The sequence below is a fragment of the Tursiops truncatus genome, chromosome 7 (genome assembly GCF_011762595.2).
Source record: "Tursiops truncatus isolate mTurTru1 chromosome 7, mTurTru1.mat.Y, whole genome shotgun sequence".
NCBI lineage: Eukaryota > Metazoa > Chordata > Mammalia > Artiodactyla > Delphinidae > Tursiops > Tursiops truncatus.
The window spans coordinates 35,737,707-36,026,064 of record NC_047040.1 but is presented as its reverse complement, the minus strand read 5'-3'; the positions used below and the strand labels follow the sequence as shown (position 1 = coordinate 36,026,064).

At 39.8% G+C, this 288,358-nt stretch overlaps 1 protein-coding gene and 1 long non-coding RNA gene across 4 annotated transcripts; one reads left to right on the top strand and one right to left on the bottom strand.

Annotated features, from left to right (window-relative positions):
- Positions 1–67,633: 67,633 nt before the first annotated feature.
- On the bottom strand, positions 67,634–263,901 carry SATB2 (SATB homeobox 2). 3 transcript variants are annotated; one of them, XM_033859920.2, is made up of 12 exons: positions 262,854–263,901; positions 260,686–260,764; positions 256,095–256,322; positions 234,216–234,392; positions 185,113–185,239; positions 183,871–183,994; positions 170,034–170,136; positions 148,327–148,799; positions 126,800–127,012; positions 122,453–122,608; positions 105,492–105,689; positions 67,634–70,789 (listed from the first exon to the last, which is right to left on the bottom strand). In XM_033859920.2, the coding sequence occupies exons 3-12, from the start codon at positions 256,261–256,263 to the stop codon at positions 70,328–70,330; spliced, it is 2,202 nt and encodes a 733-aa protein (XP_033715811.1). In that variant the 5' UTR covers positions 256,264–256,322; positions 260,686–260,764; positions 262,854–263,901; the 3' UTR covers positions 67,634–70,327. The 3 variants fall into 3 exon arrangements, with proteins under 3 accessions (XP_033715811.1, XP_073663536.1, XP_019794762.1); XM_073807435.1 differs by lacking the exons at positions 260,686–260,764; positions 262,854–263,901 and adding exons at positions 256,485–256,670; positions 257,554–258,938; XM_019939203.3 differs by lacking the exons at positions 260,686–260,764; positions 262,854–263,901 and adding an exon at positions 257,554–258,938.
- LOC141279154 (uncharacterized) lies at positions 258,097–261,662 on the top strand. Its single transcript, XR_012333021.1, has 2 exons — positions 258,097–258,231; positions 260,704–261,662. It is a non-coding gene; the product is annotated as an uncharacterized lncRNA (long non-coding RNA).
- Positions 263,902–288,358: the final 24,457 nt, after the last annotated feature.

Sequence of the window (288,358 nt, the reverse complement as noted above, 5' to 3'; positions counted from 1 at the left end):
GGTGGACTTTGAGAGCAAGATTTATGATTTTTCCCCCTTTTCCTCTTTTAGTGATTGTGTATGTGTATGCTTCTGTGTGAGATTTTGTCTGTATATCTTTGCTTCCACCATTTGTCCTACAGTTCTATCCTTCCTTTTTTGTTGTTGTTGTTGTGTTTTTAAACTTTTTTCTTAATAATTATTTTTTGTTTTAATAATCTTATTTTATTTTACTTTATCTTCTTTCTTTCTTTTTTCTTCCTTCCCTCCTTCCTTCCTTTCTCGCTCCCTCACTCCTTTCTTTCTTTCTTTCTACTACTATTAATTCTTTCTTTCTACTTTTTCTGCCTTTTATTCTGAGCCGTGTGGATGAAAGGCTCTTAGTGCTGCAGTTAGGAGTCAGTGCTATGCCTCTGAGGTGGGACAGCCAATGTCAGAACACTGGTCCACAAGAGACCTCTCAGCTCCACATAATATCAAATGGTGAAAATCTCCCAGAGATCTCCATCTCAACACCAGCACCCAGCTTCACTCAACGACCAGCAAGCTACAGTGCTGGACATCCTATACCAAACAACTAGCAAGATAGGAGCACAACCCCACCCATTAACAGAGAGGTTGCCAAAAATCATAATAAGGCCACAGACACCCCAAAACACACCACCAGACGTAGACCTGCCCACCAGAAAGACAAGATCCAGCCTCATCCACCAGAACACAGGCACTAGTCCCCTCCACCAGGAAGCATACACAAACCACTGAACCAACCTTAGCCACTTGGGACAGACACCAAAAACAACGGGAAGTACGAACCTGCAGCCTGTAAAAAGGAGACCCCAAACACAGTAAGATAAGCATATGAGAAGACAGAAAAACACACAGCAGATGAAGCAGCAAGATAAGAACCCACCAGACCTAACAAATGAAGAGGAAATAGGCAGTCTACCTGAAAAAGAATTCAGAATAATGATAGTAAATATGATCCAAAATCTTGGAAATAGAATGGACAAAATGCAAGAAACATTTAACAAGGACCTAGAAGAACTAAAGATGAAGAAATCAATGATGAACAACAAAATAAATGAAATTAAAAATACTCTAGAAGGGATCAATAGCAGAATAACTGAGGCAGAAGAATGGATAAGTGACCTGGAAGATAAAATAGTGGAAATAACTACTGCAGAGCAGAATAAAGAAAAAAGAATGAAAAGAACTGAAGACAGTCTCAGAGACAACTGGGACAACATTAAATGCACTAACATTCGAATTATAGGGGTCTCAGAAGAAGAAGAGAAAAAGAAAGGGACTGAGAAAATATTTGAAGAGATTATACTTGAAAACTTCCCTAATATGGGAAAGGAAATAGTAAACCCAGTCCAGGAAACACAGAGAGTCCCATAGAGGATAAATCCAAGGAGAAATATGCCAAGACACATATTAATCAAACTATCAAAAATTAAATACAAAGAAAACATATTAAAAGCAGCAAGGGAAAAACAACAAATAACATACAAGGGAATCCCCATAAGGTTAACAGCTGACCTTTCAGCAGAAACTGCAAGCCAGACGGGACTGGCAGGACACACTTAAGTGATAAAGGAGTAAAACCTGCAACCATTATTACTCTACCCAGCAAAGACCTCATTCAGATTTGATGGAGAAATTAAACCTTTACAGACAAGCAAAAGCTGAGAGAGTTCAGCACCACCAAACCAGCTTTACAACAACTGATAAGGGAACTTCTCTAGGCAAGAAACACAAGAGAAGGAAAAGATCTACAACAGCGAACCCAAAACAACTAAGAAAATGGTAATAGGAACATACATATCAATAATTACCTTAAATGTAAATGGACTAAATGCTCCTACCAAAAGACACAGATTGGCTGAATGGATACAAAAACAAGACCTATATATTTGCTGGCTACAAGAAAGCCACTTCAGACCTAGAGACACATACAGACCGAAAGTAAGGGGATGGAAAAAGATATTTCATGCAAATGGAAACCAAAAGAAAGCTGGAATAACAATTCTCATCTCAGACAAAATTGACTTTAAAATAAAGACTATAAGAAGACACAAAGAAAGACACCACATAATGATCAAGGGATCGACCCAAGAAGAAGATATAACAATTGTAAATATTTATGCACCCAACACAGGAGCACCTCAATACATAAGGTAATTGCTAACACCCATAAAAGGGGAAATCGACAGTAACACATTCATAGTAGGGGACTTTAACACCCCACTTTCACCAATGGACAGATCATCCAAAATGAAAATAAATAAGGAAACACAAGCTTTAAAGGATACATTAAACAAGATCGACTTAATTGATATTTAGAGGACATTCCATCCAAAAACAACAGAATACACATTTTTCTCAAGTGCTCATGGAACATTCTCCAGGACAGATCATATCTTGGGTCACAAATCAAGCCTTCGTAAATTTAAGAAAATTGAAATCCTATCAAGTATCTTTTCCAACCACAATGCTATGAGACTACATATCAATTACAGGAAAAGATCTGTAAAAAATACAAACACATGGAGGCTAAATAATACAGTACTTAATAACCAAGTGATCACTGAAGAAATCAAAGAGGAAATCAAAAAATACCTAGAAATAAATGACAATGGAGACACAACAACCCAAAACCTATGGGATGCAGCAAAAGCAGTTCTAAGAGGGAAGTTTATAGCAATACAGTCCTACCTTGAGAAACAGGAAATGTCTAGAATAAACAACCTAACCTTGCACCTAAAGAAATTAGAGAAAGAAGAACTAAAAAACCCCAAAGTTAGCAGAAGGAAATAAATCATAAAGATCAGATCAGAAATAAAGGAAAAAGAAATGAAGGAAACGATAGCAAAGATCAGTAAAAGTAAAAGGTGCTTCTTTGAGAAGATAAACAAAATTGATAAACCATTAGCCAGACTCATCAAGAAAAAAAGGGAGAAGACTCAAATCAATAGAATTAGAAATGAAAAAGGAGAAGTAACAACTGACACTTCAGAAATACAAAAGATCATGAGAGATTAATACAAGCAACGATATGCCAATAAAATGGACAATCTGGAAGAAATGGACAAATTCTTAGAAATGCACAACCCACCAAGAGTGAATCAGGAAGAAATAGAAAATATGAACAGATCAATCACAAGCACTGAAATTGAAACTGTGATTAAAAATATTTCAATAAACAAAAGCCCAGGACAGAAGGCTTCACAGGCAAATTCTATCAAACATTTAGAGAAGAGCTAACACCTATCCTTCTCAAACTCTTCCAATATATAGCAGAGGGAGGAACACTCCCAAACTCATTCTACAAGGCCACCATCACCTTGATACCAAAACCAGACAAGGATGTCACAAAGAAAGAAAACTACAGGCCAATATCACTGATGAACATAGATGCAAAAATCCTCAACAAAATACTAGCAAACAGAATCCAACAGCACATTAAAAGCATCATACACCATGATCAAGTGGGGTTTATTCCAGTAATGCAAGGATTCTTCAATATATGCAAAACAATGTGATAAACTGTATTAACAAATTGAAGGATAAAAACCATACGATCATCTCAATAGATGCAGAGAAAGCATTGGACAAAATTCAATACCCATTTATGATTTAAAAAAAACCCTGCAGAAAGTAGGCATAGATGGAACTTTCCTCAACATAATAAAGGCCATATATGACAAACCCACAGCCAACATCGTCCTCAATGGTGAAAAACTGAAAGCATTTCCACTAAGATCAGGAACAAGACAAGGTTGCCCACTCTCACCACTCTTATTCAACATTGTTTTGGAAGTTTTAGCCACCGCAATTAGAGAAGAAAAGGAAATAAAAGGAATCCAAATTGGAAAAGAAGAAGTAAAACTGTCACTGTTTGAAGATGACATGATACTATACATAGAGAATTCTAAAGATGCTACCAGAAAACTACTAGATCTAATCAATGAATTTGGTAAAGTAGCAGGATACAAAATTAATGAACAGAAATCTCTGGCATTCCTATACACAAATGATGAAAAATCTGAAAGTGAAATCAAGAAAACATTCTCATTTACCACTGCAACAAAAAGAATAAAATATCTATGAATAAACCTACCTATGGAGACAAAAGACCTGTATGCAGAAAATTATAAGACACTGGTGAAAGAAATTAAAGATGATATAAATATATGGAGAGATATACCATGTTCTTGGATCGGAAGAATCAACATTGTGAAAATGACTCTACTACCCAAAGCAATCTACAGATTCAATGCAATCCCTATCAAACTACCACTGGCATTTTTCACAGAACTAGAACAAAAAATTTCACAATTTGTATGGAACCACAAAAGACCCCGAATAGCCAAAGCAATCTTGAGAATGAAAAACGGAGCTGGAAGAATCGGGCTCCCTGACTTCAGACTATACTACAAAGCTATAGTAATCAAGACAGTATGGTACTGGAACAAAAACAGAAATATAGATCAATGGAACAGGATAGAAAGCCCAGAGATAAGCCCACGCACATATGGTCACCTTATCTTTGATAAAGGAGGCAGGAATATACAGTGGAAAAGCACAGCCTCTTCAATAAGTGGTGCTGGGAAAACTGGACTGCTACATGTAAAAGTATGAGATTAGATCACTCCCTAACACCATACACAAAATAAGCTCAAAATGTCTTAAAGACCTAAATGTAAGGCCAGACACTATCAAGCTCTTAGAGGAAAACATAGGCAGAACACTCTATGACATAAATCACAGCAAGATCCTTTTTGACCCACTTCCTAGAGAAATGGAAATAAAAAAAAAATAAACAAATGGAAACTAATGAAACTTCAAAGCTTTTGCACAGCTAAGGAAACCATAAACAAGACCAAAAGGCAACCCTCAGAATAGGAGAAAATATTTGCAAATGAAGCAACTGACAAAGAATTAATCTCCAAAATTTACAAGCAGCTCATGCAGCTCAATATCAAAAAAACAAACAACCCAATCCAAAGATGGGCAGAAGACGTAAATAGACATTTCTCCAAAGAAGATATACAGACTGCCAACAAACACATGAAAGAATGCTCAACTTCACTAATCATTAGAGAAATGCAAATCAAAACTACAATGAGATATCATCTCACACCAGTCAGAATGGCCATCATCAAAAAATCTAGAAACAATAAATGCTGGAGAGGGTGTGGAGGAAAGGGAACCCTCTTGCACTGTTAGTGAGAATGTAAATTGATACAGCCACTGTGGAGAACAGTATGGAGTTTCCTTAAAAAACTACAAATAGAACTACCATATGATCCAGCAATCCCACTACTGGGCATATACCCTGAGAAAAACAAAATTCAAAAAGAGTCATGTACCAAAATATTCATTGCAGCTCTACTTACAATAGCCCAGAGATGGAAACAACCTAAGTGTCCATCATCAGATGAATGGATAAAGAAGATGTAGCACATATATACAATGGAATATTACTCAGCCATAAAGAGAAACTAAACTGAGCTATTTGTAATGAGGTGGATAGACCTAGAGTCTTTCATACAGAGTGAGGTAAGTCAGAAAGAGAAAGACAAATACCATATGCTAACACATATATATGGAATTTAAGAAAAAAAATGTCATGAAGAACCTAGGAGTAAGACAGGAATAAAGACACAGACCTACTAGAGAATGGACTTGAGGATATGGGGAGGGGGAAGGGCAAGCTGTGACAAAGCGAGAGAGAGGCATGGACATATATACACTACCAAACGTAAGGTAGATTGCTAGTGGGAAGCATCCGCATAGCACAGGGAGATCAGCTCGGTGCTTTGTGACCGCCTGGAGGGGTGGGATAGGGAGGGTGGGAGGGAGGGAGACGCAAGAGGGACGAGATATGGGAACATATGTATATGTATAGCTGATTCACTTTGTTATAAAGCAGAAACTGACACACCATTGGAAAACAATTATACTCCAATATAGATGTAAAAAAAATAAATAAAATAACTGATTGAACAGAATAGAAGAATGCATAAATGAATCTGAAGACAAAATAAGGCACAGAGAGAAAAACAAATTAGGAAAAAATTGAATATTGAACTCTCATTCATTGCTGGTGAGAATGCAAAATGGTACAGTTACTTTGGAATACAGTTTGGCAATTACTTACAAAACTAAATGTACTCTTGCAATATAATTCAGCAGTTGTGCTCCTTAGTATTTAAAGACCTGAAAACGTATGTCTACACAAAAATGTGCACACAGATGTTTAAGCAGCGTTAATTATAACAGCCAAAACTTAGAGGCAACCAAGATGTCCTTCAGTAACTGAATGCATAAATAAACTGTGATATATCCAGACAATTGAATATTTTTGAAGAAACACACACACACACACACACAAAGGGCTATCATATCATGAAAAGACACAAAGGAATCTTAAATGCATATTGCTAAATAAAAGAAGCCAGTCTGAAATGGCTATATACTGTATGAGTCCACCTATATGACATTTTGGAAAAGATAAAACTGTAGAGATAGTAAAAGATCATGGTTGCCAGGGAATGGAGAGGAAGGAGAGATGAATATGCAGAACACAGAGGATGTTTAGGGCAGTGAAAATACTGTGTCTGTTTTCATAATGATGGACACATGTCATAACTTGTCCAAGTCATAGAATGTATGGATTTTGTGTGAATATAATCTGTCAATGGAGGTCCATCAATTTAAATAACTGTACCACTTTGATAGGGGATGTTGATAATGGGGAAGTCTGTGCATCTGTGGGGGCAGGAGTTATTTGGAAAACCTCTGTACCTTCCCTCAATTTTGCTATGAATCTTAAACTACTCTAAAAGTCTTAATTCTTTTATTTATTTATTTATTTTCCGTACGCGGGTCTCTCACTGTCGTGGCCTCTCCCGTTGCGGAGCATAGGCTCCGGACGCGCAGGCTCAGTGGCCATGGCTCACGGGCCCAGCCGCTCCACGGCATGTGGGATCTTCCCGGACCGGGGCATGAACCCGTGTCCCTTGCATCAGCAGGCGGACTCTCAACCACTGCGCCACCAGGGAAACCCATAAAAGTCTTAATTCTTTAAAAAAATCTATAAAAGTTTTTATAGAAATTGACAAGCTGATTTTTAAAATTTATATGCAAATGACTAGAATAGTCAAAATAGCCTTGAAAAAGTAGAATAAAGTTGGAGGACTTATACTTAATTTAAAGCTACAATATCAAATAAGTATGGTGTTGAGATAAGAATCCATAATGAAACATACTTAAGGGACAAATATGTAAGAATACATAATGGAACAGAATACAAAGTCCAGAAATAGGCTCACCCTTATGTTATAAATTTGTTTTTACAAATGTATCAAAACAACACACTGGGCAAACACAGGAAAGTCTTCTCTACAAATGGTGCTGAAACAACTGGATATCTGATGGAAAAAAAAATTGAACCTTGATTCCTACCTCAAACTATACATACAAATTAATTTGAGATAAATCATTGACCCAACATGAAAGATAAAACTGTAACACTTCTGAAAGGAAATTGTAATATATCTTCACAAATTTTGGTAGACATAAATTTTTACACAAGACTCAGAAACAATAAACCATAAAATTAAAAAACTGATAAATTAGACATCATCAGAACTCAAACTTGTTCACCAAGAAAACACTACTAGTAATATGAAGAGGCCACCCACAGACTGGGTAAAAGCATTCACAATATATATATCTGTAAAGGATCATATCCAGAATATTTAAAGAACTTCTATACCTCAATGATAAAATGGACAACCAAATAAAGAGTAGGAAAAAGACACTTTATGTAAAAAATATTAAAATGACCAATGTGCATCAAAAGTGCTCAAAATATTCACTCAGGAAAACGCAAATTAAAACTATAATAAGATGTTACCACCCACATGCTAAAATGGCTAAAAGTAAAAAAGAGTTCATCTACCAAGTGTTGGTGATGTTGTGGAACACCCGATACTCTCACATGTTGCAGGTGAGTATGAAATGATACAGCCACTTTGCAAAACTCTTTACTAGTTACTTGTAAAGTTAAACATGTACAACCGTATGACCCAGCAATATCACTTCTAGGTATTTACCCGAAAGAAATGAAAACTTATTTCTACAAAAGATTGTAGAAGAATGTTCACAGCAACTTTATTTACAATAGCCCCAAACTAGAAACAACCCAAATGTCCATCAGCAAGTGAATGGTTAAACAAATTGATATACTCATGCAATGGAAAATTACCTGGCAAAAAAAAGAAACAAGTCACTAGTACATGCAATGCAGATGAATCTCAAAATCATGTTGAAAGAAAAAAGTCAAACACAAAGCATAATTCCATTTATCTAAAGTTTGAGAAGAGGTAAAACTAAAATCTGGTGATAGAATTCAGAATAATGTTTGTATGGGTTGGTTGGAAAGGAGGATGGAGAGTGATGGGAAAAGTCATGAGGGAACTTACTGGGGTGATGGAAAAGTTCTAAATCATAATAGGTTGGTTGCTTTATGGGTATGCATTTCTCAAACACTTTAAACTCTATAATTAGTATCTGTACATTTTATTGTACATAAGTTGTACCTCACAGAAATAATAAAAACCTAACATCTCTTTAAGTGACTACAAACTGGATCGTTCTAGCCATGTTTACAATAAGATCTGGTAACTATGGCTAAATCTATCAAATTTACCAAAAATATCTAAAATTTACTGAACTTATACAGGGCTTTCCCAACAGTTTCAACAGAGAAAATTAATAGATGATAGAATATAGACTGCAACCAAATACAAGCAGCAAAACTCAAAAACAAGATCATCATGAGAAAGTACCTCCAAGAAATAACTTCAGTAGAACTAAATATACTCAGGATAAAAAGAAAAGACTGAGACAATGATATCAATTAAACAATGGCATTTCTAATCAGCCTATCAATTCTGTTATCATTTTTTATAATATCTCATGCTTTCTGTATTAATACTGTAAGAATTAAAACAAAATGATATAACTAGATGATTTAAATTTCTAAAAGAGCAGTTTACTGATGAACTCTAGATGATTTGGCCAAGAGATCACTCTGCCTGTAGTTATATCTGGCCAATCCAAAGAACCAATTACACTGCATATTCTTTTTTATTAATTTTTGAATTTTATTTTATTTATTTTTTTATACAGCAGGTTCTTATTAGTCATCAATTTTATACACATCAGTGTATACATGTCAATCCCAATCACCCAATTCATCACACACCACCCCCACCCCCCACTGCTTTCCCCCCTTGGTGTCCATACGTTTGTTCTCTACATCTGTGTCTCAATTTCTGCCCTGCAAACCGGTTCATCTGTACCCTTTTTCTAGGTTCCACATATATGCGTTAATATACGATATTTGGTTTTCTCTTTCTGACTTACTTCGCTCTGTATGACAGTCTCTAGATCCATCCACGTCTCAACAAATGACCCAATTTCGTTCCTTTTTATGGCTGAGTAATATTCCATTGTATATATGTATCACATCTTTATCCATTCATCTGTCAATTGGCATTTAGGTTGCTTCCATTATCTGACATTTGTAAATAGTGCTGCAATGAACATTGGGGTGCATGTGTCTTTTTGAATTGTGGTTTTCTCTGGGTATATTCCCAGTAGTGGGATTGCTGGATCATATGGTAGTTCTATGTTTAGTTTTTTAAGGAACCTCCATACTGTTCTCCATAGTGGCTGTATCAGTTTACATTCCCACCAACAGTGCAAGAGGGTTCCCTTTTCTCCACACCCTCTGCAGCATTTGTTGTTTGTAGATTTTCTGATGAAGCCCATTCTTACTGGTGTGAGGTGATACCTCATTGTAGTTTTGATTTGCATTTCTCGAATAATTCGTGATGTTGAGCAGCTTTTCACCTGCTACTTGGCCATCTGTATGTCTTCTTTGGATAAATGTCTATTTAGGTCTTCTGCCCATTTTTGGATTGGGTTGTTTGTTTTTTTTATATTGAGCTGCATGAGCTGTTTATATATTTTGGAGATTAATCCTTTGTCTGTTGATTCATTTGCAAATATTTTCTCCCATTCTGAGGGTTGCCTTTTTGTCTTGTTTATGGTTTCCTTTGCTGTGCAAAAGCTTTTAAGTTTCATTAGGTCTCATTTGTTTATTTTTGTTTTTATTACCATTACTCTAGGAGGTGGATCAAAAAAGATCTTGCTGTGATTTATGTCAAAGAGAGTTCTTCCTATGTTTTCCTCTAAGAGTTTTGAAGTGTCCGGTCTTACATTTACGTCTCAAATCCATTTTGAGTTTATTTTTGTGTATGGTGTTAGGGAGTGTTCTAATTTCATTCTTTTACATGTAGCTGTCCAGTTGTCCCAGAACTACTTGTTCAAGAGACTGTCTTTTCTCCATTGTTTATCCTTGCCTCCTTGGTCACAGATTAGTTGACCATAGGTGTGTGGGTTTACCTCTGGGCTTTCTATCTTGTTCCATTGATCTATGTTTCTATTTTTGTGTCAGTACCATATTTTCTTGATGACTGTAGCTTTGTAGTATAGTCTGAAGTCAGGGAGTCTGATTCCTCCAGCTACGTTTTCTTCCTTCAAGACTGCTTTGGCTATTCGGGGTCTGTTGTGTCTCCATACAAATTTTAAGATATGTTGTTCTAGTTCCATAAAAAATGCCATTGGTAATTTGATAGGGATTGCACTGAATCTGCAGATTGCTTTGGGTAGTATAGTGATTTTAACAATATTGATTCTATCAATCCAAGAACATGGTATATCTCTCCATCTGTTGGTATCATCTTTAATTTTTTTCATCAGTGTCTTATAGTTTTCTGCATACAAGTCTTTTGTCTCCCTAGGAAGGTTTATTTCTAGGTATTTTATTCTTTTTGTTGCAATGGTAAATGGGGGTGTTTCCTTAATTTCTCTTTCAGCTCTTTCATCATTAGTGTATAGGAATACAAGAGATTTCTGTGCATTAATTTTGCATCTTGCAACTTTACCAAATTCATTGATTAGCTCTAGTAGTTTTCTGGTGGCATCTTTAGGATTCTTTACATATAGTATCATGTCATTTGCAAACAGTGACAGTTTTACTTCTTCTTTTCCAAGTTGTATTCCTTTTATTTCTTTTTCTTCTCTGATTGCTATGGCTAGGACTTCCAAACGATGTTGAATAATAGTGGTGAAGTGGACATCCTTGTCTTGTTCCTGATCTTAGAGGAAACAGTTTCAGCTTTTCACCATTGGGAATGATGTTTGCTGTGGGTTTGTCGTATATGGCCTTTATTATGTTGAAGTATGTTCCCTCTATGCCCAACTTTTTGGAGAGTTTTTATCATAAATAGGTGTTGAATTTTGTCAAAAGCTTTTTCTGCATCTATTGAAATGATCATATGGTTTTTATTCTTCAATTTTTTAATATGGAGTATCACATTGATTTTCGTATATTGAAGAATCTTTGCATCCCTGGGATAAATCCCACTTGATCATGGTGTATGATCCTTTTAATGTATCATTGGATTCTGTTTGATAGTATTTTGTTGAGGATTTTTGCATCTATATTCATCAGTGATATTGGCCTGTAATTTTCTTTTTTGTAGTATCTTTGTCTGGTTTTGGTATCAGGGTGATGGTGGCGACATAGAATGAGTTTGGGAGTGTTCTTTCCTCTGCAATTTTTTGGAGGAGTTTGAGAAGGATGGGTGTTAGCTCTTCTCTAAATGTTTGATAGAATTCACCAGTGAAGCCATCTGGTCCTGGACTTTTGCTTGATGGAAGGCTTTTAATCACAGTTTCAATTTCATTACTTGTGATTGGTCAGTTCATATTTTCTATTTCTTCCTGGTTCAGTCTTGGAAGGTTATACCTTTCTAAGAATTTGTCCATTTCTTCCAGGTTGTCCATTTTATTGGCATAGAGTTGCTTGTAGTAGTCTCTTAGGATCCCTTGTATTTCTGCGGTGTCTATTGTAACTTCTCCTTTTTCATTTCTAATTCTATTGATTTGAGTCCTCTCCCTGTTTTTCGTGATGAGTCTGGCTAGTGGTTTATCAATTTTGCTTATCTTCTCAAAGAACCAGCTTTTACTTTTATTGATCTTTGCTATTGTTTTCTTTGTTTCTATTTCATTTATTTCTGCTCTGAACGTTATGATTTCTTTCCTTCTTCTAACTTTGGGTTTTGTTTGTTCTTTTTTAGTTCCTTTAGGCGTAAGGTTAGATTGTTTATTTGAGATTTTTCTTCTTTCTTGAGGTAGGCTTTTATAGCTGTAAACTTCCCTCTTAGAACTGCTTTTGCTGCATCCCATAGGTTTAGGATGACCGTGTTTTCACTCTCATTTGTCTCTAGGTATTTTTTGATTTCCTCTTTGATTTCTTCAGTGATCTCAGGTTATTTAGTAACGTTATGTTTAGCCTCCATGTGTTTGTGTTTTTTACGTTTCTTCCCCTGTAATTCATTTTTTTGTTTGTTTTTTTTCTTTGCAGTACACGGACCTCTCACTGTTGTGGCCTCTCCCATTGCAGAGCACAGGCTCTGGACGTGCAGGCTCAGCAGCCATGGCTCACAGGCCTAGCCACCCCGCGGCATGTGGGATCTTCCCAGACCGGGGCACGAACCCGTGTCCCCTGCATCGGCAGGCAGACTCCCAACAACTGTGCCACAAGGGAAGCCTTGTAATTTATTTTTAATCTCATAGCATTGTGGTCAGAAGAGATGCTTGGTATGCTTTCAATTTTCTTAAATTTACTGAGGCTTGATTTGTGACCAAAGATGTGATCTATCCTGGAGAATATTCCATGTGCACTTGAGAAGAAAGTGTAATCTGCTGTTTTAGGGTGGCATGTCCTATAAATATCAATTAAATCTATGTGGTCTACTGTGTCATTTAAAGCTTGTGTTTCCTTATTAATTATCTGTTTGGATGATCTGTCCATTGGTGTAAGTGAGGTGTTAAAGTCCCCCACTATTATGGTGTTACTGTCAATTTCCTCTTTTAGAGCTGTTAGCAGTTTCCTTATGTATTGGGGTGCTCCTATGTTGGGTGCATATATATTTATAATTGTTATATCTTCTTCTTGGATTGATCCCTTGATCATTATGTAGTGTCCTTTCTTGTCTCCTGTAAATTTTTTTTTTTTTTTTTTTTTTTTTGTACTCAGGCCTCTCACTGTTGTGGCCTCTCCCATTGCAGAGCACAGGCTCCAAACGTGCAGGCTCAGCGACCATGGCTCACGGGGCTAGCCGCTCTGCGGCATGTGGGATATTCCCAGACCAGGGCATGAACCCATGTCCCCTGCATCTGCAGGTGGACTCTCAACCACTGCACCACAAGGGAAGCCCTGTAACATTCTTTTTTTAAAGTCTATTTTATCTGATATGAGTATTGATACTCCAGCTTTCTTTTGATTTCCATTTGCATGGAACATCTTTTTCCATCCCCTCACTTTCAGTCTGTATGTGTCCATAGGTCTGAAGTGGGTCTTTTGTAGACAGCATATATATGGGTCTTGTTTTTGTATCCATTCAAGCCATGCTGTGTCTTTTGGTTGGAGCATTTAATCTATTCATGTTTAAGGTAATTGTCGATATATATATTCCTATGATCATTTTCTTAATTGTTTTCCATTTGTTTTTGTAGGTCCTTTTCTTCTCTTGTGTTTCCCACTTACAGAAGTTCCTTTATCAGTTGTTGTAGAGCTGGTTTGGTGGTGATGAATTCTCTTAGCTTTTGCTTGTGTGTAAAGCTTTTGATTTCTCCATAGAATCTGAATGAGATCCTTGCCAGGTAGAGTAATCTTGGCTGTAGGTTCTTCCCTTTCATCACTTTAAGTATATCATGCCACTCCCTTCTGGCTTGTAGAGTTTCCGCTGAGAAATCAGGTGTTAACCTTATGGGAGTTAGCTTGTATGTTATTTGTCATTTTTCCCTTGCTGCTTTCAATAATTTTTCTTTGGCTTTAGTTTTTGCCAATTTGATTACTATGTATCTCGATGTGTTTCTCCTTGGGTTTATTCTGTCTGGGACTCTCTGCACTTCCTGGACTTGGGTGGCTATTTCCTTTCCCATGTTAGGGAAATTTTCGACTCTAATCTCTGCAAGTATTTTCTCTAGTCCTTTCTCTCTCTCTTCTTCTTCTTCTGGGACCCGTATAATACGAATGTTGTTGCATTTAATGTTGTCTCAGAGGTCTTTTAGGCTGTCTTCATTTCTTTTCATTCTTTTTTTCTTTATTCTGTTCTGCAGCAGTGAATTCCACCATTCTGTCTTTCAGGTCACTTATCCGTTCTTCTGCCTAAGTTATTCTGCTATTGATTCTTTCTGGTGTAGTTTCCATTTCAGTTATTGTATTGTTCATCTCTGTTTGTTCTTTCATTCTTCTAGGTCTTTGTTAAACATTTCTTGCATCTTCTCGATCTTTGCCTCCATTCTTTTTCTGAGGTACTGGATCATCTTCACTATCATTATTCTGAATTCTTTTTCTGGAAGTTTGCCTATCTCCATTTCATTTAGTTGTTTTTCTGGGGTTTTATCTTGTTCCTTCATCTGGTACATAGCCCTCTGCCTTTTCATCTTGTCTATCTTTCTGTGAATGTCGTTTTTGTTCCACAGGCCATGGGATTGTAGTTGTTCTTGCTTCTGTTGTCTGCCCTCTGGGGGATGAGGCTATTTAAGAGACTTATGCAAATTTCCTGATGGGAGGGATGGGTGGTGGGTAGAGATGGCTGTTGCTCTGGTGGGCAGAGCTCAGTAAAACTTTAGTCTGCTTGACTGTTGATGGGTAGGCCTGGGTTCCCTCCCTGTTGGTTGTTTGGCTTGAGGCAACCCAACACTGGAGCCTTCCTGGGCTCTTTGGTGGGGCTAATAGTGGACTCTGGGAGGGCTCATGCCAAGGATTACTTCCCAGAACTTCTACTGCCAGTGTCCTTGTCCCCATGGTGAGCCACAGCCACCCCCTGCCTCTGCAGGAGACCCTCCAACACTAGCAGGTAGGTCTGGTCCAATCTCCCCTGGGGTCACTGCTCCTTCCCCTGGGTCCCACTGCACACACTACTTTGTGTGTGCCCTCCAAGAGTGGAGTCTCTGTTTGTCCCTGTCCTGTTGAAGTCCTGCAGTCAAATCCCAGTAGGCTTCAAAGTCTTATTCTCTAGGAATTCCTCCTCCCGTTGCCAGACCCCCGGTTGGGAAGCCTGACATGGGGCTCAGAACCTTCACTCCAGTGGGTGGACTTCTGTGGTATAAGTGTTCTCCAGTCTTTGAGTCACCCACCCAGAGTTATGGGATTAGATTTTGATGTGATTGCACCCCTCCTACCATCTCATTGTGGCTTCTCCTTTGTCTTTGGATGTGGGGTATATTTTTTGGTGATTTCCAGTGTCTTCCTGTCAATGACTGTCCAGCAGCTACTTGTGATTCTAGTGTTCTCACAAGAGGGAGTGAGAGCACGTCCTTCTACTCCGCCATCTTGGTTCAGGCCCTTCTGACCTACACCATATATTCTTGCGTTTGCATAAAGCTGGGTTTATTTGCAACTCTCCTCCCCTCCTTCTGGGAGATAAAGGCCAGGAAATGAAAGGTTATTTTCTGCTTGGAAGATCTTGTAAGAAGAACTTGATAGTTTCACACAGAGGTGCTCCATTCATAATCACAACACTTAGCAGTGAACTGGCTGTTCAGAGCTGCTTTAAATTCAAATGGGAAGACTAACAAACATCTCCAAAATATTCCTAACCCCAAATCTCTTTTAAAAATCAATTGTTTTCAAAACCCCTCTTTATGTTTCTATAGCAAACAGCTGCACAAATAAACAAAGTAAAATATCATGCTATGTAGATGCTCTGGGTAGAGCCTGAAGGAAGCTACAAAACTGAAGAATTCTTTCACAGTTTCTAACACATAATGTAGGACAAGAGGAGATTATACCGTGCGTTGTATCACATGGTCTCCTAGCTGCACGAATCATTAGAATTTGACCGATTTCAAGGTCTTCCAGATCTTGTGATACAGGCATTCTACCATATTACACAAACTATCCTTGTAGTATACATATTTTACACCATGTCCTCTTTGACAACTGATGTAAGGTATACCATAATAAATTGGAGGAATTTAATTGCCATTGAACATAACTGATACACAATTTCCTAATAAACTCAAATGAAGAGATAATTTCTTGATATATTCTTTCTTTTTAAATCAGCAGTAAGAGAAGTATATTCCTAATATATTGTAAATGGGGCATGTTATTACAGCTGAATTATTATGAAAGGCTTCTTTTCATGTACTCCTACTGGCTTGAAACAGCAAGGAATCTGTGGCTCACTAATAAACGCATGGTAATCACATGTTTTCTTATTTTCTAGATGACTTCATGGATTATTTAATTTTAAATGTCCTCTACACTTAAAGGTGATTAAAAGCCAAATACTGCAACAACCATGGAACAATGCATTCTATGGTTAATGTGCTGTGGTTATTTATAGTGGGATGTTTTGAAATATCTGAGAAATCTAGAAAACAGGAAACCTTATTGAAACTACAACTTCTTTAGTCTTGAAATAATCAAACCATAAAACCCAGTGTTATTTGAGGTAGGACTCATAGGCTTAAATTCCCTTTCCCATCTCTAGTCATATAAGGCCTACTTTTCTTTCTCTTGTTGCTACTTTTAATTTTTCATCTCCTACTTATTTTCTTTGGATTTTTAATTCATTTTTTTCTTCTTTTACATGCCTGCCAGAGAATTCTTAAGTATTACCTTCTCCCTTGTGACTACATCTCAGCTAGGGAAGATAGTGAATTCCAAATATTTTGATGCTCTGCATCTTGAACCATTAATTAATTATTTGATTCAGCCTCTGTGGCAAAATCCCACCATGACCCAGCACTCACGTAAAATGTAACTATTATCAAGTAAATAAATGACCTCAGTAATTTTACACAACGGGCTGTCTAGAAGGTCCAAAGCTCTAGCTGCTTGTAGAAGGTCATCTTCTCCTCATGTCTTCACATGGTCTTCCCTCTGCGCATCTTTAAGACAGGTTACATGTGTGATTCAATTGTGCATTCCCCATATATTTAACATGGTGCCTAGTGGACAGTTGTAGCAAACAAATTCATGTTAAATAAAATAGATTTACATTTGTCCTGTTTGCTTTTATTATCACAAACTAGTGAAGCCTACTAATTATTTTATATTCCTCTTTAAACTGTTCTTTTAATAAAAAATCTTCAATTTGACCACATTATAATTAGTAGTTTGACCTCCTTCTTTTATATCCTATATTGACAAATTAGTATCCATATCTTGCAAAATCTGACAATATTTTTAAAACCTTTTCTCCTTTCTTTGTATACAAGTCAGATCTTTGGGTTTTTTGTTTTCTGTTTCTGCAGTACGCTGGCCTCTCACTGTTGTGGCCTCTCCCGTTGCAGAGCACAGGCTCCGGATGCGCAGGCTCAGCGGCCATGGCTCAAGGGCCCAGCCACTCCGCGGCATGTGGGATCTTCCCGGACCAGGGCACGAACCCGTGTCCCCTGCATTGGCAGGCGGACTCTCAACAACTGTGCCATCAGGAAAGCCCCTTTGGGGGTTTTTAATTGGTGCTTTTCTGTTGTTTTGATTTAATGGCGACTCTTGTTTTAATTTTCACCATATATGTGTATCTGAATATATATTTATGTATATACATGTATATTTGAAGATCAGAAGCATATGTAAATCCTTCTTTTCAGCATATATTGTAAATATTTGGCAGACAATATTCCAATCAAAATTCTTACATGAATTCAATAGCCATTGACCATTATAAATCCAGGAAAATCATATTGTTATGTGGCAGGTTGTTAGAAAAAACCTAAGAGAGCTTTAACTAAGGGGCCAGGGACATTACTATGCATTTGTCTATTTAACCTTGATTCAAGCAATAAGAACATTGTGAGCATTTCTATGGAAGCTCAACCACCCAACATAAAGCCTAGTAAGATAATAATAAAAATCCTCATCCACCTCTACAAGCCTCTTAACACCTGCCACCCAGCGAACATTCTTGTAGAACCCAACTCCCAACTCCCTCCTCACATGCTTATTGTTACTTGTGACAAGGTCCATGAACCATTCTAAAGATACTGTCCACCCTTTAATATCGTGCACTGCCCTAAATTATGCACAGCTGAGCCATCAGCAGCTAAGGAAAAGTTTCACAGAAGAGCTATTCATGATATAGCCCAAGATGCAACACGAAGACCAAAGGGCATATAAAGAATGAAGACTCAAAGAACAGAAAGTTGGAGCGAGACAGAGAGGCTCTTAAGAGAAAAGGAAACTTTGAGACGGCACTTATACATGGGATTGAGACAAGTGACCCCGTTTTATCTACACAGAACATGGATTCCTTTCCTGTTTGTATTCACTCAGATGCAGGTGAAGTGTATGTAGTTCATATTTTACCACATCTAGTCTGTTTCTATATTGAATTCCATGTATTTCTGAGGGATACAAAGTAGTTTAATGATAATAGTACTTGAATTACACTCTTCCTTCAAAAAACGTATATGCCAAGACAAAAACCGAATGTAAGTCAAACACAGCCCTAAATTTTTATGACTTGACATGCAGCCCACAGAACAAATAACTAACAATTCCAGTGACAATAATAGGAATCCCTTTAATTTTTATCACATTATACAATTTAAAAAGCACTTTTACTAGAAGGTGAGTTTCATTTAAGCAATAATATTTAAAGCAGTTTCATAAAATTGTATAATGATTACCTCTATTGATAAAAAGACATTTATTGTAAAACAGAACAGGGAAAAATGTAAATAAGATAATGAAAAGCACTTTAATACCCCCTGCCCCCCCCCCCCACACACACACAAACTGACAATAGAATGTTGATAAATTTCTTTTCAGGTGTATCTTTTTTTTCCCCTTTTATTTTATCTATTTATTTATTTATTTTAACATCTTTATTGGAGTATAATTGCTTTACAATGGTGTGTTATTTTCTGCTGTACAACAAAGTGAATAACCTATACCGATATATATATCCCCATATCACCTCCCTCTTGTGTCTCCCTCCCACCCTCCCTATCCCACCTCTCTAGGTGGACACAAAGCACCGAGCTGATCTCCCTGTGCTATGCGGCTACTTCCCACTAGCTGTCTATTTCACATTTAGTAGTATATATATGTCCATGCCACTCTCTCACTTCATCCAAGCTTACCCTCCTGCATTGCCATATCCTCAAGTCCATTCACTACATCTGCATCTTTATTCCTGTCCTGCCCCTAGGTTCTTCAGAACTTTTTTTTTCTAGATTCCATATATATGTGTTAGCATACAGTATTTGTTTTTCCCTTTCTAATTTACTTCACTCTCTATGACAGTCTCTAGGTCTATCCACCTCACTACAAATAACTCAATTTTATTTCTTTTTATGGCTGAGTACTATTCCATGGTAAATATGTGCCATATCTTCTTTATTCATTCATCTGTCGATGGACACTTAGGTTGCTTCCATGTCCTGGCTATTGTAAATAGTGCTGCAATGAACATTGTGGTACATGACTCTTTATCAAAAATAAGGTGACCATAAGTGCATGGGCTTATCTCTGGGCTTTCTATCCTGTTCCCTTGATCTATATGTCTGCTTTTGTGCCAGTACCATACTGGCTTGATTACTGTAGCTTTGTAGTATAGTCTGAAGTCAGGGAGCCAGATTCCTCCAGTTCTGTTTTTCTTTCTCAAGATTACTTTGGCTATTCGGGGTCTTCTGTGTTTCCATACAAATTCTGAAAATTTTGTTCTAGTTCTGTGAAAAATGCCATTGGTAGTTTGATAGGGATTGCATTGAATCTGTAGATTGCTTTGGGTAGAATAGTCCTTTCCACAATTTTGATTCTTCCAATGCAAGAACATGGTATACCTCTCCATATGTTTGTAACATCCTTAATTTCTTTCATCAGTGTCTTATAGTTTTCTGCATGCAAGTCTTTTGTCTCCTTAGGTAGGTTTATTCCTAGGTATTTTATTCTTTTTGTTTCAGTGGTAAATGGAAGTGTTCCCTTAATTTCTATTTCAATTTTTCATCATTAGTGTATAGGAATGCAAGAGATTTCTGTGTATTAATTTTGTATCCTGCTACTTTACCAAATTCATTAATTACCTCTAGTAGTTTTCTGGTAGCATCTTTAGGATTCTCTATGTATTGTATCATGTCATCTGTAAACAGTGACAGTTTTAGTTCTTCTTTCCAATTTGGATTCCGTTTATTTCTTTTTCTTCTCCAACTGCCATGGCCAAAATTTCCAAAACTATGTTGAATAGTAGTGGTGAGAGTGGGCAACCTTGTCTTGCTCCTGATCTTAGTGGAAATGGTTTCAGTTTCTCCCCATTGAGAAAGATGTTGCCTGTGGATTTGTCATATGTGGCCTTTATTATGTTAAGGTAAGTTCCCTCTATGCCTACTTTCTAGAGGGTTTTTATCATAAATAGGTGTTGAATTTTCTCAAAAGCTTTTTCTGCATCTATTAAGATGATCATATGGTTTTTATCCTTCACTTTGCTAATATGATTTATCACATTGATTGATTTGCATATATTGAAGAATCCTTGAATTCCTGGGATAAAACCCACTTGATCATGGTGTATAGTCCTTTTCATGTGCTGTGGAATTCTGTTTGCTGTTATTTTGTTGAGTATTTTTGCATGTATGTTCATCAGTGATTTTGGCCTGTAGTTTCCTTTTTGTGTGACATCTTTGTCTGGTTTTGGTATCAGGGTGAAGGCAGCCTTATAGAATGAGTTTGGGAGTGTTTCTCTCTCTGCTATATTTTGGAAGACTTTGAGAAGGATAGGTGTTAGCTCTTTGCTAAATGTTTGATAGAATTCACCTGTGAAGCCATCTGGTCCTGGGCTTTTGTTTGTTGGAAGATTTTTAATCCCAGTTTCAATTTCAGTGCTTGTGATTGGTCTGTTTATATTTTCTATTTCTTCGTGGTTCAGTCTCAGTAGGTTGTCTTCTCTAAGAATTTGTCCATTTCTCCCAGGTTGTCCATTTTATTGGCATAGAGTTACTTGTAGTAATCTGTCATGATCCTTTGTATTTCTGCAGTGTCAGTTGTTACTTCTCCTTTTTCATTTCTAATTCTATTGATTTGAGTCTTCTCCCTTTTTTTCTTGATACGTCTGGCTTCTGGTTTATCAATTTTGTTTATCTTCTCAAAGAACCAGCTTTTAGTTTTATTGATCTTTGCTATCATTTCCTTCATTTCTTTTTCATTTATTTCTGCTCTGATCTTTATGATTTCTTTCCTTCTGCTAACTATGGGGTTTTTTTTGTTCTTCTTTCTCTAATTGCTTTAGGTGTAAGGTTAGGTTTTCAATTTCAGATGGTTGTTTCTTGAGGTAGGATTGTATTGCTATAAAGTTCCCTCTTAGAACTGCTTTTGCTGCATCCCATAGGTTTTGGGTCATTGTGTTTTCATTCTCATTTGCTTCTAGGTATTTTTTGATTTCCTCTGATTTCTTCAGTGATCTCTTGGTTATTAAGTAGCATATTGTTTAGCTTCAATGTGTTTGTATTTATTCTCAGATTTTTTGCTGTAATTGATATCTAGTCTCACAGTGTGGTGGTCGGAAAAGATACTTGACATGATTCCAATTTTCTTAAATTTACCAAGCCTTGATTTGTGACCCAAGATATGATCTATCCTGGAGAATGTTCCATGAGCACTTGAGAAGAAAATGTATTCTGTTGTTTTTGGATGGAATGTCCTATAAATATCAATTAAGTCCATCTTGTTTAACGTGTCATTTAAAGCTTGTGTTTCCTTATTTATTTTCATTTTGGGTGATCTGTCCGTTGGTGAAAGTAGGGTGTTAAACGTCCCTACAATTATTGTGTTACTGTTGATTTCCCCTTTTATGGCTGTTAGCCTTTGTCCTATGAGGTGCTCCTATGTTGGGTGCATAAATATTTACAGTTGTTACATCTTCTTCTTGGATTGATCCCTTGATCATTATGTAGTGTCCTTCTTTGTCTCTTGTAATAGTCTTTATTTTAAAGTCTATTTTGTCTGATATGAGAATTGTTAATCCAGCTTTCTTTCGCTTTCCATGTGCATGTAATATTTTTTTCCATCCCTCACTGTCAGTCTATATGTGTCCCTAGGTCTGAAGTTGGTCCCTTGTAGACAGCATATATATGAGTCTTGTTTTTGTATCCATTCAGCCAGTCTATGCCTTTTTGTTGGAGCATTCTGCCCATTTACATTTAAGGTAGTTATTGATATGTATGTTTCTATTACATTTTTCTTAATTGTTTTTGGTTTGTTATTGTAGGTCTTTTCCTTCTCCTGTGTTTCCTGCCTAGAGAAGTTCCTTTAGCATTTGTTGTAAAGCTGGTTTTGTGGTGCTGAATTCTCTTAGCTTTTGCTTGTCTGTAAAGGTTTTCATTTCTCCATCGAATCTGAATGAGACCCTTGCTGGCTAGAGTAAACTTTGTTGTAGATTTTTCCCTTTCATCACTTTAAATATGTCCTGCCACTCCCTTCTGGCTTGCAGAGTTTCTGCTGAAAGATCAGCTGTTAACCTTATGGGGATTCCCTTGTATGTTATTTTTTGCTTTTCCCTTGCTGCTTTTAATATTTTTTCTTTGTATTCAATTTTTGATAGCAGATTAATATTGCCTTGGTGTGTTTCTCCTTGGATTTATCCTGTATGGGACTCTCTGCAGTCCCTGGACTTGATTGACTTTTTTTTTCCCATGTTAGGGAAGTTTTCAACTATAATCTCTTCAAATACTTTCTCAGTCCCTTTCTTTTTCTCTTCTTCTTCTGGGACACCTATAATTCAAATGTTGGTGTGTTTAATGTTGTCCCAGAAGTCTCTGAGACTGTCCTCAATTCTCTTCAGTCTTTTTTCTTTATTCTGCTCTGCAGTAGTTATTTCCACTATTTTATCTTCCAGGTACTTATCAATTCTTCTGCCTCAGTTATTCTGCTCTTGATTCCTTCTAGAGAATTTTTAATTTCATTTACTGTGTTGTTCATCATTGTGTGTTTGCTCTTTATTTCTTCTATGTCCTTGTTAAATATTTATTTTCTCCATTTTATTTCCATGATTTTGGGTCAGTTTACTATCATTACTCTGCATTATTTTTCAGGTAGACTACCTATTTCTTCTTCATTTATTAGGTCTGGTGGGTTTTTACCTTGCTCCTTCATCTGCTGTGTGTTTTTCTGTCTTCTCATTTTGCTTAACTTACTGTCTTTGGGGTCTCCTTTTCACAGGCTGTACGTTCGTAGTTCCCATCGTTTTTGGTGTCTGCCCCCAGTGAGTAATGTTGGTTCAGTGCATTGTGCAGGCTTCCTGGTGGAGGGGACTAGTGCCTGTGTTCTGGTGGATGAGGCTGGATCTTGTCTTTCTGGTGGTCAGGATCACGTCCTGGGGTGTGTTTTTGGGTGTCTGTGATCTTATTTTGGTTTTCGGCAGCGACTCTGCTAATGGGTGGGGTTGTGTTCCTGTCTTGCTGGTTTTTTGGCATGGGGTGTCCAGCACTGGAGCTTGCTGGTCACTGAGTGGAGGTGGGTCTTAGCATTGAGATGGAGATCTCTGGGAGAGCTTTTGCTGTTTGATATTACATGGGGCTGGGAGTTCTCTTTTGGACCAATGTCCTGAACTCAGCTCTCCCACTTCAGAGGCTCATGCCTGACACCCAACCAGAGTACCAAGATGCTGTCAGCCACTCGTCAGACATCTCAACAACCACAAAGGGAGCAAACAAGCATTTTTTTGTTTTTGTTTTTGTTTTGCAGTACGTGGGCCTCTCACTGTTGCAGCTTCTCCCGTTGCAGATCACAGACTCCGGATGCGCAGGCTCAGCGGCCATTGCTCACAGGCCCAGCTGCTCCTCGGCATGTGGGATCTTCCCGGACCGGGGCACGAACCCTTGTCTCCTGCATCGGCAGGTGGACTCTCAACCACTGCGCCACCAGGGAAGTCCCCAAGCAAGCATTTTAATAGCATTTTGAAAGTGCAGGAGTCAGTTGTATCTTATATAATAAATATTTAATTTAAAATATATATATTATAAAATAAAACTTACAATATATACCTTGATTACTTAATAATCCATCAAACTGAGCATTTAGACTGTTTCTAATTATTTGTTATTTAAACAATACTGTGATAAACATATACTACATATATAACTATACCTATTTCTGATTATTTCTTTAGTAATAATTTCTAGAAGTGGAAATGGTGAACGTAAAGGTATGAATATGTTTAAGTCTCTCCCCACATATTGCTGAAATACTTGCCTAGAAATAATAGTACCAATGTATGCTTTCATCAATAGGCTATGAGACTATTCAACCTAATAGCTTCCTGAACCTTATCAGTTTTTAAAATTTCTGCCAAAACAAACAGCCAGAAAAAAAAAAGGCCACAGAAAACCACAACCTATCTGTTAAAAGTTTTACAGATGTAAAAATTAAATTATATTTATAATTAATTTATGATGAGATTTTTGATTTGTTTTGTCTCTTTTGTCTGTGTGCCCCTGTAGATTATCAGTTTTATGAGGGCAAGTCTCCATGCTTGTTTGAGCCTAGCACAGGGCCTGGTATATAATTTGTGGTCAAAATTTTTATTGGGTGCATAAATTATTATTTCTTTATTTACATCCACTTTTGTATATCAGCATTTTTGCTTGACTTGAAATGACAAAGTTTCTCTCTTTGACCAGACCCTAGTCAGGCTCCCCTGAGCCCTCTTCCTGACTAGGCCTCAACCTTGAGAACTGACAGACTCTCAACACAAATTATTTCATCCATCCCCCTCTCCTAACGTTAAATGACTTAAACACTAAAATAGTTTCTAACAGTTCAAGGCTACACCCCTAGAATGATCCCAACCCCCTTAAAGTACCTGCCTGAGAAAGCTCAAAGCTGCCAGTATGATTTACTGTTTTTTCTAGCCAATGCCTGATAGTAGGCCACTCACCAGTTTTTCTTAGAACATTTACTAAAAAGGGGCTTACCATTGTTACTACTTCCTCTATCCCTTGGAGATGTATACATTTCTCCTATAACTTCAGGAGTGTCTTTCTCAAGGACCTGAAAGCCATTCCTTTAAAATGTAATCTTCAGGAAGGATAGAGCCTGTGTATCTCAGCCTCTGTGGGAGGATAGAATCCTATCTTCAACAATTGTCAGCTAACACACAGCTGGCCCAATTAGCATCTACACTGACCAACCCTTTGTAATTTTTCACTTCCTCTACCCTGCAGAGCTCCCACTCAGGCCCCTCCCTACTCCCTCATTCTCTCTTTAAAACAGTCACCTCTGTACAAACTGAGTTCAGCTCACTCTGGACCCTCTTCCCTATTGCCATAGTATGTTACTGATTAAAATCTGTTCTTACCATTTTAACTAGTGTCTAGCTTCACTTATCTTTGACAGAAGCTTATCCTCGTCTTCTCTACCATTTTAGCTAATATTAGTGAACCAAATATTCTAACAAAATTAGTTGTAACGTGCTTCCGCAGGGAGTTTTATGACAATGGTATCAATCAACTGGCATTTTGTGTGGTTTGATACTTTTTTGCTTACATCCCACCAGAAATATTGGGCTTATATATGGTTATAATTTGAATAACATTAGACAACTATTTCCAAGCATAAAATCCCATAGGCCATTAAAAGCTACAGAATCTTTTAGCATGTGCCTAAAACTTTACTATCAGTCTCTTGGTTTGTGCCAAAAAGTACATTATCTACTCCAATTGAAAAAGTACCAAATCTCATGACCACCTTTTTAAAGGTTTTCCATATTTTAACCCTTCATTGTTTTCTGCATCTGCCTCTGTATTTTAGCAGTTCACGAGTAAAGAGTAATAATGGGTACCATCAGTGGGTGCTGACAGTATCAGGCTCTGTTCATGACACTCCATGGGCTTCCCCTCAAAACCTACCAACAACACAATAAGATCGATATTCTTAAAGATGAGGAAACTGAGATTCAAAGAGGTTCAACAAATTGCCAAAGATCACAGAGCCTGTACATAATGGAGCCATGATTTGAATCATAGACTGTTTGACTTCAAAGTCTGTGTTCTTTCTATTACACTTTACAACCTAAGCATATATAGTCATACACTGATGTGGGGCTTCTTCATATTTCTCATTTTTAATAACTAACACGTAGTCAAAACAAAAGTGAATGTGAGGGAAAATTATACTCAGAATAAATTTTATAATTATAAAGAAAGGAAAAAGAAAATGAAGAAAACAGGCTGTGGCAAAGCAAACACCAAAGCAATCAAGAGGCTTCTGAAAGTCTACTTTTCTTCAAAGGAACTATATTCATTTCTCTGAAAACTGTAGCTTTGGAATTGAAGGTGGCATACTGTGGGGAGACCAAGGAAATTAAACTTTTTTAATCTTATTGATTCCTATTTCTTTCATTCCATCTGTTTCCTTGGCATGGTGAAGGGGGTGACGATCAACGCAGAGTAAGTTGGCTCTGTCAGTCAGAAGATAGGAACTGACAAACCAGACACAGGCTTGGGAAGGCCTTCCATGAGGGAAAGAATCTGTGCCAGATGACAGGACTCACGGAGAGTCTGACAAAATGTTGCAGACAATCAGGAAGTGTCTGATCCAGATTTCTTAGATAATAAGCAGGCTCTTTTCCGTGTGCATGCGCATAGATTTGAATATTTCTGGTCAAGTGCCTCATTTTTGCATAGAACAGGAAGTACATCACAGTGAAAAATAAAAAGAAAGGAGGCAAGAAGGAGGGTCAAACATAAAGGAAAAGCAAACAACTAAGTTAGTAGTACAGAAACCCTAAGAATTTTGAGTCCATAGAGTATAATATAATGATGTGAGGAGGAAGATGCTTCAGAAGTTAATATTTCTAATATCATTCTTAGAGTACAAATACACTGGAATTTTAGGATTTTCTATAGGTTAGAACCTTCTTTAAAATTGTACAGCATTCAGTTGTTCTACCGTAAAGAGCCTATTCTGCAATTTCTATGAGGTTGTCTCCAACATAAACTCTCAAATAGCCATAAAAAATGATAATTTTTTCACATGAAAGAATCTGAAGCAGATTACTAGACAGTCTTGTGATTAAATTCTATTAGGAGATATAAATTCTATATGTCCTTATTAAGAGCTTTGTGCAGAAGGGGTTTCTACTTTGGCAGAGAAAAGACTAAAATGGAAAAGCAGTTCATCAAAGTAAGCTCATTTTGTTGGGAGCCAAGAGACCCATATATGGCAAGGCTGGAAAAGGAACCAATTTTACCATCTCGTTGCTCTCCCCATCCCAGCCCCCACCACCATTAAGCTACTCTCATTCAGCAAAAGGCAAAAAGTTCTCCCTTTGCCTGCTTTCTCTTGGGTTTGAAGGTGCTCAACAAAACAGACGAGAAATGCCAAAAAATTGTAATCCTCTGAAAACACGAGATTGATTTAGAAAATCCACACGTGAAAAATTTGATTGTAAAACCCTCTTAATTCAACCCTTGTAATTCAACGTTTATGGGTGTCTCAGCATGTATCCTTATTTGGAGATAGGGTTTTTATAGAGGTAATCAAGTTAAAATGAGGTCCTTAGGGTGGGTCCTAATCCAATATGACTGGTGTCCTTATAAAAAGGGGAAATTTGGACAGAAAGAGGTATCGTATAGAGAGATGCCATATGAAGAGACAGAATGAGGTTACGTATCAGCCAAGGAGAGAGGCTTGAAAGAGCTCTTTCCCTCACAGCCCTAAAAGAATCAACACTGCCAGCACCTCGACTTCAGATTTCTAAACTTCAGAGCCATGAGACAACAAATTTCTATTGTTTAAGCCACACAGCTGTGGTACTTTGTTATGGCAGCCCTAACAAATTAATATAGATTTTGGTATTGGGAAGTGGAGTGCTGCTGTAACAAATACCTTGACATGTGGAAGTGCTTTGGAATAGGGTATGCATGGAAGCAGAAAGAGTTCTGAGGTACATGATAGAAAAAGCCTAAAATGCCTTGAATAGAATGTTGCTAGAAATGTGAAAGTTAAAAGTGCTTTTGGTGAAGTCTCAGGCGGAAATGAGGAACACGTTATTGGAAACTGGAGACAAGATGGTCCTTGTTATAAAGCGGTAGAAGACTTGGCTGAATTGTATTCTGTGCAATGGAAAGTAGAACTTATAGCCAATGAACTTGAATATTTAGTTGAAGAGATTGCTAAGCAAAGTGCTGAAGGTCCACCCTGATTTCTCCTTGCTGCTTAAAGTAAAATGCAAGAGGAGAGAGATAAGTTGAAGAGGCAGAAGGAACCCCAACTTTTAGATTTGGAAAATACTCGGCCTATCCATGTCGTGAAAAAATGGAAGCACACTCTGGAGAGAGCTCCAAGGGTGTGGCTGGACAACCATTTGCTAAAGAGATTAGGCACGTGACTTGCGGATTCCAGGCAACCATCTCAGCAGAAACACTGCCAATCTGGACTGAAGGGGTCAGAGCCAGGACAAAATGAAGGAAGGCTATCAGACTTCCGGGATTCTACAGGCAGGAAATGAGCTTATACAACTATTTGGCTGCAAACATGTGATAGTGTTCGAGAAAAAGGATGACCTCGAATGTTGTTCAGAGGCTAGTGGTCCTGGTCCTGTTGATTCTTTCACTCTTCACAATCATTACTGTGGCAAATGTACATTTTTCTATTTTTAGTACTAAAAACCCTTCTTAACTAGTTTTATGACAGTGTACTAAGAACTTTATGTGATTTTTGCTTTATAATACTTACAAAAGTGCAATGAGATGGCGTGCTATTTATATTCATCTTACAGGTCAGGAAATTAAGGCTCAGAGAGGTACCAAATGACTATAGTTGCCCAAGTTCACATAGTGATGAAGTGTCAAAGCATGGACTGGAACCAGATTTCCTGAGCCCTAAACCACAGTCTTCACTGACACACTCCCTCCTTTAAAACATCTCTCATTTTTGTCTCTTCCTTTCCATTCCCACTGTTACCAACCTAAGTTTCCTAATCCCTCACCCTTTTATTACTGCAAAAATCTTGCATTTCTCCCCAACTCCTGTCTCTCCTTTCAACCTGTAATTTTCATCTCATCTTAAAAAAAAAAGTCTAAAAGTCACTCAGCTCAAAAACTTTGTGACTTCTCATTGCCTGTAGGATAAAGACAAAATATCATAAAATGGCATTTCACAATATCTTTACTCATCATGCCACCTGTTAAAACCTTGCCCATCCTACATGGCCCATCTCTTTGTGAAAACCTGTCTGTTAAACTTTGATCTGAGCGTTTCACTTAAAAAAATGTTCTCCCTGGCTTCCCTGGTGGCACAGTGGTTGAGAGTCCGCCTGCCGATGCAGGGGACACGGGTTCGTGCCCCAGTCTGGGAAGATCCCATATGCCGCGGAGCGACTAGGCCCATGAGCCATGGCCGCTGAGCCTGTGCGTCTGGAGCCTGTGCTCCGCAATGGGAGAGGCCACAACAGGGAGAGGCCCGTACCGCAAACAAAACAAAACAAAACAAACAAACAAAACTGTTCTCCTCCTTAAAATTCTATCTGTGATATTCATCTAAACTGATCCCAGGATTGGTATGTCAGCTACTGAGATTGAAATCATCATCTTGCCTCAAAACCATCTCTCCCAGAGTTCTCCATCCACCTGCCAACCCCTCACCATTCACTTAAAATCGTGATGTTGCCTTTGACTCCCTTTCCTTTTCACATTATCTGCTGCTAAATCTTATTGTTCGTTCTGCCGCTGAAAGTCTCTCAATCTATCCCTTCCTCTCTATTGTCACTATTTCGGTTCTCATTTTCTCATTCATGCACCTTGGACTTGAGAACTATCACTAGATTAAGTTTCCAACCTCAAACGAGCAAAGATGGACAGGACAGAGGTGCCAGAGGAGGGAAGATTAGGACAGTCTACATGGAAAGACCTAGCCCTGTTTCTTTTCTAATCCTACTCGTCTCAAAGTGGAATATTCACCTGTCTTACCTTCTCACTAGAATGTACACAGCCATAAAGGACTAAGGTTTGCTTATCTTGATACATCTAACCAATTACCTTACACGAAGTAGATACTCCATACATATTTACCAAAGCGAGTGACATTCCCAATGGCCTTCCTTATTTTTGCGCTATTAAGCATTGAGGTGAGCTGTCCACAAGGTTTTGCATGGAAAAGCTTCTCATGGAAAATCTTAGCCTCTTTGTTATAGACGAATCATCAGTTAAAAGGCACAAAGTGACGCAGTCTGAACCTAGAATATATCCTGGGGCCCAGACCAAAGAAAGAGACAAATTTAAAGTTGTACAAACCAACAGTGGGAGGACCGTCTATACTTAGTGACGAGTCTGTCAGAGTGAAAAACCTCAAGTGGGTTGTAAATATAGGGTTGATTCTTGGGAGATTTTTCTTCTATTTGCTGATTCAGCTCCTACAATCAAGAGATTTTGTTGTTGTTCAATTTTACTTAAGGCAGACTAAATCAACTGATTTTATGTTTATTCCTGATTTTTGTTTTTCTTACCTTGGCTAAACTCTGTGTTTTACAAGTCCCTTTCAGTTTCAGTGATCAGAAATATACTTTTACCCTTTTTATTTTTTTTGAGACATTTACTTCTTTGCTTATGTCTTCTATGGAAAGCCAACTAATTTGTTACAAAATGTGATTTTTTTTCATTTGTAGGAATCCATAGAACCCTTGACATCTAACGTTCTGGTTGATGATAATTGATGGATTTTCTGCCTAATTTTCATTAGGGCCCATTGTAGTTTCATGTCTGCACAACTTGTGGGTGGAGATGGCTCACTTGTTGGTACAAAATGGTTGTTTAATATTTTGTATTCCCAAATATACTCGTGTAACTCCTTGCATGACTCTCATTCGCTAGAAATAGAAGATAGTATTGAAGGCATATCTTTCAAGGGACTGCTCATTTCAGGAAATCTAGGCAACCCAGTGTTTACTTACGTATGATGACTTAAATGGGAAAATTAGCAAAACAACAATGATTAAAGTTTCCCAAGCATTGGTTGGGCAGAGGTTTTAAAAGGCTTTTCTCCTAGAGCTACATGATATGGTCATTAGGCATTTAGGGGAAAACTAGAAGATTAGACAAAGCAGACCAGCACTCCTCCATCAGCCCCCCTACTTCTCACCAAAGTTCTAGGCCAAAAAAGAAAGGAAGAGACCTTTTGGGCCCACCGTGTACTAATTTCCAGCAACCTATGTTCTTCTTGAACAATTGCCGACTTCCTCACCTTTCACGCATCTCTCCAAACAGTGACCTTCCAAAAGTAAGGCTCTGGTTTTTGACAATTCATCCCCATTGCAGGCACTCACATATGTGCACACATTCACACACACACATACACACACACACACACAGAGTTTTTCTTTCATATTTGGATTTGCAGAAGGGTCAGAGGGAAAAGGGAGGAAAGACTTAAAAAAAAAAAAGAAAAAGAAAACCTCCAGTAAGTTTGATCTAAACAAAATGGTTATTCAAATGGGTCCCCTACTAATTTCACAAAGATGCGTGATAATATCCAACATATGGCTTTAACTACGTTTTTTAATATTAGAAATTGAATGCACATTTTAAGACACAAGTTTTTCTGATAAGCTGTTGATAATACAGGAGAACTATTTTCCATTTGTTTCTAATTATCTTAAAGACAGCCTGGGGATCATTTACCCATGGTTTAAGAGCACTCAGATAAGTCCACAGATGCGACAGGCGGGCATGTGTGTCAGCTACTGCAGTGGGGCTACGTGAGGGTAGCCCAGCCAAGACTATCCTCTTATGTCTGAAACCACTAGATACGGTTCCTAAGGTCAACCAGTGCTGAAAAATAAAAGCCTTCCTTTGTCAACATTCTTAGGGTGTGGGCTCTGGAGCCAGACTGCCTGGCTCCACCGTTTCACTAGCTGGGTGACGTTGGGCAAGTTAGTTATCCTCTCCTTTCCTCAATTTCCTCATCTGAAAAATGGGAATGTATGTTGTCATATGGCCATCATGGAGATGAAAACACTCAGAATTGTGCCCAAACCTTCGAAAGTGCTTTCTAATCGATCTGGCCCTAGCTTAGCTCTCTGCTTCCTCTCTCTCTACGTCCTCACCCCCAAATCTTCTCCCTGAATCTTACCAGAAAGATTTCTCCCAAGTCTTCCAAAATGAGTTCCCTTACCTCTCTGGGAACATTTTCTCCTCTTCTGGCTAACTCATGCACTCCCTCCAGTCTGAGTTCCGTAGTCATCACCTATGTGAGCTCCCTGGGTTGCCTATTATAGTGTATAACACACCATTTTAATACTTATGAACTACTCCCACTAGACTCTAACCTCTGAAGTAAGGATTGAATCTGTCTTGGTCATTGTTGCAACCCCACCTTGTAAAAAAGTACTTTGCAGTGGACTTAACTGTTTATTTTTCTTTGCAAAGCAGAAAAAAAATCTTCCTCCTTCAATGTACCCATCTAAAATAGATAATAATGCAGAGGAGGTAGGGGAGAATTATGTGCTTACTAGAGAGCATTTTTAAATTTTAATCCATCTTGAGATTTGATGAGCCCTTTCAATCTGAAAATTCAAGTGTTCCTGCAGCTCAGGGATTTATTCATACACATACACACATGCATGGTACCGCACATGCATACATACCATTATTGCTTCATTTCTATTTCTTCCTTTTTCTCCTTCAGTAACTGTTATAAGTTGTTTATTAGATCTCCTGGATTTGTCTTCCTTGTCTCTTATGCTATCTTTTCACTCCTGATTTTCATTTCTTTGCTATGTGTTTAAAAGCGTCCCTCTATTTGAAGTTACAGATCACTAATTTTGTTTTTAGTGGTGTGAATTCTCTTTATCCCTTCCACTAAGGAATTGTTCATTTGAAAATTATGGTTTTACTGTTCTCATCATTTCCTAAAGTACTGCTAAAGCATTCTCAATTTTTTTTTAATAATTTTTTTATTTTTGGCTGCATTGGGTCTTTGTTGCTGCGCAGTCTTTCTCTAGTTGTGGTGAGCGGGGGCTACTCTTCATTGTGGTGCACAGGCTTCTCATTGCAGTGGCATCTCTTGTTGCGGAGCACGGGCTCCAGGCGTACGGGCTTTAGTAGTTGTGGCTCACGGGCTTTGTTGCTCTGCAGCATGTGGGATCTTCCTGGGCCAGGGCTTGAACCCGTGTCCCCTGCGTTGGCAGGTGGAGTCTTAACCACTGCACCACCAGGGAAGCTCCCTCAATTCTTTTGTTTGTTTTTCTTTCTTTGTTTTGTTTTTCAAGTTCTCTTCCTCTTCTTTCTTTAACTCTTCCTCTATACATGGCAACTGCATCCTCTTCAAGTAACTGAGCTCCCCTTGCTTGCTCCTGTCAGCTCATGTCATGAAGCGGGTCTGTGAGTACCATGCAGCTCAAGCATCTGTAGTCTAGGGCAGTGCTGTCTGGCTGGCTGTGAGGGAGAAGGTGGAAGTTTCTTCCCTCAGAGACTGGTCATGAAGGGCCAGCAGCCAGCTAGGGCCTCTGCACCGAGAGCGCAGGCCTTGTCCAGCAGCTGCAGGATCTGCTCTCTCCTCCCCAGGCTCCAACAGCAAGGCTTCCCCTGACCACACACGCACGCACACACAGCAGTGGTACTGGAAACATCGGTGCTCTGCACCTGCAACCCCTTGCCCCTCAGGTCCTGACCTTCTTAAGGATCCCAGATCTGGGGAGATTTTCTTTCAACCCAAGTATATCCTGCAGGGTTCCCAGAGGTAGATGGCAGTCATGGGCATGTTTCAGGGCTACCATTTCCCATTTTTTGTTTTAAAATTATCTGAGGGGATGAGGGTAGGAGAGGACTTTGACAAAGTCTTTTATATTAAAGAAAAAATTTTACACTCAAAAAAGTTGACATGCTCAAAGTTAAAACAACCAGTTAGCAGCAATTTCCAATTTTTAAGAGAAAACTACAAAATTAAAACTTCTCTGAAGTTTAGTAAGATATCCTGTAAGACACCCAAGTTCATATGGGAAAAATTAGCCTCAAAGCTTGATGTACTCTTTGAAATATAGCATGGCTGCCCTGAAACACTGAAGAGAATGGCAGCATGGTGATTAAGAACATAAACTCAGGGCTCATCACTTATCCTCATTGCCTCAGTTTCATCATCTGTAAGAGGGAGTTAATAATAGTAATTGCCTCATATAGTCATGTGAAGTCAATATTTGAAAAGTGCTTAAAATAGTACTGGCATATAATAAATGCTATAAAAGTGTTTGCTAAATAAAGTAACATAAAATATAATAAGTCCAAGATTAGTATTTAAACCTGTGAACATTATAGAAAATGTTTGATACCTGGGACATCATTAAATTTTTTTTAACTTTTAAAAATATCTTTGCCACCAAAATGGGTTCACCATTGCCTATTCAAAAATGATTCTCTGATAGATGCTACCAGGACTATAGCACAGACAGTCCTGGAACGCCAAGAGTATCCAGTGAGAGGAAAGAAGAGGAGATTTTTATTTCACAATGTTTCCTCAAGGCATATGTTTTTATGTAGCCCATTTTCAACCTTGTGGCAGAATACCAGTAACTATTGCTTAGATAATATTGGAAATGGCCTTAAGTTTCACATGTTTTAGAGATCTGTGTGCTCTGGAGACACAGCAGAGGTGCATCTCCCAGGACGCCCATTTGGAAGCACCCCTACACATTCATACAGTTGCTCCATTAGATCCTAACAGACGTGTACACACAAATGAACCACCTCCCTGTACTGTTCCTACCTCTCCAGCCACAAAGATGAGAGGAAAATAACAGTATCTGAACAGAAGTGCCAAACGTCCCAGTGATAAATCATTGTCTAATACTAAAGAATAAAAGCTAACATTCTTTGAGGCATCTTTTTAAAAAATATTTATTTATTTGGCTGCATCAGGTCTTAGTTGTGGCATGTGGGATCTCTCCTTGTGGTGTGCAGGTTTCTCTTTAGTTGTGTCACGCGGGCCCTAGAGCACGCAGGCTCAGTAGCTGTGGCGCGTGGGCTTAGTTGCCCCACGGCATGTGGGATCCTAGTTCCTCCACCAGGGATCGAGCCCGTGTCCCCTGCCCTGGAAGGTGGATTCTTAACCACTGGACCAGCAGGGAAGTCCACTGTCTAATAATAAAAAATAAAAGCTAACATTTATTGAGGCATCTTGATAAGCATGTTACATGCATTATTTCATTAGATTTTCTAATAAGTAGTGTTTAATATTTTACTTTGCTGATTACCGCTTAGCTGTTTATGGCCTCTCAGGGTAGGAGAGGAAGGGCCTTTCCTAAAGGCCAGGAAACAAAATAAGTCCATTTAATTGAGTCTTCATAATTTTGATGAGCTGTATGACAAGGTTTGGGATAAAAATGTGGTTTTGATCCGTGCAGAGGAGGGATGTTAAGTGGCTCAGCATAAATGATCGACTATGAACCACTGAACAAGCTTCCATCAGCTGTATAATTCACACAAAACATTCAACCTGATCCAGACAACCAGGGACAACGTGGGATCTATCCTACCTCATCCAGAGTGCAAGCGCTGACTCATTACATTCATTGTCAGCCTTCTACGTTACTTAATGTCATATTGAATCCAGTTCAAAGATAATCTTTTGGTAATATTTTAAGAGCAGCCGAGGCTCAGACATTCGAGAGAAAACAAATGTATGTGACGCGCAGAGCCAGGGAGGAGGGCGAGTCAACCGCAAATTTGAATTTTCAAATCTACACCATTGCCCAGGTCTTGACCCTAACCTTCTGTCTCCCACCGGCAAAGAGAAACAAAGTGTTCTGCCTCCCATAACATGAGAAGCCACTCTTCGGTGTGAAAGCCCACATCAATTTTGCAGAGGTTTTTCTGCCACTCTCATAGTCCAGGTAGGCAGTTGTCACGAAGAATTAGAGCTGAAAGAGGCTGACAGCATAACTGCGGGCGAGCTCGGGGCTCAGCCTGGTCCAGCACCTGCTGCCTGCTCAGGCAGGAGTGGCCTCTGTCAAGACACTGCCTGGGAAGAGACTCAGGAATCACTTTGTATCAGTGCCCTTCATTGACAGCACACTGGAGGGCAGCCTGTCTAGCAAAAGCAGGACAGAAACCTTTGCCAGCCACCTGCCTGCCCCCATATGGTGGCCATTTAAAAACCCGTCACTTTTATAAAGAAGCTCTTGAATTATTCGTTCATCAGGTACAGTTTTGACTGGCCCAACTGCCTCACTGTATGACCACTTAATTCTGTGACTTGAAGAACTTTGTTCTCATGGGTGTTACTAAGGAAGAGATTGTTTAAATACACCTGGGTGAGCAAGTCTATTCTGCATTCCTGGCTCCCTGTGCTTCGAGAAGGGCATTCCTGGGGAGCGAGTGCACTTTCACACCCGTGGATTCTGCAGACAGCCCAGGAGCCGCCCTCATTGCTCATGCAGGGAGGGTCTGAGCAGTCATACAATGTGGTACCTGGTTTCCTCTCTCTCCAGGATCCAGAGGCAGACAATTAACAGGAGAGGAGATGGGGGGAGTCTATTCAGAAACCATAACAACAAAAAAAAGGAAGTTACCTGAGTGTTCATTCTATAGATCAACAGATTTCAGAAAATTTAACAATGGAAATACACTATAAAGGCGCCCAGAAATCTGTTGGTACTTGCATGCATGTCAAAATTCTACCAATAATTTTTTCTTTTAAATTACATTCATGAGATAATGTAAGTATATGGCAATGTTTCAATGGACATGCTAAAGTTTTCTTCCTTATTTATTTCTATGTTTTCTGAGTATCACCCTTCACTATCATGTAAACTCCATGAGATTAGGGGGCCTTTGTGTCTTATACACCACTAGGACTCCAGGGCCTAAACAGCACTTGACACATAGGAGATGCTCAATAAATATTTAGTGGAAAATTGGGCAAATAAATGCAAAAAGAATGAATGAATGAATGACATTTGGAGAAAGCACCAGATGTCTTATGACACAGCTTCTCAACTTTTGCAGGGGTTGTGATAGAAGAGATTGAGTGAAGTTGAGTGATGAGAGTAATTAAGATTTTTTAATTTTTTAATTAGTCTTGATACATTTTGTTTGAAGATTTTAATATATATATATATTTTTTTTGTGGTACACGGGCCTCTCACTGTTGTGGCCTCTCCCGTTGCGGAGCACAGGCTCCGGACATGCAGGCTCAACGGCCATGGCTCACGGGCCCAGCCGCTCCGCGGCATGTGGGATCTTCCCAGACCGGGGCACGAACCCGCGTCCCCTGCATCGGCAGGCGGACTCTCAACAACTGCGCCACCAGGGAAACCCTGAAGATTTAAATTTTTAAAAAATGCAATAATAAAAATGAATGAACTAGGCACCTGAAGGTTAGATGAAATTCTCTGCTGTTTGAACATGAGGTTCATTATACATGCCCTACCCCAAAAAAAGAGTGGTTTAAAGAAGGCACGTAGGTGAGAATTTACATCCTTTCTTCTAAAACCAGCTGCTAATCACCAGGTTCTTTTTCCTCACTCACTTTCTGCCAATCTCATCATCTACTCCTCTTTCTTCAACAGACACCTGTGCTCAGAGGCTATCCACTCTGGGCCTCTCTTGTGAGACTGGGCTCTTCTATCTGACTGCTTCTTAGACCTCTAGCTCCACCTGGGGGTCCCACAGACCCTCAAATGCAACAGTCCCAGACTGAGCTCCTGGCCACCCATCCACACAAGCTTTTTCTCCCGTCTTCCATCCCAGTGAACAAGGCACCAACATCCGCCAATCCAGAAATCTGGAGATATCCAGCATCCCTTTCAGACTTCCTCCCACACCACATCCAATCAGTCACCAAGCCCAATGAATTCTAATTCCTTAACCTCTCTCTTCCATCCTCTTCTCTCCTTTACTATAACCACTTACTTAGTTCAGTCTTTCATTATCTTCACTGGGATTATTGCAACAATCTCTCACTGGTTTCCCTGCCTCCAGTTTTGCCTGAGTGATCTTTATAAAATGAAAATGTGCATGTTACCTCACCTCTCCACACAGCTTGACTTAAAACCTCCCCACTGTCTCATGAGATACGATTTGAGCTTTCATGATCTAGACACCGTCCTACCTTCTCAACAAGACTCTTCCTTTGCTTCCTCTCCTTCAACCATTTGAGCTACACAGAGCTTCTCAGTGGGTAAAATCGTTTCAGACACAAGGCCTTGGGGCTCACTGATGCATCTCGCCATAATCCAACATGCCACTTCTGCCCCCAGCGCCAAAGGAGTTAGGCCTTGAAAAGGGAAGGTGGCACTCAAGAACTAAATCATCTCCTCCTCCAAAGTGTTGGAATGGGAGAGGTACTAAAAGAGAGAAACTTGTCTAATACTGGGACTGCTTACTAAGAAATCCCACCTGGTACACTAACTCACTGAAGGTCTGAGTTATTCTAAAATTTTGCTGTGAGAAAGTATCGGTCAGACCCACATGATTTCTTGCTTGGACCAGCGAAATGCCTTCTTGTACCGTCTTGCCTTCAGCCCTTCTCCTAATCCATTCTCCATACTGCTGTCAACATCTTTCCAAACCTCAAATAGATTCACATCACACCCCTACTTAAAGTCTTTAGTAGCTCCCAATCTTCTACCTGGTTCCTGAGAATGTCTTCCACATATCCTCCAAGTGTAATGCGTGGCACACTCCACAACTTCCTGTTGGATATAAGTGTATTAGTAAATTGCAGATTCGTCCAACTACATGTTTAATGTTTACGTGAGAATAGACAGGTTTAAAAAACAACAACAGTAAACATCAGCCTGGGACTTCCCTGGTGGCGCAGTGGTTAAGAATCCACCTGCCAATGCAGGGGACACGGGTTCAAGCCCTGGTCCGGGAAGATCCCACAGGCTGTGGAGCAACTAAGCCTGTGCACCACAACTACTGAGCCTACGCTCTAGAGTGCACAAGCCACAACTACTGAAGCTCACGCACCTAGAGCCCATGATCCGCAACAAGAGAAGCCACCGCAGTGAGCAGCCAGCGCACCACAATGAAGAGTAGCCCCTGCTCGCCGGAACTAGAGAAAGCCTGCGCACAGCAACGAAGACCCAGCGCAGCCAAAAATAAAATAAATAAAATAAATACATTAAAAAAAACCAGTCTGTCAGAGGCCACCACTCTTGTGACAGGAATTTGGGGCCTGTGGTTCAGGTTGCAAGCCTTGCCTCTTTGCCTCTCCCAAATTTAAGCAGCAGGAAGTGGCTGGAAAACTACTGGCTTTGGACGGCACGGGCCATGGTTCAAATCCTGGCCCCACCTATGTATGATCATGTACAAATGCCTTACTCTGTGAGCCTTGGTTCCTTACCTATAGGTAGAGATAATAATTCCTATATCATAGTAATTGTGAGGATAAGTGGTAGGTATGCCTTTTTCAGAAGAGACGTAACTCATCTTCTCTTAGTAATACAATATGCCTACCCATGCTATTGATAATTACTTACCTCAAATTTAAAAGGAATTATAAAAACTATTGTTAAAATGAAACAAATAAGCAACAAAAATGTTTAGCCCACAGCTGGAGGGAAGTTTTGGAGTCTCTGTAGGATAAGCTGGTTTTTTATTTGTTTGAGTTTCCTTCTCTTGCACAGATGCTGGGATGTGAGAGACTGGCTGAAATGGATGCTGTCAGGAGATCATGTGACAAAAGGAGTGGACTCTAAGGGAAGGAAACCCTGCTTTTAATTCTTTTAAATCCTTAAGGTCAGCTTCAAATAGGGAGTTGGGATAACCTAACCAAATTGGCAGTGACTAGGAAGTGACCCAAGCCAGGTAGCAAATTACTAGCTAATAGAACAAAGTCACCTTTATCGCGACCCCCAGCTGAGTTCCAGGTTTGTCTGCCTGCCACTGACACACGCACGGTGGAGAGTGTGTCCTCAGAGAGACCACCTCCCACAGAGGCCGGTTCCAGTTTAAAGTCTGGATGGAAGGTATTTAGATAAACTAACAATTGCACAGGGATGTGGGTTGCTCTGGAGAAGTCAAGACTGTGTTTAAATGTCTGAAATTACTGGTGTCGCTAATAATTGTAACCTCTGCTTCAATAAAACACAAAAATAATGTTACTGAAACATTTCCAATCACGTGGTATTATTTTTGGTCTAAAACAGATGCAGCCCTCAGTACTTAAAAGGAGGGTGTGTGGTGGCTTTACCTCTGCTTGAAGGGAAACAAAACTCCTGGAACTTTGGCCAAGGCCCTAAATCTGAGAAACATCTATTAGAACAGTGGCAGGTTAGCAGCATGACGATGGTACCCTTCCCAGCACAACAGGTAAGGACCGTACTGGGAGACCCACTTAAGGTGCTGGATGGAATATAAGCCAGTAGCTCGAAGGGAAATCAGCTACCATTTTTGAACATTTAATAATTGTCAGGCTGGGCATTAATATAGATGATCTCATTCAATCATCACAGCAATCTCATTTTACAGATGAGGACATGGAATTCCAGAAAGGTTAAATAATGGACTCAAAGACACCCACCTATTAAGTGTAGAATTGGAATTTGAACCCAGGGCTGTCTATTCATAAGACCCAAGACTTTGCATTCTATCATATAGCCTACTTAGGGAATTATAAAGAGCTAACTGCAAACAAAGGGGTACACAGGGTCAAACTGTCAGGCTTCAGATATCTGCTCCATCATTTGCTATTCATGACCAAGAAGGAGAAGGCATTTAATCTTATTTTCTCAGAAGAAAATGGGAGCAAATGCTAGTACCTACCTAGCAGTGCTGTTAGGCAAATGAAAGAGGGCATACTATACAAGGCTCAGGGCTATGCCTTTATCCTTGTACCCAGTCCAGACACTCAGACGTCAAGCCATCAGGCAAGCAAACTGTCTTCTCTATTCAGCCCAGCCTGTCAGGCAGGACTTCTGGATTAGCCCAGACACCACTTTCCCGAGCCTAACAGAGGACCCAACCCTCCACTAAATACCCTGCAGATGCTTCATCCTCCCCAGGGTAATAAAGTCACCTCCCACATTTTACACTGAGTTGTCCACCTAAGCATGCCCTGAAGAACGCTCCTCAGATGCTGCAAACTCTTAGCCCAGTCATAGTAACTCACATTTCTTTAGTATTTCACGTCACGCTGGAGTACACCCATAAATATTTGCTGGGCACATGTGGAAAACATTAGTTATTATGTGGATTCAGGCACAAGGTAGTTAGTATCCAAATCAGATTGATGCTTTATCTAACCACCATTAAAGCAAAGCCTGAATGCAACATTTTCTGACTGCAGACAAGACTTAATATAAAAAACCAACCACCCCAACTGGAAAGAACTAAAGTCTTTAGGTAGGGTAGTGCTTTCTCCTTTGCCAAAAATAAATGTACACTAGTGTTATAGAAGTTAATATCTTGCATGGGATATATTACACAAAGATAAGGTACACAGCAATTGTATGGAATCATGAAAAATTAGGCAGTGAGGTAAAAGAAATTCTTCTTTTTTTCAATTTAATCATTAACAGTTCTCCAGGAAACAAACAACTGAGACTATTGTCTTATTTTCAAAGGTTGCCCAGGGGTGAGCAAAAAAGCTAATGTTATTAGATACAATATATAATCCAAGGACGGTCATACAATCATTGCATGCATATGTGCCTGACCATAAAAATACCTCAAGGACTAGGAAGTTTCAAAGTAAATGTAAACATAGGATACAGGAGGATATTTTCACACAGTGCTTAAACATGTATATGTTTCAATAAAATGCACAAATAGTGTATTCATTTCTTAAATACAGCCAACTGGCCAATGTTCAATGCATGTCAGGTGTCAGGAGGGCAGAAACTGACTTCCTTTTCAATGCTGTGTTTGGATTCTTAAAACAAGAAGTAGAGAAACTTTGGAAACAATACATCATACAAAGTAATCGAGTAAAGCAGCACAAGGGGGGAAAATCAGAATAAGTAAACAAGAATTTAAAAAGATCTCTCCGTGTTTATTCTCAAAGTTACACAGTCAATAACGCTATGAGTTAAATATTTTTCACTGCTAAATGTTATTAAATTTCATTAAATTTAACAACTATCAGTATGGGGCTTTGTAATATAAGGAGACCCCCTAGTATAGTGCCTGGCTTATATATGAACCTGTGATTATTGTTAACTATTATTCTCTTTTCCTGAAATTGATCTTAATAATGGAATATGTCACAGATTTTCCTGGTCTGAATGTTTCTTCGCTGGAAAGCAAATATTAAAGGAAGATAGTTGCCACCTTGGGATAAATCTTTGAAAAAGAGATTCAAGTCATGTTAAGTCATGAAGACACACTTGACTCGTGCTCAGAGACCTTAGCTATTTTTATTTGTTGAGGCTCCCAATGAAAGAGAAATGCCACAAGAAGATTACAAAACTTACAGTGAATTCTAAATGTTTACCCTTTGCAAATTTACATTTTTAACACAAAAAAATACAATGGAGTGTATTCACAACATAATGACAAGATTTACTTTTAAGAAATTGAAAATGTAAGGCCCTGTAGTTGGAGACATTTAAATTTGTCTGATGTCTTCTGTCCTCCCTCAACTGCCATAACTATATGTAGAGCCTCAGAGATCCACCCAGTCTAAGTATGAGGATTCCTGGTGTTATGGGGTAAACTATGTCCCATAACATTTAAAAATCATTTTTAAAAAGATATGTTGAGGACCTACCCCTCAATACCTCAGAACGTGAACTTATTTAGAAATAGGATCTTTACAGAAGTAAGCAGGTTAAAATGAAGTCTAATTTGTGGACCCTAATCCATTATGACTGGTGTCCTTATAACTGGGGGAAATTTGGACATATAGACACACACAGAGGGAAGACTATGAAAAGACACAGGGAGAACATTAATGTGAAGACAGAGGATTGGATGACGCATCTACTAGTCAAGGAACACCAAAGATCGCTGGCAAACCACCAGAAGCTAGGAAGAGGCAAGGGAGGCTTCCCTATCAGTTTCAGAGGGAGTATGGCCCTGCTGACCCCTTGGTTTCAGAGTTCTGTTGTCTTAAGCCACTCAGTTTGTGATATTTGTTAGGTAGCTCTTAAAAACTAATACAACTTGGAATGGGAGGTGTTCCTGGAAGCTGTCGTGGCCTCTTGCCCCAGCTTCGTTACTGACCTCAGGGCCCCTCCCCTTAGACCTGTGAGCTAGCATGTAAGAATTCCAGCCAATAGCCAACCCGACTTCAGCAACTAGACTGGAATTTGTCTGCAGTGTTATCATGGTTTCTTTAGATGTGCTATGCACATGAGGAGAAATAGACATCTCATGAAAATATTTTTATATATTACAAAATAACTTTCCAAAAGGAAAGCAAGGAAAGGGGGCAACAATCTCCTATTACATGTTCATTTTAGTTGCATTAGTAATTAGCTATTACAGAGTTATCAGAGATCACTTAGGTAGGTCTTTGATCTTTCTGTGATGGTAAAACTTAACATAATTTTCTAAGCTGATGGTAGTTCTTGGTTTAAAAAAAAATGACAAAACGGTGAGTGTGGTCAAATACAAAGACACACGTCCACATCACAACCTATGTCAAATTACTATGCCAAGCTGCTTGGAGTATATTTTAGTATATGTTCAGCTCAGTTTTCTTCTTTTTGAGTAATTTTTACATTTCCTTTTCCCTAAACCTCCTCTGCTCCGGAAAGAGTCCCTGGATCTAATAATAATAATGATTATGATTGTAACAACAACGATAAGAGCTAACATATACCATATGCCACCCACCGTACCAAAACTTTTATGTGCTTTATTTCATTTAAGCCTCACATTGGTCTGTTGAAGTCGGTACTATTCTTTTTGGAGATGAATAGACAAAATCAGAAGATATAAGTCAGTTGCTCAAGATAAGACGTTGAGTAAGAGGAACAGAGCTTGCGCCCTGGTTTGTAGAATCCAAAGCCCCATATTCTTCAACACTGCCCAATTCCCCCTCTGCTAGATGTTTCCACCTCTTGTGTAATAGGGGATAAGCCTAAATGCTGTGACAAAGATGCTTGGATACTTTCTGATTAGATTGGCAGCTCTCATTCTCAACCAGGCAGACTTGAGCTCTGTGGCGTGACTGGTCAGCACACACATGTATAAATACTGACAAAACTCCTGATTGTCATTTGGTGGTGTTTATACTCTCTCCATTGATTTGAAGTACTTCATTTTTAAACTCTTAGCGAGCCAGTCAGAGGTTATTTTCAACATCACTTGATAATTTATACTTAAAAGCACCCAGAGAGTTGATTTTGACTTCAGGTCAACTATAGTTATTAGTCAAACTACCCTTCTCTTTATGATAAAGGGCGCAAAAAGAAACTTACAACAAATGCACAGTTGCACAACAAATATCTTACAGTTCCAGGTCTCTGGTGATTCAATACATCAGGTCAAATCTGGGTCTATTTAACTCTGTCACACAGAAATTCTACATCTATTGGCAGTACAACTTGATGAAAGATTATTTAAATAGGAACAAATAATCCAACAAAACAACAGGAACATCTGGCATTGGTTGAGTGTCTACTTAATCAACGTGCCAGACCCAATACTGAGCACTCTTATGTCCAAAACTATCATAAGTTCCTCATTTAACAGATGAAGAAACTGATGTTCAGGTGATGTCAGAACTTGCTGGTGGCCTCACAGCCAGTAAAAGGAAGCACTAGGATTCCAACAGAAAACAGTCTAAGTCTTAACAATTTCACTGCCCTAACTCTCTAGGTACATTATCAGGGTGTTGACCTGGAAGACAGATAAGAAGGTAGACAGTGACTTGGGCAGAGTCTGGAGTCCTGCCTCTGACTCCATTTATATCACTTTTGCTATCTGGAGACACTTTTTTTTCTGGAGACAAAATGAAGGGTTACCATCGGTTATGACTATTCTGATTAAATAATCCTGCCTCTGGAGAATCTGTGAGTTTTAAATCCAGATTATCCAAAAAGATCAGGAAATCACTTCTCATTCATCGTCTGCTCTAAGCATAAAATAGAAATTCACTGAGGGAGCCCGTGGTACTCATCTCTTAGATGGGGTATCAGAAGTAATGCTTTGATGAGTCAAAAACACACTTACTCCAAAGTGGTCCTTGGTGTTATAACCACGTAATGAGTGCTCATATTATTTTGTGGACGCCACTGAGCTCAAAGTCAGGCTCAGTTATTCTTCTATCAGCTGTTGCCCTGAAAAAGGCCCCAAGTATCTCTTTACCCAGTTTACCAATTGGGGATATGGTGAAAACCATATCTGCATGTCAGGAATATCAAGTACTACACAATTTGATACACTAATGCTACCAGCATTTCAGTTTCCTTTTATTAGCATTAATAAGAACATGCTCTGGACTTCCCTGGTGGCACAGTGGTTAAGAATCCGCCTGCCAATGCAGGGGACACGGGTTCAATTCCTGGTCCGGAAGATCCCACATGCTGCGGAGCAACGAAGCCCGTGCACCACAACTACTGAGCCTGCGCTCTAGAGCCCGCGAGCCACAACTACTGAGCCCACGTGCCACAACTACTGAAGCCCGCACGCCTAGAGCCTCTGCTCCGCAACAAGAGAAGGCACCGCAATGAGAAGCCCGCGCACCACAACAAAAATTAGCCCCCGCTCGCTGCAACTAGAGAAAGCCCGCGCACAGCAACGAAGACCTAGCGCAGCCAAAAATAAATAAAAATTTTTTTAAAAAATAATAAATAAATAAATAATATGCCCCCCCATAGTCTACCACCAAATACTAGGAAAGTTATATTTATGCAAATTCTGTCACTTACTTCCATGAATACCTCAATTAGAAAATCTCAGGAATAGTTGTTTTTTTTTTTTTTCCTGGATCTTCACCCTCAACTTGTCAGCAGCAGGCCCAGGGCCACCCATTAGCAACGTACTACTCCTCCCCCGTTCCCCACTCCACCTTGTCCACCTGGTAAAAATTTGTACCTGCAGTGGATAAAAGATACGTTCAAACACTGTCATTCTTGGCTTGCTAAATAATACTATCGGCCTAAATTTTAATTCGTCTTCACAGCCTCCTAATTTCTTCCATTTAGTCTGACTGACATACATTCTTACTGAGAAGAAAAACCAATTGGCTCACTTTCGGCTCAACATTTATTAAGTACATTAAAATTTGTTTCTTTTTCCTCGATAGTATCAAATCTCTCTTGAGCCTTCTTTTACTTTTTTTTTTTTTCCTCTCTCTCAGAGGGGAAAGTAAGAAAAGCTAGATCAATTACATTCTTTCGCTCGTCCTTCTCTGACACAGAACAATTATTTTGGTATTGGCAAATAGCTGCCTAGCACAAGGCTTATTAACCAGTTACTTAGAGCACCAGCTCTCAGACTTGGCTGCCCATCGGCATCATTTGGAGAGCTTTAAAAATGCTAATGCCCAGATCCCATCCTCAGAAATCCTGATATAATTCATCTGGAGTGTGGCCTGAACACTGGGAATTTTTAAAGCTCCCTATGGGGTTCTAAATGCAGTCAAGTTTGAAAGCTACTGATTTAGAGCTTAAAGACTAGTTTGAGTAGATTTAGCAAGTCAGGGGGAGAAAATTATAATAATAGGGATAAAGATATCTTGATTTCTCTTTGGTAAAGCAGCCTTACGACTGGCAATTCCTGATATACTCCAGTACATACTGGTACAAAGTTCTAGGGTTTGACTACCTCTACAATTTCCCTGGGAGCCTCCTTTCTTATGGAGTTTACTCCTTAGTTTTCTTTGATTTTTATTTACAGGGGAGGTATTTTTAAGACGGTATTGAAATCAGTTATGATCTTTCTTTTGCAATGTCTCAATTTTTAATAAAGAGGGTCAACTTTCAGGCAAAATTGAAACAAACAAACCCTTCTGTTTGAAGTTGCTTAGTCAAAATTCTAAATACCAATCCCAGCAAAGAAAACATGATAACCTGAGGGAGTGGAGATCACTTCTCCGTGAGTAGTGACTACGTTGCTGAGTGTCAAAATGAAAAGCCAAGAAAACACCAAGTGAAGAAAGAATCCTGGTAACACTCACATCAGTGTGGCTGAAAAGGCAGTGTGGTCCTGAATATCTGGCCTTAATTTGGAATTTCCTTGTTTTGGTGAATTTAAATCCTTCGCCTAATGTCATGCAGTTATTTTTGTATGGTTTATTTTCTTTTCCTTTTTTTGTCATTTAATATTCAAAACGATGTGAAATGTACATTCTTCATCACATGGAGAATGAATTCAGCAACAACTCAAGCACGTAATTCTTCTCTGCATGGAAGATGCTGGACATCTGCTCACCCCAGATCTACAGAACAATGTGGTACATTTACAGAGTAACTGAGGGAGGAACTCTCCTGTGAGGCTCTCTCACATACACTTCAGGAGAGATGCAAAAATACAAGCTTTATGAGAGGCAAGGAACCTAGAAATACCATCATTAAGAAAAGAAAATCCGTTTTATTATTTGCCTGCCTGTCCCCTTGAGAATGAAGGTTCTGTGAGACCAGTACAGCCTGTTCAAGCTGTATCCCTGAGCCTAAATAATGCCTGGCATAGAGTAGATACTCAATAAATACATGTTAAATGAATGAAAGATTCCTCCTTCAAATACCAAGTCATGAAGATGAAGAAAAGTACAATGTATTTCCTTAGTCTCAATGCAAAGAAATGGGATTAAACTGAGTGTTTTTCTCCTAAACTCCATAGACAAGTTTTCGCGCCTGGAAGGGGACACCTTCTATCCTAACACCTTCTGCAGGCATCCTCTGCAGCCCGAGCAAGCTCAGCCACTCCAGGTGACATGCAGGAAGGGTCTCCTGGAGCAGACAGGCATCTACATGGAGCTCCATCTTGTTCCTCATGCCGTCAAGCCAAGCTTGGTTCTATGCCTGCCTGATTCTTGACTCCCCATCAGTAGCCCAGGACAGTCGTTCAAGTCTTAGTGCATATCAGGATCACATGGAGCGCTTGTTAAAATAGCTTCTGGGACCCCACATTCACGTCACAACAGAATATACCTGTTTAATAAAAGAGCTTCTGCTTAGGGCTTAAAGAAACTGAGTTTCTTTAGCTGAGCACTTAGATTAGGAAAACTGGCTCCTAGTTTTGAGCTTCTGCTCCTGAGTTCTTCTCTGGATTACCTACTTCCATGGTAATTGCTTGAGTGGCTTTATCAAGCTACTTAATTTCTCTGTGTCCTGAGCCTCAGATTTCTCATCTATGAAATGGACACATTTCTTGAAAAAATAATAATACTTTTTTCAAGCAGTTTTATATTTACAGAAAAATTGAGCAGATATGTTCCTATATAGTGTCTCTCCATACAGTTTCCCCACACTTTGCATTAGGGTGGTACATTTGTTAAAATTAAGGAATAAATATTGATACATTATTAGGAACTAAAGTTCATAGTTTACATTAAGGTTCACTCTTTGCATTGTACACTTTTGTGGGGTTTGACAAATGTCTAATGTCCTAACCCACCATTACAGTGTCATACAGAATGATGACACATTTTTAGTTTTACTGTGCTAAAAATGTTCACCTATTCCTTCTTCCTACCTTCCTTCTTTTGAACCCTTGGCAACCACTGACCTTTTCGCTATCTTCATAGTTTTGTCTTTTGCGAATGTCATATAGTTGGAACCTTACAGGAGCTAGCCCATTAAAGCTGATTTCTTTCACTTAGCAGTATGCATTTAGATTTCCTACATGTCTTTTCATGATTTGTGCTCATTTCTCTATCACTGAATAAGATTTCGTTGTATGGATGTACCAGTTTGTTTATCCATTCACCTACTATTAGAGGACATTTGGTTGCTTCCAAGTTTGGGCAATTATGTATAAAGCTGGTATAAACTCTTTTGTGCAGGTTTTTGTGTGGACATGTTTTCAGCTCAATTGGGTAAATACCCAGGATTAGGCATACGGTAAGATTATGTTTACCTTTATGAGAAGTTGTCAAACTCTCTTCCAAAGTTGTTGTACCGTTTTGTAGTTCCATCAGCAATGAATGAGAACTCTTGTTGCTACACACCCTTGCCAACATTTGGTCAGTGTTCTGAATTTTTACTATTCTAATATGTGTGTAGTGGTATCTTATTGTTGTATTAATTAACATTTCCCTAATGACATATGATATGAAGCATATCTTCCGTGCTTGTCATCTGTATATCTTCCTTGATGAGATGTTTGTTCAACCCTTTTGCCTATTTTCTATTTGGGTTGTTTGTTTTCCTATTATTGACCCTTAAGAAATTTTTATATTTTGGATACAAGTCTTTATCAATATTTGTTCAGCAAATATCTTCCCCCAGCCTGTGGTTTGTCTTTTCATTCTCTTAATAGTGTCTTTCACAGAGCAGGAGCTTTTCACTTTAATAAAGTTCAACTTAGCAATTTTTCTTTCATGGATCATGATTTGGGTGTTGTATCTAAAAACTGATCACCAAACCCAAAGTCCCCTAGATTTTCTCCTATGTCATCTTCTGGAAGTTTTGTAGTTTTATGTTTATATTTAGGTTTATCATCTGTTTTGAGTTAAGTTTTGTGAAAGGTGTAAGGTCTGTGTCTCAGGTTTTTTTTTTTTTTTTTTTTTTTTTCACAAGGATGTCCAGTTTGTTGAAAACACTGTCCTTTCTCCATCAACTTGACTCTGCTCCTTTGTCAAAGATCAGTTGACTGTATTTGTGTGAATCTATTTCTGGGATCTGTATTCTGTTCCATTGATCTATTCATCTATTCTTTCATGACTATCACACTGTCTTAATTACTGTAGGTTTATAGTAAATCTTGAATTCAAGTAGTGTCAGTCCTCCAACTTTGTTCTCCTCCTTCGATGTTGTGTTGGCTATTCTGGGTCTTTTGTCTTTCCTTATAAACGTTAGAATCAGTTTGTCAATATCTACAAAATAACTTTCTAGAATTTTGACTGGGATTGTGTTGAATCTATAGATCAATTTAGGAAGAACTGACGTCTTGACAATATTGAATCTTCCTAGCCATGAACATGGAATATCTTTCCATTTTTTGAGATCTTTTGTCTTTTTAAAAACACTTTATGTACAGCAAAGGAAACCATAAATGAGATGAAAAGACAACCCTCAGAATGGGAGAAAATATTTGCAAATGAAACAACAGACAAAGGATTAATCTCCAAAATATACAAACAGCTCATGGATCTCAATATCAAAAAAACAAACAACCCAATTAAAAAATGGGAAGAAGACCTAAATAGACACTTCACCAAAGAAGACATACAGATGGCCAAGAAGCACATGAAAAGATGCTCAACGTCACTAATTATTAGAGAAATGCAAATCAAAACTACAATGAGGTTATCACCTCACACTGGTCAGAATGGCCATCATCAAAACATCTACAAACAATAAATGCTGGAGAGGGTGTGGAGAAAAGGGAACCCTCTTGCACTGTTGGTGGGAATGTAAATTGATACAGCCACTGTGGAGAACAGTATGGAGGTTCCTTAAAAAGCTAAAAATAGAACTACCATTTGACGCAGCAATCCCAGTACTGGGCATATATCCAGAGAAAACCATAATTCAAAAAGAGACATGCACCCCAATGTTCACTGTAGCACTATTTACAATAGCCAGGACATGGAAGCAATTTAAATGTCCATCGACGGATGAATGGATAAAGAAGATGTGGCACATATATACAATGGAATATTACTCAGCCATAAAAAGAAACGAAATTGAGTTATTTGTAGTGAGGTGGATGGACCTAGAGTCTGTCATACAGAGTGAAGTAAGTTAGAAAAAGGAAAATAAATACTGTATGCTAATGCATATATATGGAATCTAAAAAAATGGTACTGATGAATCTAGTAGTAGGGCAGGAATAAAGATGCAGACATAGAGAATGGACTTGTGGACACAGCAGGGAGGGGAAGCTGGGACGAAGTGAGAGTAGCATTGACATATATACACTACCAAATGTAAACTAGCTAGTGGGAAGCAGCCACATAGCACAGGGAGATCAGCTCGGTGCTTTGTGACCACCTAGAGGGGTGGGATAGGGAGGGTGGGAGGGAGGCTCAAGAGGGAAGGGATATGGGGATATATGTATACATACAGCTGATTCACTTTGTTGTACAATAGAAACTAACAACATTGTAAAGCAATTATATTCCAATAAATATGTAAAAAAGAAAAAACTTTAGGCATGACTGACATCCAGAAAACTGTACATATTTAACGTGTACAACTTGGTGAGTTTAGAGATACATCCGTGAAACCAAGTATACACCCATGAAGCTGTCGTCACAATCGATGCCAAAAATCTAACCACCTTCAAAAGTGTTCTCCCTCTAATTATTTGTAATAAGAACACTTAACATGGGCTTCCCTGGTGGCGCAGTGGTTGAGAGTCCGCCTGCCGATGCAGGGGACATGGGTTCGTGCCCCGGTCCGGGAAGATCCCACATGCCGCGGAGCGGCTGGGCCCGTGAGCCATGGCCGCTGAGCCTGCGCGTCCGGAGCCTGTGCTCCGCAACGGGAGAGGCCACAACAGTGAGAGGCCCGTGTACCACAAAAAAAAAAAAAAAAAAAAAAAAAAAAAAAAGAACACTTAACATAAGATCAACCCTCTTAGCATATGTTATATATACAATACAGTACTGTTAACTATAGGCACTATGCTGTACTGTAGGTGACCAGGACTTTTTCATCTTGTATAATTGAAATTTTGTACCCTTTGGCTAATACCTCCTTGTTCCCCTCCCCCCCACCCCTGGCAACAACCATTCCACTCTCTGCTTATATGCATTTAACTACTTTTGAGTCATCATATAAATTTTTATAGCATTTGTCCTTCTATGTCTGGTTTATTTCACTTAGTATAAGGTCCTCCAGTCATTCGTGTTGCTGCAATGGCAGGATTTCCTTCAATTTTAAGGCTCACTAATACTCTATTGTATGTATATACCATATTCTTTATCCATTCATTCATTTATGGACATTTAGGTTGTTTCCATGTCTTGGTAACTAAATAATGCTGCAATGAACATAGAAGTACAGATCTCTTTGAGAATTATTTCAATTCTTTCATATATATATTCCCAGAAGCGGGAGTGCCAGATCTTACGGTAGTTCTATTTTTTAAGAAAACTTCATACTGTTCTCCATAGTGGCTGCACCAATTTACTTTCCCACCAACAGTGTACATGGACTCCCTTTTCTCCACATCCTTGCTAATATCCGTTATCTTTATTTTTTATAATAGCCATCCCAACAAGTGTGATGTGATATCTCATTGTGGTTTTAATTTGCATTTCCCTGATGATCAGTAATGTCAGGACCATTTTTTTCCCCTGTTGGCCATGTATGTCATCCTTGGAGGAATGTCTATTTAATTCCTTTGCCCATTTTTAAAAAAATATTTATTTATTTGGCTGCGCTGGTCTTAGTTGCCACGTGTGGGATATTTTTAGTTGAGTCATGCAGGATCCAGTTCCCTGATCAAGGATTGAACCCGGGCCCCCTACATTGGCAGCACAGAGTCTTAACCACTGGACCACCGGGGAAGTCCCTCCTTTGCCCATTTTAAAAACTGAGTTATTTGTCTTTTTGCTATTGAATAGGAGTTTTATATTTTTTGAATATTAACCCTTTATCAGGTATGATTTACAAAAATTTCCTCCCATCCTGTAGGTTGCCTTTTCATTTTGTTGATATGTTCCCTTGCTGTGCAAATGCTGTTTAGTTTGATGTTATCCCACTTGTACATTTTTTGCTTTTGCTGCCTGTGCTTTTGGTGCCATACCCAAGAAATCATTGCCAAGGCCAATGTCGAGAAGTTTTCCTATTTTTCTTCTAGGAGTTTTATGGTTTCAGGTTTTATGTTTAAGTCTTTAATCCATTTTAAGTTGATTTTGTGTACAGTGTAAGAAAAGGGTCCTGATTTTGTGTACAGTGTAAGAAAAGGGTCCAATTTCTTTCTTTTGCTTGTAGATATTCTTTCCCAATACTACTTACTGAAGAGACTATCTTTTCCCCATTGTGTACTGTTGGCAGCCTTGTTGAAAATCGATCACTTTCAGAAGTACTTTACATATATTAATTAATTCTCACAACAATGCTATAACGTAGGCAAAATTATTATTCCCATTTTATACTGGTGGAAACTGAGGTGCATAGAGCTTTTAAACTTCATTGAGGACTCAAACCTGCATAGACTGGCATAATCAACGTCCCCACCCAATCCAGCCCCACCTTCACCAGACCCTGCTTTTTTCTGACCTCTTATCCCAGGGGCTGGACTCGGGCCTCTGTACCCATCTCACGGCTGAAGTCCTGCTACTGCAGCCAGATATCCTTGACTCTGTGCAGCTGGATGGCTTTGGAGCCGCTCGATTATTTTAATTCACTAGACTTTCTAGAACTGCCTGCCAGGTACATCTGTCCCCTAGTCTGTCTCACACCCCTGACTGATGCTTTAGAGTTCCCATCCTGACCTCACTCAAGTTACAGACAGAAAATTTGAAGAAAAACATTTAAAAGATGAGTTGTGAACTAACAACAACAAAAATGTTTGTTTGTGGATTAACAACAACACACACTCACTTAACAAAGTCTGTGAATGGGTCTGAGATCCTGTCCTAACAAGGGGGATGATCAGAGATTTGAATACACTGTTCAATCAGTTTCCTGGGGCCAGCAATGATAAAATGTGAATAAAAACAAACAAGGCAATTAATTTGACATAGCGTTAAATTAAGGGTCTCGGTGTTCCTGGCTAGTTAAAGCCGGATCTCCTTTCCACAGTGAAAGGGAAGACACTCTTGTCCCAGGAGAGGCCCCAGGTGAGGGTGAGAAACAAGTCCTCCCCCAAGACCAGCTGCTCAGGCCCACAGACCTAGTGGCTTCAGCCATTTTCTTGATTCTCTCCTAGTGGATGGTACATGATTTCTGAGAATTATTCTTCCATGGGAACTACAGGGAGTGAATGGTGTCAAGGGACTCGGTGGTCACTCCAAACCTTCCTTGTCACCTCTCTGGTGCGTGCTGTCTTTAGGAAGAGCCCTGGAAAAACCGCACCCGCCCCCAAAACAAGAAAACCAAAAAAACCTTGACTTCCCAATTAGTACCTCACCCATTGATCTAAACAGCCCTCTATAAGGGATCAATTTACATCAGGAGATCCGTAGAATACTGATTGCTATTGCTACCATTGCTATTCATTAGAATTCACTAACAGCTAAAATCAATTTCCCATTCTGTGCATTTTACTGCCCTGAAATCAACTATTCAGCCTAGGTTTTTTAACAAGTTTGGTTCAATTTAATACCTACTATCCCACTTTTCCACTAAAAAAAAAAGGATCAGTGTCTAACCAATGGTGTACTGGTAAGTGTTTAACAAGCACCTCTCCCAAAAAAAGAGAGGGTGCTGATTTGTAGCATTTGCCAATTCATAGGCTACAAATACTGCCACCACAGCCAGTTTTGAACTACCAACACGACATCACCAAGCGTTGAGCTGGGAAGAGATTCAGAGTAGCACATCATTCTACAGAGTTTCCATCATATACAGGTGCAAATAACCTCAAGAGCACGAACGATAGCAACTGGTTGGAAAATAACTATGTTGTGATAAGTTTTGAGTATTTATAATCTTCACTTTAATATAATTCATTTATTCTAAGTTTATATCATTTAATTTTTAAGAATTAGCTCACAACATTCCCAAATCTGTAACGATCACCAAGCCGGTTTGAGGGCACTCCAGCACGCTCTGGAAAGGCAGCATGGTGGAGGAATGGAGCAATCATTGCAGTAAGAAAACGGGCCCTGGATTTTGGTTTAGAGACTGTAGACAACCTGCTGAACTCTTCTGGCTTTAGTGGTCAGAGCAGGTGATCTCTTAAGACACATCCTACTCACGTTGTAGGGCTCTGATGTATTGTTATTTCCGTTGCCACCTCAAAGAACTCTATTCTGTTGCCCTTTGCATTTGACACTCAGATTCCTTTCTACCCAAACACAAGTGAAATAAATGAATAATTTTTCAATAGTTAACATTTGAGCATATACCACATGCCAGGGATATATTAATTTATTAAATTCCCACATGCCAGGAATATGTTAACTTATTAAATTCCCATCACCTCAATGAGACTGATACTGTAACTATAACCATTTCAAAGATGGGTAAAATGAATGCACTGAGCGGTTAAATAAGTTACTGAAGGTCTCATACCTGGCCTCCTTGCATTTAATCATTCCACTCTAAATAAGTGAACCATAGCATTTCTATTATGGAGGGGATTGAGGACTCTTTGGAATTATGATTTTTAAAGGAAAACCTGATAAAACGAGAAGCGTGTCTCTGGAAGCAAACATGCGAAAGGAATGTCCTATTTTTCCAGGGTAAATTTTTTTTCAGGGTAAATTCCTTTTAATAGGGCTTAAATTTTGAAAAGTTTATTACCATGACGCATGGCCCCTTCCTTTTTTAATCTAATATCTATAATAGTTCCTGACAAAGGAAACAGTTCTTCATTAATTTTTAAAAATATTCCCTTACTATACAATGAGAAAGATAGCAGCATTCAGTAACATAAACTTCCATAAGCAAATTAGATATTCCCTCACCCCTCCCAATAAAATCTTATAAGAAACCACCAATTACTATGAGAATTATCTTCATTTTAACCATCTGGTTCTTCTGAATAGAGAGAGTGTGTGCACATGAGCCTGAGATCAAGATAGAGGACTGTTATCTTGATATATTGCAACACGTGAAAATAATTGCTTTTAGTGTGGTTAATACTCATATCACACACAATACAACTTTAGGGCAAAATTCTTGTCTGTGTTCCATATAAATAATTTGACTCCCACATTCAACAAAGTTGACTAGACATTCTAAGACTGACTTAATTTTGCATAAAATTTCCCTAACTAACTCAGCGATGAAAACTCATACACAAGAAGAATAGTAGCCCTTTTCCAAAATGTTCATGAACATGTGATCTGAGTTTTAAAGAAAGATAGTGTGTACTCAGTGTGCTGGTTATTCTCTATTCGGCTGTCAAATCCACCCCACACCCTCCATTCTCCGCTCTGTGTCCCGGAGGCTGATCTCTGTTGCCTCACCACCCAGGACCATTTGCCCTCTGGATTCAGGTTGTTCTGGAAATGGAAGGAACTGACAGGAGATTGGAACGTGGAGAGAAGCGATGGTTTATGCCCTTACCTTGCTGTGGCTCTGAAGGACTTCAATATTCTGAGACCAGAGATCCTGTCATGCAGCCCCTCTTACCTTTCCACATCCTGCCTCCTTCAGACCGACTTGCGGTAACAGCTTCCGCGGTTGCTACTCCCAGGGTTGCCCAACATCCCTTCCTGGTTCCTTTAACAATAGCCACACCTTTATAGACGGGCCCTTCATTTAACCTCATTTTGGTTAAATACTTTGCATCTGCTATCTGTTCCCTGCACAGGCATTCATAGAAACACAACACTTCAAAGAAATTAAATATGGATATCAAAGATGTTTTAAATGACGGGGTTATTTGTTCTATATGATAACTTGTCATATCTATCTATCTATCATCTATCTATCTATCACCTGTCTACATATCTACTCCCTTAATATTCCTTTAAACAGAGAGTAAGTCCTGAATTATTTGATTCAGGTAAAACTGACTTAAAGCAACTTTTCAGGAGACACACCTGTTTGCATAAATTGAGGGATCCTGGAAATTGTAGTTTGATGAGGAAGAACTGTTTAAAGATGCACCTTGGTCTCCAGCCATGGTTTTAGCTACTAAACAGTGAAAGCCGACAGAGCCCAGAAGAAAATAAGTCCCATTCTATTTCAAGTTGTAGGGCTTTGATTTCAGTTTCTTTTTTTTTTAATCACCTCAAAGAACTTGACTTTGCTGCCTTTTACACTTTATAGCTATGGATTCCTTTCTAGTCAAACACAAACAAATGAATCAATAATAATTTTCAATAACAATAATAATAGCTAACATTTATTGAGCCAAATGATGCATGGGGCGTATGTATATTAAAAATTGTCTTGTTTATCTGAAATTCAAATTAACTAGGTGCCCTGCTTCTTTAAATTTGGAGGCTTTGTTTTGCTTTGTTTTTGCTCAGTCTGGCAACTCTACACATGTGTGAGGGGCTATTAGTCAACAAAGATGTAGAACGTTTCCATCATTGCAGAAAATTCTATTGGAGAGCTTTGTTCTAGATTGTTATGAGCTCAGTTTACATTACGTGTTTATTAGTAATAAAAACCAACAGTAATGCTACTCATCACACTCTTGCTGTCTAAAGGGCAACACACGTGGATGAAAACAGGCATTGGTGTAGTTGATAGTCTGAGCGATTACATTTATTTTATTTGTTTTTAAGGGGAAATAGAGACGGAGCTTCCTGACACCAGCTTTCAAGTTAACATTTTAGGGAGCTGGATAGTCATTTTTCCCAACAACATACCTTTTGAGATGGTCTTCCTTTCAATATCACACAAGGCATTCTTTTAAAAAAAACTGTTATTGCAAAATGCAATCTCCATAGAGAAATGTTTAATACATATTTGTATTAATATTAAGTCAACATTCTTTTGACATGTGTGTTAGAAGCTGGTTACTTTCAAGGGATCATTTTGATTTCTTCTCTTATAATTTTCTGAATTTAGCCAGAAATATTTTTTTATGTTGTACACTCCTCTTCAGTCAGCACCTGGTAAATCTGTAGTTATAATCCTCAATAAATTACTTAGAAAATAAAGGAATAGATTGTATTAAAGGAAGGTATTAAGAAAATCGACCTCTGTTTCTCTAATAAAAGTGGGAGAGAGGATCCTTACAGCCCAATCAATGCCATTAATTGGTTATTGGAGCAAACGAATGATTCTCTTTACCTGTTCTCCTCTAGGTTTAAGAGGAACTGATCTGGTCAATTAACCTTTGGCATCATGGATTCGAAGCAATTTGGAAGAAGGCTATTTTTCGTTTCTCTGGGCTATCCTTTTGTCTCATGCACTTTAAGAGAAAACCAAGACATTCCAACAAATCCAGAAGGAAAAAATCCTGATTCCCCTGATGCTTGAGAAGTGAGAATCACAAGCAGGCCGCGGGCCTTTATTTCTGGAGGGAGACAGCTGGAGCTCTCTCTCTGAGGGGCTAAGAGCATCTTGCTCTTTATTCGGCTTCTCTGATCAGGCCTTGCGTTGGGCATCAGTTTACCCACTGGTAAATGGAGTTGAATAATATATACTTACCACTCCATAGTAAATGCATATTGAAGATCTTTGGCTAAAGAGGGCTATGAATATGCAAAAGCACTATGAATACAAATCAAGAATTCATGACTTAGTAAAAGCTCAATATGTTGATAAATCTTGAATTTTTGCAAATGCTGAGATGTTTCGCTTTTATTCAGAATATATAATAGTCAGGGATTGAGGTTTAGCCAGAGAGGTTTTATGCAAAGGACACATATGTAACTACATACAGTAAGAAGCTGTACATCTGGCATATGTTGCGGGAAACTGGAGGCACCAATCAGTCAAAAGTTCTGACTAACAATTTTTCACTGCTTTTGGTAGCTCTCTTGTTTCTTGTCTTGGCCTGTCTACTAAAGCCTAGATGGGAAAAAAGAAAAAAAGAAAAAAAAAAAAAAGAAGGTTGGCGATCTCACTCAGTCAAAGCTCTGTCGTTTGTCCAAAGGCCACTGAAGCAGAGATGTGGCTCCGCCCCACAGAGTGCAAAGCCCAAGACAGCCTAGGAGAGCTTCCCTGTTCACAGATCATGAGATCTTCACGTGAGGCATTCTGACCTCGGAGGAGCAAATGCTGGAATGCGCTACATATCCGCAAATGGATTGTGCACGAGTCCAGGCAGAGGCACTCCTGGCCCGTTCTGTGCCTTGGTGTTAATTAGAGAGAAGGGCCCCTTTCTCTGGTCAGAAGCACACCCCACACCAGAGCACAGGATTTGGTGAGCCTCCACTTGACCCTTTTCCTGCACACCTGTGCTGTGAAGAACGGCACATTCATATGAGGTGGCCCCGAGTATGAACTTGGGGGAGCTCTCTGGTTTCTTTAGAAGAATGGATTTGCCTGTATGAAGAAATTTTGTTAGGTTAAATTTTTAATGACTTGCTACTAAAACCCCTGTACTCTCCGAACTCAGCTTTCTGGGTAATTCGAGGTGTCACCTCCTTCCCATTTAGAAGTCAGGGTAATTCAGCAGCTAATGAGTACACATTCGAGTTAACACTGAGCTTCCTAGTGGCTAGGGCAAAACAAGGCAACTCAAGAAGTTCAGTTGTTCTCATTAACAGAAAAAGTAAAGAGCATATCCGTTCTACTGGAGAGACAAAGATCTTTTTTACTTTCAACTGGAAAAGAAATTTCTCACGTGGAATTTCACGTGGGAGCCACTGAGAGACATTACAGGCAAGAGTGGCATCAAAAATGTAACAGCAAGTGCAATAGCAAGGTCCGTATAAGTGGTTTCTTGTAACAAACCTTGATACCAGCAAAGCACAGCTGAGTCAATTCTGAGAAGGCTGAGCTCATTTTGGCTTCACTGTGGATCTCTTGGTGCCTGATTCAATCAAAAGATAAGAGTTTCTGGGGAAGTACACATCCAGCCTAATACTCAGAACAGTGGTTCTCAAATGTCCATCTGCAGTTAACTTCTGGGTGGTGACAAAGTTTTCACTGCTCCCCAGAAAAAGGAGAAAAAGAAGAGCAAGACAAACATTTCATTGCAAATTGGCTAACTTCCCTCACTTGTTTAGGACCTACTTCATTGTAAGAGTATGTGTCCCAAATTTGGGAGTGATTAAAGGTCCTTTCTCTGATGTAATGATGGTAGAGCAGACGGTAGTTTTATCAATTTTATTGTTCGTTGAATGTCTTTATTTGCCAATATGAATTTGACAAAACTATTGGCCACCACGTCTGAGGGGGTGGCTATTACTGCTCCCTAAAATCCCAGTGTTTGGCAGTGATAACCATGGACTATCTTCCCAACACAGGATTTCCCAAAATAGCAAATATTTGAGAGCCATACTTGCTGACAAGGGGCTGGGCATAAGCGCATCTTCCTACGCTGATGCTGGAGATTGCAAAGTGTCCCCACTATTCCCAGGGCTGGGCCTCCTCACGGCCACCAGACCTGGGCCTCAAGAAGAAAGCAATGTTGGACACGTGCAAACATCTTGACACACAATTTGTTGAAACCCCATTGTTCCACAATTTTTTTTTTTCCCCACACCTTGTGGCTTGTGGGACCTTAGTTCCCTGACCGGGGATTGAACCCGGACCCGGCAGTGAAAGCACCAAGTCCTAACCACTGGACCGCCAGGGAATTCCCTCCATGATTTGAGCCTGGAGGCTTTCAAAGCTGTGTCATCTGTGACCTGTCTTTGATATAGAAAAAATTCTCCTATGTTTTGACCATCCTTCTGCTATTAAGCACCCCAACCTGATGCTTGCCCACCGTGGAATTAGTTATAAAACACGTTCCCAGATAATCTAATGAGTTGGCCTGTCATCAGGAAATATTTAGCAGATTGAATTGAATACAGAAGAAAGAAGAAGGATGATTCGTGGAGATAATTTTACCTTTGACCAAGTGCACACCGAGTCACACTTACAGGAGTGAGATAGCAGGACTGAGTATGGTGTGAGGCCACTCCTAGTTTCTGCTAATAGAGCAGTCATCAGTACCTTGGATGACACTAACCTTCCCATCCACAGTGGATCTAAGTTGTTCCATCTTGGGCTTTAGTATTTTGGGGTTTACATGTTACCTACCCACTGAAATATTTTTCTTGAAGACAAACACCATGACTTCTACAAACATTCCCACATTTAAAAAAAACTGAACACTGTGTACCAGGCTCCATCCTTGGTAATGGCGATACAAAGAGGTTAAGGGAAAACATTCATTCATAGGCAGGCACTGTGCTTTCAAAGCTTTAACCATGCTTCTCAAACACAAAAACACTGCAAGGTAGCTATTATTTTCCTCTTTTAACAGATGTGGAAATTGAGATCCAGGTTAAACAGTAGCCCAAAGTCACAAAGAGCTAAGAGGCGGAGTAGTCAGGATTCATACCAGATCTTTCTGATTTCAGACCAAGCACCATGTTGTCTGAATAAGACACAGTATCTTTCCTCCAAGAGCTCACAGTCTAGGAATCTCATTGCTGTTGGCATTTGGCATGCTTTGGGTCCTGAGTACCTCTGACTATTTCTCCTATGTTTAGAGAATTTCCCACCTATGAATCTGTATTTCCCCAAGACGGAGGACAGAAATTCACTTTCCCAACCTTCCTTTCATATGACTTACACTATTTCATTCATTCGCATCTGCATGAGACATTAACTTGGAAGGGAGTGGAATGAAGAAAAATGTGCCACGTGGATTCCATTCTGTAAAGGGCAGTAGCAGAGCCCCTTCCTTCAGAGGCAGCAAGGGTAGAGGTTCTACAGGTGGCATCCATGCCCCGGATCAGGGGGCCAGGTTCTGATGCCTGCACCTCATAGGACGGCAGTGTAGTCTCCACTGGAGTAGTCTTAGACCTTGACCATCACCTCTGAACTTGATTTTCTGACCCTCCCAGAAATTCTCTGAGCGCTCTCATGTCTTTTAGTAAATTCCTTTTTCTGCTTAACTAGCTAGAGTTAGTTCTGTTGTTGTCAACTAAAGATCCTAACTTTGTTTCTCCCACAGTGATTTCAATCCAATAGACATTTCATAAATTTGGCTTGTTGGTCGATGAATAAGAAAATGATTGAATCGAATAAATTAATAGAAAATAAGCTCTCAAGGTCCTTTGCCATCCTGATCACCCTGTGTCTTCTGAATATACCTCAATGTACTGATACATTTCCAAAATGTCATCAGAATTGGAAATAATGCCGTAATGTGGCCTGATAGGTTTGAAGAGGATTAGGGTGATCACTCCCCTGACCTAAGCGGTGTATCTCTATTCATGCAGTCTGAATGACATAAGCTCTCTTTGTGGCTACATCACATGGTTAATAAAAGAAACCTAAGAACTTAAAGGATTTAGTGGTCATAAATCCAATGTGAGTTCAAATATGTGAGGCGGTTACTGGAAGAGCCCGGGGGTCTTAGACGGCATCCGTAAGAGTTCAGGGACAGCAGAGCTGACCCAAGGTGGGCTGGGCTGAGTTCCAAAGTCATAAGCTCCTAGTTCTGGAGCGACAAAGACTGCCTGGCCTCCAGCCAAAGACGCCTCCAACCTGAAAAGGGATTTCTGCTTTGAATAGAGGATGCGCTAGACAACAGAATCCGTGGTTCAGTGATTCTATCTTCCAAGACAGCATAGAATCACAGGCCATAAATTATCCAAATGTGGGCTTGCAAATGTCAGTCTTGGAAGTTCCTGAGGTCTCAGGTACCTTGGTTATGCACTAAAGAAATATTCAGATGAAGTTCATCTCTAGAAAGTAATTTAAATCCTTAATCCAGGCTGAAGTTGGGAAAATTGAAAAATCCAACTAGGTGAAAACTGTTATGAAATGTAGTCCACTTAAATACTGATTGGTTTAAAAAAAAAACACGCTTTGTGCCCTCCTGGTGTTTTCACTGGGGTTAAGGAACTGACAAGTAGACAAAAACATGAAAAATAAGTAAATTATACATTATGTTAGAAGCTATGAAAAAAAATAAGGTAGGGTAGGATAAAAGGGATCCAGAAGGTGGGCGTGGGGTCTGTTGCAATTTTTTTAAAAAATAAATTTATTTATTTATTTGTTTATTTTTTGCTGCGTTGGGTCTTTGTTGCTGCGTGAGGGCTTTCTCTAGTTGTGGCGAGTGGGAGCTGCTCTTCGTTGCGGTGCGCGGGCTTCCCATTGTTGTGGCTTCTCTTGTTGCAGAGCACGGGGGCTCTAGGTGCGTGGGCTTCAGTAGTTGTGGCACGTGGGCTCAGTAGTTGTGGCTCACGGGCTCTAGAGCGCAGGCTCAGGAGTTGTGGCGCACAGGCTTAGTTGCTCCGCGGCATGTGGGATCATCCCGGACCAGGGCTCGAACCCGTGTCTCCTGCATTGGCAGGCGGATTCTCAACCACTGCGCCCCCAGGGAAGCTCTGTTGCAATTTTAAATAAGGTGGTCAGAGTAGTTGTCATTGAGGAGGTGACGTCTGAGCAGACTAAGGAGGACTGAGGCGTGAGCGTGCAGCTGTCCGGGGGAAAAGCTCTCCTGGCAGAGTGAAGAGGGAGAAGAGTAAAGGCTCTAAGGCCAGAGTGAGCCCTTTATTCCAGGGACAGCCAGGAGGCCGATGTGGCTGGAGCCCAGGAAGCGGGAGGAAAGCGGAAGGGAAGGAGGTTAGAGAGGGTCAGATCAGGTGAGAGAGCATGGTGCCTCTGACCGAGCTGGGAGCGGTATTGAAGGTGAGAGACTGTCAGACCGTGAATGTGTTTTGAAGGTAGAGCCAAAAGAACTTTGCTGACAGAAAAATAATAAAGGATAAAGCCAAGGTTTTAGGTCCAAGCAACTGGAAGTTTGGAGTTGCCATCAGCTGGGTGGACCACATTTGGGGAGGAAGATAAGGTCACCTGGGGACATGTTCAGTGGAAGTGTGAGCAGGCAGTACAACTGGACAGTTTGGAGACCCGGAAAAGGTCTAGGCTGCAGGTAGAAAGTGGAGGTCGTCGGCACACGGGGACACTTAGCGTCCCGACAGCGGATGAGGAAGGAGTGTGGATCTGGGAAGAGGAGGCTCAAAGAAGGCACCCGCAGCACCTGAGCATTCATGGAGGGAAAAGAAGGAATCCGCAAAACACAGCAGAAACGAGCAGGAGCGAAGCAGGAGGAAAACAAGAGAGTGGGTGCCATTCGTGTTGAAACATCTAATTTTGAAGACTTCGGAAGGCTACTAAACTGTCTCTTTCATTTTCTTACTCATTTGGAAAGAAAACCATATTATAGCTCTTGACAGGAAGAAGGAAAGAGGAAGAGAGGGAGGGAACGAAAAGAGATTGTAATAAGAGACAGTGGAAGAAAGAGAGGGACAAAAGCGGGATGTAAACGGCGCACACAGTAGCCCTTCAGGCACAAATGCTTTCAATAGTGTGAAACAACTTCTAAAAACATTAGACTTAATCCTACTCTAAAAGTCATCTGAAGTATTTTAAGTCATTTATAGCATCTTCCTATATCCTGCTTCTCTTTCTCTCTTGGAAGGAAGAAAGAAAGGAAGGATTTGTTCTAAATGCTTCCACCTAGTTATTTTCTTTAATCATAACAACAGTTCTGAGATCGATGAATCATCAGCCCCATTTTATGGATGAAGAAACTGAGGATCTGAAAAACAGCAAGCTGCAAAGCTGGTAAGAAATAGAACCTCGGATAGCTCACTGCCTTCTCACAATCAACTTGAGAGTAAATCTAGAAAGAATTTTCTCCTTACCTTTTCCTTAAGGTGGGCAAGGGTTCCTAGGACTGCACAGTCCAAAGTTGTTACAGAGACTACCAGGACTCCCTTAGTCTGTGCTGTTTTGCGTTAAAACGGGATTATGGCTGTTAATGGATAGTGAATAAATTATAGTTCTCTCTTTAATTAATCATTGCTCTGCACTATTCATTACAGTGCTAATGGAACAGTTTTGTAATTATTTCTCCATATGTGAAGGTAACGCTTTAAATCTCTTAAAATGTCTCCTAAGAAGCTACTTCTAGATTTTTTCTGGGACAGTTTTACAAGCAGAGCATGGTGTTTTTTAAAATAGGTTTTTCCTTTAGAACAAAACTCCATCAGAAATGTCATACTCAGACAAGATGATGAAAAAGTGTGTGAAGAGAAGTCAAAAGGTCATTTCATACAAAACATGTTGGCCAATAAATTGATGTTCAGTTCCTACAGCCTTTCTAGGACACACTAGGACATAAAGAGAGGTGGTGTGATACTGGGGGTGGAGATGTAAGCTTGGGAGACATGCAGGCTTGGTTTTAGGTCCTAGCTCTACCGTCTCCCTGAAATATTGTGCTGGCAGAGTTCTAAATCACCTGGCCCTCGCTGCACTTTTCATTCTTCATTTCTGTCTCCAACTCAATGTGCCAGTCCCAGACATGCTCATCCAGAGGAAACACTGTCACACCTATTTCCCCAGGGCTCATGTCACCTCCACCAGCCCACTCTCGTTCTCTGCATGGATGAATGCAAAGAAAAACTTCACACTTTCCCACTGAGCAAATACAGCAACCACAATATGCCACAAGAACTGGGACAGTCCTGTCAATGTGGAATACTCTGAATGTTATGTGAGCACAGGAGGATTTGTAACCACATTGGCAGGGCAGATCAGAAAGGCTTCCTGGAAGAAGTGGTGCTTGGACTGATTCTTAAAGTTAGCAAGGAAAAGAACTCAGGGTGGGAAGGAGGAAGAGGTACAAGGTACCAGAAGTAGCAGCAGGATAAATGTGCCTGTTCGCTATCTTCTTCTTATCTACTATTATCTTCAACATCCTTCTGGATACCTTCTCTGGCAGAGGCTGTGAGTTGCCTACCAAATATCCACTCTACCCTTCTCTCTGGAATTAATGGAACAGCTAGAAACATTTACCAGTCTCCCTTGCATTTAGGTGGGGGACTTGAAGAAGTCCCATAAAAGAAAGGGAGTATGCCATTCTTTACTCCTTCTTCCACCCTGGTGTCTGAAAGGTGGATGTGAGGCGAGGCTCTAGCAATCATCCTGGACTAAGAGGAAGATGGAACACAGGAACATAGGGAGAAATGGAGCTGGGAGCTGGAAGGAGTTTGAGTACCTGACAACTTCGTGAAGCCAGAATACCTCAGCAATTTCTTTTATGTAAGAAATAGGTAAACCCTTCTCTTATGATTACTTTGTATTTTTTAAAATTACATGCAGCCAATCCTAAGTAACGCACCTTTCAAGACCATTCTAGCTCACAAATAATGATAATTTCTTTCTCTACCTTATAGCACATATTTGTATCACTCACTAAACAAATAAACATCTGTCTGGAGACAACCGTTGAATGATAATATCACTTTTCCTGGATTTATATCATACATTTCCAATAAGATATAAGCTCCTTGAGGGGAGAGCGTTAAATCATAGTTTTCCTTGTCACCTCAGCTCTTAGCAAATTATCTGGTATAGAGTACATGTTTAAATAAGTGTTTACTGTCTAATTATGCCATGATTGCTCTTTAGAAAAAATGTGGGGACTTTTAAATCTTTGTTTAAAACTTTGCAGAAAGCGAAATAACAGAGTAAAGGAAAGTACCTCTTCTAAGGAAAAAAAAAAAAAAAGAAAGAAAAGACAAAAACTCAACCCGTAAAGTGATGGCTCTGAGATGACATGACTTAACATATAGTCAAGAAGTCTCTGACTTTGTTTTCTTGGAAATAAAAGTTGTTAGCACAGAGACCACCTTCTAGGCCAAAGCCAATCCATCCATGGGCAGAGCCACCCGGTTTTGAGTTTGTCACCTCCAGTGAATTATGACACCCCCCCCCCCAAGAACACAACCTCAGGCAGGTGGAAAGCATTTGTGTTAAAAGGCAGACTATCTCACACATGCTTTACTTCTATGTCTTTATCCCAAATGCAGAATTCATGTGAATTTGCATAAGCAACTTGTTCCACCCTCTACTGAATCTCTAATTTTTCTTTAAAAACCTTTAGCACCGTGCTGTGGGGCTGTCCGCCTTTCTGCAAACACCCAGTTTTCACAAACTGTCCTTAAAACTTATCTACACAGTCCACGGGCTGTCAACTATCATGCGAAAAAAGGCAAGTGAAACTGGGGAAGAAAGGAAAGAAAAATTACATCTGTATGCCAACCAAATGAAAAAAAAAAGGAAAAAGAAAAAAAAAAAACCCGGGAAAAACAATTTACCATATCAAAAGAAAAAGAAAACACTTTTTAATTGACGTTCTCTTTGTCAGTTCTGAAGCTAAGCACTTGCTCCTTCCTTATTAACTTTAGTCTTTAGAGCAATTTTTTCCGTTGTGAGCACTTTCTAAAAAATCATTTTCACACATTTCTCAGATCCATCAATCCTTCCGGCATTCCTCTATGCTCGCATTATGGCAGCCGGCTCTAAATATAAAAGACTTTTATTATGTCCATTAACCATGGACATATGTGCTCCAAAAGTTTCCTGACACGCAGTCATTTGTGGGTTTTTAATTATAAACAGAAAATATTCACTAGAAAAATAAAGAAGCAAGCCCATCAATATATCTTCATAAATTGAGTTTTGTTTGTATACAACGAAACATCTGGGCAAATGACTCCCCCAGTTGCCAGTTCCAGGATGTGAGCATGCACACGTTTATAAACACACAGAGGTGCACATACATTCACATGTGCAATTAAATTCTTGCATTGGACAGGACTCAAACATCTGTAATTGCAGGTACAAGCTGTCTTGTAAATAAAGGAATGGATTTTCCTTACACTCACCAGGTCTCATTCCACACAAAAACCAAGTAGGAAAGAGGGCAATGCCCAGTAAAATACTTGACAAAGTCGTATTTTTTGAATGCATTTTATTTTAACAACCAAAAAATTCTAACAGCCTAACAATGCACATAAGTTAAAAATTAATTATCACTTAGTGATAACAAAGATAGTTGATTTACATGGAAAAAAGAACATTTACAATATGTTAATCCTTATTCACATTGTTGATATCGCAATAAAACACAATTTGTTTTTTCATTTCACAAAAAAAAAAAAAAAGGCGGGAAATTGTGCTTTGTCAAGAGGCACTACAAGAGAAAGTTTCTTCTTCCAAATAGATATTATATGACAGATATTGAATAAATAGACATATATGCATTGTAATTCGCAAAGATCTGGCAAGACCACAGGCTAAAATGCCCACAGATTCACTTAGAACCACTGCAAACTTGGCAGTGAAATTAAAAAATAAAAGGCAAGACTTAGCATTGAAAAATACCTAATAAATTTTTGGTTGAAGTGTAAAAGATACCAAATGCGGATGCCATCGATAGATGAACCACCTTGTAAGAGCTTGGCAAAATCAGTTTCCATTACGTGTACAGAGTGACCTTCAGCAACAGTGTAAGAAGACAATTTGGAAAAGAGTAACTCGGATATTATGAAGCAGCAACCACGGACTTTCTGATTAAAGCTGCAGCACTACAGAAATAGGAAGGATGGGCCCGGGGCTTGACTGCAAACAACCATCCTTTTGCAAAGGTATATGACGCTCATGTCAAGATAACTTTTTAAACATCATTATTTGAAAAAGTACAGGAAAATGTCCCTTTAAAAACTCCAGAGGTTACTGAGCAGCTAGAATTAGCTTGTATTGCAACATGTCTTCTCCCTGTATATTGTTAGGTTCTGAGTTAATATCTACACATAGAGGTTTGTTTTTTTTTTTTTAACTCCGACCTTTTATACCTTTCAAATATATAAATAGTATTAACAGTTATATTACAATGTTTGTGTAGTAAACAGAAAATAACTTTCAAAGTGATATTGCATGAGGTCTTTGAAAAGGCTGCATGAGAGCACAACTCTAAAAAAAATCCAACCGTGTGGGACTGTTTGACGGCCACCTTGAAGCATGAGATTAGTTTCACTTGGCCAGTCCTGAAGGTGAGGTCTCCTCTTGCAATGACTAGAAGTAGAAGTGGGAAGTAATGGTTTCTGATGGGAAGCTAGAGGCGGGGGAGGACTATAGTAGATTGCAGCTTTAATGCTCATTCCACTAAATAGCCAGTCGGCATTAGTTCTGCTTTATGTAAGGTAACTGCTATGTAGGTAACTGGGAAAATGTTTCCATTTATGAGGAGTAGGTGATTCCACTGAAATTGCTTTGCTTACTCTATTGCCTGGAGCTGCACAATGATTCAAAAACAGGTTCTTGCTAGGGCTGCCCCCATAGTAGGGAAGGGATGAGGTGCGTGAGAGCAAGGACTAAAAACGTCTGGTTAGGTGCATGGAATACGTACAAAGAGGAAGCCCAAAGTGAAACAGAAATGAGAAACGTCTTTCGGGAGATGAAGGCATGGAGATTTATTTGAGAGGGAGCCCCTTTAACTGGGCAGCAACTTCTTTTCTAACTTAATATTACACTGAACTATTTTCTATTTTAAAAAAAAAGAAAAAGAAAACAGCAACAATAAACAAGTTTTAAATGAGCAGGCTTACTAATTTTAAGATCTGAAGCCACAAGCAGGTAAATAAATTTCACAATAAAATGTGGCTCATACTGTGAATTCCATTTGTCTGACATCAGTATGTCATTTTATCGAGACTGCACTAATGGACAAGTTTTCTCTGTACTGAATTTCAGCTTTACTCATTTGGAAGTCCACAGAAACGCATCTGTTCACTACAGTAACGACAAGTTGAATAACGGAATGCGAGTCATTTTAAGTGTGCATTGTGTCTTTAAGATTAATTTGACTGGTATCATTTTAAGGTGCCCTGATTTTTTTTTCACTTTACTTTCTTCTTCTTTCTTTCTTCCTTTCTTTTTTTTTTTTTTTGGCAGTGTTGATTTGTTTTGTTAAATACATACCTCAAAAATTACCCATCAAGCTGCCAGATAGGAAGCCATAGAATTAAAAAAAAAAAAAAATCAGGGACAAACACAGAAAATAAATAGGAATTCAAAAATAGTCACCCCACCCTGAGAGCAGGCCGCAGTTTATCAAAAAGCCAAAGCGACTCACTGTGAAGTGGTTTTTTTAATACATAAACAAGTCTCTTCTTTAAGAACTCATTTCACAGTCTATTCTTTCGGATTGTAAAGTTCTCTGTCCCATGCAATTTAATATATATATGTAAATATATAGATATATACATATACATATACACACACACTTGTAGCTTCCTTCATTTATTTCATAGGTCTTTTCATCCTGGAACTTGCCTGGTGTCTCTTCCATAAGTGCAAGGATAATGAAGGCAGAGTCTCCTGTGATTATAATGACTACGATCCAGTCCATTGTAAAGCGTAACACTTTAGTGTCTTTGCCAAGGCAATGTCTGATTCAGAAATACTGAACTTATTCAGTCTACAGGTGTATCCTGTGCAACAGAGAAATGTCAAAAAAAGGTAAGGAAAACAAAACAGACCAAAAAAAAGACAAAAATAAAATAAAGCAACAACAAAAAAAGTTTTTAAAGAAACTAAAACAGAAAATCCTTGGACCGATGTATTGCTTTGCCTGGTGGCAGTTCACATTATCTCTGGTCAATTTCAGCAGGCACCGCCTTGCTTTTCTCCGCACTCTCCTCCTCCGCCTCCACTTTGTACATCTCCTCCGAGCCTTCCTCGCTGTCATTCTCCTCCGACTCCGTCAGCAGCTCCTCGTCCTTATACTCGGCCACGTCCACCACCGAGCCCAGGTGTTCCTTGAGTTTCCCATGATGCTTCACGTGGTACCGCTGGTTCTGGAAGAACTTGATGATGGTGTGTTTGGGGAGATCCAGCTGAGCAGAAAGAGTGTGGATGGCTTCCTGGTCAGGGTACAGGCCCACGTCATGGATGAAGCTCTGGAGGATGCCTAGGGCTTCCAAAGAGATCTTTGTGCGAGACCGAGGCTTTTTGGTGCAACTGTCTTCAGTTGGAGGAGGCGGGGGAGGTGCTTCTTCTCTGGGAGGGGAGCTCTCCTTGGCTGGCTGAGACTGCTGTCTGTGCAGGACCTGAAAATTAAAATTTAAACAAAATTAACATGTGATTCACAATCTCACCTTTCAAAAGCCATCAGCCCAGTGAAATAGGTGTTGTCTAGCTAGCACTGTAGTGATGCTGTAGTCATGGTAAGTTCAGGTCTTCTGAAAACTTAAAAGAATTTCTGGAGATTCAGAATCTCCTCTACAAAGCAAGAGGTTAATAATAGTAATGTTTCCATTCTGAGGCACAAAGAAGTTAAGTCATTTGTTGCCAAAGGTCATTCGAATTCAAAGGATCTGGCTCCAGGGCCTTGCTGTTAACTAGCGTGGTGTGCTACCTCTCTGAAGCCCAGTGACAAAGAAACCGGACCCAGACGAAAAGTGCAGGCTCTACAAATGAGATCACATGGGCTCACGTCCAGACTCTTCCCCTTAGCTGGGTGTCCTTGTGCAAGACACTAAACATCTTAAAGCCTCAATTTCATCATCTATGAAAGAAGGTAAGACACTGACTTCCTAGGGATGTCGGAAGGATTAAATGACATAATGCATGTAAAGAACAGTGCTTGCCTTAAACCAGAGGTTGACAAACTTTTTCAGCAAAGGGCCAAATAGGAAATATTTTAGCCTTAGCAGGGCCATACCGTCTCTGTTGTGATGCCTCATCTCTATAGTGTGAGCATAAACAAATGAGCATGGCTATGTTCCAATAAACTTTATTTATAAAAACAGGTAGCAGGGACTTCCCTGGTGGTCCAGTGGTAAAGAATCTGCCTTCCAATGCAGGGGACTCGGGTTCAATCCCTGGTCTGGGAACTAAGATCCCACATGCTGCAAGGCAACTAAGCCCAAGTGCCACAACTAGCGAGAGAAAAATCCACACGCCACAACTAGAGAGAAGCCCATGCGCCGCAATGAAAGATCCTGCGTGCCACAACTAAGACCCAATGTGCCAAATAAATAAATTAATTAATTTTAAAAAAACAAAACAGGTGGCAGACTGGATTTGGTCCATGGGCCAGAGTTTGTTCACCTCTGGCTTAGGGCAAACATCCTATAAATGATAGTCATTATTATATCAGCCTCATAATTACTCTTAGAGTATAACAGTGGAATAAGTATTTGAGTCAGAAAATCAATTCTCCATAAAATTAAGAACAACTTTTGTTTATTTTCTTTTAGCCCTGATCTTAATCCTTAAACAAGAATGTTTTTTAAAAATATAAAAACTTCCAAATTAATTAAAAGACATAATTTTTTATTAAATTATGCCCTTTAAATGACTCGATTACACTCATATAAATGGACCTCCTCAGTATTACTGATGTCAAGGAGACAGCAGTGAGTGGTGGCTTGAAGCAAGATTTTGGTTCCCTGCCCAGGAATTGAACCTGGGTAGCCTGGGTGAAAACCAGGAATCCCAGCCACCAGTCCAGCAGAGGCTAGAGAACAAACTATTCATCCTTTGTTCTGCAATCCACTTCCTTTTTTTTTTTGTTATCCTTCATGTCAAGGTTTTCTAGTTGTAATTAATTTAAATTTCTCTTTCATTTCTACCTATTCCCCACTCATTAGAAAACAAAACAAAACCGAAACAAAAACCTCTAGTATTTAAATACTAGATCCAAGTTGGAGCCACTCCTGCCTGGGATGCCACATCAGCAGATTGAACTTTCATGTTGCTATAAATGCTCTGCTTGACCAGAAACACAGTATCCTGTCAGCAAATCCCCAAATGCAACGCCAGCTCTGGGCTCCATACTCACTTCTTCGCTCTCTGATCTTTCTAAATAAGGTCAGATATGCAACCCCAGACAATCATGCCCTGTTTTCTGTGTCGCCACTTCTAATGCTCTATAAAACTGGCCCAAAATCCCTCTGGAAGAGTGTTCCCCTGCTTGTGAGGAACTGTACCCCCTACAACCCATGGATTGTTCCCCTTGAATAAAGGACATCACACTGATTACTACATTGGTTTAGTTTTGTCATTTGACACTAGTTAGGCAAGCTTATTCTTGATCCTCATAACTGCTTCTTCAGCGTCATCTCTGCATGGAAAAGTTTCCCATTTTAATATTTATGAACTTTTTCAATCTGACTAAAGAAAGAGAAAGCAATACAGAGGAGATTGTCCAAACAACTCGCCCCTGTCCCCCTCAGAGGCCTATGTGAGAAGGACTTCCTGGAGAGGGCGCATGGGACCCTGAAGAGGAACTCAGCTGCTGCTCACACCTTGCAACATCAGCGGCAGTGCTAAAACAGCGAAAGGCTACCCGGAAGGTTCCCATTAGAAAGTATTATGTCAACTCCAAAGGCAAAGACCGAATTTCCTCCACTCAGATCAGTGTCTAACATCCTGGAAGTTCCCAAGACCTTTAAGAATAGTGAGTTCACTTTTTTAAAAAAACACATGTTTCTCTTATACCATTCTCTCCTATTTTAGGTGGTGTTTTCCATGTTAGAGTAACAAATTAAACATTTTCCAAAGTTCAGGGGGAACTCAGTCCAGTCAATGAAGAAGAAAACGTGTCTAGTTACACGAGAGAAACATTGGTACCACCACTACCAGCACCACCACACACTACCCAGATGACAAATTTTTTTTAAACTACAAAACATCAACATCAAAGCAAGCATTTAAGAAAACAATCTCTGCCATTTATCCTAGTCTCAGAGACTACCTGATGAAAAACTAATTTCTTACCGATGTGAAAATGTCAGTCTTTTCTGTAGAATTTAATAGATATTAGGGCAGATGACATTGTTACTTAGGTAACAGAAGAGGATTAAACTTTTAAAATAATAATTCATAACAAGTAACAATCAAAATAACAATAAAAGGATAATCAAATGCAAATAAGAATACCCATTATAATAAGCTGATGGCTGGTGGCAGAAAGAAATCTAAAACAGAAGACCATAAACAGTGGCACTGAAGGTCCATATAGTGTCGACCAATTAAAATGAATGTTCTTGACATTTCTTTACCCCTTTCAACTAAGAGTAAACGCATGTGGTCTGCTGTGGTAAGCAGGCATCAGCAAAAAAGTGAGAGCTCCATTACTTCAACATCCTAATTATAGCTGGCAGGGAGAGGAGATCTGCATGGTGGACCCACACTGCTCATGGCAGCTTTGATGGCAGGAAGGTATTTGCTCTGAGGTTGTAAGATTGTAATCTGGGCAGCTTGAGCACTGTAATACATGAACCTCTACATCAACAGCTGAAGATTATTTTGGGGGGGGTCAGTAAGAAGGAGAGAGACTGAAATTACATAGGAATATGTACCCACACAACATGTATACGCAAGCACAAGGACCCCCTTTTAGAGCAATTGCGATAATTGGAAAACAAAAGAGAATTAAAATGCCCCATTTTTAAAATTATGCTTGCCTTCTGTAGTAAAAGTCAGCATAACGGTTCCACTTAATTAAATAATTAGATTGGTTCTTTAGGGGTTTTCCATTGTTCATTGGTTAGATTTAAAGAGATTTTCCAAAACTATACTTTGAAGTTACTATAATCTTTCTGCACGATAGGGTTCGTTCTTCTCCTGAGGTCCCACCAATTGGCCTATTTCACCCCCCTTTTAACTTTGAACCTAGCACTAGTAACACACAGATACAGAGAAGCCACACATGAAATGGAGAAACAATAATCAGAGTAGCCACCACTTACTGAGCGCTTACTCTGTGCCAGACAGTTTTAAGAACTTTACATCGATTAACTCATTTAGTCCTCACAGTTCCTTGTGAAGGTGCTACTTGGATCCAGAACAACCTAGAAACATGGAGCATCTCAGGAACACCCTCAAAATTGGAAATTTTAAACACAGAGCGCTGTCAGTCTAAGATAGTAGGTTTCCACAGAACAATGACAATGTGGCTGCCATCAGAGGAGAGGAAGATGTTTCTCAGAGAGCTAGCAGCAATGGAAATGATCTACAAAGTGAGATATCCTGTGTCAGGTCAGATGATGCTCTATATTGGGAGCCATGACAATATTTGCATGAAGAAGGTTAAATAATATTTCTGGTATCTTCAAGCAGATAGGAAGGAGTGCAATATTCATAACATCTGAGGTGAAAAGAGTCCCCAAGTTACTCTGTCCCAACTATCTTCATTCCCCTGAAATGTTCTGATTACTCCAGGCAGAGAGTTATTTATTGTCTTCTATAATTTTTAGCAAAAAGAACTGCCTACAGGGCTTCCCTGGTGGTGCAGTGATTGAGAGTCCGCCTGCCGATGCAGGGGACACGGGTTCGTGCCCCGGTCCGGGAAGATCCCACATGCCGCGGAACGGCTGGGCCCGTGAGCCATGGCCGCTGAGCCTGCGCGTCCAGAGCCTGCGCTCCGCAATGGGAGGAGCCGCAACAGTGAGAGGCCTGCGTACCGCAAAAAAAAAAAAAAAAAAGAACTGCATACATTTCCTCACTAGCCACCTGCAGTAGCTTATTATTATGACAATCAGGAAATTCTTCTTACTGTCGTGTAGTGCTTCTTCCAGTGGTGTGAATACTCTGAACAAAAACAGAGCAGAGCCTACTGCTTACGATGTGGTATTCCCCAGGTGGGGAAATCAGTCCAAATGCTCTCCCCAAACCCTCCATCTAAACAGCGGGATCAAGTCACCTTTTCTGCACTTTCCCACATCTTGACTAACTAATGCCAACTCTTTTAGTCTAGTCTTCATAGGACAGGTTTCTGAACACCCACTTAAGTGAATTTTAGTTTTTCTGTCTGAACTTCTCAGAGATGTTTGAAACTCGTTGTTTGTTAACTAGAATGACTCAAGTTTGGTCCCTGTCCCCAGCCAGTACCCTGAGTAACTCTGGCCTGAGATCATGTCATTGATTCCCGCTGGATGGACTACACGCCATCCTGTTCCTCAGCTCATCTGACAGTTCACGCATACATTTCTGGCTGATTGACTCTTTGAAACCACAAAATTTACAATTACTGCAACCAAGACAGAGGATGCCCTGTCATCTGAACAGAGATAGGCTCTTTCCTAACAAGATCTTCCCAAGCCCAGATTATTGTTTTCTGGTATTTTTTTAAAAAAAGGTAAGTATAATGGAGCAGCTACCCAGATATTTATGTAAATCTGCCCAAGTCTGCACACTTTCCAGACTCATCCTTTTTCCCCTTTTTCAAAAGGGGCCTAGCAGTTGACCTTTCTATTCCTAAAGTCTCTCATCTCTCTTCACATGACTTTCCCAAATAACAGAATATATCATTCTGTAAAGATAGCTATCCATCCCTTTCCTCTTGACCTTTGCAAACTGAAGCCTGACAATTCATCCTATCTCATTTTGGTTTGGATTTTTCTCCATCACAACTGAACTTAAATTAATCTGGTCGGCAATTCATTTCTGATATTGATAATTTCTACAAAGAGAGTTTTAAAAGGTTTATTTAAAAGCCTCTTTCTTTTTTTGTAGCTTCTATTGTTAGTTTCTTAGGGTTCGCAGCAGTGAAATATCAAGGTGGCTTCAATAATAATGATAATACTATTAATATTAATAATAGGTGCTGGCATTCATGTAAAGTTTATTATGAGCCTAACACTGGCCTAACTGCTAAAAATATATTTTCTTTTCACAGTAATACTGGAGTAAGCATTTTTACTCCATTTATGATGAGAAAATTGTGGTTCAGAGAGTATAGGTAATTTGTGTAAGGCCTCATAGCTTCTAATTAGCAGGATTGGATATCTAAAACATATCTGATTTTAAATCCCGTGCCCTTAAACATTATGTTCTCCTGTCTTCTGTGCACAAGATCACATAAGAAAATTGAACAGAGGCTCTAGAGTAGAGGAGACAGACCATAAATAAGATATCAGGTAGTAATAAATACTATAAGCAAAAATAGAGCCAAGCATAAGGAGGAGAACTGGGGGCAGAGGAAGTTATTTTAGATTCGGTGGTTCAAGGAAGGCTCCCTAAGGAGGTAGGAGTTGAGCAGAGGCCTGAAGGAAGTGAGGACCAAACCATGAAAAAGAGCAAAGCAGACCAAGGGAAACAGCAAGTGAAAAGGCAGGGAGGCAGGAGTACACTTGGTATATTTGAAGAACTGCAAGGAAGGCAGCATGTTAGAGCCGTGCCACCCAGTACAACAGATACTAGCCACATACGGCTACTGACATCTAAATTCATTAAAACTAAAAAAAAGAAAAAGCTGAGTTCCCTCAGTCACACGAGCCACATTTCCAGTGCTAGATAACCACCCTGTGCAATACCATACTAGACAGCACAGATACAGCACATTGCCACCAGCACTGCCATCACAGGAATAGCTCGGACAGCCCTCCGCTAGAGAGAAATGACAACTGAGGGGCTGCCAGGGGCGGAGCCAGAGCAGCAGGGCCTTGGCATTCTACTGTCAGTAAGGTCTACCCTTACTGTGACCTGCAGTCATGTCCTCTGATCTAGCCCCAAACACAGTAGGACTTGAAACAACCACTAACACTAGAGAGAAGAGAAATATTCATGTATCCACACACTAAGTAAGAAATACTCAGCTCATAATATCAATATATTACTGGACTTTCAACATAGTATCACAAATAGCAACACTATCATAAAAACAACCAGAAGGATGCATCGGCACTTCTATCCTCAAGAGAACGGGGACTTCCCCGGTGGCTCAGTGGTTAAGAATCCGCCTGCCAATGCAGGGGACATAGGTTCAAGCCCTGGTCCGGGAAGATCCCACATGCCACGGAGCAACTAAGCCCGTGCACCACAACTATTGAGCCTGCGCTCTAGAGCCGGTGAGCCACAACTACTGAGCCCGCGTGCCACAACTACTGAAGCCCTCTTGCCTAGAACCCGTGCCCCGCAACAAGAGAAGCCACCGCAATGAGAAGCCCACGCACTGCAACGAAGAGTAGCTCCCATTCGCCACAAGTAGAGAAAGCCTGCTCGCAGCAACAAAGACCCGGTGTAGCCAAAATAAATAAATAACTTGGGAAAAAAAAGAGAGAATGGTAAACTTACATTTAACTGATGGCTGCCTTCTTCATCAGAAGTGCTTATCATGTCTAAAAGAAATTATGTTTAAAACCATCGACCTCGGGTTGAGTAAAAAAAAAAATTCCATTTATCAAATATTTATGGAAAGTCTATAGTAACTGGACCTATTAATTTACAAAGCTTTCTAGTAAGGAGTCCTGTCTCCAACAGTTGGGTGTTGATGAACAAGTTATGGGTAAGACATAATCAAATAGAAACTTAAAAGTTTAATAAGTCTTGCCTTCCTATTTATTCACTAAAATCTCATCAGGCTGAAATATGACATACATGTGTATAAATGAACATGGAGATGGCGATGAAGAAAGAAAGGTTGTAAATATATTCAAAAGAGATATCAACTTCTAAATAAAACCCAACACCTTCTTGCCCAGTGACAAAACACAATCGTAATAAGGATATATGTTGTTTTTCTGCCTTTGAAACTGAAAAGTTTAAAAACACAAGGACAAAACGGTACTGTGACAAAAGCTGACTAAGAAAGATAAAGCAGCTCTTCTTAAACCACTCAGTGTTCAAATACATTTTGAAGGCCTCAATGAAAACCAGCTGGAAGCCATGTGTAAAAAATAATGGCTTTTGCCTGCAGGGAAGGAAGTGAGATCCTAAATGATTAAGTTTAGGAAAGTATATAATTCACTGTATCATTATGGGGTGAACTGGATTACTTATAATATGCCGAGACTTTGTGGTCTTTTTTATATAGAGAAAATGAGAAATTATTAAGGAGGTGACTGTATAGGGTGGCTGATCCAGTGCGGTAATAGGTAATAGGTTAAAATTGGCTCCCAGGTGGCCACATCCCCCTCTCTCCGACAAGCCTCACCCACAGGAGTGAGCCTCACCAGAGCTTCAGGTCCTACGTGGTGATGTGCATCAACAGGAGATGACTTCTAACTGCATTTGAGTTAATATCAGAATTATTTTTACTTGTTTAGTTTTACCTCATCTAAAATAACAGAATGTAATATAGTTGACCCGAAGAAGGAAAGCATTCTTCCACTAAAAATCCTGAGAAAATATATTTACCAGGCAATGAGAACAATTGGTTAGCACAACTGGAAAGCCCTCATGCATAACTCAATTAGAATTTGTTAAATGAATAAGTGCTGCTATTTTTAAAATATACTATATGTAAAATACCATATAACTGAGATATTTGTCTTAAGTTTCAGCAACCTAGCTCTACCCCCTAGTTTTCCCTTTTTTTCAAAATCAGCACTTAAGACTGTTAATTTTAGCTCAAAACCTCAGTGGGGAGAATTTAGCATTAGTAATTAATAATTAATAGAACTATTATACATCTATCTCATTATTGGACTATAAGCTACATATTGGCACACATAAGTGCTCAGTACATCTTTGTTCTGCTGCACTGGATTAATTCCATATTCTCTCTTTCTTTAATTGCAGACCAGTTACTATTTTTGTTCTGTACAACGTATTGTTTTTTCTTTCTATTATTCGTTTGTAGCAAAACTATGTTTTAAAAGTAAAGAAACTGTCACTCATTATAGGAACTTACATCTAGCAGGTATCTGAGAGCAAATATATATATATGTATATATATTTTTTAACCATTTTTTTTTGTGTTAAAAACAATTCCAGGGCATCACATAATCCTTAAGATTGCTTTTACATAAACCTTGTTAGCAGGAGTTGTGAGGTCACAAAGTTCTCGTTTTGAATCCAATCTTTATCCCCCAAAGCACATATGCTTACTAGCCTTGCAGCTGTGAGCAAGTTTCTTTCTCAGAGCCACAGCGTTTGTTAATCTGTAAAATCTTCCTTGTAGTTTTATGAGGATTAAGTGAGATAATGCATGCTAAGTACTTAGCAGAGTTCTTGTCATAAGTAAGGTTTCCGGAAGTAGTTTCTGTCATTAAAAAATGAGAGGACGTTTTAAGAATCAGCAGTATAATGCCTCACGTAGTTTTCTGTAACTACACTTGTTATGAAAATTAGCAACAAATTCAGAGATCTGTGTGTCTTTTCACTCCAAAAATCTACAGATCTACAAAGGAGAAAGTCCACCAATAAGCTGTCCTATTTCTTTCATTCACATACTGCACACATCTTAGTTCTTCCACATGGCACCAGCACGTGGAAGTTGCCGCTAAAGCATCTGTCACATGGAATTACACCTCATAATCATAATGCCTTTCAGGGTGACACCTTCTATATGCACAACCTGGGATCCTCTTAAGAAGACCTCCTTTATCGGTTCTAGAAATGTGATCCACGGTCCCCTGGGGGAATCCCGATATCCCCACAGAGAGGTCCATGAATCAAAACTATTTTCATAGCAAAACTGAGACATTAGTTGCCTCTTTGATGGTGCTAAAACTTGTACTGATGGTACAAAAGCAATGGTGGGGAAACTGCTGGCCTGTTAGCATAAGTCAAGTCAGTGGCACCAAACTTCACCAGTAGTTGTGTTCTTCACTGCCACATACACACAGTAAACATGCAACTTTCATTTAAGAATATCCTGATGAAGCAGTAATGTGGTATTAATTATGTTAAATCTCAACTCTTGAGTATACTTCATTTTAATAGTCTGTGTGAGGAACTGGGAAATACACATCATGCACTTCTGTGCTTCTCATGAGAAAGAGCATTTGTGAGATGGTAGGAGCTGACAGCTGAACTAGCACCTTTGTCTTGGAATAAATATCATTTTTACTTGAAGGAACCAACAGGCAAACTATGATTATTCAGACTTGGGTATGTGGCAGATATTTTCTTAAAAATAAAGTAAACCTATCAATTAAAAAAAAAAAAAAACCAAAAACCTGGTAGTATTTGTTGCCAATGATTAAATTTTACCTTTCAAGCAAAAATCAGAATTTTGGAAAACTTGTAGCTTCCCTAAAAGCTTAGCAGTTCCCTAATACGTAAAGACTTCCCTGATGATACTGGCGGTGATTTAAGAAATTTTAAAAAATATGTCATACAATGAAATGTGTCAACATTTAGAAGATCTGAATAACTCCATATATCAATATTTTCTAAATGAGCACTGCATGATACTATAAAATTATGAATAGGTAAAAGATCCATTCAAAGTGCAAGGCAGACCAATGAATTATAATGTGAAAAAGTATGAAAGTTCACTGATAGGATTTTAGATTCTACTCTGCAGCCAACCTTTAAGAAACTACCACTTGTAGAGTTTTGTATAGAAGAAGAATGATCATAATTTCCTGGGAAGGCTATTAAAATATCCCTTCCTTTTCTAATTGCATGTCTGTGTGACGGTTGATTTTCTTCATTTACTTCAACCAAAACTACACTTTGTATCAGAATGAATGAGAAGCAATTATGAGAATCCAGTTGTCTTCCATTAAGTCAGACATTAAAAGTATTTGCAAATATATATGTAAAACAATGGGACTCTACTTATTTTTTTTTTGTTTTGGAGATAGTTATCTTCATAAAATATATCATTTACATGTAAATATTATTTATAATTATTTTCAGACAAACATTTAAAAGATTTCTCAGAACTAATTTCTAATATGGTAAATATTGATAGATATGCACATTTTTGGAGTCCTTAATAGTAAGAGTGAAAGGGGACCCTGACACCAAAAAGTTTGAAAACTCTGTACCACATGAATCACTTTGAATATATAGCCTTGTCTTTCCCCTAATGAAAACCAAGCACTTTACTATAAAATACAAAATGGACCTTACAGTTAATAACATCCTTACTTGATCTCAGTCACCTAGGAAAGTCTGAAAGAATGAGTGTAGGAGAAAGTACACATGCATTACGATTTGCCTCTTGACTTTATCTCTGAGACATTTTCACAGGCAAAACATATCAGCCTAGGTACACAACTCAGCACTATTTCTAACTTCAAATGATGTTACTTGAGTTGGCTCTTATGGTTCTAATTTCACATCCTAACGTTATAAGACTTATTAAAAACCGTGGTTTAGTTTTGTTGCTTTTTTTTGGATTATACAGTATCCTAAGGTCAAAACTCAGGAAATCTGTTATTAAAAAAAAAAAAGTATCCATGAAGTGATGACAAATTGTGGACTACAGGTGTTAGATTACATTTTGACTCCAGGCAGGTTTAATATAAGTTGGTCTCCTTTTACAATTGCTCTTAGCACATACAGCTATGGGAAGGGGGTTGGGGGTTGGGGGTCGAGGGAGAGAATAAGAACCAAAAAAAAAAAAAAAAAAAAGAGTAGAGTTCAATAAAAGAAGACCATGCCGAGAGAAATCAATACAAACAAGCAAAACGGTAGGAAGTCTAACATGGAAATATGTGTTCAATTTCATCCAGCCTTAGTCTGAGTTTCCTCTAATATTGTAACCAAGATGGTATTGGAACATCGTGTATGTTTTTAATGCAGTTTAATAATTGTTTCTCAAAATAAACACTTTGGCCAAAGATAAAAGCATAAAAACACTGTGACACAATAATCTGTTAAAATAAACTTGGGGGTTTAGAGGAAGCTTCTTAAAACAGCCTTTGGCTTATATCATTTCCTCTTTGGTAACAAATTGAGAACAACTATACCAACGACTTCGATATGGCTTGGGTTAAAAAATGTGTCATAGTCATCAATCTGACTTTGGGGAGTGGCCAGAATCTGTAAACCCTGAAGAGGTAGCTAGCTGGGTGAGCTGCTTTTCCAATATAAGGAGATGAGCTGATAGCAAATTAAGCAGGGTCAAGATGAGTAGCCATATTTCAATCAAATAGACTCCATGACACATAAAAAACAATTCTCTCTCCTATTAGAATGTAAGAGAGATAAAACATAGACATATATTGAACCTAATGGCAATTATAACTTTCCCTTCATCAGCGTCATAGGATATATAGGTTTATTTGCCCATTTAGGACCTAACGTGACCAAAATCATTCCACAAACATAACAGAATTCATGGGAGAATTCAGGAAGAGCAGACTCTTCAGGAAAGTCCAGGCCACAACCATGTGTCCTTCTTCCTGGGAGAAACCATCTCCCAGCCCACCTACCCCAATCCCATTTGCCTGACACCCATGAGCATCCATTTCCTCCTGTTTCCATACACCTCCACCACCTTTCACAATGTCGTCCCAAAACACAAAACTTTGCCTCAAAATGAATAGAGAAGGCCTATCTTTTGAAGATCAGATTCAAGGTACAGATAATATTAAAGTGTCTTTAAAGACCTTATATTTGAGTTAAAATGAGTAAAGAGTAACATGACCAGAGCTGACAGTTACCTCTGGGATTCAGATTTCTAAATGACTGCATGACTTGTTTCATTGGTATAGTTGAGAAAAGAGTGGCTTTTGCACCAGCATGGATGAAAGAAGAGCTCCTACATCAAGTTAAAGTTAAGTTAAAGATAATGAAGAGTGTAAAACGTTAGGATGATATACGTACCTGGAATTCATAATGGTATTAAAAGAACCAACGTGGAAATTCATGACACTTCATCAATGGCAAAAGGGCAAGAGAGAAAGATGTGCAAAGGTTCAGGATAAGAATGATCCATTAGAATTCTTAAACAGTTAATCTAGTTGGCTAAATAATTCTCAAGTGAAGTAAAAATGTAAACCAAATGAAAACAACTTCATCAAATGCCAGTGATACATGCATGACCCAGTAAGCTCTGAAATTTGACTTTTTAAAACAGATTCAAGGTAAGCTTAAAAGAATAGAATACATTATTGAGCTTTGCTTTATTGTACTTCTCAGATATTGCGTTTTTTACAGATTGAATGTTTGTGGCAACCCCACATTGTCAGATGATGGGTAGCATTTTTTTAGCAGTAAAGTATTTTTAAATTAAGGTATATACATTGTTTTTTTTCTTTTTAAGACAAAATGCTCCCACACAACTAATAGACTACAGTATAGTGTAAACATCATTTTCATATACACTGGCTTGCTTTATTGTGATATTCGCTTTATTGTGGTGGTCTGAAACTGAACTGGCAATATCTCTGAGTTATGCTTGTACAGAAACTGCTTCAGATAAATAAATTGCATCCAACAAGTTTAACTAGAGCAGAGTTTCAATTCCTTTTAAGTGAAAACATGTTAAGTTAAAGGAGGTAGAGAATATATATATTCTACAAGAACAGACATCATGTAGGCAGCCAAGAACTGCATCAACGAAGACTTAAAATAATGATTCCTGAGGTAAAGCACTAGAGTCAAAATTCAAACCACTTAGAAATCTCTTACTATTTAGAAATCCAATGACAAAAATAACTTGAAAACACCTATTTGGTAAAGAATGACTTAGAAACAAAGATGATATGGGGGAAAGAATGTGTACACTTTAAGTCATAGGATCTCAATAAATTATATAAGCTTCATTGAACTAAAACATCATTCTTCCTGATTTACATACAGATTATATGATGTGAGTTGGGGGTTGTATGTTAAATTTAATCATTCAAATCCTATAATTAGTATGTATTCCAAGTGGTTCGCCATCCTTTGGCCTTCTTGTTTCTTAAAAACAATAACAAACTAATCTCACAATGGCGATAGGTCCTGTTGTATTTATTCTTCGGATGAGAAAATGCATACACAAAATTGAACTCTGATCCACAAATCACAAACCCCTGAGTCTAACATATAACAAACATGCCCTTACTGCTGTTTAGGTGGAAAATTGGGAAAAATACAAAAATTATTCTGTTTAAAAGTTTTGAACAAAAATTCATTTTAGTGTGAATAAACATCTTCCAATTAAAATATAAAAATAACACTAAAAATGACAGAGGAAACTATTCAATGTTTCAAGTGTATGGTTAAAAGTGAAGACAAACAAGTTAAGAAAAATTATAATACATTATGGAGAAGTTCCTCTCCCAAATGTTAATTTTGAGTGGGTAATAAAGGAATTTTTACTTTTTCTATCTTTGGATACCATTTAAAAATATATATATACCCAATTTTGTCAAAATTTGCCAGAACAAAAAAGAGAGATTTTGCCTGACACAACTCAGCCAAGACTCAGTATAAGATGAAAAATCCCCATAATTGTAATGGCACTAGTGACACTGCAGTTATGTTGCGTTCCAGCTTCTTAAAGAAGAGTGTTTAAATTATTTAAGGAGAAAGGGTGTTTGGATTAGATTTTTTACCAGGGGGGTGGGGGGAAGAAAGAAGGTAATCCATGTGTTTGAGGTCTCACATGGGGCTGTTTAGAATCCCTTGATAGGCCACATTTTCTGTATAATTTTTACAGTTGGGGCACTCAGAAGTCAGAACAATCTGACAGTTATGGTTAGTGAAAATATTAGATGTTCGCCAACAAAATACTACCTCAGCATATTTTTTGCTTTCTGGATGTAACCACTTAATAACAGGACTTGAGAAAACTGCACTGTGTGAATCAAACACATAAAAGTACAAATATTCCTTTTATAGAAAGCAAATCTTAAGCAGTGCATTATAATCAACCACTCTGGTAAAAGATAAAGTATCTAGAAATACCACACCACGGACATATTACGGTTTATTATTCCCTAACGTCCAAACTGGGTAAACAAAGTCAAATGATCAAGGAAGGGTTTTCCCCTCAGACTGTGAGGTAAGGGCCACTGATCTCTAGGAAGTGTCAACAGAGATTCCTTGTGACTTAGCAGTGAAAAGGTGTCAAATGAGAGCTTATCAAACATACCCTTTAGTTTTCAATTTCATTTAATTTCATCAGAGACTGGCTTCCTTGGTTTTCTTTTCTTTCAAGGAAAAAAGAATATGGAAAAATTAAATCATGTGAGGTGAAACTTCCGAAAGGTTAATTCTAGAGTATTCTTTTAAATTTGAAACCACGTTTAATTCATTACGAGGATACTGGTTTTACATTGTCCACATCGATCATCTTACTAATCAGGTATGGAGAAACTTTTGCTTCTAAACTTTGTGGTAAATACACCAGGTGCGAGAGGAAAAGCAGACAGGGCCAGGCACTCTTACTCAGACCGTGGTTTACTCAGGAAAATAAGTCTTTTGCTCCCAGGGTACCAAGGATGGTCACTGGGAAGAGAAATCCCAGTTCCTAATTCCCCGGGGCAAAGTAACTGGATTGGCAATTCCTCTTCCCACAAGAAAGATTCTAGTCTCCAAGCTGCCGATGAACCATTATATTCCCATAAGGCCGGTCATGCAGCATCCTTATCTACTCAGATTCACCAAGCAAGTCCAATTTTGTCTCTGTGCCACGTTGCCTTGGCTTTTCTAAGCATATTTGCTTATCCTGTGTAGGTCGTCCTCAGAAACTAGAACTGTCAAGTCATTACACTTCCAAATGTGAATCTGCTTAGGGGTGGATTTAATTTAATAGCTGAAAACTCAGTACAAAACAAACACACTTACAACTGACATTATCAGGGAATTAATCATTACTGCTCTCGACTGGTGTTCCAAGACCCCACATTGCCCCAGCTAGGATCTGAGAGTTCTCGCTGACTCCTTCCCCCTCCTCTGAGCCTCCACATCTAGCCAATCCCACGTGCTGCTGGTTAATTTTCCCCTTTCCATTCTTCTCTCACTGCTGTTATTTAGACTTTAAAATCTCTTGCCTGAATTAGTAACCATTACTTCGCAAAAGGCCTCCCGGCCACAGCCAACACAGCATCTTGCGAAAGGCCTTCAGTGGTCTCAGGATGGGTCAAGGCCTCTCGCACATCCAAGAAAGCTCCATGACCTGAGTGCAGCAGGTGACCCTGCTCCGTCCTTGCTCCTGAACCCTGCCTTTCAGGCTGTGCTCCAATGGTTCTAAAAGCTATAGTTCCCACCCTCGTGCTGTTTTGCCCCTCTAATCTCAGTGCCTTTGCCTCCTCTGTCCCCTCTACCTGGAAAGCTCCTCCAGTGAGGAATTCTGTAAGGAACCCTAGCATCACTATTTCCTAGAAGCCTTCTGGGTCCTCCGGCCCACTCGGTTTTGGGCATATGTGCCCATCTTTTGTGCTTTTCTTTCTCTGTACTTACTTACATGCTGTACTACAGTCATCTGTCCACACACCTGTCTCTCCACGAATCTGTGAGCTCCTTAGGGATAGATTCTGTGTTACATTCTCCTCCACACACTCAGCACTTAGCACAGGGTCAGGCACTGTGTTTTGAGAGAATAGTGGAAACTTAAAATTTATCCTAAAACTTCCAGAATACTTCTGTATTGGTAATAGCCATATTATATAGACCAAAAGTCTTCTTAAAAATTAGAAAACGTCTAATAGCTGTAAGGGAGGAAAAAGTGGCCAGTTCACACCGACACTCATTTAAAAATACACTTAGTACTGAAAAGGGCTAAATCACACTAGTTCGTAATGACTTACTAGACTCACAGACACACACACTTGGCACAAGCCACCAGTACCATACAGCGGCTCAAGCAGTTCTTTAATTCTGCCCCTGTCCCCCCCCCCCACCGCCCCAATTATCTGCCTGAAAATTACTGACATTCAGAGACATGCGTTCTGGGTGTCACTGTTGTCAGGGATAAAAACTGACATATTCATCAGCTTGCTTCACTCTCCCCCTCCCCAATCTCAAGAAATATTTCTACTATCAAGAGAATTCAAAAGGTCTCCAGCAGACAGTTTCTATGACAAAAAAAAAAAAAAAAGCTGCTGGAGGCAAAACAACAAGTAACAATGAGAGAAAATTATAAAAACTAGACGTATTTGCTTAAAAATGGATCACAGGTAGCACAATAAAGCCTGAGACAGTAATGGCCCTCAATGGAATGAAATGCGAAGGAACGCTGCCTATCTACATAATGCTATGGAAAGCACTGTAGGTCTTTTCCAAAACAAATATTAAATGCCTATCCTTAGAGGAGAAACAGTGACGTTAACTCGCGTGGGAAGAACCAAAAAGAAAGGAAAGTAACAAAATTATTTTCAAAGTATGTATTTCTGCCGCCACTTTGAGTCAACCACTGTGGTTCCAACACCACACAGTCCAAAGCGAGTAAGGCCAATGGTTTAAAGTTAGGGCCAGAAATGGCCTTTGCTGCTTCCTGGCCACCTTTGTAGTTTATTTAGATTTTATTAAAATTTGTTTTTAGAAACATTCAACTAAAACTAAATAAACCATGGGGGAAAAAATCCATGAAGAAAGAATCTAGAAACTAAATATAAGCCATCTCATTTATACTTACAGAGACCAGAAAAGCATTTTGGCATTAAAGAACATTTTTGTTTTCAGGTGCAGTGCCTTTAAGGGATTATATAATTACCCTTATTGAGAGCATACTTTTTAGCTTTGTCAGATTCTCCGTTGGAATTATAATTCCAGACTGAGCAAAGAATTCTATCAAAACTCTATTATCGGGCTTCCCTGGTGGCGCAGTGGTTGAGAGTCCGCCTGCCGATGCGGGGGACACGGGTTCGTGCCCCGGTCCGGGAAGATCCCACGTGCCGCTGAGCGGCTGGGCCTGTGAGCCACGGCCGCCGAGCCTGCGCGTCCGGAGCCTGTGCTCCGCAACGGGTGAGGCCACAGCAGTGAGAGGCCCGCGTACCGCAGAAAAAGAAAAAAAAAAAAAAACTCTATTATCATATTAAAACACTTGATCATGTGTTCCCTCAAGATTCCCAACTTTCTATTTCTGAGAAGAGAACAGATTTAATGAGATATTTTCAAAGTAGAACTGGTAAAGGGAATATTTGTGAAAAGCACTGCCAAAAAGACAATTCATGTGGTAGACACAGAAAAGGCAAATTTTACCACATATACTGGAGCAATGGATATTAAATAATCATCTCTGAATAAACTCTACAAATAAATACAGTCCTTTTGGTCTAAACTGAAGACAGCATTGCCTAAAGGAAATCTCTAAGGTCAACCAGCAATTAACTGAAAGGTTTTGATTGAATGCTATTGACTGCTTTCATATCAGACAGCTTCCTGGTTATTACACTTCATGGGCTAAGTAGGTGCCAAGACGTTAAACTGTCAATAATCTATTAATACTGGACTGTTCAGCTCACTCTCCCTGAATCTGCAGGAAAAGGCATTCAGGCCAAGACCTGCTGAGAACTAATGCAAATTCGCCAACTCTGATATGGAAATCGGATCTTTATTACCTCCCAGCTTAAGTGCCTAGGAGTGTTGACACAGTATAAGAAGACTATGCAGATAATAAATGCTTATTCAGATGAGTTAAACTAATTTTTTTTTTAAGAAATTGCTGAAGGGATGAGCATGTCCTGAAATCTGACTTTCTTCCTAAGTCATACTTAACAGTTTCTAAACTGTATGTAATAAACATTTTCAGAGAGAAATGAGAAGTTATTTAAAGTGAGCCTCACAGGTCCCTGCCACTCAGCATCTGGAAAGCAGTTATACACATTGTGGGGTTGGGGGAGAACTTTTAATGAATTTAATAGAGAAAAGCACTTTAATTAAATGCTGTCAAAGTGGATTGTATTAATGACTATACACAGAGGAATTTAAAGCAGCTAAGTTTATTTAGCAAATAGAAACTGGGCTTTCGAAGCCTGCAAGTATTTATGTTTCTGCAGTTGCAGTACATCTAGAAGACGATGATGGTGCCAAATGAAACCATTGAGTTATTAGATATGATTTTATTTATTGGGTATTATTAAAGTTTCAAAGGCCTCAGGGGAATTAATTTCATTTTCAAAATGAAATACCACATCTGATCAGAAAGGGTTAAGAAAGTGAATATTGTCCCCCAGTTTTTTCTGGGCCCTGGAATTTTGAAGCAGGTAAGTGGCTAATGGGGACAGCCTTCTTCAGGTTCACCTGGTCGGAATTCACATCATCTCATGGTAGTGCAAAGTCAATGACACTATTTCTTCTATGACTTCTTCTTCTGTTGTTTTTTTCCCCCAGTGATTGGTCACTAAACACAATTCATTCTGTTTCACATAGCAATAAGCTGAAAAATGACCAAAACTCCTAAAAATCTCCATGAAAATTCGGTTGCCATAACTTTTTAAATGAAAAACACGAGTAACACAAACTTCTACAAAGGAAAAGGTATCGAATGTTTGACTTAGGACAAATAGGGGAAAAAGGGTCTTCCTCAGTATCTTCTACTCAGAGGTTGACCGCAGAACAAACCTATTATTAATGATAATATTTTAAAAATAAACAAAGAAAATATGAGCCTTAATGCATGAAAGCTGTAAAAGATTGAAAAGCTGGTCTGGCTAGAAAATACTACGTGTGTGTCAAAATGATTTTCTCTACCGTTTGTAAAAATGTAATTATCCATGATATGCTATTATCCATGATAGGCTACAAGGGTGAAGGATTTCAAGTAAATCCACTGGAAGCTAAGGATTCGCCTTTGGTCTTCAGCCCCTGACACCACCATGTCTGTGAGATCACAAACTTCTGCCATGATTTACCACATCCTTTTTGCAGTTATATATACTCTTTCAGTCTGTCTTTAGGTTTTAATTCAAAACATGAGGAAGGGGGAGGAGGGAAACGTGAGGATTGGAGCAAAAAAACAAAACACAAAATCCAGCACCTATTTCCTTTCAAGAACAGAGTAATGATCACAAATGGAGAGTTTCAACTTTCTAAATAAATAACCTAATTTTTAATCCTTCCCCTCCCCCCATCCAAGCTATTTATTAATATCATATGTTTGATCTGTGTCTTTGTAGTTCTGGAACTTATAAGCAACTCTGCTTTCCCCATCTGTGCCAAGATGTTTCAGACTAGTCTTTGAAATGCTGCAAATGCAGATGAATGTGACATAAAATAGGAACTGATTACATACACGTTCTATACGTGAGTAATGGTGACACAGAACACAGAGGACATTACATGTTCATAGAGTGCACTGGACAACTGTGCTTCACATATGCAAACATGAAGAGATCATCAAAGTACAGCATGCCATCTCTAGCAATATCTATTCTAGGAGCTCAAAATAAATTGGTTGATTTCTTGCAAATAAAGTGACAAGAAAACTTCTCCTCTGGTACCTCAGTAGTTCTAAAATGAAGATATATCAAAGACTCATCAACTGATAGAACATACTGATGCATTTGATCCAGATTATGTTTTACAAGCAAAAGAATCCGTCAATTTGCTTCTCTCCTTTCATTACTAAGGAAATGACTGTATTAACTTACTACACACAGTTTGACTATTTTAGCTTTATCTCTTTGGGAGGCTTTCATTTCACATGAAGCACAAACTCAAATAAGGATTTCTCTCAAACGTATACTCCTAAATTATACCTACATGGAAATATTTGACATGTGTCAACCACAATTCCCTTTCTGCTCTTCTAGTACCACAGTTTTGAGTACACTGTTGACACGAATTGTCAAAAAACTGAAATGAGAAAAACTATATTTAAGAAACCATTTGCATGTATACATTGCACTTAAACAGTATATGCTCACTTTGGCACATTCTGTTCATTTAGATCATAATAGAAATAAAAAGACCTTTCCATATCCACATATGTTTAAGCATTCACATCATAGATTTTAGCTCCCTAAGTTTAGAGTACTTTGAAAAAATAATCGACTCCTCATTTTGAAGTGCACTGTCAGGGTTCACTTTATCATATCTAACAAAGTAACTCTGTTAAAATAACTGCCCCTGTGTTCTACCCAAATCTGTTGGGTGTTTGGCACTAGGGAATCCCAACGTAATGGACTCGTTACGTTACATGGCTCTGATTCTGCAAAATGAATCTAACCAGGTACTTCAGTTAGCCTTGTATACCACACACAGAAAGAAATGCAAAGACAAATGCCATGAACATGGAGCAATAAATGTAAACTAAAGGAGAGCATGAAGAGGAAAGAGTAGAAACGACGGTTGTTTAAATATATAACTATTTCTGATACCTGAGTGATCAAGTTAGCTGTAATACCAATCAGCCATTCAGCTATGGAAACACCTAAACCTTTCTTTCATAAAGTGGCTTTTGGCATGTCTCACTTATGAAAAATAAATACATGGATATCCACAGAGCTTTTTAAAAAAAAAAGCTAATTGGAGTCTATTCAGTGCTGTGCTGGTAAATGTTTAACAACAGACTCTCTACAGAAAAAAAGCTCCAATTGAATCATTTGCCAGTTCTTACAGTGTGAATAATTCAACCACGGCCAGTTCCATTCTACTAATGGTGTAAAAACCAGCTTCCAAAATTCCTGAAAACTTAACCATCAGTTCCTGCTAACTGGTGTAAGCTTACTCCAGCACACCCTGATCTGCTACCGAAAGTGATACCCGTCCCTCCTGTGCTTTCCAGACTTGGTCACTGGAATTCCTTCACCTGGCCCAACTTGCTTGTCATTTTCCCAGCCCCAAAGGGATTAGGATGAACTTGATGTGATATACAATTCCCTAAAAGATTCCATATCAAAAGGTGAAGGGCTATATGATTTGCAGCGAATTAGATCTAGAAACAACTTGTGAAGAAATTGAACTTGTGACCTCGGAACTGTCAAATCTATCTAGTTTGCTTGATCTCCCATTTCTAGGGTTAAACCGAGTAATAATAAAATAAATGAATTTCAGGACTTTGGCAGTTTTCCTTTAATTGAAAGTATGCTTGTCTATCATTACAAGGGGAAGTTCTAGACTTCAACTTAATAAAAATCAGCAGTAGTTTTCAGCTACATTAGATTTCCACACTAAACAGAAACAGCTGAAAAGCCACAGTAGGTAGGTTTGGCTACGATAGTTTAAAACTCAGTGGCTGGCTTTCTCTTGTAATTGTCGTAACTATCAATCATAAGAAAATCAACTGGATCTCTCTGAGCCCCTATAAGGTGTTCATAATTTGTTATGTTGATGCTAATTTGTTTTTCCAAAATGCATTTAAACCTCCCAGGGGCCATGTGTTTTTGTGTTATTTTTTGTTTTTTACATTTGCATGAAAATACTCAAATGGGGATCAGAAATAGATGAACCAACTCACAGAATGAGTGTTTCAGATAGGAATAGTCTCTGAGATCACCTAATCCAGGTTATAACTGTTTACAAAACAGTAAAAGGAAATTCTAAGGGACAAAACCCCTTGTCCAAGGTCACAACCCTGTGACTGGAGTCAATGTCACTTACAGGCCCTTTTCTTTACCTTATCATCTTTTTTCCCGTTTGGTCAAAGGTTCATTGGAAATAGAAAGTAGTTTCTTTCTTTACAAGATGCTCTAGTTCCTGAAACACTGAATAGAAAGGCTTAGGGGTTAATGAACATATACAGAAAAATTTTTTGTATTTAAGAACTTTTCAACTACACTCAGATTTAAGCAAATACCAGTCATCTACTTTATATGTGCTTTTAAAAATCATAATCAGAAGGTGCTGACTTCAAAAGAAGCATTTATGTTTGTTTCTACCATTATGTGAGCAAGGCATCATGATTTTTCAAAATTAAAATCAAATGGTTATACTTATCATCAGGTTCTTAACCCTGTGTCGTTCAATCATGGAGTACATGACACATTTGTCATGAACTACACTTTAAATAATTCATTACCATCAATAGTAAAATTTGCAAATGTTTTACTTTTTTACCTTTGTTTTGTTTTTGGTAAATTAGAACTGATTTCTATTCTTCTACAATGACACTATTCATACATACTTCCTCTTCTGTTTACTTGCTTATCTAGGAGGGAAAGAGGTAGAATTCCAGGTCGTGATGCCAGGAATTGAAGTAACACGAAAACCACCCATTATTATTTTCAGTATGTGGGACCCATTAAAGACTGTCTTAAGATCTTAGCAAATTCTGTATCTCTGCTCAGCCTACGAATACATAGCCTGTTCTGCAAAAGTCTGTATTCATTTCCCTGGTAGCCTCCAAGCGACTCAAGACCAGAGAAAATTTCATTCTCCTTAAGTCTGTCAGAGCCTGTACAGAGCTGCTGATAGTAAATGCTTATTTAATACTGGACCAAAGAGACTAAAACATCATTACCGCATCTTCACAACTTTGTGGATTCTAATGTGTTACAGAAGTGATTAACATAGTTTTACAAAGAACTGCATATGTAGATTAGTGACCCAAGTAGCATTTTTAAAGACAGTTTTGATGAAAAACAGATGGATAATAAGCATGTCTACTCCACCCCTAATTTCACCCCGACCACACAGACAGACACTTCTTATTTTGTCCTGGTCATGTTCTCTCTCTTCACTCAGGATGATTTCTCCAAGTGGCAACCTTATTATTTGGCACTGGGGTATGGGCTAATTCACTGTTTTGAACCAACCACCTGGCTCATTGGTGTTGATAAAGCTGGGGCCTTTGGAGGGTCAGGTGTGTGAACTAGTCCCTCTTAATAATGAGCTCGTTGTGGCAGAAAATGTGTTGTTCAAGGACTATGGGAGCTGCTTCTCACTACCTCCTTAAAATTTCTACTGGAATGCTTCTCATTCATAGTTAATTGTTGATATGAAAGGTATTCGTTGTCTTTGCAGAAGCAACAGAAATGTACATCTGCAGAGAAGGGCTTCTCCACATGGATGAAGTTCTTTGGACTCTAGAGAATAGACTCAGAAGATCTGTTAGCTTTGGTATCTTCAAACATTTTTTTTAAGGTAATGTCATCTCTGAGAGGCTCTATGTGTTTTAAAGATATTACCCAGTACATTCGGGAAACAGCTGGAAAAACTGAGGCACAGAGATGGCACCCAAGATCGGGATCGGAGAAAGGAATACAATCTATGGATTCCACTAAATCGTAGTCCGAATTCTAGGTTAAGGCAAGGCAGCCAGAGGGAAAATGAAGTCTGTTTAAAAATGCAATCTACGTGAGTAAAGGGGAGAGCTGCTCAATAGATGTGTGAAATGTGAAACTCTGTTTCATGTACTGTTATATACGTGGTGCCTAGAACGCCACCTGGCACACTGAAGGAACCCAACCAATATTTGCTGAACCAATGAATAAAAATGGCAACCTCTCAATTGTGTCTGCAGCTTGGGTCTGAAAACAGTTTTATCAGTCAATTTTAATCAGCCTTGCCAAAAGCCAGACTTTGCTAGATATCTATAAAAGTATAAAGGAGGTATTTTCCTTCTCACAGATGAAATGTGGCAAGGCCCTTCATGAGAACAATGACACATCAATGTCCACAAGTGCCTTAAGTTTATTGTTGGTTTTTTTTGTGGGTGGAGAAGGCAGGATGCATGTGAACGCACTGACTTGGTCTCTTTTGCCTCTCTTTCTCAATTTGCTCCACATTGCTCGCATTGAATCAGTTTGCCCCATCACAAAATTTACTAGTCATTGCCCTAAGCTCTCTCAGCTTAAAAAAAAAAGTGTTTCAGACGTTTCAGATTATGGAAAGAAAGGAGAGTGAAAGGAAGGAAGGAAGTAGGGAGGGAGGGAGAAAATAGCTACACTGAGTTGGCCAACAGAACAATAGCAAGAACATTCTCTAACTATTCCATAGCAATATATATTTTTCAAAAGACAACTAAGCTTTATGTTCAAAAGTATTATGTTTAGTCTCATTTTCTATCAGAACATCAAGAAAAGGCCAAGGTGCTAAAGGTTTTATAATATTCTTACTTTAATTTTACCAGAAGGAAAAGAATATGACAATATATATGAGGAGTACCTTGCTGTCCCAAAACCTTTAAAAACAGACATAAATAAATGTAATTTATATTAGTGATCTTAGTGGTTTCTGAGCACTGAGCAGTGCAGAAACTCGTATCAGTGAGGAGTATTTGTCCTGATGTAAGTGACACAGCTAATCCTGCTTCTTCCCTTCACCTATAGAGTGGCATTGGGCAAAGTGCCTTCTACTCAGTTTTAGGATCTGAGAAACAAGGAGTATATCAGTAACCCACAGCATGAGCTGAAGGGATTGCGCTGCCTCTCAAAAATGCAATTAGACTATTACTTAAAGAACACAGCAATTATGGAAGAGCAAGCTACTCAGGAAACCAAGGTTCTCTATGCTGCCACAGGACAGGAAAAGACTGGGAGAAGTGGAACCCAGCTGCTTGACATTTCACTTCCAACCAATAGCTAACCCTGGATGTTTAATTTGGAAGGTGGTGTGTTGTGAAGATTTAGTCACTAATAGGGCAAGCTCTGCTTGGCAAAAACACTGGAACAACCCCATGAAGAATGAGAAATAGAAAGCTAACTCCAATTACTAAAATGATAAGCCTGGTAAAACGTTGAACCTGCTTTAAAACAGTAAATAGGCAGAGCCAGAACAGAGTATGATAAAATTTTAAGTTTAATTCCTATCAGGATCTATAGCACAGTGCCTGAAAGCATGGATGTACATGATAAATGTTAGAAAAACTGCAATGAAATATAAAGGCATAATACTTTGGATACACACAAACTTAAAATCACTCTTAGGCATTAGTTCCTTACTGCTTACATGTCCAGAGCACTTTACATTTAAAAAGTCATATAAATCTCCCTTGATACGAGAATTTTTTTTTTTTTGCGCTACGTGGGCCTCTCACTGTTGTGGCCTCTCCCATTGCGGAGCACAGGCTCCGGACGCGCAGGCTCAGTGGACATGGCTCACGGGCCCAGCCGCTCCGCGGCATGTGGGATCTTCCCGGACCGGGGCACGAACCCGTGTCCCCTGCATCGGCAGGCGGACTCTCAACCACTGTGCCACCAGGGAAGCCCCATGAGAATTTTATATTAGACTTGTTAATCATACCTGCTACCATCTATCCTGACAAATGCAGGGCTCCTAAAGGGCCTTAACTTCCCAGCACAAGGACATGGCATTCACAGGTTACCTGTAGGTGGTCTGCAGCCAGCTAGCTTTCCATTTCCCATGCTCCTTGAGGTCATTCTAACCTTGTGCCCAACAAAGCCCTTTCTCTAAAATGCAGTGACTTCCAAATTAAGCATCACATTACTGGTTGGAAATTAAGTGTCAAGAAAGTTTGCCTTCATGGGGAATAAGGTGGACCAGCCAATTTCTCTCTTATAAGTATTTAAAGTAATAAATAAGAGCGGGTAACAGAAGCTGGATTTCATAAAGGCATACAAAAAAGTCATGAGGTACAGCAGAGGTCGTGGGCAGGTCAAGGTTTTGAGAAGGTAGAATTATAATTCAGAGAAACTATGCATAGTAAGCAGAAGTCATATGGTAGACAACTATAGAGTAAATGGTAAATCAGATGAGAGCAGAAAGAAAAAGACTGATAGCAGGAAGAAGCTGATATGGGGAGGGGGTATGTTATATCCAGGATTGCAAAGGAGGGGGTGAATCCACGAACTCCAGCTGCTGAATTACAAGTCCCAGGTTCAGAGAATTCACATATTCACAGCCCTACACCTGGATTTTCATGAAGTTCTTTCATCCTCAATTTCTTTGAATATGTCTCCAATAATTAAGCTGGAATTTCTATGTCTTGCAAAAGAAAAAAAAATTACTTTAAGAAACTTTAAATTTAAAAAGTAGACAAGCAACTTGCTTAAATCTGTAGAGAAAACAAAGCCATAGCTAATGTCCAATCTATCAGCTAGCAACTCTAAGGAGGTTATTCAACTTTTTCACATCACCACCAAGAGAAACCTGTTCACTACACTTTGGAAGAAGCTGAACCCAAGATAGAAATGTCCATGTTCTAGAATAAAAAGAGTTAGTTGTAAATAACCTCCAAATCTTTCTATATTCCTGGTGACAAATTTAAAAGTTTGGATGTGCTGAAAGGCTAACTGGTCACAAAGAAATGAGGAACGCTCTCCAAGTTGAATAAATGCATGAAGGATAGCATAACATTAATAAGAAAAAGGCTAGCGTGGCTCCTGACTGATGGTCAGGGACTCCCAAAGTTTTCCCGACTGAGGACCTACGTATACCCAACTGCTATAATACTTCATCTAAAATGGCAGGTGTCTATCTGCACATTTCCTCACAACTAGGGTAGAGTTTCAAACCTCTAGAGCCACATTCAGATAGCAGGCTTTGAATAGGAGCTTGGAATGAATCCAAAATGGGAGAATTTCTAGTAACCTGGTTAAAGAATTTGCAAACATCCTTAATTGATTAATTAATTAGCTTATTTATATTCTTAGACACTGTCCTTTTGAAAGCAAATTCACAAATCAAAATATACCTACAGCTGAAGCAGAAAGCCATGATCAAATTCTCAGGGCTTAATCATAGATTTCAAATACCCTTAAACACTAGCAATGAGAGTCACATTCCAAAGCTACCTCAAAAATGCCGAAAAAGCTGAAGAGAAAGTGAAAATTTCAGTCACATCAGTTCTTTGACATCACACCAATGAGCTACAGGTTTCACAGCACTGAATATCCTGTAAAAAAGAAGCTAACAAAACTAGATCTCTTCAGTAGAATGATTAAAAATTAAATGATGTACGTAAACAGCTTTGCCTAATACCAGACAGCTATAACAGCAAGTATTCAGGGAAGGCTGGCTGCTGCATGTTTAGCCGTTCTTTCTAGCACAGAGAAAAAAGTCAGACGCTGAATGTAGACTAATGTGGATTTAAGGTCCCACTTTGAGCAGGTTACTAAACTTCTCTAAGCTTCAGTTTCTCACATGTGCAAGTAGATGCTGCCCCCCACAACCTTGGTGGGGTTTCTACACGGGTTTCTCAGCCCCAGCACTATTGACACTGTGGAACAGATAAGTCTTTGGTGGGGAGGCTGTCATGTGCATTATGGGACATTTGACAGCATCCCTGGCCTCCACCCAGTAGATATCAGTAGAATCCCCAAGTTATAGTAATCAAAAATGTCTCCAGACACTGCCAAATAGCCCATGGGGGCAAAGTCACCGCTGGTTGAGAACCACGGGTTGACATCAGCACAGGGATTCGGTAGCTTAGAAAATGCTGAGAATACCCTGAGTGGGTGGCAATGCAGACAAGCTGAAGTATAAAGCTGGTGTCAGCTGTCACACACCAGGTCTCTCACATTCTTCCTCAGTGTACGGCATGGAATTTTAAAACAAGTACTTGTCAGGAAACCACACAGCAGCAAGCTCAGAATTCCTGGACTTACAAAATAACCCATGGAAACACTGTGGTGGAAATATAATAAAGCAATAAAGCACAAACTGCACAGACAGGAACAGTTTGGCAAATGCTTCCCAATCAACCCCACTCAGTGACCTAGTCATAGCATGAGCGATGTCTTTTCTTCTCTACTGCACTGAGAGTGAAATCAGAGGAAAGACTGAATGCCAAAAACGCCTGTGTTTTCATTCAGCTGGCGATCCTGGCTTCAGGCAAGGCTCTTCATCTCTGCTCCAGTTTTTCCAATTGTAAAATGGAGTTGGTAATAATGAATACCCTGACTTAACTAGTTTTTGATTCTAAGTTTGAGGCCCCTCACGATAGGGCCTCAGGTCATAATAACCACTAGGGGTAAAATCACTACAACCACAAGAAATCATTTTGTCTCCGACCGTTTGAGGTAAACAATGGAATGTATTTCACCTTTTTCGTGGAATGTTTTAGTTTGTCATACCATTTCATCTCACCTATGTTGGTCTTCTTTGCGCTATCCATACATGAACCAGAAATATTACGTATATTAGCATTTTGCAACATTTATTTTTCATTATTATTCCCCAAAGGAGCCTTTGTAGGCATTTTTTCCTAATCATTTTCCCTGCATCATGAAATTTTAATACCAGATATACAGAATATCTCTTTATGTACTATGTCCCTTTGGAGGGCAATAAACAACTGTAAACAAGATTTTTATGCCCCCAAGAATCAATGTTTACTCCCTGGGGCAATACTGCCCCCACTGAGGGTCCATAGTGTAGGTGAATCTAGTTTGCAAGGTGTGTTCAGAGCCTGGAAAATCATGTTTTAGACAGTAGGAACTTAAATGGGGGTTCAAAAGAGACTTAGAATATCAGAAAGAAAACTGGAGAAACGGGATAATTCCATATGACATCAAACCTGGAGAGAACTGAATTCCCAAGGAAAAAACATCTCATTCCTCCAGGACCCCCAAGTCCCTAGGGCCGACTATACCCCTTAGCGGACCCAAGCCCAACTATAACCTAGCTTCATCCCTGAAGGGAAATTCCATCAAATATGCATTTCAAGGATTGTTAGGTGTTAAAATTATAAAAATAAATGACACACAATGGTTACCATGGAAGAAATCAGAAGCACACGGCAAAGGTGTGTGTGGCTTTAGTGTGGCAGCTTCGGATGTAGGACTCGTGGGGCAAGCTGGTCTCAATGGGACAGAGTGACGGGACAGGAGCAGCCTAAGTGAACAAAGTGGATGGGACATATGTGCATGGAAATAGCATGTGGGCAGTGGGGATCCTGCAGCAGGATGGCAAGGATGTGTCCTGAATAGAGTATGTCAGCTCCAGCCATGTGGCCCAGTGGGTCAGATCTTCTGAATTTCTGGATTGCTATGTGAAATCCAGATTTTAAATGAAATATCCTAATTTCTAAACGTGGGCTTGAATTTTTCAAACCTTTCATGGGCTTAAAAAAAAAAGAAACACATCTGCATGCAATATAAGACTACCAATTAGTAAACTATTTGCAAACAAAGGGCAAGAAAATTTTCCTTCCTTCTGTGAGGAAAGAGGCTCTGACTCTTAACGGACTTCTCAACATCACAGAAAGCACTGAATGGGGAGGGGGTGATTCCAAGCTCTTTCTTTTATCCAGTACATCTGTGGATCTCTAATTTAACAGACTATATCTGGTGAGTAATTATGCACAAAGGTCACCATTTCATATCTTTATAATTAAAAAAAAATTGGGAAATAGTGTACCCTAACTGCTTAAAGAAACTTAAATGGCACCTTTCCGTGACAAGTGGAGTGGACTTCTGTGTGTATTTTAATATGCTGCATCATCAGAGCCTCTTAATAATCACTGATTTCACCCATATTTAACAATTTAAAAACCAAAGGAGACAAAAGACCTGTATGCAGAAAACTATAAGACACTGATGAAAGAAATTAAAGATGATACAAACAGATGGAGGGATATACCATGTTTTTGGATTGGAAGAATCAACATTATGAAAATGACTATACTACCCAAAGCAATCTACAGATTCAATTCAATCCCTATCAAACTACCAATGACATTTTTCACAGAACTAGAACAAAAAATTTCACAATTTGTATGGAAACACAAAAGCTCCAAATAGCCAAAGTAATCTTGAGAAAGAAAAATAGATCTGGAGGAATCAGGCTCCCTGACTTCAGACTATACTACAAAGCTACAGTAATCAAGACAGTATGGTACTGGCACAAAAACAGAAATATAGATCAATGGAACAGGACAGAAAGCCCAGAGATAAACCCATGCACCTATGGCCACCTTATTTTTGATAAAGGAGGCAAGAATATACAATGGAGAAAAGACAGCCTCTTCAATAAGTGGTGCTGGGAAAACTGGACAGCTACATGTAAAAGAATGAAATTGTGTATGGTGTTAGAACACTCTCTAACACCATACACAAAAATAAACTCAAAATGGATTAAGGACCTAAATGTAAGGCCAGACACCATCAAACTCTTAGAGGAAAACATAGGCAGAACACCCTACGACATAAATCACAGCAAGATCCTTTTTGACCCACTTCCTAGAGAAATGGAAATAAAAACAAAAATAAACAAACGGGACCTAATGAAACTTCAAAGCTTTTGCACAGCAAAGGAAACCATAAACAAGACGAAAAGACAACCCTCAGAAGGGGAGAAAATATTTGCAAATGAAGCAACTAACAAAGGATTAATCTCCAAAATATACACGCAGCTCATGCAGTTCAATATCAGAAAAACAAACAACCCAATCCAAAAATGGGCAGAAGACCTAAATAGACATTTCTCCAAAGAAGATATACAAATTGCCAATAAACACATGAAAGGATGCTCAACATCACTAATCATTAGAGAAGTGCAAATCAAAACTACAATGAGGTATCATCTTACACCGGTCAGAATGGCCATCATTGAAAAATCTACAAACAATAAATACTGGAGAGGGTGTGGAGAAAAGGGAACCCTCTTGCACTGTTGGTGGGAATGTAAATTGATACAGCCACTATGGAGAACATACGGAGGTTCCTTAAAAAACTAAAAATAGAACTACCATACGACCCAGCCATCCCACTACTGGGCATATACCCTGAGAAAACCATAATTCAAAAAGAGTCATGTGCCACAATGTTCATTGCAGCTCTATTTACAATAGCCAGGACATGGAAGCAACCTAAGTGTCCATCGACAGTTGAATGGGTAAAGAAGATGTGGCACATATATACAATGGAATATTACTCAGCCATAAAAAGAAACGAAATTGAGTTATTTATAGTGAGGTGGATGGACCTAGAGTCTGTCATACAGAGTGAAGTCAGAAAAAGAAAAATAAATACTGTATGCTAACACATGTATATGGAACCTAAAAAAGAAAAAGAAAAAAAATGGTTCTGAAAAACCTAGGGGCTGGACAGGAATAAAGACTCAGATGTAGAGAATGGACTTGAAGACACAGGGAGGGGGAAGGGTAAGCTGGGATGAAGTGAGAGAGTGGCATGGACATATATACACTACCAAATGTAAGGTAGATACCTAGTGGGAAGCAGCCACATAGCACAGGGAGACTAGCTCAGTGCTTTGGGACCACCTAGAGGGGTGGGATAGGGAAGGTGGGAGGAAGGGAGACACAAGAGAGAGGAGATATGGGCATATATGTACATGTATAGCTGATTCAGTTTGTTATAAAACAGAAACTAACACACTGTTGTAAAGCAATTATACTCCAATAAAGAGGTTAAAAATTTTAAAATGGTGTGTTTTCTGCCTAATTAGACAAAATGTAACGTCACCAAACTAGTACTACCAACATATGAATTTTTAAATTCCTAAAACATGTAAGCAATTATATCTTCCTAAAATTTTAATTGATACAAAGGCACAAGTGAATCCCAACCCTGAGTCCAACAGCTTAACTTCTGGACAATTACAGACATTTTTAAGTAGTCTGGGACCTTTTTGAATACAGTCCTTCCCAAATCACAGAGGCTGTGCTAACTCTATTCTCCAGTCTCAAGAGTTTTGCTGGTTAGTTCAAGTTCTCTTCATTTTTCATATCACGGAAGAGAAATACAGCATTCAAAGCAGTGTCATCTGGACAGGCATGACGTAAAAAAAAAAATAAGTGATGTATTGGAGACTTTCACAGTTGTTCTGGGATCAAGGTCAATGGCTAAGACAAAGTCAGTGTAGAGAAAATTACCTTATTTGTAAACTCTTTAGCTAAGAGCTGAGTGATAGGAATAATCTTTTATAAAATAAGTGAATTCTCTTAGTGATATCAGAAGTTAATGTTAATAGCCACAGACTGCTTAAAACTGAAAAGGAAAATTACAGACTGACTCTTAGCCATTATTGTCAGCACACTTTAGTTCTGACACACTAACATAAAAGGTAATAAAACTCATAAATCAATTGGCTGCCTGCTTCTAAGATTTACTTTACTTAGAATGGTCAGTTAAAAGACAAAATACGATGTTGAATGTCATTTTAGCTACCTAAACACAGGGACCTCACAGAGATGAGAATTTCTGGACAAAGAATGGAGACAGGAATATACAAGAGCCATCATCCAAATGAAGGGAGGTCCTCATTTTAATGGAAAACAAGTATTAGTATCCTTATCTCAAACTTCTCTAAATTTTCAACTTTGTCATCATCCTATGATAAAAAAGAAATGCAACTAATGTCTACAATAAATCAATTTTTTTCACTCCTGTTCTGTTTCTATCTTGCTTGGATTGACTAAGATGGACCCTGAATGAAAAGTCCACACAAAGTCAGTAGTTTCCTGAAGCTAGTCATTGGCCCTGTGTTGGTTCAACACAGATGTTTGGATCAATTCACATCAAAATGAGAAAAACAAGGGTGATGGTGAGTTTTTCATATGACTGAATTTATACATTTGTAAGATCTTTTGCCTAAGGCTATCCTTTTCATTAATTTGTTTGTTATTTTATTGTATGAAATATATGAATAACAAACGTGAATGCCCATTGAATTTTTTTTACTTAGACAATTTTACTAATTTTTATTTGTAAATATATTTTATAACAACTAATTTTAATGGTCTTTCTAATTCAGCCAAAATAATATTTTTAAAGTACATTCCATTTCAGTATTTGCTCTTACTTCCACCACCTTGAATTTTTTGAATAAATTTATTTTCTAAAATAAAAGGTTGGTGAACCTACAATGTGCCCCTGTTTAATTTTAATTTCTACTAAAACTCAAAATCTAAAAACCACCACTCCATGTGACTCAGCACATTGGTCTAATTATCTATAAGGAGGTGCCCTGGTGTTTGGATGAGGCCCCAGCTAGGAAAGGACAAGAGAGGGAAGGCTGGTCCTGAAGGGTAAGACTTGGGACTCATCTCCGGGGAATGAGTCACCCAAGCACTAATCCAGAGCCTGGATAGCGGGCTCTCCCACTTATTAACCAAGTACCCCTTTTTACCTCCCCTCTGAGTTCACTGTGGATATTATAAGAGGCTCCTGTATGTGTATAGCTCTATGAACTCATGAGTCTAACGATCTGGGCGATTCACTCCATGACTTTGGAAAGTGACCAATGAGAGCATGAGAGCACTGACTGAGATGTCAATATTTGGATGAAAAGTGATATAATGGCCCCACTGGCTTCTGGCTTCTCCCCAGGGGATGTGAGGGTGGAGTAAGGGGAAAGGTGACAGGAAATCTCAGGCAGAGCATTTCACTGTGTCCTTTACCGTCTCTCCTATGCTCTCTGATCAAGACCCCATGCCCCACACTTCTTTCATCCTCATCTTCCATTCTTCACACACATGTGCACACGTGCATGCACTCCTGCCTCAATGGCCCTCTTCTTGCTACACACAAGGAGATTCCGACAGGCCTTAGAGGATCCTCTTTGGTGGCAGTTGGAATTGGTGGTATTGGACAGGAGGATAAGTCTCACAGTCTGACAAAACAATTTGTGGCACAACTCAAAGAGGTGTAACTGTAGAAACCCTCATTAATATTTCTTCCCGAAAGTAATGACTTTAGACTACAGCAAGCGTCGGTAGTTAAGATCAATGACTCTCAGAAATAAATATTATTTCTCTCAGTGAGAGCAAAAATCTAAGCAAACAAAACATGCAACCCAAATGAAGGTAGATTTCTAAAAGACAGGAAACCAAACACAGCAGGAACTCAGCTAAAAAATACTAAGGTCTGTCACAATTTCTCTCAAAGGTTCAACTGAGTTCAGTGGTATTCCCTAGCTCATGCGGAAATTTCTTTTCCTCAGCCTAATGAAATATTCCTTGAGGAATTTTGGATCAATTCATTGGCTACTTCAGAGTTTTTTCTTTAGAAAATGAACTGATGGAAACAATGAACTATGGCTTCCAATTGGGAGATTTAATTCTCCATGAGTTCTCTGGCTTCACAATCCCACAAGTAAAATGCTCTCAGGAAAGCAGCTGCCTTTGGATTAGACTTCTCAGTCATTTGTGTGTGTGTGTGTGTGTGTGTGTGTGTGAGAGAGAGAGAGAGAGAGAGAGAGAGAGAGAGGTGTGCACATGCACACACACACACACACTGTGCCCACTGTGAAAACAGGGCCCTCTGTTTTTGGGGACATGGCATGAGACACCTTCCGAGGGGAGGTGATGTGGTGTGCCCCTATGATCCTTCACAGCTACTGGCACCAACAGCTTTGCTCTGGTTTGTGGGAGAAGGGGACGCCCACCTGCACTGGCTCAGGGGGAAGCTGGACCACGTGCTGCATGCGCTCGCTGTGATGGTGCCTTGATTCCTCTTCATAAATCACATCCCTCTCGTGTTGGGGAAGGTTCAGGAAGCGACGGATGGTACAGAGGTTCTCCCAGAGGGTGCGGTTTTCTGGGCTGGGGTTCTCCTTCCAGCGGAGCAGTTCACACAGCCAGCCCTAGAAACAGAGAAGGTCACTTGAATTAACCTGAAGAGTGCAGAGCAGCAGAGGCGGGTTTGAGTGCAGTCAAGTACCATACCGGTTTATCATATTTTTACATCAAACTTGTTCCCACCAAACTGGGAAAATAGTGATACAGCCTGACAACTCTGAAAACCAACCAATGACCACGCATATAGTTACACCAATACCTGAGAATCTTTGGTCTTTATTAATTATCTTATCACCCTTCCTATTGAATATATTCTCAATTAATTTACAGTTCCTTTGAAAAAGATACTCAAGGAAGACTGTAGCTATCCAATTCTCAGCAAGAGTAATTCATGTTCGTCAGCAACAATTTTTAAAAATTACCCAATTGGATAGTACTCCATTCCAAGAAAAAAGTGAAGATGAACAAACATGTATTGCAAAATGGCAAATTCTAAAGAAGAAAAAATACCTAAGTATAAATAGGGAGGAAATGGCCTCACAATTATCAATAACTCCTCCATAACAACCTTAGCTAGAATGAAAAACTGTACTCCTGCTCAATCTCTGAATGCCATGGGCTCCAGGCCCTTTTAACCATCACCTTCCTGCCTCAGCCACACCTGCAGGAAGGTAGGCAGTCGGACGGGTCACACCTGCAAATGTCTGCCTCCCAACTCTGGCATCCGGATGTTCTCTTGCAACTGCACAAGAAAGAAAATGTAATGCAAATAATGATGGATTATATGAAAATAATACAGAGGATGCTGTCAACATCGCTCACTGACTCATGTCAAAATATTTTACGCAGTAGCTTTCTAACCCATCATTTCCAAGCTACGTTGCTAATTTTAAAAACAAGAACTGTCCCACATCACGCCTCCTGCAAGAGTAAGAATTTTTCTAAAAAGGTGCATACGTAAACACAAACGACTTTGTAAAAAATCAATCCCGAACCTCAACAAATTCTATATCATAACTTGTAAGCCAATGAAAGTTCCTGACACGTATTATAAAAACCCCTTATAATATCATAAGCTGTTGTTTGTCTAACTCTCCACTGTGTCTTCTGCCTTTACCCAAAAAAAGGCAAGATTTGATTATCTCCGCTGCATCAGCCAAGACAGCAACACCAGCTGTTCTCATTGTGCAGCCTCTTCCTCGCGGCCTCCATGTTAATAACCTGATCATTCCATTTTCTCCTTCAACTGCCGGCTGCAGCACCGCAAAGAGACAAAAACCCAGGCCCATCTGCAGCAGCTGTAGGCACTGAACTGTGAAGCCACTGGGGATTTATAAACTAATCTGTAACACAACACTGCCTTGTTTTTACAAGTGAGAGGCCACATTTGTGCAGACCTGATCTTTTCTTGCAATAAACTGGGAGCTGGGGAGAGTTAGAGGGTTAGGAAGAATGAAAACAAGATATCTAATCATTTGCTTGGAAATGTTTTCCCAAGTATTTTCATAGATTTCTTTTTTTCCAACTCAACTGAGAGACAGGTAATGGTTGATTTTCAAGGTGCAACATATATGAAAATTGAAGACGATTCAATTTTTATCCCTATCAGGAAATAAATTATATTTTAAAAAATCTCCTAGTCCCAAAGTGTTTCCTCAAGGGTTTCTTTGTACAAAGCAAAGAATTCTTGAAATGGAAAACAAACCATCTGTGGAAAAAGTAAGCTCCATTCCTCTGTCTTTTCACAGATCTGAATAAGTCTCCAACTGAACTCTTTCAAATGTTTCCAACAGGTATGTTTAACATCTCCCAGGGGAGGCTACAGCATGGAGACCAATTGTTTAACAGAAAATAAAAACAAAAACCTGCATCTGTTAAAAGATGAAGTTCTGAGATACCCAGACCTTAAGGAGGACAGCACCTGCTGTTCCGCATGAGGAGTGAATTGCATTGTGGGAAGCCACAGCTTGAAATGAGACAGGTGACAGCTGAGTGGTATCTCCACTTATGATACTCGGAATGTCTCGCACAACATTCATTGCTGCATTTGATTTATATGCGCTGTTATAATCTGCACTCATTACAACCACTTAGAACAAACTACAGACCTCGTTATGGACTGTGTGCTGTCTGCCATCAGTCTTTAAGAAGTGTAGTGCTCAATTTGCCCACTGACATGCAAGGTCCTGACCTTGAAGCTATTAGGGAGCGGATTAGACACAAGTGTGATCATGTGTGCAGACATAAGCAAACCAAATTAATTTCTGGCACAGGGAGGTAGGCGACAAGACCCTGTTCTTAGGGCACCAGAGAACTTCCTCAAATCCCTGATGGAGCTGAGCTAATAGCATGTTTAAGGGAACCCAGTTTTGAAGACGAAGCACATTCATGGTATTTAGAGGGTTATTAATCTAGTTTCCCCACAAAGTGTTTGCTTGGCTGATCAGATTAAGGGATGGAGCCTTCAACAGCGCACCCTCACCACAGCAGGCCCCAAGAAATCTGTGATACTTCACAGCCTTGGACATATTGCACCATGTGTACCCAGCTGCTTCAATAATTAGCTTATGAATGTATCAGCTGGTTCTGTGATTTTTATAAATAATAACTAACCTACGGAGCAGAAACATTGTCAAGAGCCTTACGGTGGCACAAAACCGCAAGGTGCTCCTAAGTCTAACTTGCTCTTCTACTAAATGCCGATATTCCCTGCTGGTGGAGCTCCTCTGATGCCGTCTATAAATATTTATTCTGCATCGGAAATGGCAGTGTATTTTTGTCAGTTTTCTTCATGGCAGCCATGATTCGCTTTCCCCTCACTCTGACTCACTTGCTCACTCCACGGATCTGTACGCTTATCTCCCGGAAATCTATTCTTCCACCTCACTTCCCATCTCACCCTCCATCTTTTTATTCACATGATCCTTCCACCGGCCCACTTGGGATGCTTATCTCTGTTTTCTCAATAGTGTCTCTTATTAGCTTGTTTGGTGGCTTAATGAATGTGCCAGAAAGTGCCACGCTATTGCCTGAACACACACATATGTAACCGAGTCAACCCATCACAGAAGAGATAAAGAGTCCCCACACTGGGATTTTTTTCATTTATATAATTTTTGCATGCCATCCAAGAAAGTTTTGCAGTATCAGGCAAAAAAAAAAAAAAAGTGTAAATGTCAAATAAAACAGTGACAGATGACAGTATTCTCTATTGAATAGCACTGTTTCTGTCATGCATGTTCAATGGGAACTCATGAATTATTAATAAACAAATCTCCTTTTTCTGTTAAAATCTCAAGTAGGTTTTTTGTTGTTGCTCCCTATGTGTTATGTGGAGCATTCCAGGAGAATTATTTTCATTTCGGAGATGCTGACACAGAAGTTCATCTGATTCCAGCCTTGGCCAGCCTTGTAAGCGGGCACCAGGAGCTGTGGTGTATATACCTAGCTGTGATTTCTCTTTCAGTCTGGTTGTAAGCTTTGACCAAAGGTTGGCTGAATATTCAGAGTCAGTTTCACATTTTTAGTATGGGAAAACTGAGGCTAAGTAAGTTACATGTGCCAGAGCACAGCTAAGAAGCACGGAATATTCAATTTGGAGACCAAACTGCTAAGTTCCTGCTCTGACATTAAATTATTGGGTGACCTTTGGAGAAGTGGTTACCCTCTTGGATCTTCTGGAAGCTTAACTATAAAAGAAGGGGTTTACAAAAGATGATCTCTAAGTTCCCTTCCAGGTCCACATTCCATGATCTATTACCTTGTTATCTGTCAGAAACAACAGATAATGATTAGCCATCAGGGTCAAAGTACAAAGAATAAAACCACCTTGGTCAAGTGATCAAGGTCAACATCACCAGTGATGACATATTCACAACCATGAACTCTGTGATATGATTCACTGCAAAGGACACAACACAGTATCTGAGGTCTTGCCCAAAATGCATAACCTCAGTCCAATCATGGAAAACCCTAACTGAGAGATTTTCAACAAAATAACCAATCAAGTACTCTTTAAAAGTGGCAAGATCATTTAAAAAAAAAAAAAAAAGGAAAGACTGAAGAATGGTCACAGACTGCAGAAAACTAAGGATAAATAACTAAACACAATATGGTTCCTGACTGAGATCCTGGCACAAAAAATGGACATTAGTGTTAATACTATTAATATTTAGTATAATGTTAATTAAAAATATTAGTGAAATTAGAATAAAGTTTTCAGTTCAGTTAATGTATTAAAACAATGCTAACTTCCTGGTTTTGAGCATTGCCCTATGGTGATGTAGCTGTTACAGCAGGGAAGCTAGGTGAGAAATATATGGAAACTGTACTATTTTCCAAAATCTGTGAGTCTAAAATGTGTTCAAAATAAAAAGTTAAAAAAAATACAGAGACTACCTGGAACTTACATAGGAAAATGTACCTGGAACCTAAGTATAATAATGCTAAGGAATTTATGATTAAAACACCTTTACCTTCAAAATCTGAACCCAGAGAAAGAACGTAAATTCAAAGGCTACATCCCTGTGATCAATGGATAAAGCGTTCCCAGCATTCAGGGCATAAGCAAATAATACCTATTAACATCTCATTTTAGTCATCTCATCAGTCTCTTAAACAAATATATTTCCCTCAGTAGAAAAAACAACTCTGACCACCTCTGCCCAACTATGCAGGTGAGGTGACACTCACACCAGTCAAGATATATTTTGTTTACAATCCACATGTTCCCACAAAGTTGTACATCAATCTAAATTTACAAAGCAAATAATGTTGTAAATGTATTAGGAATCCTTACTACTTGAAGAAAGGTATCATTATTTCTTTTTGAAAGATGAATAATAACCCCATAGTTTACCTTTTAGTAAACTGATAGTTTTATTGAGGATTTACTTAAATGAGACACCTCTAGTTCACAATTCAAGAGCATTAGAAGAGGCAACAATAAGAACCACAATTTGCTCCTGTTTTTCCTTCATGGTCTCATCTCCCCTCAATTTCCCCATGGACCTTGTCCTCCGGCCACTGTGAATTACTCGCAGTCCCTGAATAGGCTTGGTATATTCCCATCTTCATGCTTTTGCTTATGTTACTCCCTTTCCTGGAAAATCTCACTCAACCCTCTACCCCCGCTACGAGAAGTTGTACTTCAAGGTTCAGCTGACATGGTCTCACCTGATCTCTTGTAAGAATTGCTTACTCACCCCTGCATAATTTGAAAGCATGTTGCTTATACCTTTTCACAATTTGATGATTATTTTGTTACTGCTGGGCATGACTGCACCCCTATCAGAACAGTCAGCTTCTTAATGGGGGTGGAGGGAAATTGTTTCTTACCCACGTTAGCATTTTCAGACCAGGGTATAGTTTCTTGCACATAATAGACGTTCAATAAATGCTCAATAGATTGAATTGAAATTATTAGAGTGCATAGAAATTAGCCCAGACGAATGTTTCATGGCCTCAAATTAAAAGAGTTAGTGTTGGGGGAGAGCACTAGTTTTCAAAAGCAACCCTGTCAACATTCTGAGGGCTCTTTTTCCCCCATCTCTAATGCAAGAATAAGATAAAGAAAAGAGGGTGATCCAATTTACCACGGTATATAAATGCAAACAGTGACAGAGGTCTCTCAGAACATTAGTTTATAAGCTTGTACTGATCACCCATCTACTGTGGGCCATGCTTTTTACTTAAAAGGTTAGCTGAGATCACCAAAGGGTAATTAGGTAATTCTGACCATGAAGTTCAGGGAATATGTGATCACAGAGAACAGGACTCATAAGGTGGGCCTTGAAAGATAAAGATGAATTTCACCAGGTGGGGAGAGGAAGCGATTGCAATCACATTCCAAGCAGAGATAACATTATCAGCAAATGCAGGGGCTTATAAAATTATCACATTCAAGGAATCAGAAACAACTTTGTGTGGCTAAAGCACAGTCTAGAAATGGAGGTGGGGGTCAGGTCATAAAGAATACCATGCAAAGAAATTTCATGTTAGTCCTAGGGGCCATGGGAGTCATTGAAGGCTTTTAAACTGACATGACAAAGAATTCTTTTCTTTCTTCTTTCCTTTCCCTTCCTACTTTCCTTCCTTCCTTCTTTTTTAACAAGAAGTTCTTGGAGAAGGGACTATGATAAAGTCAAGAACACCACTTACCCTAGCCTAGATATCTTTTTTTTTATAGTGAAATCATGTTGTTGGGTATCAATGAAGGCCCACAGCGGCCTGCTAGTGGTAAATTACATACTTGGTAAGCTTCATCTTCCAGAAGTTTTCATTCTTAAAAAAATGACATATTCATAAGTACCAAACTATATCAATCATTTAAAAAACTCTATTCTCATCATTTTAACCATTTTCGTGTATGTGTGTGTGCATGTGTATGCTGCTGTTGTTCAAATGAGAATTTGTAAAGCTCTCTCACATTGAAAATGAATGAGGAAGGACAATATCTACTACACTTATAAAAATATTGAAAGGTTTAAAAACTCAAGTGGATAATAAATGAGTGACATATTCTCCAAACTACATACCAAATGCTGAGACTATTCAAATGAACAAGGAGGTCTTTCAGAAAACAATAATACAGCCCAGGGTATGAATTTGGAGTCCATCAGATGTGGGTTTGAATCCTAGCTCCAAGCCTTAGGTTTAAGTGATGGGGGAGGGGAAGGAGATGGAAAGAGTGGGGTTCCTGTCCGTGGTACTGAAATTTCATTGTGTACTAAGTTGCTTGTTTTCCTACCCCAGGACACAGGTAATAACTCCAACATGTCCCTGTTCCCATATTTTTTCCTTTAAAAACAAAATTAAGTTCTGTGTTAGTGACAAATTTCCTAGTTGTTATAATATTTCAAAACGAATACAAACCAGGACTTGCTAAGAAACAAATGCAAGTTCACAGTCTGCTCTGATCTCCAAAAAGAGATGTAGTAAATACGTTTGTTCCTGTTAAGTAAGGTTGTACTGGCCTTGAAGGGAAGGCCTTGTCACAGTCGTTACTGTGCCCCCTGATGTACCTATCACAGAGCTGATGAGTGAACTCAATCTACAAATAGTAAGAATCCTCTTCCCCCTTTGCCCATCTAGGAACCCCAATGAATAAGCCGGCAAATGAACAGTTCTTCAGGAGAATGACACAAGGCTTCTTGCAACAGAAAGTAAAAGGCCATTTACTCACCCACATCTTCAATACAGAAAATGTCAGCATATGTAACCAAAAGGGAATGTTTTCTGAGCAACTCAAAAGAAAATTCATATTATTAACTACAGGCAGTTCACTTTCTAAACGGAAGCACATAAAGTCCCCAAACAAACTTTGGTAACTGTGAAAGAGTTTCTCTTCAGCTGGTTGAGACTCTTCTGAAGTGTGAAATGAGCCAGATAATATTCAGCTCTTGTTTCTTAGTCACCGAATTCTCCTTTCATGAATCCAATAAGTGTCTATTAAAATAAATAAACCCCCTAATGATTCAAGATAACCTAATCAAGAAAACTGAAATGGATAAAAGGCTAAACTGCAAGGGAGACTTGTCAAGGGCTTCAATGAATCCCTGACAAGGAGGTCATCTAAACCTGAAAAAAGATTTGTGCTGAGCATTTGGTTACAGTTCAAGGTTAGTTATTTTATACCTTGAATGTAATAAGTAAAAATGATCTGCTTCTCTTTTTATTTCTCAAAATTGTACACTAAGTTCTAAACTGTATTTTCATGGGGACTAATTTTCAGCTGTCTCTGGGCATGTGTCTCACATTTCTATGGATGTGTTTGCAAAGAGTGAATCTGTAATTGAGAGTAATGAAAATTTTATTTCTGAACAACTCCTTAACCTCTGTTATAAAGGGCCCAAGTCAAGAGGGGATTTCATAAAATCTTGTTGCCTTCCTTACCGTAGAAATACGGGATATACATAGCTATAGAACAGGACAGAGATTTAGTATGACTTTATATAAGTATGTACACACATACATATACACATAGATGGGAACATGTACCTGAAAAAAAAATCCTTATCTGTCAAAAAGAATGAATCTGGAGTCTTCTCCACTTAAATACTAGAAAGATATTAACAGCAAAATGTACTAGACTAAAATATCAAGGAGAAAACAACCAACACATTTCTAGTCCCTGACTTCAGGTCCAAATTCTAGCATACCTATGATACAAAACTACATATTATGAGGGCTTCCCTGGTGGCGCAGTGGTTAGGAGTCTCCCTGCCGATGCAGGGGACACGGGTTCGTGCCCCGGTCTGGGAAGATCCCACATGCCGCAGAGCAGCTGGGCCCATGAGCCACGGCCAATGAGCCTGCACGTCCGGAGGCTGTGCTCTGCAACGGGAGAGGCCACAACAGTGAGAGGCCCGCGTACTGCAAAAAAAAAAAAAAAAAAAAAAAAAAAAAAAACCTACATATTATGCACACTGCCTCAAAAACTCATAAGTGCAGGGGGGAAAGAAAGCAGACACAGCAGAAAACCAGGCATAAGACTTGTTTGAAAGATCAGGGCTGGGACTAGAGTGAGGCAAGCAAGCGACTAATGTGCAAAATTTAAGGAACGTGACTCTGAAAGTGTGAGCCTCCTTGAATTTTGCACCCGAGACCTAGCAAGCCTACATGCCTAATCCTAGTCTTGGCCCTGTGAAAGCAAGATGATCTTTTTTTTTTTTTTTTTTTTCCCGGTATGCGGGCCTCTCACTGTTGTGGCCTCTCCCGTTGCAGAGCACAGGCTCCGGACGCACAGGCTCAGTGGCCATGGCTCACGGGCCCAGCCGCTCCGCGGCATGTGGGATCTTCCCAGACCAGGGCACGAACCCGTGTCCCCTGCATCAGCAGGCGGACTCTCAACCACTGCGCCACCAGGGAAGCCCAAGATGATCTTTTTTTGTTTTGGCTGCATTGGGTCTTTGTTGCTGCACGCGGGCTTTCTCTAGTTGCAGCGAACCGGGGCTACTCTTGGTTGCGGTGCGCAGGCTTCTCATTGCAGTGGCTTCTCTTGTTGCGGGGCACGGGCCCTAGGCACGCAGGCTTCAGTAGTTTCAGCACACAGGCTCAGTAGTTGTGGCTCATGGGCTCTAGAGCACAAGCCCAGTAGTTGTGGCACACGGGCTTATTTGCTCTGCGGCATGTGGGATCTTCCGGGACCGGGATCAAACCCGCATCCCCTGAATTGGCAGGCAGATTCTTAACCACTGCGCCACCAGGGAAGTCCCAAGCAAGATGATTAAACGGTCTCTACAGCAAAACAGGAGGAACCACTCACAGGCACCAACATTCTCCAACTGTAAGAACCATGGTTTAACTCAATGTCATCTTTGAAAGAGGGCTGGAGAGTTCAGAAAGATGGCTTTTAATATGTCAACCTGATTTGCTTCAAAGTCAAATGCAAGTTCCTAAAGGTGCCATGTCATGAACAGGCAAAATAATGCAACTCAAGGGTTTCTGCAGTACACAAAAATGTGCTTAAAACCAGTACAGAAACTTTAGCAATGGATAAAGGTATATGACATTTTATGAGCTGCATACAAACTGTAATTAACCTTCATTGATATCTAATTATGGGTTCCCATAAAGGCTAGTTTTAGGGCATGAAACATTAACATAATTAATTGCAGGAGTGGTAAAAAGAACCCAATTCCTCATTATAAGACTGATGTAAAAACTGAGATCTTGCAGGAATTTCTGCTGATCACTTCTCAAAAGAATCTAATCCTTTGAATTATGCTGAGGGATAAAGGAAGAAAGTGAAGGGTTCAACTTGACGCTTGGGCATCACTGTGTTGACTGCCCACTTAGTTTGGCATTTAGGAATATTGAGAAGCCTAATTTCTTCACTACTTGGTATAACAGTTTTTTAAAAATGGTAACTGTAGGGTTTCCCTGGTGGCGTAGTGGTTGAGAGTCCACCTGCCGATGCAGGGGACATGGGTTCGTGCCCTGGTCCAGGAAGATCCCACATGCCGCGGAGCGGCTAGGCCTGTGAGCCACGGCTGCTGAGCCTGCGCGTCCGGAGCCTGTGCTCCGCGACGGGAGAGGCCACAACAGTGAGAGGCCCGGGTACCACAAAAAAAAAAAAAAAAAAGATAAGTGTAGTGTAAATATATTAATTTTTTTTCATTTGAATTTGGTGGACAGACCTGACATTGTAGTATACATGCCCCAGTTGACAAGAGTAGAAACTGCTTTTTGATAGGTTGTCAAAATGTGTTCCAAAGAAACCTGCCCAGCAGCAGGGGGCAGCTACTCAGTCAAGGCCACATGCCTCATTTTAGTCTGCCTTACACACTGAAGACAAGACGACAAAAGCAAAAGCATTGCGAGCGAGACTTAGACCACCAGCTCATCACCAACGGGCATCATACGGCCAGTTTTTCCTGTCACTTTTTATACCAGAGATTGGGGTAATCAAACATTTACTTCCAATAGTCCGAGTAATCCCAGCCCCAATAAAGCCATCTCCATAAAGAGAGCTTAATAAATAAGGTAACTGTCAAACCATATTTTGTGCAAAGTGGCAAAACCGATCCTTGGGCAATAGTTTCTAAAGGCTAAGAAACAAAATAATGAAACAAGATATTTTATAATTCATAAATTTACTCTCCCACATGAAAAGTTGACCTTAAGAAAATTATAGTTTTAACTTGTCTTATTACAGTGTGATCCCAACTAGGATATAAACACACATGTGCAAACCCACACTTACACATTAGAAGACTCTAAGAGGTTAATGGCAACTATCTCTGGATGGGGGAATTATGGGTGATTCATGTTTTTGCCTTTACGCTTTTCTTCATTTTCTACATTTTTAAAAATGAAGCTGGGGCATGCAGGTGACAGTTCAGGGGTGCGCGGTCTCTTCCTGTCACCTGCCGCCCCACAAATGGCAGGTGGCACTCAGCGTGATGGGCCTCTGCAGCGCTTGCATGGGCCCACAGGCCCCAGAGGGGAGGTGGGCCCCGGGAGGAGCGCAGTAGGGTGGTGTGCGGCTCCATCCCCAGATGCCGCTGCACGTGCAGGGGAGCCAGACCAGACCACTAGCTCGGGACCTGCCTGCGGGAGCCCTAGCTTCACTTTCAGGGGCCCAACTCATGGGAGAAGGAGAGGCGGGAGGTTCCAGTTGTTCAGGGTTTTGTTTTGTTTCGTTTTTGTTTATTGTAAATGTTTTATATTTGCCAAAACTGTAGTCAGCTGAGTCATTTAAAATGTCTTAGGTGAGGGTATAGGGGCTGGGACCCTTGGGCATTGCTGGCAAGGAGGTCAATTGGAATGTAAACACCATCATTTTTAATATGGAAGGATTGGAAACAATTTACATATCCATCAAAGGAAGAGAGTCAAATAAATCATGGTGCATCCATTCCATTGAATACTATACAGCAGCTTAAAAGAAGAAGGGGCTCTGTGTGCTGATGTGGCAAGATCTTTGAGATTTATAAGAAAAAAATCAAGCAGAATCACATGTAAAGTATGCTAGTCATTTGTGCATAGGGACAAAAAAAGTATATACATTTGTGTTTCCAAAGATAGAGGAGAAATGTTAGCAGTGGCTGCCTCTAAGGATGGCTAAGGGGGTGAGGGCTGGAGGAAAACTATTCACTGTATACGCTTCTGTTTCTTTTTGAAGCTTGTACAATGAACATATGCTACCTATTCAAAATAAATAACATTAAAGAAGAAAAGAAATGCCTTTGAGAATTAAAAATAAAAAATACAAAATAAAACGAGGATGTTTTACTTAAGTAATCATAAAATAGAAGCTATTTCTTTAAAAAGGAAATATGTACAACTAACTTGTGCTTGGGATATTTTTAAGAAGAGACACAAAAGCAAAGATTAATATAGTAACCCATGATTGAATGAAAAAAATATGTTAGCACATATACTGAATGTGATATAAACTCCAATAGCAAAGAGCGATAAAAGGAAGGAAAGAAACCAAATAATATACCAATTATTTTTCTTTATGTACAGCTGTCTGTCTTTATTTTTGCTTATAAAAGGATCTGCCATGAAGACCTGTATATATTTTTTTCTAGTTTATTTATTTAACATCTTCACTGGAGTGTCATTGCTTTACAATGGTGTGTTAGTTTCTGCTTTATAACAAAATGAATCAGCTATACACATACATATATCCCCAAATCTCCTCCCTCTTGCGTCTCCCTCCCACCCTCCCTATCCCACCCCTCTAGGTGGTCACAAAGCACCGAGCTGATCTCCCTGTGCTATGCGGCTGCTTCCCACTAGCTATCTATTTTACATTTGGTAGTGTATATATGTCCATGCCACTCTCTCACTTCATCCCAGCTTCCCCTTCCCGCTCCCCATGTCCTGAAGTCCATTCTCTATGTCTGAAAGACCTGTATATTTTAAATCATTTAGCCTGTTAAGCAAAGTAGATCATCTGTAAGGAGATATTTTACAATAAAGAAGAATGTCCATAAAATCTGAGTTTGTAATCTACATCTAAAGCTTAAGAAACCTTCTACTTAGGATTATAACTTGTTAAGTCAGTAGGTGAGAACACAGAATTTTTTTTTTTTTTTTTTTTTTGGTGAGACAGTGATAAGGAATAAAGGCCAGTCAGTACACAAAATCTATTTAATCCTAACGTACATGAAGCCTAGAACACATTGAAATCCAGTCACCATGAAGAACACAGCTTCTATGGAGGAAATGATTTCAGAATTGTATACTGAAGGCCAGAAACTCCTTCTGCCCAGATGCAGTGGGATCACAGTTGTGCCTCCCTCCCTCTTCTGTAGTAGGAGTGAGGACCCCCCCTCCCCATTCCTGGTCCCAGTGGTAGCTCCTGCAACCTGTGGGCCTGGGAAGGTGTGCGTGGCAGGGAGCAGAATTGGAGGATTTGCAGGGGTCTTTAAATCTTGGTGGAGATGAGGGCATCTCCAATGTCATCTCATCAGAGACCCCTTTGGGTCCATTTATTCCCAGATCACTCCCTTTCTTCTATCCCAGAAGACTCTGGGGTTGGCCCTTTCATTACCACCAACTGAGCTTTACACCAGGTTGTCTATTTCTCCTTTTTGCAATGTCTCAGATTCTCTCTACCTTCCTAATATAGAAAGCAAGACTCCACACCCGCCAAAAAAAAAAAAAAAAAAAGGAAGAAAGAAAAGAAAAAAGAAAGCAAACCCAGTGCCCTTCTAACATTTTTGTTCGTTTTATTTATTTTTTTAATGGGGGCAGGGTAGAATAGGGATTAAAATAAGCCCCTTCCCATTCCTCTACCTACTCTGTTTTCACCCAAACCTAGTAGGAAAAGACAGTCATATATGTAGAGTTGGGTCTTTGGGTATACAAATAACAAAGGAAGTTTCACTCTCTTTCCAAAAGAAAACCAGCCTCTGGGTGATCCTCAGCATTCCATGAGCTGAATACTGTGAACTATATAAAAAAGAGAAGAGGGCAGGAGAGAAACCGTGAATTAATGTCTGGGGAAGGGGGGCAACTGATGGCCGGCCCTGGAGGGCTGCAGTGAGGGTGCCCACGGTCACTGTGTTTGCTCCCTACTGGATTTCCACTGCCCAGATCACATTTGATAAGCTGCAGTTGGGGAGGAAAGGGGAAAGTAACCCTACAGAATTTGAGTAAGAGGGACAGGGAGATGACAAGAAGCTATCAAGGGACAAGGAGTCCCCACAGCCACTTCAATTGCATGCTGGGGCACTCATTCCCTGGAGGCCCTTTGTATGTAAGGGCCATACTGAAGGTGTGTAGAAAATGCCATATGCCTTTGCACCATGGCTCCTACTGAGGACTCCCACTCCTAGTTCACAGAGATCAGCCATGGACCAGAGTACATCCTATCCCATGAAGACCAATAATCTGAACATTCTGCAGAAAGAAAAGGAAAACAGTCTTCAGAACACACACACACACACACACCCCACCTAAAATTGATCCTAAATTGAAAATGAAGCAAAAGTGAAAGGTGAAACGTGCATAAGCATACTTTTCCCTCTTATTTTTACCCCTGCTTTCCGTTTTTGACTTCTCTCCCATGAAGAAAGGGGCAAGGGTCAGATAGGAGGCACTCAGTGGAATCAGATGATGGACTGGCCTGGCCATGACGAAGGAGCTGAAGCCCAATTAAAGGAACAGGTGGTCTACGACCCTACAAATGCGCCCTGATGTAACCCACCCACTAAGAAAACACACACTTTCCAGTAATACTATTTTCCCCAACAGGACCACAGGCAAAACTGCAAACGTTTGTCCCTCTTTCAGTTCCTTTTCTGAACCCCTCCTCCAACTGTGCCTGTTCCCTAAACACTTACAGCCCTCAAGGACCATCTTGGCCCACCACCCTTAATCTCTAAAAATGTCCTCCCTTTTTCCTACTCTTCATTCAAAGCGTGCCTAACACACAAGGCAGTGTTAGGTATTATTCTTAATATGGTGACAGTAATTCACACCATGCAGTGAATGAGATTTTATGAGGGTTTCCTTTCTATTTTAAAAGACATTTAAAATGGAAGGGGAGGGGTTACTATATATGTTTGAACTGGGCCTCCCAGGCTCCAAACCCACTACAGTTCACAAGAGTTCCTGTTAAAGGTTCTCCTAATTTCACCTCCAAGAGAATGGAGCGCCCTTACTCTTCGTCTGCCTTCTCAGCCACTCCATACACACACACACACACACACACACACACACACACACACACACATCTTATGGATACACACCAAATACATGTGCAAAGTACCACATCAATTGATTTCACTAAGTATGCTTTTTATCAAGCAAATGCTGGTAGTGCTTACAAAGTAGAGTGAATAACTTATGTTAAATTGCCTTTGAAACTGTCAGTTAAGTTCATTTTGCTTGGCAATGCCATTTTTAAAAAACTTAATGCCTGATTTGCAAATCTAGTCAGCTACTTACAAATAAAGTTCCCTATTCATAAATGAGAATGAAATCATTGTCCCAAAGGAAAAAAGAAAAACAAAGCATCTTATCCCCATTTAGGCTCAATCTCATCCTTTAGCATATTAATTCCTAGTACTATGTTTTCCACCAGATTCGGCAAAAACAGGGCTACTGAGTTCTTCAGGAGGCAACAAAAATTTGGAGAGCTAAGTTTGTCCAACTGGCAAGCACACTTTTCAATCAGCCACCTGAATTACTTGGGGAGGCCGGAGGCATCACTACTTCCAGAAGCAATAGTGCCAAGTCAACAGGAAGATTACAAGCATTCTGAGTCAAGTTCTCAGACTGTGGCCTTCAGATTTTCTTGAAAGCTGCTTATAAAAGGAGGACTGAGTGAAGCTTTGATATTTATGTCAAGTCACAACTAAGGGGCAGGTTTGCAGAATCAATTGTGTAGCTTTATACTTACTGCACATTTACCACATATGTCCTTTATTACACAGTGGAAAACCATTAAATGCACAGTAGTTTTGCCAAGTGGCATTATGCATTTAACAGCTTTATTCGTTTAACAGCTCCAACTCTCATTATATTTTGCCATGTGGTACACGGGATTTTATGCATTTAACAGTTTAAGAAAGCTCTATGGTATTTTCTTTTCATGTATTTCATACTATGGTTGGACATTATATCTTAGCAAACTGTATTTCAATGACTTCATTGTGAGAGAAAGAATAATCTGGAAAGATTACTACATCGAAATTGAAATGGGAAACCAATATTTCAATCCTCTTCGAAATTGCTGGATATTCTACTGCTCTCCCTTCATTAACATCTGAAAAATAACTTAAGTCAGGTTACTGCAAAACCACAGGAAAAAAAGGCTATTCCCAAAACCATATAATTAGTATAAATATAGCATCTGACTATCATTTTAAAAACTTAATTTTCATTAAAAACCACCTTGCTTAATACAATATTCAGTAACTTCCTTCCTTTATAGCACACAACAGAAGATTTGTTAGGGAGATGGTGGACCATTTTACCATTCACATATGTAGGGACGAAAACATTTGTCATGCAAGGCCACAGAGGAAATCAAGCTCAGAATCAAAGGACTCTCAAAATTAAGCTTTAACTAACTTTTGTTTCCTCTATCCTGCATTTGGGTAATTGTTCAACCCAGGGATAAATAAGTAGGCGCCTCAACCTAACCCATTCTAGGATAGGGCGGTAGTTGTCCCTTTAAATGAATTGAAACAGAGTAGATCCCATCAACTGTTTCTGCTTTCAGAAATAAAAAACCTAAGCATCTGTCTACCCTTTTCCCTGGAGCATTCCATTCCCCACAATCCCAGCACTCTGAAAAATTGTACTGGATAAGCGTCTATGTTTTTCTGTTAAAGATTTTAGCACTCACTCTGCACTCCCCGATGTGTGTTTTCTCCTGGAAAAACAACTGTATTCTATACAGAAAAGAAACACCTGACATTGCAAAGTGTCTCTGGGGCTGAGGAAAAGCGGTTATTATAACAAAGTCATCCATTTCCCTGGTGGGAATAAGAGAGGTGATGAGACCTGGCTAAAACTTGGTCTCAGGAAGATGCTGTTGTGAACACACTAAGTTTTGCTCAAATACCAGAAAGAAAGAAAGAAAGAAAGGATGCATAGCAATATTCAGAATTAGGAGGGAAATCATTCAAGGCTGATTCCTTTTGGAAAAGCGATTCTTTAAAAGAAAAAAAAACTGGGTTTTGACTTAGTCTCTATTTTGAACCCTGAGGAACAAAAACAAACCACAGAGCAAAATGCAGAACACGACAGGTTCTCTAGGGATTATTATTATTGTTGTTATTATTATTATAGGAACAGATGTATTTTTATTGGTGGGAGGAGGAGAACAGCCCTCACTTTTGCTCTTTTAAAAACCACTCACCTGACTTTTATTTGCAGCCACTTTGGCAAACAGGGCTTGAGACACCTTGGCCCTTTTCATCTCCTGTTGGATCTCGTCATAAATGGCAGCTGTGATGTTGACGTTGGCGCCGTCCACCTTAATGGGGAGGTCTGTTGTCGGTGTCGAGGTTTTGGCCTACCAAGAGACCATGAAAATAATAATTTAAAAAGTGCTGCATTCAGCCCAGCCATCTGTGCAGAAATTATCAAAGGATTTCAGTCAGCTGATGCCAAACTGCATTAGCTACAGAGGGACACTTCCTGTCCATTATTCTAATCAGGTTAATTGTGATTGGAAATAATTGCAGTGCATTCCTATAGGACATGCAGAGTCCTGTCAACCTTGTTCTTTCCCTCACAGTAGCTGAGACAGTTCACAGGTACGATGGCTACTCTGGGCACCAAACTCAAGAGATCAGCTTCCTGCAACACAAGCATGCAGAACACACACACAGTTACCTTTTTCTTTCTGAAAATAGTACACCTTGGAGGAAGAGCCAATTCTTCCAGAAAAAATGAGTAAATGGGTAGAGGTCTCTAAATAATAAATTATTACTCAATTTAATGCACTCCCCTGAGTCTCTCTCATTCTTTATTAAAGCTTTACGTATGTCATTCGAGTATGTATGGCTTCCCACCATTATCATCATTATGCTACCCAGACAGTCACCTAATTTCACCTAGGAAATCAGTGGAAATGAAACAAAATTTCATTTCATAAAACGAGGCTTCAGAATGCCTCTGAAGTGTCATCTTCATTTTCTTAAACTCATATTGTGGTTTTATGTAGTCTGCCGTGCTCGTTTTAATTGAATGATTTCCCATCCGTTTCAGAGACAAATGAAGGACAATATAGAAGGTGTCTGTACTTCTTGGGGTTAGGATAACCCTAAAACGCTTGAATCTACTTGATCCAAAAGACTGCAGAGCATTTGCTCTGGTGTTCTCAGAACCCAGGGCAACAGGACAAAGGGAAAAGTCTGCCCCAACCGTTGCATTCCTGAGCATGGCCAGCTGATTTGGTCTAAAGTGGATTGTTTTCTCTTTTCATCCCCACCCGCCCTAGAATCCTAAACCACTATGTTCCCTTTGTGGATGTCCTGAGCTGTTGTTCCCCTGCTGGATTGACAGTATGCAGGTTTGGAGAAAGACATGGCATGCAGGGTGGACACCATGGGGTCATTCTCAACAGTGTCTTGAAGCCGGAGTTATGTCCTAAGTTTCCAGGAAGGCTCTGATTCCTAAGAGCGCTCAGTGACCTTTGCCATTCTCCTTTGAATTCCCTGTCTCATACTATTTTCTAATTACTGCAAAGTAATAATAAGAATAATTGATGTAGTACTTTTTAGGTGCCAGGCACTCCAAAAAGTGCTTTTTGGTTGTTGTTATCACATCTTATTCTTTTAAGAACACAGTGAGTTAGACATTATTATTTTCACTTTACAGATGAAGATAACTGAAAATAAAAGAGGATACTTCACTTGCTGGCAGCAAGTGAAACAGCAGCAAGTGAAATAACCATGATCTGAACTCAAGTCTCTCAGGCTCCACAGCACAGGCTCAGCACAGGCTCAGGAATCACTGTGCTACTCTGCCTCCAAAACCTCCAATTCGTACTAGTGCTGTTTTTACATGTTTCTTCTTGCCCTCAAGTTTGAGCTATTCCCTCAATAGTCCAATCCTCTCTCATCTTTTTCAAGAAAACTCCCTTTTCTTCTTAAAACTTCTAATTAACGTTCAGTGCTTTTCCTGTTAAGTGCATATTTTAGCATACCATTTCTGCCTTTCTCAAGGCAGGTTTCTTATTAGACTCACTGACTAATCTCACCTGACTGGTCAAATCTTCTCTAGAACACTGAGGGCTAAAGTCAAAGCACTGAAATAGATGGTTAGGGGCCCAGCCTTGGAATCAGAATAACCAGAGTTCAAATTCTAGCTCTATCACTCAGCCGTGTGACCTTACACAAGGTATTTAACCCATCTAAACCTCAGTTTCCTCATCTAAAATGTAAACCTCATGTAAAATGAGAACAACGGTGCAAAATGGTGAGGATCCGATTCATGCAAAATGTTTGCAATATCTGATACAATAAGTGCTCAATAAATGATTATTCTTATACTTGTACTGTTGTTTTGTTATTTTTAAGTACATTGAGGAATACTGGCCAATTGAAGGTTATGAGAAGAGGCTCTTGAGGTTGAATTTGAAACTTGCAAAGTCTTCAATTTGTTTTAAACTGATAACAAAGTACTGATGGGATCTGGAAACTAATCTCCATGGACCTATGCAAGGTTGTGTGTGTGTGTGCCCGGCATTGCTGGTTCCAACTCAAAGGCTGAATCAGTGGGTACCCCTCTGACATTTATTTGCACAATGAAAGACTTACAGTACTATGGATCTTTGCTACTGAGATAGTTCTGTAAAGAATTTTGGATAAGTAGGTAATCATGAAATATTTTAAAAGTCTTCAGTAACTTTCTCAATGTTTAACCAACAGAAAAAGAAGAATGTTCCAGACAATGTAAAAATGTCAGTGCCATGACTGTATTCTCAAAACTATTTCGAGAGAAACATTTTACATTTATTTTCAGAAATCTCAAAACTGTGAAATTAAACGTTCAATTTTCCTGGTATACTTGTCCCTAAAGGGCACTTTGATCTAGGAATTTTCTAGACAGGATTTTTTGCTGTTTAAAAAAGCTAAGTCAGGGTCCTGAGTCAGGGTCCTGACCTTAACTGTGTGGTGTTGTAAGTTGGTCTGGCTCTGAAAGCTACCAGGTCTTTGAAAAGATGCCTAAGATATAATCTTGTTGGAAAAATATTACGAAGGAGTGGAAAACAAAACACACAGACCTGTGTGATTTTCTAACAAGGAGGAGTGATTTTCTGAGAAAACTTGCCCAATTAAATGGCCATGAAGCATGGCTGGATTCTCCTGTAATGATTCAATGGGCTTCAAAAGTGGCAAAAATGTTGGTGAATTTAATAGAAGTAAATATTAGTGCAAATTAACAACTTGTCCAACTCAATAGCTCAACATGTATGCCCCAAAATTTTTAAAAAATAAAAATAAAGATAAAAAAGCTTGGTTACAGTGGTCCAAAGTAAGCAATCAAGAGACTTATTTTTGGTTTAACAGTAACTAAAATTCATAATTCACTAAACACTAAAGTCTAAGTATCACAGTTTGGCAGTGCATGATAGAAAATTATCTTCAGTTAAAAAATCTATTGCAGAGTGCAAAATATAAAAAGAGTTAAGATGTGTGAAAAAATGGATATACTTGAAAAAGCTCAAATATTTCTATTAGAAGATTCTGCTTAATCAGTTCCTTAGAACTTAACAGAAAACAAACTCCTAAACCCAAAACTATAGTATCTAAGCAAAAAAAAAAAACCCTTTATTTTCAAAGTACCCATTTTTCTGATTTGTACAAATGTGTACCTGTTAAATATTTTTTTGAAAACTATCACTCAAGAAGGAACCTGCAACCATGCTAGCAACAGTAAATGGGGTGGCTTTACCATAAATCCGTTGATTAGTAAAAGTTGAGGGGAAGTAGGGAGTAGGTTAAAAATAAGTGGGCTCAGATCTGAATTGGAAATGACGCTTGGCTGACTTGAGACCTTGACCCTTCAGTTAAAATCTTTAAATCACACATTACTAGACGTATGCATCTGCAGGAGGACCTGAGAACAGAATGCTTTTAAAGTACGAAGAAAGGAGGGATGGAAAGCTGAGTCAGGGTCCTGTGGACATCACTGTAGGAAGGAAAATAATTAAGGCCTACATTTCCACTACCATTTTCTAAGGGATCACTGAATGAGCTCCCAGTCATTCGGATCTAGCCGCTGCATTGGCATGCTTCCATCACACACAGGTTCCTCCCTGACTTTGTCTCTTTCAGATTGCATCAAGCAGAACTTGGACTACGCTAGCTGTCCCCTGCCCCCATCCAAATAAATACACAATTGAAGGAAAAGCAATGCTTCGCAAACTCAGCTTCAATACAAATTCGCTAGCCCCTTCTTTGATAACCAAACAGCTGTATGTAGACCATCTAGTGCTTACCCTTCCACCCACTGCTGCCCTCCTGCCACATGTGGAAGAATGGGACTTTCTTAAAGGGACAGAAATGGCATGGATGATATAGAAAAAGATAACCACTAGCATATGGTCAGAGGTTCATATCTTCTGACCCACATGTTCAGTGGATTAAAAAGTCTTGGAATTATGTCTCTTAGTTTTTGAGGGAAAACACAGTAGCAGTGAAGGCAAGATATCTCCAAGGCTAAGAGTGAAAAGTCAGTGGAGCGAATATCTCACCTGAGGGGTTCGGGAGGAGCTGGGACTGCTGGAGGCCGATGAGACCATGCTCACATTGGGGTTCATGCTCCGCTCTCTCTCATCCTGGTATATGCGGTCCCGCTCCACTTCCGGCAGATTGAGGAAATTCTGCATAGCCCTCAGGTTTACTAAAAGAGACTGAGATGCTGTCCGAGGGTCTTCTTCCTTACGCAGAATCTCAGACAACAGTCCCTGATTAAATGGAAAAAAAAAGTAGGCCAAGTTATATCTGCAGGTATGCATGTGTGGGTTCCATATTGCGCCCCTCTTCCCCTTTATCTGTTTGGTGTAACCAGCTGGCTGTGATGTCAAGAACCTCAGTCTAATTCCAGCGGGTTCTCCAGCAGGAAGATTTGGTGGGAACGTGCTTGCTCTCTGGGGGCTGTGCCTTATTTTGGAACATTCTATTCTGACACTTTATCATCACTGTAATAATCATCAGTGTACAGAGATGCCAGCTAGCAAGGTAGGCGCTCAGAAGAATTGTGAAACTGCAATTACCACCAGGTGCCTCCTACAAGTATTTCAGGAACTGTTAGAACTCTCTCTGCTTGAAACTGGGAACACTTGGCAGTCCTGCTCAGCTTTACAAATCTGCCAAGTTTGGTAAATTTAGTTCCGACATTTAAACAGCATGGGAGATTTACATCGACTTAAAAAAAAAAGTTTGGCTGAATTTCTGTGTGACCGGACACTGTTTTCAATATAGATGTTTCTTATGGCAAGAAAAAAAAAAAAAGACACAAAGCAAATGGCTATAACTTGGCCTCTATTAACTTCCCAATCCACACACATAATAGGTTTCCTTGCATATGTCCCAGAGGGCACCCAAACCTTTTTATGAGACGCCCTCATGGGGACGCTCCAAGCCCACCATTAAAGCAACGGAAGTAGAGTCACATCCGGTAACTGGGCACAGCGCACCTCAGAGAATGCCATGATAGGCTCAGATACTTTCTGACTGTGTGACCCATCCAAATAGAATGATTTACATTAAAAAACTGGTGTTTTCATGTGCTGCTCTGCTGACAGAGAATTCACAAAGAAAAGAAAAATGTTGACAAGTCTAAAGAAAAGTAGTACAGACGCAAAAAAAAAGGCTAGAGACCTGAGTTAGAACACGGCAGTACTTGGGGCAGAAGCAGATCCATTTCCATTCTGCGCACTTGTTGGATTATCACACAGAGGCATCACTTTACATTCCCAGCTAACATCCCTTCTCAGGGCAGTATGAGATCAGGGCCTAGGATTATCTCCCAGAAAAAGCTAAGATGTTAACCTCTGTATCTTACAACAGATGGGGATAACCCCAAATCGTAAAAGTAGATGCCACAGGCATTTCCACTTAGGGGATATTAATGCAAAGAAACACTATCAGATTTGTAATAGATGGCTAAATAGGCCGTCTTTGGCCAACAGGCCAATAGGCATTGGAGACCAAAGAAATATACCATCTCTAGTTGGCCAAAAATCCTCAGGGTAAGGTAGGCGGTTTTAAAAAATAATGCATTATAATATAGTGAAGCAAATGTCACTTACAGGAATGTGTATCACACTGTTATCAGCTTCCGGGAGTAATCACCACTCAAAACATCATGTAAGACCATTTTACTATAAGGAACCTACAAGAGGCATGCCATCTGATACCTCTTGCCCGTTTGGATGTCATTACTTTGATTAGAGAAGTCTTTCCAAATGAGACTATAATATGCCATACAGTGAAGCTAGAAAAAAATGTTAACAAGTGTGTGTCTGTGTGCGTGAGTGCCCAAGGAAAGGTCAAGGTAGGGCATGTATATAAAACTACCCTACTGCTGAAATGATTCTAAGAAAATCTTGATTTCTTGTCATGCTTTCAGAAAGAAGCAACTAGTGAGACACTTGTCTTCCAGAAAATGTTATACAATCTAAGTATTAATTTTCTTTCTGAAATTAAAAGTCAGCTCTGCCTTAAGTTATCCTACTTTCCACTTAGACTAAGCAACCTGAAATATTAATAACAAATTTGTTTCTAAGACAAAATTCTCCAAATTAATGTGTGCAGAAGCAAGAGGGATGTGAATTTAAAATCAATACCAATTTCCTATATATACGATGGAATACTACACAGCCATAAAAAAGAATGAAATAATGCCATTTGCAGCAACATGGATAGACCGAGAGATTGTCATACTAAGTGAAGTAAGTCTGACAGAGAAAGACAAATACCATATGATATCACTTATATGTAGAATCTAAAATATGATACAAATGAACTTATTCACAAAACAGAAACAGACTCACAGACATAGAAAACAAACTTACGGTTATCAAAGGGGAAAGGGCAGGGGAGGAAGTTTGGGGTTAGCAGATACAAACTACTATATATAAAACAGATAAACAACAAGGTCCTACTGTGCAGCACAGGGAACTATATTCAATAGCTTGTAATAAACCATAATGGAAAAGAATATGAAAAAGAATATATATATATATATATATATATATATATATATATATATCTCTGAATCATTTTGCTGTATACCAGAAACTAACATGACATTGTAAATCAACTATACTTCAATAAAATTTAAAAATTAAAATTAAATAAAAAATTAAAGCATAAAAGACGATCAATACCAATTTCCATTACTAATAAGATACTAAGATTGATATTTTCTGAGCTTTCTTTAACAATGAACTTTGCACATGAAGGACAAGTTGGTACCCACTCTCCTTCTCTCTGTCTTTTTCTCTCTCTCATAAGTAACTTTAGCATTTTACTAAATGTCAGACTACCAAATTTGGAAAAGTTTTAGGATCTACATGGATATATTCTTTATGCTGGTTATATGATTATACTTAAGATCTCTCAAAGGCAAAGTCTGTAAACTCTTTCTTCCGTGAAATTATTTACACAAATTGTGGAGGACACTATGGCAAAAATCTTCCATACAAAATACTGAAAAAACAAAAAATACTGTTCTAATGGACAAACTTCAAAATTGTAAGTCTGTTTATTCCTAATCAATAGAAAACAAAATCACTCCTAAGGATAGAGTTCTTTTATTTATTTTTTGTTCAGCTTGGTTTACCTTTTTTTCCCACATTGAAATTGTGGAGTTCCTTCCCCTGCATTTTTTACATGTTGGACAACCTTACAGGGAAATGAATCCATCTCTAAGAAAAATCAAGACAAAGCATCCTTGTAAATGACTGCTCATCAGCATCACTTCTGAAGTGAATGAGACACAATATTTGTATTTTAAGGGGTTGGTGGACTATACTGTTGCCTCTGTTTTATTCGCCTAATTGAAGATAAAGTCTCAAACCAACAAGGTGGCCACTGCTGCCCTGGAGAATGAGAACACTGTTCTAAAGTATTTACTTAAAGTCTCATCTGTGTAACCCTGGTCCCAAAGCAGATTCTTTTTACCTCAGACATTTTCAATAACAAGTGGCTAACTGGTGGGCACAAGAAGAGTTTTAGTTGTTTTGTTGAGCCTTCTTCATTTTGGTTATGTGCTTTTAACGACTTAAGCAGGGATTTTTAAAAACATAGTCAAAATTCTGTGGGCACATAAATGTAAAGCACATTTTATTTAGTTAGTTTAAAATCATCATAGGGGAAACAGATCGGAAGAAAATGTACGGCATAACTTAAGTATACCACAAATCACCCCATCTAATTACCAAGATAAGTAAATGTTTATCATATTGAAACTGTCTTGAATAGAACATAAATTAATAATTTATCTTGCATAAATATTTCTAAAGCCCTTGCTACTATGTTGTCTGGCATTTAATTATCAACCAGCCAGGCAGGAGGTGTCACTTGGACATTCCCATTATGCAGCCTGAGATATAGAGAACCTGGCATGGCACCCGGGCACTGAAAAAAAGATGTACTTTTATGAAGAGAAAGGTCATGAATATTGAGAATGTGAAATTTGAGGGAAATTAATAAATTAACCAGGATATCGCTTATTAAAATTTCATATCAGTAATCTTATTAAAACACATTGCAAGTATTCAGTAAAGTGGTCATTAAGTGTTTTCCTCATCATAGGCAACAGAGCCTTCTCAAGGGAGAGATTATAAACAATTCTCTCCATGGTGTTAGCTGAGGTTGTGTAAGACCAGGAAACATGTTGACTGAAAAGGAGTAGAACAAACCTCTGCGCAGGGTAGAAAGGCACCTTCTACCAGAGCTCTTGGGTTACAGGTCACTGAAAAAAGAAGGGAGTTGGGCAAAAAGAGCCTCAAACTGGCCTTCTCCCTCGTCTTTTAATGGAGGATTTTGTAAGCTCCATATTATTTCCAGCACCAGCAAAGAATACATGAGGTTGGCAGAAAACTTCAATAAAAGCAAAATAATTCAAAGCACAAAACAAGAGATAATATAATGCCATCTAGCTTCATTGCTAATACAGGCTCTCTCTACAGACAAAACAAAGAACTGGGGCTGGGAATTCCCTGGTGGTCCAGGGGCAAGGACTTGACTCTTTCACTGCTGAGGGTGCAGGTTCAAGCCCTGATGGGGGAACTAAGATCCCACAAGCCACGTGATGTGGCAAAAAAAAGAAGAAGTAGGGCTAATTTTTTAAATAAAAAATTGCTATGCTTATTATTACTAGTATTTTAATAATATTTGTGACGTCTTAAATGACCTTAGAGTTTCTGAATCTGCAATTTCTGTTGAAGAGCTTTCTTATTTGAAGAGCTTTTCTTTTTATTATGATTTTCATATTCCTTCAACAATTTATATAGTTTGCTCCAAATCGTTAGTGTGCAAAATACATGCTGATACTCAGAAATATTTGGGAAACATTACCATGACTGGCTCTATAAAATTTACTTCCAAGTTTCTGTACTAGCCCTTGAGGCTTCATCCGGGACGGGTGAGAAACTGCCTTTGATGGGCCCTTAAATCCTCTTAAATCCTTTAAGAGAACAAGAAGAGAACCCAAGCCTGGGCCAGGTTTTAGGAATCTGAGCCTGAGCCCATCAGACCTCCCAGGTCACTCCAGGAGAGGTCACTGAAGATCATTACTGACTAGATTTTAACAGATATCTCTTCTTCATACTTCCTAGACATTTGTAATTCTCTACGATTAGGTTATATCTCCCATTGATTATCCAGAGAACCCCCAAATTCAATATGCCTATTGCCAAAAAATGACAGATCAGTCTAGTAATTCACTCCCTGTTTACAACTTGGTTCAAAGCTCATAAAAGAATGGAAAGATTAATAAGACATAGATTCTGCTGCCAAGGAGTTTACTATACAATGGTTTACAGAAGCACAATGTGAAAGATAAGTGTCATAAATTTCAGACAGAACTAGTACCATCTCAGTTCAAAAGAGGGTGAAAGTGTTGCCATCGCAAGACTCAGGGAAAACGTTTTGCAAGAGGTGGTATTTAACTTGGCGGGGATTCAAAATGTACATTATGCATAGACATAGAGATGGTGATGAGACCAGGCAAAGGGAGAGGGCAAATGAGGGATTGCATAGTATTAGAACACTTGAAGAAAAAGAAAGAGCATGACTAATCCAGAATACCAAGAGAAGTTTCTGTTTCCTTAAAAGCTTAAAAAAAAAAAAAAAAGTGCAAAAACTGATAAAGTGGTAGAAGACTTTTTGAAGTGAAAATAATATAGTCCACATTAATATAATTCAGAACTACTGGAGTATACACAAACTAACCAGCAAACACTACCCCCAAAATGAAGTGATATTAATCTGTTCAGCCTTTTTGTCACCTGCAACAAATTAGGCTTTCAATATGCAAAACATCTTCCTTCCAGGAAAACAAATGATCATGATTCCATTTAATTGTAATTTAATGAGGCATAATTTACTTTTTAAAGTGATATACACCAGGTGTGTATTGAAAAAACTGGCCCAGCCAAACCCCAGTGCTATGCTTTGGAAAAAGCTTCAAACTAGCCGGAGACTATTTTCATTTCTGTAAATTATATTTCTGTTCACATATTTATTCTAACATAAACTTTTGAAGTTAACCTCCGAAATACTCATATATCATATAACATACATAGCATATCATAGTTTGAAAGTGTTAGGTTACAACCCAAACAAAGATAGATATTAGAATGTCATATAAATCCCAAAGAAAGCTTATATGTACTACTGATTGCAATGCCAAAGGGAAAAATATATGCTTGCCACTTCTACAGAATCATTTGGACTGGTTATTTTAGAGAAAATTAGCTCTATTCCTTTATAATGTATTTTAATTATTAATTGTTGGATGTATCAATAATAAAGTATATAAGCTTTTAAAATGAAAGTCCTTTTCAGAAATCAAGTTACATCTCTTTAAGGGTGTATGGGTTGAAACATATTTACTTTGTAGTAGTGAGTCTGAAAATATATTTTAGTTCATTATTTGCTTAAAACAAATGATGTCCTAACCAATCAAGTTTCAAAGGCACATATACCTCCATTTTACAGATTAAAATTACAGAGGGTCAGAGGTGGAAGAGGCCCTGGCACCCATATGGGCTAACCCCACATCCTGCGACTGAGCATGACCTGTCTATCACATAGTTCCCTCTGAAGGTACTCTTCACGTTTCACCACCCCTTTTCCATGCTTATTGGTTAGCCTTAACTTCATACAATTCTGAAATGTCTGGTTCCAGCTGACGTGAGAGCCAAAAAGTGGTATCCTCTGATGAAAACCAGGTGATACCAAATTCTTAGCCTAATTGTACAAAGTGAACTCTTCAGTTTCGGTGGTTAATGCACAGTTAGTTGAAGCTGTGAACTGAGCTCTTGGCTGGACAGAGTATTGACATCCTACCACCTGAAAGCTGACCTAGCGAAATCAGTTCTCTCCTAACCTCCAGTCTCATTTCCTTCTAGACGTTCCTGAGAGGCATGTTCTCCTCTGCTCACAAATATAAACAGGTTTCCCTGGGTCCCATATTCATAATCTACAACCCCACTACAAAGCCGACTACTGAAATTCATTTGTGTTATGCTAAAAAATGCTCACCTCCCCCATCACCCCCTGGAGTACTGCTCAGCCATGAAGCCAGAGTACTTAGTCTGATTTGAATAAAAGGTATACAGGGCACAACAATGACAATTTGATTTTTATTATTAAAAATGATGTGTTAAATCCTCAAAGAAAATGTTGTTATTGCATTAGTTTAATAAAAAACCTCTCTTTTACTATAATATTTCTTTATTAGAAAAGACAGCCTATGCATATAGCACTTTTGTACCATGGGGGTAGATAGAATTGAGCATCTAAAGGGAATTAATGTACTCTGCAAATATAAATGCATATACAAAAGTAACATTTGCAGACAAATGTTGCTGTAGAGATGTATTCTATAATGCACTAAAAGACTATGTATATATCTGTATATGTATATACACTGCAGTTGGCAATACTTTCTCCCTCCTTTGAAGGGAGATGGCACTAGTTCTATTTCACATTTATGACACTTACCATCTTTACATTGTGTAACTATAAAACCTCTTTCTCCCATCATACAGTAAACACCTTGGGAGAAGAATCTGTACATTTTGTGCTTAGTGGTTAGTTGGGGATATACAGGAATATAGAGCCCTAAGAAAGCATCAAATGCATATTTCTCATTTTTCTGAAAGTGGGAGTCCCATCTTTGCTAAACAGTCAGCAGCAGGCCCTGATGGACCACATGTTAAAAGCCTAACTCACAATAACTCAAGATCTTCTCATACAACCTATTGAAAACGATAAGATAATAAATACCGAAATTTTGTGCCATGCAAACTCCACTTTAGAACAAATATTCCATGCACCCCAAACCTACAATTTATTAAATGAAACACTTCCCTCACAGACAGGTTTCTTTCTAGTATATATAATAAAACTTCGCTTGTGCCATCTGACACATCAGAATACTGTAAGCATGCAAAACAAAGTTAGTAGGTGCAACAGAGCATTCTTGAAAACAAAGCAGTCTGTGCTTTCTTAACTGCAATCCCCTTGTCCAAGCCACACTTGAGCATGTACCGTGGAGGAACTTAGCCAAAACCAGATTCCTGGCAACTTTACTACTTTTTACCTACCTAATCTATACAACGATAGATGCAATTAAATAAAGAGTCCTGTCTCATTTTCTTCCTTATCTCTAGGCAGTCTTAGGTACTGGAATGGGGGATGGTGCACAATCTAAGTCAAAATTTTCTAAACACATTAGCACCAAAAGGCAAAAGCAAATACAGAACTGAACAGGTTCCTTTTGGAAACATTTACCAGTGGTGTTCTCAGCTCTGGGCACATACATGGTTTCTACTAACACCTCAAGTACCTGGCACCATGACTATTGAATTCACAAAGTGCTGGGCCCTGGTTATTCCTAGTTTCCATGAGTATTCTGCGAAACAACTGTTGGCAAACTTCCAAAAAATTTACTAGCTTTGGCTACTTTGTCAAAACATTGGCAAAAATAGTACTTTCAAAAACAAAACAAAACAAAAACATACATTTAGTGCATATTTATATCTCAAATGTATCAAATGCATTCAGATATAAGAAGAAAAGCAGTCTATTAACATATGAGTTGACTCTGTCCTGAAATAATTATAAAACATTATTTTTTCTTGCTGAACATTTTCTGCCTTAGCTTCAATCACCTCCAGGGTCAAAAGCATCTGTTCTTACACAGTACATGCAACATATTACATATTATCATACCACAATGGGAGTACTGGTTTAAAAGTCTGTTTATTCCTCATACCTCCTTGAAGGAGGGACTGTGTCTTTCTGCTCTATGATAACAGAAATGATTGAGAAAAAAGGGGATATGAGTATGAGTTCTGAAGTTAGAATTGCTGGGTTCAAAACTGGGCTTCAACTGGACAAGGATTAATTAATCTCCTTATGGCATAGTTTCCTCACCTGTAAAAATGAGATAATAATTGCACTTCCCTCATAGGATTCCCTAGAGAGCTTACAACTGTACCCTATATGTGTTAAATGTTCAATAACCTTAGCCCTCATTATAACCCCAGCATAGTCTCTGAATGCTTAATAATTATTTGTCAAATGAATGGATAAAGACAGAACTAACATCAAAGTACATTTCTTATTTTAAATTTGCAACTTCAAATATTCAAGGCCCTCCACTTATATTTTGCTAGATGTCTTCCCATACAGAACACAGAAAATATTTAAAAGAAAATTTTTTAGGAAGTAGAATAATTAAAATTATTTGGGATAGAGGAGAATGTAAAAAAAAATTTAATAAATTATCTAAAGTGAAATGAGCATACGGACATTCAGGACAGCACTAAACTAAGATATTCATTTATACTTCAAGGAAGTAAAACCACTTTCCTTCCTTAAGTAACTTTTAAAATCAGCCTTAATCTGCATCATTGTTGAAGCATGGGTCACAATTATCAGTGGATGATAAAATTAATTTAGCATACCATAACTAGTTTTTATAACAAAATGCAATTAAATAGATTAAACATTACCACAGTGCTTCATACATGCATTGTTTCATGAAGGCTTTTTTTTTTCTTTCATGAATAAATATACAGATAGATAAAGATATAGTTGGAAATGAGATAGAACTCAAAACAGACAGACATACATATGTGCACAAATGTGTGAGTGTGTCTTTGTGTACTAGTTCATGATGTAAAAATTATTTCTTACTGGGTGTTGTAGTCAGAGAAATTTGAAAGTAAATACTGTTGTCTACAGGAATAATTTTAGGCACAAAACTGGCAGATAGAATTTAAACAACCTTGTAATTTCCAATTGACTTCAAAGTGATTCAGTTATATTTTTCTCACAGAATTTTTGGCCTTTAAACTTAATTCACTTTATTTGAACAAACATGCACTTAACCCCAGGCCAAATGGTCATCATTTCAATCAATGGCAAAAAAAGGAACCATTTATGTATTTTTTAAAGTTACTTTGAATAAGCAAAGGTGAAAAGCATATAAATAATGGAATCTAAAGCTAGTGTTTCCTTATATTTCTTCTATAAAAATTCTACTTTAATTATAAACATCACCCAGGACTTGGAGAAACTAGATAAATAATAAAACTAGGCTTTCCACTAAAAGTGCAGGCGTCTACTGAGACACACTCACTAGAAGTGAAATACCTTATTTAGGACAGAGACCCCCCTCACCTGTGTGAAACGAGTCAATCACTCCTTGTTAGAGAATAGTGACAAAAACTTATAAAACCATCATCAAAAGGCAGTCTTTTTGAGTAAAGTAGAAAAACCTGAATTTTCTATAATAGTTCAGCAACTAATTTTTTTTTTTTTTTGGCTGGTATGCGGGCCTCTCGCTGTTGTGGCCTCTCCCGTTGCGGAGCACAGGCTCCAGACGCACAGGCTCAGCGGCCGTGGCTCACGGGCCCAGCCGCTCCGCGGCATGTGGGATCTTCCCGGATCGGGGCACGAACCCATGTCCCCTGCATCGGCAGGTGGACTCTCAACCACTGCACCACCAGGGAAGCCCAGCAGCAACTAATTTTTAAGGACTTTGCACACTGATCAGGGATGAAAGGAATAGGTAGAAGAGAGTGCTGTCATATTTCTTTCCTCTGATTCTTTGGTACAAGTTTTGTGAAGGACGGGGAAAAAGGAGTCTTCATATTTTCTTTTACATAAAATGCTCTATTTCAATTAGATTTAGGAATGGGAATAGGGGTGCTATACGTTTGACAGCTACTGAATCAACATTCTCTTTACCCAGAGCACAAACAGAGACAGCATCTCCCCCACGCTTTTGGGCTGAAATTGCCTAAAAAGTGCTAATTAATGATAGTCTTTATATGTAAGGAGGACTAAATTGAGACCACTATCTAGAGGGCCATCCTTAAGTCACTGAATAACTTTGAGACACTGCTATCCTAGGAGATATTAATATTACTACAATCTTTAAATCTATGAATTCAAGCCAGTGATTCTGAAATGAAAGAGTACCTATTTTATGAAGCTTGCAGGGCCATCTTTTCCTACTTTATTAATTTAACGCTGAAATCAAAAGAGAGTATGTTATTTGCTTCAAAACCCAATAACATGTTCATGCCTGATCTGCAGCATTTCATATTTACAGCTCATCTTTCAGTTGGAGGACTTCCTTTTTCTCACAGGTTTCCTTGTCATTTTATAACCAGCTTACTGGACCACGGAGTCAAGACCCCTGGATTTACATTGTATTCTATTCCTGTATGACTTGCTGAGTGCCTATATCTCTACTGGATATTGAGAAGTAATGACTTGAGACCAGAGGTCAGCTGAGAAAGAATTCTAAATATCCTGGAGGTCAAGTTTTCTACAAATATAAACTGTACATGTAATTAAATCATGCCTACCTTTGGCTAACAATATGTATAAATCAAACACAAAGTTAAAAGAGAAGATCCCCCCAACCCCGAAAAAACTAACTGGTGACACACTAAAAGCTCAGACTTCCAAATATTTTGGTTGCTAAAATTTTCATTTTGTTGCTACACATCTCTTCCTAACTGTGCCACTTCGAAATATGTTTAGTAAGCCCTTAGACATTTTTAACCTTAATGATACGGGTGGGCAAATACTATAAAAACAGTGCCAATAAAGCATAAAAGCAAAGTCCATGTCACTTCACACAAAGACATTTTACATTTCTAGCTGTTGACCTTACTGCCAATTTTTCTGATACATAATTCAATTTAATTTTCCAATCTGTTGAAAACATTCTCTGGTTGCTGAGTGACTTCATGAGCTGTATTTATGACCCTGGCCTTAAGTTTTTTCAAATGATGTGGCTTTGATATGTAAACAGCAGATTCTTTGCAAAGTCTCATAAAAAATAAAAAGTAGGCAAATAAGGACAGGTCAACCAAATGAGTTCCCAAAGGATTTAAAAAATCCTCTTCTCTATCAGATAAAACCAAGATGAACAGCTTTCTCAAAAAAGGCCTTTGACAAAAGGTTGTAAACTGTGTAACTTTGTGACTTTTCCATCAAACTAAAGAAGGAGCAAGACACCAAATTAGAGGCCTTTCTGTTGCAGAAGAATAACACATTTTGCAAAACACACAGGGGCTTCTACTGAAAACATGTTTCTAAGAATTGGCTCAGGAGAGCTACCTGAGACACAGAATGAACCCGAACTTTCTGAGTTATGGCATAATCTGCTAGAGGAAAAAGAAAAATAACTACACTGTGTAAATAACGAATGTGACAAGTCTCGTTTTCAAACAATACAAACCTCTTAATGCCAATTCTTTGTGTATGGATATTTCCTGACTCCCACCTTCAAGGCAAGGGGCTAGTGGTGCAGACAGGGGCAGAGAATCACACCTCATTTCCCTTTGCTGGCACTCTAATGCTCCCATTCACACGTGGCAGGGCATTCGTTCCGATGGATTTAGCCTAGTTTCGATCAAAGCTTCCTCTACTTCATTTAACAGATTTGCTCAGATGGAAGGTCTCAAAGGAGAAATAATGTTAGTAAATGGGGGATTTCTGAACATATGAATATGTAGGTCACTGGATTTTTAAATAAATTAGAGAATAGTTTATCTATTAAGGAAGATTTATTGTACATATTTCATGAAACCATTCTTATTATAGGTCAGTGGACATCCCCTAACCATTCCTGGGCAATATTAAGCCTTGTAAAATAGTCACAAACCTTTTCATATAGTCATAAGCCTCTGATTGATTTTTTTTTAAGTCCATAAAGTGACAGGGGCAAAAGAATGCTTTAGGTTAGGATTCATAATTAAACTGTCAAAATGCCAAGATGTAAACACAGTAAATAGCCAAGCAACTTATTTCATGTCCATAGGACTGATAAGTGAAAGTGTGCCAACACTAAAATAAATCTGGGATAGAAGCAAGGAAAAATGAATGTGCAAAAAAATAAAACCTGACAGAGCACTGGTCCTAGTACTTCTTGAAATTATCAGCCTAACAGACCCATTTGCATCAGTGACAGAGCACTGGCGATTCGGCAGGGCTGAGAAGCAAAGCTACTCTGAAACTCACATAAATCACATAATTCATCTTTGAGACTCAGTAAGGATGGCTTTAAGTCAAGTTTGAAAGATCTCATAGGGCCTCATAGCCAATGTCTGTTTCTGTCTTATTCCTTCTCTCTCTCTCCCCCATTCTTCTAACCAAACCCCCCCCACATTCAATATCCACAAGTAAATCTGGCTAATATCAATATCATCCCACTGAATTCAGGGGACTCAGTTTAAAATAACAATAGTGATAATATTTTCAAGAGAAAGTAGTACAGTAAAAAATTCTATACAATTCTATATTATTTTCTTAACAATATCTTGCTCATGACTTATGAATACTGATAATATTTTCAAAACAAAGTAGTACAATAAAAACCTCTATACTATTCCCATAACATCATCTTGCCTTAGATTTGTGAAGGTAGTAGGTATAAAATTGAAGATAACTTTTATTCAAACTACTATCCCATGGCATATCCAAAGGCCAATTAGACTAGCAATGACCCTGATCTATAATCTGGGATAAAAAGCACATCCTAAGATAAAGATTTCTGTGCAAGTGATTTATTCAGGAAGTGCTTCTGAGGGAAACTGGTGAAGGAGTGGGAGAAACAGGTCAGAGAAGGGAGGAGATCCAAACAAAGTCCCAGCCTCAGCCTGATCCTGCAGAGAGCTCTGGAGGGGAAGTCACACTTCAATGCTGTCCCTACGATGGAGGCAAGGAGCTGGGTTTTCACCCTCCTGCACCTATCAGACATTGGTTAAGCATTTCCAGCTCTCTGAAGAACCTAGGGGGCAGGACAGGAATAAAGACACAGACGTAGAGAATGGTCTTGAGGACACGGGAAGGGGGAAGGGTAAGCTGGGACGAAGTGAGAGAGTGGCATGGACTTATATATACTACCAAATGTAAACTAGATAGCTAGTGGGAAGCAGCCGCATAGCACAGGGAGATCAGCTCGGTGCTCTGTGACCACCTAGAGGGGTGGGAGAGGGAGGGTGGGAGGGAGACGCAAGAGGGAGGAGATATGGCAACATATGTATATGTATAGCTGATTCACTCTGTTATACTGCTGAAACTAACACACCATTGTAAAGAAACCATACTCTAATAAAGATATTAAATATATATATATATATATGGAAATTGAAAAAAAAATAATAATACAGGATACAAGAATATCTGAGATTCATGAAAGAACCTGATAAAATTGATTAAATCCAGTTTATTCTGAAAAAAAAAAAAGACAAATGCACCCCAATGTTCATTGCAGCACTATTTACAATAGCCAGGTCATGGAAGCAACCTAAATGCCCATGGACAGACAAATGGATAAAGAAGATGTGGTACAGCAATCAGAGAAGAAAAAGAAATAAAAGGAATCCAAATCGGAAAAGAAGAAGTAAAGCTGTCACTGTTTGCAGATGACATGATACTATACATAGAGAATCCAAAAGATGCTACCAGAAAACTACTAGAGCTAATCAATGAATTTCGTAAAGTAGCAGGATACAAAATTAATGCACAGAAATCTCTTGCATTCCTATACACTAATGATGAAAAATCTGAAAGTGAAATTAAGAAAACACTCCCATTTACCATTGCAACAAAAAGAATAAAATCTCTAGGAATAAACCTACCTAAGGATACAAAAGACCTGTATGCAGAAAATTATAAGACACTGATGAAAAGAATTAAAGATGATACAAATAGATGGAGAGACACACCATGTCCTTGGATTGGACGAATCAACATTGTGAAAATAACTCTACTACACAAAGCAATCTACAGATTCAATGCCATCCATATGAAACTACCACTGGCATTTTTCACAGAACTAGAACAAAAAAATTCACAATTTGTATGGAAACACAGAAGACTCCGAATAACCAAAGCAATCTTGAGAAAGAAAAACGGAGCTGGAGGAATCAGGCTCCCTGACTTCAGACTATACTACAAAGCTAAAGTAATCAAGACAGTATGGTACTGGCACAAAAACAGAAATATAGATCAATAGAACAGGATAGAAAGCCCAGAGATAAACCCACGCACATATGGTCACCTTATCTTTGATAAAGGAGGCAAGAATATACAATGGAGAAAAGACACCCTCTTCAATAAGTGGTGCTGGGAAAACTGGACAGCTACGTGTAAAAGAATGAAATTAGAACACTCCCTAACACCATACACAAAAAGAAACTCACAGTGGATTAAAGATCTAAACGTAAGGCCAGACATCATCAAACTCTTAGAGGAAAACATAGGCAGAACACTCTATGATGTAAATCACAGCAAGATCCTTTTTGACCCACCTCCTAGAGAAATGGAAATAAAAACAAAAATAAACAAATGGGACCTAATGAAACTTCAAAGCTTTTGCACAGCAAAGGAAACCATAAACAAGACCAAAAGACAACCCTCAGAATGGGAGAAAATATTTGCAAATGAAGCAACTGACAAAGGATTAATCTCCAAAACATACAAGCAACTCATGCAGCTCAGTATCAGAAAAACAAACAACCCAATCCATAAATGGGCAGAAGACCTAAATAGACATTCCTCCAAAGAAGATATACAGATTGCCAACAAACACATGAAAGAATGCTCAACATCATTAATCATTAGACAAATGCAAATCAAAACTACAATGAGATATCATCTCACATCGGTCAGAATGGCCATCATCAAAAAATCTACAAACAATAAATGCTGGAGAGGATGTGGAGAAAAGGGGACCCTCTTGCAATGTTGGTGGGAATGTAAATTGATACAGCCACTATGGAGGTTCCTTAAAAAACTACAAATAGAACTACCATACGACCCAGCAATCCCACTACTGGGCATATACCCTGAGAAAACCATAATTCAAAAAGAGTCATGTACCAAAACGTTCACTGCAGCTCTATTTACAATAGCCAGGACATGGAAGCAACCTAAGTGTCCATCAACAGATGAATGGATAAAGAAGATGTGGCACATATATACAATGGAATATTACTCAGCCATAAAAAGGAACAAAATGGGGTCATTTGTAGAGTCTCTAGGATGGACCTAGAGACTGTCATACAGAGTGAAGTAGAAAGAGAAAAACAAGTATCGTATATTAACGTATATATGTGGAATCTAGAAAAATGGTACAAATGATCTGGTTTGCAAGGCAGAAATAGAGACGCAGATGTAGAGAACAAACGTATGGACATCGAGGGGGGAAAGCAGTTCGGTGGGGGGGGTTGAATTGGGAGATTGGGATTGACATGTATACACTAATATGTATAAAATAGATAACTAATAAGAACCTGCTGTATAAAAAATTAAATTAAATTAAATTTGTAAAAAAGAAGTAAATCATGGGGTGGGACAGTGGGGGGGTGCTGGGGGAGGCGTGAAGCATGGAAAAAAGGGCTGGCTTGTTATCTGCCTCAGCCTCCTCTGGTGTATCACATTACTTTGTGACCACAGGTAACAGAAATGCTTAGAAATGTGTCATAGGATTGCCTGAATATTAATGATCAGGTCAGAAAACATCACGTTTATCTTACTCTTCTCATAGGGTCCCATTTGTCATAAAAGTCTTTAGAGCCATGAAAAGTAGGGCTAACATTTTCTTTCAAAAGTCTAGCAAAGAAGTAAGCGATGGTGCTCCGAGTATATTTTATATAAGGTCAAAAGGAAAAAATAGGCTTCTACCATGCTGATGGCTCAGATAGGCTGTGATGCTCTGCTACTCCCTGCATCTAGAATTACATTAGTCTCATGCCCAAGCTGAAGGATCAACATCTTGGCATTACATGATCTCAAACGTGCTGTTTCCCTTGCCTAGAACATGTGACTTAATTTACGTTCTTAGTTTCGACAGTATTAAGAAACCAATATAGAAATGTAAAAAATAATAATAAATAATAAAATCAGATTGGCAAAAGGTTGTCTATCTCTGACTCTGGCAGAAGTCATGACCTTGCCATGAAGTATGGGTAGGGGATCATTTAATCAAACAAATATATTTTATGTTTTTAAAAGACACACGGATTAAGATTAAAATGTATTAAAAAGCAAGTTCTTGGAAATATAGCTCCATTCCCTTAATTATGTTACTTTACAACACCAAATGATATAGTGGCAATAGATCAGACACACAAAGTAATTAATAGTTTTTCTTTGAAGAACTGTTATTCTCAAATGCTATTTATTATGAATTTGAGCTTTTCATCTGGAAGTCTTAAACATGAAAAACTAGACTATTTTTTTTTACAATTCTAGATTCATTTATGAATATCGTGCATGTGATTTTTGTTCTACACACACGCGCGCGCGCACACACACACACACACACACACACAGAGGAACTAATTGCTAGATTTGTTCTTGGTCTAATCATCAAAAACAAATCCAGGAGCACAAACTATAGGGTGACAAATCAAATTGCTTTTTATTGAGTTTGATAATAAATGAATAATAGTTATCACGAACTATTTCTGAAAAATATTCAGTAAACTGAGGATATGCTACATATCAGTAAAACAACTGAGTACAAGACTAATATTGGCCTTAGGTGTCCATCTAAAATCTGATTTTGTTTGCTTTAAGAAAAAAATGTTGAGATTCTTTTCTATCCAAAGATTAACAAGTTATGTTATTATCTATAAAGTTAATTCTTATTTGTTTATTACAGCTGACAAATCATTTTACCACTCATGTGATAAAAAAAAAAAAAGCCTACCATTTGGAAAATCCACAGTTGGTTTCATGGGGCATCGTACACCACATTTTCCATTTAACAATGCTGCTGGTGAAACCCAGCTGTCCAACCTTGCTGTTAGTGACTACAGTATATACAGCAGAAACAATCTGTCTGTTGACCTCCAGCTTAAGTTCAAACTATGTCATTCTGTCAATACCATCTACCTTGATTAGGTTGGGCTTTATACACAACAGGTTATGATCCCAGAGGGATGAAAAGCTTTCCCAAATTAAAAGCAGAAATTTAAAAGGAAATACTCATACATTCCTATGCAGTTTCCATTTGATATCCTCAAGACTTGCCCATGAACTCAAGCTCACGTTGATTGAATGTGAATGTTTCTTTCTGGGTGTAGCCATCTTACAAATTTAATGGCAGGAGGAAAATAATAAAATGCGTTCCATGCTTCAATTAGACCTTTTATAACTTGGCACTTGAAAGATGGCAATGCCGAAGAAAAATCATTAATCCCCAAAAATAGGCAAGAAGAGTTGGGCAGGAGAAGACAGAGCTCCAGGAGTCTAGGGCCTTGGCACAGCATTTCCTCACACCAACACAGCCCGCCTTTTGTCTAGCCTCATCGTGAGCCTTCTTCTCTCATGCTTCATGCTATTTGGATGAAATGTATACTGTATTTGATTCTAAAATCCAAAGCAATACGACCATGCTCTCAATTTTATCCTTATCCAAAGGAGCGGTATAAATAACCAGCAATAAAATGTTGGCTAGCCTTGAAATGCCTATTCATGCACATGAATGATAGATGAAAGAACACACACATACACACACATTCACAGAACTGCAAGATACAGACTAAAAGACGCATCCTTCTACTTTGTGTTTTATAATAGTATGCAACAGACTTGCCCCAAAGGATCAGAGTTCTTCATAACCCCAGTTCAGATAACTGTGGACACACAAATGCAGCCCTAGTACTTTGAGTCACAAGAGAATAGTGGTAGAGTGATGTTTGGAACATGTGCAGCCCTCTGTGAACCTCCGAACTCATTTTCAAATGATGTATTGACTCTGTGAATAACAGAATGTATAAGTTAGCTAGGAGTCAAGGGAGCTAGAGATTTCACCCCTCTTGGTCTCCTGCCATACCTAAGCTGTCAGCACCAAACCTCAAACAATCCCACTGCGTTTCTCCCCTGCTCCGACTCCTGCAGTTCCAGCGTGGCTGAAGACAGTTACCAAACCACAGTGGTTGGTTCCATCACTAGTTCATGCTGTTTGACTTCAGCTGAGGCCCCAAACTACCTCACAAATTCTTCTATCTCAAATTGACTCCCTCTCACATCCAAACTGTCAACCCATTTCTGGTCTCCCTTTCAACACCAAATTTTGGAAAGAGTAATTTGCAGCCACTGCTTCTGTATCCTCAAGAGTTAATCCATCCTGAACTCCTAAATTCTCTCTCCTGCCTTCACCACTCAAATGAAATTATATTCTAAAGTTTGCCAAAGATCTCTCCCAACCAATCGCCAAATCTCATGGCACCGTTTCAAGCTTCCCCTTCCCAGACTTAGTTTTCCAGACACAGACAATTCTCCTTCTGGAAACTCTTTACCCAGGTCCTCTATACTTTTATCAGCATCTCCCTTTTCTTCCACCTCCACCTGCCCCCACCTCTCTGGGCATTTCTCTGTCTCTTTTTCTAGTGTTAGTAGTGCCGGTGGCCTCTCCCCTCCTTCCCCTGTCTCTTTAAATCCCAGGCTCTGTGAATAAACTTCTGTGAATAAACTTTCTCTAACCCTGACAACTCTTCTTAGCACTAAACTGTTATTTTCAATGACTGCTGCACATCTTCACTTAAGAAGTCTGCTAGCACTTCAAAGTCAAAATAGCCCAATCCAAAATAATCACTTTAACCTTACTCCAACCATCTCTTTCAATGCCCTCCTTGATTCTCTACATAATTTCACTATATTCTTAGTCACCAGGCTCAAACCTTGGTGTTACCTTCACTCCAGGCAGTTGCACTGTCAACTTTACTCTCACAATGCTTTTTGACTGTACCGTCTACTCCATCGCCGTCAGTCTTGTTCAAAACTTCTACACATTTCAGCTGGACGCTTAAGGCGGCTTCCTAAATGATATTCCTAACCCTCTTGCGATCATTAAGGGGAAGAAAGTCTTCCTAAGATCCAATTCTGATCACTGGATTATAGCATATTCCTACATAAAACCTTCAGTGTTTCCAGTGCTTATTAAATAGAGTTCAAAGTTCTTAGCATGGCCCCAAGACCTTTTCAGATCTGTTCCCTCCACCTTTAGTTTTATTATCTAGCTTTGCTATCAACTACCAACTAATCCTGCCTTTTGCTGAATCAACACTTTTCTTGTGCATTTTTTTTTTAGCCTAAAATACCCTTCTTCTCCGTGTTTTCCTGTTAAATTTTATTTACCCTTCAAGGTCTAACTGCCCAGCAACCTCATACTCAAATCAGTTGTTCACATGTGTGCTCACCCGTGGTCTTTTTCACCTTTGCGTCTGCACAGAGCCTGGCTTCCTGCCTTGCATTTAGTAGGGTGGCTAACTTAAACCGACCATCCTCCTGAAGACTTACCACACTCGCTCTACTGACAGTTAATGACTCCTCATGAACAGCCCCTGTAATCGCTGCGCACATTATCCTGCATTATTCACCTCACTTCACATATTACTCGAATTATCTGGGTACATTTTTTTTTTTTCACTACCAGGTTGGTTAGCTCCTTAAGATTAGGCACTTTTCCTTTTCTGTTACTCATACAGTTGGTCCTCTGTATCTGCGGATGTGAAACCCACAGATACGAAGGACCAACTGTACTGCACCATTTTATATAAGGGACTTGAGCACCTGTGGAGTTTGGTATTCGTGGGGGGTTCCTGGAACCAATCCCGTGCAGATACCAGAGGGACAACAGTATAAGAGCTAGATTACTAGTTCTCAAAGTGGGACCCAGACCAGCAGTATCAGCATCACCTGGGACCTTGTTAGACATGCAAACTTCTGGGTCCCACCCTAGACCTGGTGAATCAGAAACTCTGGGAAGAGGCCCAGCAATCTGTGTTTTAACTGCCTTAAAACAGTGTGATTCTGATGCACACTCACGTTTAGCACTGGTGGGAACGAACTTAATTATAAGCAGCCCTCTATAAAATAAGATATAAATAAATAAACTGTTTACTGTCTTATCATTTAATATTATTTTGGCATATAATTCCCTCAAAACATTAAAAATATGAGTAATCTATCCATTTTTACTTCATCAATATCTTAAATCTAACTTGTACATTTTGAAGGGTTTATTAAAAAATTATAGAAATGATGACATATAGTGATATTCTTTCTATAAAGTTCAAAGACAAGGTAAATAATAGATTGTTTGGGCATGAACAGTTCTAGAACTAGTTTTTTTAAAAAACAAGGAATGATAAGCACAAAATTCAAGATCGGGTTACGTCTGGGGAAAAGCAAATGAAAAAAAGGGAGGAGAGGAGGAACACACGAAGAGACCCAGGTCATTGGTAACATTTCAGGTCCTGAGTTGGGTGGTGGGTTCACAGACATTCGTTACATTACTGAAATTGATTAATTAATATGGCCAAGTATGGATCAATGGTGATAGTATTTCATGAACTAAGGATTATTAATTAATCTAATTCTACATGCTCTGAGATCCATAAAAAAAATTTTAAAGAGATAAGAAAGAACTAATACTTGCCACAATCTGTCCTTAGTATTATTCTGAATCACCAATTATGACGTTCATTGCTAACGGTACCTGTGTGCGATTGAATGCCACTCTTGCAAAGACAGCTTGGGACACACTGGCCCTCTTCAGCTCATCTCTGACTTGCTGGTAGATATCTGGAGATACTTCCACAGAAGAGTTGGTTGGCTCCGGCTTAACTGCTCTGGGAATGGGTGGATGGTTCAGAAACTGCTGGTTGATGGCTTGAGGATGCTGGTGAGCCAGGAGCCGGCTAACGGCAATCTGTTGGTTTATCAGATGGGCCATGGCGATTTGTTGCCTGACAAGTTGTGGACTGAGCTGGGGAGAAAGAAGACCAGGGCTCATGATGGGCTGTAACGCGGGCACTTGGTTTCGGATTGGAGTACTGTGGTGGATTTGGCTATGTGGAGACTGTTCGCTGGTTTTCCCCAGGGATGCCAGCTGGTTCATATTTGGTAAATGCATTGGACGCTGGCCCAGAACACAATAGTCTGAAAGGTTTTCTCGTTCCACTCTTTCCACTGTTAAAAGATAAAAATGATAATTCATCATTATCGACATTGGCATAATTTGTTTCTGATACACGTAGTATTAAATTATATTTCTGGTATATTAATGACGTAGACGTTTTTCATACAAAGCTGGAAGCCCCAGAGTAAAAGTGAGTTATCCTTTCCTGGAAAATGTTACAATAATAGATTTTTCCATAGGTTATGGTATGAAAGTAAAAATATTTGCCACTTCAATTTTCTTTAATTCCTAAAACTAGGCATTTTATTAAATAGCCAAGACAGAAACCACGAACCATTACAAATTCTAAATCCTCTCATATTCCCAAGCTGTATCATCTCCCTCTGTGACAAAAGCACCAGCTGTTTTCATCTTCTGTAGTTTGTGGTTAATGGTGTAGTTCATGGTTATCAGGAAATGACAAGGACAACGTCTCCTGTCAAAGTAACTGCTACCTCCCAATAAAAATCTCACATAAATACTATTTTACAGCTATGGAAATATTTATACAAAATGTCTGTCACATAGTATATCCTTTCATCTCCTCACCTGCTATCTTTTTTATAGGAATATTTCTTTAAGAAATGGATATTTTAATGACTGTGATCTGCACTAGGATAAGAAAAAAGTCTCACAAAATTAATAACATCGCCTTGATTTGCCATTAAATAAAATTCTCCCTTTCTCCAGGTTATCTATCTTTTATGTTTTGTTGAACTTTAGTAAAGATTTAAGGAATAACCTTGAAAGGGAGAAAAAAAGAAAGTATCATATATGTTCATACATGAGGCAGATTCTTTTCTTCCCTCAAGAATATGCCTCAGGAAAGAGTCACATCAGAGTCAAATCCTTACCTAAAACTTTGTATTACATTATTATGTAAAGCAAAGGTTTGTTTGGGGAAAACACATTAGGCTGAAACAACCTCTATCCTTACTAGCTTTAAATGCTTATGGATGTAATCTAACAAAATCTGTGTTTTAAAGTAAAAATTCCTCATAGATTTAGTAATTTTTTCCTACAGCTGAAAGTGTTTGATATGATAATGCAAAAGGGTATTAATATAATGTTAAAGAACACTACTTGGAGTGGTTACATGCTGGAGAGCAGAAAAGTATTCACCTATAAGACACATTTTTAAAATAACTGCCCCCCTTATATGCAAATAGCGCTTGTAAATTGGTATATGGTTTACAGCGACAGAATCATATTTGATCAAAAAAGTGCTGAGTCTCAAAAAATTTAGGAAATTATGTGTGCTGGAAAACTAGTTGAGATGACTCAAAGTGATGACAAAGTCACTAGAACCAAACCACATGCAAAAAATTTGAATAAAATCAACCAATGAACTATAAAGCCAAGGAAAGTGATATTTCTAAATTAATATTTTATGTAATATGTGATTTTCAAGTACATATGTGGAAGTAAATTAATACATTAACCATATGTAAATAGATATCTGATCATTTTATCTATATTTCTAAAGGTTTTATATATTTAAAACTTCTCATTGGTAATATAGATAAACATCCACATCTTGGGAGCACCTTATATTCAGACATATACAGTATTTCTTCCTGCTTTTTAAAAAAACTGAGTGATTGCTTAACTTTCCTATGAACCCCTAAATAAGTCAAAAGTTTACCTCAAACTTCTTTAGGAGTTCAATTTCCAACCTAATCCTTTCAATGTAATTCATATAGTTTGTATTCAACTTTCCTTCATAAGGTTCAAGGTGAACAAATTATTTTAATCTTATTCTCTAAAGGCAAACGTTTTTCATTCATTGTATTAATTAAACTTTAAGGTATACAATCTGGAAAACCAAACCAAGCAAATGGTTAAGAGCCTTCAAACAAGGTAATCGAACACAGTTTTCATAGAACAGAAGTTACTATTGTAAGTTCCTTATTGAAAGAAGTAAAGAGACCACGGACTGCTTCCAGAGTAAAGTCATACTTTATAGGCAGAAATATTTGCCCTCAGGTAGACATTTGATTTGCTTTTGTTTGTTTGTTTGCTTTTTAATTCAGCCAAAATAAAGGCAAATTCAAGTAGCAAAAATTATGTTTTCGGGTACTTAAGAAGCAGACGGTTTATCCATTTCTTTTTCTACTTAAAAAGCATAGAAACACCCTCTTAATGCATACATTCTTTGATCAAAAGCCAATTTTCCAAAATGTCAGTATTTTCATCTTTCAATGACTTAATTACATTTGAGTTACTTTCTTAAGATACATCTAAATCCCATCATTAATAAAAAAACAAATGTCAGAGCTCCATGAAACCTCTATGAAATTGGTGCCGTAAGAATCAGAATAACGTCAGTCCACAGTCCTTTAAGATTATACATAATAATCCTCCTTTTCCTTATGAGTTCCCGGAGCATTAGAGTCTCATATAGTTAAGAACAGTAACTATGGAAGCATCCTTAGAGACATGTGGTAACACCATGAAGTATTAACTGATTAGTAAGCCATAATGAAGGCATTGCAAATGCAAATGTCTACACATGCAGGTAGAGCACAACAGCCAGAGAAGCCGGCAGCAGAGATACTAGGAGGAGAGAGAGAAACCCTGCCCACTCCAAACAAAGCAGCCACTAACTTGATTCAGCCAGTTGTCTTTCTCATATTGTCATTTCTTTTTTTTTTTTTACATCTTTATTGGAGTATAATTGCTTTACAATGGTGTGTTAGTTTCTGCTTTATAACAAAGTGAATCAGCTATACATATACATATGTTCCCATATCTCTTCCCTCTTGCGTCTCCCTCCCTCCCACCCTCCCTATCCCACCCCTCCAGGCTGTCACAAAGCACTGAGCTGATATTCCTGTGCTATGCGGCTGCTTCCCACTAGCTATCTACCTTACGTTTGGTAGTGTATATATGTCCATGCCACGCTCTCACTTTGTCACAGCTTACCCTTCCCGCTCCCCATATCCTCAAGTCCATTCTCTAGTAGGTCTGTGTTTTTATTCCTGTCTTACCCCTTGGCTCTTCATGACATTTTTTTTTCTTAAATTCTATATATATGTGTTAGCATACGGTATTTGTCTTTCTCTTTCTGACTTACTTCACTCTGTATGACAGACTCTAGGTCTATCCACCTCATTACAAATAGCTCAATTTCCTTTCTTTTTATGGCTGAGTAATATTCCATTGCATATATGTGCCACATCTTCTTCAGATTTTTTTTCAAAAAAATGAAAAATCTGGATTTTTACATGATAGCTCCTAAATTTAGGTATTGGCAAATAATTCTATTTTCAAAACACAATAAAAGCCAAACAAAACATTTCTGAAAACTAGATCCTGCCCATCCATGGGCTACCAGTGTCAAAATTTTGTCTACGAGACTAAAGACACCCGCTATGTTGTTAAAGAAAAAAATATTCAACAACACTTGTTAAAGATGTTAAGGCAGACCTTATCCAGGACCATCGCAATAGGTACAGGGACCACAGCAATGGGATTTTACAGTGGGGAGAGAGATTGGGCGCAACTCCAAATACAGCATGGGCAAGTGGGAATTTATAGCCAAGGAGCAGGGTGGAGGTCAGGGGATGGAAAATTACTAAAAGGAAACATCAGGAGTAAGTGGGATTCTGGCTAAACCAACCTAACAGGATTCTTTGCTAAAGACAGGCTAGGGTGATCAGACATCACCTGGGGGATGGTGGAGGATGAGGAACCTGATGAGAATGAGATATCCAGGGTGATCAGATACAAGGCTGGGGGTTTCTGGTTAAACTGACTTAGCAGGGTTCTTGTAAAACTGGATTTTACAAGGAAGTGCACAGATGGGCCTAGGAGAAGGTTCAGGAGCCTGTCTAAAGTTTGGTCAAGCAAAGAATCTTTGTCAATGTTCTCCAGTCCCTGACAGCTCTATCAATAAAAGTCAAGTTCTTTACTTCCAAGAATAAAGAAAAAACAAACAAACAAACCAATCATCCCAACTTTAAGAATGCCTAAACATCAAATGGTCACCAACAGGCTGCATCTCTTCTGACCAAGGTTCATGGTTTTAGGAACAGTTTGCACAGATTTTGCCAAATCTGAAAAACTTTTTTCTTTTTTTTCTGCTGCCACTCTTATACAGATAATATCAGAATAATATTTTAACCTCTTATGTCACAGCAGATGAAATACAAATGCTTACAAAAAAGTCAGAGGAGCATCAACAATGCACCAGACTCAGTCTGAAAGCTGAGCCTGGGCCTTCAGTATTTCTTTTCCCTTTTCTTTCTGGCCTTCCTTCCTCCCTCCCTTCCTTCCTTCCTTCCTTCCTTCCTTCCCTCCCTCCCTCCTTCCCTCTCTTCCTCCCTTTTTCTTTCTTTCTTGTTAAATTTGTTGAAAGTAACCACAATGACTAAAATGTAGACCTAACAGCAGTGCCTGATTTTGTGTTTTGCTTTTTCATTCTGATAGAAAACATCATGTTAAGTCTACTTTAAACTAAACCAAGACCAAAGGTAACTCCCTGGCTCTGAGGGCCCATCTTATCTCTGCAATACTCAGCCATGGATCAGAAATCCTTAAAAACCTGAAGGATAAAAGGCAGCACTGCCTCTCATGACGAGCACAATGTTCACATTCACAACAGAAAATATTCTCAATAAAGCCAAAATGCTTACTTATTAAAGAGACATTAAAAACACAACTGCTTCCAGGACTTTACATCAGAGCTGCAATTTAATTCACAGTGAATTTGATTCTACGGTTGGCAAAGTCCTAAAGGGCAATCTGTGAGGTGGGAAGTGCCTGGGAAGGAATGATTACCCCAGCTTCAAGTACAAGTCCCCAAACAGAGTGTGGCTTGAGGCTGTTGAGGCAAGTGGGGCTGAAATATTTCTACACTGGGTAGCTGAGCAGCTCTCTGCAGCTATTTTAACCTCTGGAGGAGGGTCCCAGTCCCGGGGCCTTGCCGGTGCATAACTAGGATCTGGAGTCTGCTCAGGTTTCTGAGAAACTCACAGTTCCAGTAGGACCTTGCCAATTCCTTTGAGCTTTCTGGGATTGAGTGAAAATTGCACAGACTAGGAAACAATTATGTAACCACGCTCTGAGCTTCTGGAGTTCTATATAACTCCAAAGTAGGAGAGGCCTTTGTAGCCCTGTATCAGAATCCCATGGGCTCCTGAAGCCTTCCCAAGCTCAGAGAGTTGATGTTCTAACCAAGAGCACCCTATGAACATTAGCTATTCAATGTCCAAGACCGCTGGCTATGGCAGGTTGCTCATAGACAAGAAAGTAACACTCCTCCCCAGGGATTTATCCACATTACAAGGAAAAGATATTTGGTTTAAAAATCTCATTTTATTTCATGCAATTTTAAGTACATTTTGAAGTCAAGTACTTATTTTAATAATCACAAATCCCTGATATATACATATGTATCTTAGGTGGTTGCAAGAACATTCTAAATACTCAAGAAAATATATGTCTATATATAAATCTTGTCTTATATTCCTCTCTGGCTCTTAATTTTTTATTATAATTTCTTTATGGCAATTTTGGGTAAATATGTTTTCAGCTGTTGGGAAAGATGTATGTTATAATAGTTAAAAGCAGAGATTTCTAAGCCAGACTGCCAGGGTTTAAATCTCAGCTCTACCATTTGGTAGATGTGTGACCTCAGGTAGGTTACTTAACTTCCCTGTGCCTTAGTTTCCTTGTATATTTAATGTGGGTTAAAACTTATGCCTACCATGAAGGATTACTGTGTGATTAAATGAGAATATATATCAACACTTAGAACAGTATCTGGCACTATGCAGTTTACCATTACTATTACATTCACCTTGCCTGTGTGTGTCTGTGTCTGTGTCTGTGTGTGTACTGGCATAGATGGATGGACATAAATTGTACATTTCAGTTTTGCGCTAGGTCAGAGATATTCAAAATATAGTCCCTTGAACCATCAACATCCATATTACCTGGAAGACTCTTAGAAATACAAATTCAGGATCTCTTAGAGTTCTTATGTATACCAAATTTCCAATGATTCTTATGTACATTAAAGTTTGAGAATCAATGTCTATATCATTTTTGCTTTTACTTATTGTCTTTTGAGATTATACAAAATACAGCTGCCAGGCGATTTTTATGTATGCTAAAGTTTGAGAATCGCTGTCCTATACTGTCTTTGCTTTTATGTTGTTGTTGTCTTTTGAGATTATACCAGACATTTATAACTGTCATATTCCATTTTTTTCTCTAAAACCTAATGACATTAAGGATTCAATCTGACTGAACGTTCACTATCCTATAAATGTATCTAAACATTTTAAATTTTCTTCTCTATGATGTATTTTTAGTTTTCGTTGATGATTAGTTTAGTTTTTGTTATACTGAAGAAGCATTGACTGGACCTGATACTAGAAAACTGCATTCAAATCTACATTCTAACTCTTACTAGCTGTGGGGTCTCTTTGAGCAAATTGGAGATTCTCTGGATCTCAGTTTTGCCATAGGGAAAATATTATTATCTTAGAATTGTAAGAGTAAATTTTAGATGATCAGTGTCTATGTGAAAGATCTTTATTAAAGGGCTACTGTAAATTTCACAAAATATCTATATAATTATGATTAACAGATTAGGCTTGACATTTCAAAATTTCCTGATTAGGACATTCTGACCAATGTCTGCTGTTTCCCAAAGGTCATCTAAAGAATTGCAACCTTTCCTTTGGTTTAAGTAACTATGCCATGTTACATCATGTTACTTTTTAAAACAAATCCCTACAGTTTAGAAGAATTCGTTGTCAATTTAGAATCACATGCTTCATGGCATATGCAGGAATATGTTGGATTCAGCTTCTCCAAATGAGGCTTAATAGTTCACATCCTGACCTTCAAATTAGGAGACAGCAGAATAGACGGGAAATAAAATGACAATCTCACAACTCTTGAAATTAAATTTACAGGAATGCTACATAAATATGGCTTTAAGTTTCAAAATTTATTATAAATAAAAAATGGAAAGAAAACTTTAGGAATAAAACATGCTTCAAATGTATACGTGTTACATTTACATTAACCAAAAGAAAGAAGGAGAGTGTCCTACAGTTTTTTTAATTGAAGCATAGTTGATTTACAATATTGTGTTGGTTTCATGTGTATAGCAAAGTGATTCAGTTATACATATATATGTATATATCTATATTTTTTTGGATTCTCTTCCATTATAGTTTATTACAACAGTATTTTAAAAAAGCAAATGTTTAATGGATTGCTTTTATTTTCCAGGTAATGAGTAGGTATCAAAAAGGTCCTAACTAAAAGAAATACACACATACACACACACACACACACACACACACACACACACACACACACACACACCAGTTTTTCTTCTTCAGTTTAGTGTTTCTCTGTTAGATTTCATTATTTTTATTACATCTATATTTGCTATACATGCTATATAAAGTAAACCCAGTAAAATTTCAATACTCCAAATATACTCCAATGACTTTATGCCCCGAAGTATACTTTCTGAAGAGGATTTATGAGCAAAAGGTAAAGCATCTGATATGTAGAGATGTCTGTCAATCAAAGCAAGACAGCATAGGATAGGTGGAAAGAAGAGCAAACTGGGATTTTTAAACCTGAGTTCTAACTAGCTGGGTGATCTTGGGATTACCTGTAAAATGAGAAAGATTACCTGTAAACTGGTTTTAAAGCAACCTTCCAGCATCTTGATAGCATCTTAAAGAGTACTGCTGCTAGGATTTTCAAAACAATTCCCTTTCTCAGAATAATTGCTTCTGTTTTTTGACTTTTCGGCAAAAATTCAAGACTTTCCCAAGATATCTCTCTTTGTGAAACTCCCCAATGCAACAGGAATAATAGTGGATTACAGTGGCAATAGCAGCAGTTGTAGTACTGCTCTTGCAAGGTTATCTATCAATACTGCTTAAAAGACTGATAATTTTTTCCAGAACTATGAACCTAGTGCTTCAGTGCAAACCTTAACACAATTGCCTTTGAGAAATAAGCCCTGGGGTTTTGTCCATAGTTATAATGAGTGGAAAGAAATGAATTGGGTAAAAGGCTTTGCACTGAGAAATTTCTGGAATTTCTGGCCTATGGATTTTTCCTTAAACCATTAAGATGCTTATACAAATGTAAACAGATTAGCAAGAATGAGTGCTAATGGATTCCTTAATAAGCTAACACTGCAGTATTCCCCAGAACAAATCCTGGAAACCCTGGATAGAAGAATATAAGCCAAATAAAAAAGGATAGTGCATTTCTCTGTGACTCCTTCAGCCTCAAAAAGTACTCTGGAAGTGATTCTACAAGGTAAGACACAGGCTGGCCATTTGGCACTCTTGGTGGGGAAGCTGCCAATCAAATCGACAATTCTGAATGGGCACCCAAACCTTGAGCACAGGGAAAAGATATTCTTGAGCATATCATTGCCTTGGACTTCCAAACCTCCACCCCAAGTTCCCTGCTCCCGTGACACTACACCCCAACATTGGGCCCCAATTTTAAGGATAATGATCCTGTCTAATACCAGAGAAGTCAGGTAACTTGTTCAGGGACAAATAGCAGTCCAAATGTAGACAAATAGTTAGGAAAAATTAAAATGATTAGGACTACTGGCTCTAGCCTCATAAGCATAATAAATCACAAGACCAGTGAAAACTAGTGGGTTTTTTTTCTCTTTTTCTGCATAACTCAAAGTGAAGTTCTCGGGGCCTAAATGTTTCACAAGTACTTTTGTTGTATTCCCTTTAGAGAAAAATGTTTTTATTATAAGTGACTGCAGGTAACATCTAGCCTTCTACCACTTACATAGTAGCTAAGGCACTGAGCTAAACCCTTTACACATCACTGTCATTTAATTCTCACATAACAATTGTATGACATAGATATTATTATGCCCACATTATTGAAGAAGAGGTTGAAGCTCAGAAAAAAACAATGTCACTAACCTATTAAAGCAAGTAGCAGAAATCAAACCAATGTCTTTAGGACCTTTAAAGTCTTTGCTTACGCTAACCTGCCCAACTTGGAACATGTGGTTGTTATTAATTTTAGGGTTCAAGTCAGGACTCATCAACTTTCCGACAGACAAGCCCTGCTTTCTGTTTGTATGTGTGTGTGCATGTGCACATGCGGCATGAAAATGCATAGGTGACATGATGAGTGGGTGAGTTATCTGAATGGTGAGGGCTCATCCTGAAGCCTCCACTCTATGCCCTGTAAACCTTCCTGATGTGACAGACTGCAGAAACCAGTCAGTTCTAAACAGTGAGGAAATTACGGATTGTTCCCAACTGAATGAGCTAATCACTAAAATAGGATTATTCGCGTTTGCTTGTTTATTGTTTTAATTCATATGATAGACATTTATTAATCAACTACTATGTACCAGAATGATGACAGCCCCTACAGATACAGTACTGAATAATACTAGCATGAAAGAACTCCATCTATAGATTTGCTTCAGACAATTTAACTGAGTATAGATGGGCCTGTAACAACTGCCTATGATATAAAATGCATTTCTATTTGATGATAAAACATAGCTCCTTTTAATCCCTATTTTGTTGTTTATTTAGCAGCTCATGCTAGTCATCTGTAATACAATTTCACACTCACTATGTTTATTTTCATGAATCCTTCCATTCTTTTATTTTTCTTGCAGCCAAAAGGCTTTGTCCCCAAATGAGTGTCATCAGCACGGAGTCCCACCTGACTGATGAAAGACATGAATCACGCAACTGAGAGCTTTTGCAAGTACTCTTTATAAACTCTGTAAATATGAAGTGTTTGTTTGAAACAAGTAACCAACAAAAAATAAAATGGGGTAGGCACACTCATGTAACATGGTAATAACCTGAGAATCTCAGGCAATCACAATAAATTCATATATGATTGAACTACTATATGAACTTGGTGACATATAATTTTGACCTACGAAAATGGCATTTACATATGATTCAACCTGATATTTATTTAGACTCCTCTCTCCGAACTAGGCTACACATTAACGTTAAAAAGCCCTACTGTCCACCCAAAGTCTTTCACTGAGTTAAAACTCTTTTTAGAATGTAAACATAACACTAATTTTCCTGACAAACCAGAACAGCATCCTGTCTGCCAACACTGAACATGCCCAATCACTGAAAATACTCCTGACTTATTCTCTCCTAGTCAATAACTGTAGGTACAAAGTCAATTTGTTATATAAAAACTGCTTTGCTGTTAACACAAACATAGACAGACATGATCTCAAGAGCTAAAGCCAATATTCCATATATACCAGATACAAATCCCACGCTATTGGAAATTAAAAACAAAACTATAACCAGAAGAGTTCACTATATATAATTAAAGAAAATATTAGGAGTCTGAAAGGGCTGAAGGGCAAAGAAAAAAAATAAGTCTTTTAGGACTATGAAACCGAAAGGTTTTTTTTTCCTCTAAATTTGTTAAAGAGAATCTGTCTCCGGGTTGAGAACTTGCTTGCAAAGTCTCTGCCTAGAGCAAGATATTCAGAGCCAACTTTTTAACTCCTAATAAAACAAGACTTGGAAGGAAAATGCTTCCAGCCCCAAAAGCGAAGTGTACCAGCCGGCATTGTGATAATACCATATGACTGGTTTTCTTAGGTATATTTTCCCCTTATTATCAACTTCCTTTTCCCATCATATTAAGATCCACAAAAACATATATTATCTACCATAGAGCAACTTGTAGCTGAACACCTTTGTTTTTTGACAATAAAAGTTCATAGGACCGATTATGTTCCATGGAAAAAGTAAGCATTGTCCACCTTTACTGTGTCTGAATGCTATTGTCCCTTTTGGTTTCAAACAATGCTTCATGGGCTTCCCTGGTGGCGCAGTGGTTGAGAGTCCGCCTGCCGATGCAGGGGACACGGGTTTGTGCCCTGGTCCGGGAAGATCCCACGTGCCGTGGAGCAGCTGGGCCCCGTGAGCCATGGCCGCCGAGCCTGCGCGTCCGGAGCCTGTGCTCCGCAACGGAAAAGGCCACAGCAGTGAGAGTCCCGCGTACCGCAAAAAAAAACCCCACAAAAAACAATGCTTCATAATACTTTGATAACGCTGATCATTTCAAATATTCCTACAGCTTTCTGTACAGGTTAAAGCTACTTATCTAATAATATCTTGATTTTTACTCTTTGCTTTAATTTAAAACTATAATTTCAGAGGTGAATTCACACATGACAGGAAAAAAATGACATTTCAGAAACTTAACATTATCATTCAGGAGCATTCTATGTGGATTAATTCTTTAATTCAACCTAATAAGGAAAAGTGAATCAAAGAAATAATCAACCCATAATTCATTATTTTCCATTGGCCATTCTCTCTGATTTCACAGGACTTAAATGTTTGGGGCCATTATTTTAAGTAAAATACTCAATAAACTAGCTGGAAACACCTCAAAGGGATGTTTTTCTTAGGCTACATAAATGGTCCCGAATTTTTACTTAACAAAGGTGTTACTGTCTCTTTCAGTGGAATTGATTAACAATTGCTAAATCTTTAGCTCAATAACTAATTAACAGAAAAAAAAATGATTTTAACCGATAACTAATTTGCTAAGGACATTTGTAATATGAATTAAACAAGCAAAGGTTTTCTCTTTTTTTAATATATATTTTTTCCAGACCTTCTGAGTTTATTATGAACATGTATATGTGATTATAACATGTTACAACTTTCATCAGACTTGATGTATTTATGACATCTTTCACTTCTGCCCCAACCTCCAAACCTGACACAAGTCCCCACAGAATATTCCTTTTTACCCACTGACTTCCTACTGCAAGTCCTTATCACTCCTAACATAAGTCTCTTCTAACCTTTGGGAGATGAGGGCTCCACCAGAAAGTAGGCATAGAGGGAACTTACCTCAACATAATAAAGGCCATATATGACAAACCCACAGCCAACATCGTTCTCAATGGTGAAAACCTGAAAGCATTTCCACTAAGATCAGGAATAAGACAAAGGTTTTCTTTCTTCTCTCAATTGAGACGTCCGATAGCAAATAAGATTTAGTAACAATAGAATATGTCCAAAAATAAAACTGTTCTAGTGCATATGTTCAAATAAATTCATCTATATTAAATTCAATTCTATTAATATTTACTAAGCATCTACAATATACAAAGTCCTATGTTCACAGGGCTTGGAGGATGGCACAAAATGGATGAGTCCCCCAGATGTTCTTTCAAGGGATTTTTGGTCTAGCAGGGAGATTATTCAAGAATCAAAATTACTACAGAACATGGAACTTGGAAGGTGACAGCTTGAAAGGTCAAATGTTAGAACTCATAGCCTGGCTTGTACCCCAGATGATTCTAGATTTATGTCCATCCCCTTGAGAGTTCAGAAGTCCAAGGTCAGATAATCTCAAATTCTTACATAGGGTAAGAATCGTATCACCAGTCAGACAAAGAGCACATTAAACAACTATCTACCGTAGACAATTGTCATGGTAGTCCTAGCATCTTACATAGCACTTATATTTAAGAGCTTCAAGCACCTTGCAAACATAAGTGCTTTTCAGCTTTTAACTCTGTAAATCATCTGAGGAAACACAAGTAATAATTTTTATTTAGTCGATCAAGAGACCAAGAGAATTCTCTGATTTTAACCTATGGGTTTCCTCAAAATAAGAGGATGTCACCACAATCATACCAGATTTTAAATAAGCTGGATATTTCCTGGTCTACACACAAAAGCTCTCATTTCACAACTCTGTAGATTCTTCATCAAGCACCACCAGATCTTTGTTTTTGAGTTTTTAATTTTGTTTCTCAGCAAGACAAAAGGAAATCTGAAACTATGAGAAATCTAAAGCTCACTATAAGAAAATGCTAAGAACTAAAGAGCCCTGGACCACAACCCTTAACTAGGTCATCTCAGTTCAACTCCCTGCTTCTCTCTCATTGTTTCCCAAACATAGTTGGTCCAGAACCTGTTTCAGGGCTCGCCACCAAGCCCCCATACCAACCATTCTCTCCTTCACTGCTAGATAATCATAACAGCCCGCCCCCACCCCTACCACATGGCATGAGCTGCCTCATTCTCTACCACTCACTCCATCTCCAAAAACTTGTCTCCTTATCCATCTTCCTTCCTTTCCTCCAGGTTCTGAAGCAAAGCTATTTCTCTTTCTTTCAAAGGCAAAGCATCCTCTGTGCCCCATCCCTTCCTAGTTTGTGAACTGTTGCTTACCACCCCTCTTCCCCTTCAGAGCCCTTGGCCTCCTGTGGCTCCATCGTCTTTCTCCTGAGTATTGGGGTGGGGTGGAAGTATGGGTACACTTAACCCTAATGCTGCAGTTAGCTGCTCTTATATCCTTTCCTCATTCACGCAGTATCTGCTATCCTCATTTCCTTGCCACCTTCCATCTCAGATGCATATAGTTTCTCTTTGTTCTCACACGACAGGGAAATAGCTCCCTTCAATGTCATTATGGCCCCTTTTTTGCCAAAGTTAAGAGCCTCCAATCACCTCTTCTCCTTCTCCTCCTCCTGTCACCCTTGATAACATTTCTCCACTGGTAACCCATCTTCCCTTGGCTTCCATGAAGTCTCACTTTCTTCCTAATCATGTCTTCTTAACCCATGGCCCTTTTACCTCTCAAAGCTTCCAACCCCTCCTGTCCTCACTCTCCCCTTCAGAGAATCCTCTTTTGGTATCATTTTAACTATTACATCTAAAAAATTAGCTCCAGAATCTATTCTCTAGGCCTGTCTTTTGGTCAGGTGGCTCCACACCTTGAACAGCCCAGGGGATATTTCTACCTAGTTCACCAACTCTCACTGAAGCATCAGCAACTTCCTCGCAGTTTATATCATCCCATTTCTGTCAAAACCATCAAGAGTCACTTAAGCTCAAAACCTTGGACTCTACTTTGATTTCCCTTTCTCTTCCCACACACATATTGCATTGGTCACTTCTCTCTTTCTCATTCCTGCCACCAGAGCCAAAGCTCTACCTCCCTCACCATCTTACTGCAATAGATTCTATTTTGTCTGCATCCTCCAGGGTGTGCACACCACCCTTCTCCCTCCCATTTGCCTCCCCTCCTGCCATAAACATATTCATATCCATACATGGTTTTAGATGGCTTCTAGAGGATGTGTTTGGTTTTTTTTTTTTAAACCACCATTTTCATTATTGCTTCATTGCTGAAAAACCTTCAATGATTCTCAGTCTATCTCAACTGGGCTTTCAGAGTTCCCTAAGATGTGTTTACTACCTTCCCAACTTTATTTTTCATCACTATAACACGAACACTCCCCACAGCCAGGTCCCAAACATTTCTGCTCTTTCACCAATGTTTGGTGTCACCATCAGTCCCACACCCTGCCATGCTGTTATCTTTTCCTTTTCACCAATCAAAAATCTTAGCCATTCTGGGCATGTTATATTACAGCATCATGATAAATGCACTGCCATTCTAGACGCACTGGACAACCACCCATAATTTCCAAAATATATCATGCTCTTCTGCATCCCTGCATCTATACTCAGGAACTTGCATTTGCCTGAAATGTTCTTCCTTCTCCTTGTCCTCTCTGCAAAACTCTATCTGTACTTAAGGTATAACTCACGTGCTACTTCTTCTCGAATTATCCCCTGACACCCAGCAGGTATAATTTATGGACCCTTCTCTGTGTTACCACTATACTAGTTTATACCGCTGTTATATATTTGCCAGATATACTTATACGGCCACCCCCTGCTAGGTTGAGGGTGACACAGCTAGAGGTAGGAACCATATCTTAAGTGTTTCTGAATGTCTCTCACTGCTTCTAGCACTGAATATGGGCTATAGTAGAGATACTCACTAAACATTTTATTAAAATTAATTATCTAATTGTGACTGTAACTTTCTTGCAAGGAAGGACTAGGTAATGATCCCCACTTAAAATCCTGCCAGGTATATATAGTAGATGCTCAAATTTCTTTTTGAATGATAGTAAAATATGTTATATTGTTAATTATTTCATAGAGAATGTAGGCTTTTTGAAACCAGGAATTGTGTCTTATAATTCTTTCAGATAGTAAGTATAGATGATGGATGGATGGATGGATGCAGAAAGGAAGGGGTTAGAAAAGCAGATCCTTTTTCCCTTTCCATTCTTTTTTAAATGGCTTATAAATATGAGAAGATAGCAAGTTTGTTTCTTTCCATCTACGAACCACACTGTGGACAAATGATTGTTTTTACTTCTTTAAACATTTATGAATAAACACATTCAGGCTAAAGAAGCAGCTACCAGTACAGCTACAATAAGCTTCTTAAGATTCAAGCAAGAAATGAGCCCACATCTGAGCTTAGGGTCCAAGGCATTCCCCACGTACCATTCTTCCACTTGGTGACACTACCAATGAGCTCCTAATTGGAAGGTTAGGAAGGGTAAGGTGATCAATGAAGGCACATCAGTGTTTACCAGTGTAAAGGCACAAGGCTCTTTCAATTTCTGGAAAACCAGTAAGAAGGAAAGTGATTGTTTGCGGAAGTGATGTTTCTGTTTCAATTAATCTAATACATATATAAAATTCAAGGATTTGATATTGTCATTACTTTACACAAGGTGCAATATAGGCAGAGGGCAGACAAACTTCCTTGCCAAGCACCTTAATTTAGATCCAAAACGGAAAGCAAATTTCTTTCATGACCCAGAAGAATTAGGTAGACAAAAGTTAAGTTACTGGTAGGAGGGAGACGCAAGAGGGAGGCGATATGGGGATATACATATGTATAGCTGATTCACTTTGTTATAAAGCAGAAACTGACACACCATTGTAAAGCAATTATAGTCCAATAAAGATGTTAAAAAACAAAAGAAGTTAAGTTACTTTTACCTTATCAGAGCTAAACAACAGCAGAGGCAGAAGTACCAGCAGCTGATTAAAGGCATTGTCCTGACCACCATGGCTAAGCAAGGGCTGCCTTATGGAACCAGGTCAGGGGACACTGATTTCTCTATCCAACTTCGAGGCACCACTTTGTAAATGACACAATCATTTTTGGGTACAAGAGGTGCTTTAAATGTGGTAACATTATATCATTTCAGCTATAATGATCATAATTACTTATTTCTTTTAATCACAACCCACTTAACCACTTTAGTACAGAGAACTAGTTCAAGGAGTTTAATTTTCATTCAACATCTAATCTTTGTGTTTACTGAAACCCTTCACAGGCTTTGTTTACTGTCTGCTTGCTGGCCTGGACGTTTGATCTTGCAAGACTAGATCAGACAGGGTCAGATAAAATACTGATTACTAGGATAAACCAGGCTTGAGGAAGTAACACTGGTTTTTAAAAATCCTCATTTCTCCCAGCTTTTTAATATTTTGCAAAATAAGCTCAAATAAACAAACAAAATTAAGACAACTAGCAATCAGGGGCTTCTTGAGCAATGACTGAGAAAAGGAAAGTGATGGGGATCATTTTGCTTTCTGGCCACAGTACAGGGTTTGGTTAGGTCCATTCATTCTAGTGGTATTATTTTATGACACAAATAATTTGGAGATATCCACTAGAATTGTGTGAACTTTCAATGACCCCTTAATTCTTGTGACATATTAAAGACTTGAAACTGACCTGACTGAAGACGGCAGTTCATTTTGCTTTTGGTGCCAGATGAAAAACACTTTAAATATAAAATTATTCTCTTTTAAATTATTAATTTTTAATTAGGAAACATTTAAAACATATGAGTGCTTCTTTGTTAAGGTACTTTCTTATTCTTATAAGATCCCTTGCAGAATTAGATTGCCATAATAGTATAATTAATAATAGTACTGCACATAATTGCCACTTAGTTTCATAAAACTGATGGGGCAAGTGTATGTCTAAATAGACTTAATCCAAAAGAAGAGTGAGGTTAAAAATATTGTTTTAATAAAATGCATAGAACCTATGAAAGAAAAATTGATAGGTAAATCCCACATAACCCTCAAAATTCTTGAAAATAATTAATAGCATGAATGTTTCTAGGTCCCGGGGGATTATCCTTGGGTCCAACACTAAGACTCCTACACATTAAACAACCGTTAATATCGGTCTTTTTGTTTTGTTTTGTTTTTCCACAAAATGTATGTATTTTTCTGAATCCTGGGAGCTTATGAGCGCTACATTGTAAAATCTAGGCCAGAAGCAATTACAGTATGAGATGAACAGCAATTAAAAGAATGCCATCTGAACCAACCAACTACCACATTCAACCACTTCATTTTCTTCAGTATCAAAAACTCCTGGGAAGCAGGTTCATGGTTCTGAACTTTAAAACCAGAGTACACAAACTGTCTCCCCATCTATCCTGAATTAACACTAATGTTAACTCAAATATGTCTGTGTCAACTATGATTGCCTTTGAAATTAAAGGAAAAAGGTAAACAGAATGTGCTTTGCTGTGATCACTGGGGAAAATAACGTTAACATGCTAAGCCAAACCAACTTAGGACTTTTTAAAGAATAAGTGTAAATAGTTTAGCTATAATAACAACAAATTCAAAAAATGCACATTAAAATGTTTACTTCAAAATTTAGACAATTCCATTTGTATATAGTCTTTACATCTGTTTTTAATGATATCAAATTATTGATTATTCATTTTTCTCATATTTATTTAAGCATTAACTATAGAATTTGCAATCTGATCTTTTTTTCCTAAAACCTTTCAGTAGACTTTTATTTTTGCCAGGTTTTAGTCATGTTTACTTTGATCTTTCAGAGTATATAATTATTTTACTGTTTATTTCTATGAGAAAAGAAAAAAAATTTGACCTAGGAGATCTATATGTGGCAATTTGTAACAGAATCACATAGCTTATGTTTGGGAAATCATGGTTTTGATTAAGAAGCAACCATTTAGTTCCCACTGTTTTATTAAAACAGACATTAGCAGATAATAGGAAACATATTTAACAATGTAGCCTGCATTTAGTTTGAGACATCAGTAAGCTAGCTTGAGATTTTCTTCTATACTGAACATCAGCAATGATTCATGTAAACTGGTAACTATGGAATGGAAACAAGGTGGGGGAGGGGAGACAAGGAAAGACAGAGAACTCTGACTTCTGCGCTCTCGGGAAGAGCCCTAAGGTAGAATTCTGGTTTTGCTACTTTATTTCCAGATTTGAAATTCACTACTTTTTTTGAAAATGGATAGACACAAATAGAAATCTTACAAACAAAATCATTGCTTTCTCATGAGAAATGGATTCTACTAGATAGGAACTCCCACAGTGACATCTATTCACAGCATAAAGCTTGTAAGGACTGAAATGTTCCTGAATAGGTCCAACACTTCCTTTTCTCTGAAGGTGGAAAGTTAATAAAATGCACTTCTCTGGGGTGTTTATTTTCTCTACACCATTATACCTGTCATGAATTCTTTGTTTTTCCTCCCACTCCCTTGGTTGATGAATCAACACCACTTGAACTGTTTTATGGCAGCTTGTGTTTACTTCACACATACCTTAACCTTCCCTTTTCTCCTCCTAGTGACACACACACATGCACACACACACTTTTTAACAGCAATGACTAGCTCCATCTCTTTGAATAGCATGTGTACACAGCAGCTGGCCGCCTCTTCAGGTGTGGATCCTTGACCTCCTGATTGAAATCAAGGTCTCAGTCTGCTTTTATGGCACTTAAAGATTTAACTGTGCATTTACTATCTTGAAGAAAAAAATAGAGCTTGAAGAATTGACTTGCTAAGAAAGAAAGGAGAAAAGTAGAAGACATAAGTGTTAATGTGTGTGTGAACAGATATATACACACACAGACCACACACACACACACACACACACACACACACACACACACACACAGATTCTGTAGTGGCGATTCTGAAAACACTAGAGTGAAGAGTTTCCAGTCTTTTTGAATCTGGAATTATACTCCAGACTATTAAAAGAGAACGCTCTCTTCCTTTCTCTTATAATAGCAAGTAAATTGGATCTAACAAATGACCTTGAAGCTGCGTGATTCTTTTGATTTTTAGGCAAAGAGGATATTGTTCAAGCACTTTAACAATCTGATTTTAAAGGGAAAACTTGGAGACAACACTTACAGAAAAGGAACACTTCCGAACCACACAATCATGTCTTATAATGAGAAGGAGTTATTCATCTTATCCTGTACAGGAGTTAATATTAATAACGTTGTAAAGCAAGTACCCAAGCCAGAAACTAGAGGGTCCTAAGAATTTTAGAATATATTGAAAAGGAATGGATCTTAATTCAATTTTTAGTGAACTTAATTTCTCCTGGGTAGTTCAACAACTTGACTTTCCTTATAAATTGTATATTTAGCATAAAATGCTCTCATTCCTTTGTAATCAGAAATGTGCCACCAATACAAATAAAGCTCATTTTCTCAAAAGGTAACCTTGTAAGCAAACTCCCAAATACTCAACAGCCAAGAGGCATTAGTTCCATACTGTCTCCCTAGAGGAAAACTACAGGTAGTAAAAACAAATAAATTAATCCTTTACTTTTACCTGCCTACCATAAATTGTCATTTAACCCTCTCAACAGGGGCAGTGAACCATCAGCAAGTCTCTGAATACCTATAATAAAGCATGATGAATGATGTCATAATCATGCAAAATATGAACTAGAAGAACCCTCAAACATCAACCTGTTCTGTTACCAAGCTATCCCCCAATCCCCTCAGGGGTTGGTAGCATTTGAATTGAATAGCATTTGAAGTGGGGTGAGAACAACAGAATTTTTCCAGCATCGAAAAATTTGCAAAGGCAAAATATCACATATATTTAAAGGGCTGGATGGCCTAAATAGCATGCCATTTATTATATGAGAATGGTGTATTCAGGACCAGATATAATTCTATACATAATATATTGCTGCTAGTAGAATTACTACCATTAATTATTGTTACAATATTATAGCTATTGTTTATTAAGAGATTACTTTGCGCCAGTATTAACATATTTAGTCCTCACAGCTAGCCAGTGACTTACTTTTATTACTTCCAATTTTCAGATAAGGAGATTGAGTCTTGGTGAAGTTAAATAATTTGTTCAGGCTCACACAGCTAGTAAACAGAAGACAAAGATTTGAATACAAGTCCTCCTGACTGCAGAGTCCCTTTGCTTAAACCACTGTTCTGGAATTGTCTCCAAATAAACACAACATCAAAACTCCATTTCTGACCAAAGATTTCCTGATACCACACAGTCATTTCAATTTGATAATTGGTACTTAAACTATAAGTGCTGATTTAACCTAGAATGACTGCTTTTTTCATTAATAAATTAATGAAAATGATTTATTGATTGAGCTTTTTAAATAGACATGCCTCTCTGAAGTATACAACTTCAAAATGTTTTTAAAGATCTCAGCCTTCACAAGCATCTCTTGTGAAAACTACACACTTCATATATTATGCTAAGAATTTTACTTTAGTTCTAACACCATCTTAATTTTAAGGGAGCCAATCTGGATCTCTTGATGAAAATATTAAGGATCTTATCTTGCACCCCAATGTTCATAGCAGCACTATTTACAACAGTCAAGACATGGAAGCAACTTAAGTGTCCATCAACGGATGAATAGATAAAGATGTGGTATATACATACAACAGAATATTACTCAGCCACAGAAAAACAATGAAATATTGCCATTTGCAGCAACATGGATGGACCTAGAGATCATCATACTGACTGAAGTCAGACAGAGAAAGACAAATATTATATGATATCACTTATATGTGGAATCTTGAAAAAATAATGCAAGTGAACTTATTTACAAAACAGAAACAGAATCACAGACATAGAAAACAAACCTGTGGTTGCCAAAGGAGAAGGGGGCAGATAAATTAGGAGTATGGAATTAACAGATAAATACCACTATATATAAAATAGATAAATAACAAGGCTTTCCTGTACAGCACAGGGAACTATATTCAATATCTTATAATAACCTAAAATGGAAAAGAATCTGAATAAAATATACATATATATATATATATATACACATATATATACATGTATAACTGAATCACTTTGCTATATACCTGAAACTAACACAATATTGTAAACCAACTATACTTCAATTAAAAAAAAGAATCCTACCTTTATAAAAAAGTATATAAAATTTTATTAAAAATTGTATCTAAATTAGCATAAATTCCCAAGAATCAACAACTCCTTGACCTAAGAAACTGAAAATAGGCTTCAAAAATAAAAGTCAGTTTACCTTTAATCTTCTTGTACTTCTTATACCATCTCCCAAACTCCTGGCACTTGGTTGCTGACACGTTGGCATAATATGTGCTATTTACAATGGATGAAATCATACTCTGTAAAGAAAAAAAAAATAGTTATTTTTCCATAAATATGAGTATTCCTTTTCAGGGACAAGAAAGGGCACATTATAGTCCATACCAATCTCCTCTGTCTTTTAAATTTGAAGCAGTCACCCTCCTGCAAACTAAATTATTAAATATGATTAACGAAACTTACTATCCCTTTAACTTGTACAATGACAGTGCATTCTCCATAAAACCAACCCTGGAGCAATGTCAAAGATGGAGGGGGCAGGACACACAGATTGAATGCAAAGGGAAAGAACACGTGTGATTTAGGAACCCGAGCAAAAGGTGAGATCAGATGCTCCTGCATCTGTAATCCAAATAATGCCTCTCAGATGTTTCTGTTCCGCTTCCAACTGCAACAAGCTTACACAGCCAAGAGTCTGAGAACATCCGTGCTACACGCTACAGAACAACATTTAGGGAGATAAGTTAAATTAATATAATTTATAGAAACGTGTCATTAGCACTTGTGTGAAAATCACCAAATGAAAAAATTAACAGTGCTATTTTAGAGCAGGGGAAACTAAACATAACACTTGTTCTGTGTTTCAAGCAAAAATGCATCAAAGCTAAAACTTTGAGTGTTTAAGTACCTGATTCCTTCTTGCTCTTCATATTCCTCTCTCTCCTCAGCTCAACCCTTTAGCTGATTTGTTTGAAATTGCAGTTAACAGGAAAGAGAAAGGGAGCATAACCTAACTTACCACTGAAAAATTAAAAATTATAACTGCACACCTTGAATTCAATTTCATACAGAGATATGTTTTCAGTCAATATGGCATGTTTGGACCAACATTCGTGGCAGATGTTAACTTATACCTGAATGACTGTGACAGTACATGTGTATGTTTTATACATAGATTTTATTTCTGCAAATTCTGTCTAAAAACAAATGGACATAAACGAGTCAAGAGATCCAAATGACCTACGTAAGGCTTTATATCCTGCCTTGAAATCTCATCTTTCTTAAAAAAGTTTTCCCCAGATACGGAACAGTTGAGGGAAATCTTGGAACTTCTAATGTCATTTCGACAAACTAGTCAAGATAAAAAGGAAAACAATAAATCAAGGCATTGACAAGTTATTTAGGTTCAAATGCCAGTAGACAGTCCTGCATAGACTCCCATTTAAGACAGTTTCCTCTGTAAGCCCACAGACTCCCTCTTTTTTAATCACTATGCAGTACTGATGGGGGAGGGAGGTCCTAATTCAATTCACAGAAACCTCTGGTTCTTTCTATATAGCAGATGGCTATCCTCCCTGCAGTTGCTGATCTCTAAATGACAACTCGGTTCTCTAAGGGGAGATAGTAAAGAGAACTCTTTTAATCTGAGGATCTGAACACAGCCCTAGAACACAAAGAGCCAGTATCACCTGAGTGTATCCCAGAACTTGGAGCCTTGCCTGCTGCCTTAGAGGCTCAATGGAATCCTAATCTTCCTGAGGCAGGGTTCTGCTTTTGTATGTTATTAACAGAGGAGTAAAGAAGACTCTTGGCTAGCTGGGCTAGTTCCTTCCCTCTCTGGGCTGAGCTTTTCTCTCTGTCCCAGTTTGTGAGATCCTCGAGGACCGTGTCTGTTTCTTTTTTTTTCTCTCCCTTGTGTCTAACACAGTTCTGATGTGGGATATCTGAGTCACTGAAATATAACAGATGAAAAGGGACAAAGATGAAATTTAAAAATGCCAAACTGAAATGTCAAAATAATGAAAAATTTAACATGAAAGCAGCCTAATAACAGATGCACCAGCTACTCTGGTTTATGTGAATAACTGCAAATGTACTTGTCATCTTTCTACGTTGTTTGTATGAATGTTACCCTCTGGAAAGGCATAAGATACATAGCCATGGCAGAAGCCAGAGCTAAACCTTCTATCACAAAGTGATCTAGAAAGCAGATTAAAATGGGAAGTGTTTTTAGTACTGCCTGGAGCTGCCCCTCAACTCTTCCTGGCCCATAAGACCAGGACACAAATCCATATTACTCTGGTCTCAGATAATCCACATTTCCCCCAGTCCCTGGACTTCCTACTTTGTCTTTGCTCCAGATGCATCTTCATTAACACTCTTGTGTTAGTGGCGAGTGTCAATCTATGTGGCAAGAAAATGAGTATCTGGGCTTCTGCTGGTTTCATCACCAGATGGTCTTACACTAGAGTCGGTTCACACTCATTTAAAAAGGAGTTGGTAACCACTCTTATTCAACATAGTTTTGGAAGTTTTAGCCACAGCAATCAGAAAAGAAAAAGAAATAAAAGGAATCCAAATCGGAAAAGAAGAAGTAAAGCTGTCACTGTTTGCAGATGACATGATACTATACACAGATATACCTAAAGATGCTACCAGAAAACTACTAGAGCTAATCAATGAATTTGGTAAAGTAGCAGGATACAAAATTAATGCACAGAAATCTCTGGCATTCTTATACACGAGTGATGAAAAATCTGAAAGTGAAATTAAGAAAACACTCCCATTTACCATTGCAACAAAAAGAATAAAACCTCTAGGAATAAACCTACCTAAGGATACAAAAGACCAGTATGCAGAAAACTATAAGACACTGATGAAAGAAATTAAAGATGATACAAATAGATGGAGAGATATACCATGTTCTTGGATTGGAAGAATCAACATTGTGAAAATGACTCTACTACCCAAAGCAATCTACAGATTCAATGCAATCTCTATCAAACTACCACTGGCATTTTTCACAGAACTAGAACAAAAAAATTCACAATTTGTATGGAAACACAGAAGACCCCAAATTACCAAAGCAATCTTGAGAAAGAAAAACGGAGCTGGAGGAATCAGGCTCCCTGGCTTCAGACTACACTACAAAGCTACAGTAATCAAGACAATATGGTACTGGCACAAAAACAGAAATATAGATCAATAGAACAGGATAGAAAGCCCAGAGATAAACCCACACACATATGGTCACCTTATCTTTGATAAAGGAGGCAAGAATATACAGTGGAGAAAAGACACCCTCTTCAATAAGAGGTGCTGGGAGAAGTGGACAGCTACGTGTAAAAGAATGAAATTAGAACACTCCCTAACACCATACACAAACATAAACTCAAAATGGATTAAGGACCTAAATGTAAGGCCAGACACTATCAAACTCTTAGAGGAAAACATAGGCAGAACACTCTATGACATAAATCACAGCAAGATCCTTTTTGACCCACCTCCTAGAGAAATGGAAATAAAAACAAAAATAAACAAATGGGACCTAATGAAACTTCAAAGCTTTTGCACAGCAAAGGAAACCATAAATAAGACCAAAAGACAACCCTCAGAATGGGAGAAAATATTTGCAAATGAAGCAACTGACAAAGAATTAATCTCCAAAATTTACAAGCAGCTCATGCAGCTCAATAACAAAAAAACAAACAACCTAATCCAAAAATGGGCAGAAGACCTAAATAGACATTTCTCCAAAGAAGATATACAGATTGCCAACAGACACATGAAAGAATTCTCAACATAATTAATCATTAGAGAAATGCAAATCAAAAGTACAATGAGATATCATCTCACACCGGTCAGAATGGCCATCATCAAAAAATCTACAAACAATAAATGCTGGAGAGGGTGTGGAGAAAAGGGGACCCTCTTGCAATGTTGGTGGGAATGTAAATTGATACCGCCATTATGGAGAACAGTATGGAGGTTCCTTAAAAAAGTAAACATAGAACTACCATATGATCCAGCCATCCCACTACTGGGCATATACCCTGAGAAAACCATAATTCAAAAAGAGTCATGTACCAAAATGTTCATTGCAGCTCTATTTACAATAGCCAGGACATGGAAGCAACCTAAGTGTCCATCAACAGATGAATGGATAAAGAAGATGTGGCACATATATACAATGGAATATTACTCAGCCATAAAAAGAAACGAAATTGAGTTATTTGTAGTGAGGTGGGTGGACCTAGAGTCTGACATACGGAGTGAAGTAAGTCAGAAAGAGAAAAACAAATACTGTCTGCTAACACACATATATGGAATCTAAGAAAAAAAAAAGAAAAGGTCATGAAGAACCTAGGGGTAAGACAGGAATAAAGACACAGACCTACTAGAGCATGGACTTGAGGATATGGGGAGGGGGAAGGGTAAGCTGTGACAAAGTGAGAGAGTGGCATGGACATATATACACTACCAAACGTAAAATAGATAGCTAGTGGGAAGTAGCCGCATAGCACAGGGAGATCAGCTAGGTGGTTTCTGACCACCTAGAGGGGTTGGATAGGGAGGGTGGGAGGGAGGGAGATGCAAGAGGGAAGAGATATGGGGACATATGTATATGTATAACTGATTCACTTTGTTATAAAGCAGAAACTAACACACCATTGTAAAGCAATTATACTCCAATAAAGATGTTAAAAAAATAAAAATAAAAAAATAATGATAAATAAAATGGAGTTGGCATATGTGGTATATATACACCGAGGAATACTACTCAGCCATAAAAAAGAATGAAATCCTGACATTTGCAACAACATGGATGGACCTTGAAGGCATTATGCTAAGTGAAATAAATCAGAGAAACACAAATGCTGTATGATTTCACTCATGTGGTATCTTAAAAAAAATAAAATGAAAACAAACTAATAGATACAGAGACCATATTAGTGGTTACCAGAGGGGAGGAGGGTTTTGGGGTAGCTGAAATTGGTGAAGGGGCTCAACTGTATGGTGTTGGATGGTAACTATACTTGTGGTGGTGATCAGTTTGTAGTATACACAGATGTCAAACAGTAAATGCTGTACATCTGAAACTTATATAATAAAATAATAATAATAATTTAAAGGTAATTGGAAAATAAAGGAGTTGGCTACCCAAAGACTCAGTCAGGTTTGCTCTCTTCCCCATATTTTCTAAGTGAGTTTCTAACTCTGCTGACAACAGAACAAAAAATAAATAGGTTTAAGCTATGAACTGAGCAAAGGATCTGGGTAGCAAATAAAGACAGTTTCCTATAACATGAGAAACTTTAGTCACCAGAAATGCCTCTTCAAATTTGTGGCACCTTTTATTCATATTAACTCCCTGCAGGTCTTTACAGTTAGTTGACACTTAAAGTAGCTCTACGGATACAAATTTTTATAATTCAACCTGAGAGAGCTTTAAAAACAGAAGAGGTACATCTTGGGGATATTTAAGATGAAAGGTCATGTTATGTCTTACCATTACAGTTTCAATTATGAACATTTTCTAACCCTAAATTAGACTGCTGTATTCTCAAAGCCTGAGTCTGAACCACTAGGCCTCGCTAGAATACTCTGGACGCACACTGCAAGGTCATCTTAATGTTATGTCAATTTACTTTCAAAACATCAAAACTTAATTCATTATAAACAAAATTGAAAGGGACTAACACAGACCCCGCACATGCTGACTTTTACTCTACAAGTAATAGTGTTCTCCAGAGGTCCTGGAGCACAGAGAATCTGTATCTACCACATCGCATCCATTCTACAGGCACGTTTTAAAAATACAGTCATCCCTCCGTATCCGTATCCCTGGATGGTTCCTCATCCAGGGATTCAAACAACTGTGGATTGAAAATATTTGGGAAAAAAAATTCCAGAAAGTTCCAAAAAGCAAAACTTGAATTTTCTACACACACCCCAGCAACTATTATCATAGCATTTAATCTAGAGATGACTTAAAGTATATGGGAGGATGTGCGCAGGTTATATGCAGGTACTATGTCATTTTATACAAGGGACTTGGGAATCTGAGGATTTTGGTATCCGCATGGAGGTCCTGAAACCAATCTCCTGGGATACCAAGGGATGACTGTACTTTAATATCACTGAAATTGGGATGCATCTTACAATCAGTAGCATCTTAGACCTGATGAGATACAGTTGCTGCAAAATGGGATGAGTAATAATTAAAATCTCTCCCACCCACCACCCTGCCAAAAAATATCTAATTTCCATTCACTGCTTTTTAAAATATGTATATAATTTTGTAGTCTACATTGCTCTTTTATGTTTTCCAATCATTCAAGAGCAACCATACAATTGGCCTTTTAGAATACCTCCATCTTTTTGATAAATGAACATGATATGAGTCACTTTTTCAATCCAGAATACAGCCACCTCCTCAGTATCCATGTTAATATAAAGTAATATGGATTCAAATAACCCAGAAGATATGTGTGCTGTTATTTTTAACACTTAAACAAAGGGACTATGTTTTATTAAATATTAATATTTATATTATAATTAAATAGGCTAATATTAAATGACTAATAATATTAAAATGACTTTGCATTTGGGAAGCACGCTTCACTTCTCATGGTGGTGGGATGTGAGAAAGAAAGGAGGATGATGTGTGCGATGGGCAATCGAGGCAGCCCCTCTCATACTTAGTCACAGCCATAAACAGCACACAGACAGTGACTGTAGACAAAGCTATTTTATGAAAAATAGTACGTATTAAAATAAATAGGAAGGTTTAACATGCCTTCTTAACTACAGAAAAATTTTTGAAAGTTTCAGGCTTCTTTGTAATCAATCATGAAATTCTAAATATGAAGAATGTAGATGGGGGATAAAAATCTAAGTTTCCTCATTTGCAGTCACTCTGACACATCTGCCACTTATATTTAAAAGTTATTTTTTAATAAAATAAGGTTTTGAGGAATCAAAATATATCAGAATTAGTTACTGCAAAGCTTATTAGCTCATTTGAATTTGCTCTAAGCCAACTGCAAGAGAATATTATAGTATTGTTACTAATACTTATTACAGCTAAGTAGAAATTATAGCTAAGAAAAATAAATTTTCTGTTAGCTTCCTGAGACAAATTTTAAACTCACTTGTTTGTTTCTGACTAGCCCAGAGAAGAGATGTCACCTGTGATTATAAGTATGGTTGCATTTTTCAAACCAAGGGCTCAGAAACTCAGAATGAAGAAGCGTCTTGCCCAAAGTCAAATAGCATCAGGAAGCACCACAAAGAGACGCTACCACCAGGCCACAGTTTCATGGGAAATGTTCATCACCATCTCCATCAGCTAGCACAAGCTCCAAGTGGATTCTGCAACCAATGCTTTAGACAAAGCAAGAAACAAGGTGACAAAAAATAAAACAAAAAGTTTCAGCCCCTTATATGAGTTAAGAAGTGTAGAATCAGAGAAAGCTAAGGAACCTAAAGGCAATTTAAAACTTAATAGAAAAAGCAAAACAATAAACACAGGTTAAGATGATTTGTACAATATACTTGGAAAGACAGAGATCTGAGCATCCCCTTTTCCTCCCCCCAAAAAAAGAAAGATAAAATAATTGTGTATCTCTCACCACTTTTCCTTTGGCTTAGTGAGATTTGTTTGAACAGCAAAATTATACTAAGAGTAGCTAAACTTCAGATGCATAATACACTCACTGTAAAAAAGAACATTTTAAAACCAAAGTGAATAGTTACATGGTCCATAGGTGAGAATGCCCTGTCTGAGCAAGAAGAAGGGGGAGAAGCTGGCATCTCACGGCCCCCCTTCCCACCTGAACACAGAGGACAGAGCATGATGCAGGCAATGAATGATATATGCATTCTTTGCTTGTTTTCAGCCTTGTCATTCTGCTTGGTAATACGTTAAATAACATATTAAACATGAGATCATAATGATACTCCAATTAAGGTTATAGGAAAGGGAAAAAAATAATTTGGAGGAATTACTTTATCATGAGAAATTAATGGTACTTGGCCACTTTCTACTGTCCCTTTCCATCCCCATTTCTGAGTTATACTATCAGAATGGAAAGCTTTTGCCATTCTGGTTGAAAGAAACACTTCCTCTGGGCTGATTCAAGAGCTCCTCCCCTAGGGGACTGACGAATGGTTTGCTTGTCTGACAGGGGCACCCTCGTCTGTGAAAGGGGAATACTGATACCTGCCTCAGAGGCTGTAAGGATTCAGAGTTGGTGTGCATAGAAGGCCTAGCACAGAAGAGGTGGAGCCAGTGGACACCAGCTCTCTCCTCTCCAGGCAATCATTTCAGATGGTCGTCTCAATCACCCACTGGAAATTATTTAGAAGTTGTCACCTGTGAGCCCTCTTTGACGAGAGTTCATGAGGTTGGGCCATGATCTAAAACAACCTTGCATGAAAATAACTGAAATGGACAGCTGGCACCTCGTTCACACGGGACAGGATGCATCCCCACTACATCCGTGAATTTAAGATTAAACGAAATGAACAGTTGGCAACTGGTTAAGACAATACTGGTCCAGGCAGTCGATCAGCCACTTGTCTGTAGATGAGCGCATGATCAATTTGTTCTTTTCTATTGACCCAAGTGGCTGCTTGATTTCACTGCCTCATTATTTTGGCATATTGTACATTTAAGTTGTTCCTTTAATGATCCCCAAATGGGCAAGACTTGCCTAGGATGACAGAAATCATTATCTTACAATCTCTGTCTTTAAAAGACTATATAAACACTACATCACCATCATACTGGAAATCTAGTAACCTTTTCACAGTTCAAAAACTCCCATCAGTCATCTTGCTCCTCAAATATATGGCAATAAAACCTCAACTAGGGGCATGGGACAGAGCTGTTTTAGAAACGTATCTGTATGCTAAGTGAAATGAGCCAGCACAAAAGGACAAATATTCTATGATTCTACTTCTATGAGACATCTAGAATAAGCAAATTCATAGAGACGCAACACAGAATAGAGGTTACCAGGGGCTGTTGGGGGAGAGAAGAATGGGTAATTATTGCTGAATGGTTACAGACCTTTTGTCTGGGGCGATGAAAAGTTTTGGAAATAGATCGGGGTGGGGGCAGGGGGGGTGATGGTCGTACAACATGTAAATGTAATTAATACCACTGAATTGTAAACTTAAAAACTGTAAACTTAAAACTTGTTAAAATGATAAATTTCATGTTATGTATTTTTACCACAAAAAAAATTTTTAAAAGCATGTCTAGTGTCGCAGAGATAAAGTTAGGAGGGGAGGCAGGGGGACGCTGGAAGGTGCGCCTACATTTGCAAATTGCCATTCTATTGGATCATCCTAATAACCTATGAGGTGATCAAGGCTGGCACTGTTAGCTCTTCTTAGTTTAATGGATTGAAACCCTGAGGACCTGGGGTTTTGTCTTTTAACTCTTCCTTCAGTAAAAAAAATTAGTGAGCCACAGAAAGATGTGTTCATAATGTTTTCAAATTGGAACAGTTAGAGACCATTTTAATAAGGGAGACCTGGGTCTAAAGTATAGGAAATTAGGATGCTTGGGACAGACTATAGGCTGGAAGTGGTGACTCAGGGGGACATCAGAGGAAAAGGAAGAGGCTGTCAGCACTTAAACACATTTTGAAAGGTGAAATCAAAAATAAATACACAGACACACAAACACAACCTATACTTTCCAAGCACCTGGCCAGACAGAATACAGCTAAATCATGACTTCCCTCCCTTTAAATATATATGCCTCAGCCTACAATTGTTGCCCTTTTATGGACTTTTCCACTCTTTCCTTCTGTCTTCAAGGCTGCTCTTTTGAAATGTAGACCACTGGGATGTTCAAGAAAATATATACTAGCCACTGAATCATTCTTTTATGCAATTGCCCAACCTAAGTGAGGAAATACCTAATATGGTTTGGCTTGGGGGTAGTAAGGGAGAATTATGTTAAAAGCAGGCATCTTTTACTCATGAACTGAGAATATTTTAGATAGCCCAATAATCTACCATTCTGCTTTAAAGTAAGTAGTATTTGGTGCTCCACTCTCTTCTTCCTATACTGAAAGCTTCATCTCTCTCATCCTCACCACTGTACCCCCAGCCCATTGTAAAGTACCTGACTCCTAACTGGGACCCCACTAAAGCTGGTAAAATACATTTTTAAATTACTGTTTCACTGTCTCAGAACAAAAATTCATTCTTTTTCACACTGCACAGATTGAACAAAAATGTACGCACCTATTCTATGACAACCACCAACAAAATGAGTGAGCTTATCTCCACACCAAAATGCAATCCAGCTATGCAATTTAAGTGAATAATCCGGAACGTTTCAGGGTAACAGCCATAGGATTAATTCAGGTGCCCACATTACATGCCCACGCTGGCTGAGAAGGACTCCCCCAGTGAGATGTTCCGTAATCACACAGCATACCGGAAGCCTCAATCAAATCTCCTCCATATCTAAGCAACAGAACTGAGCCCCCGTTTGATTGAAAATGTACTGGGCATCAACCACCAAAGTACTGTATTCACTGTTTCTCGTTCAAAACATTTTAGAGCTGCCAAGAACACTGGAAATAATAAAACTTTACATTTTACAAAACTTTCTAAAACATTTTAATATTGAATTTATTAAATTAATACATTAGAGAGCAGTGGCTCTCAACCAAGAGTGATTTTCCTCCCATCCAAGGACCCTTGGCAATGTCTGGAGATATTTTGGTTGTCACAGGGCGGGGGGTTTGGGTAGGGGGGATGCTACTGGCGTCTAGTGGATAGAGATCAGGGATGCTGCTAAACATCCCACAATACACAGGACCACAGGACATTCCCCCACCACTAAGAATATCCAGCCCCAAAGCTCAACTGGGCCAAAGTTAGAGTAACAACAACATGGAAGATATACATTGTGCTGAATGCTGAGAACACAGAGATAAGAGATGGCTTCTGCTATCTGGGCAGTTCAGTAAGGGACAAGAACTGGCAGATAACACTGACAACAGGCTGTGATAAGTGCTGTGACAGGGGTGTGTCCAAAAGGCTACTAAAAGCAGAAGAAGCAACTACTTTAATCAGAAGGTCAGGGTTCTTCACCAGCAGTGACTTTCCAGCTGGAATTTGAAAGATTTCCTAAAGCAGAAGAGAGTAGCGCAGGCTAGCCGAGAGAAATGGCATAGCAAAAGCAAGGTAGTGTCACACTGCAGGACTCTGAGGTCACCATCATTGTGTGCAGGGGCCAGCAAAGCCCCAGATTAACATGGCACACCTCCCTTGAGGACTACTCTCATGTGCACAGGGGAGGTTAATAATTTCACAGGTAAAGCGATTTTTATGGCATTTTTAAAAAGAGCAGAAACACAGGTATATGGAGTAAACTGTGTATTACTTTTCATGAATTGTAAAAGTAACATAAGAAGTTGCTTTGTCAGACTTGAAGTGCTGATGGTACTAATTAGGTTGCTCCCACCCTTGGGAATATTTTGGTGAAGTTTGAGCAATGTTTAATGTTTCAGAACAATTAGTTGCATGGTTTGGAGCACAGAGTGGATGTAGGTAGAGGGAGGAAGGCGACTGGTGGGAAATCAGGTTAGTGGCATCTTGACGGTATACATGAGCTATGCTATGCAGTCTGTTCTTCCTACAGGCTGAGCAGGGGGAGTCTCTGGAGGCTTGTAGATGAGGAAATGGCACAATGTTAGCTTTGGAGAAGCAGGTGGCAGGAGAAAGATTATGATGCGGGATGACTGAAAATATTTCACATGAGAGGTGACAAAAGTCTAAACAAGGCAATGGCACAAAGGAGGAAGATTTTAGATACAGCGGTGATAGAATCCATTATATCTAATATGACAGTAACAGCAACTAGCTGCTTGGGCAACTAGGTGGGCAAGCAATGAGAACAGAAAATGGGGGAGAAAAGAGGATTTTTACAGCAGGGGTAAAGATGTTCTCATTTGAATCTCAAGACAACCCTGCAAATTATGTGACATATGTGGATACAATCATGCCCAGTTTACAGACGAGTTTAATGAGGCTCTGAGAGTGGAGGGGCTTGCCCAAGATCACATATTCAACATAAAAGAACTGAGATTCGGGAATTCCCTGGAGGTACACTGGTTAGGACAGCGCTTTCATTGCCGGGGCCCGGGTTCAATCCCACAAGCCACGTGGTATGGCCAAAAAAACAAACAAAAAAATTACTGAGATGAGAGCTCAGGGTGCTCAGCCCCTAATGTGGGTTCTTTCCACTCAGGCTGTCCCTCTAGCCACATTTTATAGTTATAACCAAACCTAATAATCACAATAGATCAATTCTGACCAAATTCCCATAGGCCTCAAAAGCCCTGGATAAAATTCTGAATTGGTGATATTGTTAGGAGCTTGTCCACTTCTAGGCAAAGCCCAATTTGACTTTCAAGTAAATCCAAGAGAAAATTAATTGTGACTAATCGTAAAATTTAGGAGAAATGATTGAAATTTTTTTTCCCTAAATTGTTCTTTATCCAGTCCCTGTATATGATCAGAATAATTCAAAATATTTATTTTTAGAACTTCATAAGCAATCACATTGGAATAAATCAAAATTCTAGCAACAAGCTTTAGCACCTATGGACATACCTACAGGTAGGTATTGAAATGGCCTATGTGAAAGCTGTAAGCACAAAAGTAGGGATGTAACTGATGGTGTCCCCTTCAATCTACCACTCAGGTACATGCCGTCCTGAATTTCTGGAAGCAAAAATATTAATAGCAGGCTTTGTCTCCGAGGATCTAAATTCTAAAACACCCTCCAAGACGCATATAAAAATTATTCCGTTCACACCAATAATATCATGTCTCAGGAATAACAGCTGGTACTATTTATGGAGTATCACTGTATGCGATGTACCAGGCCAAGAATTTATGTGATTTATCTCATTACTCCTCATTATATGACTTAGAACTATTACTCTCCTGGTTTTACATACAAAGAAACAGGCTTATAAAGATGAGGTCACAAAAGCTTGTAAGCCAGGACACGAATCCAGATCTGACTGATTCCACAATGCAAGCTCTTAACCACTAGGCTTCTTGCTTCCCCCAAAGACTATTATCCTGGAACATAGCTCAGGACACATCAAGTTTCTATGGTTCTTGTCATCTTCCCTTGAATTTGACAGACATGTAGTCAGTCTACTGTCTTAAATCAAGTGTAGCAACTCACACCAGAAAATGGATTTCCATTCATGGCTTTAGATAATGTTAACCTGAGTTCATTTCACAGCAGTTCTAAGCCACTCCCCATAGCCACCAAAATATTATCTTATTAGAAAAAGTGGGGCCTTCACCCATGAACACAAATGGAACCGTGAGCCCTTTCTTCTGCTGTTCCTCCCTTTGATCCTCTCAATCTCTTATTTTTGTGGCTTGTTTTAGTTTATGATCAGTTCAGTAAAAACAGAGTATCACTTTTTCTCGTGGTGCATTTTCATGTGGTGAACTCACTCCCAAATCTCTACAAGCGTGTATGATGCAAAGATCATCTCTCTCTGCTAGACCTAGAAAAGGCTCAATAAACAAATAAAAACAAATTAAGACGGGTCTGGCATGGCTGACCCATTTCATTGACCAAGTAACACAGTGATTTGAAGCCTGAGCTTTGGCAAGGGAGGTCTCAGCTGGGGTTGCAACCTGCCACTTAACCAGCTCAGTAAGCTTAGGCAGGTAAAGTGCTTCTCTGAGCCTTGTTTTCTTGATCTATAAAATGGAGACACTGATATCTACCTCCTACGACATGTGTAAGAAGACTGTGAGTGTAAAATGTTTTAATGTGACTCCCACTATATCAGAGCTCTCAATAAGTGATAAGTTCTCCTCTACAAAAAAAAGCACCACAACCTCCATATTTTTTTCCACCTAAGATGTAGTGTGAATATAAAATAAAAGACAGCTGTCTGAGCAGGTGTGCCCCTCCTGCCAGACAGCCCACCCTTGGCTTCTTCATTTCTCCTGAAGACACTGACCTGGGAGAGAGGGCATTCTTTGGCTAATGTGCTCTGGTTCATCTCTTTGAGCAGTTCCTTTAAGGCATTGCGGACCGTGGCGTGGTTCCACTGCTCCGCAGGCAAGTCTTCCAACTTCGAACAACTGGAAAACACAGCAAGAATGAGTGACATGCAAACCCTTAAATGCAGAGTACAGCAGTCACCCCTGGGTCCTGTGAAGCATTAGGAGAACCACCAAAGAACAGGGTTGAATGTGGGCCCAAAATGAGGGAAAGGGAGCAAAACTGCTTCTCTAGGACCTTGACAGAGCCCATCACGGTCTCTTTCAGTTGGTTCTCACACTAGCCTGAGAAAACTGGTCACTTCGGATATGAAGAGATGCCAATTTTTTAAAATAGGATTTCTCCAGTCTACTGATAGAAATGGCATGACAGTGTGATTATAAACTTCCACAATTTAAACTTAATTATTGGACATTCCTAAGGTTAAATGTAAACAAACGCTTCATCAAATTTGAAGGTCTACCCTTCACCCTCATAGAACAATCCAGAGATGTCACTTCGCTAACAAAAAACTGAAGAAAAGACATTAAAGCATTCCTAGACAAGGACAGGAATGGTGGGTCCCTATTAAAGTGTAAATTCTCCAAAAGGGGTAGATTCAAAACCTTTACAGTAAAGGACAATATTCCTTAAATCACATGAGCTGCTGGCACTTTACAATACAAGACTCTGCAGAGAAACTCTAGATTCTTTAGAGCATAATTTGTTCTGCATGCTGTATCTGAAAAAAAGAAATCATCCCCAGAACTTCTGCAGGCCACCAGAGAGGAAAGCAAGAGGCGTCCAGTACCAGCAGCTTCTTGGTAAGCAGGCTACAAGGGCACCAAACTCACCCCTCAAACACAAGCCTGAAACAGCAGAGGTGTTTATTCTTCAAATATTATGTGCTAAGCATTTAACCAGAGGACTCATTAAATTAGGGGCTGTGGAAAGTTCCCCTTTAAAGGCTGCAGATTTTTAATGATTTATCAAGCTTCCCCTAGGTTACCACTTCACTGCTTCTGAAAACAAAACATAAAACAGTTGGAATGTGGACTATAAAGATGCCTGGTGACGCCCCCCCCCCCTTCTTTTTTTTTTTCATTTCATCCCATGTCTAGAAATTAACAAAGACAGGATGAGCTGATCTCTGTAGCGACTCTATGATCAACGGAGCAGCTCTGAGAGTTAGGAAGGGCAGATGTTCAGAGACACCCACCTTTGTAATTGGATTTTCAACGTCACAACGTGATAGACATCTTGCAGCATGTCGGCCACTGTCGCATCGGGTGCATCTGTCACATAACTGAGGGGGAGAGGGTTCCACCTCCCAAGCTTGATTATTCCTGCACAGGGAAGAAAAACATAATAAACACATATCTGCTATTTATTAAACCCTCCCATTGTTTGTTCAATGTTAGGAAGGTCATCCAATAGTCAACATTCAAGGCCCACTCAGAGATATTTTACAACCCAGTGCAATAGACTCTTTCTGGCTGACAATTGAGTTAACTATACAGGAAGATGAGAATGAAAGGATGAGGTTTAATCATGGACAATCAGTTTTTTTATGTTTTCCTCTTTCTTAAATTACTTAGAAAACCATACGGTTACTTCCTTCCCCCAAAGTCTTGTTTCACAGTCTAACTTAAGACTGATGCTAAATATACCGAACTGCTGATTTCATAGACAAAAAAAAAAAAGCAAGGCTTAAGTAAATATAAGATTCGGTTTTGAATTGTACAAGAAAATTCCTGTGTGTGGGCTTAGCACACACACAGTCACATCCTGGTTGTGGTGTGAACCCCAGTGCGAATAGCATCTGGAGCTGAAGAAGCAGTGAGAGTTCACTTCCAGATTCACATTTCACGAGGCACAGGGCTTGTTTTCCATAGCACAATGATTGACCACAGATCAGAAATAGCAGAGATGCTTTCAACTTCCTTTTTTTTTCTTTTTTAATTCCTCAGTTCTTTTTACAGTGACAGTGGTACCCTGTCCCTGCGGGTTTCCTGCTACATATGGTAAACACTCGTGAAAATGGAGAGAGAATAAAAATCCTGGTCAAACTTGGGCAGACTCATGGGACAGCTTCAGCAACACGTGGTGAAAATGCTAAGTTATTCACAAGATGGACCCATCTAATCTGGTGCACAGGGCGCATATAACATAGATGAAGAAAAATAAAGAGAAGCCCATTTCACAAACAACACAGTAACAAACATTTTATTTGTATGCTGTGAAAAATTCAATGGTCCCCAGGGTATCAAAAATTGTCCCATATCCAAAACAGCTATGTTTTAGTGATAGGAGAGAAACAGCATTTTTATTTTTATTTTTGACAACGCAGGTGAGTCCAACTACACTGTTCTTTCAAAAAATATATTTTATCACCAAAGAGACAGAACACCTGTATACGCAAGTGAACTTTTAAAAGCTTCACAAAATGCTGCTTTACAGCTATGGGCCGAAATTTCAATAATAGGAAATGAACTTTCTGGTCAGGGCACACGTCCTGTCCAAGATGAAATCAATGAATGCGCAATGCTTGACATAATGCTTGAAAACAGGGAATAAACAGAACAAAAATATTAAAATGATGCACTGTTTCAGTATTAAGATTTAACAATCTGGTGCTGAATATGCTGCAGTATAAATAGTGCCTGGACTCAGATCCAGTAAAGTAACACAGCTCTCATTCATAGTACCGTATGTCTCCAGTTCTGGCTCCTTAAGTCATATTTCACTTGCCAAGAAAAGCTGTTTTCTTGTGGGGATAGTTTTCCTAACATTCTCTCTCATGACAATGAAAAGTGCACAGCACACAGCATGTAGTAGTCATGAAAATGAACATCCAGGGCCCACTGGACAGCCATCCAGGAGAGGCTGGGTCTGCTTCATTGCTTCCTTTACTCCTTCTGACATGTGAAAGTACTAAAAAGATACCATGTAACATGTCTAACATAGTTCCTTCTTTTAAAAAATCACTCCACAATTTTTAATCCCCTTAAAACATCATTATCGTGATAGCCCATAAGTTGAGTATAAACTGACCATCTTCTAAAGATGATATTTTATTATAAGAGATTAGATGGAGAAAAAAATGAAGTCAGCAATTGCACACTATCATAGGCAAGTAGAAGAAGCCAATTTTGTGGGTCATTTTGGTTACTAAGAATATGAAGGTAGCATGAAGCAAATGAATCCTGTAAACTTTGACGCATAACTCTAGAGGCGATTCATCCATGCTGTTGTGTGTGTCATTGTTCAATCCTTTTTACTGTTGAGGAGTGTTTCGCTGTAAGTTTATACCACAATGCAGCCAGAGACAACAGAATATCTCTGAATGATTTCACTTATATAAAATACAAGAACAGGCAAGACTCATCTATGAGAAGTCAGAATGCGGCTACCTCCAGACAGCAGGGGCATGACTGGAAAGGGACATAAAGGGGATTTTCTAGTTTTGGCTGGTGGTTGCACGGGTATGAAAATTGTCAAAATCCATGTAACCGAACACTTAATATGCATATGTTTTATTGTATGTAAATTATACCTCAATTTAAAAAAAAGGTGGAGGGGGAAGAATCTCTACAGGAAATGACAGACAAGTCACTCTATTGAAAATAGTAATCTCCATTTAGATAAATTCTCTCCCCACCTTGATGAGCTGGAAGGAGACTTGTTTGGGCTGGAATTAGACACATACAGGTGTCTTCACAACACTTAATGCCTCCACAGGGAGCAGCTGCTACAGGGTGGTTTCTACATGTTGGAAGAGAGCTGCTGACACGTGCTATTTTCAGGCAATGGGAAGTGCGTGTGCTTTTTCTTTTTCGCACCATATTGACTAACCTGCACCTAGAAGTCATGCTCTTTGCTCAACTACCTACCAGAGTCTGCAGGAACCAGATCTGGTAGGACAGTGATGTCCAGAGGCTGCTCTCCTCCAGCCTGGCAGGGACTTGGAGTAACTCTTTTTAATAAACCTTTCCTCCAAATAAGGTCTCTGTCTAAAGTATTAATAACCCTCTTTGGAAATACAGTCCTCCTTCCCTGATATAAAATAGACAAAAATATTTCTTGGGCTGGTGTCAAGTGTTAATTGAGGAAATCAAAACGGGAAGCAGTAGACCATAGTGACAAAGAATTCCGGCTTCCAAGTCAAATTGCCTCTGTTCATATCCTGCCTCCTCCACCTACTAACCATGTAACTGTAGCAAGTTACTGAATTTCTCTATGCCTCAGTCCTCTCATGTGTAAAATGGAACAATAAAAGTACTGACCTCATAGGAATATTGTGCAGATTGAATGCAGAGCCCTTAGTACAGAGCCTGGATATCATTAATCCCAACAATTAATCATTTACAGTAATTATTTAGACATCTTTTAATGCTCCCTAAAAGAAAGATACAGTCAATTTATTTCAAAAATATTTACTCAGGGATGACTTCAATATCATTTAATCTTTAATTTAGTCAAGTGCCTATAAAAGGCCCTCATTATTTTAAATCACAAAGGAAGACTGTACATCAATCACTCGCTCTTCTTAGTAGCCTGTAAAGTCATACTGGTTCAAGTGTGAGGCACTTCAGAAGCAAAGACTGGAAAAGATCTTGGTTCCAAGTCTGGAAGGCCTCAGATGCCCAACTCAGTAACGCACCGTATGGGTCAGAGGTCAGGAGCAAGGCCTGGAGTCAGAGGTGAGTCCATGCCCAGCCTCCTCTGCTTGTCAGCAGCAAGATTTGGGGCAAGTTATTTAGTTGGTCTCTCTAAGGCTTGGTTTCCATTACCTGTAAGATGGGAATAATAACAGTGCCTACTCTTTAGGGTTGCCATGAGGCTTAAAATGAGAATCAGAATGTAGCAGTGGGATGGCACACAATAAGTGCTCAGTAAAAGTTAGGGGAAAATAGATCTTTGAAAGTTATTGGGTGTAGATGTAACACCATCAAAGCTTTAGGATGATTAACCTATACTGGAATTCAGGTGGATTAAAAAAGGGAAGCATTCTGAGGGGAGAAAAAAAAGAGCTGAAATAATCCAAACAGGTATATCTAACAACTATGACAGCCTCTTCCTGGCTCCCTCTAAGGAGGGATACAGACCCCAAGAAATGCTTTAGTACAGTGAAGGCGAACAAAGAAGGAAGAGAGGTTATGTTCCCACTGGGGATATCTGACTTGCAGTGCTGGAGAAATCTCAATAAAAGCAGCATAACTATAGGTATACAGAATTATTTCTAATGCTCACACTCCATGAGTAGGTTTTATAGCCCCAATCAAAATATGAGGAAAACTAATGATGATTACACAGTACTTTACACACACACACACACACACACACACCCACACCCACACACACACTCAAGCCCAGCCAGGCACACAGTACATGCTCAATAAATGGCAATTCCCAATTCTTCTCTGAATATATATCACACTCTCACTCTGTCTGGAGTACTGATCCCATGCATTCACTTCTAGAAATCGTACACATTCTTCAAATTCTGCACCACGAATAATTCCAACTCTCATCAACCCAGCCTGAAGTAATTCCTTTCTCTATACAGCTGCACAGTAAATACTCTTGGTTAGTTTGTGTATCTTAGAAGGAGCTTACTTTATCACAATATCCCTTTATGTTACTTTACAGTTTACAAAGCGTTTTTTTCCAAACTATTAGTTCATCTTCACAAGGAGAGAAGGCGGTCAGTATTACACCTGAAAGTGAGGTGAAGATCAGAGAAGAGTGAGTTTTCAAGGACATCTGTGGGTGACAGCCAGAACCAGGCCCCAGGGCTTCAGCTGACAAGTTTTCTAACTACTGGGCCAATATCCTTTCTACTCAGCTCTGCCCATGTGCCAGTGCCCAATCACACAGTCACACATGGGGCAGGGACTTGACATTTAATGTTAAACAAAGGAACATATGAGACCACTAAGCAAACGGTGACAGGGCCTGAAGAGACAGCTTCTCTGGAAAAAAATCTTCTCCCTCAACAGTGCCATTTCAGACATAAACATTGTTTCCCATGTCATCCTTCCTATTTCCAAAGAATTTATCATCTGTGAACATTTACAAAATGCCTGGCGCTGAGGATTATTAAAGATGCAATGTCAAGGTCTTTGAGTCCCAAATTATGGGCCTTTATTTGGGGGTTGAAATTCATACAAATGTTAACATGATTGAATTGAGCATAATATAAATAAAATTGCTTATATCTAGACAAATCTGTTCACTAAAATACAGAGGACCAATCCACTCTTCATGTTATGCTTTTAGACCAAATAAAAAAATGCAATTGTAGGTAAATTTCCCATTAGTGACATAAAATTAGGTTGGGAATGGAGGCAAGTTTTGTCTAAAATTAAAAAGATGCAATAATGGAAACCAGTTTTTCACTCTTTCAATGCAGTATTCTGCCAGACTGGATGTATCACAAAGAGAAATATCAATAGCTGTTTGTGTTATATGTATTTGTTATTTTTGTCAGTTTATAGCCTCTCTCAAAGAAACCAAATACTCATCTCAGTAGATGCCTAATTCACATGCATCATTCATATCATTTGTACCTCTAACTATGTGAAAACAAGAGTGGTGATAATACACGTTACAGTTCATCAATATTTGATTCAAGTTTTTAGAAAGTCGATCACTTCTGAGTGATAAATAAAATGTGCCGATAATACAATATAAGCAATAAAACATCACAAGGTTTGTATTAAGCATTAATCATCATTCATTTAACAAATTCTTCTTTTGTGTCTCCAGCATAAGTCACTAAGATGCAAAGATAACCCAGTACACACTATCCCTGTAATTATGGAGCTCACAACTGAGTAGAGAAGCTTATTATTGCTAAACACATAGCTAAGTGAAACCATTCTTAAAATAAACCAAAATGATAGTTTTATCCCCTGTACCTCAAATACAAGAAATACTTATTTCATGAAGGCCTGCAACAGATCACCTATAAAGTACAAGAGAACAGCTCTCACGGTTTGTGGTAGCATACAGATAGATGCTGATAAAATAGGTATATGTTGGGTATATTGTAGGATAAAGCCCACAAATTATCTGTGAGACAGATATAGGAAACCAGCAAGATATCAGCAGTATTCCTGTAGAACAGCTCAATGAATAATTTTCTTTTATTCCAGGTGCATTTTAACATTAACTTTCAAAGCAAAATGAAAACTCAGCCTGGGAAAAAAATGAGACATTAGCTTTAATATCTAAAGGCTTGGGTTTATACATTTCATTAACTCCCTGAAAAGATCTCAGCAAAAGAGTATCAATAAAAAAAATCCCAGTCTCAGAGTAACTAAGCCTTGGGGCTTCTGGTTAGCGGTATTATTTCCACAATACGCCAACTGCTGATGAGGCCCCTTTTAAAAATAGGAGAACTCATGACATTGATCGCATCTGTTTATCCTCCTCAGAGTGGTCGTGTCCCTATGCTATAGCGTGTAATTTTCTGTTGTTCAGCTATGCTTTGTTAAAGAAATTAAAAACTGTCCTATATAATAAGAACATAGAATTATTTATCCATAAATCAGTTCACAGGAAATCACTACCCAGCAGTATATAATAACTCAGCCTGTGTTTCTAACCTGTGGCCTGACTGTGGTATATCGTCAAACTGTAGCAGCATAAGGACATAAATTGTAGTTATTATTGTGAAACCTGTGGTAGGAATGACTTTTCAATGAGGAAAGAGAAAAAAGGCAAAACAAAAATGGTTTTTGAAGTGTACATATTTTCCTTTTTTAATCCACAGCTTAGCAGTACCCCAGTACAATTTACTGAAACTCCTACATATTCAGCTTTTATTTTAAAGACTATCTATATTTCAAATGTCTTGTATTGAGGGAAAAGTAAATGGTAAATGAAATAGCATTCTTCCAGCATTTTACATTATTCAAGTACCATTATAACTTACACAAATTAATGAAACTTCAAAACATACTTGTCTGGGAACCTACAATACACTTAATCCTGTATTTATAATAATACAAAAGAAAACACCGGACCAAAACAGAAGATTTGACAATTCAGAATAAATACTGAGGCTGTACTGGTTAAATGAATTTATCTAAAAATACGCACACACACACACACACACACACACACACAAACACACAGAGAAAGCTCTACCTGCAGCAATTTGGGTATTAGTGACAAACACAAATAAGGTAGGTTTCTACTCTTTAGGACATTAACTTTAATCTTAAATCATATCTGTATCAGGAGAATTGATCATAAGGAATATTATTGGCCTTGAAAAACTGAAATATGAAATTTAGAGCACTTTCAGAATAAACTATAGTGATACACAGCTGTCTGCCAATCTTTTCTTGAGCTGACTACCCCCTTATGCTACAAAAATGTTCTACTTAAAAAAATACATACAGTACCATTTGATGCCTTGTAACTCTATACGTGGTTTTTACATTTTGCAGCATAAAGATTTTTGTCTCATGTAATAGATGCTGCTTCACATTTGGGAAACGTTATGTTATAACCCTTACTTTTATTAGATTATTTAATATAAGCACTAAGTAACTAGACTAAATTAATAAAGACCCTATTGAAAAAAAAAGAGAACAAAATTATTCCACAAATTAAATAAAACTTTCTGAAGTTGGTATTTTAGAAACCTTTATTTAATTTTCAGAATTCCGATTCTTCTGAAAAACAGCCAAAATATTGTTCAGGATATGAAAAAAATATGGTTGGTGTTTAGTTATTTATTTCATAAGAGCACCATTTAAAACTATTACATGGGGGAATAGGACAAATGAGAAAGAAAAGCGTTATGAGAAATTATTTGTGATCAGTTCTAAGCTTCTGCCACTGCTTAAAAACTATTTCATCTGGTATATATTTTCTTATTATTGTTCTCAGTTTAATCATTATCTGAAAGAGTTTAGAATTAAATGATTAATTTTGGCAGGTAACACAAACAAACTTCTCCTCCTTTCAACTCAGAAATACATTTGCATAAAGAGATTTTCCTCTAGCATTTGTCCCCCTAAAGTATCTTGAATAATCAAAGACACAGGGGAAAATGTATACTCTTTTAAACATGCTTTGCTATATTCTAGCAGATGCTATTCATAACTTAGGTTTAGCCACTGTTTCTGCATCCTCTGGGGTAAGAAGTATGCACTGAAGATCTAAAAATACAGTTATGCATGAATATTTCCCATCTTAATTAATTACATGTATTTTTTTCAGATGGAAGCTCAAATGTGGCAACAAATTTTCCCTAAGGACCCAGCTTTCCAGGTACCTTGTCACTGGGCTCAACACCCTTGGAAATTCTATCAACTGCATGCTCCCAATTATATATTGCAGAATTGTCCTTCAGGCATATTCTGTTTCCTATAATTTAAGGTTATATAATATCTGATCTTAAGGGCAATATTATGAGGGCATGTCGATTATCAAAGAAAATGCTGCCATATAATATGAAGGCAGAAGTATACTCATTTATGTTGTACATTTATTCATGTTCCAACTAACCTAATTTCACAGTAATTTGTTAAGAAACTACAAAACATGGGAGCAAATACAGCTATAATGATTACAAAATGGCAACTGCTATTAATTTGGAGGGGTTTTGTTTTGTTTAAATTCTTGGGAGTTTCCTTTAAGAACATTTTAATAATTTTTACTTTCAGTACATCTTCACATATACTCTACTATTAAATCTAAAAATGTACATGGTTTGCAGGTTTCAGATATTTTACATTCAAAGAAGTTTTGATAGTTCCTTGATTTCCATTTTCTTGGAAATGTATTTAGAAGCAGCAAACCAAACTTTTAACTATAGCACCACCATTTTAACGGCTACACTAAAGAAGCGAAAGGCCCAATACATATGAGGTATGCTCTCATTAGATAAATGTTTCTTGAAGTGAATAAAAGGTAGATCTATAGTCACAACATACATAGTGATGAATGACGACAGTGGTCTATTTGAACCCCCTAAAATATTCAGCCATGTCAGAAAAATGCCATATAAATCAATGGGTAACCGAACTGTAGTACAAACTTAACAATTATCCCTGACAGGATGTCTAGTTATCCCATGGTAGATGGGCTGAACAGTTTCAGATGATCTGGAGGGTAGGGGAAGGTCAGAAATGGATTTTTTTCCTCCCCATTCCCAGGAATTTGCAGTTTAGTAAAGACTAAACTGTCCTGTTGAGGGTGGTCATATTAAGTGAATGGCTAAAGCATTCAAGATCGAGTTTATCCCTAGAGCAGTTGTGGGCCCCACCCGGACTTGTGGAACAGCAGCTCCAGAGTAGATCTTTGGAGATGCTGAGGATGAGCCAGGTTTGGGAAGCACTGCCCAAGCGTCTAGTAAAAATGAGACCCTGAGCAAGGAGCAGATCAATCCACTGATTCTCCTCAGAAGAAGGGCAGGAAACCAAGAGATTCCCAGATTCCGTTTTTCCAACTCACCAGCAAATACCCTCACTACTGTCAAGGAGGATAAGCAAAGAGAAAGGAGAAAGTTCTGGCACGTGAGAAGGCAAATAGAGTTAGGAGTGCATTGTAACACAGTTACAGACCTCCTTAAGTTTGTGGGATATGGCATGGGGAGAATAGGTGATAGCAGAAGAAAAGGGTTTCCTGTATAGGCATAAACTCCAGGAACTCTTTACCTTATTTAGATTATATGCTGCCAGAAGGCAAGGGCCGTGTCAGTTTAACTGTTCATACAACCCTAGCTACAGGCCCATAAGCATGAGGATGCCTAAAATACAGTGTGTGCATGACCGTCATGAAACAAGAAAGCCACTCTGTCTGAAAGAGCAGCAGACTGGGAATCAGGATACCCAGGTCTGGTGTTGGATCTGAACCTCGTTGGCTGTAGCTCTGCACCTATGGGGAACTCACTTAACCTCTCTGGGCACCTATTTTCTCTTCTATAAAATGGGGATTTAAAAGCAAAACCAGAATAAAACCACCACCAACAAAAATTCCCCTTCCTGACTCACAAAATGGTAATTATAATAAAATAACATGAGCTAAATGGCACTGAAAATTATAAAGTGCTGCATAAACATACGCTGGCATCCATGAATTGTAAGTTAACATAAAAGAGGTAAGCATTACATTTTTTACAATGTTTTTACTTAAGCAAAAACGTGAATCTTCTAAAATGTCACTGGCCAACATGGCAAGTCACCTGACGTAGTCAAAAGAGCCTGGGCTTGGAAATTGTTCTCTCAGTGACTGGGGCAAGTCACTTAATTTCTTTGAGCAGGAAATCTTACCATCTTTAGGAGTGGCTGCAATCTGAGAGGGATGTCAGGAACTGCATCTCACCCCTGCCCTCTGATGCAAAGCATCCCAGAGATCCTCTGTACTTGTAAATACTTATTGTCTCGATTCCTCACTAGACTGTAAGCACAGTTCCTGGCAGACGGTGGAGGCACAAAGATATGAGAGGGACGGAGGAAGGAAGGGAGGGAGAAAGGGAGGAAGGAGGGAAGAAAGAGGGAGGAAGGGAGGAAGGAGGGAAGGAAGGGAGGGAGGGAAGGAGAGAGGGGAAGGGAGGGAGGAAGGGAGGAGGAGGGAGGGAGGAGGGAGGGGGGCCGGCCACTCTGCCAATGGCCAATGGGCAGCACTAGTTCACCTGGCAGGTTCAACTGATGTTTCCTACCCGGACTCCATCCCTAGCATCCTGTTAACCCTCAACAGGTAGAAAATTGAGTCCTCACACTCTTGGCACCCTGGACATCCAGGAAGACCAGATATTCTAGACAGCTGTTGAAGCCACGGAGAAAGGCCTGAGGGATTGAAACCCTCAAACCAAATCTTCTCAAGGAATCCACCCCACCCACAGAGACTTACTGATGATCTCCCCCTCACAGCTCTGACACTCTAAGTCAAAACACTGCCCGAATACTTTGGGGACCAATAATGGTGGCTTTGATTACTAGCATTTAAAAAACACATTAAGCCTTCAAAACTGTGAAAATAAACTCAACATTGAACTGGTAGATTGATTTTTCTTTCATTAAAATTTTACTTTTCTATAAAAAAATTTAAAAATGGCAAGCACCCAGCTCTTTGTTTCTCAAGGAGGGCTCATTTTTAAACTTTCAAAGTATAGTAAACAACTTCTAAATTCAGGATAATTGAAGGTCTGCCAGTTGGTGAGCAAAACAACAATGGCTTTCATATCAACCAAAAAAGGGAACGTGGCTCAATCAGGATTGTTTTTAACTGAATATCATTCTGCCAACTGCACTTCTAACTAAAATAACAAAGCTGCTGCTTACAGACTACTAATGGACTGCTACCTGAATAAATATAATTGTGCTCATCACTTCTTTACATTAAAATTATTAGCTAAGAGTGGCTTTCCCCAGGGATTATTTTATGTGAATGAAAGACAATAACACAATTATTAGAAAAGTAAGTTACACTCAGATCAATTTTGCATTTCCATAGCACAAAATAGAAGAAATATAGTGTTTTATACCTCCACAAATAAGTAATTTCCTCTCCTTAAAGATATATTTGTATATGAACTAAGCCCCTAGCATAACCCACATAAGTAAATAAATCTAATTCATTCAGGAAGTATTCTGAAAATTAAGAGCAAGGTACTGAAATTTCAAAATTATCTAATTATAAATACTAAGAAATTCCCTAGGAATCATTGATACACAAGATCCTCAAAATGTAAACAGACTTATTTTTATTCAGGGCATTAAAAAATAAAAACTGGTAAGGAAGACAAGGAGAAGACAGGGATTATATGAGACCTAATACTGTAAATTTCTGTTGTGTTCCATTAGAAAAAAGGCTGGAAAGAAGCCCACAGGGGCTGTGATATCAAGCGGACTTTTAATTCAATTATTCTTGAAACATCTTGAGTGGTGTTTTGTTTTGATTCTGTCAAGCCACCATCACCTTCCCACCTCTAACAGGAAGGAAAAATCACAAATCTTAAAAACATAGTCAGGTCACTAAGTCAAATGTAAAAAAAAAAAAATCAGTTTATTTCATTTGTTGTTATTTTATTTTGTTGTTTTAACATATATATTCTACAACATATGGGAGGAGTACAGAAAATATTCACTACAAGAAGACTGATTTTCTTCACGTCTACTCTTTCATATACTGATGAGCAGCATGTACCTTCAGGGGCCCAAATTTTCCTTTTATGCTCACTTTAGCTGTTCAACAGTATATTATATTCACTTTATAATGATCCAGCAATAAACTGGGTGTTTATTTTATGCTTATCGTGGTATTGCTATGTTGCTATACTAGAAGAAAGCAGTTAACCAAGTTATCCAATATCACAGTAAAATTATTTCACACCAGAAACAAAGAATAAGTTACTAAAATTTAACTTCTGATAAAATACTTTTCCATATCATTCACAGTTCATTAAATGTACTTAAGTTAAATGGCCATGGACATTTATTTATCAATTTGTGGTTTTTACACACTTGGAAACATCTCAAAACTAGTTTTAATCAATCAGAGACTATCTCATTCATCTGAGTGCCCTCACCTGATGACTGGCACTTAGTAGAGGCTCAAAAAAACGCTGGCATGGTAATACTGAAACGTGATTATGTTCTAAGAACTATGAGTTCAAAACTGATTGCAAATTTCTTCCCCAATCACATCTATATGACTATTAATTTTAGCATTCAATTTGCATTTTACCAAGTAAAATAAAGAAATTAGAAACAAGAGCTTTGTAATTCTTGTCCCTGCTACTGAATTACCTGATGGTAATTAATTAATTATGCAAAATGTTGGGGTGGGGTGGTGCATGTAATAATGCTTATAATAAACCAGAATAAGAGCCCTAAAAACCAAATTTTTTTATTCATCCATTAACCATTCCATGTGAAGCAAATCCACATAAAGAACTTACTACAGTATTTGGGGCACAGTTACTTCTCTCTCTGGTCTAGTCATGATGATGTAGACTAAGTCAACTATTTAATATGTTGCTTGCTCCTCCACTGGCAAAAAAATAATTTGAGTTACAAAATGACTCCATAGGAGATACTGCTCACATTAAATATGCAGCAATTTTCAAAATGGGCTTGATTTAGATGACTGACAAAGTTGACTCTATTTTCTATAACTCTTTTGCACCCAAATCTGGAGATAGGGCCCCAGTTTTTTTCTTCCTGAACTTCCAGCCCCTGCTTGGTCATGCAAACCTTTTATTCTTCTTTTCCTACAAAACGCAATCATTGCTATCAAAATATTTTCTTAAAATCTGCTCTAATAGAGTCATAAGAGATGCTTGAGATTTCCATATTTGCTGTCTCAATTATCTTTTTGGAAGATAATTAATGCTTCACCCTGAGGCACTGAAAATAACTGTTGCAATAATCCAAAAATTCAATTGCCCAGAGTGGGTATCCTTAAACAAACATTCATTCTGGCCAAGTTAAGGTATTTGCTTTTGCAAATGTAAAGCCTACCGACGTGTTTTACCAAAAAAAAAAAAAAAAAAAAAAAAAAAAAAAAAACCGACAATAACACTTTGCATTTGGAATGCAGAGGAAAATGACCTTTCAAAGTCATCATAGCACAAAGGGAAGTCACAGTCCCACTGGACTCTGGAAACCCCAAAGTCCTCAGGGAGTAGAAGCCAAATGAGAGTGAAGGAAATCATAAATGCCCAGGTTAGTCTGCTTCATCGACACTGAGAAACTGTCCAAGTAAAACACGGTTATACCCAGGTTATTAGTGAAAATATCACCTCTGTTGTTAACTTATTCCCAGCAAATGTATTTCTATTTCAATGGAAAAGGAGATCTGGGTTGACACTAATCAGACCCAACTGGAAGGCCATATTAGCAATTTGGCAGGTGCCGGAGGGCCATACCTAATCTGCATAAAATGGAGCAGATTGCAACCGCCCTCATCTTTTTTATTTTTAAACTGGTTTTTGAAGCCGAGCATACATAAAATCTCAGAGGGAGAGACAAGGAGATGGTAGTGCATACATTTTCTTTCATGCCTTTATTTTCATTCTTTTTGTGCAAAACCATCTTCCTGAATGGCTATTTACTAAAACAAAGATAACAAAATAAAAGGTGCTAGGCAAAGGAGTGGGCAGGGATCACAAATGCTTAAAAAAAAAAAAAAAAAGTCATATCTTGTAATAGATCTTCACATCCTCTACAGTATAATTTTTAATCAATCTGAATTTGAATTTAGTGTTTTTATATTTTGTAAAGACGTGCTAAATGGAAATATACCCTGAATGTGGGAAACAAGCTGCAGCTAGCAGAGATTCCAAGACTAATCATTATTTATAAACCTATGATCTGTCTAACAGAGAAAAACATTATATTAAGTATCACCATTATCATCTCAACACTGGCTTCTGCTGCTCGTAGAATAATTTAAAATGACAGTGCTCGTTATAGCCCAAGAACTTATAATCTAAGTCATTCAGTTCAAGCCTGGGTGACTCTGAAAAATAACTCAGCAATAATGAATGATGAGTAATGTAAGCCACACAAGATCTAGAAAAGAAGAATAAACTCACAAAGGTAAGTATATCAAATAATTTTTTTTAAATGGAGTTAATATAGACATGGGTGTCCCAAGAGAGAGCCATCATGGAAGAATTTGGTTTCTGCTGTTTAGAAAGACATGTAGAAGGTGCTTAGCAGGGTGCTGAGGAGCCCAAGGATGTTACAAGAAAAATGGCTCCACTTCAAAGAAGCCACATCTTAAGTACACTCCATACCTCAACAAGATGGTGGAATTAAGGTCAAGAAATGAAGAATCAGGGGCTTCCCTGGTGGCACAGTGGTTAAGAATCCGCCTGCCAATGCAAGGGACACGGCTTTGAGCCTTCGTCCAAGAAGATACCACATGCCACATAACAACTAAGCCCATGAGCCCCAACTACTGAGCCTGCACTCTAGAGCCCACGAGCCACAACTACTGAAGCCCGCGCACCTAGAGCCCGTGCTCCGCAACAAGAGAAGCCTGCACACCGCAACGAAGAGCAGCCCCCGCTCACTGCAACTAGAGAAAGCCCATGCACAGCAACGAAGACCCAAAGCAGCCAAAAATAAATAAATAAAAATTTAATTAAAAAAGGAATGAAGAATCACTGGTGGTTTTGAGGGGGAATGTAAAAGGATCCTGAAGTTGCTTCACGGGGCAGTGAGAAGCCACTGGAGAGCACCAAGAAATGATGGAGAAATACCAATCTATCAAAATCAACAAAAGGCAGGTACAAGCTTTCCTAGAGCTACAGAATCTAGGTCATAGGAGACTGCTGCATAACCCGGGCCATACAGAACTAAACAAGACGGCTGCAGTCTAAAAGAAAAAGGAGGATGAATGCTGGCAACCTTGGAAGGAATGATGGGATCTGAAGACAGGCAAAAGAGACAGGCAGGTGTGCTATCAAGTTAGAAGTACTGGATTAGAATCAGAAGACCAAGTCATTTACCCCTCTGTACCTCTCCATCTCCTCCCCTGTAAACAAGATCATAATGGCCTCCATCTCAAGAGTTGTTGAGAGCATTCAATGAAGCAATATGAATTCAGGTTCTCTGTAAATTCTAAACTGCTAACCAAATGTAAGCTGCCATTGTTGTTGACATTATCAAGAGTAAGCAGGATGACAAAGAGTTTAAAATGACTGATTTCTGGGCTTCCCTGGGGGTGCAGTGGTTGAGAGTACGCCTGCCGATGCAGGGGACGTGGGTTCGTGCCCCGGTCCAGGAAGATCCCACATGCCGCGGAGCGGCTGGGCCCGTGAGCCAGCGCGTCCAGAGCCTGTGCTCTGCAACGGGAGAGGCCACAACAGTGAGAGGCCCGCGTACCGCAAAAAAAAAAAAAAAAAAAAAAAAAAGACTGATTTCTTGTTTAGAATCCCAGAGGAAGGAGGACAGTATTTTCTCTGACCATGAGTGACAGTGAAACTCCTAAAGAGCCAAGTAAATGTTCTAACAAATTGAATTTGAAGTGGTGAATAGTCAATCTTTGAACTTTTAAAAACAAAGATCTAAAAAAGATTTAACCAAGTGAAAAAAATTCATGTTTGACCAGATCAAGACAGTATAACTATGGACCCATGGGAGTGGAGGTCATTTTGTAATTTCCTGTGATAGAGGACAAAATTCCAGGTGGTTGCAAAGAACCCACATATATAAGTCCTTACTATGAGCTGAACACTTTCTCACTGTATTAACTTTCACAAAAATCCTATGACATAGATATGAGAGGCTCCATTTTAGAGGAAGCTAAATAACTTGCCTAACATCACAAAGATGTTAAGTGGCAGAGACTGGAAGCCAGGTGTGCCTGATGCCATGGCTGATATTTTTTCCCCATATCATGGCACCTCTTACGCTTTGAAGAACTCCTGCTTAGCCTTTGAAATCCAACTCCAACACTACCTCCAGATGGAACAGCCCTTTTCCTATTCCCCCCCAAGATAATCTCACTATGCTGGTATTTATTCATGAGGTAAATTACTAAACAGTTCATGTAAAATCCCCTTTCCCCATTAAACTGTAGGCCACTCCATGGAGTTTCATCCTGGCCATCCTTGCAGCTGTAGCACTGAGCCAAGCACCTGGCATAAAACAGACACCCCATAAATATGTACTGAATGAATCAATGGAATTTAAAGACTCCAAATTCCCACTAAGTAACTTGATCTCAAGTCCTTTTTTATCAATCACCCTTATTCGTTGATTGAGGGTCAACTATGAGTCAGGGAGAATTGCTCTAGATGTCCTACATCAATACACTCATACATTGTATCATTTAATCCTCAAATTATTCCCATAAAGTAAGAATTATCCCCATTTTACAGATTAAGAAATAGTAGCAGGAAAAGATTAAGCAGCTTGCTATAGGCACATAGCTTCTAATAATAATATCATGAATTAAGTGCCTATTTTGTGGGAAGCACAGTGCTAGGATTTATTACCTCCTTTGATCTTCTCAACAAACCGATAAGGTAGATGTTATCATCACATTTTGCAGATGAGAACACCAGAGGACAAAAAGGTTACGTAGTTTCCAAAGATTATACAGCTAACAAACAGCATAACTACTATTTAAACTCAAGTTTTTATGACTCCAAAGCCCACATTCTTTCCATTATATCAAGATCCTTTCTACTATATTATGTTACCTAAATCTTTCTATTTTAAATACTTATGATAAGCACTTGAGAGAAAATAAATCCCTAATGGAGTATTGAAACCTAAATTGCTCACATTTAATAAATGGGTCGGTTAGACTTAAAAATAATATATTTATGCAGCAAAAGGTGGTACAGGGATGTAGGCCTAATTCAATGAACTGAATCAGCTGTATTTTGTTGGACCAAAATAACATATATCATTTTTGAACATAAAAAGCTTTGTAATATTAATATTCTCTTCCAAATTCAGCATTAAATTTTTTCATTCAATTGTTTTAACATTTCTGGAGTGTTTACCCAGGTATTAGAGGTACACGGTAGTGAACAAGATAGGCATGGTGCCTACACTCATGAAACTTAAGAGTCTACTAGGTCTAACCAATAAACAAAGGCAAAATGAAAAATTCAACAAGTGCTAAGCACAAAATAATAGGATGCTATGAGAAAGAATAATCAGATAGGGAAAACGGCTCAAGGAATGAAAAGGAAAGTTTTCACTAAAATGTGGTGAAAACAGGGTAGTGAGCAAAAGTGGGCGAAAGAATGTATACACGGTCATGAAGCAGGAAAGATGTGGCCTAGGCTTACTTAAAGAAGGCCCGTGTGGCTGAGAGCAGAAATGGGGAGAGTAAGTGCTTAAGGATGGAGGCCAAGACAGCCAGAGCTTTGCAGGTCACAGCCAAGTATTTGAATTTTAGTCTAAATCAAACAGAAAACCAGGAAGGGTTTTGGGCAGATGAATGGCATTATTCAGTTTTTGTATTTAAGCTATGACTCTGGCAGGCTGGGGTGGAGGGAGTGTTGTGTTGAGGTCCTGAACTAAAGTGGCTCAGGAGTGAAAGGCAGAGAAGCCAGTTTGGAGGCTGTTGCAACATGCTAGGTGAGAAGGGATGGTCAACTGGATGAGGTGGAAGCAGTGGAACTGAAGATGATTAAACATTTACAAAACTTCTTACCCAGTATCACTGAGCTCCTTGACATTGAAAACAAACAAACGCAGATGACAAAAAACATCAATCATACTGAGAACATGAAGAAGTTTCATAGGTACTGGTAATATTCTATTTCCTAAGCAGAGTGGTGAATACAAGGGTACTTGTCTTACTATTTACTCTTTAGTGTTAAGCATGTACATGACATATTCTTGTGTGAATGTGCCGTATTTCATAATAAAACATTTAAATATTATGAATGCCATGCATTTTAAATGACTGCTATACCTTAGAATACTCAGATATAGCTGTCTTGTAATTGCAGGCATGCTTTATAAATTCTTCAGTTTGACCCTTAAATCAGGACAATAAAGCCCTTCACCAGCCCGAATTCTACTTATTTTCTAACTCCAGGTTAACTATAATGACGAGAAACTCATTAAGTTTTAAGTTAAATTTAAAGCCTGAAGTCTGACAATTTAACATCTTAAATATCACTGAAAATTAATCATGAATTTGTCACCTGGGAATATAGTCGAGAATTTTTAAAAGTATTGAACATTACTCCAATTAGTCATAAACATAGAAGGACATCAAATACAAAGATATTTATTAAAGAGTTATCTGCAAAAACGAAAAACTCTAAACAACCTAAATGCCTAAAACAAACGGGATGGTTAAGTAAATTATGGTATAACCCACACCATCAACTATTAGGAAATCATTAAAAATTAATGCCACGGAAAATGTTTGCTATATTAAGTATATACAGATATAGTCCTGTGCCTATGAGGAGGGAAAGGAAAAGAAACTAAAAGGGATGTAGAAATCTTTAACTTTATCAGCAAAATTTTTAAGATAAGAAATATCTTGGACCACAGGTGATATCAAAGGGCAATTTTACTTTATCTTTCCCACTGTTTTGTATTTTTCAAACTTCCTACAATGGATGAATTTATTACTGTTAAAATTCTGTGCTTTCCTTGCAAATCATTAAGCAAAACAACCTACACACGAAAGGAAGCTATCTGCATTCAGAAATCTCTGTTCTTTTATAAATTCTAGACTATTTTCAGATGAGAAATCGTCCAATTTAGAAACCTTTAGATAGAAACATGAACAGTTCCGATGTTGCCTAAAAGGATATTAAGGAAGAAAGCCTGATACTCAAAGTGGCTGCATAGGAACACCAACAAATTAAATGAATCTGGTCAGTTAGCAGAAATTAACTCCTCTCCTAGTCTTCATCCTCTATGCAGCCAACATCTACACGGTGCCTCCTGGGATGGCAGGACACCAAACCACAGGGGACACAGAAGTCAGAAAACAATGTCTGTCAACAAGGGGCTTCTTATCACCTGGCTGGAGAAACAATAGGTAAGGCAAGGACACCAGGGACAAATCAGCAAGTAAATGATCCCTGGACAGATGCCCAGTGAGGGAAAGAAGGGCCCCTAAGCGCTGGATGAGTAAGACTTCCCCGTTGGAAATACTAAAGAGGATTACCAAACAGGACAAGCAGCCAATGCCTATTCAGTGAAAGCAATGGTAACACCATGACAAGGAAGGAGATAAGAACTTCTCAAAGGCTAGCACTCCCAACTCCTGACATGGACCTGCTCGCTCTGACTTAGCTCACTTCCCTTTGTGGGCGGCTTAAAGAATGATTATTATGTTAACAGATAGAAGATAAAATATAAGTGGCAGCTCTAATTGACATAACCCATAACTCTCAGTTAATGGTTACTTACCTTAATTAAAATAGTGCACATTATTTAGAAGAAAGTTTTAAAATACCATGGTAAAGAGCAATACAGGGTATAAAATGGCTCAGTATAATTTTGGGTAAAACCACAAAAGAAATCTATGCCAGTTAAGCCAGAGATTATTCATTTACCATGTATACTTAGCATAAAGAAAGTATACTCATTTAAGAAAATACAAACACTGTGAATAGTGCTTTAATGATATGTGGGTCTTTTTAGGCCCCCAGAATTTTAAATAACATTTATAAAAACATTGCGTTAAATTAAAAGACATTTCAAATAAAATCATGCAAATCCCAAACAAGTAATTTTTTTTTTTTTGCGGTACGCGGGCCTCTCACTGCTGTGGCCTCTCCCGTTGCGGAGCACAGGCTCCGGACGCGCAGGCTCAGCGGCCATGGCTCACGGGCCTAGACGCTCTGCAGCATGTGGGATCTTCCCGGACCGGGGCACGAACCCGTGTCCCCTGCATCGGCAGGCGGACTCTCAACCACTGCGCCACCAGGGAAGCCCCCAAACAAGTAATTTTTTAAAAGGCAATTTGGCATTCTTTCTTTTTGCCTTCAAAGTATTTACATTACTTTGATTAGAATACCGGACTACCCATTTTTTCCCCTTTTTGGTATGCCCTTAAAATAACTGTGATGCTCCCATAGCTAAGAGTTTTAAACTCGTAAATAACCCCTCCCAGAAGCCTAAATCTCCATATCTTAATATCATGAAAGCTGGAACTGTAAAATAAAATCTGTTAGCAGCTGAAATCTTAATGAGGTTCTACAAAGAAGCGGCTTTTCTGCAATGACTCAATGCATGGAAACAGTTGAGTAATTATAAATGCATGGGCTGAATATGAGTTGGCAAATATAATACCACAGAATGTACCCAGAACTAGGGTTGTCCCAGTTCAAATGAGACTATATTCCTTTACCAGTGCAGGCACACGACTAACCTGAAATGTCTTTGGCTGAGAGATAGGTGTGAGCCCATAAAATTATGTCCCTTGACACCCCATTTACATGGTGACAATCTGTTCTGGCCCACCAGCAGCCTGTTCTTCAACAACAAAGCACTTCGGAAGGAACACTGCATAATGTTGGTTTCATCTGACATTATTGAAGCCAGCGACAATTGGACTGGAGAGGTGGTTCTCAAAACCTGGGGACATGAGACCCGCCCACCAAAAAAAGAATTTACGAAAATGAAGATTCTGGGGTCTGCCACCACGGGACTGGATGCACTAGGTCAGGATAAGCCCAAGAATCTGCACTTACAGAAGTACCTCACAGCAAAGCAGGCCTCTCAGGGAGATACGAGAATAGAGAGTATCTCCCCAGGGGAAGTATAGGAAGGCCAGAGGGAACAGGAAAGTGATGGGTGAGAGAGGGAAGCTACATTTTTTTTAAGTACTCCACCACCATCATTTTTTCAGGGAAAACGAAAGGAGTTTCCTCAAAAGTATTCTCTGAACCTTCGCACATAGAGCTGCAAACTTAGAACATGTCCTAGAAATATTTTAGTACAATTATTCATGGTAAAGAAATCAAACTCCACATGCTTATTTCTATATATAAATATATATTCTTAAAAAGGAAAAAAGAAGAAAAAAGCTCTCAGGGCCAGACACTTTCAAATTCATTCTTACTTAGGAATTCCAAAAATTTAGGAATGCTTAATTATATGAATATTGCATGGTCCGCGGTAAGTACTATTATTTATTCTCTGCATACTACAGATAAAAAGCAGGCAGTCTTTACAATTAACACACCTAACAAGGTAAGAAGTTAAAATGTAAACACGGTGAAACCCTATATTTTCATAATTATGTTTCCACAATTCTTACTTATTTTCCCCTAAGCCCATTAAATTCCCAGCCCTATTTCCTAATAATACGTTTAGTTTTCACCATGTATAGTCTTTTGTGAGAAAATCCAGGGAAATACCAACATTTTCAGCTGACAGTCTATCCCCTTGAAGAGCAGAGGTTTCCACAGAGCCTTCTGAGAGCTTAGTATCTTAAGAGCCATAAACCACCCCCAGAAGTCATCTGGCTCATGGTACTCACTATGGAAAGCATATGGAACACCTTTATGAAGCTAAACTATGCTGGGCTTAAATCAAAAGAATAAACTTGAAATACATGGAGCCATAGGAGTCTCAGAGGTACAAAAGCCCGCTTCTCCTGAAACTTACAGTAAATTAAGCAATGACATTGTTAGAAAGAGGCATGTAGTCTATGGCTTAGGAAAGCAGACATCAAAAAGCTGAAAGTATGGGTGTGATTCTGTGGATAGTGCTGTTTTGAGGGAGATGGTTTAAAAGAGATGTGAGGCTGTAAAAATGCCTGTACAGTCACAAAAATGGGAAAGAATATGAACGAGCATCGTCATGAAAAATAATAGTAATAAGAATAACATTCATTGAATATGATGCCACTCTTTGGTCATTAAAATAATCTCACTTAATCTTTAAAACTGTCCTAAAGTAAGGTGGGCTCTGAACCCATTCTAGAGATGAAGTGTAGAGAATTTCAGGTACTCTCCTAAGGTCAGCTCCCCTAGTAAGAAATGAGGTCAGGATCTGAACACTGCACTAGAAAGCCTTCTGTGTGGCTGCCTAGGAAGTTCTCCTATGAGCTTAAAACTTGAAAATTACATAAAAAGTGTAGAAAGTAGAGTGGAGAAATAAGCAGGAATCTCTAAAAGAATCTTAACGAAGAGGTCACAGCCCCAAAACACCTGAGACAAGCGAAACCTGCTAACATTCACAAAGGTGTTTGGTAAAATCAGGGACCAAATGATGATCTACGAAAAGACAGGACAACTGCTTAAGGGAGATGATATCATGTAAAAAGATGAAAAGACTGGAGGCAAAACTACCCAATTAACCATCTATCCCCATTTTTCTTCTGCTAAAGCAAAAGAAGCTTCAAACTAGAAATGCTAGAACAATGGCTTGAGAAGGCCCTGAAAGCTAATACAGGAAATAAAGCCATGAAAGAACATCGGACCGCTGTAAACGAGTGTAAGCCTCCTGGCCCAGAAAACTCACATCCCAGGGTATTGGAGGAATCTGTAGATGTGATATCCGATAGTAAAAAATAAGTAAATGCATACATACATAAAATCATGAAGAAACAGATGAATTCTAGAACAAGTCAAACTGTTATCTCCAAGTTCAAAATGTAAGAAGTAAAAAAAGTTCAGTCCACAAAGAAAGTATAAAGCCAAATTAAAATCATGTCCTTTGACGAGGGGTATAAGAATGGCAGAAGTATTTGAGAAGAGCTTTCATGATACCTTAGTGGACCAGACAGACAGTACAGTTAGGTCGTTTGTGCCTTGCTCAATAATAACTAGTCTCCAAGTAAACAGTCAGCCTCCAAGGTGGTCTTCAGGGTTATGACCCAGCATTCTGTGTTTGGCCCTGCCCATTCAACATTTTGCTAATGATCTGGATGAAGATGCTTATAAAATGTGTAGAGTCCACAAAGCCAATATAGTTGATAATATAATTTAGATTAAAAATTATCTCAGGACTTCCCAGGTGCCGCAGTGGTTAAGAATATACCTGCCAATGCAGGGGACACACCTTCGAGCACTTGTCCAGGAAGATCCCACATGCCGCAGAGCAACTAAGCCTATGCACCACAACTACTGGGCCTGCGCTCTAGAGCCTGCAAGCCACAACTACTGAACCCACGTGCCTAGAGCCCGTGCTCCACAACAAGAGAAGCCACCACAATGAGAAGCCTGCGCACCGCAACAAAGAGTAGCCCCCGCTCGCCACAACTAGAGAAGGCCTGCGCACAGCAATGAAGACCCAACGCAGCCAAAAAATTAATTAATTAAAAAATTATCTCAGTGGGCCATTAACACTTGAATAGATAAGGCAAAATGAAATTTACCAAGAATTAATATATTAGTGTCATGTATACTGATATATATACAATATATATGACACACACACACACACATATATATATATATATATATATATATATAAATTTTGACCTTCCCTAAATTCTTGCGAAAAAAACAAAAGAGCGAAAATCTTGATTACATTAAGGTTATTCAACATGAGCCACTACTGTGAACATCTGCCAAAAACAATTAATGCATTTCTAGAAAGTCAAGATCACATGTGAGGTAATGAGATGAGTTAGTTTCAAAGGGCCATGGACACCTGGAGAGCAACCAAAGACAAGGGTGATACAGAGCATGAAAGGATAGAAAAGGGACCAAATATACACGCAGACATCTGTGGTTGCTTAGCCTACAGAAAGGAAGTCTTAGAGAGGGCATGATCGTTACTTTCCAAATATCTGAACTGTCCTACAAAGGAAGCAGTATTGGTACACTCTGTCTGAAGACTATTTCCTTTTTTCTTTTACAATCCTCAGGAAATGATAAAACTAGAGCAACGTGACAGACATCTATAGCCTCGAAAAGGAGTGAGTTCCCCATCCCTAGAAGCACAGGCTAGTAACACTCCACCAGAGAAACTGGAGGAGATTCCGGAATATGGTGGGAGGTGGGAAGAGATGATCTCTAATTATGTTTTAGGGCTCAACCCCAATCCTAATAGTCCATTCCAGTTTTTCCCTTTTCACAGGCAGCCCTACACACTACTCAGCTGTGATCTACACTGCACTGGAGGGGGAGGGAATTTATAGTAGATTTATTGATGTACAAAAGGCACTGAATAAAATAATAGGTAGAAAGCTGAATTCAGATCATGTGTAAATCTCCAACATTTTACAGAGCAATATTCAGGTATAAGATATTGCATAGTTAATACCATTTCCCTGAGGAATAGCTTTTTCCATGGACAAGATGGTGAATTAACACATTTATCATGGCTAAATTAATCTGTGCCCTACAGCTCTGCCTACTTTATATCTTCAATACCTTACTTAAAAAATCAAAACTAGATTTTTCTATACCATGGTGTTATAACACCACCTGCAACAAATGTCAAGTTTTTATAAAGGAGGAATCTTTGCTTAAAATATGCATGCTGTCTAGCATTGGTTTGTTTTTAAAGATTGGTCACAGTGCAAATGCCCTTTCTACTGCAGGGGGTAATGTTAAGAAATTCAACTTCAAAAGAGTCTGTAGCTCATCTTCCCAATGTAATGATACCGCTGCTAAGTCTGGATTTAATCACAGGAGTGCAAAGAATGAAGCGGAGAGGAAGTGCGTCAGCACGGCTCCCTCTCTCTCCATCAATGCCATCCCCCACCCCACTGACTTTTCTTTTTGGTTTGTACACACTCTATAGGCCAGAGTCATTAATAACCTGTGTAAACAGACTAGTTTTGAGACTATGAACTGCCTTTCTCTGTGTTATTTTAGCAGTTAAGGGTATTTGAGGGATTGTTAAAACTCTATAGAACAAAATCTTTGTTGAAAATATATCAAGAGCAGGTTGTCTTCCCTGCTCCCTGAAACTTTTACCAGGACTCCTTGAACTCTGACCTGAAAAGGACACTTGGTCAGCCAAACTTAATCCCAGGCTCTGAGATTAGTTTAATGATATTTGAGGCAGTTAGGATCAACCATGCTGAATTTTGTGGCCACACTGTAAAACGAGCCACTGTTCCTCGGGCAGAATACTCTCATCTCAACTGGCATGTGAGTTAAACTGCTATTACAGATCACCCACTCATTCCTCAATGCAAATAACTTGACAGTCAGAATAGGACCTATTAATGCCTCATTTATCAGAACTCAGTATTTTCCAGTATCATCTTCCCAAAGAATTGGACAAAGAATGCTGGGGATTGTCATCTTTACCAATTTCCAATCTTGAAGGGAGATGACAACTCTGAAAAACTGACCTCCCAGCGCATGTTGTTATAACTTTAACTATGGAATATTTTAACTGACTTCTCAGGGTGGTCACTTTTTTTTAATGCAATGTACTACACAAGAATGACATCATAAGGCTATCATAAAAGCAAGTGTTAAAACCTATGATGAATTTTCCTACTATAAGCAGTTAATAAGTGCAAAGGTAGATCAAAACATACACTTAAGGCCTGGTAAAACATTTACAGTCACCTTTGTAAATACAAAAATAAAACGTTTTCTAAAAAGTCATAAAAGTCCTTTGTGCCTCTTACTTCTAAAGCTCTATTAGTGATCTTAGATGCCTAGCGGCTTTTTTCTAATTAAAGAAGCCCAAATAGTAACTGCTAATAAATGGCATTTACTGATCTTGTGTAGTTTCTTTCTTCTTATGATAAAGATCTCATCTTTATTGAGTAGAGTTTGCCACCCAGAAGCTCACCAAGCATATTTATGCACGACAACACCCTTAATTTTCCTTGCTTATATTTACATTCAAACAAAAAGTGAAAGAGGCCGTAGACAGTGTTACCACCAAATGAGTATTGTTCTATTTATTAACAGATTTTTTAACAAATATTCTATTAACATGAATACCTACCATGTGCTAGTCACTATGCTAAGAACATTACTTGTATGTCATCTTATCCTCACAACATTATGAGGGTAGGTACTATTCTTCTTTACAGATAAACCGAGGTTCATGGAAGTTTGCACACTTTTTCAATGTCACAAAGCAAGCAAGTGGTAGTCAACATATGCACTCCGGCAGTGTGACTCTAAAGCCAGTATTTTAGCAATGAGAGTGGTTATAATGTATCAATAGTACGGACTATATGGCAAGCAGTGGGTGTGGATAGTACATGGTCTCTAGACTAGAATAACTCACAGACCAGGGGAGAAAAGATAGGTAAACAGATAAACTATAATCTATTGTGCTAACTGCTGTTACAAAGATAAGTGCTCTAGGAGCATAGAGAAGAAAGCACTAATTAATGCTCTTTGGTGAATGGACAGTGGATGAGCCTCCTAGGATAACTACAATTGTAATTGGTTCTTAAGTGTTCCACGCAACCTGGAGAGAGCGCAAACATTTCAGAAAATGCATAAAGACGAAGATTCATGAAAGAATATGGTGCATCTGAGGAACAAGGAGAAATTCAACTCTGAATGAGGGCAGAAAACGCAAGCCGTTCCATGATTGGAAGGAGATGAAAAGAAGACAAGCTGGATCATGGGGCCCCTAAATTTGGTGACTAGAAAAGCACTGTGAAAAGTGATTTGAGATGGATGGAAGCTAGATTAGAAGAATGGAGTGATGCAAACTCTGAATACATTTAACAAGGAAAAGATAGACTATGGTGGTGGCCTGAGTCAGGGAATAAATACCGAGAATCTCTGTTTCAGTTCGGGGCGGTCTTGATGGAGCGTTTCTGTAGACCAAACAGAAAGAGGCGACAGAAAGGGAGAAATCAAAGCTACAAGAACTCTCAGGACAAATGATGAAGAAAAGCCCCCCAACAAGGTGAGAGAGTAAGCAAGTGAGTGAGCCAGGAAAGGACCCCTCATATGGCTGCTCGCCCCACTAACACACACCCACCCCCCAACACACAGAGACGACAACGCCTACTCCAGCCTCCAGCACTTCGTTAGTTGTTAGTTCGTCTTTTGTACTGTTCTGAATTCTATGTGTCTTTGTCTTCTCTTCCCAAGTAAGTAATAAGTCCCTCAGGGGCAGTGGCCAGGTTTCCTATTTCTTTGAATCTCCCTCCTTACTTAAAACAATGTGGACACATCTGAGCTAGGCATGTGTACCTTGTCATGGTGGGTCTGGGAGGAAATCAGGGATGGATCAAAAGAGACCTCCCCTAACGGGAACAAGTCACAGATGAAAAATAGAAACTGTGCAAGTTTGCTTTGCGTGGTACGAGCTGTCCCAGATGGAACTGTAAAATACATGGAGAATGTAATTGAGCTATTTATCAGGAAAAGACCGTGTAATAAATTGTCACATTATAAATAATCCTGTTAGAACAGGGGCTCAGGAGTGAATCTGTTATCTCCTACTTCCCTTAACAGTAACTAAATGCAAGTATAGTTGATAACAGAAAACACCAGTGCCAAGGAATATTACAATGTTGTTTTAAAAAATTTATTTAAAATTAATACATGAAATGCTTTTACTAGCTCTTTGGTTCCTCAAATTAGAAGAAAACATTTCTAAATAAAATGTATATCTTCTCATAATCCGTATGTTTATTTTTATAACTTACTCAGTGTTTAATCTGAGAATAGTATTCAAAAGCACATATGCAATCATTTCTTAGCATCATAGATTCTGGCTCACAGGTTTTGAAGTCCTCAATTTTATAGATAAGAACACTGAAGTTCAGAGAAGTGACTTCTTCAAAAACATGCATTTTTAATAATAGTGCCAGATTTAAAGCCTCGTTTCCCTAACTCATTGTCCCATAGTCTTTCACTAAACAAACCTAAAACTGAAACCAAACTCTGAAGTTTTTCTCTCTGAATCGAATCAGAAATCCTTGCTGGCATGATTAGCTTTCTGCCCCTCTGCTGTCAGTCTTCCCTGATTTCCCACGACAGATTCACAAACAAGCTGCGGCCAACACTGCTACTTACCTACCCAATATCCACTCTCCATTTCTTTCTTCCCAAAGAATCCCAATTTTTTTCTTAGAAGCACTGTGTCGAATAAAAAGTTTGATTTCCCAGGCTCTCTAGACCTGAAACTGAGATAAATGACAAAGTCCTAGGGGATGAAATCCCTTCCAGAATAATAAAGACAGAGCTTCAAGAGGAGAGGTATTTGGCCTTTTGTCCTTCTTTCCCCACCCTCTTCCTGCCTGGAATCTGCACTGGATGTCTAGAGGTACAGCAGTCATTTTGCAAACATAAGAAGAGAAGCCAGGAAGAGAGCTGGAGGCTGTGTCCCTGGCAGTACTGGGAAATACTGTATTATCCTGGATTGGTCACTACGTAAGACAAATAAAGCCCCTGTTTGTAGAGTTTCTGCTACATGTAGTCACTTGCAATCTTAACTGATTAATACCTAAACTAACATCTTACTATGCACTGACATATTCCTAACATATCATTGCCCAGACTCAAAAACCTTTCAGCGGAGGTCTCAAGCAGGAGACCACTAAATCAACATTAACTCTTCAACCTGGCATGCAAAGCTCTTTATGATAGATTCTTGAGTCTTGCTATCTCCCCTAAGCACATCCTGCCTACCAGCTAAACAGAACTCCCTGCCAACTGCCTCTCTCACCTCATCTCTGCCCATCAACATCCTATAGTCTTGTCAAGACTCCTCTCACATATCACTGCCCTCATCAGTCTAAATGGATCCCTCCAACCTGGTAATATTTCTCCCCATTTTGAACTCTCAAAGTAATTTTGTTTGCCCCCTCCAAGATTACTCTTTACCACAGCCCCTGCACTCGTGTGCTCTCCTAGGCAAGAGGCACCTTGAAGGCAGGACCTTGTCATTCTGGCATGGAAGCCCCACCTCCAACCCCGGCACAGCGCCTGACACAGAGCAGATAATTAATAGCACTTCTTAAATTGAATTAATAAACACTTCCCCCTCTCCTAATGCATCTCTGACTGCTCCCGGAAAGAGTCCACGCCAACACTCTAATGACTTACGAGGGAGCATGTGTGACAGCAGGAGTAAACTGCGGTATTGTTTTGACACCAGCACAAGTGATAATGGGCTGTTACTCGGTGTGTCAAAGCGCTCACTCAAGACTCCTGCGCCAGCCTCTCCTGCCTGTAACAAACCGCAGTCTGCAAAAACCTTCCATTCGGAGCACCATGTGGCTTCTGCTTAAGAAAAGCCTCTAGCTGGTCACTGCTCTCCCTGTGGATCACAAATGAAACAGAATGATTCCAGCAGGAGCAGGGTCTCAATGGGATCCGTCAGCACACACCTGTCCTTCCAGAAATGATCACCGGCAGCTAGACAGGGGTAAAGAGCAGGACGTGTTGGCCAAGGGCAACAGCGTGTTCTGATTAAGTAAAGGCTACACCTTAGCAATACTGAGGAAGCATTCAGCTCAGACGGCAAAAAGTTGGGAATCATAAAAGGAGGAAAAGTCTACAGGATGAGAGCCTGTACAATTTGAATACAGTAATCTAAAAAACAAAATAACTCAAATAAGAATGAGAGCCATAAAATTTACATATTAAAATATAGGACCTGAAGTGAGAAACATGCTGTCCTTCTTCACAGTACAGGGTTACTATAACTCGTACTAGCTCCACGACTGCAAGTCCCTAAAGAAAATGTTATCTGCCGTAACAGAATAGTTAACTCTGGGAATTCCCTAGTGGTCCAGTGGTTAAGACTCAGCACTTTCACTGCCGGGGGCCTGAGTTCAATCCCTGATCAGGGAAGTAAGATCTCACAAGCCATGTGACACAGCCAAAAAGAAAAAAACACCGGAAAAGTTAAGTTTGTCATCTGCCCAATGGCCAAGTAAGTGTTCAAAGTAAGCTAAAACAAAGCAACTGTTACATACACTATTAATTGGAATGGAGACTAAGTCATCAATATTACTGTAAATCTCTGAGAAAAGCTGCTAATCATTAGCCATATGTAACACTGACAGTGCTATATAGTATTGTTTTAACTTATTAGATACTATAACTAAAAATGATATTGCTTTAACAAGCATTTAATACTAAATGCATGCTGGCTAAAAAATAACTGAATGAACATTAATAACATACAATACAATAATAACAATATCAAAATTGCATTAAAATCTGTAGATATTTGATTTGATGGGAAGGTGGCTCCTTCATTCATGAGAAATTGCATTAAATACATTCATCCCTCACTCCCCAAATGAGATCGTGCTTGCTAGGTGTCCAGTGACCCATCACCTCTCTAATGCCTCCCCCACAGGCCTGCGGTGGCCATGTAAACCTTTATGATTAGAAGCTAGTCCCCGTGACACCTGCACTGTGCCCCTCCTGGTCTAGCCTGTCTCCTTCCTGACGTGATACTCCATCCTACTCTCCAAGCCCTCTGAGGGCAGCCTCCAGGCCCAGCACCACTCCCTGTGAGCTGTCCTTCTCTGCAGGCTGCTCCCAGCCCCATCAAGCCTGTCAGCCGACTTGTAGCATCACTGCTGCTCCCACTACCACTGCAAATGGCCACAGGGTAAAGAGGTAGCTGTCATATGCACAGGCCTCGGCAGGGGTGAGTACTCGGGAAAGTTAAAAATAGGACAACTGGATCCAGAAGGGAGTGGGCACCAGGACTTGGCAGGAGTCATCATAATATTTGGCAGAAGAAACATTATATTTCTATTTTAGTGTGTTTTAGTTATTTCGATATAGGTGTGGTTCTATTATACCAAAGTGGGTTATTTTGCTTAAAATCTAGTGGATTATACTTTGTGGGAAATTGAATGAATTTTAAAAATACACAATTTTTAAAACACTACTTTATGTACAAATCTATGAATGGATAATTATCAAATAGGAGACTATCCCCTAATAATTATATTTGACTTTGAGGTACACCATGCAATTTTTGATACAGATTTACCTTCATAATTATACTTTTCTTAGCGTATTAATAGCTTTCAGTTGGTAATTCTAATATTAAAATAAACACACACCAAAACACAGTGGGACCACACATCTACTAGCTGGCAGGAAAAAGGTCTTCAAATGCTGTATTTTCCCACAAGTAATAAATGCATGCTTAATTTTTTTTTTTTTTTAATAATAGAATATTGCTCAAAAAAGGGCAGGGAAGGGAGACAGGAATTTTTTTATTTTTTCTGATTTAAACTTTGAATTTTATTCACATTGACACTGGCTCTGGCATACCCGAAAGAACAATATTAAGGGAATAAAAAGAAATATTGACTTATGTAATCAGAAAAGTAACGTTGAGACAGGAATATTTTAAATACTAAGAAAAGGGAGAGAAACAGTGAGAATTGAAGAAGACTACAGAAATCAGGGGAAAAAAATTAATAAATCACAATAAATGAAAACTGCTACTTTGGAGTTCACTGCCGGTTCGTTTCTTACTGCCCTAATTTACAAGCTAACTGCATCATGCTGCAACGTAACTGAATATAGCATAACGTGACCTAATATCTTTATCTAGCTGGGCTCTTGAGTCACACAAATATCACTATTTACTTTTTCTCTTTAAGCTGTGATCATTTCGTCCAGGTAAAAGTGTACCAAAGTGAAGCTATCTCCTGTGAGATGCTCCAGGAAGGAGAATGAAAAGAAGGAGCCGTGATTCAAAGGTAACATGACATTCAAATTTTCTAGGACACAAATACCTATTGACAATGTGTCCCCAGGGAAAACATTTACATTCCTTCCGCTCCACACAGCCCCAGATTTGCTTTGAGGCAGTTCCACAAGTGGAACCACATCAGAAGAAAAGATATGAACAACTATTTTGGAAGAGGAATGAGAGGGGAAATAGCCTGGTTTTCAATCCAACTGTGGAAAAGCTGTGTTAAACTAGATGGTTTCACTGTAGTCAAGCTGCATTTGTACTGAGGTAACTTGATATTTAGAACGCTATAGAAGGACAAGATTGAACAGACACAAAGTGTTTGTCACTTGACTTAAAAACTAGCTCATTTTATTACAAAGCCATTAGTGAAATGTAAAACTCTTTAAATTTGTTATTAATAAGGCTATTTCATTTTTTAAAACATACAATTTCAACCAGATGACTTAGGGGGAGAAATTTTATAAAATTTCTATCAGCATATATAAAAAAGATTAAATTCTTTGAAAAAAGTGGAGTCAATGTAGTACAGAATACTTTGTCTACAAAAAAAGAAATCAATTCTTTTCCAAGTTGATGCAGAGCCATGGAATAGGATTTTGTTGATCAAAACACAATGAATATCAGAAGATCTATTCTTCCTATACTGTAAGAAAATCAAAATGATTATGGAAATAATATTGGTAATTCACATCCAGAATCTCAGAATAAGGGGCTATATGAATGGAGACCACAGAAAACAAAGGAAATTAACACATTATGTCTAGCTTCTGCTTTGTAAAGTAATAATAATAATAGTACTTATACTAGCAACTAACAGGTACCCAGCTCTTACCCTGTGTAAAGCTCCTTATCTGGATTATTTCATTTAATCTTCCAAACAACCCTAGGAAGGAGGTGATTATTGGCAGCGCTACCGTTTTTTTTTTTTTTTGGCCACGGGGCATGTGGGATCTTACTTCCCCGACCAGGACCAGGGTTCTAATCCGCACCCCCTGCAGTGGAAGCATGGAGTCTTAACCACTAGATCGCCAGGAAAGTCCCTGTTACCCCTACTTTATAGATGAGGATGAGGGGCAGAGAGTGACAGAGCTGGGCGGTGGTAAAAGCAAGGTAAAAAGCCCAGCAGTCACTCTCCCGAATTCACAACACCTAACAACACACTATACTATCCTGTCCTCAACAAGAGCAGCACCACAGAAGACACAGAACTGGAGATCCAAGGCCCTGTCCCACCACATTAGACAGCTCTCAGCTGGTCCGACAGAAGACACTTGATCAACTGTTCACCATGAGCAATTCCTAACAATGTCTTAAAGAAAAGAAACTGGGAAATCCATACGCTTTTAACCATTTATGTTCGTTAAGTTGGAAGTTAAATATTTTTTTTAAAACTAATGTACAACTGTGCAATGTTATCAGTGACTTTTACTTTCAAAACTTAGCCTGGTTTCCTTCTACATCCTCACAGTGTTGTACAATACTATCTGTTGTTTGATTTGGTCTGTTTAATAAACTCTCACATTTAAATTGGACAACCATTTTCAACCACCTTTTTGTTACACATAATAAAAAACGTACCCAAAAAGAAAACATTAAATAAAGCATCTAATACAAGTATTAGTGACACACAATAACATCTCCTGTTATGTCTGAATTCATCCATCGGGCTGGAATCTCATACAAAATAAACCAAGATCTGCCTTATGGAGTTCTGTTTTTGTCTTTGACCCAAAGATCTGATCTCCCCTCCTGTTCCTACCCACCCACCATAAATCACCTGTCATGGATCACAAAAGGCACCAGGTGAGTGATTTTGGCAGACTCAGTGAAAAATCCATCACCGCCCAACAAAACCAACGCAGTGATTAGGTGCTGCCAGCAATCAACCCATAGCAGTGTCTCCCACACAGAAGACAGCACTTATTTTCCCAGATTCCCTAGTACTACAAACAGAACTATTTTGGTTCCACACATCTCAAAGACTTTTAAAAATTCAGGGCAAACAAATGACTGTGGCAGCTTGCGGACACAGGTCCTTTGAGAAGTGCTTGAACTCACAACATCCAAATTTTGAGTTTTTAGCCTTTCACCACACAGAGACCTACAACACACTCTGTTTTTAGTCCAGTGGGAAGAAAAAGGAATTATTACTCAGTCTTACTATGAATAAATTACCCTCCAGAAGAACAACACATACCTTCCAGGAAACTATTAAATGCACTTAAGACAGAATTTTCTAAATGTCACTCCCCCAGGGCCCTGAAAATAGTCCATTCTCTCCACAGGATAAAACAACCTTATTTCTGAAGAGTAAGTTAATGCTAACGAAGGTCAGTTAGAAAAATATATCTGCATTCCATGACTTTAGAAGTTCGACCTGGGCTTTGCCCGACACTGTTTTAAAAAAATTTTTAGTACGTGTTGTAAATCACCTCGGGATGCCCGTGTGAAAGCAGTGCTGCCTGGGAACGTTTGTGTCACATTGTAGCACACTCAGCTGCTCCATCCCCACGAACGGCACTTGCAATGAAAACACTGCCATATATCTTGATTTGTCAGAGAACAAATCAGTTTTATCTGTTCATTTTGTGGTTTAGTGTCATAGGTATTTTAGAAAACATAATTTATAATTCCTCATGCAATTATATATGAAATTAACTCATCTCACTTTTCCAGAAGCATCAAAGTATTTCAGATTAAGTAGAATGCACTCATAATGTTTTTGAAGTTCTTGTCTCCCAATCTACTACAAGAAGAAAAGATAAATAAATAAAGGAAAAAGAGGGGAAAGTAAGTAGCATTTTAATGAGTTAGTCTAGTTATATTAGGCCTTGTAGAGGCTTTTATTTATATTCACTATCACAACAATGTCTAATGATGCCATAGAAAGGCAGAGGATAGTGACTAAGCCACTGTCTCAAGAAGCAGAATGCCTGGGTTTGAACATCTGAACCGTGGCTCCATCACTTACTTGCTGGACGCCCTGGGGTAATTCACTTAACCTCTCTGTGCCTTAGCTTCCTCAGCTGTAAAATGTAGATAATCGTACTTATGCCACACATGGTTTGTGAGCATTAAATGTGCCACATGCCTGGCATACAGTAAGCTCTGTGTTCACTAGCACTATAATTAGCAACAATATGCACACCACTCCTTTTTTTCTTTTAAGGACTAAACATACATGAAAACATAACAAAACTATGTCTTACTGATTAATACCGAGGTATTCCAATGATAGACAAGAGAAAAATATCCTACTGGTGTGTCCTCTTTGGGGTGATAAATTGGTTAAATTTGTAAACTTCAAGACAATGCAGCCAAGGTTCCTTACCAAGTACGAAATGACACCTCAGTCTCCTGGGGGAACACACCACACCCATAAGTGTTTTAATCCCCCCGATTTACAACAGAGTTGGGCCTATTCTTTTTCATTTACCTGGCTGAATTAGTATCTGCTGAGAGACTCAGACAAATTCATAATCTTATTGGTCACAACAGGAAATTTCCCTTTAATAAGTAAGACAGAAAAGCAGTTATTGATCTTAATTGCATTTGTTTAAACTGCAAATGGGTGCATTTTAATATCCACTAGGGGTTACAAGTGAAAAAAGGAAAATAGTAGCAGATTATAACTTAATGTGTTATGTAAGATATCTCACGATAAAACACTGGTTTCATAATTAAAACTCTTTGTTCATATGAATTGATATTTTTGGTCACATGAGTACATTTTAACATCGATTATCTGATTTGGGTTACATAAATCCTGACCAATCCTTGCTATGCCCATTATGAAAACCCACCTAAATATTTATTGCAGTCAAATACTTCTCTCTATCCAAGAGCCACCAACATTATCACATAGGAAGAGAGTGATCCCCACCTCTGAGGACAGACCTCAGTGTGAGCTGAATGATTCCAGAAAAGCACACAAAAGGGAGATGATCGGAATAGTACCAATGACACTGTTAGGAAAGGGTGCAGGGTAGGTGGCCAAATACATCTGACTTCTAACTAGGACCATCTCACACCTTCTAAGCTACAGAGAAGACTATGCAAAGAAGTTGGGTCAGTCTTAGGACGATAAAATACAGAAGGGAGACGGAGAGATGATCATCTCTTTCCCATGCCCAGCAGGATCTGAGGTCCTCTAGAAACAAACCACCAAAAAGGGATTACAGCTCATTGCTCCTGCAAGCCTGGGAGTTTTCATGATTTGTTTGACAAATTCCCTACCTCCCATAGTGAGCTGTGCTCAGTCAATTCAAACACAAGGAGAAACCTTCCCTAAGAGTTTTCCCCAATGACTCTTTCAGAAAATCTCCATCTTACTGCACAGAGCAAAAACCAGAGGCTAAAAAATAGACAAACTGTCATCAGTTATTAATTCCTGGGCCAAGGGACATCGTTAACACAGGACTGTCATTGTGAAACTAGTAAGCGTTCAGTAACTAACCCACACAATGCTGTGCATGTGTTTTTTAAAGAGGAGAATGACCAAAATGCGGTAAGAACGAGACTGTTATAAAAACAAAACAAGCAATCAATTAACTAAGGTTTCCTGAATGACACAATGTCTTTTAACTCTTCTCCCACATTAAAAAACTTAACTCTTTACCACAAGGCAGAGGTAAGGAAGAAAGCAGGTCAATGCCAAAATTATTTTTTAAATAATCAGCCTTTCACCTGCAATGAACTAACTTAGCCATTTTTTTTTTTTTTTTTTTTTTTGGCCGCGCATTATGTGGGATCTTAGTTCCCCAACCAGGGATCGAACCCACGGCCCCTGCATTGGAAGCTTGGAGTCTTAACCACTGGACTGCCAGGGAAGTCCCTGCAATGAAATAACTTACAAGAAACTTATTTTCAAAGGATAACTATGTTCTCACATAAACAGTGGAGTTGGTCACTCTGATTGTCCAGCATGGCCTAGGCACAGCAACTGTACTTAACACCTAATTTACTGACCACTCCTAAATCCTTCTAGATCATCAAAAGAAAATGAATCTTTCACATTTGCTTTGAAACCCAAAAACTTGGCTATTATAAAATATTAGAAATAATAACAAAGAATATGCAAATTATACATTATAATATTCAGTGAAAAACACAGATGAAAATATTGCATATATGACCTCAACTATGTAAAAAAATGCCTAGCACTGTAACTAAAGAGGAGTGTCCTAAAATGGTACCTACATTTATTTCTAGGTGGTAGGTCCAATGGGGGGGTGTGGGGGGTTTGTCTTCTTTTTCCTTTTTCTGTATTTTTTAGTTTTCTATAATTAATAAGCACTAGCTTGTTATTAGAAAACGTTGTTTTTTAATTTGTAAGTTTATAAGGAGCTTAGGTATACAAAAATGGGGGTCTCACAAAATAAATTCTCATAAAATGCCATCCCAAGACAGCAAGTTCCATTTTGTTATTTAAACTCAGAACAAGCTCCCCACTCAATTTAAACATATATATGTTCAGTTACCAATTCCAAAATGTCAATCTTTGGTTTAATGCCTGTAAAATATAGTTACTATTAGTTTGAATTCTAGACTAAATTGGCAGACTACAAATATAACGCCACAGAATGGGATATTGGTTAAGTACACATTCTCTGAAGCTGGTTTTTAGTGTCAGCTAAGCTGTTTACCTCTTTGAATGTCAATTTCCTCACTGGTAAAATGTGGACAATTATATCATGCACTTCACGGGGGTTATGAGGACTGAATGAGCAAATATATGTGAAGCACCTAGAACAGTACCTGGTGTATGAGAAGCAGTAAATAAAGTGGAGCTTAATATTACTAATTAGTTAATAATATTAACTCTATCAAATATATTCATAGCATGTCTGTTATGTAAAAGTTTCCATTTCCCTCGCAAAAATTAAACTATGGCTTAATCTAAGCTAATTCTGACATATTACATTTATCCTATTCCAAACATGAGATAGTCCAAATAGGTAAATTTCTCAGAAAACTGAGGCTTACCCTTTTCAGTACCTACATCATTTTATTTTTAATCCTCAAACCCCATTCAAAACCTTCAAGTTTGTTCTGGCTAAACGGCTACTTTCCAGAAGCCTAAATTTGCCAAAACCTCCTTCTAGACAAGATTGAGAGAACAGAGTCAACATAAGCATAACTTATTGCCAGGTCCTATCACACATTTTATTATATATTTATAGTTTATTTTCTATCTTTCCTACTGGAATGTATCTTGAGGGCGGAGGCACTGTATGTTTGGTTCTTCACTGTGTCCCCAACACATAATAGGCACTCAAGAAATATTTGTTAAGTGAATGAATGATATCATAGTGTGTGAAAGAACCAGAAAATTAAGGTATAATAATCTTTAAAAGTTTCTGTATTGTGTTCCTCTCCATGAAAAGGGAACAGTAAAACTCAGCTACATTTCTTCCAATGATGCTCTAAAAGACTAACGATCTTAAACTGCTTCCTTCCCAAATAATTCTGATCTCTCTCTTCCCTTGCAGAGTATCTAAAGCAGACGCCCTTTCAAAGAAGTCTCCCCCTTCCCTTAAGGAATCATCGTATTCATAATAATAAAACACGACACTTAAATTTTTATTTATTACTCTGGCTCTGGAGTATCACCTTAAGCTGGTAAAACTGGTCAAAGCTTTTGATTAAGAACAAACCACCCTCTTAACTTGGCTCCCAGGATGGTGGGCCCAGTTTTCACACCTGGGAGATGATTAGGCCTTGTAGAGCCAAATCACTGAGGACAGAGGTTTGACTGTGCTATGAGCCTTCCAGCATCTCATTCTTTGATTTACAAAACGGACAGAAAGAATGTGTTGGATGCATTTCTCTGCCGAGCTGGAGCTGGAAACTGAGAGAAACCTCGGCACTATTTGCATATAGCCTGCAGCGATCTTTTCCAACCCGAGTAACCAGCTTGTAAAACAAGAGCGCAGATTCGCCGTTCTGTCCTGGGTGGTATTTCTTCAAACCAAAAAGGGGCCGACAGGGAAAAACCTTTGTGTTTTCCCTCATTGACACACAAATAATTTTGCCAATTACTGCTTTTGAGCAAGTAGAACCTTGATATAAGACTCTTTAAAACTCTCAAAGCTACTGTCAAAAAAAAAAAATTGCTTTTCAAAGCACTGGATTTTAAATGCTCATCACAATCATGTGAAATCTACGTGGCACTTCGGAAACCAAACCAAGGAGCCTCTGAGTGACCAACGGCCAGCTGCACGCTTGCTCTATACCCTTGCCTCCGCACAGCCCTCCTCTGAGCTCTGTCACACTGCAGTCAGAAGGGGCCCCTGACACTGCAGGGCTCCTCTTCGTGTGCCAAGGTGCCTACATAAGTAACAAACAAGCTGCCCACCAACTGACACTATGCAATGAATGAATTACTGTGGAGTCGTTATCCCATAAAAATGCTTAAATACAATTATAATTGTATCTGAGAAAATTTGGACATTCAAAGTATAAAGTAAAATGTACACTAAAATAAGAAGTAAAAGGACCTACAATTCTGAAATTTCACAATTTCGCAAAGAATTAACTGAAATTATAAGACAGAGCTCTTATCCATATAAAAAAAGAAAAAAAAAAGAAAGCAGGGAGTTTTTAAAAAGCGTTGGAATATTACAAAATGCTCTATGGCCAAGAATTTTTCACTGTTTATCATGAATGTCAAAACAGACTTTATTAAGAGTTGGAATACGATTGGTATAGCACCAAGACTGAGAGTTGTACCAATGGAGAGCTTTAAATATAAAGGATCTACCCAAAAGGTAACAGCACTGTCTATTGTATCATTATTGAATGTGCTTTTTACCGCATGAGTTCCTTTAACGGAATCGCTACTGCATCTTCTTAAAGCACAAAAAAGAGTGGGTCTTCAGCAAATGACTCTACCCTGCATTTTAAATCCACACATTTGTAAAAGACAGTTATACTCTTGAAGGGAATAGAATAAAAAATTAATCACAATATAAATTGTATCAGAGTTATCACCAGTTTTAGATTGTAGGTTTCCTACTCATAACTCCTCAAGAGCTGTATATTTTTAATGGGACATACTTTAATTATTAAATAAAAGTTATATATCACTGTGGGTCAATCTGTTTAACCTGGATCATTTTACATGAATGTCAAAACGCAGAACTAAGAATGATCAGTCCCCTCCCCGTCTTAGGCATTAATGACCAAATTCCAAATAGAAGGATTTTAAGCAGTTTTAAAAATACACCAAAGCTAATGGCCACCATGGCCAATTGCCCCAAACAAAACAGATAACTGTAAACATTGCTAAACCCTTCCATCATAATAGAGAAAATAATGAGCCTGTTTTTTTAAATGAATTATTTCCACTGATAATGGTTTTTTCAACTGTACATTCTGGCAGAAATTGCAAGGTCAGATGTAAAGTGAGATAAGATTTGTTTTTTAATTCACTGCCCTTAACACTTCTTATCAAGTACTTCCTACCCAACAGCTAGGCATTCCACAAATCAAATTGGATGGGGTGTTCACCCTCTACAGATTTACCTGTAGACAATAATTCCATCAGCTGACCTTTAAACGAGCCATAATTACATATTTATATATTTTAAATAACATATTTATGACAATATAAACAAACATAAGGAATACAGAACTATAAACACTTGTATTAGATATTCATTTCTAAGTATGTATTAGACAAAGAAGTAAGATGAGCATTATTTTTCCCCTGGCATTTAGTTAAAAAGTAGTGTTTCAGGTTTTGCTATGTGCCAGTGAACAAACATGTATGCACACACACATACATGAATATTTAATTTTATATAGTAGAGGAGGGAAGAGCATGGGGGCTTGTTAGAGATTTGTGTCAGCCCAGCCAGTGTTTTATATTTTGGCCCATCCAGCTCTAATGAGGGTTGAAACATGGTTAACAGCAATTTGGGGGAACTTTCTTAGCTGTCTTTTGAGAGCCACAGAATTTTGTAAAAAGCAGCTTGTTTGTTAAAAGGTTACTCCAAGGCCTAAAACTTCTAAATATGTACCTTTTTTTCAACATTGCCCTTATGAAGAAAAAACTTCTGAGAGTCTCCCAAACATAAGAGTTTAATTAAAGAAGAAAACATAGAAAAAAAGAGAGAGAGAACCAAAGAAAGAAACTAAGACAGACAAGGCAAGAGATCATTTAAAACATTTTCAGTAGGGAGAATGTCAAACTTTTAGAACATGAAAAACCTTTCAGCTCTAGACAACATATGTCTTTTAACCATCCTCTCTCAAAAAGAAGAACAAAAAGTGATTTTTCTGAATTCCTTTCCAAGGTTATGATTAAGCTTATTAATTTTTTATTTGAAATCGTAGTATTTGCAGGCATTTATAGGATTAGGGTTTTCATTAAGTTTAGCAAAATAAAAATAATTCTGAATTAAAGCAGCAAACATAAGTTTTAGAGTTTTTTAGAATTTAAGAGAATGGGAAACCCACAGATTCAAAGACTTAAGAGACACATCAACCAAGTGCAATATATAGATTTGTATGGCTCTTGATGTGAATAAACACTAAAAATATATACATATATATAAAATAATTAGGAAAATTTGAGGCTTGACTGGATATTTTATGATATTAAGGAATCATTATCTTTCTTTTTAGGCCTCATGCTGGTATTGTGGTTATGTTTTGAAAATAGTCTTTAAGAGACACTTAATAAAATATTTATGGACAAAATACAAGGTCTAGGATTATTTTAAATAATCCAGTGGGAGAGAGGTGCGAAACAGGTAAGGCATAGATGAAACAAAATCAACCATAAATTGCTAATTGGTGATCCTAGCTGATGAGTTCGTGAGTATTTAATACACTGGTCTCTCAACTTTGTATATGTTATATATTCCCATAATAAAACATTTTAGAGAATTCATTTAAGAACAGAGCATTTCAAGCACTGAATAACTTAAAATGAAAGTGTATTCATTTCTAATGATGAAATTTACCTTAACAGTAGCTTCTATGTAAAGTTCTTCCCAATATGTGGTATGTTGTAGAGCTAGTCCACTGGAAAGTATATGATAATTAATAAATGCATAATATATAAAATAATAAATAAATAATACATAAATTAAGCCATTCCATTCCTTTTTTAATATAAAATATTTTTTATTTAAAAAGGTTTTTTTAATTTGTTATACAATTTTTAAAGGTTACTTTACATTTAGTTAGTACAAAATATTGGCCATATTCCTTGTGTTGTACAATACATCCTTGAGCCTATCTTACACCAAATAGTTTGTACCTCCTACTCTCCCATCCCTGTATTGCCCCTCCCCGTCCCAACTGGTATCCACTAGTTTGTTCTCCATATCTGTGAGCCTGCTTCTTTTTTTTTTGTTATATTCACTAGTTTGTTTTATTTTTTAGATTCCACATATTAGTGATATTATACAGTATTTGTCTTTCTCTGTCTGACTTATTTCACTTAGCATAATGCCCTCCAAGTCCATCCCTGTTGCTGCAAATGGCAAAATTTCATTCTCTTTTTATGGCGGAGTAGTATTCCATTGTATATATGTACCACCTCTTCTGTATCCATTCACTGCTGATGTACACTTAGATTGCTTCCATATCTTGGCAATTGTAAATAATGCTACTATAAACATTGGGTGCATGTATCTTTTAGAATTACTGTTTTGGGGGTGTTTTTAGGATATATACCCAAGAGTGGAATTGCTGTGTTATATGGTAGTTCTTTTTTTTTTTTTAATTGGGGTATAGTTGTTTTACAATGTTGTGTTAGTTTCTACTGTATAGAGAAGATGGATGGACCTAGACACTGTCATACAGAGTGAAGTAAGTCAGAAAGAGAAAAACAAATATCATATATTAACGCGTATATGTGGAATCTAGAAAAATGGTACAGATGAACTGGTTTGCAAGGCAGAAATAGAGACACATGTAGAAAACAAACATACCGACATCAAGGGGGTAAAGCGGGGGTGGGGGGGATGAATTGGGAGATTGGGATTGACATATATACTCTAATATGTATAAAATAGATAACTAATAAGAACCTGCTGTATAGCACAGGGAACTCTACTTCCATTCCTTTTTATATAAATATTCTCACTGCTTTGGCTTTAACTCTTATTCTATTTATTCTTATCATAGTTACTAGTTCACAGACTGAAATTATTCACCCTACATACAATGCCTTCAAACAGATGAGGTCCAGATAAATACTGACAAAACATCTCTAACTTTTGATCAGAAGAATCTGGATCTCAGCAATCCCCTAAGTACCCTTTGAATAACTACTTCTTTGAGTCTAACAGTTATTACTGGAGTGTTTTGCCACTCCAAGCATAGCCAAAACATCACTGACTGTGGAATGATGACATAGAATAACCTGGAAATGGTGATAGCTGATCAATAAGGAGTTAAATTATATTTCAGTTCTGATAAAAATAGCTAATGAATGGGAGCCAACTGCACAGTGACACACACACACAAAAATTCTTCGTGGATAAAATTTAGCAAAAATGAACCTTAAGAACTGTTTTCATTCAGTCAGAAAACAATGCCTGCATTCCTACAGACTGCACATTGCGCTCTGCGTCACTGTTATAAGGGAACAAAATAGTTTCCAGCTCACGAGTCCAAATCTAATAATTAAAGACAGTAAACTGGCACTTTTTAGGAATCCATATTTCTCCAGGGTAATAAATATCTTCAAGCTTATTTGTTCATTCTTCTAACATCGACTAAATGCCTAGCACAAGTACCACCCTTGTGTTCTGAAGAAATGGGCCTGTGAGAGCGGAAGAGTTTCACCAATAAAAATCAAAGCCAACATTAGGCCTATCTTTAAAATGAAGACAACAATGGACAGAAGAGGCAAATAAACAGCTTTCCTTTAATAATGCAAAGTACGATTTCCTAGAAGTTTTAACCCATTATTTCCCATCTCATCATCTATTTCCAAAAGCTAACAAGAGGAAGAGAAATTCTTGAGCGTTTTTTCAGGAGTAAAATGAACATTTAGTTAAAAATTAGCACCAGACCTGTAAACAAATTTTATATGCATTTCTATTCTCTGAGCCTCAATATTCAATATTTCTGAGCTCAGAGGGTGAAAATCAACTAGTCATCCACATACTAAACTTTTCTCTGTAAGCTCCATGAAAACAAGACTTTTTTTTTCAGTTCTTTATCCCCAGAACCAAGAACAATGACTGACACACAGCAGGCATTTCATACTACTGAATTAATTAATTTGAAGATGAGAATTGCTAAGGAATATGCTTTATTTGCATATCAGGAATCATTTTGGCTTCATAAGCAAAAAATGCATATTTGAATTCCTCAACCTACTGTAGGCCCACTTTTTAGTTTTAGGAGTTGGCTTCAATAAACAATTCTGGGGCTTCCCTGGTGGCGCAGTGGTTGAGAGTCCGCCTGCCGATGCAGGGGACACGGGTTCGTGCCCCGGTGCGGGAGGATCCCACATGCCGCGGAGCAGCTGGGCCCGTGAGCCATGGCCGTTGAGCCTGCACGTCCGGAGCCTGTGCTCCGCAACGGGAGAGGCCACAACAGTGAGAGGCCTGCGTACCGCAAAAAAAAAAAAAAAAAAAAAACAATTCTGTGAGGTTTTTGTTTTTAACGAAATCTATCTCAGTTACCTTGAAGAAATATCTCTATATATTTCATCATGGAAATGAAATATGTATAATTTATCATTATTGAATATATGTAATCATTATCAAATAAATATAATTACTATATATTTAGTAAGCACCCAATCCAAAAAGTCCTTCCTTTTAGGCCTTATGTCAAAGATCAAAAGAACAAGCATTAAATAAGAATGAAAAAAAAAAAAAGAATGGACTCCTACCCCAAGTCTACATTCCCCGTGATCAGGTCTGTCACTGGACAGTCCTGTGGTTAAGGACTCTGACTCAGGAGGTGGTTAACTAGCCTTCAGATCTCAACTCCTCCATCTACTAGCCCTGTGCACCAGGGAAAGTTAACTTCTCTCTATTTGCCTCAGTTTCCTCATCTATGAAATGGGAAACATATAACTTACTTCAAAGAGCTGTTATGAGAATTAAATGAGTCAGTACATGTAAATCTCTTAGATGAGTGTCTGACAAATAGCAATTGCTCAATTTATGTTACCTAGCACTATTAAAACTCTAAGAAATCCTTGTACATCAACTATACTTCAATAAATAAATTTTTTAAAAAAACTAAGAAATCCCTTGTTTTATACATCACAGGGGCTCATTAATGACTTCCTGATTCTTTTTTTAATATTAAACTGAAAAAACAACAGAAATGCATCTGTATCATGTACAAGTTTTCACACTTATGGATAAATTAGGGACAAAGTGAACTGTTCATCAAAATTGGATAATATGGTGGAAATAACAACTTCCCACTTATTCAGAGAGGAATTCATAGAGGAAGTGGAATTTCGTACTTTTTTTTTTCTGATTAGAAAAAGAAGAAAATCCCACATAATCCCACTACCCACCCAGTTGATATTTTAATATATCTCCTTTGTTTTTTCCCATGCATATAAGTGAAATTTTATATAACTGAGACTGTATTTGGCACTCTGCTTGATTCACATAACATTGTATTAAATGCTTTTTTGTGTCACTTGTTAAAAACATCACTTTAAATGACTATATACACTTAATTATTCTAACACAAGAAAAACTAGTGACTAATAACACTTCCTCTTGAACTCATAATTTTTACATACTCATGACCCCAAAAATAACCAGCCAGAAAGGATTTTTGCTTATTTATTGTTCAGCATGTTTGTTCTTAAATAAAATTTTCTTGTCAAAAATAAATTTTAATATAAATTTTAAAATAAATTTTAAATAGGAAGCAGGAAAAAGATATCCATTTACAAATTAAGTCAAATGTACACAGTGAGGAATCACGTTGCCATCACTGCCACCTCCCAGAGTCCACCAACCACCTTGGTAAGTACAAATAGCTACTTAATCAGTGAGATAAAGAACTCTCTGGACAATGCAGAGAGGCCCATGACTATTACCAAAAGCATTATGGAGCAAAAGTGAAAGGATGAAAAGGAAACAAGAAAGACGAATAAAGGGAATGAAGAGTTTAGTGGGGGAGGGTTACTGCAGAGCAGTTCCCTAGGTTAATACTCCTCTTCCAAAAGACTGGAAGACTACTTTTGATCCACATATATTGACTCATAGTTCAACATATAACATAAAACGTGCTTGTTGTTCATTAGACTTTAGGCTACCTATTCCGGAAAAAGCCAAGAGCTTGCCATCTTTAGGCTTTTTGCATATGCAAAACAGCAGGTCAGATGAATCCTGCATCTCATATCCTTGAGAATCACAGAGAGTAAATGGTATGTGTTCTGGGATAGGGAGGGTTTAGGTCAGTTAAAAACATAATGCCCATGATTTATGACATTATCTTGTGCCCTTATCCTCTCTTGGGTCCAAATATCTGCCTTCAAATAAAGAAGGTACAGTAAAATGGGTGGGGGGGGCAGGATTGGCAACCCCTAAATTCCATTTTAGTGGAATTTCTATCATTCTTTATAAGCAAATATTCTTTCTTAATAAAATCTCTTCAGTTCACCTGGAGGAAATGCCATCTCAGAAAAAGAAACTGACTATCCTATGCTCACGAGAACATGGGTATGCTGTCTCTCATTGGAACGTGAGTATCACTCCAAAATAATGACATTGCTAATCTGAATACTATTCCAATTCAATTATTGAAGCCCTTTTCTGGTCATGTCAAAATGAAAAATCACATTTCAAGAGTCTCAATTTGTAAAATAGGCTCACGAAACCAGCTCTCCCTGAAGTTTACTTTGGCCCAACTTTTCCAACACAGGAAGAAGAGGTTCGGAAACACTCAGTTTCTCTGCCACAAATGCATTTGCTAGCAGGTCACCCAATGACTTTCCCATCTTGGGGGAATTACCTAAACTAACAAACAAATAAAACCAAAACAAAACAAAAAACTAGACACATAAAACCTCAGGCCTCAGATATGCAGTCACATTTTGTTCTGCCTCCTTTTCTAGATTCCTCCCACTCTGCTGTTTCTCCAGCACATGAACGACCTGTCTTATCATGCACTCTGTTTCGTCTGTAATAAATATGCAGCAAAATGCACAAGTGTGATGATCTGAATGACAACAGAGACCTAATACATTCATTTCCAAATAAACAATTCCAAGTTTTTCCATTTACCCAAAACAGAGATCAGCAATCTAATTTAAAACAAAATAAACAAACTGTGATTTTCTTCCCCATCTGTAAAATTATAGTACAGGACCTAGCGATAAAACCCTTGTTTACCTACAAAATAAACTATATCATGATCTAGAGCACCTTCAGGATGTTGATTCAACTCTTAAAAAGTGTAATATTTAGTCATTTTTAACCGTGGTTTTCAAAAACTTTGGGGAAGCAAATATTCACTTTTGACTTTTTTCTTCTTTAGTCCTCCACTGCAGACCATATTTCTTGCTAGTGGATCTCACCTTGGTGAGCAGAACCCTCAGTCCACACTACTGAATGGAACAGTGTGGCTCCCTCGTGCAAATTTCCTGAGAGCCCCTTCCCTGAGCATGTGCCAAGAATCAAATCTTGGCCACTTAGTGCTCTGTGCTCCACATGTGAGCTCACGGCGTGTTGAGCAGCCATGCTAACTGAGATGGATAGCCCTGTCAAACAGGAAGCTGGCACACCAGGATGCAAGCAGTGGGATACAATGACCTTTACATTCAGAGAAAAATATCCCTAAAATGGCATGAAAAGTTTACGGTGGGGGAAAGAGGGGGGATTCTTTTATTTCATTTAGGTACATAGCATGAAATAAAAGCAATGGTGCCCACTATGCAATTTGCTCGGGATCAAATCTTGAATCCCTCACCCAAGAAGGAAAGTTGTCAGGGAAAGGAAATGAATCATCCTTTATCACACTGCTTTGAAAGCAGTGGACTCTACGATTCAGCTGTATGTACTACTGCACCCAGACAGGCCAAGTGCTGGGATTCAGACTGCACTTCAACTCACAACAATCCATGGCCCTGGAAAAACATTCTTGACCTCCTGGTTTCAGATGAGTTGCTTTCTTGGTAGAACTAAGATATAATTTGAATATTTAATTAAAACTTTTTTTAAACAGTAATAATCTGATTACAAAATCAGAGTCAAGAGCTGGGGAATTTAAATTCCATGTCCTTGGTCACCATATTTTGTAACTTTTTATAAACTGTTTAATCTCTCATAGCTTCCTTCTCTCAATAAATAGAGGCTTGGACTAATAGTTCTTAGTAAGTATATGAAGAGGAATTCATTTGAAAAAGTAGCAAAAATCCATGGCACATACACAAATGTTAAGTAAGGACAGTAATAAAGGAAATTAATATATGGAACAAGATCTGGAAGTCACTTGTTTCTATCCTTTAGTTCTAACCATTATCATAATCCATACAGTTCAATAATTTCAGCTAAAAAACAAAGATCATCATTCCATTGGGTCAAAAATTTATTTTCCCATTCTCCAAGGTTTGGGGATTTTTTGCTATTTGTTTTGTCAATTATCTGGCATAAAAGAACAATGGGCAACACAAGCTCACAATGGATTCCCCAGTGCTATACAATTCACACTGAAATAATGATGCAATTTTAATATTTAATTATATTTAATTAAATAGGTAAAATGAATTGATCACAAAGACACTGAGCATTTTTTTTTTTTAATGAATGGACCACATCAGAACTACAGAGAGGTTTTCAAAGATACAAAAGTACAGTATATAAGAGGCATACATTTTTTTCTATTTAACTAAAAGCTGATCATAATGTGTAAAAGCGGCAGGCCCAAAGCAATAAATAAATTTAGAAAACTGAAAGCTTATAATTCACATATTAAAGTTTGGATAAGTTAGGAGTCAAATGTCTCAGCACTCTGAGAATACCGATTTGGGGACTTAGAGAAAATAAGAGAGTTATTAATGCAAAAAAACCCATGATGATCACTCTGAAATGCAAGTGATGGCTTGAAATGGGATTTTGGGAGCTCTAGAGGTACTGTCAAATGCTTCCCAATGCAACCAGAAAACCAGACTCTCCATGAAACATCCTGCTGTTTACTGTTTGGGAAAGATGTTAGATGTAACCACTCTCCTCCGATCCCTGTTTGGAGAATTATTTCGGGGAACACACTCTTCCTCAAATCATGACACACCCGAGGCACGGGGAGGAGAGGGGAGACGCGAGAATACCTTGTGCCTGCGCCGCGGAGCTGTGGGAGTAGCCCAGGGCCAGGAGCGCGGTCTCCACCAGCTGGCTGAAAAGCACGTCCTTGCGAACCAGGACAAACTCTGCGTGTTCTTCCCTGTTGTCATATTCAAGAGAGCCGTCCAACTGCTCTACCACACAAAAGACCGGAATCATCAAACCTGCAGGGACAAAACCCAAGAACAAAACACAAACATTACAAAGCACACCCCAGTCATCATGAGAAGGGAAGAGACAGTTATCATCTGTGGACAGTGGTTTGGATTAAACAAGCCTCTTAGTCAGATGCGCCTAATGGGAAAACTGTGGGGGTTTTCTCCCGTCCATTATTACTATCAGACTGCAGCAGAATTGCCCCGAACAGTGGCAGAATCCCTCAGATTCTAGTCATTAAAAAGTGGACCACACCAATCAGAGGTGTCCTGACTGAGAGACCTCAAGTTCACAAGCCGGAGCATAGGTGAGATAAAAGTGACCTTCCAGATCCTAGCATCCTCGTATCTATGGTCTTATCATTAACTATTAATCAGGACTAGTATTTTCAGATAAGATCTGCTTTTGTCTAGAAATGTTGTAAGATACCTAGTAATGGTCCTAAGCTATTATGTGAATATGTACAAGAAAATCAATAGGAATTTAAAAGAAGCCCCTCTTGTATCTTTTATTTTTCTAAATCCTGGTAAACAGGCCATCAACTAACCTGAAAATACCCTGCTCATGTAAGTCTTAACTGACATTTATGTCAAAATATACATACAAATATGAAACTTTGTCTTTTTAAAAAATTATTATTTTATATAATAACACCAGTTATCACTGGAAAGGAATACCTCTGCTTGGTTTTCAAAGAAAAGAAGTAAACTACCCTAAAGAATAAAGCAAATTAGTGTAGTTGAAAATCTGTTGAAATCTGTTGTCACTGAAATATTTCTCTCCTTTGTATCAATATGTGAAAAGCTAAAAAATGTTTAATTCGCCAAAGGTGTTTTATAAAATGTTTTTTATTTTTTTTAAAAAGTCATACAGATATTTAAATCTAAACGTAGCCATGGCAAAAGAAGATCAAAGTTTTACCAACATACGAGTAATAAACATGGACTCTGCCCTACATAATTCACACAAATTAGTATGTTACGGAGTAAGGATCTGCTCCAGGTCTTCTCTTCGTGCAAGAAAAATCAAAGGTTATGAAGGATGAGCGGGCAGGCAGAGAGATGGGGGAGGCGGAAGACGGGCTGTTCATGATGATGTCACTTCACAATAAAAATAAGACCTCTGTGTAAAATGACACGTGCAAGTATGGCCTCTCACACACAGAACGCAGAGGAGTTTCTCTAGAAGCCCCTCCCTGTTGTCCAGACCCTAGAAGCCTCCTGACTCACTCTGATCTGGAAAGCAGAGGGTGGGAACAGATACTCTGCAAACTACCAGGTCACAGATTTAGATTTTTCTGCTAAAGATAATACAGTGGTGCAACTGGTTCCCATGTGCTAATTATTATTATTAAAGATAGTAAGTGTTGGATGTAATTATTAAATATAATCATTATTAATAATACTCATTAAGAATTGTTATCATTAAAGATCACGGTAATTATTACTAAGCCTGAACGACAGACTAGCAAGCCACACAATACCAGACCTGGGACAACTACTAACTTAGTGTTCACGCCAAGGAACAACAAAGCAGCATTATCGTCCATTGCTCATATACTATCTATGGTATAGACTCACGGACATAGGAAATAAGGATGGAGCAGACTGATTGTTTTACATAAAGAGGAGAATTGAGCCTAGCCACGTGGTGCCTTACAAAATATTTTTTTTAATTGGGACCAGCACTGGCATAGCAAATGCTTATTTACTTATATGTCTGCTTTATTCTCCATTGCATGTAAGACATGTAGTGAATAATATAAAATAGATTTCCTCCAAATTGTCTCTGTGGTCATTCATTTATCCAACTCTTACTCCCTGAACACCTACTGTGTGCCAGGTATCCCTTGTGGCTCCAGTGATAAAAATGAAAACAAGCCTTGCCTTGCTCCTGCCCTCAATGCAGTTGAAAAGTGTTGTAAAATCTTCCTAAGCAAGCATAATGGCATTTTATAGGACCCATTCGTGAGAGTCCTTACCAGCAGGGAATAGCCCCCATTTAGACCTTTTAACTCTTACATACTGGTATATGATCTTTGTCCAAGGAAGTAGGTTGATTTCTCTTTTTAATGATTTAAACGTAAGCACACATAAGGCCGTGCAGTCAGTGGTGCCATAAGCTACTTCACCACTAATACCTGTGTGTACATAAGTTTCAATGCCGAAAATCCACGTGCAGTTCCTAATGTCAACATCTAAGCATCACTCATCTGGGAATCACAGATAAGACCTTTAAATGAATCCAGTTGCTCCACAAGCTATCATGTATCCATTACTTAGGAACCATAAATCTTCCTCAAGTCTATGGTCAAGTGAAAAAATTTAAGACCCCATTAATTTTTTTTAGTAATATTAACAGTTCATGAGTTAGAGATGAAATACAATACTAAAGCACAAGGATCTATACCATGTAGAGATTTATGTTTTGAAAATGGCAATGACCAAAATATTTCCTAAATATTTTAGTTCAGTGAGTAAAGGAAGCAATTGTTAGTACGTGACAGCAGTAACTCCTCACAGCCAAAACGCAAGCGCCAGTCCCTCACAGGCAATCGCCTACTTTCAAAAAAAGAAGGAAAAAAAAGGACTTTGAAGTCATTTATAAAACAAAACAGTATTAATCAGAAGTGTATGATAACAGAATCTGTTCGGAAAGCACATATACATGTGATACCAAAAACGATCATAAACAGGTTATATTTAATGACTAAAAAATGTACCTTTTTAGTAGAATTGGAGCAACCTAAACAATGAAATCTTTACAATGAAACGCAATTTTTACAAAAGAAGAAGAAGGCAGGAACAATAGATGCAGTTACTAGTGACAATGACAAGAGAAATGAAAACGGGTAAAACAGTACAATTGAAGTCAAATGTAAGGAAGAAGAAAATTAAGGCATAGGTTTTAAATGCCTTTAAAAACAGCAAATCCCTAGGAAAGAAAACTATAAGAGGATGAGTAGAAATATATATCAAAAAAATATATTTATCCATTTTGTCCCCCCATTCGCTCCAGGAAAAAAGAGGGGAAAAAAAGGAAGAAAAAGAAAAAAGTGACAATAGAGGAAAGGATAGGGAGAGTATGTGGAAAGCACTTCAAAAACTGAAGAATGGGAAGAATTAATAGATAAGTTCCAACAAAAGAATAACAGCAATAAAATTAAACTGCATCTATAAAAATTCAGAAATGATCAAGAAGAAAAAGAAAGACACTCTTGTTCTAGCCCTATACCTACAGCTTATGGCATTATTTTTCTTTTATTGTAGCACAGACCCATCTTCAGATGATCAAGTAGAGAACTTTGAACCTTTTGATTATAAGCCTCGCTAAGCCTTTTACAATTGCAGGAGGTAAGCAAATGGTTTAATCTAGAGGACAGGCACACAGCCCTAGCCATTTGCTAAAAATTAAGAGCTGTCCTGACAATTGGGATAAACGGTTAATTCTGTTATCACAGAGGAAAAATAAGCAACGGGACTTTCTCTACTGGAAAAATGCATTTTCCCAACTGTCATTAGTTATGATGCTCAATTGTCACTTTCATTATGACATGACCTCTGAAGAAGCGCGCATAATGATGAAGCGTTAACCTGGTCTTCACCAGCACAGCCCTGGGAACAGAGGGAACAGAGGCGTGAGGGGAGAGGACGGCTCTGCACCCGGGGGCAGGCACTCTTAGGTGGAGTCCTGGCACTACCATACTAACCTGTGGGAGTGATCCTGGGAAATTTACCTGACCTCTCTGAGGCTCAAACTCCTCCCAGCTGAAATGCGGAACAATAGCATTTTGTTCCTGTGATCCTGGGAAATTTACCTGACCTCTCTGAGGCTCAAACTCCTCCCAGCTGAAATGCGGAACAATAGCATCTACATCCTAGACTGGTTGTGACAATTAAACAGTGGAAGGTAGTTAAACTGTCTGACAGGTAGCCCTCAAATAATGAAACCTATCTGGTTTTCTTTTTTATAAATTTATTTATTTATTTTTGGCCGTTGTGGGTCTTCGTTGCTGCGCGCGGGCTTTCTCTAGTTGCAACAAGCGGGGGCTACTCTTGGTTGCAGTGCACAGGCTTCTCATTGCGATGGCTTCTCTTGTTGCGGAGCACGGGCTCTAGTAACGCAGGCTTCAGTAGTTGTGGCACGCGGGCTCAGTAGTTGTGGCTCGCGGGCTCTAAAGCGCAGGCTCAGTAGTTGTGGCGCACGGGCTTAGTTGCTCCGCGCCATGTGGGATCTTCCCGGACCAGGGCTCGAACCCGTGTCCCCTGCATTGGCAGGCGGATTCTTAACCACTGCGCCACCAGGGAAGTCCCTATTTGGTTTTCTTTCTACAAAAACAGTATTAATACCACTTCACAGAGGAAAAAAAGAGACCAATCATTTTCTTCAGGGTCCATAATCAATGCTCATGATACTTCCTAAAAAGCATTTCTTCAGAATAAAAATTATACTAATAATCACTGAATGGCCTAATTACTGAAGATGCAAATAATTAAGGCCAAAAATGTTCAACAGGCCCCAGAGCAAAAGGGTGAAAGTGTTAAAAGCACCATACTTTATATTCTAAAATATATTCTAAAATTGCCTATCCAATACAGGAGCCACAAGTGGTGACGGAGCACTTGAATGTTGACTAGTCCTGCGTTGAGATGTGGCGTGTGACATACACACTCAATTTCAACAATTTAATACCAAAAAATAATTATATTTAACACAAAAAATTTTATGAACTGCATGTAGAGATAATATTTTAGATACATTGAGTTAAACAAAATGTATTATTAAAATTAATTTCACCTGTTTCATTACCATTTCTTTAAAAGAAGCTACAAGAAAATTTAAAATTATACACGTGGCTCTTATTACATTTCGATCAGACAAAGCTGCTCTAAGCAATCTGCCAAATACCAACATATACAGTGGTTTTTCTGACCCAGGATAAATACACCACAAACTGATAAGCAGGACAATTGTGCGATTGTCTTGATGCCCCTCACTTATCTTTCCTCTGTTCTCCAGATCTTAGGAGACTTGAGTACAGATGGATTCTTGGTTAAACTCCAATATCTAACGTGATATCTTCTCCGCATCACTGAGCAAATTGTAGGCTATTGTTTTATTCCTAATTATATTAATCCAACTTCTTTATTAAAGAAAGGCTTTTTTTCCCCTTCCCTTCATTTTAGAGAACAGTTACAGTGTTCAGGAAATGACAAGACACTGGCATGAATGTGACCCGAGGAACAAGTACTCTTTAATGGGCTAGATCTAACCTAACAGAGAAAGATGAAAGAAGGTCCAGAGGCAGGGGGTCTAGATGACAGGGTTCTACCGCCTTCGGCGAAAGCTGGACACAAAACAACACGCTCATTTGCACAGCGCCTCCTAAGTCATCGTGTACTCTGACATACATACTTACCTTTGTTTCCTCCCCACGTTTACCCTGTGGGAGGGTTATTATTACCCTCATCTGATAAATAAGGAAGCTGAAACTCTAGGAAAATAAGTAAGATGTCCAAAGAAACCAAGAGAGGAAAGAGTAGAGCAGCTCCGATTAACCAACTTTAAATCCCAAGCACACAGCTTTCTTGGGGGTCGAAAACAACACTCCAAAGCCCATGTCCACAGAAATCTAAAGGTGTGGGCTTTTAGTAAAGGGCCCTTCACCACACTTGCTGTGTCCAGTGGGTGACCTGCGTCGCTTGTAAGTGAATTTACCTTTCAATGGCCTATCACCTGTCAGGCACTGTGCTGGGCGCAGAGGAGGAACCAAACACAGATCCTGCCCTTCAGTCACTCACAGACAAAGAAAGGCTCAAATATTGGGTCCTTCTCTTGTGTGGTGCCCACGGTCTCTGGTCTCCTCCCCAGCCCCTTTGCCTCCTGGGTCCACCTTCATTCCTGGACCTGCCCCCTGAATGACAGGAATCAGTCTGAGATGACAGGAAGCCAGCCTTTCTCCTCCCCTCTTTCAAAGGGCTCCTAAAACCATCTGTTTCCAAAAGAAAGGCGGCCACAGGGCCCACTCCCTTCCCTCCGGCTGGCAGTAGATATGGTTCTATTACCTGAGAAGGTCCCTGGGCTAAATGAAGATTACAAAGGCTTTAGGGCAGAGTCTCTCATATATATCTGTTCTTTGTATAAAACTGAACCTGGGGTAAAACATCACGCTCAGCAACCACCACAATCGATAAATCATAGAACCCCAGAAACAATGAAACAAATTCTACCCTGGAGACCAAGTGAATAATACAGGGTTTTCCAAAGGACTGGCAGAGAAGGGAGTGAGGGGTGGCAGCTATCTTTTCTTATTGCAAATTTACTAGAAAAACAAAACACCCACTTCCTTGCTCTTTAACCTCCTATCCTCTCCCTCTCTGTCTCTGTTTCTCTCACACACGCACAAGCACACACTCACGTTCACACACACCCTGCGTCACAGACAAGAACAGAAAGAACTCGCCAATAGTAACCTGTAGATGCTTCCTCCCACCCTAAAACAATAAAGGCAAGTTTGAGCACCAAGAACTGCTACCAGAAATAGAAAGAAAGGATAGGGTGTTCCTCACCTCCTTCTTGGGGTCCCAGGCAAAATCTCAAAATGGATCAAGTGTGTCTTCCCTACTCTCTTCTTTTCTGCCCCTGCTCTTCACTCCCAGGGCCTAACCTCCTGCGCTCTGGTGGCCCGAGGCTCCACATTCCACTCCAGCCTCCCATTCCCCCAGGGGCTGAAATTCCAAAGAGATTAATAGATAAAAAGATGCTACACTTCACTGTTTCAATGGCTTGGTAGTCCCTTAATTTCCTCAGATATATTTTCATTGTAAAAGAAGTACATTGTATCCCACATTAACTTCTAATGGAAAGAATTTGAGGTACTGTCATAAAGAAAAACATGCTTTCACCAGTCTTGGGGGGGAAGAGCAAAAACATCTGGGGGCAAAAGAGCCACCCACAGGTGGCCCAGAGGACCTCCAAGCTCCCCTAAACTGCTCCACTTTCCAAAGTTCCTTTCTGTCTTTTGCTTCTGAACTACAGATTCTCAGAAGGATTCATTCGTTTTTGTTGTTGGTTTTGTTTTTAACTCTTCCCGAAGAGGAAGCAGGAGCAGAGACAGAGGTGGGACAGCTGAAAGTCCTGGGTCGTTCACAGGTGGAGGACCAATCAATCCTACAATTATGGGGAAGGCAAAATGCACTTAATAATTACTCTAAGTGCAAACGAAGCCACATATGCAGAAATTCGATCTCCTGTTCATCCATGACCCAGTTGCTTAGACCTGAGAATTAGGCCTCCAAGTAAAGCTTTAACAATATAGCTCCTTGACGCCACTTACTCTGTGGGGAGGTGGGGAGAGGTAAGACTACCAAGAAATATTTTATTTTCAGAAATCTCTCTAGTAAAACCAGACACTACTGTGCAGCCCTTGGGGCAGGTCTTAACTTTGGAAGATAAGAACGAAAAATAGGCCAGGGGTAGGGATGGCCTCGTAAACTCTGGTCCTCTCACTTACCACCTCAAAGGCTCAAATTGGGTTTAAAGTGGTAGGGAAGGGAGATGGGTTCTGGTCTTCCAGACCTCTGATTCCAGGCCTGTCCCCAAACTGAGAGGCCACAATTCAACCTGAAGTCAGATCTGAAGGCTGAAGGATAAACTCCAGGTCTCTCAGTACTCTTCAGTTATAGAAACGCAGTGGCAGGATCAAGTTGGCCTGGCAATCTGCAAAATGGGATTTCACAGGCACACAGGAGGCACAGTGTGGCTACTTATCTAAACAAAAATGCCTGAGCTACACCTGGGAACACAGCCACAGCAAGCCTGACCCAAGGAACTAAATTCCCAGCTGTCAGGAATGTCCAGTTAGAGTGAAGGAGAGGCCGGTCTTTTCCTTCTCCAACATGAACTGGACTTAGATTAAGTCTTCACCCTCCCACTCTCCCTTCCACTCCCAGGCTGACCTGCAGCAGGCCCAAAAGAAATGTTTGTTTATTTTAACAAAATGCTAATTCCACCTAGACATTAGTAACCACCATTAATAGGCAGTGTCGGTTCTAAAGTCTCATGACTCCCTGGCTACCTAACTTGTCCACATCACTTTGGCCCTACTACACAGCATTCAGCATTGGTAGACAAGGAAAGCTTTCTAGGAAAGGATCCGCACAAGTGGATTCAGGAGCTCACTCCATGTTCTCTGGGGGAAGCGCACCAGACCACAGGGCCCTGCATGACCACTGTCCACAGAAATTGTTGGTTTATCACCACGAAGGCATCACAGTCAACTGGCGTAGGACTCTGTTGGGTAGCAGCACTGTGCTCTGTGACTGTGCACATCCTGGAGCCCTGGGCATCTTATCTGCAGTCCTACCCATGTCCTGCACTGAAGGACTGCGGCATCTCTTCTAAATGTAGTAACTACAGAGAGACAAAATGTTTACTGATCCCAGAATCAAAAAAAAAAATTAAGAAAAGGAAAAAAAGTAGAATATGCAAGTCTGTGTATCACAGAAGAGTTCAAACATATGGCATACTGTGTAAGTATCCCCAACTAAATTCTTGAGGTTCTTTTCTCACTGGGTTAGAAATGCATGTATTAGTAAGCCTTGAGACTCAATGGCATGCTGAAATGACCGTACCATAATTCATCAACATTAGGATTTCCTTCCTCCGTTAAGTAAAATTTTATTCTGGAGGTTTCTGGGAGGATAATTTTTTAAATAGTATTGAACTAGAGATGTACTTGCCACTCCCTTCATTCTTATTATCCTCTCTGGAAAAGCTATTTGCAACTCAGAGCCCCAGGAGTCAAAAAAGGGGTTAATAAAAATTATCTTTATACTAACATTTGCTTCGTCATCTCAGGTTTTGAGCTCTGCCTTAAATGTTATTTTATCTAATTTAATAATTAAAATAAAAACCCTTGATTGATTTCTCCAGTGTAGTGGTAAGGAAAGCTTAACTGTACTGAGGTTCTCTAGCAAGGAATTAATAAAGGAATCAAGCACTCGGCTCTCAATAAGACAAGACTACCCAGATTTCTAGTGGGAATATTTCAGAGCACAAGCATGTTTTCTTTGGGGAGTTTAACTCACCAAAATTATTAAAAGTTGAGATCAAACACTGGTGCAAAGCCCCAAAGGAAATCATACTAGAGTGGAGAGATTTTTAGCAAATAAAAATCTGAAAAGGTAAAGTTTGTATAGTGAAAAATAAAGACTTTCTCCCTTACAGGAGGAAATCCTACTGTCTATGTTTAGGGTTCAAACAGCAAAACATATATGGATGTTTAATAGATGTATAAAGATCGTCACTGTGAAATGAATGCAGATTTCACAAGGCCGAGCTTAAACAGACAGGCAGCCATTACCATCCTTTCCCAACCACTAAAAGCCACTCTCATTCTTATACCCAACAAATGCCTCCACTGAGATGTAACAGCAACCAGGTCCTTGAAATGGCTAACACTGCGAGAAGAAAAAGAAAGGAACAGGAGGAGAAAGCAAGAAAGTCAAAATCATGCTGTGTATTCTGCAGTTCCCTAAGGGTACACTGGGCTCTCTGGATGGCAATACATAGGATATTATTATTGTGACTGAGATGAAGTTAATAAAACCCAGCATACAGACTGGGGAAACTCAGGTCCCCACTGATGGAATACTTCCCACACAAGATATTTTAAGCTTATATGTACCTGTACAATTTATAGCAATTACTTAAATAAGAAAAACAGAACAGAGAAAACTATTACACTGCTTTTTTTCACGTTATGTTTCTGACATCCCCTTTATAATTTATATCATTTCCAAAAGACACTATTAAGTTTGATATTAAAAAACCAAAGAGACCATTTCAGCCACTGCATGTAAATCCACTGAAACTCTTATTCTCATTCTTAATGTTATCTAAAGGATACCACCCAACCAAAGGAGGAATGTTATTCCATTTTTAACTATCTTTGAAAAGTGTCACAAAAACCCTTTTTCTTTCTCCTGGAAAAAAAAGTCATAAATCTTTATCCTAAAGAAAATGTAAGTTTCTACCTTCCTTAAAGCACAGAAACCCTGGAAGAGCACTGTACTATTTTAAATTGGGGGTAATCCCGGATATGGAGTACCTCAACCTCAGAAAGATTTCATTCTCCCTAGATTCCCTGGATTCACAAGTTCTTTAACTCTAGAATAATTTCTGAGCCATAAAATGAAGCGTATTAGTATAGTTTCTCCCCATCCCGGGAGGCCACAATTTCAAAAATAGTTCTCATCTCACAAGCTCAACACAAGATAACAGAAAGACAAGGCAAAGGCTCTTTTTCAAAATTTGCATGAAAGGAGAAAGGGGTTCTTTTGGAGGTTAACTCGGAGATGTAGGTTTAGGCTTGTGTGTGAACTCACCTGCCTGCCATACTGACAGCAACTATGTTATCTTAGCACCATCACTGCCCAGGTCCAGGTAAAGATGACAAAAGAAACTATACCTAACAGCTTCAGTGAATATAGGTTCATTTCTTTATTTTGTTAATAGAAGTAGGATGACAAACAGATATGTTTTCAGAGAGCAAGCCTGTGTTTATTATATACATGAGAGGCTGGCTGTGAGAAAGACGACTTCACTGACTCACATCAAAGGAAGAAAAGAGCTGCGTCTCAGAAGCCTTCCTTGGTTAAAAAGAACTGTCTCCCTCAAACCTGCTTTCAAGCTATACATCAATCTTCAATATAATTATGTTGGACAGAATATAACCTCTCGGCAGTTAACTTGTTTACAATAAATGCTTAGTTTGGGCACATGGACTGTATTTCAGTCTTATAAATATCAAACGCAAACCTACAACACTCCCATTATGGGGCCGAGAATTATCTTGCTATAAATCTTTTTATTGGGGGACTAAGGGAATTACTTTGCAGCTTGTCTTCCACTAACCACTTGGAACAGTGTGAAAAGAGGTACATTTATACTCTGACCCTGTGCTAATTGGAATTCTATACATTTCCATGGGAGAGTGTGTGGTATCAGTTCTGAATATGAAGGTCAGCCCCCAGACAGTTTTGCCATGGCAGCAAAAATATACACATGCAGCAAAATGGTTCTTACTGAAGTCATGGCATTCTCCTCCAGTTCTTTTTTCCTCCAAGTCTCTTGGGAACTAATGACCGTTTGTGACGGCACTGGCAGGCTTTCAATAGTAAGCTCTAGTTTGGGGGGCGGTGGGGTTTGGTTATAAGCTACCTGTAAAAACGTGCTGAAGGCTCGAGCTTACTATATGAATGGACCTGTAAACAGAGTGAGTCGTGCTGCATATTACCTGGAGATCCATTTGAGAAGGAAAAAAAAAATCAGAATCACCTGGTTTACCCTTGTAAAATGTCTTTCCTTGGGTCTTAAATGTGTAATAACTTCCCTTTCAGTGAACAATTTGCTCCTCTTATAATACCGCTCCTCAATAATGAAGGGTATTTGGTCATCTAATACCACATCTGCCAAACCTACATACAGGACAAAATCTTGTCTAAATGGAGCCTGGTAAGCTGAAAGCCGGCAAAGCTTCAGGAGAACCCTGACTTAGCCTCACTCTCCTCCATGAGCGATTTCCAGGCATGCATTCTTCCTAGGGTTCTGAACACTTTCTGGTTTGCAGATCATGGCAACTGATCATCACAGGGTTTCCTCAATTGTTTCTTAATTTCACAATTACCTTGTAACCAGATTCCTATAATAACTCAACTTTAACATAGTATTAATATCATATATTTAAAAGATCATTTTAAGAATCCTAGTTTAAGTATGTTTTCCAAAATAACTAATACTGGGGAATTTAGTCCCTTTATTACTTAATACTGAGATCCCAACTTCTTTCCTCCTAGTCAATGCTATAATTTCAGGTGACATAAAGAATTTTTTACGTCTCTCAGCTTCTAATAAATAAGACAGGTAACTGATTTGTAAGTTTCAAGGGTTCTCAAATATAATTTTATTAAAAAAAAATTTGCCACGTGACTTTAGTATGAGAGAGAGGAAAAATACTTTCATTGCATTAGCAGCCTCACAGATCTTTTTTGTTAATATCAAAAGCACTAGTTTGCAATATGAACTAATGGAAAATTGTTAAATTCACCTAAATTAATCACTTCTTTTTTTGATTTAAATAAGCCCTTTTAAAACCTTGACTATTTAACTGCTATTTACTTAGGGGAGGGGAGACATGGAGAAGGTGACTGTATGAAAAAAAATATATAGGTTTTTTTTTTTGATTGTACAACAAAAATTCTCTCCAAGGCAAAAAGACATTATGCCAAGTTCCTCCCAGAATTAATGTTTAGGTTTAAATTATAAAGCCCAGAAAAAAAACGGAACCACTAATAGACCCTTAAAGCTCGTGGCATTAGTCGATGATGTTAGGTTATGTAAATGTTAAAACTGAAAAACCTTTTGCTGACAACAGTATTTTAATGAAGGCACTATTAACTAGACTCTCTAAACTGAATTTAAAAAAAAAAAAAAAAAAGCCTTTTGAGCTGTATGACATAAATTCCAGTCTGAAAGGGATTATGCTTGGGACAATTCCGGGATCATGAGAACTCCACCAGGAAGGGTTTACTGCCTACCTTATTCCTTTCATTTTGCTTTCAGGAAGGTTTTTAAATATTGAACCCAAGAAAACTCTTAGCTACAGACCAAAGACACAGTCTCCTCTATCTCTGTCCGCTAAGTCCAACCTCGGGCTCCAGCTGCTTTGATGGCCAACACCATTTGCGGTTTCAGTATCCCCACAACGAGCAGGGGTTAACTCCACTGTCTGGGCTAACTCCACTGTCATCACCCAAGTTTCCAGGCACACGCAATTCTATGAATAGAGTAAGAAATACAGCCTAGGGTGAAAGAACGCTAGCCACTGATTTCAGCGGCTGCCAGCCAGCTCGCTCCAAGTTGCTGAAAGCTCTACTCTGGGTAATGAGGGCTGGAGGCTTCAGCATTGTGAAGGATAATCGATTCAATGGCTCCAATGATTGCAGATAGAGGCCAGATCCTGTGCATCTCAGGTGACAGTCTATGTCACCTACATGAATGTCAGGTGATGTGTCCATGTAGAAACTCGGGGTCCCCAACACCCCACATGAACCGAGAAAAAATAAGGGTGCTCATTATTCACCTTCAACTTTCTCCCTCCCCTTCAGCCAGGGGAGGAAGAACAGCAGATCCAGGGACCACACCTAACCCTTACTTTGCAGGACTTTGTAACAAGAGGAACATTCATTACTTTTTACTTCCATTTACATAGATGAAAAAGAGAAAGAAAGAGAGAGAGAGAGAGAGAGAGAGAGAGAGAGAGAGAGAGAGACGGAGGGAGGGAGGGAGGGAGGGAGAGAGAGAGAGAGAGAAGGTAGTTACACCTCAGGTGGGATATAAGAAACTGATTTCCCATCGTAAACTGTGTATGAAGACAAATCAGTGAGCACTTCTCATGTCTCCTGAGCAACTACCTCCCGGGGGCTCCTCTCTGAACTTCCCAGGGAGGAGCAAGAACCAAATGGTCTCTCCCCAAAACAGATTTTAGCTAATAAATACAGCAAAGTAAGTGAAAAGTACTTGAGTTATTCTGCATCTTCTTCAAGACTAAAAATTTGTACGTTGTGTGACAGGTCCCCCTCATTTTTCTTAATGATGTTTTTATTATTCTTTCACTCAATTAAAGCAGAAATGGATATTGCATCTTCTGACTGTATAATTGTTATTGTAATCTGTCTTCGATCACTGCTTGGGAAATGGGTCCGAAACAACATAAACTCTCCACTGCCTCAGAAGGCATGTCATTTTCTTTTACTACGACACTTAAAGAGACATTTATCATGCCGCTCTGTTAGCATCTTCGGGTTATGACTAAAGAAAGCTCTTGTTCTGTTAACCAAAAAGAAATAATAATAATGTTTTGAAAACATTGCTATTTGAAGAGTTTTGATATGAATGCGTTTTCCTTACAAGCGATCAATTTTTGCTTTTCTTATATGTATATATAAATAATTGGAACCAACGCAAGAAAAACATGCAATTTTAATGTGGGGAATAATCAGGAAATTTGAAAATCAATCTTAGTCAGTTATAAAAGAATGGATACACTTGCTTTCTAGCCAAATTTTTTTTTAAAGTAAAAAATATTTTTAAAAGAAATAAAAGACATCTTTCCTTAACATTATGAAATTAAAATTGTTTCTACGAAAAGTGAAAATCACCTCTGTCAGATCTTAGTGCTTTGGAAAACATTTTCTCTAACTAGAGTCTCTATTAATTTGTTCATATCTGTGCAAGTCTTCAACAAAACAAAGAAAGTCACTGAGCTGCTGTGCACATTTCAATAACTGTGCAACCATCAGTAGACACCAAACATTTACTCTGGTGTGAAATGCACCCCTTTTCATATACGGTAGCTTGAAGGGTTTCCCCTTAACTTTTTAATCTTTTTTGTTACGTTATGCTATAGTTTAACAGCCCACTGTGCTAAGGTAGAACTCCATTCCAATGATAAGGCAACTAGTTAAGGGCAGAACCTAATCCGCCTCACCCACTAACCAACAGTAATAATACTGGGAGCAATTAAAATTGAAATATACATCCCCCAGAGAGTTTTACTACCCTAATGTGTCATAAGCACAAATAATATTCTTAGTACAATATAAGACTGCCATAATTTGCTCATAACTTTCTTGCAAGGTTCAAATTCTTGAAATTTCTATTAAGGATTTTTCTTCATTTTAAGCATTTGTCAAACTAATAACTATAATATTCACTAGTTTATTTAAAAAATTTTTAAAGGTATACACATCAATTAAAAATGGAAAAAATACACACGATAAGCCCAACTGCCATAACTGTATATCTATGGCACATTTACTCCATTTTAGGTCATTTTTACCTGGTTAATAAAAAATCTGGAATAAGTAAAACTTTGCAAATGAGAAGCCAAAGACAAGTTGTATAAGACAATTTTTGATGCACCCTTTCACTGCCTCGTAATTATACTGATTTTACCACAATTTTTAAATCACTTGCTATTAAACAGCAAAACAATTCTGTTAATTGAAAGCAAAAAAAATTATATGTATAGATGGAGTGCCATGATTTTGAAAACTCCACCATGGAGCATTTTTACATAAACACTGTATAGCATGAAGTCCTTGTGGGGCTTGTTTCATGTAAAAGAAGAAAATAAATGTTTGGTTGCTCACTGACTTCAGAAAATAAAGAAAATCGCACCCTATAGAGGCCACATCTGTACTTTTTTGGAAATCTGTAAGTTCTCAACTGGCTTTTGTTTTAACTCATACCCCAATTCCACGCAGGGCAGTCTACTTTGACTTTGAAATATCTATCACATTATCCGTAAGTAGTAGGATGATGAATGCTTTGTATATAAAAATCAATTTTTAACGCATAGACATTTCCAAACCTCTGTTGCACCTTAAAATAAAAGGAATTCACGGCTCTCCACATTGACACCCTAAATTAAGGATGGAGAGCAGTGGTAATTGGAAGTGAGAAAGGCCCAATACAAAGTCAGCAGAAGGAAATCACTCATTTTTAAATCCCTATAAAGAAAACAAAAGGCAAACTCTCTTCTTCATTTTTTGAGCTAAGCATAAATGTCTCCTACTTGAAACCATTTTCAGTTCTTTTCTTTCTTTCTTTTCTCTCTCTCCCTCTCCCTGTCCCTTCCTTCCTTCCTTCCCTGCTTCCTTCCTTCCTTCCTTCCTTTCTTTCTTTTTTTCCAAAAAGTAATGAGTTAAAATGTGTGAGTTAGATCCAACATTTCACTGCTGTTCTTATTCTTGGGGAGTTGGGGGGGAGGGGGAACTTGCTGCCAAAGCTTCAGAAAAGAGAGTTTAGGCTGCTAATTTTCCGTTCACAAAATCTAAATTCCCCTTATGCATCTCACACAACTCATGAAATAAAATGAAACAGTATTATATCACTGCAAATTGAGACATTTTTATCAAAATAAAGAGTGATGATGCCAACATTTCATTTGTCATTTCCCACTTGTCACTTTCCACTGACAAACTGTTACACATACAACTTTTGTCAAATGCTCCATCCTTAAATATGTTCCAAAATGCCATTGTATCTCAGCATTCATGTAAGGGAGATAGTAAAACTATGTTACCACACATTAGTTACATAGGTTAAAAAAAAAAAGCCTACTTATTAGGTAAAAGAGTATAAATAACTTTACTTACATGCTATGTAAGATAAAGTTTGGCTTCTTGAAATGAAATAAACTATGTACATGTTTTTGGCACCTAATGTGAGATTACTAGTTATAAAAAACTTTTTTAATGATGAGAAATTGTCATTTTGCTCTATACTGGAAACATAAAGTTTTCTACCTTATTTTCAGTCAAAAAAAAAAAGAAACCTAAAAACTCTAAAAAGACAAAAGAAAATAATGCAATTTGAAATTCATCTAACTCTGTCAATTTGTCTTTTTTATATATCATATAAACTGTCTCCACGTTGAATCTTAAAAAAGAGTTTTAAATTATCAAAGTAGCACCACCAAATTTGACTGCTTACCAGATACGCCTTGTCAGATACACCAAATAATTACCATGTCTTGCCTGGAATAAAACTGATTTCCATATTCTTAAAATAACTCAAAATTAACATTCTTAGATATCTAATAAATTATGATTAGTCTGTTTCCCTCCCTACAGAGATAGATAGGCAAAATATATACACACATTCACACAAGGAGAAAAGAATTAACACAGGATATCTAATATGTACAGACTGATACTCTTAGTCACAACCCCCTGAAAAAAGAGGATACTGCTTATCGTCTGCAGTGGTTAGAAAACAGACGCCTTAAGGGACATCTATGTAGTTCTAACACACACACACACTCACACACACACACACACATTTCACTGCAGATGATCTTGAATATATAATGGTCAGTGGGGTTTCTACTGATGGAATATAAGGCTTCCAAAATTACTCAAAACATCAAATTATGCTCAAGACTTTGAGGGGCGGATACCCTATGTTCTGTTTAATGTGTATGTTCCATTGCATATATTTTTTTAACCAAGTATATCTTTATTTTAATAACAGGCCAAGGACTGAAAACACTTTAGAGAGGGCTATTTTTCTACCTCAGCAAAACTACAGAGGACATGCTAGATTGTTGGATGACCCCAAAGCCTAAGTTCATTCTATTTAAAAGATCTTAAACCCTTAAAAAAAAAAAAAAAAAAGTGGAGTACAAGACCGAAATACAACCTTTTCACTTTTAAAGTAATAACGAGTCTTCCCTACAAGCATAATGGTATAACATCCTAGGTTAAAATGAATTTAATGAGTTTTCTCCATTTTGCCTATGTTGACAATACGTTTCAAGTTTTTAAATATTTTATACATTTCAATAGGTCAATATCTATACTCTTTCATATCTGCCCTCCTTTCAAAAAGTAAAATATCTCTCTACAACTGCTCATATGGTGACTACACCTGACCTGAACTGCATTTCTTTTACTCTTATCTAAAAGGAAATGTTCCACATGCAGACAATTACTAACTGTTGTTGTAGACAGTGTTCAGCTCTAAATGAGGCCCTGCGCAACAATCATGATCACATTTGCTTCCCTATTTGAGTACATCAGTGTGTATTGCATAATGATTTTTTTTCCCCTTGCAACAAGACAGTTATGTTCTTGAAAGGGCTGCCTGGTAGCAAGAAGAATAGGTTTACTTCGGGTCAAAGAGTTACAAGATAACTTCAACAGACAATTCTTCAACAAAATTAAAGTTATTTTAAAAACTAATTTTTCCCCAAAAAGCTATTTTTTTTCAAAAAAATCAAGATATTCTCAGTGTTTAAACATCTTTCCTTGAACTCTAGAAGATTTAACACAAAAAAAAGTCATCAAAATTCATAAGAAAATGAAAAATATCAAAAAGATTTCTGATGTTTAATGCCTCCTATCAGCAAATACACCATCTGGTATACTCAAGCGCTGTTCATTCAGTTTAAATAAAGCTGTCTGAAAAGTTCTTCTTTAAGCCAAACATTAAAAAATGAAAATGCTTGTGTTAACAATGAATGAAGCACAGTAATTTATTGCTATTAAAGCACAACTGGCCAGCGCCTTTCAGCAGTCCAGGAGGAAAGCAGAATGCCTTGCTTCCTCTGGAAACTTGATTGGCATCACTTTCATTTTATGCTGTAGGTTGTGTGGCTGAAGCATTACATACAGCAGAACATTTTAGGTACTTATGCTAATGGTGGTAAAAGGATCATCTGATTCTTATATTCATCATCCTTAATAATCTTTTCTTTTTCTAAATCTTCAAATAGATCTGTAAGTTTTAATCAACAATTTCACAAATATAAATTTCCCCACCATTAATCATCCTTTTTCAAAATCCTTATGGAGTGAATTACTAGCTGAGAGAGGACGCCAATTCTAGTAAGTGAATGTTACCCAGCAGGGATATAAAGCTGTCAACACCATGGTGCTCTTGCTTGCTCTAAACTCTCTCCCAGCCTTCATATGTTTTTTAAAGAGATATTAGCCTTTTTTTTTTTCCAGGACCTTCTATAAAAGCTGACTGTCATACACATATGAGCACTTATATTTTATTACATACATGCTTTAAAACGCACTGCTTAGATAAGAGCAAATATAGCCTACAAAGTGTTAGAAATACAAAACAAAATTGATCTACTTTCTAATAGTCTTCTAAAGCTAACCACATTGTAAACAACACACTCTTAAGTCCCCTATTAAAACAGAACCCTGAAGACTGTGACAGTGTTTCTACCACCTCATCTAGTCAAATCCAGACACTAAAATTATGTCTCTCTCTTTTTTTTTTTAGTTCTCATCAGAAACATAGCAAACTCTCGCTCTCCCTAAAAAAGGTAGAATAACAGCAACAGAATTTATTAGGGCAACCAATGCATTCAGAAGCATTTATTCACCTATTTATCAGAAGCAGTAAGATAAACTGACATTTTATTGAGCAACCAATTAACTTAATGATTTCCCCTATTTTTAGGGGGAAAGCATTTAAAAAGAGAATCACTGAAGATTGACAAATACATCCTCCCAAATTCTGAGCTCTATTTTTAAAATATATATGATTATAGCCATCTTTACAACATTGACAAGACCGCAATATATCTGAAAATGGTAATAAATGATGCAGAGCTACAAATATTTTTGTAGTTTTCTATACTTATTATATTGCTTCATAAAGAAAATTTAAACAAAAGGAGGTAGGGTGATAGAAATATAATCTATTTTATATTTACTCTATGTTCTAAAAAAAAACTTATTTCAATTATAAAAGAACCGCTAAATAGAAATATATTTTAAACATTTTTAAAATTTAGAATGTGCATTTTTAAAAAGGCTTTGCTTTTCTCCAGTCTATATACATGATTAAAAGTCATAATGAAATAAAATTATTAACATCTCAATGTACATTTGGAAACTATATAAACTTAAACCCACAAAATAATCATTAACATTCATAAGAAAACTTTGTACTATTGAAATTTTACGTTCTAAGTTGTTATATTTGAAAGCTTTCTAAATTAAAATCTTTCCAAACAATCTATTAAGTTCTATCGAGTAAAATCTTTCTTATAAAAAAATCTTAAAAAATCCACCATAGGTAAACTATTGTAACCGCTTTACTGTTAGGTATCATAAATGGTACTTACTGAGACAAAATAATGTCATCTTTATTTTCAGTTTGGGAAGCAGCTAAGACCTTTGATATTACTAAATTAAGTTAAAGCTCAGAAAAAAGTGACTATACGAGCTTGTCGAAACAAATTTATTATTCCTCACCAAGACTTAATAATATTTGTCTATATCAAATTTATGGTAAGTGGCCAAATGTGAATTATAGTCTCAGAAAATATGAAAAGTAACCACTATTTTACACTGAGGGTATCCCTAGGTCAACAAAATCAGGCAGTTTCCTTCAGTAAGATATAGGGGGGAAAAAAACTTTTTGTAGGGAAGCACGATTGGTAACCATTACATTCTAAAATGTTTAGAGACTTCTTTCAACTTAGTGAGCTTAGAAAGAAACCAAAATTTCAGTCCAGGTTTTTTTCTTTAATGCATAAGGCCACTTTGAGAACACATCCTCTCCAAGGATTTCCAAAAGTTTTTCAATCCAACATTACCAGCACTTATCATAACCATCTCACATTGGGTCCCACCACATTCACCATATATTTTTCTTTCTTATATGCATATACTAAAAAATGATCCGAAAAGTCCGAAGTTATTGCTTCAATCTCAAGACAACACATTAATAAACACTATTTCTAAAAAGTGAGTCACAAAACTATCAAGTTTTCTTTTGCTTCATTAAAGTATATCTTCAAGTCCCTAAAATGAAAGATACATAAGTCACAATCTGTGGTCAAATAATTTAGTTAAAGCTTCTAAAACTGAGAGAATGAGTGCTTCTCCTTACATTAGTTCCTTAATGTAAGGAACTAAGGCAAACCTTCTTGAATGTCTACCATGAAGAAATAGTAATAGCAAAATAAGTAAAAATAAAAACATGTTCTTTTATAAATTGTTGTCTGTTTATAAAATGTCTTTAAAAGGGAGTGGATATTTTGAATTAAGGCTTTACTTGGAAATACCAACTATGGCTCTTTAGAACATGGGAATTTATCACTAACTTTTGCCAGGGTTTTGTTTCATTTCAGGCTGGCTAATATAAGAATTATATTAAACAGACTACTACTGAAAATATTAGGGGGGAAAAAACCTTTAGAAGCAAAATAAAAAAAAGATTAAACTAGTAATTGACGCCAAACACAAAAAAGCTGCCTGCCATGCAGAACCGTGCACTTACATTTAAAAACAACTAAGGAAATGTCATATAAACCTCAAAATAGTTCAATAATGTTTAAATTTCTTGCATATCTTTAGTTTATAAAATTACTTTCCCTAACCACTTTAAAAGAAAGTGGTTGTTTAAATAGCAAAAACTACGAAAGATTTTAAGTAATGTTAAATTCTTGGAAAGAAAAACAGCAGGCAGTCAATAAGACTACTATGCTATTTTTACCTGTTGTGCTATAATTCATAACAAAGTTACAAATGCATGACTTTAAACTTTATTTTTAAAAAAACGGTAGCATTAAAGTCTCTAAGGGCCTGACAGATTCATAGTGATTCCTTATTTCCCACTTGAAATGTGGCTGGAAATATTCCCAGTTGTTAATCATTTGTCTCGAAGCACTGTCCTAACTACAAAGTAACACCAACACTTGCTCCTGTACTAACCTGAACATTAAACATTAGTCCATAAAAGCGAACGCACCTAAACTTCATCCCTACAACAGATACTCTGAGGCAAGGCAAAAGAGTTAAATCACTAAAAAGCTCTCTAGGAAAATCTAGAAACAGTTAGCTGGCTGTGACATAAACCTGCCAACACCTCAGCACACAGTGGCAAAGTGCCCAAAAAATGCCACCCTCCGGGTAAACCACTTTCTTGTTTTAACTCGAGATGAAGCTACCAGTTGCAGAGGAGAGGCGACGGGGGCATTATTTGGCAACCTGGAATTCACTTCCTGTAATCCTACACCGCGACATCGCCTAATCAACCTGAACCCTGACACCCGGGCCTTTATCACCCGGCCGGCCGCGGGCTGCGCGCGCCTCCCTGCTCCGGGCTGTTACCTCCCACGGCCTTGGCCACGGCGCCGTTGGGCCTCCCGCGGGCTCCCATGGGGCTGCCGTTCTGCTCCAGCCGGGCCACCTTCACCGGGGGAGGACCCTTGACGTCGGGGCTGCCGCTCCGCCGGTCGGGGCTGTCCCGCAGACACGGGCTCTCGCTCCGCCGCTCCATGCTGCTCCGACTCGGAGACAAAGTTCCCACCGGCAGGTCGCAATAAAATGCACAGGGACCTAGGGAGGGGGCGGGGGGGGGGAAGGGGGAGGGAAAAAAAAGAGGGAAAACCGCTCACACACGTGATAGACGTTTAGGCCAGTGGCAGAGCGCTGCACCAAAGCCACACAAACTTCCTCCCACGCTGCCCGAGGGGCCCGAACAGGGAAGCCGGTCCCAACCTTACACTGGGCGGCCCAAAGGAAACCCAGAACTTGGGGTGCCGCGATTCTGCCCAGTCGCTGCTCCCAGAAGTTAGCTCTGGGTCACGAAGTCCGCCCAGGGCGCCCAGAAGTAATCCATTCATTGGGACAGGGTTGACATAACCCGTTCTCCAGTGCGCCGACCTTGCTGTCGGGGGGTCAGGGCTGCGGAAGGAGTGAACTTCCTAAGAAGACATCTCACTCACTCAAGGAGTGGGTGCGGGTGTACGTAAGTCCATATGAAAACAAATTAACCACAAGAAGAATGCGTTCTGAATCGCGGGGCAGTAGGCAAAGGCCTGCCCAAAAGACCCTTGAATCCCCGCTTTTTACCTTTACCGAGCACGTCCTGGGACACACACACACACTGCACAAAATCAACCCTGATTCCACATCAATAAGCATCCCCAAACACTTGGCGGTATTCATCAAAATAACCTCAAGCGGGGTCTACAATCGTTATTATTTTGGAAAGTTCTAATCTTCATCCGATCCTGAGTGATTTTTTTAAAAAGCTCTTCCGCATAAATTACAAAAGCAAAAGAATTTAAATTATTAGGTGCGGGAGCAGCCTTCATCAACCCCAATTTTAAAATCTCTCCAAAAAGTTTTCTCCTGGGTCGCCTGGCTGGCAGCGCGCTCCTCACGGAACCCGCAGATCTCGGCACCCCCGGATTTTTTGGGGGCGGCGGCGGAGGAGGAAACACCTGATGAAACGGCACTCACATTGTCACTGACATCCCCAAGAAGCAGGAGGAACCCGGCACAACAAAGTGCGCTGGGAATCCTCGCGGGCGCTCTGGCCGTGGGAGAAGCCGCGTGGCCACGGCTCAAGGAGACAAGGTGGGGGTGGCAGAGGAGAGGTGAGAAGAGATGCGAGTGATGTAGAGACAGAGCGCCAGGGCTGAGGGCGAAGGTTCCGCCCGGATTCCCTCGGCTGCGCTGTCTAACGAACAGCGCGAGAGCTGCGGGGAGGGAACTCAGCAGGACCCCGGGGCTTCCCCGAACTCCGGAGCCTGGCGCGGGCGCCTTCGCGCTGAGTACTTACTGCTCACAGTCTGTCTGTAACTTGGCTGGCTGGGGCTCTGTCCATGGAGCAAAAGTAGAGAATCCAGGGTGGAAAGTTTCTGGTGATTTGCCTTGCAGTGTTCTCCTAGTCTTCCTTTCTCTTTCCTCCTTTCCCTTTCCTCTTTCCCAGGTCCAAACGTTTAGGGTCCTGGGTCAGGGTGTCTTCTTAGTGCGGCGATGGTTGTTATGATGATGATGATGGGGGGTGGGGGGAGTAGAGGGAGGAGGAGAAGAGGGAAAGGAGGGCTCCTCCAAAGGAACACCCGAGCGAGCGCGGGAGGAGGCGACAGAGGAGGGGAGAAGAGAGAAGGAGGCTGAAAAAGCCTTTTCACACCTTCGGGAAGGAGACCCGTTCTGGCGAGAAAGGGCTGAAAACTGGGAGGCGGCGGAGGCGGGCCGGGGCTGCCGCTTCGCAGGGCGGCTAGCTCGCGAGGAGGCGCGGCCGGAGCCGTAGGGCCGGTGCCACCGAGAAGCGAGAAGGCGCAGGGACCTGGGACCGCACGCGGGAGGAAAAGCGGCGGCCGCCCAAGCTGTCACCTCCAGCCTCTCCCCTTTCGGCCGCCGCCGCCAGCAGCCGAAGCCGGACTCACTGACAAGCCGCAGAGAGAGACACAGTGAGAGGGAGATGATTATTAGTTGCGTTGAGTCATCAGGCAAAGTGAGTCCTTTTGGGTTGTCCTCGGTTTCCGATTTCTCCCCCTCCCCCTGTCCGTCCCCAGATCTAGCGCCTTCAAAATAATAATTTGGGGTGGGGGTAGGGGAAGTCTCTGGGTTATTTCGGGATGGGGGTTGGGGGGAAAAGATCTAAACCCGAGCCAGACTGGTCCACCGCATTGAAGGAGGAGAGTGGGGGGGCGGGGAGGAGGGCCGGGGAGGTTGCGGGGGGAGGGGGCCCCGCCTGGCAGGAAATTAAACATCAATCAATCAATCGCTGTGAGGCCGGCGACCGAACAGCGGCGGAGCTGCAGAGGAGGCAGAGGGACTGGAGAGGGGCGGGTGGGAAGCAGGGAGGAGGGAGAAGAAGGAAGGAGAGAGTCGGCGGTGGGAGAGCGGTGTGGCGAGGACCGCGCGCGCGCGGCGCGGCGGGGGACCTATGGCAGGGAACCGAGGGCCTCGCGAGGCGGTGGCCGCGGCTGGTGGGTGGGTGCGCCCGGGTACAGGCGGGAGCTGGGGCCCGGGGTCTCGTCCTCCTCCTCCTCCTCGCGGCGGGTCCAGGGCGCGGCCGCCTCGCCCAGCCTTGAGGCGCACTAGTCCCGGCTCGGAGGCGGCGGCAAGGTAGGCGGTGGTTGCCTCGTCTCCCGGCGGAGGCACAGACCCACGCGCAGGAGGCAACCACGGCTGCCTCGGCTCCGGGTTCTGCTAACTACGCGGAGTACTTTCGACTTTGGAGATAGGAGGGCTATCACCTCCCCCACCCACCGCCTCCGCCCACCACGCACCGCCTCCGCCCCTCCGAACAACTTTTCCCGGTGCCTTCGAGCTCCCCCTCCGTGCGGAGCCAGCCGTCCGGGCCCGCCGCGCCGCCGCACGCGCTAGGAAGGCCGCTTCTCCCTCACAGTTGGCGCTGCCGTGGGTCCAGAACAATAGCCCGGGTGTCCCGAATGGCAGGAGCACCAGCACTGCCCGCCGGGCGGCGGGTGGCACAGGGAAGGGGGCTGCAGGAGGGTCGCAGGGCGGGGAGCATCCCTGGATGACGTCCCTGGAGCGCTGGCAGCGCCGGCGACATCTCGAGCGGCGCAGCCCGGGCAGCCTGCAGGCCGTGACGCGGTGGCAGCGAGGGCGGCGGGGCTCCCTGTCCGCTGGCTGCTGGGCTGGGACTCCTGGGATCCCAAGCCGCTCGGGCCCTAGGCTGAGAGCGCGGTCAGAGCTGTGCGGTGGGGACCCGGCCTCCCCATCCCGGGGGAGGCCGTGCGGGGGCGTCCCCAGCAGGTCCCGCGAAGGCGTAACTGAGCCACAAACTTTTGCCGACTCCCGCGGCCGCGGTCGCCCGTAGCCCGGCTCCGGCCGCGGTGCTCATTTAAGGTGGCCCGGGCGCTAGCCGAGCAGACCGGGCTCTGGCCGCGCTTTTGTCCCTAAGATCCCTCTTGGACGCGGAACCTCCTTAAAGAAAGCACGTGGGAAGGAGCCGCGGCCCCCGCGAGACCCCGGGGGCGCCTGCTGACACTCCCGGTCCCGACCTGAAGCGGGAAAATGTGGATGCGTCCCCGCCCGTCTTGAGGCCAATGAAGCCTCCTGAGCTGGCGGTATCTCTAGTCGCTCCCGCACACCTTGGTTCTCCCTCCTAACCCCTGGGACCCCGAGGACTCCCAACCATCTCGTCGCCTGAGCCGCCGGTCTCCCTTAAGAAGCGCTGACTCTACGGCGGCGCCAGAGGGCCAAACTAAATTCGATCTCGGGAAACGCGCTCGGGGGGCAATTATGGAAATCTCGGTCGGGTGCACCCGCCGCGGGAAGCCGCGTCAGCCCAGTGTACCCAGGGCCAGGCCGCCGTCCACTCGCCGCACGAACCGGCGCGCGGCGTGCACCTGGCCTCCCCTCAAAAGCAGGGGAGGAGGCGGGGGAGACTCTGGAAGAGAAAGGGTCCCAGAAGTGAAACCTGCCCCCGGCCTAAGTCTCAGAGCCCAGAATCCGAAGGACCCCGCACCCAGTCGCCGCCCACCAAGTTCCAAAGGAGCGCTAGGCGACCCGAGAGGCGGTGGGAGACAAGCGGAGAAAGGAAGCGAGATGGATAGCAAAGCTTCGGGGAGCCAGCCTGGGGGTTTTAGGCTGCGTTTGCTTTTCCCTGTGCCCTCCACAACCTCATCCCCCTCCCACCTCCCCAAAAGAACGAGTTAGAGAAAACGCACAATTCGGAGTCTGTGAGAACAAAGTGGCTCTAGCAAACCAACTTCGTGGTGCTAGCTAAAAGGTTTGGGGCTGCAAAGAAACAAACTGTAAGTTCGATTGACAAACTTTTTTTAAAAATCTGTAATATCAAGTCGGAATGGGAAGAGGGTGTTGCAAAAGCCAACTACTACCACTGTCAAAAGTTTAAGCCCGTTTTCAAAATGGGGAAAAGACGCATTTCTTATTAATACCTTAACAACGATAATAATGCTGTTTCTTTCCTTACCTTGGTGTTGAACTGCAGAATCCTCCGGATCAATGTCCAGGAACTTAGAAGAATTGGTGATATTAGGACTTCAGTACTTCTGGAAAAAAATGCAAATGGTTTAGCCAGGATCTTTCCTGTCTGATTCGTCACTATTATTATATCTGATGATGCGAATGGTTGGAGCGATTCAATCTTAAGTCATTAATGAGCTATTTTATAAACACCACTGTCTGAAGATCTTCATTTACATTTTGCGAAGGATCACTTCGCTAACCTCACAGGCTTATGTCAACAGCATGATTATGGGGACTTCAGTTACACTCTTATAAACAACACAGCCGTATTGTTAATCGGTTAATATTTTATAAAGTGTAAATATTTTATTATGTTTTGAAAGGAACTATTGATTCTAAATTATTAAACTCCTGAGACGGGCGATTTAAATAAAGTTTACAGTTAAGTACAATTAAATGTACATTGTGGCTAGTTTGTTTTCAGATTCTGCACTCTTTTTAATTCATTGATTTTTCTTTTAATTGGAGTTTACTCTTGATCATTTTTGGTAATGAACAAATCTATCATTTGGGGCAAAAGAACTCAAAAATTTTAAATTGCATTTAACGTAGAAGAAAATGTCAAATACTATGAATTATTACCAAAAATGTATTTTGAATGTTTGGAGATTTGTGTTCAGAAATTTTACAAATTTCTTTCGATTTAAAAAGGAAGAATTTTAGGGATTTTTGTGATATATGCCCGGTATGGTTTTTTTTTTTCTTTCTCCTCTTGAGTTTTGTCTCTAATGAAGGCCTTTTCTGTTTCAAATTACATAAGCTTTTTACTACACAATTTTTGTATTGACCTTATTTCAACTGAAGTAAGTGATTATTTCCAGCATGTTTGATTTCGACAATAAGAAATTTTAAATAATATTTTTACCCTTTGCTAGGATATTCTACTTTTTAAAACAGTAAATAAATTATGATGATTCAAAAGTTTTGTTTGGTTTTGTTTTATATTCCTCAAGTGGCTTATTTCCAAACAGTTTTAAAACAAAATCACACTCAAGAAAAGAATTGGTTTTAATTACTTTTTAAAAAAATAATTTGATCCCGAACGCATTTTTACGCATTACATGATAGTTTGCTCCAGTGCTCAAAGCATAAAGTTCACTTTGGGGGACATTTTTATACCTCAGATTGCTTCTCACTGACGTTTTTGTCGGGAATCTACTCAGACTTTTCCCCCCATCCTCCCCCACTCCCAATTTTTTTCATATGTTATTTAGTCAAAGGTCGTCTGTCTTTCATAATCACACCGAGATTTGTTATTTTAAAAATCAACGGGTCTTTATACGCTGGGCTTAAGTATATATGCTTTTTCTTATTTCCATGTTCTCCCTTTTTCTCTCTATCTCTCGTCGGGCCTTTCTTCTCCCTTATTTTATGGCCTGCACTTTTAATGACATTTCTTGATTTCTGTCTCTCGACACCGAGGTTTGTGCCGTGCTAGCTGTCAACTCTGGCCAACCTTCCTTCCCTGATGCCCGCGCGGGACGGCCTAGGCCCGACTGCCCCGGCGCAGGGTGCCGGGTGCTGGGCGTGGGATCCTGGCTCTCTGCTGGGCCGCCGTGGCCTGTGCCCAGCATCTATCACCAGGCTCCCAGGATTTCAGGTCCGGTCACCCAAGAGGCCCTCCCAGCCGTGCGCTGCATCTTAGAGAACACGGGAAAGTTGTGCCGCCTTTCCCCTCCACTGCCGCAAGCACAGGAGAAAATTCTATGGGAATGGCCAGCGTCAAAAAACCTTTGACGGCTCCTAGGAACCCACGCGGGCCTGCCTCTCCCCCACCCCACCCCACCCCTCGCCCGGGGCTTGCTCTGCTGGGGGCGAGAGGAGGCGGGAGGGAATCGTTCCTTTCACTTGAAGCCCACACCAGCTCTGAAGCCAATTTCCGCCACTGACTGTCCGAGGAGAGCTGGGTGACCAACATTTTCGCAGGCCGCATAACTGCGCGGGGCTTGGATTGGAAATTGGATGCGCCGAGGGGACAAGGGCCCGGCGCCAGAATGCCCCGTGGGGAACGCGCCTAGAAGGACCGATCGACCAGGGTGGGCTCCTGCCCTTTCCCAGGCTGCCCCGGGGCGTCTGGGGACTGGCCGGAGCGCAGGGGCGGGGGACACTTACTTCGTTATCCGCACGTCTTCCTCGTTGGCATCAGAGCCGGACAAATCCCAGCCCGCGCCAGTCAAAGATAAATTCCTCCTGGCTCCCCCAGCGGCTCCAGGGGCCTGGGCGGGGGCGGAGCGGTGAGGAGACCGTCGGGCCGCCTAAGGCAGGGGCAGTGGAGGTCGTGCTCCCATCCTCAAATGAACGAGCCCCTGCAGCCCGGACAGCGAGATGCGTCCCAGGGAGACGGCTGATTGGGGAAAGGTGGTGGGCGACTAGTCCGCGTTAGACGGTGAGCGGAACACCCAAGATACCAGAGGGTCGGGGGTCAGGGGAACAGACAGTGCAGAGGCCCAGAGCTCGGGAGGGAACGCGCGAAGGTCGGCCCCCGGAGCTGCCTCGGGCGAAGACGGAGAGCTTTCGGCACCAGGGTCCCACATGTAGGGGATGGGAGAGGGCGTCGGGGGTGGGCACTGACTGCCCGGAGCAAGGAAAGTCAGCGGACAGGTTTCGAAGCCAAGGGAAGTCGCTGGGTGTGCTTTCGCCGTGGCGGCGGGCCGGGAGGCCCGGGAGGGCGGAGGGCCTGCGGGCACCGAGCACTACTCCAGCGACACAGGACAACGCCCCCAGGGCTCCCGGGTCCCTTCATTCTTTTTCAGACCCAAGAGCTTAAGAGCTGGATCTCCTGCTGCAGCCGCGCAGCGAGAGAACGACGGCCCTGCTAATCTATTTGGGGGTTTTGTTGTTGTTGTTGCTGTTGTTGTTCTTTTTTTTTTTTTTAAGTAGAAATCGACTTTCAACCACGGGGTAACAAGGCAAAGAGGGAAAGAAAACGAAACGCCAAAGAAGCCGCCGCTATCTCCCCGCCCCCACCCCGGGGCGGCCGGGATGGGAGCCCAGAGTCGCGTTCCGGACCCGCTGCTTTTTCTGTCGGGAAACACTGAGCCAGGAAGAAGATGGTCGGTCCCATCTCCAAATCCCGGGCCCAAGGTGGTGGCGAAGAAACCCACGGCCTCGACTCGTCATCGCGGCCCCGTCACCCCCAAGCCCGGGTCAAGGCCCGTGTCCCAGACCTGAGCTGAGGCGTCCTCTCCCGACAGCGCCACCGCGTGGGCTGCGGCCCGAACCTGCGGCGCCGGTTCAGTCCGCTGCGTCCCGGAGCCGGCCTTACACGTCGCCCCAAGTCCTCGGGTTCAGAACGCGGCGGGGCAGGGGCAGGTCCCCGGCCCCGGGCACAACCGGACCACCCAACACAAAAACGCGGCCGGCAGACAGAACACCGGCGCCCTCAGTTTGCCCCAACTCCTTTTAATGAAAAGTACACCTGGAAAGCCCAGGCCGTGGCGCCCCACCCGAACCCCAAACTCCAGGCAGGCCGGCCCGCGTCGTGAAATCCGCGCCCACCCCTAGCTGGGGCGAGCGAGCCCAGGAAGCCGAATCCGAGGCAGCCCAAGGCCAAGCGGCTCCAGGAGCGTTTCGCGGCTCTGGGCCCACGCCGGTCTCGAACCGCGCCAGAGAGAGCGAGAGCGCTTGCTGCGAGACCCAAGGTCCCAGGCACTTACTGGGACCGAGGACCAAGCGGGTGTCGGTCTATCCGGCGGCCCAAAGCCGTCCGGAGTGGCGTGGAACCTGGAGGGCTTTCTGGGCTGGCAACTCGCCAGTTCTCTCGGTCTCACGAACCCCAAAGCCCACTCTCTCAGTCCGGCAAGGCTTGACCCTCGGGCTAAGGCCCAGGCAGCGTTAGTGTCCTGGGGCTCTGTTCACAGTGCCCTGGGGCTCGGTTCTTCCCCACCCCGCGATGCCTTGCCTCCGAGCCCAGAGGCTAAGCCCCGCCGAACCGGGCATCACCTGGCTCTGCCCGGACGCTACGTCAGGACTCCAGAGCCACCACGTCGGGCTTAGAGGACTTTAGTGGGTAGGCTGGGGCTTATCTTAAATTCAATTGTTCCCCGTGCGCGCGCTAGTGCGCACACACACGCACAGACGTTTTGAGACTGTCAGTTATGGAAAGGGACAACGACGCAAAGGTGGAAATTCACCTGGTCCCCACCCTGTTACAAAGCTCCCAGCCCCACACAAAAGAGGAGCGAGCCCTGGACGCCCAAGCGGCCGCTCGGGAGGCGTCCAGAAGCTGCACTCTCGCGGGGCGCCCGGCCAGCCGCGCCAGTTCGCGCGCTCCAGCCCCGGCCGGTGCCCAGCGGCGCCCTAGGGAAGCTGCGCCGGCCTGCTGAGTTCCGGGGCTGGGCGTCCGCCTGGCCTGCTCATCCACGCCTCATCACCTGTCTCTGAATTCTAATTTCTGAAATCTAATCCCCGTAGGCCACGCGGAGCTGTCTCCAAGCGGGCCCGGCCCGGCACCCCTGCCAAGTGGCTCACCTCTGCTTACGGCGCCTGCCTTTACCCCCGGTGCCAAGGACCGAGCGAGTGGCGGCAGGTCAGGGCGCAAACGCCGTCTGCTCTCCTCCAGGAGTAGACAGCGGGAGCCTGCGGCGTCGCTCGTCCGGCCCTGGGGCTGATTTAAATAACTAATAAGCTCAGAGACATTTTACAAGGGGAACTTTTCCTTTTAGTATCAATAAAGCCTAGTAATTGGGTTTGTTGGTTACCTAAGCTCGAGTTGCCCAGTCTCTCTCTCTCTCTCTCTCTCCTTCTTACTCTCTCTTTCCCTCTCTCTCTCTCTTTCTCTCTCTCTCTCTTATTCAGAAGCAACGTTTTAAAAAACCGGCAACTGTGGGTGCGTTTGTGTCGGGTGTGCGAGTGTGTGAAAGAAGTTGTTTCAAAAGTCCTTTTCCTGGAGAACAATCATCATTGTCGTTCTATGGTGAAGAGTTTTGAAAGGTGAACTGTTGTTATTTCAGAGGAGGAAAATGTTAACAACAATTCAAGTCTCACAATACACGTATAATATAAGAAGGGCAGGGGTCCTTAAGATTTTTCCCTTTGAATGTGACAAAGACTTTTGCAGTGCTTCCGTAATAGTTTGCATTTTAATTAAGTCTCTCTACATTTTAACTTCAACTCCTAGATTGTAATGATATCTGTTGTTTTCAGTAAAGACTTCTATACTATAATGCCATCTAATTTTTTGTTTTGATTTTCTAATCTTTTTGAAAGCATATTCTTAGTCATAAGGAATTTTTCCACCTGGGAACAAGTCTCAATTTAAAAATATAAAAGACCTTTCATGAATAACTGCAAATAGCCCATTCGTTAGTGTCCACAGAGGTGTTGGCGCCTACACAAAATCTCGGAAATCTAAAGGCAATCTAAGCATGTTTCTCTACAATCACAGCAATATATATATTTCATCACTGTTGTATGGAAGTAAAAAAGTATTTTAAAATACTTTAAAGAAAAGTGTTATGCTAAAATTTACCTGAACTTAAATTCCCCACTAGATACAACATAGCTAGTGCCCACCAACGTCAGCCTAAACGAAATGAAGAGTACTGCTGAACCAGATTATTGTTGAGGTCAGAAGCTATTCAATGAAAAGCAAAGAGAATTCATGTTTGCAAACCAGGTTGGGGGGAGGGGAAAACCGGCTTCTGAAGTTCCAAGGAACACACCCCAACCTGTTCGCTCACACCTTCAGTGTTTACATACTGTGGAGAACTTTTGCTTTCCACTTTTAGTTTAAAACTTGATGAGCTTTTCCTTAGCTCGGCTTGTTTTAGTCTGTGAGACCCAAAGTCAGCGGAAGGTAGCCTTCTGCCTTGTAACTTCCGGAGGACCAGAGTTACCTGGCGATAGACTCAGCCCTTTGAGCATTCCCAGCGGAGAGGGGCGTCTTACCGACTCTTCTCTGAGCCACCACTTCCCCAACCTCTCCTCCGCACCCGCAGGCTGAGGGCATCAGAGCACCCGACCCGCTTCTCCCTTCTCCAGATAATGCCCCAGTGTTGGTGCTTGCTGCAGAGGGAGCGAACCTTGAGCTGTGGGTGTATACACGCCATCCCCTGCTTTCCCAGAAGGTTACAGACAACTTTCCTTACCATCTGCTGTGGGCCAGCCTCCAGTTCCCGCCCATCCTCCCCAGTGTTGCCAACTCCAGTCTCTAAGTGCTCAGGGCACTCACAGGGGTGCTCCCTTGTCCCCCAAGCTGACCATATTAAAGAAGAACGTGTCCTCTTGGTGCAGTCCTCCGAGTGACAGGAAGTTGAAAACAGTGGCAGAGAAAGATGGAAGGATTAGCAAGGAAAGAGCAGGGCTGGGTAGGGTAATTTAGAACCTCAGCAATGGGCACCTCAGCCTGCCCCAAAAGCCCGGGGCCTCCCCTTCCCTCCCTGCCCTTCCACTCAGGTCCACCTTGGGCTGCGGGTTCCTGTCAGAGCTGCTCTGTGAACTCAAGTGGTCCCTAGGATTTTAAGTACCCCCTTACCCCCGCCATTACCTCCCTGCCATCCTATGTTTTGGTTGCAGTTAACCTGTTTTCTGAAGCTGTGGAAACTCCACTCTTACTCTTTTTCTCTTTGACTCATTCACGCTCCTTTTAAAAAAAGAGCATCCCCCCAAGCCAGGCTTCTGCCAGACCCCATGCGACCTCCCAGAGCTCTATGTGCAAGAGGAGAAGTGATTTGTCTGTTTATAACAGGTTTAATTAAGATAGTTATGTGCCATGAACTCTTTGGGCCCCAGTCAATGCATTTTGATTTGGAAAGTCAAATAGAATCACATCTTGCACTCGTGGGGCCCCAGCTTGCCACCCAGGCTGGGGACAGACAGTGTTGTCTGTCTACACCAGCCTCACTGGACTTGGATGAGTCCCCTGCAGAGCTTGCCACCCTGTTTGTCCCTGGTGACCTCCAGTCGGCTTTTCCGGCAAGATCGAGGCCTTCCTGGTAAGGATATGGAAAGCCGAGCTCCCGGAGCACTCCTGGTGGCCCTTGGCTAAGTAGCCAAGCGCCAAGCTTCTGCAGATCTGGCTTCCCAACTGCGGAAGAGCTTCTCCGGCCCCAGGCCTTAGTCCCCTGCCCTCCCTCACCCCAACCCTGCAGTTTTAGAGGCAGAGAAAGCTGGGGAGGCCAGTCTCTCCTTTTCCCCAGTTCTGCATCTAGTAACGTCCCCGCCCCCCAACTCTCAGACTGAGGTACTGGGTTGCAGCCGAAGCGTTTTTCTAATTTGTCGTCGTTGGAAACCTCAGACAACTGTAGTGTAAAACTTCAAGGGCTTCCAGGGATATGCTGACTTCAGGCATTCAATGGAAGGGGCGGGGGCGGGGTGAGGGTCGGGGACAGGGACGCCCAGGACAGACGTCCCAACGCGCTCTCTTGGACTTGCCGCCATCTGTAGCCCAGCTGCACACGCCCACGCACTCCTCCACCCTTCCCTCCCCTCTGCCCGGCCTTCGGAAGCATCCCCGCCACTTCTTCGGCCCTCGGAAAGGAAAGGGACCGATCGCGCCAAGGTCTCTCAGTCTCCTCCCAGAACACAAGAGCCAGCTCCGGGTTGCCTGAGGTGCTCCTTACGATGCCTTACGCACTGTGCGTACTTCTACTGCTCCTCTCCTCTCCTCTCCAGCCCCCGGGGCCAGCGCCCAAATCCCCATCACCCCACCACCCCTGCTGTTCTGACCGCCGGGAAGCTGCAGATCTGCCACTAACTGTATCATCCCATCTATAATGGCTCCTCTCGGTTTGCAGTAGATCTGGAATTTAACAAGGGTAACTTTATTATGTTAGGCTTTGGGGCGCTTGAAACATTCTGAGCATGCCCGCAGGAGGTCTCAGAGGAACTGTCCCGAAAGCTGCTGAGAGCAGCCACCTTCTCGACAGGCTCAGCTCTGGCAGGCTGTGCGCTGTGGCTCCAGGGACACCCCCCCTCCGACACCACGGCCTCCTGCAACCAGGATAGGAGGACTGGGTTGGAGAATTGAGTGCGTGTGTGTGTGTGTGGGGTGGGGTCTTTTATTTGAGTTTAGTTTAGTTTGTCTTTACTTCTGTAGAGGGCTGATGCTGGCGCTAAAATTGGGCAGCAGTTGGCCCCAAAGTAACCTGCGATTCGCCCCTCTCCCGTGCGTCACGCAGCAGAGGGTGGCAGTTTGGCAGTAGCTCTGGGAACGCAGCCTGGCAGGGCGTTGGGCCTCGGCGTCCAACTGAGGCCCAGTAGCCCCGCTCGTGTGCGCCTCTTGCCTGGGGTGTTTGTGCATTCTTGGGGCTGTGAGGGCTGCTGGGCTGGTGCGGTCCCCAGCCTCGCACTGCCCTTCCGCGCGGGGCTCGAGTAAGGACGCAGTGAATGAATTCATGAAGCAGCTCCACGGCGGAGAGGTCTAAGGAATAGCCGCCCCGGTTAAATGGGCTGCGGGCAGCTGCGGCCGACTGCCCCCTCCCCTCCTCTGAGCAGGCGTGTGGTGGCCCGGGAGTCCCGCCAGCAGCCCCCGCCCATCAGGCGGAGCTCGGGCCCTGGCAATCTCTGCACTTTGTCATCACGCCCGAGTATTTGACATTCGCAATTATCTGCAAATACCCTGATCGGTTTGTATATGAAACACTTTTTTTCCTGCCTAAAGGTTGGAATCTGGTAAGTTTCAGACAAGTGTTTGCGGGGTGGGGGGCGGGGAAGGTGACCCGGGGGAACGCGGGGGACCGGCCCGGTGAACCCTACTCGGCGAGGTGGGCGACAAGAAGGGACCGGGCTGCGTGCCGCCCCCTCCTCTCTCCGCCCTGCTCAGAGGAGAGGTCGCTCGGAGGTAAGGAAGGGCCCAGGCCGCGACCCTTGGGTCCTCCTCTGAAAGGAGCGCCCCCTAATCCCTGCGAGGGGGAGCAGAGATCCCACCAGAGGCAAGGCCCCGAGGTTAATCCTCTTGATAACCGGAAAGGGCGCTGCCCGGCCTGGTTGCCGTCACCGAAAATGTCAGTCACCTGCTCTCGACCCCGCCGCAGATTTACCTGCTCAGAGAGCCATCCCAGAGAGCCCTCCGCTCCGAGCTCTTCCCCGCGCGAGCAGTCTAGGGGAAGTAAACGGCGTCCTCGTTCAAAAGAAACGGATGTTCCTCTGACCCTCCTCCATCCCTAGACGGTTCCTAAATCCAAGAGGGCAGTGCCAGCCCCGGGATCGCTCACCACTCCTACATCGCAGCTTCTGGCTACCTGCCTACTGCACAGCCCGTCTACGAAAAGAAAAAAGGGAGAAGTGGTGGGGTGGGTGGGAGGCGGGGGAGGATAAAGGAGCGAGATTACTTGTCTGATTCATCTGCTACCTTAGGAACCTGATCCTGGCCCCTGGCTGAGCCTAGGGGCCTCCAGCCCAGAGACTGGGAGGTCAGACAGTGCTCTGGAGAGGCGCACACAGCCTCCCCTCCCCACCCACCCCGGGGCTCGAGTTTTACTCGCCAACTAGCCAAGCTCCTTTGCAAGGGGGTATATCAGCAACTTCAGAAACACTAAACCCTTCAGGGAAGCCCCCTCCCCAAGCACTTAGTTTTCGGCTCTGCTGTAGACACTGGACTGAGCTGCCTTTCACATATACTACATTTTCGGCGAAAGTGGGGGCAGGAGCAGGTTGGAGAAAGGTGTGTGCGTGCGCGCGCGCGTGTTTTGGGGGGGGGGTGGATATTGCAAGACCTTCAAGAAAAACTGGGAAGGGAGGGGAGTTTAGAAAGTCAGTCTCTGTAACAGCACAACCACCATATCGCTGGCTTATTCTGAAAAGGAAGAGGAAGCAGGCGGGAAACGAATCCTTTCCTCCTCCCCGCCAGCTCCCTCCCAGCGCCCTCAGCCTAGGCGCCCGGGCAGAGAACCGGGCGTGTGCTGGAGAGCATCAGCTCTCCCCGCTCCGGCTCAGCCCCAGGTGGGCAAGAAAGCGCGGGCGGCTGGAGAAGGTCGTCACAGTCTCCTGCGGCACCCTTGACCCACGAAACCTCCCTGCAGCTAAAGCCGTTGAGGCGACTTCTCCACTCACAGGTCGAAGCCCCTGCCTGAGACTTCCCGGGAAGCAGCCCGCAGTGCCCGGAGCTCGGGCTTCCTTTCCCTAGACTCCCTGGAGCTTGGTCTGCGGTATGAGTCCGGCTGCAGACACCCACCCGGGCTCTTAGATTAGGCCCCGCCTCGGCCGAGGATGCCTAGGAGGCCTCTGGCTGCTCCGAGACTGCCGGGTTCTTGCCTGGGGTGGGGGGGAGGGGGGTGCGACCTCAGGAACCCCGGGCGCGGTCTGGTGACATCCACTGCGCCTCGCGCTACCTCCAGGGCTGCCCTCGGCCTGAGGAGAAGGAGGCAAGGGCAAGATGCCCCGTGGTAGGTCGTCTTAGCCTACATAAAATGCCTCAAGGATTGGGCTAGGCTTTGCAAATTCGGCTTCCCTGGTGACCAATCTTCAAGATTCGGTTCTCGACCCACCCACCTCGCACGTGGATTCCCACGGCAGCTCTCAGACAGAACTGATGGCTGTTCTGGCCCAGCAGAGTGTGCATCGCTCAAATCTGCGCGCCCAAAATGCACCCTAGTCTGAGCTCCAGCACCGCGCGCTCCTAAACGAGCTGGGGGCCCCCGAGCACGTGCAAGCATTCTCCCACTTTGAAATCAATTCGCCCTCTTGTCTTTCACTCCAGACGGCTTTGCCTTCGGGGCACTGCTAGGACCCAAGACCCGGGAGAGAAGTCCCGAAGGAGAAGCCGAGGCCTGGAGCTTGGGAACTCCTCTGCTCACCTGAACTTGAGACATTCGAAGGCCCCAGTGAACTATCGGTTGTATCAGAGCCTAGGAGTGCAAGGTAGCTGCGCCCCGGCCGAGGCCCTCGATCCTGGAGGCCGGGTCTCCGAGGGCATCCGGAGCCGAGGTGGGATGTCCTGACTACCTGCAGCGCGCACGGATCGCAGGCCGGAGAAAAGGGCGCCGTGTAACGGGGATGGTCGGCTACCTCTCCAGGGATCGGCCCTGACTTGTTAGTAACTTAAGCGCCTCTGAACTCGGGGACCGCGTGTTGGGACAGCTCCCTGCACACGCACACACACACTCACACGCACACACACACACACACACGCACGCATGCACCTCCTTCCTTTGCCTCGCATCTTTCCCTCCACTCTCCTGTCTTACCCCTACCCTCACCCCCGCCCAACCGCGGCCACACCACTTAGAGGCGCGCGGCAGCCACTCGGTTTAAGGAGCCGTCGTTTCAGATGTTTATTCATAGCTAAGTGCTTATGCAGGAAAATGCTCGTCACCCGGACCGAACGCTTCCGCCCTGCGCTGGCGGACCTCGCCGGCGGCAGCTCATGGATCCCACCCGCGAAGCCACGAAGGAACGGGCTTCGGGGAGGCGGCTTTGCCACCCTGCGCTCAGCCACCGGCGCTGCTCCGGATTCCCGGTAGGGGGAGCCGCCTCAGGCGCTAGGCCAGCTCGGGTCCAGGCCTCAAGCTGGCCCTGCCGCCGGCGGCAAACGGAACGCGGAGCGCGTGTGGCCGCCTCACCTGCTCTCCAGGTGCGAGCTGCCAGTAGAGAAGGGATCACAGGGCCAAGCCCACTAATTCCCGGTTGCTGCATAGCGAAGAACATAGGCGAGACCGAAGTATATTCTTTAGATCCAGATGTAGTTAAATAACTTTGTAGGTGACGAGATTACCACCTTTGCCCATATCCAATGGGACATATATTCGTTATATAGATTTCACCCCCATCTCCCACACCCCCCCCCCCCGCCCCCAGTGGTTAAGGACTGTCCTTAGTTCCACAAATTTTGAGGTGATCTAATCCCTTCTCACTGTGTTTCCAAGTCCTTTATTTCCGGGAGCTTTAGATGGTCCCAGCACAAACTAGTAGCTCAGAGGAGACCTGCTGGCTTTGCTGTAGTAGTCTCACAACAGACTCTCTTTCTTTCTGACTCCATATGCTTAAGCAAGGGTTTGGAAGCTTTCATTTTAAGATATGACCAATGTTTAGAGAACAACCCTATTCCAGGGTCAAGAGGAAAGCAGTTAGCTGGACTGTTAGCCCACAGACCACCACACTGTGCCCAGTGTGGCCGCACAGGAGTGCTGAGGGACCAAAGACTTCCTGGTCAATACTCCCACAGATAAAAGCCTGCAAGCTCTCCAATACAAAATCCAGCCTTCCCCCAGGAACTCACAACTACCTTCTAAGAGCTCTCCTAATGCTAAGTCATCAAAGTCTCTTCGGGGAACCACAAACACAAAGAATTTCACACTTGGAAGCAAACTTAAAGACCATCTATTCTTACAGTTGTAGTTTGCTGGTGAGGAACTTGAGCTGAATACAGGCAAAGAATCACACGCCAGGTGGGAAAGCCCAAATGCCCCAAAGTCGCCTCTTCTGACCCTCAGTCCAGTACAGTTTGACTATGGGGCTTTAGATATGCACTTTACGGTGGTTATTATCCTTGTAATTATTATGTTCCCACATATTTTAGGGTTCTTAGTAAGGCATACTCCTTTAATAATATATTGATAATAAAATCTTCAAGGTCTGTGTGAAAAGAGTATTGGCTCAAAGGGAGGAAATTTTAGAAATGAAGTTACATATAGCATTGAAGCATTTGGGGGAAAGACTAAACAAAAATAGTATTGTTTTATCCCAATTTAAGAACATTGGATATGTGCAAATATGTGTCTGAATGAACAAAACAGAACAAAAAATGTGGGATTCCTGGTATTATAAACGCATTCTTTCAAGTTGTATAGTTTTTCTCCAAAAATCAGAGCTAATTTAGTGCATTTAAGTGTTTGTTTATAGATTTGTAAATGTTAAATTCTGGTGTCATTTTTAAGGACCAAGAGGAAAGAATACATACATTTCTAAAATCAGATTTGAAAAAAAATAAAAATCTAATTACTAAAAAGTTGATTTAGCCACAGTAGGGACATTTCTTGAATGAAATATTATCAGATAAGCCTAGAAAACATTCCCAACTATTTTTGTAATAAACCCTGAGATATAAATGATATTTTATCATTCTCTCCATAATTACCCTCTGATTAATTTTTGATAAGGTCAGCACAAAAATAATTATTTACAAGGACACTCCACTATTCCTATTTTGTATCTGATTCACAAAGGCAAAGAGATACATTATCAAATGGAAATGTCTCAGTCTCTTTCCATAACTAACATCTGATCTTTAGCAAATGGCATTGTTATGTCACTGAAATGGGTATTGGACAAGGTACCAATTGATTTATTGATTTCCCTTCTTCAAAGTCCTTTGGGAATTGGGGAGAAGAAGGAAAAGCATAGGTTGGCTGAGATGTGCGATACTTATTCTATCATACACATACAAAAATTATATTTGGCTGATAAAATTAACAATTCAGAAGCACTGCTTATAGAAATTCATAATGGAATGACACTAAGGCAACTCAGCTCATCAACCTGCTTACCCCCCAACCCAGTCATTTGCCCTTCCCATTTCAGTCTTTTAGAAGTTAAAAAGCACCAAGTTTTCAGTTAGCCTACACACAACAATGGCAACAAGAGAAAAAGAGGAGGTTCTCTGGGAAGGGAACAGAATAGACACGTTTGCTTTCAAACACACAATCCCGTTAGCCCTGCTCTAGGGCCCTGTAAGCTCTGTTGTATCCCTGAAGACTGACACTTGCTGTGGATCTCACAAGGGGTCTCCATGGTCCGTCGGCTGGAGTGACTTCCCACCTGGGGGGTCTGAGAGATTCCTGTGGCCTAAACCTGTGATGGTTCACAGCAGACTCATGGCAAAAGAATATAAGGCTGCTCTGATTATCGTTGGTTCTGTAGGAGAGGATTTCAAAGCCTGGCTCCTTTCAGCCTCAATCACTGAACCGGTTTTTGAGGAGAAAGACTTTAATCCGAGTCCTCTTAAAAATACCAACTAAACCGCCTGGAGAAACTCTACATTGTAACCTCTGCCTAGGAATTATCACACACAACAGTATCTACAGCAAAGCTGAAACTATACGAATAAAAACAAACCTCAGACTTCCTCTCCCTTGGCACTCCGTGTGGGTGAGCTGCGTTGAATAACAGGGAAGATTTACTCGAATGCATTCTAAACACAACTGCATATTACCTACTTTGTTTTTCCTGTTCCCTCCCCTACTCCAAGAAGAATTGAACCTCTTTGCCTTCCACCGCTTTCTATTCATTTAGCTCAATCCTCTGGGTTTAGCACCATGATCTAGGAAATCCCTTCCCACTAAGGTGAGTCCACGTTTCTCCACCTGTGTCTGTGGGAGTGGGTGGAAGTCTACGGTGAAGAGTTTCTCTCTCTCATTCCCCCAGCAGAGGGGTGAGCTTCCAGAACAGGTAATTCACTTTACCCTGGTCGTGCCCCCTCACCCTTCCTGGAGGCTAGACTCCAGGCATTCTCTTCTCAAAGAGACAGTGGATGGAGAGGCCTGTGAAGAAGAATCTGGAATACTGCCTGCACCTCTTTCCTCACCCAGAAGACTGGTGGTGAATAAGATGTTGGGTAGGGAGTATGATGGAAAGGAAAGGAGAACTCTGACCACCCTTAAGGAGGTTATGCCAGTGTGTGCTGGGAGCTGGTGCAGGAAAGAAGTCTCTTTTTAAAAAGATTAAACGTATTTAAACAATAGTATCCATCTTCCTGTAATGGTAACTTTAATGACTATGAAAAATTCTTAAAAATAATGTAAATATTGGGGGCAATGAAGCATTATGCTTCGGAATTTTAAACCTATAGTGTACATCAATTCTGTCATTGCCACTTAACTAGCAGTGTAAACCTGGGGAGGTTAACTTACCTCTCGGATCCTCATTTTTCATATCTGTCCAATGGGCATGATACTAATAGCTATCTCATAAAGCTGAGAGGATTAAATGAAATACTCTATGTAAGTTGCTTAAAACAGCTTTTAGAACATAGTAAAAACCTTGAGAATGTTTACTCTATTATTATGATGTGGGAATTCCTAATCCAATTGGCCTTCTCTCTTTCTCTCTTAATTCATACTGAAAAATTATTGAGTGAGCAAGGAGTTGAAGGTTAGATCACATTGTTCTCTTAGATCCAGTTTTTTTTAAGACAAAATAATGCAAAGGACCTTATAGCACTTCATCACCAGTGAGATTTTTCTGAATTGTATTAAGCATCTGTCTAGAGCCTTTTCCTCAGCTGTTTTGTACTCTTTCTTCCCCTACACTGGAGGCTCCTCCGCTGGGCAAGACGGGCAGAGGTTAGCAGGACTTTCTACCAAGAGGTCATTTCAGAGGACTGTGCTCAGGCAGGTAGAACTTATCATATGGCCTCAGAGTTGTGATATTATATTGGTTCAGGGTAAAGAAAAAGAAATGCAAGATTCTTTGATTCTTGCTACAGGGACACAGGGTGTCTTATCAAATGGTGAGAAGACCTAGGCTTACTATGAGAAACATCTCTCTGCATTAAATTTGCCCAGGCACCGGTGTTGTTTGTTTGCTGTTGACAAAGAAATAAAATATTGCCATTTCCCTATTACAGTCATCTGATTTTAGGGAACAAAATGGTTATACCTTGTTGGGTTAGGCGGTATTCTCCATCCGGTTTATAAATTCCTCTGCTGTTCTCACTGTGGTCAGATTTTTCTCTGGGTTGTGTTCTTTTAGCTACACTGAGGCCACCAGCAGCCCCAGAAGGGCACAATGACAAAGTAGAGACTTCAGGGGCAGCAAAACCAAATCAGAATTCTCTTCACTTACCTGGAAGACCAAGCACAAACCCGTGGGGGCCATGCTTGAAGCGGCCTCTCCAGCCTTTCGCAAAAGCAGAGCAGACTGTACGGGCTACCACCAAAGACCCACTTCTTCTGTCCTGTGGCTTTGTGTCTCTTTTCCTGAGGATTTCTCAAAGTTTACACACTAGGCCAAATCAGCCTGCGGCAGGTTGGTTAGACACCTGGCCTACCATTGCCTTTGACTTCAGATGTAAGTGTTCAAATGCAGAGTCGTGAGGCCCAGGAAGAGGCTTTCGGAGGGGAAACACCCAAGACGCTGTTCTGTATGGTTCTCTCTTTGATTCAATGTTTTGTCCTTTGTGAGCTCTGCCTAGATATTTACATCAGTTTGAAACATTCATAAAATAAAATTTCAATGACCTTCCAGACGGTGTGTTCACTCCCACAAACCAAACACAAATTGATTGCTTTTTACCAATCAATTCTCTACAGCAGCTTAAGGGCAGATACCACTAACACACGGGGAACCCTTGTCCCTGGATGAAACCCCTCAGGCTCTTTGGGGTGGGTTGGGTTATTATAAACTAAAGCCCAGCTATGGAGCCTGAGGTAGCAACTCTCACCCTTTGCCTCCCCTTCTGCTTAACAGCCATTTGTTTTTATTGTGCCTGTATTGTTTATATTTTCAGTCCTGGGGAAGGGAGAAGGAGAAGCAAAAGGGAATGGATCTGGAATCATGGCCACCAAACTGGATTGACCGAAAGGCTCAGGTCTCTGCTGACACTGGGGACTTCAAAACCCAGGACTCAGAGCCACATCAGTTCAACAAATATACTGAGAAGCTACTGGTTCGTACATTCCATTGTTCAGCTATCTTCTATCTCAAGGAATAATTGAAACAACTTCAAAAATAAGAGCTATGAATGTTACTAGATGCTTTACATGTATTATCTCATTTAATCCTTAAAACAATACTGTTAGATAGGTACTATTATCATCCACATTTCACTTTCAAAAGTGAGTTCAGAGAAGTTACATAACTGTCACAAGGTCACACTGCTAATTAGGAGTGGTTTTAATGAGTAGATCTGAGCTACTTAGACTTTCTATCTGGTTCCATCATCAGCCTAACAGTGAAGAGTCAGAGATGAGTTTTTATGCAGGTGACCTTTTTTAAAGGCACCATTTACCAATCTTTTGGAAGGGTGTTTTCAGGTCAGGAAATAGGCAGGCATTTAAAAAAATACAACGTGAATATCCTCTAAGAACTGATAATCTAAGACTAACTGTTAATAGAACCATATCCTGCTTGACCATGCAGATCATGGACAAAATATATGGGTAAGCAAACAGATTTTATATCCAAATGTACACTGACACAAAAACTCCTGTTTTTGAGTGACAATTGCAGAAGAGTAGCCTCTTTGGAAATTCAGGCTTAGCGGACGTGTGATCACTGAGGGCATTTAAAGCCTGCCTCTTGGAGAAAGGGGTACCTCAGATGCTGATGGAACTGAGACAAATGAACAGACAGAGCTGTCCACAATGGCAGAGGCAGGAACTTGGTGTACACAGTGAGTTCCCAATCTGCTAAGGAACTCATCGGGGCAGTGGTCAGAAGAACAAACAAGTTACGTAGAGAGCGACTGGCTGGCAAGTCAGGGCAAAGGTGATGTCTCCCAAGGCCACACCGTCAGGTTGTTACTGATACCCCAAACTCCCCCATTAGCTTTTTACTCCTTTGTATTCTTGATTACCACCCCTATGAAATCCTCCTTCAAATATTTTGTAGGAAGTGGTCTGACACATGTTAAATCATTTAGCTAAGATGTGAATAAAGTTCTCAAAATATAATAATGTAATTATAAATGGATTACTTATTATGTATTTAGAATTATTCCAGATGGTGAGAGGAAAGCAAGGAATTTATAAGAGCTCACCCTTGTCCTCAAAGAGAACTTGGAATTCACTTAGGGGACAAGATTCATGCACGTAAAATAGTTGGCAACAACGAAAACGGTATCATCAGTTTTCTAGGGGTGAGGTACAGACATAAATAAAATGTCAAAGAAGTGATACATAAGTTTTAGAATTAAAATAGCCCAGGAAGGTGAAATTTTAACTGGCTCTGGAAAGATGGCTAAAACTTAAGTGGGCTGAGAAGACAGGTTTTGACAGGAGCAGAAGCTGTGTGCCATGTAGAAAGTATAACAGCCTAGATTTGAAGAACTGAGAGAGAGTGTGTTTGGTAGCTAGGGTAGGACTATCTATGGAGGCCTCAAATAGTGCCCCAAAGGATACAGACTTGATGAAGAAGCAATGAGAGTCACAGTGGCTCCCAACTTCTCCTTCCCAATTTTTAAGGCATTTAAAACTGACTTTGTCTTCTCATTGTTACAGAAATCATACATGTTTATTGTAGAGGCTTTTAAAAGTACGTATAAGAAAAAGTCCAGCTCCGGAGAGAGAGACAGAGAGAGAGAGAGAGAGAGAGAGAGAAATATAAAAGAACCCTAATAATTCTGCTTGGTAAATTCTAAGGTAAAGAAGGCTCATCATGAAAAGGATTTTGGAGAATTATCATGGCAAGAATGTGCAGGATGGCTTTGAGGAACAAACGGCAAGTAGCAAGGAGACAAGTTAAACAGGATAACAAGCCTGTCACAGAATCCCGAGGGCCACCCCTAGAGCAGTGGCAGTGGGAATGGGGAGGAAAGGCTGAATTTGAGAGACCTTCCAGAGGAGGTCACCAGAAGGCATTCTTCTGATAACTGAAATGGCACAGCAAGTCCCCTGAGCCTACTGGAGTCCAGCCCCAGGGCATACCCTCCGGAATCCTTACCTGGATTTTCCCATCCCAATCATTTTCTTCCAGAGCCTGGATCACCCAGCATCTCACAAACTGGTCTGATCCTGGTTAGGTGGCCCCAAAGTAGGTCAAAAGGGTGCTAAAGTTCTAGAAATTATTATCTGCTTGAGAGAGATACTGGAAAATATTTTCCAGCATTTCAGAAAAATTTTTATGGACCCAGACTCTTGGAGTGGCCTCCAGAAGCCTTCTCCAGACTGAGCAGATGTAGAGGGTCTCTGGGTCAGCCATGTCTGGATGGGCATCTCCTTCCTGGAAGGGAATGTATCCCCCAAACGGTCAAAGCAGCATCTGTATTTCATAACACAGCACAGCACCTCCTTGTTTGTTCTCTGCCTCTCCATCAAAACATCACCTCTCTCAATTGCTTCATGACTTTCCCACTCCTTTTCCAGCTCAGTTTTACATTAGTAATCCCTGATCACTCTTTCTATAACCACCAGCAACCACCTTGCTTGTAAATTACTTTTGAATCACAAGCCAAAAATCAGAAGATTTTGAGAGAAGAGAATTTTCTAGGTTCTTCTGTGAAAAGTGGGGTGAATAGATCTTTAGAAATATCGGCACTTATATTAGCAGCAACTCCCAAGTCTATAACAGTAAGGACCTTGTGACAAATTTCAGGTTTTTGTGTAATATTCTTCTTTTTTCTGTCACACGGCTGCCCAGCTGAAGCCTATATTTCCCAGCTCCCTTTGCTGCTAGGTGTGACCATGTGACTAAGTTTTGGACATTTAAATGAGAGAAGTGAAATGTTGGTGAGGATGTGGAGAAAAGGGAACCCCTGTGCACTGTTGGTAGGAATGTAAATTGCTGCAGCCACTATGGAAAACAGTAGGGAGGTTCCTTAAAAAACTAAAAATCGAACTACCATATGACCCAGCAATTCCACTCCTGGGCATATATCTGAAACAAACAAACAAACAAACCACTAATTCAAAAATACACATGCACCCCATTGTTCATATCAGCACCATTTATAGTAGTCAAGATATGGAAGCAACCCAAGCGTCTATCAACAGATGAATGGATAAAGAAGATGTGGTATATGTATACAACGGAATATTACTCAGCCATAAAAAAGAATGAAATTCTGCCCTTTGCAGCAACATGGATGAAGTTGGAGAATATTATGCTTAGTGAAATAAGTCAGACAGAGAAAGAAAAATACTATATGACATCACTTATATGTGGAATCTAAAAAATAATACAAACAATACAAATGAATGTATATAGCAAAATAGAAATAGACCCACAGATATAGAGAACTAGTGGTTACCAGTGGGGAGAGGGAAGGGGGAAGAAGCAAGATAGAGGTAGGGGATTAGCATATACAAACTACTATGTATAAAATAGATAAGCAACAAGGATATATTGTACAAGTGCAGGGAATTATAGCCATTATCTTGTAATAATTTTTAATGGAGTACAAACTAAAATTACTGAATCACTATGCTGTGCACCTGAAACTAATGTAATATTGTAAATCAACTATACTTCAATAAAAAAAATAAATGAGAGAAATGATGGTGAAAGTGTCAGGCATGTGCCCTCTGGTCCCATTTGCCTGAGAAAATACAAGAACTGGAGAAGTCACTTTGAAGCTAAAGATGGACTCCAGTAGGCTCAGGGGACTTGCTGTGCCATTTCAGTTATCAGAAGAACGCCTGCTGGTGACCTCCTCTGGAAGGTCTCTCAAATTCAGCCTTTCCTCCCCATTCCCACTGCCACTGCTCTAGGGGTGGCCCTTGGGATTCCGTGACAGATACCAACGCTGTATTGCCACCTCTGAACTGTTACACGAAAGAGAAACAAGCTCCCATTCTGCTTAAGCCACTCTATTTAGGAGTCTTTTTGTTATATCAGCTGGCCTGAGCCCAGATAGTTTTCTCCCATTTTGTATGTAAGGAAACTGTGAAGTCAAATAACTTCCTTAATATCGTTCAAACAATCCTCCATGGAGATATCACAGCAGAACTTATAAATAGGGAACTGTATAAGCATGCCAAAGACTTGAGGAGGACTGGGGAAGGCTGCCTAATAAAGAATGAATTCTGACCTGGAAGTCAGAAAAATTGAATTCTAATAATAATATCAGTTACTATTTATTGAATGTTTGCAATTAACATATAATATGTAAATACTTCACATCTATTATCCCACTTAATACTTTTGAGGTAGATACTTTTTGGTTTTTGTTGTTTTTTTGTGGTACGCAGGCCTCTCACTGCTGTGGCCTCTCCCGCTGCGGAGCACAGGCTCCGGACGCACAGGCTGAGCGGCCATGGCTCACGGGTCCAGCCGCTCCGCGGCACGTGGGATCTTCCCGGACCGGGGCACGAACCCGTGTCCCCTGCATTGGCAGGCGGACCCTCAACCACTGCACCACCAGGGAAACCCTAGATACTTTTTTAAAATCCTTATTGTACAGATGAGGAAACTAAGATCAGAAAAGTTACATAACTTGCCCGAATTACAGAACAAATAATTGTCAGAGCCCAGATTTGAAGCCAGATCTCATTCCATAGCCTGTATTCCTGATTGTGATATTGATACTTTACTGTCTCTAGTTCTTATCCAAGGTCACTACTAGCTATGTGACTTTTGGCAAGTTATTTCCCATGTCTGGATCTCATTTTCTTAATTATAAAATGAAGGCATTGGACGTCACTTGGGTCTCCTTTGATTCCATCATCCTGTTGAATAACTGTGGTTCTAATTTTGGTTGTGCAATGATTTGTGAGTATCTAGACAAATAACTGAAACTATTTTCCCAGCATGGAGTATGTCAGTGATCATGGTGATCTCTAAAAATATCACAAAGGTACAGTCAAGACCAATGAAATACTCTGTGGCATTGACCCAGAGATCATGTATACTATTCCCCCCAGCCCTCTGATTCTATAATTTCTCTGCCTCACATTTCCTGCTTGTTGTTGGCTGCCAACTCAGAACTAGGTGCCTTAACTCAAACATATGGTGGAAACTTAGTACTTGTTCCAGATCCTCTAACATTTCCAAATCACACCACATCCACCAGGTGAGTCCTGGCCACCACTTATATCATCATTGTCATCATCACCACCACCACCATCACCATCATCATCATCATCACATCTCACCATCATCGTCTTCATCGCTCTACCGGATAGGAAATCTCTTATAACCATCGTTTCCTTAAGTTTCCTCCTCTTCCAGCGTCCATCCCTGCAAGGCACACGGTTCTCCACCCCCGCCCCCCCCCCCACCAAACCAATCTCACCCTGAAATAGTAGGCTCTCAGCACCCTCTGCTGGGCTCTGCCTGCAGCTCAGAGCCTTCCTCTGCAGAGGAACTGGCTGGGCCTTTCCCAGTGCTACCAGGGAGGCCACCTGAGGGAATTAAACAGAGGCACCGACTTCAAAGGCATTCCTGCTGAGTGGAAGGTGGTACTCCAATTAGGCTCCTTCTCTGGATCCCCAAATGGCATCTTTCCAAATCTGCATGTGCAGGCCCTGTAAATTACTTTCCTGATCTTTAAGGGGGCAGAATTGCTTGAATTCAGGAAGCTGTTAACTACTCATGCCCTGGCCCAACTCAGTGATCCTCTGTACACCAGAAGAAACCACCAAAGACCAGAGCCAAGGTTTCCAATGAGATCATCCATGATCCATTCCTAATTCTGTCACTTAACAGCTTTCAACTGCTGGTCAAGGCAACCTGTTTTTTGGTTTCTTAGCTATAACATATGGATAAAAATCTATACATGCCTCGCCTGCCTTGCAAGATGTTGTGACAATAAAAAGTGATAATTTGCTGAAAAGGACATTGAAAACTGTAAACCACTATGAAAAATCCAGTTATTCCTGCCTTGATACCAAAGTCTATGCACTAATCTGCAAAGTCAGTTTAGGAAAACAGTAAAACAAGGTCTTACAATTAAAATGTATTATCTGAAATTTTTAAATCAGTCAAATCCATAGAATTATTAGTCTTGCCAAGCCTGACTGGGATATCGAGCTCACAGCTAACATGTCAGTCACCTACAGTGTAAGTTCTACATATAGAACCGGGAATCAGAAGGTACAGAGATCACCCCAGAAGCTAACCCCGAGCCAAATCTTAGAGCCATAGGGATCTTCTCTTCCCTGCCCCATTCCCCTGCCATAGGAGTCAACACGAGGGAGATCAGCCAACCGATTTAAGACCTTGGGATGCAAGGGGACGGTGGGCGTCCCTGTGTGCTTAGCCAGGATGCCAACAAGACACACAAGGGAGTCTTTGTTACTCCCCCTGCCTTGAGGCCACCCTTTCCCCCTAGTGACATTTCTGCCTTTGCAGTCTCATCCCTCTGGCACCTCTGCCGGTGCACTGGACTTCAGTGCCCTCTCGGGTGGGATATTTCCTCCTACCACTAGGGCGGTGTTGTTCAGTAGTGATACAATGCTAGGTACATAACTTAAAATTTTCTAGTAGCCATCATTAAAAAAATAAAAAGAAACAAATTAGCACCAATTTTAATAATAGATTTTATTTAGCCAATATATCCAAAATATTTTCATTTCACCATGTAATGAATATAAAAAAATTACTAATGAGATATTTTATGGGTTTTTTCCCACGCTACGTCTTAGAAAACTGGTGTATTTTATATGTACAGCACATCTCAATTTGGAACAGAATTCCAAGAGCTCAAGAGCCACATGTGGCTGGTGGCTACTGGACTGGAGAGTGTAGCACTAAAGTGCATCACCCAGGGCCATTTCGTTTTCTATATCCTCAAAGCCAAGTTTCTAGGGCTTCCAAAGGTCTAATGAGATAACCTGACAGAAACGGTCTTTGGCTCAATGGTAAAAAGAGGGAACTACAGGCATCCAGCCGCTCTACTCTTCCTTTTCCCTTAATAACCACTACACACCACACACACGCATCTCTACACATACTTGAACCACGCAGGTTCCTCCCTCTCCTCCTGGTAATGTAGGTATTTAAATGGGAACAGTGGCTTAACCCCCCAAAGTGGTATTAAGGTGAGAATTTCAGGTCAAGTTGTGCGGAGACAGTGACCGATGTGCTGGGAGTATGGGAAGCCCTTGGAGGGCTCCTCAGAGCAAAAGGTATGGGCAGCTACCCACCTTCTTTTGAGTGCAGTGGCCAAGACAAAGAATAACTGAGGGTTCTGGAAATTTCAGGGTGGCAGAGCTGGTGAATGTAATCACCTCCAGTGTTTCTTGGCTCTCAGTTTAATTCAACAAGCATGTGTTTAGTACTTACCAAGTATCCTGCTAGACAGTGAAAACTCTGAAAATAGGTCCATCTCTTCCACATCTCCGTATGGTCAATGTCTCAACTGGTGAGTTTATGCAATTTCAGCCAAAAGCAAAAGACATTTGATGTTTTCATTTTCCTGTGCGGCTTTATTTCAGATAACTAAACATTTGGGAGGTTTTCTCAAACATGAAATTCGTTAGTGGACCCTTCGTGCCCACGTGGAGCTCTCCTGAGTGTGTGTGGGAGAGAATTCCAGGGTGAAGACCTAGACTCAACCTCCATTGTCTAACAAAGGAGGGAACTGAGGTCACTACATCTTGAATGTATCTTTAAAGAGAGTTTTATAATCAGGTCATTTTCCTGGGGAGAAGGGCGGGGAGGGTATCGGGACGAGTAGTTGGGCAATTGCTAGAATTTCAACAGATCTTAGTTCACTACATCTTTAAAGACCCCAGAGCTCCAGGCTGGGCTGCAGGAACAAAGGAGTAATAGAGGGCTTCCCTGGTGGCACAGTGGTTGAGAGTCTGCCTGCCGATGCAGGGGACACGGGTTCGTGCCCCGGTCCGGGAAGATCCCACATGCCGCGGAGCGGCTGGGCCCGTGAGCCATGGCCGCTGAGCCTGCACGTCCGGAGCCTGCGCTCCGCAACGGGAGAGGCCACAACAGTGAGAGGCCCGTGTACCGCAAAAAAAAAAAAAAAAAAAAGGAGTAATAGAAAAGGAGGAAAGGAAGCCCACCAACAATCCCCAGCAGGGGAACCTGTTGGGTTTTATAGTCCAAGTGGCCAAAGGGAATGTTTATACTCTTAGAAATGCATCTTGAGCTTTCAAGGCTTGCATACTGCCAAACTCCATGGGTCATTTTGTAAACTACAAAGTCACCAGCTTAAAAAAACAACATAATTTAGCCAGGTCAATCCATAAGGCATCTCACATCCACAGTACTATGTAGTTTAGTACAGAGAAACTTGAATAAAAAACTCCCTGACCTGGGACATTTCCCAGGGAATCACAAACTGGAACTTCCTTGGAAAACAGAAACGTCTGATCATCTCATATGTGGGCCACGTGAACAGCGCTCAGTCAGGAATGGATGTACTCCGGAGGTTCCTCTGTTAAGTCCACTGTTGGAAACCCCAAAGCATTTTCCCACAGAAACATTATAATGGATCAGGTCCCCATCATGTCCTGCAAGGACTGTTTAGCCCACAGTGCTGCTGAAATATGATACTTTAGTGATGAAAGATAGTAAGGTGCAATGTCACTGCCACACCAGGAATTAAGCACTAGCGGAAAATAAAGTCACTGAAAAAGAGGTTGATATTCAGAATAAAAGCTGAGGTCAGAGAGAGATCCCGACTATTACCTGCCTCTTCATCCCTATAGCAGAGAGTCTGTGACCCAGAGGCCCTGCCCCACCCACCCATTGAGTGCTTGGGACTGGTCCCTCCAGGCCCTCACTGCCTTTCGTCTTCTCCCGCAGATGAGAGAAGAATTCCCGCCGCCCCCCGCCCCCCACCGTGTTTGACACCTGACAAATGCAGTTCCTTCCCTAATACTGCCCCCTCCTGGAGAAGGAGCTCCCTTCCTCAATCTGCTGTCCAAGTTAAACTTGCCTCCTTCCTGAAGAGGATCACAAAGGAATCCCCTTGGAAAGACCCCCAAAGCAGGGAAGGGAAAAAAGGAAGCCCTGATAATATTTTCTGGGTGAATATCTTCCCTGAACATGAGAAGGACAAGGCAAGAGGGCTGGGCTGGTCCCTCAAACTAGGGAGTAGAGAAGGTCAGGGAAAGAATTCAGGAGAATACCAGGTTGTTCAATAAGGAAACGTTTGTAAATACTAAATCTAATAGCCATGAAGTTGACACATGCTACATTTTATAATTAGTTAATAAATCTGTATTAACCTCAATGTTCTCTTTTTCTTTTCATCTACTGAAGCAAACAGTTTTTTCAGATTCCAAACCTTTTGGCAGGCCCCTGAAAAGCTATAACGCCCTAAGAACTATGCCTGTAGCCCATCATTCCTAGCCTTCTGGGATACTGCACATCTATCAGCATGAGCGTTGGGCTTGTCCCTGGATTGATGTTAGCCTCAGTTAAGGATCCTGTCAAGATATAACTGAAAATTTCAGGAAATTTTCTTGTTTTAGTACATCTGGAAGCACTTAATAAGATAGAATAGGAAAACTGCCAGCCTCTAGCAAAATTAAAATGGAACACCTTTAGGATGGCCCACCAGTTCTGCTTCCAGGGATCCACATTAGAGAAACATTTGCAAACGTGTACAAAACAGAGTGTATAAAGATACTCACTGTACCACTGTTTAAAATCTTGCAAACTTGGAAGCAACCCAAGTATCCATGAGAAGGGGAATGATTCAGTGACAAATATATACATCTCTGCCATGGAATGCTATTCAGTAGTTTGCAAAGAAAGAAGTAGATTTACATTTACTGCTGTGAAAATCTTAGAAGACATATATTTAAGTGAAAAAGTTTTCAAAATAATCTGAGCCCAAAGATAACATATAAAACCATATATTGTTTCTATATGTATATATGTATGTATGTATGTATGCGTGTGTGTATATAAATGTGTGTGTGTGTGTGCGTGTAATAAAGGACTGAAGAAGAGAAACATCTTACTCTTAGGAGGGGGAGTGTACTTTTTTTCTTTTTCAAGGGGTGGCCATGAAAGGAGTTCTCAAGTCTTTGTGTACTTCCGTATTGTCTGTATTTTTTTATAATGGGAAAGTATTCATGTATTAGTTGTATAATTTAAAAATTACATAAAATAATAACAAAAGTTCAGTAATATTAGACTTGAGTTTGGGTGGATCTAGGCTTGAGCTTAAGTCTTGGCCCTGCTGGGACTTGCTGTGTCTGAGCAGAATTGCTAGGAATCTATGTTCGAGACAAAGAGCCACCTGAGAGAGGTTATTGTCTCAAGGAAAGAGAGAGGCAGGCACACATGTGTGACCTAATCCCCGAGGCTCAGTGGGTGGAAGGGATGAGCAGGTGTGAGCCCAGCCCTGTGCAGTTTGCTGTGGAACCCGGCAGGTGGGCTCCCCCACTAATGGACGGCTGGAAAGTAGAAGATGGCTATCCAGGGGCTTGGAGAGGAAGAACACTGGGCAAATGTGGGCGGAAACTATTTCTCTTCCTTACTCCCCAGACCTGGGTTTCCTTACTAGGATACAGTCATCAAGTCACCCAAGTTTAAAATTCTGCTGGCCTGTTCCTTCCTTTCCACTGTCCCCCACAACTAGGTCACCAAGCCCCCTCCACACTCTCTCAAAATACACCTTGTCTCCATTCCCCCTGTGATGACTGTTCTGCCTCACACTATCCACCACATAGAGGCCAGTAAACTCTCTCTGAAACTCTGAGGATGATTTTATCTTCCTCAAATCCAATGGCCCTTCCAGGTTTCTCGCAGAGTCATTTCTGGCTCTGACCTGATCAACTCACTTCTGCGACTTTCGTCTCTCATCTCTCTCTGCGGCACTTTTGCACATCCTGCTTTCCAGGCACGACGAAATGACGAGCTTCCCTGTGTGTTATGTTTTTATATCCAGGCCTTTGCATCCACTACTTCTTCTGCTTGAAATGTCCTCTGCAGACTTCATCTGGTGAGCCCTTATGAATCCTTAAGATTCAGGTGAAAAAACTCTGGCCCTTCCCTCCCTAAGCAGCCAGTGACTCAGTCCTCTGAGCTCCCCAAACACCTTGCACATGCACCTGTCACAGCACAATCAAATTGTATGCCCATGGCTGTCTCCAAGATTGCCTTCCAATACA

What these genes read in the sequence shown, in the direction of transcription:
- SATB2 (XM_033859920.2), bottom strand. Translation starts at nt 256,263, where the DNA reads ATGGAGCGGCGGAGCGAGAGCCCGTGTCTGCGGGACAGCCCCGACCGG. An exon ending in CGTGGCCAAGGCCGTGGGAG is followed by an intron (nt 234,393 to 256,094) that starts GTAACAGCCCGG and finishes TTGTCCCTGCAG; the next exon opens with GTTTGATGATTCCGGTCTTT. An exon ending in CTCCGCGGCGCAGGCACAAG is followed by an intron (nt 185,240 to 234,215) that starts GTATTCTCGCGT and finishes TTCCCTGTGCAG; the next exon opens with GAATAATCAAGCTTGGGAGG.